Source organism: Triplophysa rosa, linkage group LG12, assembly GCF_024868665.1.
Source record: "Triplophysa rosa linkage group LG12, Trosa_1v2, whole genome shotgun sequence".
In the NCBI taxonomy this organism is placed as follows: Eukaryota; Metazoa; Chordata; class Actinopteri; order Cypriniformes; family Nemacheilidae; genus Triplophysa; species Triplophysa rosa.
Window position 1 is genome coordinate 5478900 of NC_079901.1, and position 288358 is coordinate 5767257.

Sequence of the window (288358 nt, forward strand, 5' to 3'; positions counted from 1 at the left end):
TTTGTTTTTTAACCCTGAACTGTCTGCATCTGGGTTCTGTACACACGCCGTGACACTTGAAAACGCTAAAGCTTTAACAAGCTGTAAACTACCCTTATACCTTTCATTTTTGCTACACTGAATGCAGGCACTAATTCTTTGGGCCAGACCTTTTTTTGCACAAAAAGGGCAGCATTGGCATCTCTGCTAGATATAAGATGGAAATGGAAGCTTGGAATCAGGATGTTGCATTTGGAATTATGCACATTTTGTGGAAAATAAAACTACCCTTTTATGACACATGTATTGTAGTTGTATTACAAGTGTTACTTGAATGTTTGCATCATTATGACTAGGGCCGTGCAAAAATATCGATACATGTAACTATCGCAATATTTTTTTTTCCGATAGTGTATCGATAGTGATACCTCTACTATCAATCTTTTTTTTTAAATCATGTCATATACATACGGCCAAAAGTAAGTGGAAGCGAACATGGCGAAAAATATAAGAACGCTTCGAGCTCTCAGAGCTGATGTGTGGGTATGCTTTGGTTTTCAAAATAAGTAATGGAGTAATGAGTTATATAAAATAATGCTGTTTGTAGGCGTCGCAAGTCATGACACAAGTCACTTGGCTACTGCAGTGCATTAGACAAAAAGTTTATTAAGAAAAGTAACAATGACATTTATTGTGCTTTCACGGATGTGACACCAGCACATTTACAGAACGGAGGAACCAGGGGTTTTATACTGCTCATGTTCAGTGTTTTAACTGTAATGCACCACAACAGCCAAGTGACTTGCGTGAGCCACCTTATTCCCCTGTGCTACCCACTTGAGGGGCGCAATCCACAGTTTGAGAACCCAAACCTCTGATCTAAAGGTCCATGCATCACATATCATGGCCACTCTGCAGAGGTAAGGGATGTTTTTACACTTATCCTTACAGAAAACCCCCGGTGGTGCACAGCATGTTGTATTTCTAGCTCTACTTTTTACATTTTCTATTTAAAGTATTGCAATATATCGCAATGTGTATCGTATCGAAATACTGTACATAGCAATATATTATATCGTGACCCATCTATCGTGATATGTATCGTATTGGGAGGCACTTGCCAATACACAGCCCTAATTATGACAGGAAACATTATATTTGAGTAGACTGGCAAAATGGATTAGAAATGCAAAACAGATGAATATCTGATAGGCTAGTGGAGTCTGGTAAAGTAGTTGAAAGAATGGAGAACAAAGTACAGTTACCGATGAACGAGTTACCAGATTTCATAATGACGCGGATGAATGAAAACTCTTAAAAGAAAAAAATAATATACTGATCTGCTTTTTGTTGTGGGCACAAACCTGCTACCATATCTGGGCATATGTCAGGAGGGTGGGGTTGATGATGGGGAGAGTTCAAGTCATCTGGCTCTGGTGTCACGTGGGCCTGGATGGGACACTCTGAAGGCTGCATTGTGTGGATGGCTGACAGAAAAATGGGAATGAGCTTCTCAGATGGGTCAGCACTGAGGCCCAAATACAGATAGAGCGAGGACACTGAGAGACAGACTGAATGAATAAACAGAGTCCCTACTTGCATGTCAGCAGTTTCAAGAGGAAAAGGAACTCTTGAGCTCTGTTTCACTCATTCTCTCTCTCGCTCTCCTTGATGATGTGTCATTTCAAATTTAAATGTATGTAATGTAGGCTACTTGCATTGTCTTTTTGGTTTGATATTTTATTAGTTGCAGGAAAATCAGCCTACATTGTAATAGACTTTAGTCATGGTAGTTGCTCGCCATATTTAATTTGATGCGAATGAAAACAAGTCTGTGAGCAAAGTACAGTCTGTTCATTGTGCTGTACTGTTCTGTACACTGTAAAAACAAATCCCGTAAGAAAACTGAATTTGTTCCCCATTTTTCTTGTAAATTTGTGGTCTTTTTCTATAATTTTACGTTTTTTTGACTATATTTTAAAAGATACATGAAAAATCTGCCAAAAACGTTTATTTCAACAGTGTACCTTGGCGCAAAAAATCTCAAATGTGATTGAAGACTGTATAACCTACTGAATTTACTGCATCTACTTTGACTAAAGTTCATAATTATGACATTTTGTACATTTAACAACATTAAAACAATTGTAACATGTTGTAAATTTGTACTAACATATGTCTTGTGTGTTTTATTTTGTTTCAATGCATTTATTAAAATGTATTGTTGAAGGTTGAAACATAAGTACATTCTGGAAAACATTTTCAGCACGAGTTGTTAATTTATGTGTTTGTGAAACAAATAATATGAATATATTGAAATGGTGCTAATGATGGTGTTACAAAAAAGGTACAATCATTTATCAGTTATTTTTACTTTAAGGTGCCGCTAGCTGTTCATTTTACTTGATGCATAGAATACACAATGAGCAATGACATAGGGAAGGTCCCCCTGACTTAGACAAATAAAAACGTATAAAAATAAAACCACTTCTCTTCTCATAGAAAAACATGGAAAATTACTAATAGTACTTCATGTCAGTGAACAAAAATACTCTATTTTTCCATTTTACAAGTTCTCTCGAATTTAAAGTCAATTTGCTAATAATTTCATCTGTGCATTCTTTCCATTTCTCAAACATCACTCTTATTTACATCATTTCAGTGTACTACGTGACATCAGGAGGGGATGCATTTCCTTCCTGTTGTGGGTGGTTCCTCTTTACACAGATGCATTGCTCTGACTTAGGCAACTGTAGGGAGGTTCCTTTGATTACAGGCAACTGTAGGGAGGTTCCTTTGATTACAGGCAGTCTTGACTGAGAGTTTGGAGAGAGTTCTCAGTTGGTTGTACCTGTGCTGTGAACTCAATCCTGTGGACCCCATATCACAGCCCCCACAGAGTCCCTTCTGTGCCCCTCAAATCCAAATCCTTTAGAACGTTCCAAAATGCTCTTCTTCTTGGATGGTCTTTTCTTTATCTCTGCTGAAATGGAAGAGAAAGACTTGTCTGCTGCATAAGGAAAAGATGTTTTCTTGTAAATATTGGTTAGTGGAGGATCATTTCCCTCGGTTTCTCTGTCCATGGGTTCCCGCTTATTTGGCTTGATTTCTGAGCCGGTATACATGTTTTCCCAGGGCTCAAGTTTGATCTGCTTTTTGCGCTCTTTACCTGTAAGAAATGAACTGGTCATTTTACATTTCATGTCAGGATCTTCTTCATCTTTTGCCTTGAAGTGCTTGCTCTCATGCACATCCAACAGCAGTGCTGATTTACAAACCTTTGAACAATACCTGCAATGGTGTCCTTTACCTGACTTCTCTAGGTGTTTCTTTTCATGACTTTTCTTGGTGGCAAGGTAAAGAAACCGTTGAGGGCAGTAGGAACATCTGTAGCGCTTTTCCGTGCTCAGACTATGGGGTGCTGCATCGTAGTTAAAACAGGAGCCATCTTCTGTGCAGCTTTTGCAGATCAATTCACCGCAGCCCTCTGCGTTGGGACCAGCTGTGCTAGATGTGTCTTCAGGGGGGCATTGTTTACCACATATTCTGCAGCATGGCTGATGGCAGCTGATGATGTGCATGCTGAGGGAGGTCTGGCTGGAGAAAGAGCTGTCACAGCTGTGACACGGGAAAGCTTCCCTTTGGCTGCCATGTCTTTGCTCCCTTCTAACCTCATAGTTCTCTGCTGAGATGTTCTCATCTGGAGAAAACTGTATCTTGCGCAAGTCATCATTTGCTTTTGGTGACAGCGGCCTGGTATAGCATCTCACAGATTTTATCCTTTTCTGTTTGCATCGCAGTTTCTTGCCTTTCTTTTTTGGTTTATATGTGTAATAGGGACGCCATAGTTTGTCAGTTTCGGGGTCATTTGGGTCATCGTATGATTCGTTTTCTGCAACCGATGTTTTGACTTCCGCTCTAAGACGTAAACCTGGGCTTCCAATACTGTCCTCTGCAGGACTACTTTGACTTGTGCCCTCTTGCCTCCAGCTTTTCCTCTTCCTTTTCTTTGGAAACAGCTTTGAACCTTTAATTTTACGTCGAACAATTGCCTCATTGCCAATCTTCACTGTTATTTGGCAGAGGGGGAGGACCTGGTTGTCAACTGATGGACCGGGACATGCAGGCTTGGCAATGTATGTTTCCGTCTTTCCACTAGGTGGTGGATCTTGTGTTATACTTTCAGGCCTCGCCTGAAGCAGCTGATTGGCCATGTCCTCAATGGTTTGTGCTGCTGCTGATAGTTCACTCAGCCTGCTCAACCCTTCGAAGGAGCAGACTGATGGTATGTTTAGAAATGGAAGAATATCTGTGCCGTTTTCTGTGTTTTTCTCCGTTGAAGGTGTGTCATTTCCGTGGGTAACAAGCGAGGACCCTGTGTTTCTCTGTATTGCTTTTGAAGAATCTGTGAATCTGTAGCTGAAAAGTGGTGATCCTTTGCCATCAAATCCTGGTACGGTAGACTTTTTCTGAAAATCAGTAGAGATATGTTTTTGAGATTTATCTATCTCAGACGGCATAGGAAATTCTATGCTTTGGTCACATGGTTTGTCAAAACTTATACGAGGCATTTCTGTTGCCATCATTTTGGGAGTGGCCATGAATGTCACTGGCATTGAGAATAATGATTGACCGCTGACAACTTCTGAATTCACAGCAGGCACTGAACTGTCAAAAAGAGCTTGGGGGGAACCGCTGTCCAGCGGTGCACTGAAGGAATCTTCATGGTTCTCGATTCTTTCTGAGTATGTTTGGCTATAAGACTTATAACGCTTCTTTCTGAATGTCATTGGGAGAAGCCTGTAGAGCTTTATGGGATAGACACTACTCTTGAGTCCACCATTTGCTGATTTTTTATTCACAGCCAGTCGTGGATCTATGCCGTGAAAAGACTTCTGGTGATTCTTGAGGATGTAGTAGGTCAAGAAGGTCTCCAAGCAGAAAATGCACTGGTACCGACGGTCCCCAGTGTGCCAGATCTCATGTTTGGTGCGGTACTCAGCCAGAGCAAAAACTTTGCTGCAGTAATGGCAAGGGTAAGCTCTATGCCACGAGTGTACATTCTCGTGTCTTTTTAGGCTGGAGATGGTCACGTAAGCACGTTTGCATACAGAACATTTATACACTCTTGAAGTACTATTAGTGTTTACAGTCCTGTTAACTTGATCCTGAGGCATTTCGAGTGGACTAGTCAACGTGGGGTCCAAACTTAAAGGGAGGTGGAGATCTGGTGGAGGTAAAGAGTGTTGCGCGTTAATTGTGTTTTGTGTATCGTTGGAGACGTGGACCCTTGAAGACTCTTTATTGTTTGTTTCTAACTCAGATGGACCTTTTAGAGACTTCACACAAACCTGCTCATGATTGCGTAACCTTTTTAGGTGCATAAACTTTTTATGGCAGTACTTGCAAAACAAATGACTGACAAATCTCTTGTGTATTTGCATGTGGATGGTGAGTAGCGCCGAGTCGCTAAAGGTCTCGGGGCATTGCTGACAGCAGAAGGTCGGAACACTGGTTGTATTCTGAGGACTGAGGGGAGGTGGCTCTGCATCCTGAAGGGGTGTAACGTCAAGTGGTGGTAACAGATTGAGGCTGGATAGTAATTCTGGTGCTGCATCTGAGGACAACTGGGAGGAAGATACTGGGGCAACAGTAGCCTTTTCCAGCGCAGATGTGACACCGGTGCTGGGCATGGTTGGCGCTGGATCATTTGAGAGGGGTGGAATGACCTTACCGTGTATATGCCGCTTCTTTATGGGGCCAAGTCTATGGTTAACTGAAGTCTTAGCTGGAACCACAGTAGGCACGGTAGCTTTTTTAACATTCCCTTGATTAATCTCTTTGATATCATTAGATTCTTGCCCCTGGCTCACTGCATACGAGTGCTCAGATAAGGCGTGGGCAGGTTCGCTCTCTACAAGTGGTATGTTTGTAGATTGGGGGCTGGATGAAGGATGGCCTTCTTTTAATGCCTCTATAACTTTGTTGCTTTGGTCGAGTGCAGAGAATGGGTTGTTCACTGCTCCAACCTCTGTAATGGAGAAAGCATTGGTGATTCTCGGGACTTTGGAGCAGTCTGACTCCTCTGGCTTGAGGGTCTCTTTTTTCAGTATGCAAGTGTCTTCCAACTTTGCTTGACTGTTTGCTCTTCCTTGACTTGCAGAGGCTTGGCTTTGCAACAGGCTTGAGTTCTGCCTTTCAGAGTCCAGCAGTTTCTCCAGAAAAGGAATTCCTAACCGCTTGCCGGCTGCCACCAGAGACTTGCTGTCCTCTGCACTGCTCGACTCCACTTTGGCATTGTAGATAAAGTTTAGGATGTTCGCAAAGACTTCAGATTTCAAATCTGTTAGCTCCAGCACCTGGCTGGATGTGTACACGTCAGGAGTTTTGAATGCATTGTGAAAGTATCCGCTTGTGGCTGCCAGTATGTTTCGGTGAGCGCGAAATTTGACGTCCTCCACGACAATTATTACGTCACAAAAGAGACCTTGTGAACGCTGTTCGCTAAGACGACTGAGGACAGATTGGGGATGGGAGCTGTCCATCAGGCCAAGAGGGATGGGGTTGACCACAGTCATCTGCAGAGGGGAGACACAAAATATAAACAATAATTTAAATCTGTGGGTGGGTGAGTCGGGACTCGTGGGCTAGCTTTTTTAATCTTCAAAAGGCCTATATGTTTTTATTATTAATTTACTTAATGAATGAGTCTTTCTATTTAATTACATTGTGTTAAATAAATACTGAGTGATTTAATCACTACTTAAAGTACAGTAGAACAAGAAGAGGAGACCAAACTACAGGGTGGGGACAATAAATGATACTATCATAGTTAACCACTAGATGGCAGCAGGACTTAAATAGTAAACCTCTTGGTCCATCACATGGCATGACTGTAAAGCAGCAACCAAGTGAAGTCATAAAAATAATGAAGCATAAAAAAGGCCGACAAACATTAGGATAACAAAAGGTAGCAAACTTTCTTTTCTAATACAACATTTCTGACAAGCTTATTCCAAATAACCACCATCATCATCAACTGAGACAGTTTGCAGAGAGAATCTGAAATAGGATGAGACATTCTTTATTTTCATCCTTAATATATCTGGTTCAGCAGCTAACACGGCAGCTTGTGGGGGGTGGCTTACCTATCAGTATGTGAATATAGTGCTGCTCTCATAGATTATCTGAGCTTTTTACCACTTCATGTCATAAACAGAGATATAACAAACATACAAACGTGTTATTTTCCCAAATAACCAGCAATTTACATACAGTATAATATTACGTAAATGTAAGACAACTCCGTACAATTTTAACATTATTTGATGTAGTGACTCTTGGAAAGTAGTTAGGTTGACAGTAAAACATTAAACAAAATGACCACTAACAATACCAGCACCATTATAGCAAGTACTTGAGTAACATGAATGAACAGACAGATGTGACTGAACTCAAGAAATGGCCAGACCATTCTCTAGTCTAGTGACCTCAGCTCTAGAGCTTGTGTGGGTCGCATTGCTTTGTGCCCAACCAAATAAAGACTTATGATCTTAAACTTAAACTTTTAATTATACCAAAGACATTCAATTATACGGTGCTGGAACATCAATTCTTTTGGTATTGTTTTTCTGATGTTTGATTACACAAAATTTATGATAGACGTTTCTATATTTCATAAAATGGCACAAAAACTGTGCCACCCTGGACCCCCTTGGATTTTGGGGCCCCCAGTTTGAGAACCATTGTCAAGAGCATTAAAACCTGCTAGATCAATATCTGATCCACCAGCATTATTACATCATTACAGCTCCATCGAACTGCTGTTAGCCTGTTCTTTGTCAAGACAGTGTGTCCTTACACTTTCATTTGATAAATACTGATTTATCAAATGAGAGTGTCATTACAGTATATGCATTATTGCTATTATTTGCATTAATATAATGCAATGTAAGTCGCTTTGGATAAAAGCGTCTGCCAAATGTAATTGTAATGTAAATGGATGAAACTGATCTGGAAAGGCCCTGAGACTTGATCTGTTACAGATCTAGCAGAGCTGATTCCCTTTTCTTTTGCCTCTTCCATCATTAAAGACCACGAGTCTTCAGATAGAAGCAACTCTTTCTTCTATGACAAAATAAATAGGGTCTTTCAACCATGAAGTGTACTAGAGTGATGGGATGTTGCTGGTCTTCGCTGTCATGAGCACACAACACTTATCCAGCTGAAATATCAGGTTGATTAGCATAAGAGACCTGTGCTGCTCCTCCATCTTCTAACAAACATGTTGCGTTCTGCAGAGTTTGCCTTGATGCAGAAAAAGTCATCCTCAGAAACACGACTTGGTTTATTTATTCCAGGTCTAGAGTCGAAGTACTGACTCTAAGCATAGCTTTAAAAAAAATAATGCTAATAACAAAGCTGACAAAATTAGTTGTCCTGACTTAGGAGCACAGTGAAACGATAAAGAAAATAAGATGTAGAACCAAAATAAAATGGGGCACAAACAATGCTGCAAGTGCAGATGAATTTATATCATAATTTGAGTTACATTCACACTAATGGTCAGCTGATGCTGTAATCACTAAGACAACAGTACATCATTTATAGACCAGTTATAATCTTATCTTCAAAAGCTAAGTACCAACGGCTAATTCCATGTTTTATTACAGACCAGAATATGTATCATATATGTATTTGAATTATGGTTTCCTTGTTCAGAAATAAGAATGTATCAGGTGCACTTGAAGGCAGCAACAGACAAAACACAGTTTTATACACAAACAAATCACAGGTGAACACAATCAAATAGTAAGAAAACATCTCACAGAAACAAGATAACATTACATTTTCAAATAAAAAAACATATTTTTGTATCAAATGTAATGGAGACAATGCAAAAAACAAATCATAGCCTGACATTTTAATATGTTACTATGCATGTATTAAAAGCTCTTTTAATAAACGTAATGAATATGCCAGCAGCTAGAAAGCAAAAAAGAAATGCACACAGAGAAGAGAGAATGGCTGCATGTAGATGTTACATGGACTTTCAAAATAAATGCAAGCATTAAGGATGCCCTCAATCATTTTTTTTAGTTCGTATTTCAAGATGTCTGAAGATCTCAGCTTTACTAGGACAGGACTGTATACTTTGTCTTGTGGATCTAAAGTCTAAATATCTCAGCGCACGTCACATTATGTCATTCGTGTTAAGTCATGGGTAAACATAATTTAACACATTATGCATGCGTTTCATATAATTGAACATGTATGTTTGATTTTGAATAGAAAACTGCATTTTAAATTTATCTGTCATCGGCCCAGTGACTCGGTGCATGATGTTCGCTTGACTCATTCGTTTTGCACTGACTGCATCACAATGAGGAAATGAACAAAGGGCAGATTCTCTATCTCTCTTTTTTGTTCTCAATATGTGAGACTGAATTTCCTGAAGGTAGAGAAACACCTTAGAAACATTTGGCTGACACTTTTCTCCAAAGTGACTTTTACTAGCCAATAACCTGGTCTAGCTGGTTACCACGCTGTTTTTTTTTTCAGCAAGGTAAAACATTATGGATTATGGTTGGTTGTTGTTGATGTGTATGATGATATCAAACTGTTTCACGAGGTTGTGCTGCGTCATTCGCTTTGGACATTTGCTGCGGATGCATTCTAGTGCATACTTCCTATAAACGGTCTGCATTGTGCAGGCGTTGATTTTTTTTATCGATGCACAAGGGTTCGGTCAGTACCCAAAGCTTTGCATGCTTCTGGTTATTTTCTTACGACAGAGCAGCCATTTTGAAACTACAATCTTGATATGAAGCAAAATGGCCGCTTGTGCACGTTCTTTGGTACGTAGTGACCAATCATGAAATAATGTTTTCAAATGATCGGCTATAGTCTCAATTTCTGAACAAGCACCAAAATAGCAAAACTAGTTCACAGGAAGGTTTTCTCATGCTGTTGTGTTGTCGCTCTGATGCATTAAACGTTACTCATAAACATTACTCATAATGAGACTGGAAACGACTCACACACATTAGACATCCACCGCATTCAATCTGCCACCTCACAAAAATATCATGAGACGGCGTTATTTCTCAGGCAGTACTCTTGCCCTAAATTCAACCTCACAGCTGAAAAAAGTCTGCACAAAGACGCATGGCAGATTTATCGATGTGCCCCTGATCTATTTTAATCCGAATGGGGAGAGGCAGACCTTGGTTTTAATCGCCGGGAAAACATCCGCCTGTTCCCTGTCTGACAGGCCTCTGTTGTCACGGCAACATGCTGTGGCGCAGCACTTATTGGGATTTGGATGAATGGCGGATGAGCAGACAGTTGCGTCTTCCGCGTGGAGAGAAACGGATCTAACGGAAAGGAGAGATGGGTCATGATGGGTGAGAGATGGCCGTTATCTGTGTGTATGTTAGAGGAGTAGTATGCAGACAAAATCACAGAAGAAACTAGACGCTAATTCGTGACGAAGGGCCCCTTCATCTTAAATAACAAAAATTAGGATCCGTTATTGTGTTTGCTGGTTTTCCGTTCTCGCTTTGCATCGTTTACTATTAAATTTTCATACAGGTGTAAAATTGCATTTGTTGTCCGTGGATGTCTGTCTGCCACACCCTTGCTTGACATAACTTACCATACCGGTTGCAACATAGTGAGCGAAAGAGTGTAAAAATAAAAAATCCCTCAAAACATTCAGCTCAAAAAGAGAGAAACAACTGTACGAGTACGACACGTCCAGTCAAACAAAAAGCGAAAACATTTCCTTTCATTATTACAGATAAAACCACATCAGTCGTCTTGCGCTGCCCTGCAAAACCGTGCTCGACTGTATCTGCTCGAAACTGGAGGGTGAAGCATGCTGAACGTACCTTCATTTCAGTGAATCAGAGAAAGCGCCTCAATGGACGGAGGGCGGAAAACATCGTTCTCGCTTTCATCCGCCGTCCCTGCGATCCACTGATGGCTGGAAAGAGATGTTTCGTTTGCAGGCGAAAGTGTTACATCTTTTTTTTTTTAGATTCAACTCGTCAGCTTGCTGCTGCGTTCACAGCCTCTCCTATAAGTCTACCCTGCTCTCTCTCTCTCTCTCTCTCTCTCTCTCTCTCTTGCACACGCTCTCTCTTTTTCGTTCACCCCAGTCCCAATGCCCTCTCTGCGTGAGACGCCCAGTCCAGAGGTGGCAGGGGGCATCAGTCTGCTGCGATGCACCCTGCTATAAGTCGTACCAGACTTTTTCTAGCTGGCCACCGGGGTCTGTTCTCCCACTGTGGAGTTTATAAATAGCCGGGCAGGGCAGCTCCACTGCTGTCTGTACATTATTAGCAGCGGAAATGAGATGCTGCATGCTAGCAAAGATCTGCAACTTCATTACCCACTGCAAAACAACGGCGGGAATGAAAGACCGGATTAGCACGTTAACATGCGCGCGGATGCAGGACAGCATACATGGTGTGGTGTGAGGTGGATGCATTTGCAACAACGCAACTCACAACACCTTGTTTTCGCAGGGCAGGGTTTGGCATTTTCCATCGTGTGTAATAAATAACGTGTTGTTGTTTCTAATGCCCCCCCAAAGAAAAAAACGATTGCGACGGGCTATGAATATAAATTCATATGCACTCATATTCTGTGTCCCTCACCCACGGCGTGCTCTTTGTCTGTTTCACATGGAAAACATTGGGTTGGTATGTATATGCACATCCGAATGAAGGCATTCCGTCAAGTCTGCTGCGACATCTTTATATGTGCGTGTCTGTGGCGATGGGTGGGTGGTTTTGCAAGAGAAGGAGAGAAAGGGTGAGAGAGCGCACAGGCTGCTTCTCAAATGCTCATCTCGGCTATCACACAGAAAGAGCAGGCGGCAGCCGGGATGGAGCGCATGAGCAAGCAGAAAACAAAATGGTGACTCAAGAGGAAAACAATAAGAGTAATCATGGAGAAATTATGAAACAGCAGTAGTAAGTCTAGGATGTAGCAACTGAGAGGTGAAGGGAAAGATGCTGGATGACTATGGGTTCACCTTCAACATGGCTGCTGAAGGATGCCGAAGGATGTGGCTGCTCTGCCGAGAGTGTGAGCGAGGGAGGGAGGGAATTGGAGAAAGGGAAGAAAAAGGAGGTGGAGCTAATTCACATTGCATCCGCAGGTTATTACGTTTCATGGCCCAGACTGGGTCATTATTATGAAAATGAATACAGCGAACAATTTGCACAACCTACTATGTTGTGTGAATAACATAATGAAAATCAGTATGTTGCTTTTTTATTAACATGCCTGATAAAAATTTACATTTTAAGGGAACATGATATTGGTCCACAGCATCTTGACATCTTGCCACTACTGAAAATACTTTCGTTTTTAGTTTTGTCCGCTTTGACAGCATGCACTTGAGCTGGTTTGTGTACTTTGTAAAAAACAAAGTTGGGTTTTTTTCAACCCATCGTTGGGTCAGAAAGAGAAAAACCCAGCCGTTGGGTTAAAATAAGCCAGAAAATGTATATTTGACCCAACAATGAATATAACCAAGCATGTTTAGAATGTTTATGTATCTGAGCATGATCTAACAAGCAACAGCATCTTGATTACTGCAATGAGCTTGCATTTCTCTTAGACAACAATGAACTTAAATAGAGAACAAATGAAAACCATTGCTTAAGTCTCCTGCGTCTCGGATATTTCTTTTGAGAAAAAGCAAAAAGAATGAAGTGTCTCTTTAAATCTTACGTAAGGCTGCTCCCAATGCAGCTGGTGAACCCAATGCCCAGATAGCAGTGGTTATTTCTGGAAACAGGGCTGAGTGCAGATTACCTGAGAGCCGTGAACACAAGCAGCTGTAACACAGACTGTATTCACTAGTGTCCTGATGTGTCTTTTGAGATGGCATTGTGTTTTTAAACGCTCATTTGTACTAAATGCCCTTTTATACCAAAACAGGTGTGACATAGAATTTTGGGGTTGCACGTGGTAAACCCAGGAATACAATAAAATTGGTTTTTAGACCTTGAAAAGTCAAGGAAATAAAAAAACATAGATATAGTTATAATTAATATATTTTTATAAAATAATATATATAGACGTACAGTATATGGATCACTGCGATGGGTTTCCTACAGATGATAAGCGAATTTGGAAAATGCATGGATTATGATTAATTAGAAATAATTGCCACAATATACATGTTTTACTAGCAAGCCCAAAACATCATGGTCAGAAACTGTTCATTTGTGGGGCGGAGTGTATGGATTATAGCACACTTTGAAATACAATGTTGTAGAATGTTAACAGTGACAGACAGGCCTCGATTTGAGGGGGAATGCTAGGGGATGGCATCCCCCTTGTTAAAAAAATGACAAAAAACATCCCCTCTGTAAAACCACCATCCCCCCTAACCATCCCACTTATAATTATATTTTAATTACTATAATATACATATTATAATGCAAATCGTCTGTAAATCGTCAAATATTTGACCACACCATCCCTCTTAAAATGTTTTTACAATTCAGCCACTAGTGACAGATTATAACATCTATTATTAATTGGCTGTAAAGTCAAATAAATATGCTGAAGTGAAAAAGTACTAATCGATTATTAATCGTAATTAAAACTTTGAGCAAAATAATTGTGATGATCATTTTACCCATTATCGTGCAGCCAATTCTTTAGCAGCTAAATACTACTGTTTGTGAGTGTTTCCGAAGAGTATTTCCAGCATGCTCTGGGTGACGGCTTGCGTGATTCATTGAGCAGCAGATGTTAATGGCTAATAACTACTTCCTATAAGACAGAAAGTCTTTCCCAAGGGGAACGGAAGCAAATCTGTTGAACCACATTCCAATCTCAAACTGTACACTAAGAAAGCTCATCGAATTTATCATAGAAATGTATTCCATCAAATAAATTTCTTGTAATTTATGAATTTATCTGGCGGTACAAATAGACATTATCGTACAATTATTTGTTAAAATCCTAATTGCAAATAACTGGACAAGTCGTGGTCAAAATAGTATTTGTCGTAATAAGTGGGAACAGAATATATAAACTCATTAAAATATGTAACAAGCGCCCCTATTTTTCAGCATTGTATAGACTGCTAAAACAAGTTCAGAACATGAATGTGGAGTGTTTTAGCTTTTAAATGATGCATAGTTTTTGATAGTTTGAATATTAAACGAAGGTAATAAAAACGCAGACACTTTATAAAATGCCTTTCCGGCCCACTCATGGGCCCCATGCATGTTGAGGGGTCGATAAAAACATTAATTTTATTATTTATTCATTTATTTAGTATTTATTAATAATTAAATATATAATAATTGTTCAAAGATTACAGTATTTGTTGCTTTCAAAATGAATCTACTCTGATATTTTGTGTATATTTATAATATTATTTCTAATAATAAAAACTCTGTGGTGTGGGTGACGCAATCTTTTTGCAGCGGACCGCATCTTTTTCCTGTATGTTCTAGTTGTATTCGCACATGACATTAAGCAGTTAAAGGCGACGAGAGAACTGGACCATAAAAGGACAGATTTTATTTCTGTTTTACCTCAGGCCGTTTCCTGTTACCTATTAAGCGCTTTCAGTGGTTAGAGCATAGCGTTTGCAACGCCAAGGTCATGGGTTCAATCCCAGGGATTGCACATACTCGGAAACAATTGTATAGTATAATGCAATCCAAAGCATCTGCCAAATGCATAAATGTAAATGTAAAGTAGCCTAAATAGTGCAATATAATTGAACCAAATCTTTACCGTTTAATGAACAAAATAGTTTGAGACTACAACTTTAAAGCAAATCAACAATATTTACTTCAATTTCCCTCCAAAAGAACAGATGCGTGAACTCTACAACAACACAGCGTGCTGCTTCTGAATAACCCTGAGGTGCGATGGGCTCGTGGTTCCTGCCACATCACACTCATTAATGGCTCATTACAAGTACGCAGTGAACGCTCTGTGCCAGCAGTTAGCACACAAATGCTGCATGACTGAAGTGCTTTTGTTCTTTGTCATTTAATAATACATATGTGAACTGCGGCCTGTCAGCTCTGTTTCCTCTACGAGAACATCAGAGATACTAACAGAGACCTATCTGAGCTCCGAGGCCTTGTCAAAGCCAGGCCTGTGTGCTAGTTATGCTAACACTACGCCCACGCTCATCATATGAACCTTCCGCTCAAGACCATCTTGGCCTGAGTTGTAAAGTAGAAAAAGAAAGAAAACAAGCTGAAGACTTCGACGAATGGCTCTGATGAGCGAGATGAGGCCTAGCTCCCTACGTGGGCTGCTGTGTTTCAATATGAATTACTGAGGGGAAACTTTGCAGCTTGTGAAAGCCATATGAATATATGAAACTTCAATATGAGCATATGAAAGAAAATGAAGGTTAAGATTAGGACAAAACAATGCAATAACAAATGTTAGTTGCATGATAGCAGTATTTTGTAGTCTGGCTTGAGCAAAAGCAAGAAGGTGCAGCTTAACATTTCTAACAACAATGATACTCAAAAGATCAGAGGAAGATAAAAATGACGTTACCAACCTTCCGGTTCTTCATACTGCTCCTCATAACCAAGATCGTGTTTCCTCTGGTCCCAGCTGGTGCGATTAAAGCCGTCTTTGAGAGGAACCACAGTGTTGTGCCCCCTGGTGGTCATGGTGGAGAAGATTCAGTACGTGACCCAGTTCAGTTACGCCTCTTGTGTGTAATATACAGTGGGATCAACAAGTTTCAGACCAAAAGTATGACTTCTGTCTATTTTGGATTTTCCAATTTTATACAAGTTATGTGAAAAACACCAGAAAGGTTCACTCTGTGTAAATGTTTTTCCTTGTTTTGCTTGACTGACAGCATGCACTTGAGCCAGCGTGGACTACATGATTTTATGCACAATGTAAATCTAGACATTTTTATTTGCATTTATGCATTTGACAGGTACTTTTATCTGAAGTAATTTATTTGATTCATGTCGATTCCAGAACTCGCCACAGTATGGATAGCATCTTGTATGCTTCTATAGAGATCTGACCTTTCATGCAGAGGGTCGACATGGAAAATGTCACAGATTTTATTTTTTAAAGTAGTGCAGAATCTATATAATATTTATTTTGTTACTTTACATTACAATGTTGTATTTCCAGGTATAAATTAGTTATGCCCTTATGCACCCCACTGCATATTTTTATCCTAATACTTATTCTAGTGCAACAAGCATTTTATTTCATTCTGCTTGCATTTAAGTTGTTCCATCACAGTTAGTCTCCTCCTCGTTGGAACATCATCAAGAAAAACACACTGCTTTAGTAAAGAAGCGGCTCCAGAATGTCCATCTGGAAAGATTCCCACAGTAGGCTATATACTCGGAACAATCCTGCGCACACAAACACGCACTCGGCGACACTTGATCTGCTCACAGTTTCCACAGCGGAAAGCCTGCTAGTCAGTATTAATGGACGACAGCGCCCACTTCTCTCGGTATGGTTAGTAGGATGAGTAAGAGAGCGAATGAGAGAAAGCTTTAGCCGGTCTTTTTATGTACCTGATCTAGTCTTCCTCCTCCATATGTGAGCTGTGGCAGATGTCAACAGTCTGGCCCGTGTGAGATCGGTCTGTTCTGCTGTGCATGAAATGAGACCGGAAGATAAAGAGAGAAAGAGAGCGTGTCAGCAGCACTGTTTGTCCTTCAGGGCCTGATCAGCTGGTCTTTCTCCGCAGTGCTTCCTTTGTGCTCGTGTGCGTGTGAATGTGTGTGTGTTAAAGTATCAGGGCCTGCCAAAGCAGCGCCTCTCTGTTATTCTCCCAGCCCAGCGATCCTACCAGAGGCCTCAGTATCTAATGCGTCATCAAGCCGCTTTCCTGATCCAAAGAGAGAGAGAGAGAGAGAAAGAGAGAGAGAATTTTGTCTAAACATCCATTAGCATTCATCATTCTGTTATTAGTGGTGCTTGCTAAGTGAACTCATTTCACACCCTACACGCTACAGACATGACTAATCGTGTGTCTTGTTGAAGAGAGATGTGCTAAAATTCCCATTAGCTTACATTGCAAGAAAGACCCGAGCCAATTTTAGACATGCAGCAGATGAGCTTGTTGATGCAATACGGCTGCCGATGCATCATCTAGGTGGTGGTGGAGGTTAAGGAGAGTCCCTGGTTGGTCAATGTACAAAGTATAAAAATGTCACAAAGTTATGAATGTCTTACCTACAGTATAGCTTTTTGTCTCTGTAAAGATACAGCGTTAAAACATTTTTTACATCGCCATAGAAAAACTTTTTGGCTGGATGGTTCCAAGAAGAACCTATAACATCTAAAGAACCAACAGGTTCTTTGTAGTGGGAAAACGTAAGAAAAATGGTTCAAGTGTTACATCAAAACATTACACAAGCCACACACAAAATAAAGGTGCTTAACAGGTTCTTCACAGGGATGCCATAGAAGAACCATTTTTGGTTCCACAAAGAACCATTCAGTCACAGGTTCTTCAAAGAACCATCTCTTTCTTACCTTTTTTCGCCACAAAGAACCGTTTGTTAAACAGAAAGGTTGTTTGGAAGTAAATGTTCTTAATGGAACAATTTAGACAAAAAAGGTTCTTCTACGGCATCATGAAACTAACTCATAATATACATCTCTCGTGTTCACAATGACATACATCACTTGTGTGTGTGTGTGTGTATATATATATATATATATATTATGAGCAATTATATATATATATATATATATATATATATATATATATCATCATTGCTCATAATATCATACACTATTAAAAATAAAGGTGTTTAAAGAAGTAGTTCACCTTCAAAATGAAAATTCTGTCATCAATTACTTGTCATTTCAAACCTGACTTTTCATTTCGAAGGTGAACTACTCCTTTAAAAGATTCTTCACAGCAATGCTATAGAAACATTTTTGGTTCCACAAAGAACCATTCAGTCAAAGGTTCTTTAAAGCAGTTCTCAAACTTTTTCGTTGTAAGGCCCCCTTTGTGTAGAGTGCATCGTTTTGCGGCCCCCCAAATAAAGACTTATAATCTTAAATTTAACATTTTTATTTAAACAAAAACATATTCGGTTATACAATGCTGAAACATCAATTCTTTTGTCTGGTGGTCTTATTTTTCTGATGTTTGATTGCATAAAATCTATGATCAATTTCTATATTTCATAAAATGCCACAAAATCTGTGGTCCCCTGGATCCATCTCGGGGCCCCCAGTTTGAGAACTATTACTTTAAAGAACCATCTCTTTCTTACTTTTTATAATCTGAAGAACCTTTTTTCGCCACAAAGAACATTTTGTGAAACAGTGGTTAAAGGTTCAAGATTTCTTATGGAAACAAAATGTTCTTCTATGGCATCGAAGAACCTTTTGAAGCACTTTTTTGTGTAGGTAAAATTAACTTTATCATTTTCTCTTTACACTTTAAGGGTGTTTGTGTAAAAAACTGTAATTTTACAGAAATGTACTGTTTCGTTTTTACAGATTTTTCACATATTTTTAAAATCCGGTAAAAACTTTAAAACACTTTTTCTATAAAAGACTGCAAATTTACGAAAATATGTAATTTTACGTGAAAAGGTTTAGTTTAGTTTATTCAAAGTTTGACAGGCAGGACACTACTGGCACAACGTCCTGAAATAAGTCAAACAATAACATACTCAAAACAAACGTGTGTACTTCGTATAAAACAAGCAAAAAAATGGGTGCAATGAGATAAATAACAAAGATAATATTCATAAAATAGCATACATCAAACATCCATGAATTATTCATAAAACAATTTAAGAGCGCGAGGAATGAAGGACAGTTCATCCTTTTGCTTACTCCTGGGCTCAACAAATTCCCTATGCAGGTGTAGTAGGTAAGCAGGTGTTGGATCCACAGTCAAGAAACAATGCAGTGGTGATGAACTATCCTTAAGTAATTTGGTAAAAGTACGTGTTGTAGCCTCATCACGCCTCTCACTCAGTAATGGAAATGTGGCAGTTGAGAGATTTATTATCTGGCAACACTGTTTTTGGATCCTCTCTCATCAGAGAGACCTTTGGGTAGTCCGCCCCAGACTGTGCTAACATATTCAAGAACTGGTCGAATAAAAGTCAAATAAATATGTGATAGAATATCACAAGGAAGACCTGCTTTTTTTGCAACACGGAGATAATAGATTCTAGGGCGCACCTTCATAATCATGTACTTGAATCAGAAGACATTTGAACTCCAAGTAGCTTAAAAGTGGAGATTGCCTGTCCTGAAATGACAGGTGATGAAGGGCAGGGAATGTTATCACCTTTCCTGGCACTGATGAGCATGTCCACTGTCTTAGTCCCGTTCATTTCTAAAGTAAATTCCTGTCCCCATTCCACCACTGTATCCAAGGCCTTCTGAGTTAGCCCAGGTAAAGATCCCATTAATAGCGATTGTTAAATCATCGGCATATTTCATTGGGATTACCAAAGAAGGCAAACATGAATCCAAGATGTTAATGCAGATGACAAAAAGCAGAGGGGATAAAAGTCCACCCTGCGGAACACCAGCAGGAATTAAAAAGGAATTGGACACATTGGAGCCCCACTTCACCTTTTGCTCTCTGTTACTTAGATAGCTTCTTACACTAAGCCAAAGTGGTCTTCTAACAGTCATGTTGGCTAAAGCAGGAAGCAATTGACAGTGATCAATTGTATCAAAAGCTCGAGTAAAATTAACAAAGACAGCATGAATATCCAATTTGGGGTTGCTATTAAGTGCATCGTGCCAATGTTGTAAAATATGAATCAGAGCAGTGTCAGTTGATCTATTCGCCATGAAGCCATGTTGCAATGGTTCAATTTTATCAGCTACGTCTTCCAGAATGGCATCTCTAAGAATTCCTTCATACACTTTCCCAACATAAGATAAGTAATGAAATTTGGCGATAATCTTCTGGAAAACTGGGCTTTGCTATTTTAGGGACAGCCTTAACCAGCTTTAACCACCTTAACCAAATATTGTGTACCATGCACGTTATAAAGATATCACATAGCACTGGCGCTAGCTCCTCATAAAAGGTCTTTAGTACCCAAGGAGGAATATCATTAGGACCGGACGCCTTTGCTGCATTTACCTTTATGAAGTTTGGTCTTGACTTGTCCTATACTCAGAAGAGGAACATGACTTCTTCCTCAGACAGAGAGGTATGGCTCACATTATCCCATACAGAAGTGAAATGCTTAGCCAAGGTATCAAAACTGTTATTTTATGGTTTTTACTGCCCCCCAGCTGCCGTAAATTACCATTTTTACTATATATTTTTTTTACAGTGAAATCTAGTACAGTGGAACCACCTAATTTTTTTATTTTTATTTTTGTATTGTTTTCTTGAATGTGAATTTCTAAAGATAAAAAGTTCTGCTTAATGAATTAATTAATGAAAATAAATTAAAAAGTAAATGTAAACTCAAAGTTTGAATATTTTTCTATATTTGATTTGTCTGAGGGTCCTTACATTCTTGTACTCGTATTTTTATTTGTCGTTTACTTGATGTTTAATAAATTATAATTATATTTGCTTCCGCAATAACGTTTTGTCATGTTTTTGGCAAACATGAGGGTTCATAACATTTCTGAGCTGCAGCATTCTCAAAAAGTAATGTGGACTCAGCATGTTTAAATATAATTGCATTAATTCTTTCAATTTCACTACAGTAGACAGCTATTCAAAAAGTCATTTTTTGCGCACCTACATGGGTTTTAACAGTTGCACACCAACCACTGCATGGAAATAAAAACCGAAGACCGATGTTGTCAGTTTATACATAAAATGGTTAATTAGTAAAATCAAAGTGGCATATGCAAGGAAATGTTGACATGTACTTATTTATTTATCGACTGATAAATAGTGGAATTGTATTTTAAACAAGTGGTCCCAGTGTAATTGTAGTTAAGTCAGTTAAAGTCAAAAGACACTTTCTATCTTCATATTGTACTGCTATTGTTCTATATTTGTCCAGTATTGCACAATTTTAAGAATTTTTTGCTAGAATTAAAATATTTTTTATGTAATTTTTAAATTGACTATGTAGTTGAATATAAAGCAGTGTATATAAACTAAACTAAAAATTAAACATTTCACTTAAGACTCTTGCTTGGTTAACAAAGTTGCCATACTGAAAATAAAGAACTAAGTGATGTAAAAAGGATGAATACAATAGAAAGTACTACACACATCTAATAAACATACAGTGCATGCTTTCACAGTAAGCTCAAATAAATGTTTTTCAATGACATTCTGTAAACATTATTAAGTGCTTGATCTCTCTGCTGCTTTTGACACTGTGAACCACCAGATCCTGCTGTCCACTCCAAACTGGGCATCTCTGGAACTGCACTCAACTGGTTTAACTCTTATCTCACAGGCAGATCCTTTGAGGTATCCTGGAGAGGCGAGACTTACAGATCTCACCAGCTGACAACTGGAGTTCCTCAGGGCTCAGTTCTTGCTCCTCTCCTCTTTTCAATATATACCACCTCCCTGGGTCCAATAATTAAGGCACATGGGTTTTTTTATGCAGATGACACGCAGCTTTATTTCTCTTTTCAACAAGATGACCCCACCATCTCTGCCCGTGTCTTTGCCTGCCTTCTGGACATCTCTTCTTGGATGAAAGAGCATCACCTACAACTCAACCTCTCCAAGACAGAACTCCTGGTTATACCAGCCCACCCATCAATTGAACACCACCTTACCATTCAGCTCGGATCCTCAACTATAACACCCACCAAGTCTGCGAGGAACCTGGGGGTGATGCTCGACGACCAGCTGAAATTCACTTACCACATCGCAGCAACCTCTCGAACTTGCAGATATGTGCTCTACAACATCACGAAAATCAGGCCGTTCCTGTTGGAGCATGCCTCTCAGCTGCTAGTCCAAGCTCTGGTCATATCAAGACTGGACTACTGCAATTCTCTACTGGCCGGCCTTCCAACCAATGCAGTCAAGCCCTTGCAAATGATCCAGAATGCAGCTGCTCGTCTAGTTTTCAATCAGACTAAAAGAACCCATGTAACACCCCTCCTGATTTCACTTCACTGGCTGCCAGTTGTCACCCACATCAAGTTTAAATCTCTGACACCGGCCTTTAGAACGATAACGGTAAATTCGCCAATTTACCTTAACTCAGTGCTCTAGGTCTCCATTCCCTCCCATTATCTTTGGTCTGAAAATGAGCGATGCCTGGTTGTTCCATTACAGCGAGGCACCAAATCGCTTGCAAAAACTTTTACTTATTCGGTTCCCCTGTGGTGGAATGAACTATCAGCCTCCACCCGAACTGCAGCATCCTTCACAACTTTCAAAAACCAGCTCAAAACATACCTCTTCCGCATTTATTTGACTAACCAATAACTGTCCAAAAAAAATAAATCTTGTTGTTCATTCTCTCCTTTGCTTACTCCAGCTTTAATCCTCCTAGTAGCATGGCCTTGTAAACTAACGGTACTGTTTAGTGTGTTGACGAAATGTTTATATGCTCTCCTACTTGGGGCAGTCGTGGCCTAATGGTTAGAGAGTCGGACTCGTGACCAGAAGGTTGCCGGCTCGATTCCCAGGGCCGGCGGGTAACAACTGAGGTGCCCTTGAGCAAGGCACCTTACCCCTACTTGCTCCCCGGGCGCTGCAGTGATAACTGCTCCAGGTGTATGTGTGTTCACGACTTGCTGTGCGTGTGTTCACTACTCTCTGGATGGGTTAAATGCAGAGGTCACATTTCGGGTATGGGTCACCATATCTGACTAATCGGTCACTTTCACTTGTAACGCGCTTTGGATAAAAGCGTCTGCCAAATGAATAAATGTGAATGTAATTAAGTGAAGTGAAAGTGAAAGTCTGTTGATATCTCTGTATACAAAATGTATGCCTTTTACTTTAATATTTTGCTGAAAATGTATTGTATTAAATATTTTTATTTTGTATAAAATAAATTGATTAAAAAAAGCTAAGGCACGAAAAACGTTTACTTGAATTGGGTGAATGTTTTGTCTGCTTACACAGATTGCAATACTTGTGCGCCATCTGCTGGACAAAATACACATTGCAGAGTTACAACTACAGTCTTAACAGTCTCAGCAATACCAAAAGTCATGGTAAGCCAGTTAAAAACAAACAACAACATTTCTAATAACATTGTGATAGAACTATTTAATCTCTAGAATACTTTAAAATACAGGAAAGTAAACATTTTCGATGAATACTTGGATATGAATTAGCTATAAATATGACTGTTCTAAATATATTATCACAATTAATGCTTAAAAACATACTGGATTTAAAAGAATTTGGTTTGTTGAAATATATTACATATTTGGAGCAATATCGGCATGTACAGCACAGTAGAATAAAAGGTGAATCTGAGTTCAAACCATAAAAAATGAATTGAAATGGAATACTGAGAGATTAATTGATTTGCTGTAGAACGGCATTAAAATGTTCATGGAGATGCAGCAGGATTGGGTTTATCTTCTGTCGGACAGGACAGTTCTTGACTGTAGTAAAACATGAAGAGCTTCTTCCAGCCCATGGCCTTGACTAGCAACTCCATATCTTCAGTTATCACACCAAAATAACTCTGCATAGTCTTTTTCCAAAACTCATCTGAGTTACACAACTGGACACACACACAAAAAAATATACACACATAACACAAACTGCACAAAATAAAGCATAATTGTTAAGTTTTCTGTCAGCCAAATGGAAATAAGTCAGAGGGCCACACAATTTGCGGTATCACTCATGTTTGTGTCACAAACGGGCTTTAATACCTCTTGAAACTTTAACAAATCTCTACACAAGAACAATGGTAGTAAAGCTGAGTCTAACAAACACTGTTAACACATTCAAAATGTAGTTTTAAGTGTTGAATAATGTTCTTACCTTCCTAAACCTGCTTGAGGTTTGGCTGAGGTGACCGATATCCTGGAGGGGCAGGTAGGAAAGGATTTTAAGGAGTAGCTGGTCAGGTAACCGCACCAGATAGTCAAAATGTCCTCGGCACAGAGACAACGTGTATTCCAAAATCTTGGGTCCAAACACAACATCTAACTGCTCTATGGAAGAAACATGGTGATTTTCTTATGAAGCCGCGATTACAAGCCACTGCAATGTATAACATGTTTCATTTTGAGCTGGAAAATAACTCTGTAATACTCTGGAATGTTGAATCCTCTACAAAGTCAATGTGGGACTGTTTTATCTCTCCTGGTGGTGTCCCTCTGAACACACCCCGGATTGAAATCTTCCACCACCTCCATATAACCTGTTGGAAATAGTAAAAATATATATAAATTTAAAAAAAAAAAACACAGCAATGTTTTACTGTCAACCATTTCAAAACTTTGCATAAATCAAGAATATTTTGAGTTACTGCAAAATTCCCCAGCTTGTTTAAACATTTATATTGAAGTGATGAATTATGTGTCCATTTGCATTTTAAATATTAAATCCTTGAACTGTTGAATATTACTCTACCTCCTTTTGTGTGATAACAAGTTGGTAGAAGTCTTTAGAGGGAGATGGACCTTGTCCATAGGTTTCAAACAGTATTTCATCCAGCAGAGACGCCATTTTTGGACGCTCGGCGATTGCCATGACAACAGCGAAGTCCACACCGTTCCTGTACCTACCGTTATATATATGTATTTCGACCCGTTTTTGACATAAACACATACAGCTATATAATTAGCTAAATGTGTTTAAACAAAAGTTTGTAAACCTTTGTGTGACGTTGGCTGAGGTGGTGGTGGGGGGTTCACGACCTGGCGGATTGATATGAAATCCTGACGTATGTTACGAATGGCCTAGCGTTATATTACTAAGAGTAAGGTTGATGTTGCCACATCCTCGTCAGAATTAACCTCGAAGGGTGTTATTACGGTCGTCAATACGATTGTTAAGGCAAGGCTTCCCGGTTGCTGTTGTCGTAGCTGCTGTTTTTGTTGTTGTTGCGGGAAGTAGTGCGGCGGCGGAAGCAGCGAGAGCTGTGTGAGCGGAATGTGATTCGGCAGTTCGCAGGTCGCTCAGCTGATGAAGGTAAAGCTGCTGCTGCTGCTGCACTGTGTCTATCAGCTACTACAACACTGCAACAAATAGGTAATTACAACATCAAAAATACACACATGTACGTTTAACTGCAACGCCAGGGAGACGTCTTGCATCTTATGCGCATCGGAGCCCTTCGTGTGAGTCGGCTGTCGCGTAATATGAGTGAGAAAAGCCAGACGAAAGAGAAAATATGGTTTCCAGTTGTCATCTCTTGAGCCCTTTCCTGCCGTCCTTGTTTCTTTCTTTTCATTTATTTCTGTGCTCGATACAAGAAGGCCACCGCTTTTGCATCCGCTTTTGTTGCAGAAACAATAAAATATTGGAATCTTGTTTAATGACGTTAATTGACCGCGAAAGCGAACTGAGACCTATTTATATCCCCTTTGAAATAAATATACAACATTATAAGCATCAGCTGAGAGACCATCAATAATACATAGCAGCTTAACGAATATATTATCACATTTGGTGGGTGTTTTGTTAGTATTTTAATGGGTGGTTCTGTATAAAGCTGTGCTAAAAATAGTACTACTGAGTCACCAATTTGAAAGGAAATGATAAATTAATCCAAGTTTGTCTAATGTTACTTATTTTTGTATATTGTGTAACGTCAATTACGCCTGATTTCGTGCATGATGAGTGTTTTTTCTACTTGAGCCACCCAGGCCCGTTTAGGTTAAATGTCGATTAGTGTAGTTTGCTGGTGGTGGTAGTTTGTGGTAGTTTGTTTACGTCTTCAGTCAGTCACTCTGACCTAATCTTGCCCGCATACACGTCGACAGGAGACCGGCTTTGCTCTCCAGCTTTACCATATGTAGGCCAATTACTGACAACAACGGTACAAACTTGATATTTTTCACTCTTTTCAAGTGTATTGTTCATATTGTGTTTTGTTTTCGTTGTTGAAAATAAGTGTTCCCATTTCTTGATAATTGCTTGTCACGCTTCGTTCCTTCAGCAGATTAGCATCGGTTAGCCATGCGAACGTTTTAGCATAAAAGACAGACGTCTTAAAATTTAAACGGGACGTGTTTCTTGATTTCAACACGCGAAACTAGTATAAACTGTAAGTTGGTGTGAAATGTGTAGTTGGTTCATGGGCAGTTAGATACAGTAAGTGTTTATCTAATTTAGCATGGCTAGCACGGTGGCTGTACGTTATCTGAACGCGATTACCAGTTTCACTCAGTGAAGATTTTTATGTAATTCACAACAAGTCATTCTACGTTCCGTTTCCTGCTATTTGGTGCACATAGAAAAACTTGAAATGTACTAATATTTTGTAGACATCTATTACATTATGCTTTGGGTTAGCCAAAGCCTCAGTGAAGGGCCAGAAAACGCGAGACCGGTGTGTAGGGCCTCTTACTGACAAAATCAACTTATCATACTTTTTTGTTTATTCGTAAGGAAATAAATGATTATATCTATTCATGATATGATGTCTCAGATGGCTTACTCGTGTAAATACACAGAAAGCGAATTTCGGTTGATGGGTGTTTTTCACGGACTGTACAAAATAAACAAAAGGATCTGCTCAGGCCTGTGTTTGTGAACGGCCTTCATAATCATGTCGTATTTTCATGCCAACAGTCAAAATACATACAGCAGCAGTATTAACTGGTGGGAAACTTCATCAAAAACGATGTCGATTGGAATTAGCGTTATGGTTTGAAGTGTTGTTATCGACATTTGACGGGATTAAAACCTTAATCATCGTGCGATCAATTCATAATGTCTTCTGGGAAGTAAGAGCCCCAGTGATGTGATCGGGGGGATTTTGACATGTTTTGGGCCTGTTCGTGGATTGGTGATGGAAATAGTTAGGAGATTTGCCTATGCTTCTTTGTGAATGTTTTGGGGTTGCTCGATGTCTAAAACTTTGAATGTCATGGACGTGGCTTAGCCTGCATGAGTGCAGTGGTGTCGTTATAAAGAAAATGAAGGCCGAATAAAATGAGCTTTATTTATTTAATAGCACGCCTGGATGTATAATACTCAACACATTAGGTCTAGATGTCAATCTTTATTCTGCTTATTTACTCCGTTTTAAAATCGTATGCTGTCTACCAAGATAGCATTGTGGGTGTCAGTCGCGCTTCGCAGGTTCGGTTCGTCTGTACGTATTGCATGTGCTGTATTGAATGCACATACGTTTTCTAACGAGTGCATTATGGATGTTATTATTACTTTAAAACGACATTTCAAAGCGAGCCATGAACATGTGCAAAGGTATAATATAAAATCAGTAGTAACGCTATAATCTTTTTACATCTAATGGTAACCATATTAATATCTAATAATCTGAATAGGAATTATACGATAAATACATTTAAAATTTGTTGCAATATTATTAATGCTGTGAGTTTGTTTTGTTAGGCTAAAATAATGTATGTGTAAGTAAATTTGTTCAGAACCTGGTTTGGTAATGTATAAAAAAGACTTCTAGGGCTCATACAGCAGTACTGTGAACCTATTTAATATTCCTTATAATGTTTCTCATCTCTTTAGTTTAGATTATATTCTTTCTTTTTAGTTTTTATAAAATGCCTTGCATACCAGAGAATGATATTTAATAGTGGTTTTAACTATATTCCTAAACAAAATGGCTGCCTCCTAGTCTGCAGTTGTAATTGGATCCCTCTGTGATACTGATTTTTATTTTTATCATTTAAAGAAATGGCCCATTTTATGAAGAGACTAAAATAAACCTTTCTCACCCCTTCCCCTCTCCCTGTTATTGCCCACGTTTTTGTCACCCTAGGCTGCTGGTTGGGGTATTTACACACGGCTGGTAAGTTCCCATAGCGCCTGCTGTCATTTACATGCTGATGAGAGGGGTTGAGGGGTGAGGCAGTTGGGCTTGAAAAGCTTTTAGGTTGTTCTGACCCTGTATGGTGTAGGTCTGTAGAATTTAGATTTGGTGTAAACAGTTGGAAAACATTGTTTTAGAATGCCGATAAACTTAAGTAGGTCCTAAACGGTCCTTTGTTTTGCTTTCGTGTTTTACACTATTTCCAAATTGTTATTGTGTTTTATACAATTTCCATCCTGTTGGCTTAAGAATGCGCTGCACAGTAGCTCATTTTAGCCATTATTACTGAATATTGACACCCAATTAGGTCTGTAGCTATCGATTATTTTAGCAATCGAGTATTCTATCGATTTTTCCTTCTATTAATCGAGTAGTCTGATAAGTACTTTTTCTTTATTAAAGAGCAATACTACATATAGAAGAGATAGTTTACCTAAATTAGTTTTATTTTTTCAAAGTTCTGTTTATTATAATATGTTTGTCCACATAAAACTACTGTAGTTAACCGGACTTCTGTTTTGGCAGGTTGTCTTGTAGTGTGTGATAGCTTCACTTCACATAGCTTCACTCAGTAAAATGTTCTGAAATTATCTCTGAGCAACTCTGGAGATGAAGTTCATGTCCTCATTAGGGCTGTGCAATTAATCGAAAATAATTGTAATCATCAATTTTGGCCTCCAACAATTACAAAAACATAATAATCGACGTAAAACGATTATTGTGCCGCATCCCATTTTGCAAGGATCATCTCTTTTCTTGTGGTATAAATCCACAGCGCACCCCCTTCTTTTACAGTTGTTCAGCTGTGTTATTTCTTTACATTTATTTTTCAGTTGAATTCACAGTTTAAAAGCCAAGTTTTTTTTTTCTATGTTGTTTTAAAACTTAGTGAGTAATCATGTTAAATAATCGGGATCTCAATATTGGCCAAAATAATCGTGATTATGATTTTTGTTATAACCGAGCAGCCCTAGTCCTCATACAGCACAGGCGCAGACAAATCCATAACAATCACGCATGTAGCACGTTAAACTGTGCAGTTCATTCACTCAGACACGCAGAACAGCCAGATGGCATGTTTAAATAACAGAATTATTTAGTTATATGGACTCAATGCAGCCGGAAAACAAGTTTCACTCGCAAAATAGACTAAAACTAAGTAAAATAGCGGTGCTCCATTGATTAACGTCACACAGAAACAAGCACAACAATAAACGCACTTCACACAAGCAAGCAGCTCTGTTTAATGCACCTGTCAAACTGTATCACATGCATGCCAGGGCTCTAGAGTGCGACCAATTTGGTCGCACATGCGACCTAATTTCTCAATGGTGCGACTAAAAAAAATCTTAGGTCGCACCAGTGCGACCAGCCGTTCGAGGGAGGAAAAGTCTCTCTGCTAAAGTCTCCCTGTGGTTCAACAACAGACACATTAGGCCCATATCGTGGTGTAAACCAATCAGATATAGTGAAGGGCGGACCCCCCTCTGATTGGCCGTGGTCCAGATATTCCTGTACGTGTGTGTACGTTTGAAAATGCTGTGCTGCAGTCGGACAGAGAGGTGAGTAGCCTAGGCCCGTCAGATAAACAGAGTGGATGTAGCCGCGGATGATGAGAGAAGATGAAAAGAACGATTGACAACTTTTTCGTTAAGAATGTTAAGATAAGGCCTGATCCGTCCGAAAATCATAACCAATGCTCTGACACGCTAGACTGCGACTAAATGGTCTCATTTTGCGACAAATTTTCCTGCCAATGCGACAAGTTTTTCTTAATGGTCGCACCGGTGCGACTGTCAAACTGATCAATATATAATTTTTGCGTATTATAAATTTAATGTGCAGAAATGTTATATTGTGCAAGCTGCGCATTCAGTCACTAATTTTCGTCTCCCCTCCTTCAACCATTCATTATCTATCAGTGCCCCGCCCCCAAAGACGTAATTCGCGGGTTACGGGTAAGAGGCGAAGGACCGGAAGAGCAGACGAGTGAAGCGCTCAATCTTGCAACTTAAATAAATATGCAGAATACAAGAATTTCCCCTGCTAAGGTACAAAACAGCAAAGATAACGAAATGTGTTGCAAGTATTGTATGCATGTGAAGCTAATGCAGGAAGCATGTGTTTAAACTTTATGCACTAAACTATTGTATAAAGATCTCTAACAATACTGCAAAGCATACAAAACGTTATACATCACGCTAAATACTATTTATTTGTGAGTCGCTATTGATAGAAGCCAAACGTGTATCAATGCAGCTTTCATGAAGAATAATCACTAAAAGCCTTCAGGTCTCGAGGGTTGTTTGAGATATGCGCATGCCCAGAGAGTCAGAGCACAAAATACTAAACGGAGTTCTCTTTCACGCCTTCTTACTCTGAAACGGACATATTAACTCAATATAACCTAAAAATTCCCATATTAACAAGAAACCTTGTTAAGGTATTCAGTTTGTTTCGTGACCAAACAGTTGGGAAACAAAACACGTGTTCCAGTATATTGCGCGAGCTCTTAAAGGGGCAGCAGCATAATAAAGATCTCTGTTTATAATGTTCATCAAACAACAACGGATGGGCCCAAAAACACTCACTGATATTAAAGGAATTGTGTTCTCTTACAGGAGTCGTTCACAACAAATAAAGGAAGAAAGTAGCTTTAAGAAAGATGTGCTTTAAATATGGTAAAGTGTTGAGAGAGTTTACATATACAATAAAAATAATTCAATCATAAACAATGATTTGTATTAATTTCTAATTGATTTTAGGGCTGAAACGATTCCTCGAGTAACTCGAGTTATTCGAATACAAAAAATCATCGAGGCAATTTTTGTTGCCTCGAAGCCTCGTTTAATCCATTTAACTACAGTACACACGGAGCACTGCGTTTCCCCACGGACCGTTATTACTGACACACAGCCCGCTAAACTCTATACATGTTACAGGGCTCTCAAGTCTCACGCATTCACCGTGAGACACACGCATTTTAGTCTGCTCACACGCGTTTCTCATGCTGATAAATAACTGATAGTTTATAGGGCTGTGACGGTTGCCGTAACAACCGCACCACCGCGATGGTAAAGTGCCATGACGGTGGTGAACTGCCACCGGCGGTAGTGCACGTCACTCTGACAAATATAGGTGTAATAAATATGAGAGTTGCGATAACGATTGCTAGTTGTAGCCTTTCAGTTGTGGATGGTTTTATTTAAAATATTTTAAATTAACAGAAATTATTGACATACGTTTCCGTTGGTGCGTTCGAGCGCGGGCCTGCACGGCAAAACCCAGGTTATTCTGCGGGTTTTGCAATGGATCTTGTTGTGAAATGAACAGATACGTAAAATCAAAACTGGCTATGACCCGCTTGCTTAGTGTCGGAGCGCGCGCAGGTTTTGCCGTGGTTGCGGAGAGACATCTATTCATTTGCGCTCCTGTGCACATCTTCTGAACGCGCATTTAGTGCAGCTGTACACATTTTAATCTGGACAATGTCAACAAGTAAGTTTCACATCAACGAGTCGGAAAAAGTAAAGTTTTTATGGCAATCTGAATAGGAAAGCCAATGTAGGTTTAAACAGTTTGTTTCAAATGGAATTGTTAAGGACTGTAAGGGTTAATACGCCACTGACTGAAGTTACTGCAACAAGAGCTTTTTTATTTAGTATTTAGCTTTCTTATATCATTTAAGTTTTCATTATTTACTGATGTTTATTTAAATGTTTTATATGCTGTAGTGTGCCGTTTCACTGATGGATTTGCGCGTTAAACATTGACGGATGTTTCATCCTCATTTATTTCAGATATCATATTTCAATTATTTAACAATTTCAAGTATTTAAATAAGGTCTATATTTCTCTTCCACTCGTCATGTGGTTGCTACACGCAAATATAATAATATAAATATTATTTATATAAATAATATATATTTCTCAACCACCGCACCACCGCGGTCGATTTGTCTATTACCACCGCGGTGGTAAAAAAACTGCCACCGTCACAGCCCTAATAGCTTATTGAAATGGTGAACTGATATTTTACTTAGTTTTAGTCTATTTTACGAGTGAAACTTGTTTTCCGGCTGCATTGAGTCCATCAAACTAGATGCGGACTAGTGGACACCGAATCCTGTTATTTACACATTTCATCTGTCTGGTCTGCGTGTCTGAGTGAATGAACTGCACAGTTTAACGTGCTACACGCGTGATGCTCATGAATTTGTCTGCGTCTGCGCTGAATGAGGACATGAACTTCACCTCCAGAGTTGCGCTGAGAGTTTATTTCACAAACATGTTATTGTTTGAGTGAAGAAACAGACATACTAAAAAATAAGCGTCTTCTGACAACCTGCCAAAATAAAAGTCATAGGCTATTGTTTGAAATTATTATTTCCATTTTTATTCATGTTTCTTATTTATATATTTGTATTATATTGCATTTTGAATTTAATATGGCAATGGAATGTACTAAATGGGTTTAGTTTTCACAGATATTAATGTATGCTATTTCAGCAATAAAAACTAATTGTTCTAAAAAGGAAACAAATTAGTTGTTTTACTCATTTTAAGAGACCTGTCTTATTTTCTCTTGTATATTTAGTATTGCTTTTTAATAAAGAAAAAGTACTTATTATCCGAATACCCGATTAATCGATGGAAAATCTGTAGAATACTCGATTAGTAAAAGAATCGATAGCTGCAGCCCTAATTGATTTATTAATATATTAAACACATTTTAATGAAGTTTTAGTGATTCTTTTTTCTTACCTCACCCCACAACTCTGGTGCTATCAAATTAAGGGCTGGTTCTAACTTTTGTGCTGATGCACCTAAGAAAAAAAGTTAGGCGCACCAGTGCAACCAGTGCAAAAAGTTAGTCTAGAGCCCTGCATGCTACACTGGGAAATACATATATGCCGCACTGTACAGCCCTGTTAGGCACGCATGTGTTTAAAAAGCCACAAAGACCGCTTTCAGCCTTTATGGGATGCGTGCTAGTCAGACAGGATAAACTTTGCCGGCTGAAGTCCTAAAAGTTTGCTTTAAAGATAAGGAACGTACCAAGCACAATGTTCTTTCACCATTCTCTCTCTTACACAACACACAGTCTTGCTGTTGTCAGAGCAGAAATGAAAACCTCTGCCCTCGGTATATTTTTCTGTAATTTATTCTGCAGCGTCTTCTGTTTACATAACATGTGCAGAGTTTAGCGGGCTGTGCGTCAGTAATAATGGTCCGTGGGGAAACGCAGTGCTCTGTGTGTACTGTAGTTAAATGGATTAAACAATGATTTTGTGTATTCAAATTACTCAAGGAATCGTTCCAGCCCTACACCCAATTTCACATTATAGAAGTCCTAGACCACGTTGTTTTTCTTGACTGTTCTGTTGTGTTAAAATGTGTTGATTTTAACAGGTAACGAGCCAGATTTAGTAAACAGGGCAAAATAGCGCGAGAGCAGAAAGGGAGTGGAATTTTCAGCAGGTGATTTACTAAAAAACACAGGTTCAGTGTCTCATTCCCATAATAACCAACACAATATACTAAGAGCAGCGCAAATTAACGCAGGGTTTAGGACATGCTTTCTTGGGCATTAAATAAAGACACAAATACCAGTTCAATGTCAAGTGCAAACCTTAGTAAATTGTGTTGCGTGGTTCATTTAAATACTCTCCTGCCATAAAGTTTGCGTCTGAAGGGGAAACTCCTACAAATGCATATGCAATAAGACATAAGACAAAAACATCTGTGTCCACGTCTTTTCAACGCTAATTTTCACTGCGTGTCTTTATTAAATACAGACAGTAGTTTTTTTACGCCAAAAGAGGTGTTTTCGCTATCGCAAGCTGGCCCCAAATGTTCTAATAATTAAAAATGCGAAGAGGTAAGTACTTCAGTGAAAGCATTTATTCAGTTTCATACATTCAAACTGAATATTCAGTCATGTTGTAATGCACTATAAGTTTCTCTTATGTGTTGGGGTTACTTCTACTTCTCATTTGAAAGGTCTCTCAGCAGCATTCAGGATCAGTTTTAGTTTTCGGCATGTGATTGTTAGCATCAGCTCCCATGCCTAAATTCTGTTGCGTTACGAGAAGTAAAGTAATTAAAGCCATTTGTTCTCCTTCCAGACTACAGTCACTAGTAATGCCGGCCATATAAAAAAAGACAAGCATTTTTATGAGAGACGAAAACAGAATATTTATTCAAATCAACAGCAACATTAATTTAATACTGCATGTAATGCTTTAGAAAGGATGGTAGGTTGTAGTGTTGTCACGGTACCAAAATTTCAGTAGTCGGTACCGATACCAGTAAAATTTCACGGTTCTCTGTATCAATTTCGGTACCAAAGCAAAACACCAGCATTTACACAAGATTACTTACATTAACAGGGCTCTAGACTAACTTTTTGCACTGGTTGCACTGGTGCGCCTAACTTTTTTTCTTAGGTGCACCAGCACAAAAGTTAGGTGCACCCAAATTTTCGACTGCATTTAACACAAGTACAAGTTTTACAAGTTCACTTTTTTTTTAAATCGCTGTCCATATAGGCAATATTGACTTGTAAATGATTAACTAACAATCTGGTCAACATAAAGTTCTTTATTTGAAGCACAATTCTACAAGAAAGCAGGGCTCTAGATTAACACTTGAGAGAGGTGGCACTGGTGCTACCAAGTTATTCAGTTGGTGGCACCAGCCCTTAATTTGATAGCACCAGAGTCGTCGGGTGAGGTAAGAAAAAAGAATCACTAAAACTTCATTAAAATGTGTTTAATACATTAATAAATCAATTAGAAATTAATACAAATCATTGTTTATGATTGAATTATTTTTATTGTATATGTAAACTCTCTTTCAACACTTTACCATATTTAAAGCACATCTTTCTTAAAGCTACTTTCTTCCTTTATTTGTTGTGAACGACTCCTATAAGAGAACACAATTCGTTTAATATCAGTGAGTGTTTTTGGGCCCGTCCGTTGTTGTTTGATGAACATTATAAACGGAGAACTTTATTATGCTGCTGCCCCTTTAAGAGCTCGCGCAATATACTGGAACACGTGTTTTGTTTCCCAACTGTTTGGTCACGAAACAAACTGAATACCTTTACAAGGTTTCTTGTTAATATGGGAATTTTTAGGTTATTTTGTGTTAATATGTCCGTTTCAGAGTAAGAAGGCGTGAAAGAGAACTCCGTTTAGTATTTTGTGCTCTGACTCTCTGGGCATGCGCATATCTCAAACAACCCGCGAGACCTGAAGGCTTTTAGTGATTATTCATCATGAAAGCTGCATTGATACACGTTTGGCTTCTATCAATAGCGACTCACAAATAAATAGAATTTAGCGTGATGTATAACGTTTTGTATGCTTTGCAGCATTGTTAGAAATCTTTATACAATAGTTCAATGCTTAAAGTTTAAACACGTGTTTCCTGCATTAGCTTCACATGCATACAATACTCAAAACACATTTCGTTATCTTTGCTGTTTTGTACCTTAGCGGGGGAAATTCTTGTATTCTGCATATTTATTTAAGTTGCAAGATTGAGCGCTTCACTCGTCTGCTCTTTCGGTCCTTCGCCTCTTACCTGTAACCTGCCAATTACGTCTTTGGGGGCGGGGCACTGATAGATAAGTAAATGGTTGAAGGAGGGGAGACGAAAATGAGTGACTGAATGCGCAGCATTCTGCACATTAAATTTATAATACGCAAAAATTATATATTGATCAGTTTGACAGTCGCACCGGTGCGACCATTAAGAAAAACTTGTCCCACTGGCAGGAAAATTTGTCGCAAAATGAGACCATTTAGTCGCAGTCTAGCGTGTCACACATTGGTTATGATTTTCGGACGGATCAGGCCTTAACTTAACATTCTTAACGAAAAAGTTGTCAATCGTTCTTTTCATCTTCTCTCATCATCCGCGGCTACATCCACTCTGTTTATCTGACGGGCCTAGGCTACTCACCTCTCTGTCCGACTGCAGCACAGCATTTTCACACGTACACATATGTACAGGAATATCTGGACCACGGCCAATCAGAGGGGGGTCCGCCCTTCACTATCTCTGATTGGTTTAGACCACGATATGGGCCTAATGTGTCTGTTGTTGAACCACAGGGAGACTTTCGCAGAGACTTTTTTTCCCTCGAACTGCTGGTCGCACCGGTGCGACCTCAGATTTTTTTTAGTCACACCATTGAGAAATTAGGTCGCATGTGCGACCAAATTGGTCGCACTCTAGAGCCCTGATTAAGGTAACTGTATATTAAAATAATAAATGCAACAGATATATTTTTCTTTAGTTTAAATGTGGCTTTTTAAACCTAATAGAGTTATCTATCCAAGACATACACATTGCTAGTCATACAGTTAGTATAGTTTTCTAGCACATAGATTTCAGATAGGCCTATATAAAATAGGTACTGTAAACCCCATCCTGTCCTCCCCTTTATTTTACCCCATTACAGTTATAAAAGCATTAAATGGTTAATAAGGACACTTGACTGGATTAGCATTGGCGCTAACAAATTAACACTCAAACAGGGACGTTTAATTTAATGTAACCTTTAATTTAACATATGCTACAACATTCATAATGCAAATGCGAACAGAATTTGAAACTTACCGCTTGAATTGTTACTTAAATCTGGATGCTTCCTCCTTTCACCACAAAACTGTTTGTTTTCTTCGTGATATGACTTGAATCTGAAGTATTTCTGCGCGCATCTCTTGTGGATCGGAGCCGCGCTTATCTGCTAATCACGTTTTATTGCGTCTATGAAAAGTTTCCGACTGACAACCTGTCAGACAGAGCATCAGTACCCGGTTGACCCGGTACGTCGGGTGCTACCGGGTCTTATGAAAATTAGGTACTGCCAACTTTTTTATTTTTAGGTACCGACTTGGACCCGAAGTACCGGGAGTTTTGACAACACTAGTGCTGGGCATTGTGACCATAAATTAATATTGTGGTATTTTCCAGATTTATACCGGTTTCCGGTACATGACAGTATTTTTTAAACCACATTTTCTACTGATTGAGAGAGGAAATACTGCAGTTGATTGACTTAAAATGCCCTTTTATATTGTCATGGTGAGTGAATATTGTAGAAAAATAGTATTAGTATTATACTGGTTTGTAAGGCCAACAAAACGATGCTGTTTATAAAGAGATGGCAGTCATGATGAAGTGAAGGAATCAAGATGCATGACAGTTGCATTCAAAATACAGAACCTTTTAATTGTGCAAATTTCGCAAACAACTTGTAACTACACAATTTAACCAATCCCCTTCCCCTATAATAACTGCAAAGTTTAGACTTCTTTAACAACTGATTAGCATGCAAAGGTAATTTGCATACATATTTAAGCAAATAAATAGAGAACAAAGGCTTGAAATTAACTTTTTTCCATGGTAGCACTGGTTCTCCCAACCTCATGAGTTAGGAGCACCCACCCAAAAAATAATACCATGGTCTGTCTGAATAGTTGAATTCAAAACAGTAACAATTTGAACATTATAACATGCATGTGATGTCTGGTGTGTTTTACATAGTCACAATGGCTTCATGATTTCCTGAAATCTTTTTTAATCCATAATACAAAGGCTTAAATTAGATATGTGAGAGGAACGCGATCGCATCAAGCTGTCAATCTTCCTTCCTCTATTGACCCTTATTTCTCATCATACCATACAGAGACACCGTTAAAACTAAAAACACATCATCATATTATAGGTTATATTGAGCAGGTATGAGGGGAACATGATCACTTTATGAAGATGTTTGCTTGTGAGTGTATTTAATAGGGCTGCAACAACTAGTCGATAAAATCGATGAAAAGCAAATCACACCCACACATCAGCTCTGAGAGCTCCAAGCGTTCTTAAAATTTTTGCCATGCTCGCTTCCGCTTACTTTTGGCCGTATGTATATGACATGAGTAAAAAAAAATATCAATAGTAGAGGTATCACTATCGAAAAAAAAATATTGCAGTAGTTACATGTATCGATATTTTTGCACAGCCCTAATTCATACTAGAAGTGATTCTAAATAATCTTTCCGATTAAAACATGATTCATTATGAAATGCTCTTAACATGCTGATTATTAATGCTAGTAATATTATTTATATCATCAGTGGTAAACGTAGATCAGGGCTCTAGAGTGTGCGACCTTATTTCTCAATGGTATGACTAAAAAAAATCTGAGGTCGCACCGGTGCGACCAGCCGTTCAAGGGAGAAAAAAAGTCTCCACGACTCTGAAAGTCTCCCTGTGATTCAACAGCAGACACACATTAGGCCCATATCGTGGTCTAAACCAATCAGAGATAGTGAAGGGCGGACCCCCTCTGATTGGCCGTGGTCCAGATTTTCCTGTACGTGTGTGTACCTCGCGTTAACCGAAAATTCTCTGTCATTGACAGATTTTTTTTTACCAGTGACGGAAAAATCTGAAGGCCGTCCGTCTGTCATTTTGACGAATTACAATGAGGGCAATTTTTAACTCCCCGTTTCCCTTCATTAGAGCGTGATATGCATGTTTTCACCTGTCATTGTTACTGACTAGACATGTGATGCGATCTGGGAAAACCCGTCGGATGTCGCGCTGGGACACCTATAAAAGTAAACCACATAACATGAAGAATGAAGGAGTATCAATGCACATTTCCCGCCAGTCCTGTGTAAACTACGGCATGCAAAGTTTTTTATACAATGTTTTCGTAAGATGACAGTGCTCCCCGTCTGCAGCACCGGGAGTTATCCGATCGCAAAACATACAAGGGATGATCAAAAGTCCAGACACTATGCACATGATAAACAATTGTAAAACTTGCTTCACTGCTTATTAGTTGTTGTCTGTAATGTTTGCTAGTTTCCTTGTGTAGTGATAATGGCAGAGCTCTCGTTCTTTAAGTGTGCCCTGCACCATTTTATTCAAACGGTTTTGTACAGTATTTTTATAGACTTCAACACTAGGAAATATTTTTTTATTAAATTGTTATTAGAGTAAGTCTTTTACCACTGTAAAGTGACTTTTACTTGTGATACTGGACTGTTGTGCTTTTATTTTCATCACTTAACTTTAAACCCGTTTCCTCCAAATTCCATTCCTGAAAATCATAGCGCTTCAGCCGACCTCAGCCATAACTTTTGTTACATACACAAGGTATGAGCAAAATAAAAACTGATTTGGAAAGGGCTTGAATATGGTATCAAAAACTGTAATATATACATTTTCATCATGTGTTGGGTTTTCCCAGATCGAATCACATATGAACATAAACATTAAAACATGAAATATATAGATGAATATAAACAACAATGGCTTTATTGGGCATTCAGTTGTATTAAAATACAACAAGTTCCGAGACGCAAGTACAGCGTGATGACGTCACGAACATACTAATTACCACATAACGCCACCTTGCACCATAGTGACAGGTAATAATAGATTATGACGGATTTTTTACGAGCCTGTCAGTCAAAATGACGGACAATAAAAAAGTCTAGCGCAACTTCTGGTGTGTACGTGTGAAAATGCGTGTGCTGCAGTCAGACAGAGGTGAGGAGCCTATAGGCCCGTCCGTTAAACAGAGTGGATGTAGCGCGGATGATGAAAGAAGCTGAAAAGAACGATTGACAACATTTTCGTGAATAATGTTAAGTTAAGGCCTGATCCGTCCGAAAATCATAAGCAATGCTCTGACACGGAGCCATCAACCTCCCAGGTTATGTCAAGCGCTGGTCCATTTATCTTGAGATGTTTTAAGTTTATATTTCAGTTCAGTCAAGCACTTTAAGCACCAACACTTTTTCAGTAAGTTACCTTTCTTGTAGAATTGTGCTTCAAATAAAGAACTTTATGTTGACCAGATTGTTAGTTAATCATTTACAAGTCAATTTTGCCTATATGGACAGCGATTTTTAAGAAAAGTGAACTGGTAAAACTGCGGTATTAAATGCGATGCGGTCGAAAATTTGGGTGCACCTAACTTTTGTGCTAGTGCACCTAAGAAAAAAAGTTAGGCGCACCAGTGCAAAAAGTTAGTCTAGAGCCCTGTAGATACAAGACGTTATATAATCCGTCACAAATCTATACTGCAAACAGTAAACTGACTGACAGCTAAAAATGTTTTATTAGGCTACTGCTGCATTTTCATTTACTTAAGCGATACAGTAAGTGTCCATTTATTTACCTGCTCTTGGTGTCTGTAGGTCTTCATATGCGATGCGGGAGAAGCAGCACTCATGGTGCGGAAAGGGGTAAAATGAAGCGCGTTTGGTGCTAAATAAAGATATTAGAAGATATAGCGGAAAAATATAATCAACATAAATGTCCCTGAGTGTGCGTGATGCAGCTCAGTTATTATTTTATTTTTTTGCTGCTTGTCAGGGGCAGTGCGTGCGTCTTTTCTGTACTTGGACTCGGAGCAGGAGAGCGAATGTTGCCTTTTTCACCACCCTGGGAGCATTTAAAAATGCAAAATTTGTATCTGCATTTCAGGTGGTTGACGCGACATATTTTCCGACACGTGCTCTCTGTCCGCTGGTGAGAGTGTGCTTACTTGTGCAGGGTTTTTCCTGTATAGAGAAATTGGAGGGGGCCGCCTCAGTCAAATTTCGTGCCGCCTCCGACTCTCGGCAAAATTATATAGAGTGTCTACTGTCTTCACAAAAAACACTGCGGGCATTAAAGCGGCCCTAACACATGCGGTTTCTGCCAATTTCATATTAATCTTGAGTACCTATAGAGTAGTATTGCATACTTCGTATCTTCGAAGAGTATTTAGTTTGATCACATATATAAAAGATAGATACAGCTGTATGATTATTTCCGAAAGCATATGGCGCATGCGGGGGGAAGGGTATGCTGAACTAAAGCACGTGCGCATCCATTGCCAACAAAACACAGACATCAGTTTCACTCACCGCATGCGGTTCATGTCCGGCATCTTTTAGCACTGGGACGGCTCCATGTATCAGTTTCAAACGATCTCCAAATCCAGCTTTATATCCACAGTTTATATAACATTCATCACCCAAATGCAGTGAACAAACAAACACCTGAACTTCACGAACGTATGCTCTCTCTCGCTCCTGCACACAAGTGAAAGTGACGTCTGCGCATGCTCCTTCTCCTGCTGTCCTTGCTGCCACGTGGGCGTGCCGCGTGCTTTTCCGGGAGAATTGTCCAAGAAGGGACTAAGAAAAATTGTTACGAAATAGTTTTATATGTTCAAAAAAAACTTTCCGAAACCTGTATGATCGCTGGGGGAGTGTATCAAGCACAGAAATACTTTGTAATACGCCCAACTCGGTTTTTGACAATTTGACCATGTTAAGCATGAGAAGACAGTACGTTTAACATTGTAAAGAAGTCAGAATGCATGACACACCATTGTACCACCCCTTTAAACAAACTGTCATTTGTAACTGTAGTTCATTCATTACGCCACAATGGAGGCGCTGTTTCGTTATCAGAACAGTGAGGCACTGAAGAGTTCAGTAGAAGAGCTTAGGAGCTGTGTTAGCTGTGTTTGACAACTGTTCATGTGTTTTACGGTAAGGTTAAGGTTTCTTAAATTAACATGCTGTACATCATTGTAATGTATTTAGCTGTGAAGTTGGCTCGTTCAATCAGCGTTATACTGTACACAGCGAGTTCGCCAGTATGAACGCACATCGTGATCAGAACAACTTGCAAACAAATTACTCCTTTGAACCGATTCGTTTAAACAGAATGTAAGAGTGAATAATTCAAAGCTCAGTGAACCACAAGAGAACGTAGGATGTGAATGAACTTTGAAGCAAAAATGGTGGATCGGAGCACACTAATTTAATTTGAAGTGTCAATATAATTTTTACGGACCCTGATTGGTCAAGTTGGCTTATAAGTGTTTTACCTAGCGGCCACCTAATTTTGTTAATACTCTCCATGATTGGTATAGAACAAAGGCAAGCAGTAATTATTATTAGTGTCAGGGCTGTACGTTAACTTTTTTGCACATACAGTGAGGGAAATAAGTATTTGATCCCCTGCTGATTTTGTAAGTTTGCCTACTTACAAACAAATGAAGGGTCTATAATTTTTATGGTGGGTATATTTTAACTGATAGACACAGAATATTAAAAAAAATCAGGGGAAAAAAATGTTATATAAAGGTTATAAATTGATTTGCATTTCAGTCAGTGAAATAAGTATTTGATCCCCAAGCAAAACATAACTTTGTACTTTGTGGAGAAACCCTTGTTGGCAAGCACAGAGGTCAGACATTTCTGATAGTTGGTCACCAGGTTTGCACATGTGTCCGGATACATTTAGTCCACTCCTCTGTCAATCTTTAAGGTTTCTTGGCTGTCGCTCAGCAAATTGAAGTTTTAGCCTCCTTCACAGAGGTTCTATAGGACTAGGGTCTAGAGACTGGCTAGGACATTTAATGTGCTTCTCCTTAAGCCACTATTTGGTTGTCTTGGCAATATGTTTTGCGTCTTTGTCATGTTAAAGGCTCATCCATGACCCATCTTCAGTGACCTAGTTAAGGGGAGGAGGTTCTCGTCCAAGATTTTACGGTACATGGGCCCGTCCCTCAGCCCCTCAATGCGGTGAAGTCATCCTGTATACCTGTAGCAGAGAAAAAGCCCTAAAGCAGAATGTTTCCAACACTGTGCTTCTCTGTAGACATGATGTTCTTGGGCTCATAGTCAGCATTTCTCTCCCTCCAAACACAGGAGTCCATTTTGGTCTCACAGCAGTGCCAGCACTTTCGCCAAAGCCTTTTCTGAATCATTTTTATGTTCATTGTCAAACTTAAGACGAGCCAGGCGGGCCTTCTTGGGCAGGAGGACCTTGCGGGTGCTTCAGGATTTCAGTCTACTGTGGCATAGCGTGTTACCAATGTGTTACCAATGTTTTGCTTGCTAACTGTGTTCCCAACTGTCTTGAAATCATTAACAGGCTTCTTCCGTGTAGTTCTGGGCTGATCTTTAACATTTCTCATGATCATCTTTACCCCATTGGGGAAATATTGCAGGGAGCTCCAGAACAAGGGCATTTGATAGTTATTTTGTATATCTTCTATTTCCAAATAATCACACCAACAGTTGTCTCCTTCTCACCAAGCTTCTGTCTGTAGCCTATTCAAGGTTTGTGCAGGTCTCCAATCTTGTCGCTGACATCCTTTAAAACCTATTTGGTCTGGACCATGGTGTTGGAGAGGTTGAACTGGAAGATACAGATTCTGTTGGCAGGCATCTTTTATATACATAACAAGCTGATTTAGGAGTACTTTCTTAAAGTGACAGGACTAATCTGTGGTCCATATAGGCACATAACCAATCTGTGGAGCCAGAATTCTTGCTAGTTGGTAGGGGATCAAATACTTATTTCACTGACTGAAATGCAAATCAATTTATAACCTTTATATAACATTTTTTCCCCTGATTTTTTTTAATATTCTGTGTCTATCAGTTAAAATAAACCCACCATAAAAATTATAGACCCTTCATTTGTTTGTAAGTAGGCAAACTTACAAAATCAGCAGGGGATCAAATACTTATTTCCCTCACTGTATTGGCAGATGTGCACCGTATTAAAGGATAGTTCACCAAAAATAAAAATTCCGTCATCATTTAAAAACTATTAAATACCACGTATCATTTTTCTCAAGGATAGAATGGGAGTGGATGGGGTCTTTTTGAAGCTCTAACAAAGTGCATCCATCGATAAAGAACTGCTCGACAGGCTCGTGGTCTTAAAAGAGTCTTCTGAAGCGAATCGATGGTTTGTTTAAGAGAAATATCCATATTGACAGCGCTATTAATGTTATGTCTAGCTTCCGTTCATCTCTCGAATGCGTTGTAATAGTAGGGATGCTCGATCAGGATTTTTGCAGCCGATACCGAATACCGATTTTCTGTCATCATGATCGGCCGATACCGATCCTGATTTCGATGCTTCAAGCTTTATATAACTGATATAAGCTTTTTGGTCACTGTTTGCAAAATAAGATGTAATTTGATAAATATTTTGATAAAATCATATCAAGGCAAATAAAAGTAAACTTCACCTTTTAGAACCATCCCTTTTTAAATATTGCAGTTCTTATTTTGACCACATACTTAAATAAAAATTTATTGCTGTTGCACTCTTTTCTGTGAAAGTAATTTACTTATGCAACATTGCTATATCATTATACAGGTGCTGGTCATATAATTAGAATATCATCAAAAAGTTGATTTATTTCACTAATTCCATTCAAAAAGTGAAACTTGTATATTATATTCATTCATTACACACAGACTGATATATTTCAAATGTTTATTTCTTTTAATTTGATGATTATAACTGACAACTAATGAAAATCCCAAATTCAGTATCTCAGAAAATTAGAATATTACTTAAGACCAATACAAAGAAAGGATTTTTAGAAATCTTGGCCAACTGAAAAGTATGAACATGAAAAGTATGAGCATGTACAGCACTCAATACTTAGTTGGGGCTCCTTTTGCCTGAATTACTGCAGCAATGCGGCGTGGCATGGAGTCGATCAGTCTGTGGCACTGCTCAGGTGTTATGAGAGCCCAGGTTGCTCTGATAGTGGCCTTCAGCTCTTCTGCATTGTTGGGTCTGGCATATCGCATCTTCCTCTTCACAATACCCCATAGATTTTCTATGGGGTTAAGGTCAGGCGAGTTTGCTGGCCAATTAAGAACAGGGATACCATGGTCCTTAAACCAGGTACTGGTAGCTTTGGCACTGTGTGCAGGTGCCAAGTCCTGTTGGAAAATGAAATCTGCATCTCCATAAAGTTGGTCAGCAGCAGGAAGCATGAAGTGCTCTAAAACTTCCTGGTATACGGCTGCGTTGACCTTGGACCTCAGAAAACACAGTGGACCAACACCAGCAGATGACATGGCACCCCAAACCATCACTGACTGTGGAAACTTTACACTGGACCTCAAGCAACGTGGATTCTGTGCCTCTCCTCTCTTCCTCCAGACTCTGGGACCCTGATTTCCAAAGGAAATGCAAAATTTACTTTCATCAGAGAACATAACTTCGGACCACTCGGCAGCAGTCCAGTCCTTTTTGTCTTTAGCCCAGGCGAGACGCTTCTGATGCTTCCTGCTGCTGACCAACTTTATGGAGATGCAGATTTAATTTCCAGCAGGACTTGGCACCTGCACACAGTGCCAAAGCTACCAGTACCTGGTTTAAGGACCATGGTATCCCTGTTCTTAATTGGCCAGCAAACTCGCCTGACCTTAACCCCATAGGAAATCTATGGGGTATTGTGAAGAGGAAGATGCGATATGCCAGACCCAACAATGCAGAAGAGCTGAAGGCCACTATCAGAGCAACCTGGGCTCTCATAACACCTGAGCAGTGCCACAGACTGATCCACTCCATGCCACGCTGCATTGCTGCAGTAATTCAGGCAAAAGGAGCCCCAACTAAGTATTGAGTGCTGTACATGCTCATACTTTTCACGTTCATACTTTTCAGTTGGCCAAGATTTCTAAAAATCCTCTCTTTGTATTGGTCTTAAATAATATTCTAATTTTCTGAGATACTGAATTTGGGATTTTCATTAGTTGTCAGTTATAATAATCAAATTAAAAGAAATAAACATTTGAAATATATCAGTCTGTGTGTAATGAATGAATATAATATACAAGTTTCACTTTTTGAGTGGAATTAGTGAAATAAATCAACTTTTTGATGATATTCTAATTATATGACCAGCACCTGTAAATAAACTGTAAATACTGTGGATTATTTAGACTAAATCTTATCAGCCACTGTTGCTAAATGGCCTAAGCACTAGGGTTGTAACGATTCACTCGGCTCACGATGCGATGCGATTCACAATTCTGATCTCACGATGCGATTTATTCACGATTTACTCACGATTTATTTTTAAAAAATGAGTTGAAACAAATTTGAAATGAACAACTTCCCTTGCATTATTTCTTAAATGCTTCACGTTTCTTTGCATAATAAAATAATGTTTTATTTCAAATAACAAAAGTAAACTGCGATTTTATAACAAATTAATAATAGAAAATGTCTCTTTAATATAAACAAACTAATACTGTCTGTGCTTTTCTTGGATTTTTTTGCATTTAAGAAATATCAGCATCCACGTTTAGGTTTGCAGTGAAAATAGCGGCCCCTGCTGTTCAAAAAATGTATTGCGATTCAGTTCAAGCCTCAACCGAATTGAATCGTCACTCATTATAACCGATTTTCAACCGGCTCACGGTGAATCGTTACATCCCTACTAAGCACACTAAGTAACGTTCTGAGGTGTTCTGAGTGACAGATTTGATGGATTCGGATAGTGAGTCTTCTGAGTTCATTGTTTGACATATCAGTTCTTTTAACCGTTCATTTAAATGAATCCGTTCAAATGAGTCATTATGTCATGAATCGAACATTAGCAGACGTTAACTACACATTGTGTCTGTGTGTTTATGACAGACATCGCAAAAGAAAGAAGTTAACACGGAAACCACTTTATCATTGGATAGGATTGATTTTCATTTATTAAAAGTGTGGTTTATGTTACCTGCGTCATGTGCGCGTCAGAGAAGAAAAGGTAACCCGTTTTTTTAAACACAACTCGCACTCAATTCAGGTAAAAATATTCTCAGAATGTGCCACGTGCAACATAGATTTGGTCTTCCGACCTTTTGTCATTGTGGCTGTTGCTTTTGTTAATTATGTGCGAGAGAGAGAGAGTTAGAGACTGGCATGTTCGACTTCTTTTGGCGCTGCACAGATTGATCAGCATATGACATTACCCACCTTTCTGCGAGAGCGTTTTGTTATGAAAGCATGACTGCTTATGACTGCTTCCGCAGTGCCTGCACAGCATATTCCAATGAACTCAAAATGAACTCACACCCTGTTTGGACACAGCGAAAGTGCACAGGCTCTCTGCTCACTCTTTCACAAGACATGACTGCGGCGCCAAACGTACAGTATGTCCTCGCCTGATGACGTCATCAAATTACGATCTGTTTGTGAGATCGGCCAAGTTAGTGAGTACCGATCGAGTCATTAAATGTGATTATCGGCCGATTCCGATCTGTGGCCGATCGATCGGAGCATCCATAGTGAATAGGGATGTGCACGATTAACCACACTTTTATCACTGATCCTCAAGCCTCAGGTATTTTCATGATAATAAAGTATATTTAAAATGATCATGTTTGACGGGTGTTGCTTTTTTAAATGCACGTTATAAGCGACTCAACTCGCACTGCTTTTAGATTGAGCAGCATTTCTACTGATCCCAGAGCTGTGCTTCACGGACAAGCTACGCATAAATAAAATAATAGATACCTTGCATAATCGCAGCCAGCTCGATTTCAGTAGGATTTAGTGGTTACCGCGATTAATCGTGCACATGTCTACGCGTGAACCAGAGGGTTGTTTGACGATGACGAAAGCTCCCATCAGAGTAGACTCTTTTGGCTGAAAACAAAAATTGCAGCCTTCGTCACCGGAACTTACTGCATCTGCGTCATCTGCTGGAAAACTAGGGGTGTAATGATACACTAATTTGCCGATTCAATACTATCCCGATACTTGTGTGCCGATTCAATATACAGTATATTGCGATTATTGAGTATTGCGATTATATAACTATTGCAACTTGATATTACAATTTATTGTGATTTTTTTTTTTTGCTTATTAAAGACTAGGAAAATACTTGATCATACTATTGAAGAGACTGTATATTATGAAATATTATATTGTTATACATATTAACAAAAACAATGCATCACATCTTTCTGAACTTTTATTTCAGGAGCATACACATACACAGTGTATATTTTAAAGTACCTTGAACCATGAAACTTTCAAGGACCAAAACCCTGAACTCAGTGCATGGCAGAGTTTGCATACCGTTTTAGTCATGTCTAGTGCTGCTTTTCCCAGTAAAGTGTAAAATCCAAAGTGTTTCCACACTTGGGATTTGAAATATGAAGGTGCCGAATTAATTTTCGAGCTTTGATCCTCGACTCGGCCATGATTTTTGCGTCCTCGCGCCAGCTTATAACGGATACGACGTCATCTAATACAGATACAAACATATGCTTTACGCCCTCTGTTGGAATAAAAGTGGTAACTCCACCACCTCTTAGGAAAAGTAAAATAAATAAATTCTGAGATAAACCAATCGATTTTTAAATCGTTTTAAAAAGAATTGCGATAGTTAGGTGAATCGATTTTTCCCAACACCCCTAGGAAAACCCTGATTTTTTTCACTAAAAATCTGATTTACGATTTAAATCGATGCTTCTGTTTGAGGTGCTGCAGTAAATTGGTCGTACTGCTACCTTTTCTAGCAACAGACTTCAAACACACTTTGCAGCGGGGTGTTGTTTGTTCTGCATCTGATGTCACAAAACCGAACCAATTCCAGATGACACTGTGCCCTTCTTGGCATAGTCTGAATTTCATTTTTATACTGGGGGGAAATCCCCCCCCCCTTTACATGATTAGCAATGGGGATTTAAAGATTTTGGGGGAATACATTTTGACACATCCGTTTTAATTTAAACAACACATTTTTCTAATAAAATTTTGTTAATATTAAACACAATAAAAATGACGAAATTTGACATATTTAAATATATATATATATATTCCTTTTTGTTTTTTGCAATATAATAAAATCTAACTGTTTACCAATTACCTACTGTATATAATGTGAAGTTCTACAGTTACAGTGCTCAGCGTAAATGAGTACACCCCCTTTGAGAAGTAACATTTTAAACAATATCTCAATGAACACAAAATCAATTTCCAAAATGTTGACAAGACTAAGTTTTATATATAATCTGTTTAACTTATAACATAAGTAAGGTTTATAATATAATATAATATAACATAATTTTCAGTTTTACTCAAATTAGGGTGATGCAAAAATGAGTACACCCCACTGAAAGTCTCTGGAGCAAAGCTAAATTTTAGACTACATATGTCTAATTTACACTGCAGAGAAATGGTATGCATGGGTGCCGTCCACGAAAGAAGCCTCTCCTGAAGCCCAGGCACAAAAAAGCCTGTCTAGAGTTTGCCAGGGCCCATGCTGACAAAGATGAAGACTCCTGGGACTCTGTACTCTGGAGTGATGAGACCAAGATAAATGTTTTTGGAACTGATGGCTTCAAAACTGTATGGCGTCGCAAAGGTGAGGAATACAAAGAAAAATGCATGGTGCCTACAGTGAAACATGGTGGTGGCAGTGTCCTTATGTGGGGCTGCATGAGTGCTGCTGGTGTCGGGGAGCTGCATTTCATTGATGGCATCATGAATTCACAGATGTACTGCTCTATATTGAAAGAGAAGATGCTCCGTGCCCTTGGTCGTCGTGCACTTTTCCAACATGACAATGATCCTAAACACACATCTAAGGCCACTGTTGGATTTCTGAAGAAGAACAGGGTGAAAGTGATTCAGTGGCCAAGTATGTCTCCTGATCTGAACCCAATCGAACACCTATGGGGAATTCTGAAGAGACAAGTTGAGCATCACTCTCCAACCAGCATCCAGTCTCTAAAAGAGGTCATTCTTGAAGAATGGAAAAATATAGATGTTGCAAAATGTCGCCAACTTGTTTATTCTATGCCTAGAAGACTTGGTGCTGTCATTAAAAATCATGGAGGCCATACAAAGTACTAGATGTAGTTTTTTTGTTGTGGGGTGTACTCATTTTTGCATCACCATAATTTGAGTAAAACTGAAAAATGTGTAATCTAAGTTATATAATTAACCTTACTTTCATGTTAGAAGCTAAACAGATGTTATATTAAACTTAGTCTTGTCAACATTTTGGATTTTTTATTTGTGTTCATTGAGATATTGTTTAAAATGTTACTTTTCAAAGGGGGTGTACTCATTTACGCTGAGCACTGTACTCTACAATTACTATATGCATAAAATTAGCCAAGTTACAAACTAAGCAGTGCTTTAAAAGAATCATATATGGTACACAAACAACAGGCTTTGTGGCAGTGGGTCTGTACATGTAAACGGGCTGGAATGCGCTTCAGGACATGGGCTAGAGAAATGTACTTCATCAGATCATTCTCTGATCTATGGAAATTCTTCAAGTTTTTTGGGACAATATATCGCGTATCTTTTATGCTCAGTTTCTCAATGAATTACGGCTAAATGCCGCCACATCCGAAAGCCAGAGGGCGATCTTGCGCAGATTCTCCGAATATGGGACACAGAAGAACACGCGTATAGTTCAAGGAAATGCCAATGGTCATATTCTATCGCTGCTCTTCAAACCTTTTCAGGTATTTTCATGATAATAAAGTATATTTATAATGATGATGTTTGACGAGTGTTGCTTTTTCAAATGCACGTCATAAACGATTCAATCGCGTATTGATTTTAGATCAATCCGTACTTCCTACTGATCAAAGAGTCAGTTTACGGAAGAGCTGTGCATATAACACAGAATCGACTTAGACAGGTATAATTAGTGTGAATCGATATATATCACAGCCCTAACACAGACACATAAACAGCAGAATGGAGGTGCGGTGTCGTGGTGATTGATGGTTAGTGTTGTTCTCAAGCACTGAACTGAGGAGGACACAAAGACACCCTCCGGCCATTTCTCTGTGTATGTTCAGGATGTGTCTTACCTCGTGGTGTTTCGTAATGCAGACCAAATATCGCCTTTAGCTTAATTGCATCATATATTACACAGAAAATGGACACATAATGCAGATTAGATTAGCCTAAATCCTTTATATACGGTTTTCATGAGCATTTGTTCTTTTCTCCTTCTCTGTCCCTGTAGAAAGCTGTTATTGTATTGATTCTCGCGTCTCTGTCACCTCTACATCCCTCTCTGGATGTCTTCATGGGGCCTTTGTGCGCTGGTGCTGTGACGTATGTTCATTTGAGACGTAAGGTCATTGATCTGCTATGGGCGGCAGAGCCGGGCTGCTGCACATATGTGATTCACCACACAACACTAAACCCCTATTGGTTTTTTGCAAATTAAATGGCAGGGGCATCTGGTCCTGTGTTGTTTTGACCAGAGTGTGGTGACCGACTGACTGGTTGTTTGGTTAGACAGCAAGATTAAGGTGACTTTGATCACCAGTCAGGTGAAGTCTTGACGATTAGTGGCTTTTCACCAATAGAGTATGATGTCATCATGACATGATACTGCTGTCATACTATGTTATTAAAGCCTTTTATGTCGTTCTTGATTCATATGGAATGGAGCCTATTCATTAAATAAGGTCACCACCATGTTGTCAGGTTTATAGAGTAATTGTTCCGCCTCCAAGGGTCCAAGTTGGAGTCAAATCTGGATCATGTTTGTGATCATACTTCAAATTTAGGTCGCTATTGGAGACCTTACATTGACATGTGGTTGTTAGGGGTGTGACGAGACACTTATCCCACGAGACTGGGTTCACGAGACGAGATTTTTAGACTTTTTAAAAGAAATCATCAATGATGAAATACAGTGCCCTCCACTATTATTGGCACCCTTGGTATATATGAGCAAAGAAGGCTGTTAAAATAAATCTGCATTGTTTCTCGTTTTGATCTTTTATTAATAAAATTGACAAAATTCCAACATTTCATTGAAGGAAAACAATTTGAAGTACGGGCAATGTCACATTGTGAAAAAAGTCTTTCATACATGTTGGCCACAATTATTGACACCCTTGTATTTAATACACTCCGCAACCTCAATTTATAAGAAAAACAGCTCTGAGTGTTAGGGCTGTCACGATTATTAAATAATCGTCTTATCGCGATTGTTTGGCCTCATCGCGATGGTTTTTCAGATCATCGCAATTATTGCACATCTCTATAGAATACACTAGGGGGAGCTGTAGTGCCTGCATATTACATATTTTAGTGTATTTATTCTAACTAAAGCATTGTAATACTTGTAAAATGTACCACCACAACTAGGGGTGTAACGATACTTCGTATTACGATATTTTGCGATGCAAAAATGTTACGATGCGCATCGTAGATAGATGTGGATATTTTACGATAATTCTATTCGTTCAGCGGTCTAGACACTACCTACTCTGCGCCAGCGCGTCACGCGTGCTTTTTTAAAATAAACATACATGTGCATAGATATACAAATTTCAACCGCAGCTGCTGCATATTAGAAGCAATAGCAGTACTCAATTTCCAAAAGCCAATAAAAGATCGAATGACATGCTAAAAAACAAGTATGTGATTTGTATGATTGAAGAAATGTAATACAATTTATGTAATATGTCTTTTTGAAAGATTTTTCTCATTCATTACTGTCTCAAGCAAAGACAGCGCAGCTTCAAAGACACACGAGCCAATAGCGCTTGAGTGTGAGCTCTGTCAGAGCGTTTAATTGTTTGAATGTACTGAATGAACACGCCCTTCACTGAACTAATGAGTCAATTGAGTCAAAATGAGACTGAAAGAACTGCTACATGTCGTTCATCGTCTAATATTCTCTTTGTTACCACAATGCATATCCAGTAGTTACTCAACTTTTCTGAAAAATAAAGGTAATGACCTGGTTTAATTTAATTCCAAGGTAAAGTAAACTATGTCGAAACTACTAAAAATAGACTAAAACTATGATAAATTGGGATGACTAAAGCTAAATTGCATTTTAGTCAAAAGACTGACTAAAACTAAATCAAAATTTGCTGTCAAAATTGACACTGATCTTAATTCTAATTTCAGTTAAGCCTTAAAATGTGAAAATTCTTTATTAAGTTGTATGTGCAACAAAATAAGTTACTGAAAATGTTAATATTTTGAAAATAAATGTTATTTGAATTTCAGTTTCATTTTTGGATTTTGTTCAAAATATCGAGATGTGTGTCGTATCGTGAACCCAGCATCGAGTTATGTACCGAACCGTGAGATGAGTGTATCGTTACATCCCTAACCACAACACAATAAAAACTAAAGCATATACCATAAAAATAACCTGCAGTACAAATTAATATTATTTAAACTAATCTCAGTGTGAAAACCAGTCTACCAAAATTTCATTAACATAGAAGTAAAATTTTATTGTAGTCTTGTAAGTGAGAAAAAAACAGACTAGAAGCTTTTCTATGACTGATAGCATTTTCATGGTGGCTTCACTCCTGATCAATTTACTTAATTTGCAAGTATTTGGCGGTTGTATTGAAAAGCCTAAACCATAAATATATGATAAACCAATATTTTCCGATGTATTTCCAAGAAAAAAAACATGTTTTTTAATATTCAGAACAATATGGTCGTTTCAAAGCTGAATAAAAAATGTATGAGAATTAAACGTCAAAGCTCTAAAACAGACAATTAATCGTCATAATCGCAACGATTTACTAGACAACTAATCGTCAGGCAAATTTCATAATTGTGACAGACCTACTGAGTGTTTTCTATTCAGTCTGATGATGTTTGAGAATACATTGAGAGTCATCCCAGTCCATTTATCCATAAAGAATTTCTCCAGATCCCTCAAATGTTGGTGCTCCTTCTTCTTCAGTTCACCCACTCATTTTCTACAGTGTTCAGGGCAGGGAATTGGGATGGCTATGGCAGGATCTTGATTTTGTGTTCAGTCACCCATTTTTTGTTGATTTGGATGTGTGTTTTGAACCAATGTGCTGATGGAAGATGTAAACACGACCCATTATAATATTTCAATAAGTGCAAGTCAGGTTTTGATTTTAATATCTGTTGGTATTTGATATAATACATGATGCCATGTATCTGAACAAGATGTCCAGAACCTCTGGTATAAAAGCAGGTCCACAGCAATGAAGATCTGGTGGTATATTTAACTGTGGACATTGGGGCACTTTTTTATCACTGTATGCACCAAACCATGTATGGTGCATACCTGTATGCATCTTGTATTTTTACTTCCAAAAAATATCTTTTTCATTTCATATGGCCATAGACCCCAGTAGGGATGAACGATTATAGATTTTGTTGGTATGATTATTGTCTCAGGAATAATCACGGTTGCACGATTATGCCAATTATTATGCATTCATTAATTTCTACATTTTTTCTGGCCCTGCCTACATTTAATCTTGTCCTACCACAAAAAAGTAATAAATAAATAATATTGTCTAGTTATTTATTTGTTTTTATATCTGTTTTCTTAATAAATAAGGTTATAATACCCTAAGACTATTAGCCTAACTCATTTATATATATATATATATATATATATATATATATATTGACATGTCATATAGTCAAAGACAGTGAATCAGTAAGTATTAAAATTAGTACAAATGATCAAATTATAAGCAATAGCACAAATAAATGTAATAAAGCAAAAACACAAATTAAATTAACAGTGTTTTTCATGCGTTTCAAGTTGGTCTAACTATGGTTATCAGGTACAGAAACTGAATAAAGGAGTCAAATGTAAAACACTTCATATTCTTCACAGTATAAATGAAATATATATTAAAGTTATTAAAGTAAATCAGTCAGGAGTGGTGTGTGTTTTGTCTTCGTTTTTTGTTGTTTGATGAGCATTAAAACAGATATGTTTATTATGCTGCTGTCCCTTTAAGAGCTAGCGCGCACAGATCACATGTTTTTGTATCCCCACTGATTGCATTTGTAACAAACCATAATGGATTCAATTTAGCAACGTGATATAGAGCCCATTCGCTAAATAATGTACACATCCTATGAGCCGTCCTCGACGCGACGCTCGTCCGGTGTGTGACTCTACACTGCGTTCCAAATTATTATGCAAATTGGATTTAAGTGTCGTAAACATTTAATTTTATATTGTTCAATTAAACTTATGGATGGTATTGTGTCTCAGTGCTCTTTGGATCACTGAAATCAATCTCAGACACCTGTGATAAGTAGTTTGCCAGGTGAGCCCAATTAAAGGAAAACTACTTAAGAAGGACGTTCCACATTATTAAGCAGGCCACAGGTTTCAAGCAATATGGGAAAGAAAAAGGATCTGTCTGCTGCCGAAAAGCGTCAAATAGTGCAATGTCTTGGACAAGGTATGAAAACATTAGATATTTCACGAAAACTTAAGCGAGATCATCGTACTGTGAAGAGATTTGTGGCTGATTCAGAGCACAGAAGGGTTCGTGCAGATAAAGGCAGAATGAGGAAGGTTTCTTCCAGACAAATTCATCGGATTAAGAGAGCAGCTGCAAAAATGCCATTGCAAAGCAGCAAACAGGTATTTGAAGCTGCTGGTGCCTCGGGAGTCCCGAAAACCTCAAGGTGTAGGATCCTCCAGATGCTTGCAGTTGTGCATAAACCTACTATTCGGCCACCCCTAACCAATGCTCACAAGCAGAAACGGTTGCAGTGGGCCCACACATACATGAAGACTAATTTTCAAACAGTCTTGTTTACTGATGAGTGCCGTGCAACCCTGGATGGTCCAGATGGATGGAGTAGTGGATGGTTGGTGGATGGCCACCATGTCCCAACAAGGCTGCGACGTCAGCAAGGAGGTGGCGGAGTCATGTTTTGGGCTGGAATCATGGGGAGACAGCTGGTGGGCCCCTTTAGGGTCCCTGAAGGTGTGAAAATGAACTCTGCAAGGTATGTAGAGTTTCTGACTGAGCACTTTCTTCCATGGTACAAAAAGAAGAACCATGCCTTCCGTAGCAAAATCATCTTCATGCATGACAATGCACCATCTCATGCTGCAAAGAATACCTCTGTGTCATTGGCTGCTATGGGCATAAAAGGAGAGAAACTCATGGTGTGGCCACCATCCTCCCCTGACCTCAACCCTATTGAGAACCTTTGGAGCATCCTCAAGCGAAAGATCTATGATGGTGGGAGGCAGTTAGCATCAAAACAGCAGCTCTGGGAGGCTATTCTGACATCCTGCAAAGAAATTCAATCAGAAACTATCCAAAAACTCACAAGTTCAATGGATGCAAGAATTGTGAAGGTGATATCAAAGAAGGGGTCCTATGTTAACATGTAACTTGCCCTGTTAGGATGTTTTTGATTGAAATAGCTTTTGATTTCAGTAAATATGACCTCCTAATGCTGCAAATTCAACAAATGACCATTTTCAGTTTTTTACAACCTATGAAATGTTTTCAAACTCTGTTGTGCATAATAATTTGGAACAGTGCATTTTGAGTTTTTCATTTTTTAAATAAATACTGTTGTCAGTGGGAGGTTTGTTCAATAAAATTCCAAATGTACCCTAACTGTTGATTACTTGAAAATTATACTGACTGTCATTTGCATCGACAAATTAGGAAAACCAGAGAAAGATATCATTTGCATAATAATTTGGAACGCAGTGTATTAACTAACAGGCGGCTTTGTTTGTTTACGTTGCACTGAAAGCTAAACTGTCACCGCTACAGCTTTGATTGTGAATGTACATAAGATTGGCTGTTTGGTCTCTCTGCCATGTTGTGTCGTGGCCTCCATGTCTCTGATAAGCACGGCTCTTTAAGATGGTGCAGCGCTGGTGTAACTTTGTTTTCGTTTTGTGCAAGTTGCAACAGTTCCGTTCCGTGCAACAGAAACACACGGTGTAACGGAGCCTTTGCGATTGGTTAACCGTGACGTTTTTAAGCGCGGTTAATAGTGAACCTCGGTAATCGCTGCATCCCTAGACTAGAGCTGTAATCGGGCCTTAAAAGTTAGGCCCGACAGTGCCCGAGCCCGACAGAATTCGGCCCGAGCCCGACAAGTACATTTTGATTGACAGCTTTTTAAAAGCCCGAACCCGTTTACAGCCCGACACTAGGCTATTCAAATGTGCGCACGCTCACAGCTTTTTGTCAAGAATGAGTCATTTATACATGTTTTAACATAATTTATTAATGACTAACGTAGGCTATAGGCCACTTGGATGTTGGAACAAAGAAATAAAATGAGTCCTCTGTAACAACGTAACATCTCACATATCCCACTGGCTCATTATTCTCATTATGCACATGGTCAAAACTTTTCCTCACCTCAGACTTTGCTTTAGTTGCTGGTGCAACCAAAACGTAATCGCCAGAGGCAAGCCTCCATTTCACCTCCTCAGCCAACCCGTTCTCACTCCCGACTCGTCACATATTTACGCTCGGTCAGCGCCCCACGGCGTCACTTTTGAACGCGCAGGGTACCCCTTTAGCGTTGTTTTTCGACGAACAGGGAACTGCGTTGCTGTTTTCTAAATGCTGCAGACCGAGATGCGTGCAATTATTAGCATTTCATAATTATTTATGGTTTTAATATTTTGTAGCACCTAACCTCACCCTAAACCTAACCCTAACCACTTCACAGCCATATAAAACACAACACGCGAATAAAAGTACAGTCACAGGTATTTATTACACAAACTGACCAAAAGCATTACAAAATTAAACAAACAACTTGTTTCGCATACCTTTTTGCACCAAAACCTCACGATAACATTACAATGGAGATGCCGTGCGTGTCCGTGAATACATGAACTCGACTGAGGCTCCCATTCAAAAGATAAACCGGAACAGCTAGATGCAGTCGGTTGCGGGAGCCAATACCGTTTCACGTTCAAAGCCAACGAAATGACGCGATCGGACACGAGACACGGGAAAGCCAATGGCATCGAAGCTGACGTAACTTCCTCTGGCGGCAAATTTTGAACGTCGTTCTTCACTGGATTTGAGATTTACGGCGGACGGTGATCGCTTTCGCATCTGTTCCTCATACAAATCGATCGTTTCGCGCTGGTACCCTTGGAATATCTGTATTTTTGAACGACATTGTGACTGCTTGTATTATGTGTTTTATATTACGATAAATAAACTGTTTTAAACATTCAATAAACATTACTTGCTCAAACTGTCTGAATAGTGTCATGTAAATGCAATTATCCTGCCTAAATTAAACCCCGAAACATCATCATTGCAAATTATATCTAATATACATTTTCATAATGATGGTGAAATTCGCGTGCCCTTCACGTCTGAAAAACGACGTCAAAGGAGTACCCTGCGCTTTCAAAAGTGATGCCGAAGGGCGCTGACCGAGTCGGGAGTGAGAATGTGTTGCAACCCTCAGCATCCATTTTTGCATCTTTGTCGCGCTAATCGGAACGCATCACATGACCGCTCATTTACCGCGCAAGCCCGAGCCCGTGTAAAATGATAGAAATTAAGCCCGAACCCGACCGGGCAAAGATCTTCAGCTCTACCCTAGACCCCAGTACTATTTGAAGTTCCAGTATGGCAGATTCATATGGTGGAGTTTAATTTTGCATGAGAGCAGAAGATTTGTTTCTTGAACGGTGTCCCAAACTACTTGTGGTGATGGAGGTGCTGTTTTCCTTTATTTTTATTTGATTTTTTCTGACACTAAAATTCAACTTTTTTCTGCAATTCTCCATCTGTGATCTTTGAAAAGTCTTTGGCCACACAAAATATTGTCTTTGCTGTGCATTATGACAATATAGACACACATTCTCTTTAAGGCAGATTTGCAACATATCCAGTAGTGCTGGGCGATATACCGGTTCATACCGAATACCGGTGTGTATTTTTGTTATGATATGAATTTTTCATTTGTATGTCGCTTAAACAACGTGCGGAACGAGGCGTGACACTGTTTCAGTCAAGTCCGTTTTCACTGTTGCACTGTGACCGGCCATTAACACAGAATGGGTCTTTCTACCCAGCACTGCTGTATCATCATTTTTCTATATAAACATGCGCTAAATGGAGGCGTTTGGATGTTCACGTGCGTCTCACGCATGAGCGGTAACGTTACATATTTGGTTCAAGCCGCAATGGGAGCGCGCACCGCGCTTGCTGAACAACAGATGACTGTAACACAGGTGTAGCAATTGCAAGTTTGCATTACATTATATTAATTACACTCACGAGCAAACATCTTCAAAAAGCGATAGTGTTCCCCTCATACCTGCTCAATATAAGCATGTAACATGATGTGTTTCTAGTTTTAAATGTTTCTCTGTATGCTATGATGAGGATTGACAGGAAGGAAGATTGACAGCGTGATGCGATCGCTTTCCTCTCACATATCTAATTTAAAGGTGCAGTTTGTAACAATTTTGCAGTAAAATATCCGAAAACCACTAAGCTGGTGTTATATATTTTGTTCAGCTGAGTACTTACAATATCTCAAATGTTTCCAACTACTTGTAAATCGTGAGAAAATCGGCATTCTAAACAGTGACAGGGGGCTGTACAGTCGCCTGTCAATGTCGTCATATCCGCGTTCCCTTTTGTTACCGCCTTTACTGATGTAGAAACCGCATGACAACAGTGTCGTGGACAAATGCGGAACTAGCGTCTAGCAAGCCACTAGCTTGTTTCGAGCAGTCACTTATTTATGGACCACAATTATACTCAACAATTATAAAACTTTACCTCGTCTGCTAACATGATTTCTTGTTCCCGTCTGATTGATGGCCATCAGCAGTGGAGTTGATGACAACAGATCTCATCATTCAACACTCCTTCACAGCATCATCCAGCTACAGCATTGTTGTTGTTTTGATCGTGCACCCTCTAGCGGCGGTTTTTACAAACTCCACCTTTAAGCCTTTGTTTTATGATTAAAAAATCTGATTTCAGGATATCATGAAGCCATTGTGACTCTGTAAAACACAGCAGACATGACATTAGGGCTGTGCAAAAATATCGATACATGTAACTAGGGCTGCAGCTATTGATTATTTTAGTAATCGAGTATTCTACTAAATTTTCCATCGATTAATCGGGTATTCGGATAATAAATAATTTTTCTTTATTAAAGAGAAATACTAAATATACAAGAGATAATAATACAGGTCTCTTAAAATGAACAACTAATTTGTTTCCTTTTTAGAAAAAAAAAATTTTGTATTGCTGAAATTGCATACATTAATATCTGTGAAAACTAAACCCATTTAATACATTACATTGCCATATTACATTCGAAATGCAATATAATACAAATGTATAAATGTGACCCTGGATCACAAAACCAGTCTTAAGTAGCACGGGAACTTTTTCAGTAAAAGACAAAAATACATTGTGTGGGTCAAAATGATCGATTTTTCTTTTATGCCAAAAATCATTAGGGTATTAAGTAAAGATCATGTTCCATGAAGATATTTTGTAAATTTCCTACCTTAAATATATAAAAACTTTATTTTTGTGAGTGGATGGTCTGCCACAGTGCCCCTGATTAACAACTTCAAAGGCAATTTTCTCAATATTTTGATTTTTTTGTGCTCTCAGATTCCAGAGTTTTAAACGGTTGTATCTCAGCCAGATATTGTCCTATTTCTAACAACTCATAATCAATAGAAAGTTATTTATTCAGCTTCAGATTATGTAAAAATCTCAATTTCGAAAAATTGACCCATAAGACTGGTTTTGTTGTCCAGGGTCACATATTTTTTATTTTATAAATTATAATCAAATATCATATAAGAAATACTTTTAATAACCTAACTTTTCTTAATCTCAGGAATATCATTCTCTTCTCTTCTTCGCGCTGTTCCCTTCAGGGGTCGCGCGAATCATCTGCCCCATCTCCCACATCCTCTTCTCTCAGACCGACTACCTTCATGTCCTCCTTCACTACATCCATAAACCTCCTCTTTGGTCTTCCTCTTGGCCTCCTGCCTGGCAGCTCTAACCTCAGCATCCTTTTACCGATATATTCACTCTCCCTCCTCTGAACATGTCCAAACCATCTCAACCTGGCCTCTCTAACTTTGTCTCCAAAACATCTCACATGTGCTGTCCCTCTGATGTACTCATTCCTGATCCTATCCATCCTCGTCACTCCCAAAGAGAACCTCAACATCTTCAGCTCTGCTACCTCTAACTCTTCCTCCTGTCTTTTCTTCAGTGCAACTGTCTCCAAACCATACAACATCGCTGGTCTCACTACTGCCCTGTACACCTTTCCTTTCATTCTTGCTGGTACTCTTTTATCACACAACAGACCTGACACTTTTCTCCACCCATTCCAACCTGCCTGCACACGCTTCTTCACCTCTTTTCCACACTCCCCATTACTCTGGACTGTTGACCCTAAGTACTTAAATCCTGCACCTTCTTTACCTCTTCTCCCTGTAACCTCACTGTTCCACTTGAATCCCTCTCATTCACACACATGTATTTCTGTCTTGCTGCGACTAACCTTCATTCCTCTTCTCTCCAGAGCAAACCTCCACCTCTCTAGACTTTCCTCCACCTGCTCCCTGCTCTCACTACAGATCACAATATCATCCGCAAACATCATAGTCCATGGAGATTCCTGTCTGACCTCATCTGTCAGCCTGTCCATCACCACCGCAAACAAGAAGGGGCTCAGAGCCGATCCTTGATGCAGTCCCACCTTCACCGTGAACTCCTCTGTCACACCACCGCACACCTTACCACTGTCCTACTGCTCTCATACATATCCTGCACCACTCTAACATACTTCTCTGCCACTCCAGACCTCCTCATACAATACCACAGCTCCTCTCTTGGCACCCTGTCATACGCTTTCTCTAAATCTACAAAGACACAATGCAGCTCTTTCTGACCCTCTCTGTACTTCTCCATCAACCTTCTCAAAGCAAATATCGCATCTGTAGTGCTCTTTCTTGGCATGAAACCATACTGCTGCTCACAAATGCTCACTTCTCCCCTTAGCCTTGCTTCCACTACTCTTTCCCACAACTTCATTGTATGGCTCATCAGCTTAATACCTCTGTAGTTTCCACAACTCTGCACATCTCCCTTGTTCTTAAAAATCGGCACCAAAACATTTCTCCTCCATTCCTCAGGCATCCTCTCACTCTCTAAGACCTCGTTGAACAACCTAGTTAAAAACTCTACTGCCATCTCTCCTAGACACTTCCATACCTCCACTGGTATGTCATCCAGACCAACCGCCTTTCCTCTCTTCATCCTCTTCAAAGCTCTCCTAACTTCACCCTTGCTAATCCTTTCTACTTCCTGCTCAACAATATTTGCCTCTACTACTCTTCTCTCCCTGCCATTTTCCTCATTCATCAGTTCCTCAAAGTACTCCTTCCATCTTTCCCTCACCCTCCTGTCACCTGTTAACACATTTCCATCTCTATCTTTAATCACTCTAACCTGCTGCACATCCTTTCCATCTCTATCCCTCTGCCTCCCAACCGATACAAATCCCTCTCACCTTCTTACTATCTAACCTTGCATACATTCCTCATAAGCTTTCTGTTTGGCCTTTGCACCTCTATCTTAACCTCACGCTGCATCTCCCTATATTCCTGTCTACTTTCCTCGTCCTCTCACTGTCCCACTTCTTCCTAGCTAACCTCTTCCTCTGGATACTCTCCTGAACTTCCTCATTCCACCACCAAGTCTCCTTGTCTTCTTTCCTCCTTCCAGATGATACACCTAGCACCTTCCTACCTGTCTCCCTGATCACTTTGGCTGTAGTAGTCCAGTCATCTGGAAGCACCTCCTGCCACCTAAAGCCTGTCTCAACTCTCCCTGAAAACAACACGCACTCTTCCTTTTCCAACTTCCACCACTTTGTCTTCTGCTCTGCCTTTGCTCTCTTCATCTTCCTCACCACCAGAGTCATCTTACACACCACCATCCTATGCTGTCTAGCTACACTCTCTCCTACCACTACTTTGCAATCGCTAATCTCCATCAGATTACAGCGTCTACATAAAATATAGTCCACCTGTGTGCTCCTGCCACCACTCTTATATGTCACCCTGTGTTCCTGCCTCTTCTGAAAGTACGTGTTCACCACAGCCATCTCCATACTTTTAGCAAAGTCTACCAACCTCTGTCCTTCTGGGTTCCTTTCCTGAAGACCAAACCTGCCCATCACTTCCTCATCCCCACTATTCCCTTCACCAACATGTCCATTAAAGTCTGCGCCTATCACCACTCTCTCACCTCTGGGAACACTCTGCATCACTTCCTCAAACTCGCTCCAGAATCTGTCTTTCTCCTCTTGCTCACAACCTACTTGTGGAGCATAAGCACTGACAACATTCAACTTCACCCTTCAATTTCAGCTTCAGACTCATCAACCTATCTGACACTCTCTTTACCTCCAGAACATTCTTCACAAACTCCTCCTTCAGGATCATCCTACTCCATTTCTCTTCCTGTCCGCACCATGATAAAACAGTTTAAACCCCGCTCCAATGCTTCTAGCCTTGCTCCCTTTCCACCTGGTCTCCTGGACACACAGAATGTCGACTTTCCTCCTCTGCATCATATCTACCAGCTCTCTGCCTTTACCTGTCAACGTACCAACATTCAAAGTCCCTACTTTCAGTCGAAACTCCTGCCTTCCTCTTCTCTCTCTGCTACGGACACGCCTTCCTCCTCTAACACACCTTTCTCCTCTCCTTCTTCGACCAACAGTAGCCCAATTTCCACCAGTGCCCTGTAAGTCAACGGCACCGATGGCGGTCGTTGTTAACCCGGGCCCCGACCGATCCGGTATGGAAGTCATGTTAGTGATTCGCATATTTGATTTGGCAAAAGTTTTATGTCGGATGCCCTTCCTGACACAACCCTCTCTATTTATCCGGGCTTGGGACCGGCACAAAAAGTACACTGGCTTGTGACCTCCTGTGGCTAGATTTTTTTTTTACTATTTTTTACTATTTTTTTTTACTATCAAATAGTAATATATGTCCACATAAAATACCAAGTAAACCGGACTTTTATTTTGGCAGGTTGTCTGAAGACGCTTATTTTTTAGTATGTCTGTTTCTTCACTCAAACCATAAAATGTTCATGAAATAAACTCTCAGATCAACTGGAGTTGAAGTTCATGTCCTCATAAAGCGCAGACGCAGACAAATTCATGAGCATCACACGTGTAGCACATTAAACTGTGCAGTTTATTCACTCAAACACGCAGAACAGCCAGATGACATGAGTAAATAGCATGATTCGCCATCTACTCGTCCGCATCTAGTTTTATGCACTCAATGCAGCCGGACAACAAGTTTCACTGGCAAAATAGACTAAAACTAAGTAAAATAGCAGTTCACCATTTCAATAAACTATCACTTATTTATCAGCATGAGAAATACGTGTGAGCGTGTGAACAGAGTAAAATGCGTGTGTCTCACAGTGAATGCGTGAGACTTGAGAGCCCTGTAACATGAATAGAGTTTAGCGGGCTGTGCGTCAGTAATAACGGTCCGTGGGGAAACGCAGTGCTACGTGTGTACTGTAGTTAAATGGATTAAACAAAGCTTCGAAGGCAACATAAATTGCCTCGATGATTTTTTGTAATCGAATTACTCCAGTAACTCGAGGAATCGTTTCCAGCCCTACATGTAACTATCGCAAATTTTTTTTTTCCCGATAGTGTATCGATAGTGATACCTCTACTATAGATCATTTTTTTAAAAACATGTCATATACATACGGCCAAAAGTAAGTGGAAGCGAGCATGGTGAAAATATTAGATGTGTGGGTGTGCTTTGGTTTTCAAAATAAGTAATGGAATAATGAGTTCTATCAAATAATGCTGTTTGTAGGCTTTGCAAGTCATGACACAAGTCACTTGGCTACTGCAGTGCATTAGACAAAAAGTTTATTAAGAAAAGTAACAATGACATTTATTGTGCTTGATGTGACACCAGCACATTTACAGCACAGATGAAGCAGGGTTTTATACTGCCCATGTTCATTGTTTTAACTGTAATGCATCACAACAGCCAAGTGACTTGCGTGAGCCACCTTATTCCCCTGTGCTACCCACTTGAGGGGTGCAATCCACATTTTGAGAACCCAAACCTCTGATCTAAAGGTCCATGCATCGCACATCATGGCCACTCTGCAGAGGTAAGGGATGTTTTTACACTTATCCTTACAGAAAACCCCCAGTGGTGCACAGCATGTTGTATTTCTAGCTCTACTTTTTACATTTTCTATTTAAAGTATTGCAATATATCGCAAATGTGTATCGTACCAAAATACATAGCAATATATTGTATCATGACCCATCTATCGTGATATGTATCATATCGGGAGGCACTTGCCAATACACAGCCCTACGTTGTACTAAAGTGATAATGTACAAATTTGGCAGATCAAGAATGTATTTTTACACTGCATACGAAAGCAGCACGTTCGCGTTGCTCTCAGCACATTCAGAAAGGGCGTCTACAGCACCATGCCAAAGTCCGTTTAATGAAAGTCATGCCACTCTGCGGCCTTTCGGACAGCTATTTACGTCATAACGAGAGTGCCTCCAAGCGTTCTTATATTTTTCGCCATGCTCGCTTTCACTTACTTTTGGCCGTATGTACAGTGAGGGAAATAAGTATTTGATCCCCTGCTGATTTTGTAAGTTTGCCTACTTACAAACAAATGAAGGGTCTATAATTTTTATGGTGGGTTTATTTTAACTGATAGACACAGAATATTTAAAAAAATCAGGGGAAAAAAGTTATATAAAGGTTATAAATTGATTTGCATTTCAGTCAGTGAAATAAGTATTTGATCCCTGAGCAAAACATAACTTTGTACTTTGTGGAGAAACCCTTGTTGGCAAGCACAGAGGTCAGACATTTCTGATAGTTGGTCACCAGGTTTGCACATGTGTCAGGATACATTTAGTCCACTCCTCTGTCAATCTTTAAGGTTTCTTGGCTGTCGCTCAGCAAATTGGAGTTTTAGCCTCCTTCACAGAGGTTCTATAGGACTAGGGTCTAGAGACTGGCTAGGACATTTAATGTGCTTCTCCTTAAGCCACTCTTTGGTTGTCTTGGCAATATGTTTTGCTTCTTTGTCATGTTAAAGGAACATCCATGACCCATCTTCAGTGACCTAGTTAAGGGGAGGAAGTTCTCGTCCAAGATTTTACGGTACATGGGCCCGTCCCTCAGCCCCTCAATGTGGTGAAGTCATCCTGTATACCTGTAGCAGACAAAAAGCCCTAAAGCATAATGTTTCCAACACTCTGCTTCTCTGTAGGGATGGTGTTCTTGGGGTCATAGTCAGCATTTCTCTCCCTCCAAACACAGGAGTCCATTTTGGTCTCACAGCAGTGCCAGCACTTTCGCCAAAGCCTTTTCTGAATCATTTTGATGTTCATTGTCAAACTTAAGACGAGCCAGGCGGGCCTTCTTGGGCAGGAGGACCTTGCGGGTGCTTCAGGATGTCAGTCTATTGTGGCATAGCGTGTTACCAATGTTTTGCTTGCTAACTGTGTTCCCAACTGTCTTGAAATCATTAACAGGCTTCTTCCGTGTAGTTCTGGGCTGATCTTAACATTTCTCATGATCATCTTTACCCCATTGGGGAAATCTTGCAGGGAGCTCCAGAACAAGGGCATTTGATAGTTATTTTGTATATCTTCTATTTCCAAATAATCACACCAACAGTTGTCTCCTTCTCACCAAGCTTCTGTCTGTAGCCTATTTAAGGTTTGTGCAGGTCTTCAATCTTGTCGCTGACATCCTTTAAAACCTATTTGGTCTGGACCATGGTGGTGGAGAGGTTGAACTGGAAGATACAGATTCTGTTGGCAGGCATCTTTTATATACATAACAAGCTGATTTAGGAGTACTTTCTTAAAGTGACAGGACTAATCTGTGGTCCATATAGGCACATAACCAATCTGTGGAGCCAGAATTCTTGCTAGTTGGTAGGGGATCAAATACTTATTTCACTGACTGAAATGCAAATCAATTTATAACCTTTATATAACATTTTTTTCCCCTGATTTTTTTAAATATTCTGTGTCTATCAGTTAAAATAAACCCACCATAAAAATTATAGACCCTTCATTTGTTTGTAAGTAGGCAAACTTACAAAATCAGCAGGGGATCAAATACTTATTTCCCTCACTATATATGACATGATTAAAAAAAAATATATCGATAGTAGAGGTATCACTATCGAAAAAAAAAAAATTGCAATAGTTACATGTATCGATATTTTTGCACAGCCCTAGTACCATGGGCATACAATAAAGCCAGCGTCTGTTCGTCAGCATTGTACTTGACAACAGCACATTGCTTCTCGTGTTGCAGGCAGTCTCGCTTCACGGCCCGACCACCACTCGCTATTAGATATTGCTCGTGGGGATGAGTTTATCTATCTCAGCATACAGACAAACACGGACAGAGCCAGTTCATAGTGTAATTAAGCGCACGGAAAAATTTAAACGCAAACCGGAAAACCGCAATTCACTTACACGTATTGAACCGTGGAGGTCGTACCGAACGGTTCAATATTATATTGAGTATTGTGGCATCCCTAACTCACAAAAATGCTCCCAAATATATTTTGAGGTCACACGGGTTAAATTTATGGAGCATATGAGAGCCCAACACCCCATCATGTCAATTGCGTGAGGATATTGTTTTCTCGCAAGACCAGTCGGATCTCACGAGATCTCGTGCCACAAGATCTCGTGACACCCCTGGTGGTTGTATCCTGTTATGCATTAGTTTTCTACCAAAAAAATGAGCCAACAAAGTGGCTCCCCAATTATTCTTTTTAGTCCAGAGCCCTGAAGTTTGAATCAGGCTTGCAGCATTTCCCCACCATGTCCAGACTATATGTATTTGGCAAAAATGTGCTTTGAAGAATGAGCAGCATGACGGTTTAAGTCAAATTTCAATGATGGCAATATAGCGAGTGATAATAATGAGTTCATCACAGTTCACAAGGACATTGACTTCACACACATGCACACAGTAATGACCAAACTCAACTAACCTTCCTTTATTTTCTCTCTCTCTGCCTTGTTACCAGTGAATGGTAGTGTCTAGAAAGGGTATGTCCCTTCAGGAGAGAGGTGCCAATGTCCAACCGGCCTAATTCCAATCCAGGGGGGTCACTGCGCCGTTCACAGAGGAACACAGCCGCGGCCCAGCCACTAGACCACACGAACGCAGGAAGGTGAGTTTGCACAGGCAACCTGTCAAACGGTTTAACAAACAAAAATAAACAGTTTGGGTGTGTGGGCTACCCAGAAAACAGTGTATCTTTTTCTGTCTACAATAACAAGTATAACATTTTAAAGTGTCTGTATGCATGATGTCATATTAACATTTAGTCAGTAAGCGAGTCAGATGTTAAATCGGTAACATCTCTGATGGATTTAGCAAGTAATTCATGAAACTGACTCAGATTTAGGGTTGGGTACCGAAACCCGGTGCCATATTATGTATCCGGTATGTAACTGGACCGAATTAAAACGCAGATTTCGGTGCCACTTAAATTCTGACTGAGCCATTGATTGAGACATTTGCCCTCATTCACGTGAACGAAAGTCGGAAACTTCAGATAATACAAATCCAACACATCTCTTATACAATGGTTAAACGGATTGCGAATGATCTGTAATCCGCACGGATTGGAACTTGCATGAGCCGTGGATTCATCATAGTGACAGTTTTAACGCGCACACTTATCTCCCTCCATCCATCTCGGCGAGTTCAGCATGTGATCACAATAAAACTCTTGCGCGCGCGTTTAAAATCAATGAAGCGTGTGCTGCGTGCCGCAGAGCACTGTACCGCATTTGACAACAATCGAGACACAGCAGTGAAAGTGCTAAAACCTTATAGCATCTGTCAGTCTGATCTCTAGACATGCAGTCTGTCAAGCTTTTTACTCTGTCTGCATGTATAGGCATTAGGGATGTAACGATTCCCTCAGCTCACGATTCTGATCTCACGATGCGATTTAATCACAATATTTTTTTACAGAATGAGTTGGGGTAAACTTAAAATGAATAACTTCCCTTTTATTATTTCTCTAATGCTGCACAATTCTTTGTAAAATAAAAATATATTTTATGTCAAATAATAAAAAAGTTTTAAAACAAATTCCAAATCAAATAAAAAATGAATAATACAAAAGTCTCTTTAATATAAACAAACTAAGACTTTGTCTGTGCTTTTCCTTACTTTTCCTTTTTAAAAAATATCAGCATGTCCACGATTACAAAGTTTGCAGAAAAACAGCGGCCCCTGCTGTTTAAAACATGTACTGCGATTTTTATAACGTCTCGTCACATATTATAATCGATTTTCAACCGGCTCACGGTGAATGGTTACATCCTTAATAGGCATATAATTATACTTATTCATTATACATACTGTCTGTTTTTAAAATAATGTACATATAATGTAGCCAAGAGGTCTCTGTAAATGGACTTAATCTGTTGATATATTCAACGCATTTTCTGCCCATTTTAATACAACTATGGTGAGCATTTAGTTGTAGCTGGAGGGTAAACAAGGTAAACCGTAAACACTATAACATCGTTCTAGCAATGTTAGTGTCTAGCAGTGTTAGTGTACATGCTCATTTCACATTCACTTTAATTGTGAATTTGTTGTGTGTTTTTACTACTATTTTTAATTGAACATTTTGTTCTTTAATGTCATCCACTGGTGTTTTGTGGCTCTTTTTCAAAAGTATCAATTTAGGCACCATTTAAGCACCGGTACCATTTAAAAGTATCGATGTGGCACCGGTATCGGAAAAAAAAAAACGATACCCAACCCTACTCAGACTGAAAACTTGTCGCGATTCTCAAAGAATTTGAAATTATTGTATTATATATTGTGGTTTGATAAATTAAGATCCTTTGAGTACATTTGGAAAAAATACCTCCCATGATTTATGTTTAACAACAATCAATTTCAATATATTCAGTTTCATTTTAGTATATTGTTTAATATGTAGATGTTTTGTTGCTAGCTACTGTAGTCCTTATTGCGTTTTGTAATTGTTTCTATTCATTTCATGTCACCAGATGTTCCGTATTTATTTCATCTTACAAATTCACAAGGGTGAAATGCAATATTTTATCCATCCAGCTGTACATTTAGAAACAAGACAGGAAACGGACAAAGTGTATGTCTTTTTGCCTGGAGCCCTGATCCACAGATATTTGCTACTTACCTGTGTTTTTACCTTTAGTCTGGTCCTGTTTTCTGTAAATGCTTTGCAACTGCGTAGGCGATGCTGCAAAATGAATTCCTTTGGAGTAGTAATTTAGCATCCCAATTTGTGAGGATGCTTCCATCCTGTGTGAAATGTCTAGCCAGAAACTCGATTAGTGATTGTGTTGAATTAGGGAAGTGTTGAGTGTAGTGCTTCTGATGTAGCTAGTGTTTTGAGTTTGAGGTGTTCCTCTTGGACTCCCCATCCCACACTGCTCTCTGCTGTTTAATCTCCAACCTCTCCAGATTGCAGCCAGAGCAAGTAAACCAAAAAGCAAATTCCCCACCTGAAAGTAGAAGATCTAATTCTAAGGCATCCAAAGCCCCACCCAGCTCAGCCGCTGGCTCCGCCCGTGGCCACACCTCTCGAAGGTATCCCTTTTTCCTCGTCTTTTGCGTGTGGGTCTTGGTGAACTTGCGCAAATAAACTGTGTCGATGAGTGTTTCTCAAGTCTTTCTCCTTCTGTCTCCTGTTTTTTACAGAAACAGTCTCTCTCTATCTGTCAGTTCACACTCGATTCCAGATCCAGACTTAGAAGCAGCAGGGACTTCAGGCCAGCAAGGGAAACGGGAGGGCAGCAGCACCCGCGCTCTCAAACGCAGCTCCGCCTCAGAGCCCCACATCACCTATTTACCCAGCCCAGCCAAGCGGCCCAAAGCGTTGTCCAACCAGCCTTCCGTGAGCGCAGCCAGTGGGCCGTCGGCCCCCACAGCCTCATCTGAACTTACAGAGCCAAAGAAGGCTCCAGCATCAGTCAGCACTAAATCCAAAAAGAGAAGGTTAGCGGCTGAGCCGGCTCCCGCCACGTCCGGCAGAGCCCTGAGCAAGAAGAGCGCCTCGCAACCTGGCCCCAGTGGGGCCCCCAGCACCCCTTCGCAAAAGCGCAAGAAGGCAGACGCCGCCTCGTTGTCATCGTCGTCCTCCTCCCTCCCCAGCTCAAGCAGCGCGGCAGCACCCCTGCCACCCCGCAGCGAGGCCAGCCGGGCAGCCAAACCCACCAAACTGGCGTCCAAATCGGCCGCCTCAGCCAAAGCTGGGTGTAGCACCGTCACTGACTCCTCCTCTTCTTCTGCCTCTTCCTCGTCGTCCTCTTCATCCTCCTCCTCCGCCGTCACAGGCACCAACAGCTGTGCCCCTCAGGGTGCCCGGCTAAAGCAGGGCAAGGACCAGAGCAAAGTGCGACGATCGCGCTCTGCATCCTCCCCGTCCCCCCGCAGGAGCAGCCGAGATAAAGAGCAGAGCAAGGCTGCTGGCTCCTCTAAGTTTGACTGGACGTCCCGCTTTAACTCCAAAGTCAACCTGCCAAAGCCCAAACTGTCCCTGCCGGGATCAGCTAAGGCTGAGACCTCCTCCAAGCCTGGGCCCTCCGGACTGCAGGCCAAATTAGCAAGTGAGTGTGACTTTACATTGCTGGGTGCGTGACCTCATTATAAGTGCATTACTGTAAACATGAGTTTTCACTTCTTTTTTGCCTTCGCACAGACACGTCTATAATGTTTTCGCTTGTATTTGACAGCGTCACTGTGCTTAACTTTTATTGAGCCGAGAACATTCCCTTAATATTTTTCTTCTAATGATCAAGTTTATGCAGATTCTGCAGTGGAGCTGTGACAGAATTGGCCTGAAGGGCTGTGTGTAGGCGATCTTTTGAGACCGCAATGTATTTTAAGTGTTTGCGTTGCTTGTTAGGTAAAACGAATGCGCACACTTGAATTATTCTGCCGCCAGGCTTCAGATACAACATAAAGCGAGTGTGGAAAAACTTGAAAAACTTGTGCAGGCCAAAAGACTGAAGAAATCGATTTTGACCAGCAAATTGTGGCTGGTGTGACAGTTTTCTTTTTGTCAGAGTGTGCCTGAACGCATAATTTACATGTTAAAATAAAACCTTTTTCTTATGGGGAGGATGCCCCAGACCCCATCCCTTTTTACCTCTTCAGAGTTTGCAGGTCTGAATACAGTAAAACCATGCAAATTATGATGTGCAGGTTTCTTACTCTGATCCTTGAGCTCAAGGTTAATAACTTAAGCACTGTTAAGGGTCTTCACGAGTTCTACTCCTCAGTAATGGCACACTCAGTCCGTTTCTAACTCCAGTAACAGTGGATGGGGTTTGTGCTCTGGTCAAGGCAGGGGGAGCTAGCTCAGGTTTCAATCTAGTACAGTGCCAGCGTGCAAGGCTAAAAATACCAGCCCGCCTCTGCCTTACAGTATTGTATGGACAAGAGTCCTGGCTGGATGTATATGAAGGTAGGAAGGGCTTTTTCACTCTGCATGTGAGCCTTAGTAGAGTTTTGAAGCGTGAGAATGCTCAGAGATGGGGCAGAACGCTAGCATGTGTGGTATCTTGGATGAAGGTGGTTGGATGGTAGGATAGTGATACTAGTTGAATGATTTGTCTTGGATTCACTCGAGTTTGCTGTAAAGCGAGTTAGCTGGAGGTGTTTACCTTGGGTAAGAAAGGTCAGGTTGGGTATGACAGGGTCATTCTGGGTTGGTTAGGAAAGAAAGACTAATGTGAAGAGTCACGATAGGGCATGCGGCCAGGGGGCAGTGTGTTGCCCAGAATAGACCCTTGCTACTAAGGTTTGACCACCAGACTGAAGCTGTTGTGATTCATCTGACTTTAAAGGGAAAGTGCCATCGGTGGTCTTTTTCAGAAGGTTTGATCCGTCATTTTTCTCTTTCTTTATATGGTACAGGTGATTGATTTGACTGTTAATACCATATAAATAATTCTGTGATAATAATTCTTGTAGCTCAGTTGGTAGAGAATTGCATTAGCAGAGTGAAGGTCATGGGTTCGATCCCAGGATGAAATATATACTGTAGCTTGAATGCACTGTTGGTCGCTTTGGATAAGAGCAACTGCCAATTGCAAAGATGGGTCATCCCTACTATTCGGTGCCATTTCAGAGTAGGAACTTTTACAAAAAAAACTCAACTTTCCATGTTTCATCATTTCAGTTGAAGAAGGGCTTATTAAACTATAAGAAAAATATACTTCTCCAGGATATTATGGTGTTGACATTGTTTACCATGTGAGACCATTTGGGACTTCTGCTAAAATCTCAGCCACTTCCGCTCTCATAGCACTAAGAAAACGTTCAAATTTCGGCGAACTGACAGCACTATGGGTGAGCATTGTTAAGTGCTTCTGTGATCATGCCTGTAGTAAGTGCAAAAGTTCACTTTGCTTTTTTCATATTTGTTGATGTTACTTTGAAACGGATAGCCTGAAGTCCTTTAGAGTTGCGGTGATGAAATTTTCCCACCGGTTAATCGATGTGTAAAAACATCGGTTGTGCCGGTGACACCGGGGATGGGGGATTTTGCTGTGGGGTGGTCGAAGATGCGGCCCCGCGCATGACGCATTTTACTTTGTTTTAAAATAGCTTGAATTAATGGTGGGTTCAGTATCTTTCACAAAACTATAAAAATTACAATGACATTTGATTATATTAAACACAGACCTTACAAAACAAATAATCACAGCACACATCAAGCAAAAAATAAATAAGAAACAAAAATAAAAATCAATTACGTTAGATAAGTTGCCTATATTAACAAAATGAGTAATCACGGCACACATTGTGCAACAAATAAATAAATAAAAAACGAATAAGAACGGGTATATGAAACGAAAAACATTTGTTAAATAAGTAAATAAATAAGAAAGGAATACGAAACGAAAAACATTTATGTTTAAATGGCAAAGAACAGGCTTTTAAAAATTAGAACAAAAAGAAAATTAAAACTTAACCGGCACTTGATAACAGTGCTTACATATTCTACTACATGTTTTTTTGCCAGAAACGCCTCCATCGTCAGTCAGCACTTCACTCTCCTCAGATGATGAATAAAATCTAACTCCTGCTGCTGATCTTTGCTGCGACACTTGTTCCGCTTACGCTGAATGCAGCAGCCGTGTTCAGACGCGCAACTGTAGTTTGGTCTTTAACTAAACTAAGTAATTTATTACTATAAAAATTAAAAATGAAGTTGGGGCGGTGCCGCGGTGGATAAGTGTTGTAATCGGTAGGCGGGTGGAAAAAAAGTGCTTCTCCTTTTTGGTTGTCGATGTATGATGTTGTGTTTGAATAATTTGATTCACGTTGTTGATCGTAATCCTATGTGCATCCTGATGCGAAACACCATTGTTCCCTATGGCTCCGGATGTAACAGCCTGGCTGAGATGTTAGCGGCAGTACGTTATCGACCCATACGCATATACCCCATTTTAAGTGACCCCATTTTGCCTATCATTCCGTGCAAGTAAGCAGAAAAACATGCATAATATACTTTGATTTTATTTGATTAATCTAAAAAAAAAAAACACTGAACAGGGTGGACAGAGGTGAAACAGGGTGAAAACAACACAACAGGTTGGACAATAACAGGAGTGACATTTTATGCGAAACTCAGCCATTTCTACTCATATGGCGACCAACAAGCTAGTCAGGGTGACCTCGGATGAAGATTTTTATGTTTATTAACAATATTTCTCAAGATTACAAAAATATTGTTTCCTCTATAAAGAAGCATAACAGAGAGGACATGTTATTCTTTACCATATTAGTGAGCTATTCTGAAATTTTGAAGAAAAGTCATATAAAAGAATGATACTTGCTCTTCTTGTAGATGATTTACCTCAAATTTTATGCTACATCCTGAGAATTATGTGACTAGAGGAGCAACCAGGGGGCGTGGTCAGAGGGGTTACAATCAGAGTAACTGGAGGGACACTCATCTCAGGGACACAAATGTGTTTAACGATTTTAACAATTAAACATATATTAATAACAAAACATAACATATGCTGAGGAATATTAAATATATGGTTTTACAACACCAATGAAAAGTGTAGCATTTATTTGATTTTCTTAGTTACATTTGTAACTGAAGTTAAGCGTGCATGACTGTTGACATGACAGTTCAGCCTACTTGCATTAAAATCAGAGAAATTATTTTCAATTAAATTCTGAGTACATATCATAGTGTTCTATGGTGGAGATGGGTTAATTATATAAGAGAAGCTGTACGAAATTATTCGAATCTTATTTTTAAATAAAATATTCCACATTATGTCTTGAGGACTCAAACCAAATAGTAGGGATGACCCAAATGTAAATGAATGTATAAACATCAACTGATGGATATTCTGCAACACAGTATTTGAAAAATGTGACACCATGCCTGCTCTGCAAACTGTATATCAAAAGCTGAAGGGTTTGAAATTGAATGGTGCGTTAAACAAGCTTGCATAGTGCAGGCAGTGTTTCGGGCCTTTCTTGGGTCTGATGAGGAGCTGATGTTGTTCAATGCAGATGTGTGGTGTGATTTACTCTACACACAGTGCTGGTGGGATGACGTGCATGATGTGTTGGTTTCTGTGGCAACAGTCTCAACACGTGTACAGTATGTCAATGAGCGTCAGACTCAGTGATGAAGTAAATGTGGTTGTTATGGGCACCGGCCAAAGGTCAGATGGGTTAGCGCTGACCATTTGTTCCTGCTGTTTTTGCATCATATTTATTTTTGCCTCGCTATTTCATTAGGTTTACCCAATAGATGAGTCGGGATGTTTCTACCTTGGTCCAGAGGAAACTGGGTGTTTTGTAATGCGTTTTAGGCAGTTGTTGCTATTTATACATACAGTGAAGCTGCACGACGCAGACTTTGTGCTTTTTTTTCGTCTCACTGTATACCTTTTCTCATTTCCAAATTTTTCCAGAACCTGTTGAAGTTCATCCAGAAAAAACATCATCATCTATCCTATTTTAAAGGGGTCATATGGCACGAACACGTGTTTTTCTGTGTCTTTGGTGTGTTAGAAGTTGCCCATGCATGTATTAGACACGTAAAATTGCAAAATTAAAGTGTCGGATAGGGATGGGCATTTCTGATCATATTTCATTTCGAGTACTGGACAGGTTTGAAAAACGAGTACTCGATTAATTGGGGGCGGGGCATTAGAGGGGGCGGGGTGTGTCCCCCATACCATGGTGACACATACCAATTACAACACTGATACGAAAATTTATGTTAATAAAACTATAAGATTGAGTAAATAATTAAATCAACACTGTTAGATTATTAAATATTCACTATCAATGTTTTTGAAAATAAAGTAAACATTTAAAAGAAATAGCAGCGTGAGATGAAACGTCATCTCTGCCCTGTCACATTTCTGTCCGTCAGTGTCTGACGGTAAAGTCTCTTACGCTTGTCTGACATGTCTGTCTGATAGTACCACCTGACATTTTGTGTCCAAATATACTGGTGCGGAGCAGGGTGAGCGTTTTTAATCCATTCTTATGACCTTCAGCGCACGTTCACGTGGAGAAGAGGAGTGCTCGCTTTGCTCCGCGAGTGCAACGCGAGCTCAGCTTCCATGGGAATGGATTGAAAACGCTCGCCCTGCCCCACGAGCGGCGCGAATACAGCACTAACCCATTATAAACAGAAATTCTGTGCCCACTGGATTCAGCACAAAGAGATGCAACAAACATCCAGTTTCTGCCGCTCGCGACAGAGTAAGATGATAACCAGCCTGGTGTCAATAACAGTTGTCATTTCAGTAATAAGGGCGTTTTCAGTTCTGACACTTACAGGATGTTCGCTTGAATACGATTCCCTCTTATACAACAAAAGCTCGGGTTAAAATTTAGGTCTTAATTCATGGCCCATTTAATTCTACTTATCCTTTACCCAGAATCCGTCCAGTATAAATCCATAAGACAAAAGAATTCGCTTACATGAAAGATGTTTTGCAAAGTTGCAGTCAGTCACTTAGAAACAATGTTGTCATTTCAAATGAATGTATATATTTAGGTGCTTTTCATACCAACTACTGACTTTAGAAATCATTTTTGACAAATATGTATGTGATTTTGAGCTCCGTTAGACTCGACACTACTTTAGTTTGCCTAAAGACTAAAATACATCACTAATATGTGAACCGCTCATAAAACGTTGTGTATACTAACTAGTAGTTAATAAGGGAATTTGTGGGCTTGACACGGGCTTCTAAACAGATTTAGAAAATATAGAAAAGGAAGAATATTTAAAATAGTAAATTTATGTGCCCATTTGATTTGTTCATCATAGTGCGTTATGGTATTGACTTTTTTTATTCAAGGATACATGCCATGCTGCTTAAAATTGGTCATCTTATTTATTCAGCATTCAGCATCTTACTTAAACCTCCTGGATCTGAATAAAGGTTTTGTACTGTACCAATCCATCTTGTTCTGTATGATGTATCATTGTGGTGTGCTGGGGAGTGATGTAATGCTCTCTGTGTGTTTGAAAGCCACATGCTGTTCTCCTGTAATCTCTCTGAATGACTCTCTGTCCTATGATGACTGACAGCGCTCGGTGTGAAAGCATCGCTTTCAACTCTCTCTCTCTCTCTCTCTGTAGGTTTGAGGAAGTCCACTAAGAAGCGTAGTGAGTCTCCCCCAGCAGAGCTCCCCAGCTTTCGGAGGAGCACACGACAGAAGACCACGGGCTCTTGCGCCAGCACCAGGTACTCAAGTGCTTGCTTATGAAACGAGAAAACACGATTAAAGGAACTTACGTTTTTTACATCATCGATTCTCGTCACGAGACTGATTGTGACGCAACCTGAAATAACATCTAGCATGTCTTTAGAAGAATATAGCACGCCCATAAAAATAGCTCCGTAGTCCTATGGGATGCCATTATGGGCGTGAAGAAGCGATAAAGAATCAGGCCTGTGTTGTACACACTGTAGTCACGACCCTCTTTCATTCCTATTGTGTGTCCTCGATCTTATTTATTCATTTTTATTGGATGTATTATAGAGCTGAACACACACTCACTCCCTTCACGCTCAGCAGTGTTCTGTAGTAGGGTTGTCACGGTACCATAAACATGTCTTACGATACTATACCAGCTGAAGTATCTCGATACCAAGTAGTATCAACGATGCTGTGCCATATAATTCAAATATATACAAAAAACACAGATTTAGATTAAACATTTTGTATTTACTATAGTAAACTGTATTATACTTTGCACTAGAATATGTTGTTGTATTAACTGTAGTAATTGGATAAATTGTAGCAAATACATTTACATTTAGTCATTTAGTCAAATACTATAAATACTGTAGTATACTTAAATATTTACTATGATAAGACTCAAAAACACTAGTATCTATGAGTTTTAGTAGTTTACTGTAGTAAATACTAAAGTACACTAGATCATTTTTCACGTAGGAACTAATTCAAATGTTGGACAAATTACATTGATACAGCAGTCTTTATAAAGGGAAATATTAGGCTTACTTTAAATGCAGAACTAAAACGGCCAGTAGGTGGCGTCAATTTTCCACTGAGTTAGTGAATCATTTAACCAACTTGTTCAAATCGCCAATTTGAATCATTAACTTGTCCCAGACATTCAAAACACACATTCATTTTGCAGATAAACACCGCAAAAAGGCCGATGTAAGTGTTCAAATAAATATTAATGCGCATATGCAACATTAACTACGGTACTACCGTTTCAAAAATAGAGAGGCATCGCGGGTATTTTGAAGCTTTAGCATCACGATGCTACCGTAGCACCGGTACACCGTGCAACCCTATTCTGTAGTACTGCAGATGGGTGTTTCCGTTCTGTTACTCACTGTACTGGAACTTCCAGTCGGTTCCCAAGAGAAACTGTGGCATGTGTGGAAGGTCCTATTAAATGGATGAGTCTAGCTGAGAAACCTCATTCAGAATGCTTGAAATTCCAGTCAGTATGAAAGCGCATTCACAATACTTCAGATCGTTCACTTACACATTACAAAATGCTGAAACGTTATAGCACTGTACTGCTAATGATTGTTCATTTAAAAATATACTTGTATTCGCTTTTTTCTGTCTAGACAGTGTCGCATGCACAGACCTATAGAGGTTGTTAAGCGGCGGAGGCTCGGAGTGTAAAGAATATGAAATAAAGATGAAGCATGTGTATGTTTTAATGAAAACAAGAAACTTTGTCTTACTCTCTCTCGATTCTTCTCTAGTCGGCGAGGCTCAGGCCTGGGCAAGCGCGGGGCAGCCGAAGCTCGCCGACAGGAGAAAATGGCCGACTCCGACAACAACCAAGACGGGGCCAATTCATCGGCCGCACGCACAGAGGACACGCCACAAGGAGCGTCTGGTAAGAGATCAGCCCCCTGCGCGTTCAACTACCAACCCCACGACAATACACCGGTACACTCATGCTGATGGAAACTTGCATTCTTACACGCTTCAATTTCCCTTTTTGTCTTTCTGCTTCGTAGCGTCTAGCTCAGTGGCTGGAGCAGTGGGCATGACCACCTCTGGAGAGAGCGAATCAGATGACTCTGAAATGGGAAGGCTGCAAGGCATGTTTGCTTTTGCTTTTATTTCATTACAGCCCCGTAGCGCTATAACTGTTTCTAGGTTTTGTAAGAGGTAAAAGTGCACTGTATGACTGCAGATAAACCAAACTCGTATGCATGCGCGCCACTCATGTTTTCTTCAAGAAACCTCATTGTGCATTACGTCTCATGTTAAAAATGCCTCTCGCTTTCTCTTCAGCTCTGCTGGAGGCCAGGGGTCTCCCTCCACACCTGTTCGGACCCTTTGGGCCACGTATGTCTCAACTGTTTCACAGGACCATAGGGAGCGGAGCTAGTGAGTGACCTCAACTATGCGTTGTCTTTATATGTTTACACTTCTCATGACTTTTGTGCGTGTTCTCCTAACCCTCCGATCTTCTCTGTGTCCATCCAATCTTCAGGCTCAAAGGCTCAGCAGCTGCTACAGGGCCTGCAGGCAACAGGAGACGAATCCCAGCAGCTCCAAGCTGCCATAGAGATGTGCCAGCTGCTAGTGATGGGTAATGAGGAGACGCTGGGAGGTTTCCCCGTAAAGAGCGTCGTACCGGCCCTGGTGAGTGCATTAAATCTAGTCTACGTAGAAGCTTTGTCTGGCCACGAATCACTCACTTAAACAGGAAGAGACCAATTCCTTCGAATTCTTTTTCCTCAGTTACCAGTTAGACTGAACACCATTATGGCTTTTGTTCTTTAAAATGGTTAAAAGCCAGTAAGATAATAGATTTTTAAGTCAAGAAAGCACTTGCCAGCATGCATTCCATGGTTAGTACATGATCTGTGGGAGTGACGTCTGAAGTGGCGATCTTAGCATTGTGCCCTTAACCTCACATCTTGTCTTCTCTCTGCAGATCACACTATTACAGATGGAGCACAATTTTGATATTGTGAGTACTGTGGGTGGGCTTGTGTGTCTGAACAATGTGAAAGCTTAACAAGGCAAAATTATGTGAATCTGTCACCTGGCAATAATTCCATCCATTTATTCGCAGTCATTTTCTTTTGACACTTCGAACTGGAGAATAACGTAATGACAGCCCACTGCGTCTTTCTTTTCTGCAGATGAATCACGCATCTCGAGCCCTCACCTACATGATGGAGGCTCTGCCGCGCTCCTCGGCTGTGGTGGTGGACGCCATCCCCGTCTTCCTGGAAAAGGTCAATTTGGTCTCGCTGTTCTCTTGAACCCCGTCTAGCTTATATTGTGGGAGGACAAACATAATTGAACGGGATTTTTCTTCCTCTTGAGGAATAATACATAAGTAATGTAGATTGAAAAATGTTGGTAACAGAACAGCACAGCCCCTAATTCACTTCTATTGTAACCGATGCAAGTGAATGGGGGGCTGTTAACGACATTTTTCAAAATATCTTCTTTTGTGTTCTGTGGAAGAAAGTGAGTAAATAATGACAGAATTTTCATTTCGAAAGTAAACTACTCCTTTAAATGTTATTGTTGAATGGGTGTACTTTTGCATGCTTGTCTATGCGTATTCTCTGAAAACCTGCTTGTTCTCTGTGTCCAAAGCTTCAGGTCATCCAGTTTATAGATGTTGCAGAACAAGCCCTGACCGCCCTGGAAATGTTGTCGAGGAGGCACAGTAAAGCTATCCTGCAGGCTGTAAGCATCAACTGTTGAAGACAAACATTAGAAACAGTGACCGTCTCACTCAAATATAACGATTAGAGTGTCATCCAATCAGAGTTTGTGGGCCGTTTGTTCTCCTGAGCTAACATTGAAAGTGTCTCTTCACAGGGAGGTCTAGCCGATTGTTTGCTGTACTTGGAGTTCTTCAGCATCAACGCTCAGAGGAACGCACTAGCCATCGCCGCTAACTGCTGTCAGAGCATCACGCCGGATGAGTTTCACTTTGTGGCTGACTCTTTGCCCCTGCTCACTCAGAGACTCACACACCAGGTGATATGACCTGAAACATCTCATTTACACTTCATTAACATATGCACAGCACTCCTGTCACATCTGCATCTCTTTAACACCACGTGAGAATATGTTTACTGTAGTGTTACGGGTGTGAGATTCATCCCCGACCGACACATTCACATGACAGCTCAGCGTTGGATGTAACGGTTATGTCATCACCAACAGTGGCGTTTGCTGCATCAGCCCTCTGAATCTTGTTTTACAGGATAAAAAATCGGTGGAAAGCACATGTCTCTGTTTTGCCAGGCTGGTGGACAACTTTCAGCACGAGGAGGTGAGATTATGACACGCACATGCGTCAGCCAATGAGCGCTTTAGTGAAAATTGTTATTACATTTACATTGATTCATGTGGCAGATGCTTTTATCCAAAGCGACTTACAAGTAGGAGAGCATATAAACATTTTGTCAACACGCTAAACAGTACCGTTTGTTTACAAGGCCATGCTACTAGGAGGATTAAAGCTGGAGGAAGCAAATGAGAGAAGGAACAACAAGATATATGTATTTCTTTTTTTGACAAGACAGACAGTTATTATTGGTGAAGTGTGTATGAGGTCACTAAGCCTCTCCCTGTGTGTCGTTCCGTCACAGAACCTGTTACAGCAGGTGGCGTCCCGGGACCTACTGACCAACATTCAGCAGCTGCTGGTGTTGACTCCACCCGTGCTCAGCTCCGGCATGTTCATCATGGTGGTGCGCATGTTCTCCCTCATGTGCTCCAACTGCCCATGTCTGGCCGTACAGCTCATGAAGCAGAGTAAGTCACGTGTAGCGATTCACAAACTTGACATCAGTTGACTAAATAAAAACTTCATGAATTTATACATTTCGATGTTTTTTGTTTTTGAGAAAATGAACCGAATTAATTGACAATCTGCACTCCCTGCACGTCCACATTTTGTCCATTCTGTAGAATGCTAATGCCTGTTCTTGCAAATGTTGGGGAAAAGAGCAAGGGCAGAAGACTAAGGGCATCATGTGACGTGTGTATTTGTGAGTGAAGTTCGAGATGCGACCATGTGTGCGTGTTCTGTGTATGTGTTTGCAGATATAGCAGAGACGCTGCGTTTCCTGCTCTGTGGAGCATCTAATGGAAGCTGTCAAGAGCAGATTGACCTTGTGCCCAGAAGCCCTCAGGAGCTTTATGAACTCACCTCACTCATCTGGTACTTCCTGTTTGCTTTCCTAAACCTTTTCTCGATCTGTCTGGCTCTTATAGTAGCTCGTCGGCTTTCATACTCAAACGATTTTCACTGGCGATGAGCCAAGTGAACGTGCAAATTCACTGCCGGACAAAGATGGCGCTTGGTGAAAAACAGAAATACCCCGGTACACAAGGTGGCACTGCGCAACTTTATGCTTCTGACACTTGCTTGTCACACAGAAGAGTTCATCGGGCTTCCTCTTCGTCATTGTGTGCTCGGCAAGACAGTTTTGTTCCTGAGCGCCACCAAGTCGTGTTACTGTAACTTTAGCAGCTCACAGCAGCCAATCACATTGGTCGGCCAGTTTTTAACGTGTTGCGTCAAACCAAAAAAGGCGTTTAAAAAAAAAGTCAATGTTCACACTCACATTGGCACCCTCAACGCGCGCGATTATTGTCCCGGTGTGGACAAGCCCTTAGACTTAAAAACACCATTCTCTCTCTCTCTCTCTCTCTCTCTCTCTCTCTCTCTATTTGCTATAGTGAGCTGATGCCATGTCTGCCCAGAGAGGGCATCTTTGCGGTGGACGCCATGTTAAAGAAGGGCAGCGCCCAGACCACAGAGGGTGCCATCTGGCAGTGGAGAGATGACCGAGGTCTGTGGCACCCATACAACCGCATCGACAGCCGCATTATTGAGGTACGCTCAGCACTGTATGAATGTTGTTCATCCGGCCTCCGGAAAATCTCGAGGTTTACTAAATGTCTTGATTTGTCAGACTGCTCACCAGAATGGAGAAGATGAGATAAGTCTGTCCACTCTCGGTCGAGTCTACACCATTGACTTCAATTCTATGCAGCAGATAAATGAAGACACTGGCACCGCCCGAGCCATTCAGAGAAAACCCAACCCTTTGGCCAACCCTAACACAGGTACACAAACATTCTGGATCATTTCAACCTGACGCCTGTCAAAGTGTACATCGCTGCGATATTCTGAATGCTAAGAGACAGAAACTTGTGTCACAGTTCTGTCCTAAAGTGGATCCGCTCTCCCATCAGGTTTTAGCTTTATCCTCCCGCTCTGATTGTTTACAGGAGGTCACTTGGAGGTGCGGAGAGAAGATGCTCGTGCTCAGCTGTTGAAAGAGGATCCTGAGCTTGCTAAGTGTTTTATAAAGACTCTGTTTGGGGTTCTGTATGAGGTGTACAGCTCCTCGGCCGGGCCCGCTGTCAGACACAAGTGCCTTAGAGCCATCCTCCGGATCATCTACTTCGCAGATGCAGAGCTGCTTAAAGACGTCCTGCGCAACCACTCTGTGTCCAGGTCGGTTAAGAGCAAAGTGTGCATCTCTCGACCACGTTCAGCTTCTTTGCCTAAATGTCTTTGTTGGGCATGTTAGACTGGAAATAAAATGTTCTAACATTTCTGATAATCTTGCGTCTGCAGTCACATCGCTTCCATGCTGTCCAGTCAGGATCTGAAGATTGTAGTGGGTTCTCTGCAGATGGCTGAGATCCTCATGCAGAAGCTCCCGGATGTGTTCAGTGTTTACTTCAGAAGAGAAGGTATTAGATTGGTTTTGAGTATATGATTATACTAAAGAACGTTAGGAAATCACTGCTTGCGTTTGACCATTTCTTGTACTAAGTGTAGATATTTAGTAGTAGCTACTGTGAAGATTCTTTAGAATGCGGTTTTTAGTTTTCAGACTGATTCATGTGCGTTTGTTCTTCAGGTGTGATGCACCAGGTAAAGAATCTGGCCGAGTCCGAAGCGTTCCTCACCAGCCCTCCTAAAGCATGCACCAGCGGCACAGCTAGTCTTTGCACCACCACCATCACCACAGCAACCACTACAGCTGCCTCCAACGTCGCACCCGACCTGGGTTCCCCGAGCTTCCAGCACAGCATGGACGACTCGCTGGACCTCAGCCCACAGGGGTATGAAACACCTCACACAAGACCAGTTTGCTAGCCTGGTGCCGCACAGTAATTCAAGTTTCGAAACAAATCTCTGTTCTTCAGTAGGTTGAGTGATGTTCTGAAGAGAAAACGCCTCCCGAAAAGAGGACCAAGACGTCCCAAGTATTCCCCACCCAGAGACGACGACAAAGTGGATAATCAGGGTATACGAACTAATTCCTATCTGGAAGAAATAACGTATACATCATCACTTTCCTGGGTTTCTTATAGGGCTGCACGATTTATCGACAATAAACCGCATGCGATTTGGCGTTTGGCACAGTTTGTCCGTGATGTGCTGTTTAATGCTCCAGTGGGCACTCTCACGCACAAACTCCAAATATGCTGCGTCCCAATTCGCATACTATCCGTCCTAAAGAGTATTCGAAAATAGAATTAGTCTGTCCCAAATCGTAGTATGTTCAGAATGATGCACACTCTTCGGCTGATATTACCCACAACTCATTGCGAGTAGGTGGTGTTTAGTGACGCTTCACTGCATTAATAAAATTAAATAACTGAATTAACTAATTTAATAAATATAACAATAGAGTTAACATTACATATGAAACAACGAATGAATAAATGTGTGTGACAGTTAATGGCCACAATGTTGTCTAGGCAACAACGGCCACTTCCGTTTCCTGTTAGTATGTCCCAGGGCTTGCTTATTGTTTTGCTACACACTAAAATGCATATTCTTTTCCGTAACAAAAACAGTGCATACTTTAAGTGCACTGTATAAGTAGGCTAAATTGGGACGCAGCATAGGAAATGCCATCTTTCTAAATGGCATCACTGTTCTTCAAGCCTCCTCTGATATTTTCATGATAATAAAGTATATTTATAATGATGATGTTTGACGGGTGTTGCTTTTTCAAATGCACGTTATAAGCGTTTTCAGATGGCGCAGCATTATCTACTGATCACAGAGCCGTGCTTCACAAAAAAGCTGCGTATAAAAGCATAATCGCTGCCTTTGCGATGACATAATTGCTCTATCGAGATCGACTTAAGCACGATTACAACGGGAAGTGCGATTTATTACGCAGCCCTAGTTTCTTAAGATGATTCTGGGGGATTTAAAACCGTTTGGAGGGACTGCTACAAACTACTGTATCGTGTTTTACGTTTCTTTGGAGTGAGTTTTAGTTTGGATTGTGGCATGTGTGCGCACTACATAGTTGTTATCATAGTCGCCCACTGCTCCGGGTGTACGTGTGTTCACCACTTGCTGTGTGTTCACTACTCTCTGGATGGGTTAAAAGCAGAGGTCACATTTCGGGTATGGGTCACCATATCTGACTAATAGGTCACTTTCACGGTTTTTTTATTACATTGCTTTAATATGGCTGTTTTAACATCTTCTTCGCAGCTAAGAGCCCGACCACCACACAGTCTCCCAAGTCCTCTTTCCTGGCCAGTCTGAATCCAAAGACCTGGGGTAAGCTGGGGACCCAGACAAACAGCGCTAACTCTGAACCCTCACGCACGGCAGGAGTCAGCGGCCTGGCACGTGTGCCGCCCAAAGACTCGGTGTCAAATAACAGGTAAAGACTTCATTTTAAATATCGATCTCTGATTTCATTCTTACGATTTTCAGACAGAATTTTTCATCCTTTTGCTAATAAAGACACTCCTTTACATGCATAATAACATGAGACGTATAGGCATTACTAATTTAGGCAAACCGGTTTTGGTAGTAAACATAGTGTAAACATGAATAGACGTAAAAACAACAGAATTAGCATGCGTATCAGTAGTTTTGGATTACATGTGATTGTTAAATACAAAACTGGTGAATGCAAGGACAGCGTTGGAATCAAATGATTCCCTGTGGTTTGTTTAACCACTTGGTAATATTTTCCTACCAAATGAACATATTGACGTTGGTAGCTGTAAAGTGAACTGTTTTCCTCCTTTTTCAGAGATAAGATAAAGGCCTGGATAAAGGAGCAAGCCAGTAAGTTTGTGGAGCGTTACTTTAACTCTGAGAGTGTGGATGGAAGTAACCCAGCACTGAACGTCCTGCAGAGACTCTGTACTGCTACAGAACAGCTCAGCCTTCAGGTAACGCTGATACACAGCTGTCGTGTCTGTCTTTTATAATGCATTAGACTTCTATTACTGTAGAAACCGTTTACCTGGGATGTATTGAACTCCGTCGTCACACCGCATGCACGCGTTTCAGGTCGACAGTGGCGCGGAGTGCCTAGAGGAGATCAGCAGTATTGTGTCTGAATCAGACGTGTCGTCCTTCGAGATCCAGCACAGCGGTCTGGTGAAGCAGCTGTTGTTGTATCTGACATCGAACAGCGAGCGCGACACTATCAGCAGAGACGAGAGGATCAAGAGGTTCCTGCACGTGTTCTTCGGCTGTCCGGTGAGTTCACACTGTTAGCCAGGGCGCACATGGCTGTGTTTTTTGGGCTCTTTCGGTAGCAGTTTTCGTTCTCTGTTGCTCATTGTTTGGTATGGGATTCAGATACCAGGACAGGAACCTCTTGGGCGTTTGGACCTGACGGAGAACGGCCCACTGCTGGCACTGGTGCACAAGATGAATAACTGTCTCAGTCAGATGGAGCAGTTCCCTGTTAAAGTGCACGACTTTCCCAGTGGAAATGGCAACGGCAGCAGGTATTGTGTCATGTGGCGTTTCAGACCCAGTGATATTCATTCAAGTATATCGGATCGTTTCAACTTGTTTCTTCAATAAACCGAACTTTCTCTCTGTCTGCCTTGCACTTCCTGTGTTTCGGTTGAGTTTCTGTTTTCTGATGTTTGTTATTTGTGTTTTGCAGGGGTTCACAAGCACTTAAGTTTTTCAACACCCATCAGCTGAAGTGTCAGCTGCAGAGACATCCAGACTGCACTAATGTCAAACAGTGGAAGGGAGGACCGGTCAAGATCGACCCCTTGGCTTTGGTACAGGCCATCGAGAGATACCTTGTTGTTAGAGGTACACACACAAATCTAACCACGCTTGACTCATTTCTGTGGTGTTTGACTTGTAAGATGAGATGATTTGATTTGTCTCCTCAGGGTATGGAAGGATAAGAGAGGAAGATGAAGATAGTGATGATGATGGTTCAGATGATGAGATCGATGAGTCTTTGGTATGGAGAACGTCTCTGCTCAGTTTTTATTTTGAATCGTTTTTGAATCGAATTATATGAACTGTTACCCACAATCCATTTGATTTGTTTTTCTAGCTTCAATGCAGTTTTATTTCCAGTGATGAGGTCATATGATGACAGTGTAGCTTAATACTGTTAATACTATAATTTTATTCAGTATTATTAGTCAATATAAAACCTGCAGTGTTCTCCAAACAGTAAGCTATTGTTTAATTCCGGACATGGCTGAAGTGTACACTACCACTAGTGCTCATGAAGATTGAAGTCTTTTTACCCTCCAACTTAACCCCATGAACTTTGAACTCTTTCTCAAAGGCTGCCCAGTTTCTGAATTCTGGGAGTGTACGTCACAGGCTGCAATTCTACATAGGCGAGCACCTGCTGCCGTACAACATGACTGTGTATCAGGCCGTCAGGCAGTTCAGTCTACAGGCAGAGGAGGAGAGAGAGAGCACAGATGATGAAGCAAACCCTCTGGGACGGGCCGGCATCTGGACCAAAACACACACTATATGGTACACAATAAACTACTCGCTCACGCCCTTACAGGCTGCATGTTCATTCGTGTTTTAGGCAGCTTTCATAAATACGATACAGTTTGGTGTTCAATTACTTCTTTACAAAAAAAACCCTCATTTTGACTTGACCCTTTCTACCGGGAGACAGAAACGCAAGTGAATTCTTATCTTTTAAAGTGCGTCAATTCAACCCTGTTACCAAATTTACTTGAAGAAAAAAGATCAAACATTGTTCAAATACAGTACAATACCTTTCGGCGAAATTTGCCGTTTTGGATCCAAAATGGGTCATTATTGTGATTCGTGTAGATCCGATGAGTTTTTGAAAATGGGGTTGAGGGGGGTCTGTGAGTCTCTGGACGGGGTCGCGGTGAATGAAATTATGAGAATCATGTCCAGGTGTCGTGGTAACGATGTCAAATCACTAGCCAGTTTGCGGGTCATGTTTTGATGATAGACCCAGACCCAAGAAACATAATATGGGGTAAGTGCGTTAACACACTGTGACAACCGCTATCACCGCATTTACGGAGAAGCCCTGATGTGTAAACGGAATCGTACTGGACAACTAGTTGTCTGTCATGTCACCCGTCACTCCCCGTAACATTAAATGTGCTAATAAAAGCACGGAGCTGATGTCAAACTGCTTCTTAATGTTTTGCACAGCCAATCTATCTACAGCTGCGCTACAGTATAATGTGATCGTCTACAAGCGTTCATAGACGCCACAATGCAACTCCAGATGTCTTGTACAACATACATATGCATGTGAGTGTTGCGTTTGGTTTTTAGTACAACATTGCTGATAGTATCACACCTAACGTTGTTGTTACAATGCAACCTCTTGTGTAAAAATAACATTGAAATCTGTCACTATGGTTACAGGCATGCTGTGCAAATAGTATAACGTTAGGAGTTTGACAGTTCATTCATGTTTAGACTAGAGCTGTAACTGTAAGCTGTTGTGTGAACAGAGCACCTTGAAGTAAATGTGAAGAGTTCATTTGCAAAAACATTTTCATTTACTATGTTTTTTTATTGTGCATTCCAAGTACGATCATTTAAACAGTTGGATTGTTTTGATTAAGTAATAATAACTAAAAAAATACAGATAAGTAACAGTAAAAACACGATAAACATGATTTATGAAAATGAACAAAAACTGAGTTATCTGGTTTTGCAAATAAACTCTTCATGTGGTTGTCTATTCTAGCCACTTTTAGCAGACCGTGGACTGTTCTGATTATGTGCACTGAATAATATGAAATACAAATTGTAATAATTATATAACTATATATAATCTATGACTATATATAACATATAGTGTTGGGGGGGTCTGGCATCATTGTCACCTTTTTTCACCCCAATGAGTTTGCATCCCTTTACAGTTTAAGTTTTTTAAATGAGGAATTATTAATAACCAGTGTTTGGTTCTAAACTGTTTTAGCATCAACTTATTTTAACATAACCCTGTTACCCATTCAGCTATTTTTGGTAACGGGGTTGAATTCATCGCAAACTTCCAGTTTTTAATATGTTATTGGTAATCTGTAATATTAATCATATTGGTGATAAATGTCGAAGGTATAAGCCGGTCAGAGAGGATGAAGAGGGTTGTAAAGACGCCGTTGGAGGGAAGAGGGGCCGCGCACAGACGGCGCCTACTAAAACCTCCCCTCGAAATGCCAAGAAACAGGATGAACTGTGGCACGGTAGGAAGAAAACACTTGTAAAGTCCATCTACTCTTAACATCCAGCATTCAACGTGAACTTGATCAGAATCGCTATTGATTCAGACAACCCTCTGTATGTGTGTGTTTTTTTGCTGTTTTTAGAGGGTGTGTGTCCCAGCGTGACAAACCCGTTAGAGTCGTACCTCATTTCTGATCCTCCGGAGGGCATCACTTTTGATGATCCCTCCATGGAGGTGATACTGCTGCTGAGGGTCCTGCACTCCATCAGTAGATACTGGTTTTACCTGTATGATGTGAGTGTGAGAAACACACCAACATACACCTGTATACATACTGAAAAATATCTGAAGTTGTCATGTCTCAAGTCAACGAAAATTGTATTTCTAAGTATTATTATTATTATAAAGTATTATTACGTCACAGTATTCCTTTTGTTTTTATTCAAATCAACAAATTGAAATCAATATTTAATGTGCTACACAAATAATGATAGTCATTGAACATGTGAAATGCAAAATAACCTGACGTGTTTCTTACCTTCCTAACTGTTCGCCTGTGTGTCAGAATGCTGCGTGTAAGGAGATCATTCCCATCAGCGAGTTTATTAACAGTAAACTGACAGCAAAGGCCAACAGACAGTTACAGGATCCGCTGGTCATCATGACTGGAAACATCCCCACCTGGCTCACCGAGCTTGGCAAAACCTGGTACCGCAAACTCTTCACTCTCTCCGTCCATTACATCCCTGTCCTGTGTTTCTGTACCTTACAGCTCTGCTCTTCTCTCTTCTCCAGCCCATTCTTCTTTCCCTTCGACACACGGCAGATGCTCTTCTACGTAACGGCGTTCGACCGGGACCGCGCCATGCAACGCTTGCTCGACACCAACCCTGAGATCAACCAGTCTGACTCGCAGGACAGCCGCGTCGCTCCGCGCCTCGACAGGAAGAAGGTTGCCATGCAGTTCCTGTTACGGCTTTCAAATGCTGGGACTGTGTGTGAAATCACAAGTGTAAACTTGTTGCTGTTTTTCTGTAGAGAACGATAAACCGTGATGAGCTCCTGAAGCAGGCAGAGTCTGTAATGCAGGACCTTGGGAGCTCCAGAGCCATGCTGGAGATACAGTATGAGAATGAGGTATTGATCATGAACAGACATCCATCCATGAGGCAACACTGTCTCAACAACCAATGGGAGGACAAAAAAAAACCTTGAAGTCTTTTATGACCTAACGTCTGCCCTGTCTCTGCGTGTGTCAGGTGGGAACAGGTCTCGGCCCAACGCAAGAGTTCTACGCTCTGGTGTCTCAGGAGTTGCAAAGGGCTGATTTGGGACTTTGGAGAGGAGAGGAAGTGGCTCTCACCAACCCTAAAGGTGACTGACCATCATAGATATGTGGTGCATTTGTGTAAATCGTCTAGCGCTGTCTTTAATGTCTTTCTCTGTCTCTCCACAGGGAGTCACGAGGGAACCAAGTATATGTTCAGCTCCAGGGGTTTGTTCGCTGTACCTTTCGGACGAACTACCAAACCAGCTCACATCGCCAAGATCAAAATGAAGTTCCGTTTTCTTGGCAAGCTCATGGCTAAAGCCATCATGGACTTCAGATTGGTACGTTCACCCATACAGATGTACAGTTAGATTATTGGTAAATGTCATACTAACACTATAGACGGATTCAAAGCAACAACATAAACAAACGTTACTGCACATGCGGGCGTTCATGGACTGCCCTTAACTTCCGGTACACATTCACAAACAATAGAGTGCCTGTAGATTATTTCTGATAACAAGCAAAAGAAACCAAGAAGAACTGTTACCTGGCTAAACTTGTCTCTCCAGTATTTTGAATTTAGACTGCGATACCAATCTCAACCGCTAGATGTCACTGTATCATACGGTTTCTTTAAATGCGACCGAACTACAGGACTCATTTAACAAATTGTTTATTCATTCAAATTTATATACAACAAAATTCAACAAATCGTTTATTTCATACAATTATTATACAATAAAATAATATAAATGAATGTTAACATAAATGAAATAATATATAAATAGTTATATTATTAGACACTAGCCAGACCGAAAGTTTACTGAAGTCCAGGCTTACGTCCGATGAAACGGTCTATAGAGTTCCTGCAGGTTATCTCTGATAGCAAGAAAAAGAAATTACATTAGCTAGCAAGTTAAAAGTATGTCTAGCTAGTATTAGTTTGGGTTGCCATTATAAGAACTGTTAAATGTGACAAAGTTAGACGACCCATTCAACAAATAGTTTTTTATACAATTATTATACAATAAGACATGAATAGAAATTGATTAAACTATAAAAAGTTATATTATTAGCCACTAGCCAGACCGATAAACAAACAGACCTGAAGTTAACTCTGCGTCTGATAAAACCATCTATAACACTAGAAATGTTGATAAATTTGTAATAAATCAATTATTTGTTTTCAATTTGCAATAAATAGATCAATTTCTAGAGATTTATACAAATGTATAATTTATTACAATCTAAGGGTCATTGACGGGCAAGAATATTTAAAATGCATGTGCCAGGTTATTAGAAATGTGTTCTTTTATTCATGTTTTTTCCCTACATTTTTTCTTTAATATTTTATTATTTATTATTGGCACAGTTGCTGTGTGATAGTTAGGTTAACATCGCCTTATATTTGCGTGTCTAGTTGGATTTGCCTCTAGGTTTGCCCTTCTATAAGTGGATGTTGAGGCACGAGTCGTCAATCAGCTCTCATGACTTGGTCAACATCGATCCCGGTGTGGCCAAATCCATCCAGCATCTGGAGGACATCATCCGCCAAAAGAAGAGAATCGAGCAGGATAGATCACATGTGAGCCCTGACTCTGACCTCTACAAACACATAGTATGCAACCAAATCTCTGCATCATTAAAGTTGTAGTTCACTTTCAAACTGAAAATTCTGTCATCATTTACACGCCCTCTTGACGCTTCAAACTTGTTTGACTTCTTCTGCAGAACACAAAAGAAGATATTTTGAAGAATGTTGTTAACAGCCCCTCATTCACTTGCATTGGTTACAGTAGAAGTGAATGGGGGGCTGTGCTGTTCTGTTACCAACATTTTTCAAAATATCTTTTGTGTTCTGCAGAAGAAAGTCACACAGGTTTGAAATGACAAGAGGGTGAGGAAATGATGACAGAATTTTCATTTTGAGAGTGAACTACTTTAAGCTCCGGTGTGCAACATATGACAAATAAGTGTCCTTGTGTCGTTCAGACGCGGGAGACCCTGCAGCAGGCCTTGGAGAGTCTCAACATGAACGGCTGCTCAGTGGAGGATCTGGGGCTGGACTTCACTCTGCCCGGATTCCCCAACATCGAACTGAAGAAGGGAGGCAAAGACGTGCCAGTCACCATTCACAACCTTGAGGAATACCTCAGAGTAGGGAACTAAATAACCGGTCACCCTAATCTGTTTTTGTGGTGTGAATTTCCCGTTGTAACTGTCCCTGCTTTATTTGACTAGTTGGTGGTGTACTGGACCCTCAATGAGGGCGTGTCACGGCAGTTCGAGTCTTTTAGGGAAGGATTCGAGTCTGTGTTCCCTCTTCATCACCTGCAGTACTTCTATCCTGAAGAGGTGAGTATTGTCTTATAAACTGTACAGAACACATAAGCAAATACTGGGAAAGTTAGCATTTTCGAGATTTGCTGCTGATATTTAGTTTATTCTTCCTTCGCTTTCTCTTGCACAGCTGGATCAGTTATTGTGCGGCAGTAAGTCAGAGTCGTGGGATGTAAAGACGCTGATGGAGTGCTGCAGACCGGACCACGGCTACACGCACGACAGGTACCCAGTCACACTAACGCGCGTTTAAAGGGGTCAAATGACACGGCTAAAACGAATATTATCGTTTGTTTTAGATGTAATGCAATGTGTATACACGATTTAAGGTTCAAAAACGCTGTATTTTCCACATACCGTGCATGTTTGTATCTCCTCTTTGCCCTGCCTCTCTGAAACGCGCAGATTTTTTACAAAGCTCATCGCTCTGAAAAGTGAGGTGTGCTATGATTGGCCAGTTAACCAGTGCGTAGTGATTGGTTGAATACTTGCAAGCGTGTGACGGAATTGTAACGCCTCTTACCATATTTGGAATATCAGGTTCCAAATAAGCATGGGGCGGAATGATATATTGACGGTATGATAACCTTTACCAAAAGTGACACGGTTTCACGGTATTGCAATTACAACACTAAAATGTATTTTCAAATGTCTGCGTATACAAACAACAACTTTTCAACTGGACACAAATACATTTTATTTTAAACCAACATTCGTAGAACATATATGTCAGGTAAAAATAAAGCCTTAAAATTCTAATACTCTTTCAAAAAATGTATTTTTGTCATAGCGTATATATAAGTTCCTAAACATCAAACATTGCATTACATGACTTAATTATGTATTTTTGTGTAAACGCAGCTCATACCTTAGAAACGGTATCACAGAAAAGTTTAGTGGTTTTGAAACCTTGACTCTTTCAAACCTCGGTATACCTTGGAACCGGTATTCGGCCCATGCCTAGTTCCAAAGCAATTGTACTGACAGGTACGCCCACCTTACTTGCGTATACATTGGGCGGTCTTAGTCAAATCATACCACAAACTGACATAGATTTGTGGGGGTGTGGTTACACGAGGCGTTTCAGGCAGGTCTGGGTGAGCATTCGCTTTTAGATAGAATGCATCTTTTGTTCGACACTTTTATTTTTGCAATTTTATGTGTGTAATACATGCATGGGCAACTTATAACACACCAAAGACACAGAAAAACACGTGTTCGTACCATATGACCCCTTTAAACACAGATGAGAATGATAAATGAGAGAGATTTTGTTGTTTGTGTGTGTAGCCGTGCGGTGCGGTTCCTGTTTGAGGTTCTGAGCAGTTTCGATGCAGAGCAGCAGAGACTGTTCCTGCAGTTCGTCACAGGGAGCCCCAGACTTCCCGTCGGAGGTGAGAAACCATCTCAACAATGTAACGTTTCTGCAGAGATGCGTTCTCCGCTCACCCGATCTCTATCTTTCAGGATTCCGGAGTTTAAACCCCCCTCTCACCATCGTTCGGAAGACGTTCGAGTCGACAGAGAACCCGGACGACTTCCTTCCTTCCGTCATGACGTGCGTGAACTACCTGAAGCTGCCGGATTACTCCAGCATCGAGATCATGCGCGAGAAACTGTTGATCGCCGCCCGCGAGGGCCAGCAGTCTTTCCACCTGTCCTGATCTCACTTCCTGCACCCTCTCACTCAGAAATGGCCTTCAATCGACTCACTGCAGAACCACAGAAATCCTGACTTCTTCCTTAGACTTCCTCTTCTTCCTCTTTCATTTCCCCCCACCCTCCCGTTTTTGTTTTGTTTCGACCACTCACATCGAGGCAAAATATGTACAGCCTACTTGTTTAAAGAAAAGCAGCTTGCAGAAACCTAAACCATAGAGCGTAAGAGACTTCCTTTTGACTCCCAAGCCGGAGGAAAGGGTGTTATGCGACTCATCGGATTTAAAAAGAAAATGAAAAAACACTTTTTTTGTAAGAAACATTAAGAAGAAAACACTCAAGAGCAGATTATTAAAATATATCAGTAGTTGAGAGATGTCCGGAAAGAGGGGGAAAAACCTGGGTGATGTTTTAAAACTCATTGACGTGTGGAGAAAAAAAGGGATGTTTTCTTTCTCTCCTGTTGGATGACATCTTCACTGTGTGTTCCTGTTGGGGAGGGGGCGTTCATCGAGCAGGCAAGGGTTCCTATAGCTCCAAAGATCATTTGTACAGACAAACATTTGCAGATTTTGCTTATTCGACACATTTGATAGAATAGATGTGTGCTCTCCTGCCCAGTTTTCCCCCATGTTCTGTATTATACCCCACCGAGTCTTGTTGCATTTTGGTTCCACTTCATTTAATTTCTCTTTCCTCTCGTGTGTCGTTTTTCTTTTATTTGAGAGAATTTTTTCAAAGAGAGTTCCAGTTGGCTGAATGCGGGTAGCGTTGGAAGCGTAGTATCTTTATTATAATATTATTATAATTATTATTATTGTTTTGTTTTTTAACCCAAGTTGAAATAGTTTTCTGGCCAATATTTCACATCGAGTGTCTGCTCTGTTGAAGAGATATCCATCGTGTATGGTTCTAGTAGTGTGCCTCTGCTGGACTTCTGGGGGACTTGAGGTCTTATTGACGGGCCTGCTGAAGTTGCTTGGCTGACGAAGCCGGGCTCTAATCCCATTATGTAGCCGAGCACAAGAAATTCATTTAAAAGAATTGGCTGGTCTTATTTTATGGTTTCACGGCCAGATTGCATTTCAAAAAAGAAGAAAAAAGTCATTAAATGATATAGAGTTTATATGCAGTTTTCACACCCGGTTTGAGGTGGCTGCCTTTTTTTTTTTAATTTTCTATTGTTTCTGTTTTTCCTCTTGCTGTAGTTTATTTTTGCACTGCTGGCTTGGAACAAACCGTGGTGTGCACTGCAGTCTGTGGCCAGGAGGAGGCTCCAGTGTTTGCTCTCCTGTCCTCATCGTTCATGTGCTGGTTTCTAAGATCTGCAATAATTTACTGCATCAGGTTCATGTTTTTACCTGAACATAAATAAAGTAATTGTTTGACTCAGTCTGGCCTCTTACTGACCCAGCAGCAGTGTGTGTGTGTGCGTGCGTGCGTGCGTGCGTGTGTGTGTGTGTGTGTGTTTTAATACTGGCCAAGTGTTTCATTTAAAGCTCCAGTGTGTAATTTTGTGGGGGATGCATTGACAAAAATGCAATATAATATACATAACTATGTCTTCAGAGTATGTATGAAGACCTTACACAATGAAGCATTATGTTTATGAACTTAGAATGAGCAAGTTCTATCAACATACAACGTGGGTCCCCTTGCATGGAAGTCGCCATATTGTTTCTACAGTAGCTCTAAACGGACAAACTGCTCTACAGAGCGCGTTTTGTAAATACAACATTTCCTTCGGCAAAGAAGCGATTTACGAAATTTCTTACACTGGACCTTTAAGTCAAATTCTTGAAAATCTTAAAAGAGATAACATTCACTGATAATGTCAGATTGTGGAGTTAGTTAGCCGTATACTATTGTACGTTTAGCTACAACTTCAGTTTTCAGAAGGAACCGGCGAGCTCGGAGCCCGCTCCCTGGACAGCACGCCATACGCATATCTTACCTACCCCTGCTATCAGCATTATCCCTGCCATCATTATTATTTGCATTGGCGAACTCGTGAATAACGTTTACATTTCTCAACCAATTTCAATGGGTTACAGTATTGTGGACCCACATTAAAATATGTAAAGGAAAAACTGCTGCTACTGGAGCTTTTTAACTTGTTCAATTAAATTCTATGTAGTGCTTTTTTTGCAATGTTCGAAGTGTTTCAATGCCGCTTTACAGGAAAAAAACAGGAGGAAAATAAGTGTAATTTAAGAAAGAGCACACTGATGCGCACGGGCTTCTGCAATCTTGAACATAATTACTATATAGGGAATGGCAGATTTTTTAATATTATTTTCGAAGATTTAAAATCATGAAACTATTCCAATATTTATTTATGTAAATGTAGTTTATGAGGACACAGAATTTGAATTATGGTTTTATCGCGCTCACTTTTGCTTGTCCTGGGCAGCAACGTAGCCGTGCATGCATTTCTGTATTAAGTGTAAATAACATAACGGACTTGGAACGTTATTAACATGACAAATTACAAAAACTGTTTTTGTTTTACTATGGGACCTCAAGCATGATTTCTAACCACCGTAGGCTACACCACATATAAATCCATTGATGTCGTTTTCTATGTTATTTCTATCTCCATGTCTGTTTGGTTTTGATCTGTAGCCTATTATATAAATAAAAACTAAAGCAGAAAAGTACGTTGTGTTGAACAAATCAATAGAAAACTCTTAGACTTTAACACCAGAACAAGAAGCAAAACCTGTAGCGCAGAAAATGTTATTTATTTATGATGCGCTCTGGAAGAAAGAACAGAAAATAATCATTATTCATGAAAATTGTATGGGCTACATATTGTTCGGATTTTATTGCTAAACTGTTTCTGATTTTTAAGATTAATCATTATATCCGTATTAATGATGATTAATACTAGGCCATTTAGGGGATGCATTATGTATTTCTCGTTATTTTAATTTGAAAAACGGGAAATTTGACACCCGTTGTTTTGGAGAGTTACACGATATTGCAACAGCGCGTGTTATTTATACGCATTTCATTCATGAGAATGGGCATGTTTTACAGTGGTTGATTAAACATTTCATTTACAAGTTAATTGAATATAACGGGCACACAAGGAATCTAAGAATGCGTTATCCCAGGTCCGCAAAAGCCAAACGCGGGACTGGTTATTATAACCCAGACATCCCTCCCTGCAAACTAATTTCAGGGATGTAGTAGCCCCTAACCCCACACGTGATGTCACGCACATGTGTACGGTCGTCTCTTTTTTTATTATAGATGCCATGAACATAAATGCACATCAGAAGTTATGTTTAAATTGCACGGCTTACTGAAATATAGTCCGTATGTCAATCAGTTAAAAATGTAGAGAGCAGCATTAGTTAAAAAATGTTTATTGTATTACATACAGTATATTTCAAACAATTTCATTCCAGAAACCACCTAAACAGGTTTATTTCGCCACCAAAATACTTTTAAATGGAATATGGGGGAAATACACATTCATTCTTTCTATAAAGGGTAGCCCTAAAACTTGATTTTTCATTATATGAATGAAACGTAAGATTAATTCAATTACCAAAATAGGCCTACACAAGACATCGAAACTTATTGCAAGTAATTGGATTTTTAGTCACCGCAATGGCGAAATGACACAGTTCCCACTAGCTAATCTCACTTGCATGGCGCGAAATCTACCGGTATTTCCCCAAAACATAAATACAGGTGAGGGCCCATATTTATAAAAAGTTATAGAAATGTTCTGATTTAAGTGCCAAAAAAAATCTTTGTAAAAGTATGACTTGTAGGAGACCTTTTCAAGAAGCGAAGCAGGAACCAAAATCAATGTAAAACATTCAAAGGTAAACAATTATTGGCCAAGTCAAATTTACGTCAAACATATAATGTTATTAATGTTATTCAAACATAAAAAATTATTAGACAAAAATCAATCGACAATGAATAAATTAGTTTTACAGTGTGAATGATCTGGGCCGCGTTTCCCGAAACCTTCTTAACGCTACGTCGTTCTTAAGTTATACCTTAAGTTGTACCTTACCGTTAATATGTGTTTCCTGAAACGTTCTTAGTTAAGTATACCTTCTGTAAGTTATACGTTGGGAAGGTTGGTCTGGAGCACTCTTAGCTACCTTATGTCATGGTTCTGTCCCACCTTGTCTTGCTTTTCTTGACCTAGTGGCAGAACCATGATAGAATGACCAAGTCCGAGTTCAAATACCAACGAGTCCAAGACAAGTCCGAGACGATAAAAAAAACGTCTCGAGAGTACTACAGCACTGGCATGATGTTGTGGAAAAGTTGCAGAAAAAAATTAAAATCCTGATCCCCCAGCAGCATGGCAAAGCCTCCTGCCTCTCTGGTGGTAACAGGGTCAAAGTCACCTGAGTCTCGAATAGTTTCAAAACAGCGAATGAGGCCCTCTCTGTGCTCAAACACTGTATTGATGGCACGGCTGTGGAAGTTCCATCTAACACTGCTTGATGTTGGTAGTCTATGGGCAACTACTTTATCAAGAACATCTGTGCGCTTGGTTGATCTTGAAAAAAAGTTGGCAAATCCTCCAATGTTAGAAAAAAAATCTAACTTTGGGTATGTGAGAAGTGGCCTTTTGCATTATTAGATTGAGCTGATGAGCATAGCAGTGGATGTAATGGGCATTTGGGTACACATCTTGAATCTTCCTTTGAACACCTGCAGTGGCACCTCTCATCACGCTGGCTCCATCATACACTTGGGAGATGAGTTTACTCTTCTGATCTTCTGGAAGGATGACAGTAAGATGCTCTTTTAGTGCTGTAGCGATGGAATCAGCTGTAGTTGAATGCAGATGAATAAAAGCAAAAAACCTCTCCTGTACGTTGCTTTTGCCATCAATGCACAAGCACAAGTTGGCACTGTGTGGCAATATCAGTGGTCTCGTCGGCCTGGATTGATAGAAAATCGCTGTTTTGTGCTTCTTGGATTATGTGTTCCCTCATAACAGACAACATACAGTCCAACAGCTCGTTCTGTTGAAGTCACCAGAAGTTCCGGAAAAGCACCGAGTGTAAGATCGACCGCGATCACTTGACTGCTGCTGAATTTGCAAGTTGGGTCGATCTGGTCCAAGCTCCTTGATCTGTTTTTTTTCTTCATCCGAACGCCTTTGGAACGGGTATTCTTGTAAAGATAAAACCGAATTTTCTTTCATCTCGAGATAATTTCGCTTGCTTCCACGTTAATCAGTACCTGTCAGTCAAATGACAATCTGCTGAGCGGTAATGAGAGGCGTTAAGAACGGTCCAATCACATGAGGCCAAAAATATAAAAACAATATTGATTCGCTTACAACAAAAGTGGGAGGGTTTGGGGCGCAGCAAGGACGATTTGAAACAAGCCAATTAGAGCTCAGCCTCAAATCACATGCTTTTCAAAAATGTTCGTGCCTACATACACACTCGTTTGTCCGGCGCCCCGCACACGTATGAACAAAATACAATTTTGATTTTTTGATAAATGATAATATTACTAACTGTGGAATAGTACGACTAAATTATTTTATTACGTTATTAATTTGCGATATATATTAAACTTATTGTTGGCATATTAAAGTAGCTTTCTTCTCTGGATAACTCTAAGAGGGCGGCGCCCCAGCGCCCCCTATTGACCGGCCACTGGTTACGTCTAGAGACATTTTTGATCAAACGGCCTTATTTAATTTTGAAATGAGTGTGCGAACCCGCAATCTCATGCCCAAATGTATTAACCCCGCTACACTAACTGGTAGTATGGTCATATCAAAGGTTCTCAAACTGTGGGTCGGAGGGTCACGCAAAGCTACTTGCTGTTGCGATGCATTAAAAAAGTTTATTCCAGTAACTTACAATTACTTGTATAGTTCACACGTTTATTGCTTGGACACTGGATGCGCAAGCGGCGCATTTACAGCGCGAAGCATGTAGTGTTACGGTTTGGTCGGGTCATCACCTGGCACGGGGATTGTTTTGTTTTTTGTCGAGCACATGGCTGTCACCGAGCTTCGGCCGGCCTCGTGCTTGTGTCTGCGTCATTTGCCCCACCCTCGTGTTTTCGTATGACTTCTCTTGCACTGGTGTTTTTCCACTCCGTGCTCACACGCCTGTTGGCTCTTCACTCGTTAGACTTCATCGTTCCCTTAATTACTCCACACCTGATTATGATCTCCTCGTTACGTTCTCTTTATAATTCCCTCTGTGTTTGTTGTCCAGTGTCTGTTCGTTGTAGATTTTGTCTGCCCAGACTGCCCCAGGGGTTGCTGCGGCTCTCCTGAAGAAGTTTCCTTGTTTTTGTGTTTTCTCACTGGAGAGATTCCACCTTAGTCAAAGTCAAGTCTTGCTTCTTGGTATTTATATTCACCTTCCTTGTTCTTTTCGCTTCTCCTTCTGATCTGTCTTCCCCAGCAGTTTGCATCAGCGCTCCGGTCAGTGGTCATCACAGTCAGCGGTCTTCTCGAGAGAACTAACCGACTACATCTCCAGGCGCAGCTTCTCACCTCTCAGGCTACGTGGACTCTGAGTCGAGTGAGGCCACCAGGCGCTTCCGCCCATCTCAGCACCGGCAGCCCATCCTCGACTCTCCGTTCGGTCTCTCTGCTTCTCTGGAGGGAGAAGCTCGCGACCTGTATTTATATTTTCCCTTGCCTTCACCTGTGACAAATAAAGACTCTGTTTTTTCCCCCGCACTTGGGTCTCCCGTGGTTCTGTCATGACATGTAGCTTATGGCCGCGTTTATTAAAACATTAAAATATAATCAACATTATTAATTATTATCACACTTACAATAGCAAGGGTAATAATGTAAACAAGTAAGCCACAATTGTGCAGCTCTACAATAAGGTATTTTGATATTACAATTAAACATTTTCATTCTAAAAGAGAGTGAATGTATGTTTTTCCCTATTTTCTATTTCAAAGATGTGCCAAGAGATACCTTTGATTATACCTGCGTTTGGGAACCCCTTATTTATATGATCATATATGTTGCTAGTGTATGTCAGTATTAAGTCAGTATTTACTCAACAAAAGCGCAGGACCCGGAACATATTGAACAGCTAGCTATAGCAGGAAAAGAGAGCTGAATTTAGGGGCTTTGTATTTGCCAAAGTTAGACCAACACGATCCAAAAGCTATGCCGTGGCAGGTTAACTTTTCTATCATTATAATTGCAGCATAAATTGTAGCCAGGTTTTCACGGTTTAAATGCACTGAAATGCTCCGCGGTTGGCGCCGTCTTTGATTTAGCCAAAAATTGCTGTGTCGCTGCAGTTTGACTAAACTTTATACCTAGCGGGGTGAACTCTTAACAGTGATAAGGTAGCTACCCAGCTAACAATTTTTGGTTTCCAGAACGTTCCCCTAACGTTAGTTTTTGGTTACCAGAACGTTCCCCTAACGTTAGTTTTTGGTTCCCAGAACGTTATTTTCTAAGGTTCGTTTTTGGTTCTCCAGGAAAGTTTTTTTTATTTTAATAGAACGTTAGTTTCTGGTTCCCATAACGTTCTGGGAACCAAAAACTAACGTTAGGGGAACGTTACCCTAACGTTATAGAAACCATGAAACTAACGTTTTATTTCCGTAAAGATAACCAAAAACAAACCTTAAAAAAACTTTCTGGGAACCAGAAACTAACGTTATGGGAACGTTCCCAGAACGTTAGCCTAAAATATTTTTCTCGGTCCATTTACACGTCAGTAATGAATACATCCATGCTGTGTTTTTATCCATCGCAATCTAATCTAATTAAAATAAGTAAACTGCATCATCCCACACAATATGGAGGATGAAATCAATGCATTAGATTATTCTTTTAGCCTAATAATTCCTTTTTCATCACTAAAGTAGCCTAATTTTCGATTTAAACAGCACAGTATATCATTTCTAATAAAACCACACTGTGTGTAGGCCTACCTCAACATCAGACATTATAGATATCGAAATAAAATAACCAATGACTTCAACACAATATTTAAAGCAGATTTTTATTGACAGAAGAATAAACATTGAATTATCTTCAGGCTAACAATATTATTGTCTCACCACAGAAGTATAGCGCGGCTCCGTCTTTAGATTTAACAATCAAAAGCCCTGAGTTTCAGTCCTTACATCATGGTCTGTTGATTTAGATGTGTCAAATCAATCGAAAATCACGAAAATATAAGTTTACTCTCAAATCTGTACGGTTTTAAATAAAAAATTAAAATAAATAAACCGCTAAACTAATGTGTTAGTGGGTGAGGTAAAACGAAATGACCGTTAATTTTTAAATGACGGAAGTGCGCGACGGAGCGGAGAATGCACGTGCTCGAGCGCGCACACATACAGTAACAGACAACCACACTAAAGAAATACACATATATGATTGCATTTTCATTTAGCTTAACTAGTTTATTATTTTCAGCCATTAAAAGGCACATTTATTAATTTCATTTGGTCAGTATAACATGTGTTAATGTGATCTTATAATTTATGTATTTCACGTCACTGACGTTTACCAGTTTTGACTATTTTTACCATAAAAAATAGCCAAAAAATAATCATCAGGGAACGTTACTTTCTGGTTATTTTCTGGTTGCAAAAAAATAAACAATAAATAACCATCAGAGAACGTTATTTTCTGGTTGCAAAAGAATAACCAGAAAATAACCATCAGGGAACGTTACTTTCTGGTTATTTTCTGGTTGCAAAAAATAACCAATAAATAACCATCAGAGAACGTTATTTTCTGGTTGCAAAAAAATAACCAGAAAATAACCATCAGAGAACGTTATTTTATGGTTATTTTCTGGTTGCAAAAAATAACCAATAAATAACCATCAGAGAACGTTATTTTCTGGTTATTTTCTGGTTGCAAAAAAATAACCAGAAAATAACCATCAGAGAAGTTATTTTCTGGTTATTTTCTGGTTGCAAAAAAATAACCAGAAAATAACCATCAGGGAACGTTATTTTCTGGTTATTTTCTGGTTATTTAAAACAAACCAGCCTGCAACGTTCTGGGAACGTTATTTTCTGGTTGCAAAAAAATAAAACCTGAAAAGAACGTTCTTAGAACATTATTTTTTGGTTGCCAAAAAATAACCAAAAGGGAACCAAAAACTAACGTTAGGGGAACGTTCTGTGTTTGCTGGGTAAGAGTGCTCCAGACCAACCTTCCGAACGTATAACTTACAGAAGGTATACTTAACAGAAGGTTTCGGGAAACACATATTAACGATAGGTACAACTTAAGGTATAACTTAAGAACGACGGAGCATTAAGAAGGTTTCAGGAAATGCGGCCCAAATCATTCACACTGTAAAACTAATCAGAACACCACACAACACAATTTGTTCATTGTCGATTTATTTTTTGTCAAATAATTTTTGTCCCCCCCCTCTCTCTCTCTCTCTATCTCTCTCTATCAAGTCTCTCTTAATTTTGTGCGTATTATGTTTTAATGTACTTGAATGCTGTATGTTTCAGGATAAGTTAAGAAGGTTAAGTTAACCACAGGTTAAATGGGTTATTAGTGAGTTCATTACTTGCAATAAGTTTCGATATCTTGTGTAGGCCTATTTTGGTAATGGAATTAATCTTACGTTTCATTCATATAATGAAAAATCAAGTTTTAGGGCTACCCTTTATAGAAAGAATGAATGTGTATTTTCCCCATATTCCATTTAAAAGTATTTTGGTGGCTCTAGAAATAAACCTGTTTAGGTGGTTTCTGGAATTAAATTGTTTAAAATATACTGTATGTAGCCTAATACAATAAAACATTTTTAGCTAATGCTGCTCTCTAGAGTTTTTTAACTGATTGACATACGGACTATATTTCAGCAAGCCGTGAAATTTAAACAACTTCTGATGTGCATTCATGTTCATGGCATTTATAATAAATAAAGAGACGACCGTGCGCTTGATCCGCCACTGGATGCAGCCATCACGGGTGGGGTTAGGGGCTACTACATCCCTGAAATTAGTTTGCAGGGAGGGATGTCTGGGTCATAACCAGTCCCGCGTTTGGCTTTTGCAGACCTGGGATAATGCATTCTTAGTTTCCTTGTGTGCCCATTATATTAAATTAACTTGTAAATTAAATGCTTAATCAACCACTCACTGTAAAAAAAGTCTGTGAAAACTACAGTAAAAAACTCTAAAACAGCAACAGTAAAATATTTTTTAAAGCTAAATAGTATATCACCGTATTGCATACATTAAATTACCATAATTTAAGAAACAGTACATACATTTTATTTTTACTCTCTTAATATGTAAAAAACACAGATTCTTACAGTAAAATTTTTAATTTTTGGTGAAATTAATGGGAAAATACTGGGCCTTTACAAACAAGGAATTACCTTAAAAACAATGGTATTATTCTGTGCAAATTACACATTTTCTTAATGTGTACTGTAGAATATACAATATAAAACTGTTTAAAATCCAACAAACACATACCTTAAATCCTACAGTAACAAGATGTTAAACATATGTTTATCTTTTTGTCAATTTTAGTTAAAACTTTAAATACTCTGTAATTTACTGTACTTTTGTGTATTGTTCTTTTATTTATCTAATCTGATAGTTAATGCTAATTGCAATGAAAACAAAACGAATGTCTTGAAGAAAGTCAAGAAATAATTTTATCATAGCTATTCTAAAAAGATATTTTCCACCTTATTTCATAATTACCACAACTAGACTATGAATAGGATGAACAAAGCAAAAATGTTCAAACAAGAAAAAAACTTGACCATTTTAAAACAATTATGAAACTGTGTTTTTATTAGTGGTGCTTGCGAAATGGCATTTGAAATAATAATAAAAAGCGTGAACAAACGAAGAAACACACAAGAGGAAGAAGATCGTCTCCCCGCTTCTAAGATTAGGCCTGTGAATTGCGCAGCGCGACCTGCATGCGGCAAGTGGTGAGTACTCCTTTGGCTACTTTTTCACGGGGTAATTTGCAAATTGCAAAGCTAAAGTAACAGATTATCGTGCACTGCTAACGCAAAGTGTAATTCTGATGCCTTGTCAACTTGCATTTAAGCTTGCGTTTTCAAATCACTTAAATTAAGGTTACGTGGTAACTCGCTAATGAAAAATGTGCTTAAAAACTCATACACTGCTAATGCGAAGTGTACTTTTGACGTCTTTTAATCTTCTTTTAATCCATTTCTTGGCTTACTTTTAAAAATGCTTAAGAGAGCACGACAATTCATTAATAACGTTAACGGTCGATGTCGTTTTATATTTCAATCAGCGCCATTTTAGCGCGCCAAGCAGCTGCTTTTGGAATACCATCCTCGTCCATCCTTTTGATTTCTGGGAGTTCAACATTTCTTTTCGAGGTAAGCCAAACAATACTGTTACAAACTAAAAAGTTAAAGTTATTTATTTTCCTTTCGTTGTTGTTATTTAACCAGTTTTGGCTATGTTTAGTTGCAATTTCTGTGGCAAGTCGGTCAAATCATTGAGGGGGTATGTACTTCATTTTAAACTTCATCGACTTCATGTGACATCAAAGAGTGGTGAGATTTTTAATTACTTTTAAAGACATATTTTTGCCATATATGCTTTGTTGAACTTTTTGTTGAATTTGGTCTTATTCAGGAACAAATGTATTTTCTTTTATCTCCTTTTCTTATGTTACAAGAGGCTGTATGCGACAGGGACCTCATCAATCTCTTTTTCTTGTGAGTCTATTATTTGGATTAGATACGTTAATTAATACATTAATTCCTTAACTTTTAACCAAAAATGTTATTGTATTGAAAATACTAATAAATTATCCCTTTCCTTAACTTGGCACAGCTGGAAAATTCACGGGATTGGCAAGTTTCTGAGCTTTAGTAAGTACAATTAATTTATATGCTTTTGAACTGAAACTGCCCTGCATCAATAATTATCAGATCATTCATGCTACCACTTGATTGTTCAACTATTCTAACTCTTTTTTTTCATTGATATAACAAAATTGCAGAACTACAATTTTCAGAGTAATTCATTACAACCACAATGTGTTTACAATCTTTCCTTGTATAACAGTGGATGTCCCAATTTTGTCCTTATGCTTATGCTTAATTTTTATGCTAACATAAAACCATATGATCAACATCTGAACTTTTAACATCATATTAGTAAAGTTGTCTTGGACTTTTACAGATTAATATTACTGGAATATATTACCAAAACCAATGCTTATTCACCACATTCTGTCATCTTAGTGAACTTTGTATGTAAAAACAGTTCACTGTAACTGCCCGCTGCTACAAGATCTGCAGATTCTGTAGCCATCTTTAAGAATCGTCTGAAAATGCATCTCTTCCGTCAACACCTTACCGATCAGTTCTGACTTCTATTTCTTTTCTACTCTTTAAAAAGAAAAAAAAACCTTCTAACTTAGCTCTGTATACTGTGGTAGGCTCTATGAGACCAGTCTTGTTTGATTGCACTTATGCTTTTTGTTGTCCTTATGCTGTCCCAATTGCTTCCATTGTTTACCCCATCTGTAAGTCACTTTGGATAAAAGCGTCTGCTAAATGACTCAATGTAAATGTAACAAAAAAGTTCTGAGGTAGAATTTGTAAAAACATTATGTACATTGTTTACATAATGATTAATTTATTAAGTTAGAAATAACACAATCTGCTCAATATTGCTAAGTGAAGTACTTACTGTAGCTAATGTGTAATGTGCTAAGTAGTCATATAATTTTAGTTACTATTACTGCTATCATTCTTTTCTGTTTCTTTGTTTCCTGCAAAGAGGATCATGTCAACACCTGATCATTGTAACCTGTCTGCAAGAGACTCTGTCCCACCTCTCTTCAGTCAAGTCTGGACCCAGTAATTCAGACACCTCAAGGATAATTAATGGTAAGTAGTAGTATAGTTCAGTCTATCAAACAGTACATAGATTAAAACACAACTCTCAATTCAAACTAGGGGTAAAAAATATAAAATATCTATTTTTTTACAGGTTTTACTTCATCTTTGCTATTAAAAATAAGAACATTAAAACAAGATACACAATACAAATACACAAATGAAATAAACAGGGCTTTATTTTTTTCAGCTACAGTAGGTGTATTTAATAGTGGCAATCAAGTAAGAAATTTAATTAACAAATGTAAAAATAAAACATTACATATACTATACTTATAGACGTACTGTATAAATTAAACATTTATTCTTATTAAAGCTACTGTATTATTTATTTACATTTAAGGGATAATTAATCAAAAAATTAAATTGTCAAATTGTCATTTACTCACCCTCACATTGTTTTTAACCTAACTTGAGGTCTTTCTTCTGTTGAACATGAAAGATATTTTGAAGAACAGTTGCTGGTCCACAGTGACTTCCATAATAGGAATACTATACCATGGAAATAAATGGGGACCAGCTGTTAGGTTACCCACATTCTTGAACATATCATCTTTTGTGTTCAACACAAGAAATTAAAATAGGTTTGTAACAACATGAGAGTGACTAAATGATGACAGAATTTTCATTTTGGGGTGAATTATTCCCAGCACATGAATGATAAAGTTTAACCGCCAAAGCTTCAGAACATGCACAAATAATTAACTTTACTGGTTTACAATGAATGCCAGTGTCACATGATTGTGACATGAACTCTAACATTGTATTAACATGTGATGTGAATGTATGTCGCTTTGTACAATGTGTTAAGACAGAAGCGCCAAAACTACAACTTGCAGAAAGCACTGCATGATGGTATTAAGCAGATTGTGGAGACATTTTAAACATCCACGTTCAGAAATCATGATATCGCACACCCTAATTCGAACCTCTTAATCCATCTTTCTCAGGTACACAGGCCACCTGTATAAGTCTTAAAGATGACTTGAGTGTCAGGGCAAAAGCTAGAAAATGATTAGTTGTCATTATTATTTGTTTTACCCCTGTGGACTTGCAGCATAAGTATGTTGAAGTAGATCTCTACACTAGTGTAAATGCTATTGTGTATGGTGGGACCGGCCTGTGGCATAGGTGACAAAGGCCCTGATCTATTAATTATCAAAGTGGCCTGTGAAATTCCAGAGTGTTGCTTGCTTATGTGTAGTAAAAAAATACTGTGAGCTTACTGTATACTGTAATGCTCATGGACTAACTTGTCTTTGTGTCTCTTTTCTGCAGAAAGATGAAGAAAATGGCAGTCCATGAAGTACTACATTTCCAGTTTCTCGAACTGATTTAGTGCCATGTCTTCAGTCAGGTGTGGACTTATTATTATTGTTCAAACAGAGCAAGTGGCCCTGGTTTACTTTTATATATGGACACATTTTATTTCCAAGCTCAACATTGTGAGTACACTGCAAGTTATTGAATCAGCTCAAACTGTTTTAACACAGTGTCAGTATGCAAAAACGGGTTTTTTTTTGCATACTGTTAATGATCTGTTAATGATAATTTGTGTGTTGATTGACTGCATTTATTACCTCATTTAGTAATTTACAATAACCTGACTGACTGTTGTAAAATCTATGGCAACCACTTGTAATGCCTTTTGTGTTATACCGTATTTTTTGCGATGAAATTCTGGCAACCACAGCTGCCAGTAATTTTCTGTAAAATTGAAGTTTACAATAAAATACTATAATATTTCATACGGTTGAATTGTGTTTATTACGGAGATAGACTATAATTACTATTAAAGAAATTTACACTTGCAACTGCTATTTTTAAAGTAAATCACTGTAAACAGGTTTACATTACATCTGTTTTATTTAACAGTAGTGTACCGTAAACAAGCAGCAATTCGCTACTGTAAAATTTACGGTTGCAAAAAAGCATTCTGTAAAGTGTTCCACATTGTAACCTTATATTTTACGGTGAACTTCTGGCAACCACAGCTGCCGGTATTTTACCGTATATTACACATGTTTTTTTTTACAGTGCTGTAAAACAAGCCCATTCTCATGAATGAAATGTGTATAAATAACACACGCTGTTGCAATATCGTGTAACTGTGCAAAACAACGGGTGTCAAATTTCCCGTTTCTCAAATTAAAATAACGAGAAATACATAATGCATCCCCTAAATGGCCTAAAATTAATCCTCAATTATAATGATATAATGATTAATCTTACAAATCAGAAACAGTTCAGCATTAAAATCCGAACAATAGGTAGCCTATTCAATATTCATGAATAATTATTATTTTCTGTTCTTTTTTCCAGAGCGCATCATAAATAAAGAACATTTTCTGCGCTACAGGTTTTGCTTCTTGTTCTGGTGGTGTTAAAGTCTAAAGAGTTTTCTATTGATTTGTTCAACACAACGCGCTTTTCTGCTTTAGTTTTTATTTATATAATAGGCTACAGATCAAAACCAAACAGACATGGAGATAGAAATAACATAGAAAACGACATCAATGGATTTATATGCTACGGTTGTTAGAAATCATGCTTGAGGTCTCATAGTAAAACAAAACCTTTTTTTGTAATTTTTCATTTTAATAACGTTCCAAGTCCATTATCTTATTTACACTAAATCCAGAAATGCATGCATGGCTACGTTGCTGCCCAGGACAAGCAAAAGTGAGCGCGATAAAACCATAATAATTCAAATTGTGTGTCCTCATAAACTACATTTACATAAACGACTATTGGAATAGTTTCATGAGTTTAAATCTTCGAAAATAATATGAAAAAATCTGCCAATCCCTATAGCCTAGTAATTATGTTCAAGATTGCAGAAGCCCGCGCATCAGTGTGCTCTTTCTTAAGTTACACTGATTTTTCTCCTGTGTTTTTTTCCTGTAAAGCGGCATTGAAACACTTGGAACATTACAAAAAAAAGCACTATATAGACTTTAATTGAACAAGTTAAAAACCTCCAATAGTAGCAGTTTTTCCTTTACATATTTTAATGTGGGTCTACAATACTGTAACCCATTGAAATTGGTTGAGAAATGTATTATGCTTCATACAAAATATAAAAAACGCAGCTTCCTCGTTTACTGGTTTTCTGAAATTTTTTGTGTTTTTAACATGATTTAAATCTGCATGTACTGTTCGTTGTGATTCGGATATGCATAATACTGCACAAAAATGTGTTATGTGTAATGTTAAAATGCAAATGAGAACTCTCTCGGGATCCCTAGTGTTCGGGACTCTCGGCTGCAGCCCATGTTGCCCATTGGGTTGACCGCATAATACATATAATTTTACAAATGCACATATTCTTGAAAAACGCGTTGGCAGTTGTTAAGAAAATTTTGCAAAGCCATGCTTTCGATGTTCTGTCTATACCGCTTGTATTTTTAAATTCCCCCTTCTCCCCTGTCGTAAAAGCACGTATACGCTGACGTATTCGGAACTAGGACCGTATGCAATGCCACGCATGAGGGAACATCACGTTTATATGTATAATTCATGAAAGACACGTGGTTACGCTAATGATGACGTCACGACTATATGTTTAATCAATTTTATGCAAATCTTTCCGTTTTGTGACTTTCCATTGGCTAAAACCAATACGTCTGTAGACGAAATTATGTATTTAGGCGCAAAAACGCGTCCACGCGTTATATCGTCTGTACACGTTACGTCTAAAGACATTTTTGATAAAACGGCCTTCCATAGTTTCATATGGCCTTCCATAGTTTCACACGTTTTGGCCCTCTCGGCCTTCCATATGCAATTCCAAAGAAGGGAAAAAGAACGCTTTCCCCTACGCCGACTCCGCCCCAGGCTGCGCCGCCAGCTATGACTGCGCCTCCAGCTTGCTCATGACGTCATTACACTGAAGCTACCGCGCCGCCATGTTGGTATGCCCAAACGTTCTATTAAATTAATAGGGAGTTATCACATAATATTAGTGATTAAACAGTAACTTACCAGTCTCCGTTTTTATATCCAAAGTCTCACAATACATTCTTACAACACAAGTGTCTTAAGCATGTAAATGGTTAATTATTTAAAGTCGGGAATGTTCACGCATTATTCAGTGGTGTAGTCTAGTTTTTTGTAGTGAGTATGCTCTGATCCCCCCCAGCCGCCTTCACCCGTCCAAGAGCGACAACCTATGAGCACCACCACACTTAAGAATGCATAGAGTATGCCTCTATATCAAGAGCATTCTGAAAGATTCATTGCGAGCAAGATTTCAATGGCCAATGACAGCTGGTGTGACTTGCTGTGTTTTCTGAAGTCCACAGTCAACGCAACCATCTACCAGGAAATTTTAGAGCACTTCATGCTTCCGTCTGCTGACAAGCTTTATGGAGATGCTGATTTCAGTCTTTCACACTGCCAACGGTACCAAAAGCTGGTTCAATGGCCAGCAAACCCGCCTGACCTGAGCCCCATAGTTGTCAAGAGGAAGATGAGAGACACCAGACCCAACAATGCAGATGACCTGAAGGCCGCTATCAAAGCAACCTGGGCTTCCATTACACCTGAGCAGTGCCACAGGCTGATTGCCTCCATGCCACGCCGCATTGATGCAGTAATTCATGCAAAAGGAGGCCCAACCAAATATTGAGTGCATAGAAACGAACATACTTTTCAGAAGCCTGACATTTCTGTTTAAAATTTCCATTTTTTAAATTGATCTTATGTAATAAGATCAAATTTCCTGAGACACTGAATTTTGCGTTTTCGTTATCTGTAAGCCATAATCAGCAAAATTTCAAGAAATAAAGGCTTGAAATATTTCACTCGATGTGTAATGAATCTATTTAATATATGGGTTTCACTTTCTGAAATGAGTGACAAAAATATTGACCTTTTTCACGACATTCTAATTTTTTTAGCTGTATTGTTTGCTGCGCTGCGTGTCCGCAGAACTTTTACATGCTCGACTGTTGTGTGTGATCTGTGCTATGGTCAGCAGGTGGCGCTGTCTGGCTACTTGTGAGGATCACTGCATCACTGTACTGCATTAGTATCAGCAAATCAACAAACAGCACATTAGGGAATGCATTCACTGACTTGAGATTACATTTCGTTGCTTTATAAAATACTCGCTCTATTCAGACGAATGAAACATAATGCATATTATACGCATTTGTATTAGAAATACAGGCATTCACCTGTTGCTGAATGTAATACCAGTACAGACCACACGATGGCGAAATCGCCTCCTCCAGCTTACAAGTGACCGTAAATAAATGATCGTCCTGTGAGAGAAGTTGGTAGAAAGAGCAAGCATCTCGCTTTGGACTATTCAAACCCCCCGTTCATCGTTTTCCTGGTGTCGGTCCAGCTCTAGACACAAGGATTTTGTGATCGGAAAACGGTGAGTGACCTTGAGGGTTTTGAGAGCATGCTTTTTTTGCTCACATGATGCTGAATGTGTTTGGGTCGTATCAGCTTGCCCCAGCAGAAGTTGGCCGGGGGTGCGCGAGAACAAGCCCGTATGTTCTTGCAGCAAAGCTTACATTTGGTTAAATGTCATTTGTTAGTGTTGAATGTAAATCAAGCATGCTCAACGAGGCAACCATGCATACTTAGAAATGCAAGTGCTGTTTATTTCTCTGCGACTGTTAACACGACATTCCTTCTCCAGTCTTTGGATAAGCGTTTGTGCCATGTGTTGTTTGTGGGTCTGCCTTCAGTTAAATGCTTTAGATTCACTGACTCATTATGCTCACTGTAAAGACTTTATTATGACTTTAAATGCGCGCTACACAAGTAATCTTATATGCAAAATCAATACTGTTAAATTCAAATTGTTTTGCAATATAAAGTCTAACTAATGAGGATAACATGGCGTTGAACGCTGAAATACACCGTGTTAATGTTTAGATTAGCTGTGATGTGTAACATCATTCATGAGGACATAAGAATGTAGTAGCCTAGTGCACGTTGCGAGGTTTCCGCGCGCATTCAACCGAGCGTAACCGAGGCAACAGAGACCTGACAGCGCGCTCGAGGAACTTGTATGATCGTGGTTTTATCGATAGAACTGTTGAAAACCTGTATGCCGCTGCTTTATTTATTTTTGTTTTCATTATTATTATAGTGTATGGCTGTTATATGGTAAGAAATCACGCATTGACATTGGTAGACCATACATGTACACACCACCGGTCTCTCTGATGTAGTGATCGGAGCTTATTTGAATATATAAAGCATAAAATGAATAATAAAACATTTCATATTTGTACCTACAGTAGATTAAATGTCTGGTTAGGGAAAATGTAATTGATTATAATGCTAAAAAATACTTTTCTAAAAAAAATTGAGTTTACGAACTATCACTTTCAGTTTAATCTGAAAGTGATAGTTCACCCAAAAATGAAAATTCTGTCATCATTTACTCACCTTCTTGTAATTTCAAACATTTATGACTTTCTTTCGCAGAGCACAGAAGAAGATGTTTTGAAGAATGTTGGTCACCGAACACCACTGGCCCCCATTTACTTGTATTGTATGGACAGTCACAAAACCAGTGCAAGTGAATGGGGGCCATTCTTCAAAATATCTTCTTTTGTGTTCTGCTGAAGAAAGAAAGCCATGCAGGTTTGGAATGACATGCGGGTGAGGAAAGATGACAGAATTTTCATTTTTGGGTGAAGTGTATTCTTAAAGGAATGGAATGAATGCTATACAGTACATTCCCGTTCGAAAGCTGAACATTTTCTATGTAGCGCATGGTGAGCGTCGCATGAATGTGTTCAGAGGAATGACAGATGCCACTGCAAAGACAAGTGCATGTATGTGTGTATCTGCATTACAGCTGCAGCGTGTGAGCGTGTATGAATCTGACCCAGCAGCTGCAGTACTATACACCATAAATAATGCAACATATAACTGCAAACAGCTGCCAGCGATTCATGCAAATTTTTGACTCTTTTTCACATATTTAGTAAATGGTTTACTTTCTTGCTGGTTCTCATTCAGCGCATGCCATTCTGCAGCATGCATAATGAGATAATAACACAATTCTCTTATGCCTGGATGGGTGACCCACTTTACAATAAAAATGAAGTTGTAGTGAAAGAGTGTCATAATTCAATCTAATTAAAAAAATAAGAAATGAATTAAATTATGATAAAAAAATAAATGAAGCCTAGTTTTAATACTTTTAACATGGAAACACTCATGAAACACTTCAAATCCTGATCAACCTGAACATAAAAAGTGCTTTGGCCGGTCAAGGTTAGAATTCTGCTCTAAATATTTGCAGCCTGTGGTATCTGACCTTGAGGGCTATCATTTCAAGGACATTTATCTGGCTGCTCTCATTGTTTTGATTGTGATGCTAAAGGAATGTGTGAATGGGCAATTTGGTCCCACCCTCTTCTCAGTCACACAAAGCCTCTCTTTGACCGTGAGTCTGGAGGGAAACCCACTCCCACCCTGTCTGGGACGGCATACACAATCCGTGTTTTGTGAACCGACCCTGTGTGTGCCAGCTGTGGAGAGAGAGAACAGGTATGCTGTCTATCTTTATATCTGTGCTCATGAAGATGTTCTTCAGTCTGGTTGTCTTCAGGAGGACGCTTTGATCAACAGGTGCCCATTATAGCAGTGAAGGAGGAACACAAAAGACTCAATGTTAAATTCTGTCAATGTCTCCTAAAGTAAAGATTTGCTACATTCAGATGCTTATTGCATATGGGGTGGTTGCCTAGGTGTTTCCGTGATTGCTAAGGCTTTTTGCATGTTTTTAGCACGTTGCCATGCCGTTGCTAGGCTGGTTTGGGTGGTTGCTAGGTTGGTTTGGGTGGTTGCTAGGTGTCTGTTTAGTAGTAATAGTCAACCCACAAGACTTACGCTGCGTGTAAAATTGCATACTGTGACAATACTGAATTTGAATAAAGACCTAACAGAGGTCGAGTTAACCGAAAATTCTCTGTCAGTGACAGATTTTTTTCACCAGTGACGGAAAAATCTGAAGGCCGTCTGTCATTTTGATGGATAACAATAAGGGCAATTTGTAATTTCCAGGTTTGTCGAGTTTGTAGCATCCAATCATTTACTTTCATCAGAACGTGATTGTGAGCGGCCGTACGTACTACCCCTGCCCTGAACGCGTTTTTGCGAAGGGATGCGTGTTTCCCATTCATTACTTATAAATGCCTTGTCTGTTTTGGAAAACGTGTCTGTCATTGTTACTGACATAAACATTTGTCTGTAATTACTATTTTATGTCTGACAACAGAAACATTAAAGAGTAAGTAGCATGAGATCATGAAAATGACATTTCATGCAGTCTGTTATGTTGCCGTGTTTGAAAGTAAGCTGTCTGCCAAGTTGTAAGTCCGAAGGTGAATAAATAACAAAGTTATTGGCTTGTAAAAATGGGAGTCGACTCTGAATCACGCAAACGAGACGTGAACTAGTCCGAGTCACTAACCACCGCCTATGTACGTCACTAGACATAGTCCCCGCCTACGTTTTGCTCTCCTCCCCGAAAACACTGTCGCTCGTTCGTGATGCATGTGCTGTCTAGAACCTGTTTTCTACGTTGTGAAACCAAGTCCGTCTTATTTAAACTACCAAAGGAAGAACTTCTGGGGAAACAATGGTTACAATTCATTTTTCAAATAACACCAAAGGAGTATAACCCCAGGGTTTTACTGTGCGCGCGTCATTTCACCGAAGATTGCTTCAATAATCTTGGCGCGTTCACTGCAGGATATGTTAAATGACTATCCTTGAAAGAGGGGGCAATACCAACCTTATTTGGACCTGTTAGCTCCACCAAATCACAACCTCTAAGTGTGACTATTGATTTTTGTCTGAACTTCAAGAAATATTTGTGTACCTTATGTCTGTGTTTAGCTAATGCATATAACGCTACCGTTATTTCTGGGGTATTACAGTTTGTTTATATATCTTTGAACTCGGCTAATTTAAGTGTTCAATCTATTATCGTCTATCTATTATCTACTATCGTCTTCGGATGTTTCTTCGTCAGACTCGGGCTCAAACTGGTAAGGTCAAATCCCCGCCATCTCTATCTATACACTGTATATAATATCCAACCACCTGTAAACCGTAATCCAGTAATGATGTCAGGCGTTCCATTTGCGACACATGATGAACGCTGTAACAAGTGCAAGGAATGGGAAGAAGGAGGCGGGAACTGGCGAACGTTAAACAACTTTTAATAAAAAATAAACAAAATGAAAGTAAATTGCCGGCAGCTCCCGCACGGTCGACTGCCGGCCACACAAACATAATAAAACTAGTGCTGTCAATCGATTAAAAAAATTAATCAGATTAATCACACATTTTCTGTGATTAATCACGATTAATCACACATAACAATAATATTTTAAAATATACTTTTACATTTTAATAATTTCACATTTAATCTTCAAATTGATGTAGAAACAACATATTTCTTTAACAGCGTCATTTTATGAATGAAAGAAAACATTTTGATATTAGTACTGTAATTGATGTCTCTATTAAATTGATTATTTTAACATTAATTATAGCCATTCAACAATATAATTGAGAGCTATCATGAAATATACAGACATTGAAGGAAGTTCTCAAACACTTTACAGTCTTTAATGCTAAATTATAAATTAAATGCAGAAGAATTCTCATTAAAGCTGCAAAATCACATTGATTTCTTCTTTTATTTTGTTCTTTGATTAACGTTAGTGACAGGAGTCACAGCAGCACGTTTAAGAACGTGGCCCCTTTAAGAGCTGTCTCAGTACGCAGATCTGACCGTCACCGCACTCCCATTTTGACAACTCTTTGCATTCATTTAAGATTTTATTTTACACTTTGAAGTCTGTGCTTTAGAAAATGCTAGACAAAACGGGCTCTCTGACATAATCTTGTATGGTTTTATCCATTCAAGCACGAAAGAGAACTTAACACGGATGCGCTGTCTGAAAGAGATTCACCGACGCAGCCTTCATCCCATGACTGTTTACCAGACTGGACCTCGCGTTGCATTTTGCCGCGTCCCACAGTTCTGTCTATCTTCATTGAACGTGTCAAAGCAACTGTTTAAAATCGCGCTTAAGTGGTTTAAAAGCCTGTATACGAATAAGAGCGTGATTACATAATGTAATGCTAGACAAAGAATGTCAAAACAAACGGATGCTGCGTTAATTGCGTTAAATATTTTTCACGCGTTAATTTGAAAAAATTAATTGCATGCGTTAACGCGTTAACGTTGACAGCCCTAAATAAAACATAACATAAAATCCAGGCCTGGTCTAGGGCTGTCACGATTATGAAATTTGACTGACGATTAATTGTCTAATAAATCATTGCGATTATGACGATTAATTGCCTGTTTTAGGGCTTTGGCGATTATGGCGATTAATTGTCTGTTTTGGGGGTTTGACGATTATGATGATTAAGTGTCTGTTTTTGAGCTTTGACATTTAATTCTCATACATTTTTTATTCAGCTTTGAAACGACCATATTGTTCTGAATACAAGACGATATTTTTTTCTTGGAAATACATCGGAAAAAATTGGGTCATCATATATTTATGGTTTAGGCTTTTACCTGTCAATAATACAACCGCCAAATACTTGTAAATTAAGTAAATTGTTCAGGTGTGAATTGAAGCCACCATTAAAATACTATCAGTCATAGAAAAGCTTCTAGTCTGTTTTTTTCTCACTTGCAAGACTACAATAAAAGTTTACTTGTGTGTTAATGAAATGTTGGTAGACTGGTTTTCACACTGATATTTGCTTAAATAATATTAAATTGTACTGCAGGTAATTTGTATATATATTTTTTGAGTGATTGTGTTGTGGTGGTACATTTTACAAGTATTACCATGCTTTAGTAACAATATATACACTAAAATATGCAATATGCAGATGCACTACAGCTCCCCCTAGTGTCTTCTATAGAGATGTGCAATAATTGCGATGATCTGAAACCATCGCGATGAGGTCAAACAATCGCGATGAGACGATTATTTAATAATCGTGACAGCCCTAGCCTGGTCTTCTCTCATCTTACACTCCTGTCGCTCGTCCTTTTATGCTTCTGATCTCCTCCGTGAGAGATGCCAGACCAATCACCGGTGCAACGCATAGCTGACACTCATTATCACTCGCGTCTTTCCCCGGCTCACGTCCCGCCTTGCGCGTTACAAACGAGTTTGACCAATCACAGCAGACTACACCATCTGACCTGACACTATGCTAGCGGATAGGAGGGGATTAGACGGATGAATCGCAGAACGAATCATTTGAGAGTCAGTCAAGAAGTATTACGACATAATAGTGTTTTTACACCTTCTATGTACATAAACTTGTTGTTGGACACTCCATAAACCAAAGTAGGACCTTAAAAATCACATGTTACTTACTCTTTAAATATGTAAATGGATTTATTAGGCATTCATTTGTATTAAAAAAACAGTAAGTTTACAATGCAAGTACGCACGATGATGTCACAATCATGGTAATTAGCACGTAACGTAACCTTGCACCATAGTGACGGGTAATAATAGATTATGACTAAGGCTGGGTATCGATTCTGATCTTCCGATTCGATTCTTGATTCGAGTCAATGATTATAGATTTAACACAAATCTGTCATGATCGTGGGTGGTGAGACAAGGATAGAGACCGGAGAGAGTGTATGGCAAGCCATAAGGGCCAAAAATGCCTCTCTCCACATTAAACATGAGGTTCTGTCATGATTATGCCTCCTCATGTCATGTCTTTCTTGGTCTGGTGGCAGAACTAGGGCTGAACGATTAATCGAAATCGAATTGCAATCGCGATGTGAGACGTTGCGATTTACTAATCGCAAGAGGCTGCGATGTGGAAATGATGTGAAATATAGGAAACGCGTCTGTTCCAAGCCCGCTTTGAGTGGCATTCTTGCTAACCAACAGAGTGAGCGCACCTCCGTTATGCCTAATAAAAATAAAAAAAACAGAAAGCGGGAGAGAGACAGAGTGTGTTATTATGGCATCTGCAGAGTCAGATCGATCATATTAGGCAAATAAATACTAAAGAACCATCCAATTCAGAAGACCGCACACACAGCCTGTGTTATACTCGCTCTCTTCCCCACGTTGCGCGTCTCGCGGACGAGCCGTTTAAACTTGACGCGCACACACAGCCTGTTTCGTAATGACGTTTATAGTACTTGAGTCCGGCTCCACACGGGCATCTGGCAATATGGACGAGGCTTGACGCACGCGCGCACCCTGTGTCAACTCACGCCTAGCTCCGCGTTTCAAACAAATGTAAATTCTATCTAACTGTTTTGCTAATTTCACTTGGATGAAATTAAACATTCAGCACATTTTCTACTTGTTTTAAAAAATCCCACATACTTAAAAAATAATAAATCAGCCTATGTAACCTATGAACTATTTTAATAATTCACTAACACAATAGAAAATGTTATGGATTTAAGGGTTACAATGGGAGTTGTATTTGTTTTAATGGAAACTATAATAGTGTACACTGGTATTTGGATTCTATTGGTGTGATTTAATCTTGAAGCTGGGAACCAATTGAACAACAGTAAGCCCTATTTGAATAATGCCCAAAACACACTACAAAAATGAATTTTGTAATGGTTTTAATGGAAACAATTAGAATTTCTGTAATTTTTTTTGTTGTTTTCTTTCAGCAGGGTAATTATACCCATACTGTGCTCCACACAACAATATTGATCTGAAGCTTGAATTAGAAAAGTTAAAATCGCAAATCAAATCGCAATCGCAATGTCTGTCAAAAAAATCGCAATTAGATATTTTCCCCAAATGGCACAGCCCTAGGCAGAACCATGACAAAATCCTATAGATATTTCTAATAAATATCAGATTACAATGGTGAATTAAAAAATGAAATGAAGAGCCACAAACCTGTATATTAAACTTTAAACACACTTGGGTATATTGAAACAGAACAGTCGCATACATTGATCAAAGAGGATCAGATTATTTTACATTTAAGATACAGTATAACAAACAAAATTTCACAAAATTAACTGTAAAGAGAGGCTGCAATCATATGAACCGCTGCCTTTTATGTGAAGGTGATATTAAATTTGATGACACACCCGCATCCGCCATGTTGATTAAGCAATAAATGAACGTTATGCTCCCTGTTAAAAAAAGGTTATGCTCCCTGTTAAAAAAAAAAGTTATTCTCCCTGTTGTAACATCTACCCATTGCAAAAAGAAAAGTGACATCTAGTGGATAGTAGTAGCAATAACATTCACGTTAATGATGTTTAGTGCTTGCAGAAATATGAAAGACACAAAAATCGATTTCATTTTTCGATAATGACTGATAATGAAAAAGTCCAGCGCAACCTCTGGTACCTACCTATCGACCATTAAAACAGCACATTCTATATAGTATGAGTGGGAGTAGTATGAATACATTTCGGACTGCATCTGCCATGTTTTATTGTCATGTGACCCATATGCTCTTTGACCTATGACGTATTAACAACAACCATATGTAAGCATTGGCAAAAACATAAATTTAGCCACAAGAAATTATATTATCAGTCTTTACATTTGAAACACTCACATCCGCCTTAAAGTTTTCTGCGATTTTTTTATTTGATTTACTTTTGAATTTGACCATTGCTCAGCTCCCATGGCATCATGGGATAGAGTTGTGTCGATCCAGTGTGTCAATCAGTAGACCGTCCGGGTTTCTCGCCTACTGTTTTTTTGCATACTGAAGTTTCGGACATACTATTCATGACTGATTTTGCCTTTTGGACGCAGGGACTGATATTCCGGTCTCAAGATATGACTCAGGGTCCCTTTTCTGCAATAAAGCTTTTGCTGCAACACTCTGACTTCATCATCTGTTAACCAATAAGAATTAAAGGAGGCGGGGCCACTAGTGCCTGATTCAGTTGATTTATTGCTGCTTGATTTAAGAGTACTCAGCTTTTTTAACCCACACTAATCATTTTATACATTTTCATCTGTTCAACATATTTAAGTATATATTGGAGTGTAACAATACACCCAGATCACGATTCAAAACGCAATATGGGATTCACAAGCAAAATGTAAGTTATTGAGTTTTGATATATGAGTTTTTCCCATGAACAGTTTTCGACAATATAACGATCAAATGTCAAATAAAATCGGATCATTCAGCCTGCTGATCTATTAGTCTATCAGCACCACAAATATAGTATTTGAGATAGAGGTTGACACATTAGACTGCTATGATGCAATTCTTTGGCCCTCTTCAGAGAGTCCAGTTACAAATGGCTTATAGTTAACTCTGCACAATAAACTACCAAACTAAAGTTTTTAACAATGAAAATATGATGAACTTTTAAATAATCATATGTCAAGCTGAAGAGCTGTGTGCTTAGATGTTATTTCTGTAGCGCTTGCATCTGTCGTATCTTTAAAGTATGAGTGCATTCATGCGTGTCTATGAGAGCGTGTTTTTAAAGACTGCATTCCTGAAATTGTTGAGCCGTAACCTGGAGATTCATTGTAACTGGTGATTGTTTAAGAGTCCAGTGAACTGCTTTCTGCATGCTAATGCTGTAAAAATAACAAAAAAGAGTTTATGCTTATTATTTTTAATGAAGAATTGTTTTATTAATTTAGGGGTGTCCTCGACTAAGGATTTACATAGTCGAATTTAGGGCTGCAACTAACGATTATTTTAATTGTTGACTAATCTAACGATTATTTTTTAGATTAGTCGACTAATCTAACGATTTTTTATCTAATAAAGATTTTTTGGATTAATCCTTTGGCAAACTTTGCAAATAAACAATAAGTTCTAGTATTTTCTTACATTATAAAGCAAATCATACTTTTTACTCCACTACATTTTATAAATAAATATTGTTGTTTTAACATTTTAATCTGTGTTTACATTAAAATCACCATCTTCTTTTAATTAAGTAGTTTTAATTTTAAAAGTAAAAAATACTGATTTTTTATGTACTTAAGTACTGTATTAAAGGTAAAAAAAGTTTTATTGCACTTATGCTTTTTGTTGTCCTTATGTTGTTCCAATTGCTTCCATTGTTTCCCTCATCTGTAGGTCGCTTTGGATAAAAGCGTCTGCTAAATGACTAAATGTAAATGTAAAAACATTAAAAAATGTGTATATGAAATACTAGAGCATGATATATGCTCTGTATTTTTTTCCTCCAAGTAATATCCGACTCTATTTTCAGTCTCATAATATAATTGAGTAAAAGTAAAATACTACTATCTGTCTCTGTTTATTGTACAAAACTATCACCGTATAAAAGACTCTAATGCAGAGTGGCGTTAAAGCGAGCTCGGGGCACCCGGAACTCAGAATGATGCGCTTAATGCATTCGCTTCGTTATTTACAGTTATGCGCATCCCGGACGCACAATGATGCGCTTAAAGCACCTACTCCTTCTGAAGTCCCGGGGATCATTTTGCTCCCCAAAGTAAATAATAGTTAGAACTAGGGCTGTCAAAAGATTAATCGCGATTAATCGCATCCAGAATAAAAGTTTGTGTTTACATAACATATGTCTATGTACTGTGCTTATTAATTTTGTATTTATAAATACAAACACATACACAAGTATACATATTTATGAAATATTTACATGTATTTATTTATATTTACCAATAATTGAAATTATATATAAATGTTTATTAATATTTAGATTTTTCTTAAATATATGCATGGATGTGTATGTGTTAATAAATATAAAATTATTATGCACAGTAAACAGATAAATATTATGTAAACACAAACTTTTATTCTGGATGCGATTAATCATGATTAATCTTTTGACAGCCCTAGTTAGAACACAACGAGAAGAGATGATATGTTACATGTTTAACACATAGTGCATTGCATCAATCCGACAGTATACAGTTAAATCAGAGGTTTAAAAAGAGTTATTTCGTATGAAGACGCAACATATTCAGACCGCTTCCAGTGCTTTTAATAAGCTAAGCTATACTCAGCGAGTAACGTTAACTCACAGTCTCTAGCAAAATACATTTTAAACAAAACCATAGACTATCATCTTGTCATTATGAAGAATAATGAAAACATTGGAACATGTTGGAAAGAGTAGCGTCCTGACCGTCACCGTACACACGCATGCTAACTGGAGATTGACAGACAGCACCAGCGGAGGTCAGAGTCTCTTCATTATGCTATATTGGTTTATTCCTCGCATAAAGCTATCGAACGACATAAAAAGTGCATTGGTGGTTTCATGATAGTCAGTCTTTTTTGAAGCTTAAGAGTAATTTAAGCAGGGTCACAATCTGCAAAGGTTCACATACACTAACTTACACTAGTACAATAGCGTTAATGTAAATCATTCATGTAAAGCGTAGTTTTACATTACAAAAAAGTAAATTACAAAAAAGTAATTTATTATGAAAGTCTACATCTACGTGCCCCTCTCCGTCCGTTTGTGATTGCGTGTCCATGCTGTGATGATCACATTCCGGGGGTAACGTTAGGGGGAATTCCTCCATCCATTCACTAACTTGCTGCGTCCGAGGCTCTCGATCACTTTTTGTCAGGTGAATTATACTTTCTCTTGTTCTGCTGATTAATTTACACACGCCCGGGAACAGAAACTGCTATTACAGCAGATAAACGTAAATAATACGAAGCGTCGACGCATTTCACGCACGTCGCACGCACGACGTCGACGCATCGTTGCAGCACTAGTCGAATTAGAATTGTCATGTCTTGCCTTTAGTCGACTGATAGTCGAATCGCATGGAACGTTCGTGCGTGTGTGGACGACACCAGGTGGTTAACAAGGGTACAGCGCAAAGTGCAGCGCAACATTGATGCAACAAAGATCTGTAACACTTTATTTTACGGTGCCCTTGTTACACGTTACATGTATTTACTCTAGTATTTACTATAAGTTATGCATAATTACATGTAAATAACCCCAAACCAAACCCTATAGTAAGTACATGTAGTTAATTTTTATTACGCAGTACTTAAATGTATTATTACACTTTGACACGGGCACTGTAAAATAAAGTGTAACCGATCAATCAAGCATTAATTTACAGAATTTGTTTAGAACAGAATATACCTTTATAATAAATAAAAAACGAAATAAGCCAGATTCAAGTCGCAATGTGCAAAATACATGTGTTTAGGTAAAATGTCTGAAATGCAGGGGAATATGATAATAATTAATTATTTTTTTACAAACAGGAATGCAGCACATTCATTAACAAATGAACTACCGATAAATGTACCGCATGTAAAGGAGCAATGCATTAAAGTATCTTAGCATTTAAACAATCAAATGGTCCCTTTCACCTTTTTTTCCTGCGGACTCTTTCTCCGTCCTCCGGACGCGCACGCTTGCTTTCAGTGCAGAGAATGACAAGTTCTGAAAGTCTGCGCCATGCTTGCTATATGTGATTTTGGTTATATTACTTTACAACATTTATTTGTATCATGCAGCGCAACGTTCAGTCTAAATAACGAACCACGTGAATTTACAGGCAAAGTGTTAATTCATATTTATATCCCCAAACATTTAGTAAGTGACAAATGTTTGGAAACGGTGTACACATTCATCTGCGGGTGCGTGCGGAACGTGCTGCTTCTCGTTACCGGTCTCACAGCACAGAAGATGCTGAGAGATGCGATCCTGCGCTGGGTCATAGCCAGACCTCGCGCTCATATGCGCCGGCGGTTTCATTACCCAACCCTAAAAATATCCCATTTCTTTACGTCATAAATAATATTTTTAGCGGCACAGTTCATGCCCGTCTGCTACGCCACTGCCCAAATAACCAAAATGGCATGATCCCCATTGCATAACACCTCTGCGAAGATTCGAATGTGAGATTGGTAGTCGAGCCAGGCTCCTCCCATCTTTGACTATTCGGGGTCACCCCTACTTTAATTAATGGTTTCTTGTGTTTATGCACTTATACACTCCCATTTGATTTTTTTTACTTCTGACTTCATAGACACAAACCAAATGATTTATTAAGATTATTCATAAAAACAGCAAAACACAAATCTCTTTTTGTGTTACACATTTAAACAACTTCTTTCTCATCTTGGCATGTTTATGGCACGTTCCACTTCCCTCACAGAAGTTTTTTCGTTGCCTAGGTCATTTAACTGATGACATCATTCAGTACTGTCAACAGACACTGAAGAAAGACTAATAGGTGTACTGTAAAAAAATTAGACGTAAAATAATGGTGAAATGCATGGCAGCACAGGGTGCCAAAGGTTTACCATTAACAGAAATAACGGTACACCCTGAACTGAGGTCACGTGTTTTAACTGTGAACATAAGAAAACGTTTGTCTACCATAAAATAAAATAACATGTTTTCACTGTAGTATGAATTGATTCGTCTGTTAAATAAAAAAATGACTTCAATTAAAATGGTTGAATTTATAAATTGGTAAAATGAAAAAGCAACAGTATTCAAACTTCAAAAGTACAGTGACAAAACTTTGTGTGTTTTACTACTTTTAAACAAGTACTTTGTTAATCGAGTTGTTTACACAACTTCTAATATTATTCTATTTTATTTAATAGTGTACAAAGCAAGCAAAGACTATGAGGTGCTAGACTGCACAACCACATGAAGACTCAAAAGTGGACAGACCATAAAGCTTTAGCTCTGTTTATATTGAGATGTGCTCTGTGTCTTATACACAGATACAAAACACCACCAGAGTAACACACATTACGTGATAATGATCGTATAAACATTAACTGAACAACTTATAATGTTAAAAAACACTCCAATGTACACAGCTGCTAAAACAAATATATAAAGAAACTAAGTGATTAATGAAATATGACATGTTGTGCAGAGTTAAACAGGGAATTGTGGGAAAGTCCTTTACAGTTTTTCACAGTATATGTGAAGGTTATTTACAGTTTAATTCTACAGAGATGTCAGTGTAAAGAAATCGTGAACTGCACGGCAGCACAGGGTGCCAAACATTGACCATCAACAGAAATAAGGTCTGTACACTGTGAACTGAAGTGACGTGATCTGAACAAACTGACTGTGAAATTAACAGAGAAATTCTGTAGTTATGATAGAAGTGTTCTGGCAACCAGTGTTTTCTGTGAGAAATCCTCATTAAACTCCACAAACACCATCACCACCTTCACTTATTACAACACCACCTTCACTTTATTTCTGTTGTGCTTTTACAAAAGAACTTATTGACAATAAACACATGTTTAGATGTTGACGGTTGTTGTTTAGTCACCATTATGGAGAACAGTGTTTGCTTTACTTGGGCTCTTGATATACCTTCAGGTTTTCATTAGCTTTTATGGCTGAAAAAAGCTGAGAGAAAGTGATTTCATGTTCTTTCTGATGGTGAGAGTCATCATCTGTCTCCATTCATGTATTCACTGGTTATAAGTGCTTGTGTGCTGCTCCCAGACATTACAGTGTTAAGTCATATTATGAAGGACTTTAAAACACATCATGCACATTAAAAATGATAAACCATGAGATACTCAGACATCAAGATTCAGCCTGTTCATCTCAACAATGGTGATAACTAACAAACTATTCAAATAAATGCAATGCATTCTGGGTTCCAATCATAGTACAAAACTCATCCATGATTCCCAGCATGCATTGCAACATGAAGCTTTTCATTTAAGGTCACCACTGTTGAGATTCATACATTGATTATTCATGTCTATGTGTGAAAAACCAGCTCCTGCATTTTAATGTACATTATGTTTTCAAAATCTGTTTATATGAATGTTATCGCAAGAAATCTGTGCTTTCAGGCAAAGCTCATTCACACAGATATAACCAAAACCCAACAAAAATATGAATCACATAAAACCAACACTCAATTACATGACGATTCACATTATCATCAACCAGACAAATAAATCTGATCACTTTTTCTTTTGAGTGTCCTTCATTTTCAGGCCAAAGTGAAAACACAGTATATTAAATCAAGGGCGAAGAGCCCAACTAAAGTAAACACTGATCACATTAATGGTGACTTTAAATAACAATAAAACATCAAGTCATTCATGTCCTGCAGCATGTTGATTTGTGAAAGTCCCTGTGAAGCAGAAGTGGTGATTGTCTTCAGTTTTTTGACATATTTCACAATGAAACTAAATATTGAATGAGGAAGAATAGTGGGTGTGGCTCATGTTTTCTACTGTGATTGATTGGATGAATAAAAACAACATGTTCTGCTCAAGCCGTCAAACTCACTTCATCAGAGAAAGATCACCACTAGAGGACAGAAGTGCATTTTCAGATTTCATGATCATTACTTTTGTTTAAAAGAAAACATTGTGTGTGTTTTTTAAATATTTTTTACAGTTATGATAAAAATGAGATGTTACTGTTAAATTCTACAGTTTTTTTCTCTGTAAAAATACATTTATTTTTTACAGTGTGGATGTGACCTGCACTGTAAAAAATAAATGTATTTTTACACAGAAAAAAACTGTAGAATTTAACAGTAACATCTCATTTTAATCAGAACTGTGAAATTCCATAAAAATGCATACATTGACACCTAATGTACATGTCGCCTGTTCTTTAACTGATTAAATGTGTTACTGGAAAAAACGTCTATTTCCTTTAAATTAAAGTGATTGTTGTGTATTGTTAACCTGACATGTCCTTTAAAAAACGTTCATGTTTATTTTTTTGTCAGAGTTGGATACAGTGTATTTTTACTGAAAAATCCATTAGAATTTCACAGCCATATCACATTTTTATCATAACTGTAAAAAATATTTAAAAAACACACATTGACACCAAATATAGTCTATATTTTCCCAGTTGAATTTAGCAGCGGCTATATGTACTAGTTGCCTTATATTCTATTTACACCATGTAGAATTCACAGTTCTTTGTGATAAATGTAAATATGAATTAGATGCTATCTATACACTGTAAAGAATAAATGTATTTTTACAGGGAAAATGCAGTATAACGTAACAGTATTTTCACATTTTTTTATTAAAATAGTAAAATTCCATAAAACGCCATACATTTACACCAAATTGACATTTTTACATGTTACTGAAAAAACGATGTTTTCTTTTAAACAAAAGTAATGATCATGAAATCTGAAAATGCACTTCTGTCCTCTAGTGGTGATCTTTCTCTGATGAAGTGAGTTTGACAGCTTGAGCAGAACATGTTGTTTTTATTCATCCAATCAAATCACAGTAGAAAACATGAACCACACCCACTATTCTTCCTCATCAACAGATTTTGAAAACATAATTTACATTAAAATACAGGATTTGGTTTTTCACACATAGACATGAATAATCAATGTATGAATCGCAACAGTGGTGACCTTAAATGAAAAGCTTCATGTTGCAATGCATGCTGGGAATCATTAATGAGTTTTGTACTATGATTGGAACCCAGAATGCATTGCATTTATCTGAATAGCTTGTTAGTTATCACCATTGTTGAGATGAACAGGCTGAATCTTGATGTCTGTGTATCTCATGGTTTATCATTTTTAATGTGCATGATGTGTTTTAAAGTTCTTCATAATATGACTTAACACTGTAATGTCTGGGAGCATCACACAAGCACTTATAACCAGTGAATACATGAATGGAGACAGGCCAGTAGATGATGACTCTCACCATCAGAAAGAACATGAAATCACTTTCTCTCAGCTTTTTTCAGCCATAAAGCTAATGAAAACCTGAAGGTATATCAAGAGCCCAAGTAAAGCAAACACTGTTCTCCATAATGGTGACTAAACAACAACCGTCAACATCTAAACTTGTGTTTATTGTCAATAAGTTCTTTTGTAAATGCACAACAGAAATAAAGTGAAGGTGGTGTTGTAATAAGTGAAGGTGGTGATGGTGTTTGTGGAGTTTAATGAGGATTTCTCACAGAAAACACTGGTTGCCAGAACACTTCTGTCATAACTACAGAATTTCTCTGTTAATTTCACAGTCAGTTTGTTCAGATCACGTCACTTCAGTTCACAGTGTACAGACCTTATTTCTGTTGATGGTCAATGTTTGGCACCCTGTGCTGCCGTGCAGTTCACTATTTCTTTACAGTGACATCTCTGTAGAATTAAACTGTAAATAACCTTCACATATATTGTGAAAAACTGTAAAGGACTTTCCCACATTCCCTGTTTAACTCTGCACAACATGTCATATTTCATTAATCACTTAGTTTCTTTAGTTAATGTTTATACTATCATTTTCACGTAACGTGTGTTACCCTGATGGTGTTTTGTATCTGTGTATATGACACAGAGCACATCTCCATGTTTGGAGAGTTAAAGCTCAATGGTTTGTCCACTGTTGGTGGATTTTAAGTCTTCATGTGGTTGTGCAGTCTAGCACCTCATAGTCTTTGCTTGCTTTGCACACAACTAAACAAATAGAATAATAATAGAAGTTGTGTAAACAACTCAATTAACAAAGTACTTGTTTAAAAGTAGTAAAACACACATAAAGTTTTGTCACTGTACTTTTGAAGTTTGAATACTGTTGCTTTTTCATTTTACCAATTTATAAATTCAACCATTTTAATTGAAGTCATTTTTTTATTTAACAGACAAATCAATTCATACTACAGTGAAAACATGTTATTTTATTGTATGGTAGACACGTTTTCTTATGTTCACAGTTAAAACACGTGACCTCAGTTCAGGGTGTACCGTTATTTCTGTTAATGGTAAACCTTTGGCACCCTGTGCTGCCATGCATTTCACCATTATTTTACGTCTAATTTTTTTACAGTGTGGGCTTTCATGTACCGTACAGTAATATGATTCAAACATCTTTTTCAGTTAACATTTTAGTCTGTCAGAAATGCTAATGCTACTCTAAAAGGCCACCCAATGTGGTGTGGGCACCCTCTCACTGTTTGCAAACAATACAGCATCATAGCAGATTTATTCCTGCAGAATTCAACAGGAAACAAACCAAATCTCCACCAGGCAATGAAGCACATACTGGTCAAATAAAAGCAGTTTTCATAGAAAGACACATGGGGTGATGTTGAGTTGTGCATCTGGTCTCATGGATTTCCCCTGAGGTTTATTTATAATGCTAGTAAAGGTTTTTGAACCAAAACAGTCATAATATGGCTTCTCAGGACTGGGGGTGATATAATGACATGAATCATTTTCTATAATGTAATATACTGTAATTATGTTCTATATATAATAATTATTTTATGTATTAATAATTTTCCCATATTTGGTGGCTCTTGCTCCTTTGGGCTCATGGGATAGAATATTGTCAATCTGATGCATCTGATCTGGGAGTACTAGTAGTGCCTAATGTGTACTAGTGCCTACTGTATTTTTTTGCATACTATGGTTTCACACATACCATTACACATTTTCACCTGTTATATAGCACAGAAGTTATTTCAGACGTAGGGCATATCTCTGCAGAGTTGTATAATCAAGATTGTATATTTTCTGTCCATGTTTGACTTTGGTTAGTAATATTGTGTCAGATTAAGATTCTGCAAAATGAAAAGAAGACATGACTGAACGCATTTGTTACAACAGTGTTTTCATTTAGAAGAGTTTGTGACTGAAAGCGTGACTTTTTACTCTTTAATAAATGATGAATTCCTGGGGGGACGGGTTTAACACATCACAGATTAACAGAGGTTTAGTGCACGAGGGGAACACTGGCGTGATTGTTTTTTTTTTTTGTTAATATTAACTAACAGGAAGTTTGTCAGCCTGGAATTCCATCCAGGTTCACTTTGGAGGCAGTAGATGTTTTTTTATTTATGCGCACAATATCTCAAAGCAGTGGTATTTTATCTTGGTCCTGGGTTCTCAAAGCACTGCACACTTGAAATGTCTCTTTTATCTGTCACACTGAATCTCTCTCTGTTAACTGATGATTTAAATCAAGTTTGCTGAATGAAAAATAGTTTTTTTGTTGTTGCAGTTTTACGGGGCCAGGATTAGGAATCCCGGTCTTAAACTGGATACACAATTTATGTTCTTGCCCATTTGTGCCCGGATTGTAAAATGTTTAGAAACATGCTATTGTTCATTGTTAATACATATTTATTTATAAAGCATCACCTGTTAATTCATTCAAATGTGTACATCAATATTGACGTCAAGTTTATTGTATTGTTTGAATTAAAGGGATAGTTCACTCATAAAAGAAAATTCTGTCATCATTTACTCTTTCTTTCTTCTGCAGAACACTAAAGAAGATATTTCGAAGAATGTTGATAACCGAACAGCGGTGGCAGCCATTGACTTCTATTGTATGGACACAAAACCAATGCAAGTGAATGGCTTCCATCGCTGTTCGGTCAACAAAATTTTTCAAAATATCTTTTGTGTTCTGCTGAAGAAAGGTTTGACATGACAAGAGGGTGAGTAAATGATGACAGAATTTTCATTTTGGGGTGAACTATCACTTTAAGGGGCGGTTTCCTAGACAAGGATTATCTTAAACCAGGACTAGGCCTTAGTTAAATTAGGATAATTAAGTTGTTTTAAAAAACATACTTTACAAAAAAAAATATTACTGTGCGCATCTTGAGACAAAACAACCACAGTGATATATTTTAAGATATGTCAGTGCAAGTTGTTTTCGATCAAGGCATCTCTCACATTTAAGTTAGTCTGAGACTAGGCTTAAACCCTGTCTGGGAAACTGCCCCTAAATGATGTTAACATACATTTTTGTATTCTTTTTTCTCTCTCTTTGTGTTGTGGTTTTAAGTTGTAAATGTTGTGACGCGTATGTGCACGGCACCCCGTCACCATCAGGATCATGTCAGGTCGTCGTGGTAACCCAGGGCAGCAGAGGCAGCTTGCTCAAGCTTGAGCCCATCCCAGAATGCATCCTCTCTTCCGTCTAGTGCTGGGACAGAGAGACCTGTCCCGCGCAGGTGACCTCTTCTCCCTGGATGACCGTGAGATTGAAGACTGTCTGTCTCAAGCCCTGGAGGAAATCAAAATCATATCCTGCTCACCGGTGAGTATACTGTATAATATGCTGACCGGAGACAAGCAAAGGCATCAGACAACCTCCTTAAATGAGTTTATAAAACGGTCAGTTCTGGTCCTTGATTCTGATTGGCTGAACCGAGTTCTAAGCTGTTATAAAATACCCCAGTAACCCACTGCTTCTTGGGGCTTATTGCTTTATTAAAGACATCAGATCGTACAATTTTTAGCATTTTATTTCATTTACATAGTAACATTTTAATTTACAGTCACAAAGAAAGTAACTTTGAAGCGAAGATTCAAAACATATAGTAAAGAAACTAATGTAAAACAATAAATGAAATGTAAGTCAATATGAAGATGCAGATATTAAGATGCCGACATTTGTAAAACAAAGATAAACCCGAAAAGTTTTTTTTTTTTACAATATAACACTACCCAAGTACCCAACTAAAAAGTCTCTCATCAGTTGTATAACTTTTCTTCAGCTAATTACAAACTGGGTCTCCTTGGCTTTGTAATGCAGTTGAATAGTGTTCAGTTTTTTGAGGCTCCAAAAAGCACATAAATCCGTTTTAAAAGTAATCCATAAGTAGTTGGTTAACAAACGCTTGTGAAGTGATGGATCCAGTATGTGTAAGACTACTATAGTTCAAACTTTTTAATATGGTATTATAGAATAGTGGCACATGTTTAGGTCCACTTTGTTCAGTCCACATGTTTAGTCAAGGCTTTTGCATCCAAATATATTTATAGACGTTTTCAACAGCAACAACATAAACAAACTTTACTGCGCATGCATGCTTTTGTGGCCCAAATGGAACTTCCGGTGACCTTAGTCGAGAAGGAATGTGTATATACAAGGGAGGCGTTCAAGGCATATCACAGCTTGGATGCCTGTAACTATTTTCCTTCTGGAAAAGTTAAAAGCATTCTGACCCACATGAATGGAAATACATGTGTTGTTTACGGAGAAATCGAGGCGGGTCGGACACTTTCTCCACATGAATTGTTTACGATGAAGAATGGTGAAGTCCAGTGTGGGCATTGCATCTGCATGGCAGGGTAAGTATGACTGTCTGTTACGTTTTAGATTACATTTTACATTTATGCATTTGGCAGACACTTTTATCCAAAGCGACTTACATTGCATTATACTATACATTGTATCTCAGTATATGCACTAACCACTTAGCCAGTGGTTAGCATTTAGATAAGCTATTTCAATGCTGGCATTTATTCTGTTGATAATATATCTCTGATCTATGCAGCAATAGAGAGGTGTGTATGTGGGTACGATTTGGTCACAGGTTACCAAGAAGGGGAGATATTTTAACTAGAGATGCACCGATTGCAATTTTCTTTGCCATTTCCGATTTTATTACAAGTGAAACCTGTCGATTCCGATTTTTGCCGATTCCGATTTTCTATCCACAAACTATAGTTGACTGTATACTGTATATAAAACCATATTAACTTTTCAATACACATTTTTTTATTTTCATTACATAAATGATTGAACATTACAATTTCCCTAAATTTCCCTAAATGCAGTTCTCCAAGCTGCATTAAATTACAGAATCTTCTCTTTCCCAAACAACTCTTAAATTGAAGAAATCTGTGACTGAAAAGAAGTACAAATAATAAAATTAGGGCTGTCAAACGATTAATCGCATCCAGAATAAAAGTTTGTGTTTACATTATATATATCTGTGTACAGTGCATATTAATTTCGTATTTATAAACACAAAACATACACATACTTGTCTATATATTTAGGAAATATTTAAATGTATTAATTTATATTTACCAATAATTTAAATTCTAAATAAACGTTTATTAATTGTTATATTTTATATTTTTCTAAAATAAATGCATTTATGTGTATGTGTTCATAAATACAAAATTAATTAGCACAGTATACCGACATAAATTACGTGAACACAAACTTTTATTCTGGATGCGATTAATCACGATTAATCGTTTGACAGCCCTAAATAAAATATAACTAAACGTGTCACTTAATTTACCTTTTTCATTTTTGTACTCATCTCACAAAAGTCTAAGATAACAATAAAATACTTTAACTTTATTCTTGTCTGTTTCTGTTTATGAAACTAACATTGCTTTATTTCATTTTTTCTTAAATGTAAAATAAATGGTCTTTATCTTGTGTCTGTAGGATTAAAAGAAGTGGGTTGATTTTGCTGCAACTTCAATAAAAAAGTTAAAAATCTTATGAGTGAATTCTACTCTAAAGATGCATTTGCAGTTTTTTGTGTTAGTAAAGAACTCAATCAGATATATATCACATATATTGGTTGATTTATTCATTTTTTTATATTTTGGATTTTTAAAAACAAGTAGACGTGACGTGTTGAATGTCATTTTACCTAGGTGAAATTACCAGTTTTAACGTAAGACAAGGAATCAGTTTGAATGGAATTTACGTTTGTTTAACACAGAGTGAACGACTTCAACATGAGTTTAGCATGTGTCAGAGTTTAGCATCACTGTTAGCATACATACCTCATGTAGACGGAGCAGCGAGAGATGAACTACAGTCTGTGCAGTACATGATGCGTGTGCACGCGCGTGCAGTCAGCGGACATGAGAGATGCGCGTCAGTCAGCACACACATGCGAGTATAAACGAGCCGTGAAAGACAGGCTGTGCGCGTGAACGTTTACATGTTTACTTGCGGCTTTGAGTGTACTGACGGCTGTGACGTTCTTGCCCGCATCACGGGAAACAGAAGATCGGCTTGAAATCGGCGAGACGTGAGACTGACCGGCCGATCATACGAAAAATCGGCCGATTCCGGTCTCTGGCCGGTCAATCGGTGCACCTCTAATTTTAACTATTATTATATTTAATAATAATATAAATGTGTCTTCCTTATTTTTATTATAATATTATACATTATAATATATGTATGTATATTTCAAATATCCTTTCAGACTGATCCACAACCAGTAGCTCAATGCAATTTCTTGAAACCTGGCAAAAACATCAAGCTACAAGCTCCACCTTCCCCCACTAAATCCATAAGGGTCACAAAAAAAGCTGTATGCAAAGGCTATGCTTTTAGCAATTAGCTTTTATTTAAACATGCTGCCAAAAGGTATGGATGCATTTGTAAAGGGAAAACTGCAGTTAAGTGACGAATACATGAAAATGGTCCCAAAAGCAGCTCAATAGTGCTGATCTGAAACCAGTCTAACATGAAAAAAAGGTTTGTGTTTATTCTTAAAAAAGCATGCTGTTTCTGTTTTTTTTGAAGCATCAAGCTATTTAACTTTTTACATTAAGAACAGTACAAGCAACAGAAAGTGTATACTACAGTATTTATATATAGGTCAATAAAACTGTTAATCAATAGTTGTTGGTGTTTATTACTGAATATGTCAATTTTTATTCCCTTTGTAGATGCTGGTACATGATGACGGACACATTTGGTGGCAAAACATTCAGTGAAATTCTTTTACATCTAACATGTTGGAAACCTAGTCTTCTGACATCTTTTCTGGATGCTCAACAGACATGGCATTGTAACTCTTTCGCCATCACATCGAGCCATTCATGAAAGATGTTTGAGACAATCTCACATTTCACTTTGAAGTCTGATCTTGTACTCATTTTCTTGCAATTCCAGTTTCATCTTCAGTAAAGCAACTTTTCTTTGCAATTCAAATTTTTCATTTTGTAGCTGCTCAATGTCTGCCATTGAAAGATCTGTACCCACAGCAGTGCATCTTTCTCCAGTGTCAGCATGGATGGACTTAACCACAGATGTTCTCTTCCGTTTCTTCTGTGAACCACTGATGCCGTTTATGTGTTCGAATATTGATGGAACATAATCTGGGTGTAATGGGTCCACTGATGGTGCACCTAAAAAAACAAAATGATAGGAACCTTTAGTGTTGCATTTTGCTGAACATCATACATACTTTGCCTAATCTTTTCTAGTTACATGCAGATTTATGTGTCAAAAATGCATTCTTTATATGATATTGCTTAAAAATTATATTAGTATCAGTATTAGTAGCATTCTAGTACAATGAAATTAGGTCAAAGACAAATTTATTTGTCACTTTTCACAATGAACACTGTTCCAAAGTAGCTTTACAAATAAAATATTTATCAGTGATAATGTAGTAAATATGCCAGTGAAAATGTAAACGTCTTTATTTAGTAGTTTAAGCTTCATTAGACAATCTATGCACTATTGTAAGTCCCCATGGAGCAAGGCCTGGCCTGAAGCTTACTTCCGGTCTGTGTTGGTTATCAGTCTGGCTAGTGGCTAGCAATATACCCATTAATTTTATATTTAATTTATACTAATATTCATTTCTATTAATGTTTAATTGTATACAATTAAATTATACTACAATTAAATCAAACTACTCAAGAGTTACTGATTCTTTGCAGAGGTCTACCGGAAGTTTGTTTATGTTGTTGCTTCTGAACCCGTCTGATAGAAAAACATTGTTGCTCTTATATTTGATAGATTTCAGATATCATAACGCTAACCTAGCTAGTTCAAATCATAGCTAAAGCGTATCAACTATTACATTGAGCTAACATTACTGTGTAACGTTAACGTTATGCAATGTTAGCTACGTGTGTAGCAATCAGTTTAGCTTATTCGTAACTACAGCTGCAGGCTTGTTACTGGTCAGCTAGCGGTTATCTGTTGCTTCGTGAGGTTGTTGTTACCTTTAATGAAGTGAGTGCTACAGATCCTTGTATTCTTGCCTGGCTGCCAAGCCTCTCTGCGCACAGCGGCGGTCCATGCTCGTCGTCTCTCCTCGTCTCTGGGAAACCGAAACATTTTTATTTTCGACAAGGCATTTGTTCCAGAGGTCATGTTGCATCCCACAACACAACAACTTGAGCCCAGCTTCAGTCTACTCATCACCTTAACTCTTAGTGCTTTTTTAGTCGGCGCCATTTTACAAGCCATGTAATAGTTGATAAACAAAGACAGACCGGAAGTTAACCTCGGTCGCGCGGGTTTTGACTAGAAGGGATACAGCTACGTCCACTGGGCATGCGCACTTCAATACCGCATCATTTTTGTCACGCTGAGAACAGTTGATTAGGTTTTTTTATTGTAAGGTTAGGTTTAGGGTTGGGTTAGGTGTAGGCGTTAGCTAATGTAATTGTAATTATATGGCGAGATTTTGCACCACTTCCGGCCGTAGCTGTATCCTTTTCTAGCAACAACCGTCGGCGCGCGACGCGCGTGCGTCAGATGCAACCGTATATTCATATGACAGTCCCTGCGTTCCATTACAAAGTGATCACCCTTATGCCCTGCTCCCTTCTAAGAGTAAAGCTCTTGATGTGTAAACTCTAGAAGGAAATACGCGATTGTGTATCTCTTAATGTGTCCGTTTAAAATTCACTTGGCAAAAGGAGCAATAAAAACAACGTCATTTTCTCTTTACTTCGAGTGACGTTTTGTATGGTGTCCCCCTTCCAGAAGGACCCTTTCGGACTGGAGGGCAATAAATCACTGTCTGTCTCATTAAGTTTGATTTCAATCATTAATTTCACTATGATTTCAATTTTTACATGACATGTAGAAAACGGAAACTCAAAAACAGTCAACAAAAAAACTTTAGCTGGGTTTTCACAGACTGGGTCACATATATATTATATACATAATGTATTTTCAAATGTCAATTTTCCGCTTTCTTTCTACTACTTGGTGTGCTGAAATGACGATGTTTGATGTGAAACGAGAAACCGGTCCAATATAGTTTGCACTGCCCCATTCTTCACTTCCTCTGCATTACATTGTGACAGGTTAAAAAAACAAGTTGTGCTGTAATGTATAAACTAAAACATGTGTATAAAAATGTGTATAGAGCTTATTTTATTACATATTTTGCCCTTCCCAATATACTTAAAATCATTTTCTGAGGACATTGACTTAATATAATTATCTTTTCATAATATTTTAAACACTTTTATTTCAAACAGTCATTGAAGATCATTGCTATATACATGAGGTTAAAATCTGTTAAAGTGAGTTGGAGAGCATATGGCATGTTGTGGTTGATCACTGACTTGTCACTGAATAATTTGAATAAGGTGACCCTTCATTTGCACACTCGCTGTATTATACATTTAAATGAGCGAACCCGGTTTTGCCACTTGCTCCTGTCTCGTCTGGTATCTTTTGCTTGTGCTGTCTTTTGTAAACAGATTTTAGCTCATCTAAGATCTCAAGGGTAGCCCTCCATCAACTCTCTCTCTCTCTCCACAGTCACTTGCATTCTATTATCATTCCAAACACGCCTCATAATCAGGCCCAGACGCATTCTCAAACATTTCTCACATTTTCTGTGCTAATGTGTGAAATTTTGCAGAATGGATTTGAACAGTTAAAATGTTAAAGATGAATAATCACAAGAATAAACGTATTCACCAGCAAAACTGATAACGTTATTTCTTTATCATGTTAGTATTAAGAATCAGTTAGCAGTTCTTGCATTTTATACCAAAATATAGTTCTAATATATTTTATTTTTTACTTGTACATATTTACATACATACATAGCTTTACTCTCTATATCTTTATCTTATGTTTATTGTATTGTATTTCTTAATTTTTTATACCCATAGGCCCTTATTTAAATCATTGTGTACTGTATTCTATTGTGTTATGGTCTCTGTGTACTGTTGTTGCTGTTTCTGTGTTCTGGATGCTCCTGTCACCAAAACAAATTCCTTGTATGTGCAAACATACTTGGCAATAAAGCTCTTTCTGATTCTGATAATATATAAATATGAAAACCATTTAAATTCCTTGAAAATTCTGCTCCTATTCAGGAATCACAATCATTTGCGGTTTATAGACAGTTCATGCTTCTTTCATCTGTATTCAGTTAAGACCTCACCAATTTCTCATCTGGCTACAGGACTACCTAACCAATGACAATGACCAGGCGGTTGTGGAGATCTGCATCACGCGCATCACCACAGCCATCCGAGAGACGGGTTCGATCGAGAGGCACGGAGCGGCGCTTGTGTCACTGTGGGAGTCATGTCTCGAGCACAACCTCCAGCCGCAGGGCAAAGATGAAGACACGCCGCATGCCAAGATCGCTTCTGACATCACCAGCTGCATCCTGCAGGTGCCACACGAATCACCCGCATTGAAATCTTACCTGCTTATTCCTTACAGCCTCCTCACAGCTTCATGTTCAGTGTACAAATGTGTGCAGGATACACTTAAGCCAAACCTGTACTCTATTAATATCATTACAGTAGATAATAACAAACCGAGTAACATTTATTTTTAAGATAGCGGAGAAACATCCTGTGTAAACTTGAGGAGAACGTGCATCCACTAAACATCATCATTTGTTTAAAAGTATTGTCACAAATGTCCAAACCTTCTGAAAAGCAAAAATGATGGTCCCTGACTTTTCCCTTATAAGTGTTTGAAGCTGATTGGTTGTCATAATTGTAGTCTTACAATTTCAGATTCTCAAGTGATGTGACTCAAAACACAACTGACACGCATGACAGCAATTAGCCATAATCTCTTCCCTTTCTTATTATTTTCCTTTAAGGAGCTTTTTGAAGTCATGTTATAATTAATTTCTCTAGACGGGTGCTTCACGCCCCACATCCATCTGCTCGTCCTCTCTCACCCGATTGGCTTTCCCTCTTGTAGTCTCTCTCTCACGCACATTCACTTATATAACGAGTCACATCCAGTATGAATCCCTCAGCAGGGCTTACAGAGAGGCTGAGTTAGAGTGATGCATTCTGGGTAACGGTGGAGATCAGGATTCTGTAGACAGCTGCTGCTTGACTGCGCTTCTGCAAGAGCTCTTTAAAACCAAGGAGCAACGTCATATTATAGAAATGGGTGTTCATAATTAGTTTTGCAAGTTATTTGCTTTACGTCACGTTTTTTTATGTTTTTGCTTAGATGTTCAAGGACATTTTCTCTTGAGGCAAGCGAGTAATAAAGAGGCTCTCTTTAAACAGGACAGGAGAAAAATTCAAATGATATCTAGTGCTGTGCCACCTTAAATGCTTTAGACGACGCTGCTTGAGCAATTTCTCAAGGATGAATAATATTTTTAAAATTACATAAAAGGTTATATGTACACATTTGTTTATATTGAACATATATATAATAAACAAAGCTTACAGTGAAATAATTAATAACTTATTTTGAAACCTCGAGAGAATTTGCGAGATTTCCTGTGTTCACAGTCAGGACTCTGTTTGAAAATGTGTTGGTGTACTTTCTTTGTCACATCACGGCGCACCACACATTATAGGAACAAAATGATTCAATCTAGGATTTTTACTCCTCATGTTTGTGGTCTCTCACCGTTTAAAACTCTTATAAGATTTTAAAAAATCCTTTGCTGTCGCCTCAGCATAATCAGAGAATAACACAATTTGCCAGACAAAATAGTAAAAAGTCACCTTATTTCAAGTGTGTATTTTGTAGTGTAATCTATACAGAGTATTGTCCACAAATAATCTTTGTATTTGTTACTCATACAATATTTTCTTCCATCTTGTTTGTTTTAATTGACCTGTTAAACAGTTTGACTTGTAAGTAAATTGTTATTATTAGCCAGTATTGACATTTTTAGAAGCAAGGTTATTTTAGTTTACTAAAATGAAAACTTTAAAAACGTTCCTGTTCATTGAAATCAAATAGAATATTGACCTACAAATATTGGAAAAACTTAACTCAAGGAAATATTTAAATGTTGCCACAAAATAAGATATAATAAATTTAAAGCATTAAAATAAACAAAAAATAAAATAAAAATGAAAATGAAATAAAAATTCTGATTCTTATTATATAGCAACATAAAAATAAACCAATAAGTTATATAAAATGTCAAAAGCATAAATCAAAATTGCTAAAACTTTAACTAAAATTAATACAAAAAACTAAAAATAAAAGCTAATTTAAAATATTAATACAATTAAATAAAACTAAAATCAAAACTTTAATAACTCTGTTCAGACATTAGAAGTCCATTAGGATTAAATAGGTTAGAAATATGCTGTAAATGTCTAATGTTATAATCTAATATCTACACTGTTTACTTAACTGTTTTAACCTAAAATTATTTGCATCATGTACCCTATAGGGGGCAGCAGAACATTTAAAATGAAGTTTCACCCACATCAGACTCTTGAAGTAGATCTATTGAAATGTTAACTGTTATCTTTTATGTCTTATTCAGTGTTTTCTTTATATTAATGAAGCAGACACCAAGCCAGCTTACCCTTACATGTTCACTGTCTGGATCTAATAACCCAGACTTTATTGATCATTCTGGGCATACGGTGCTGAAATAATTTTCCTCATTTAAATAAAGCATCTAATTGACATTTTCAGTTCAGCTTAAGGGGTGAAAGTCATAACCTGTAAACATTTAGCAGTTGATTGAAATAATCTGTGACCTAAAATGAGAGTCTGAAGTTATGGGTTAATATCAGTATTTGTCTCTTTTTGCAGAATTACAATAGGCCTCCAGTGATGGCACTGGCCGTGCCTGTGGCGGTTCGATTCTTGCGGCAGGGGAACCAAGAGCTGAGCAGAAACATGTCCAGTTACTTATCACTGGCTGCCATTGCCAAAGCTGAACTCTTGGCCCAACACACTAAGGACATCACCTGGAGCATACTGGGAGGTAAGGGTCTGAAATGGGGTTCAGGGGAAAACAAGGGGCCATGGAAGGTCACCAGCGTGTGCAGACTACACAACATCCTCAACTGCTGTACAGTACAGTAGTGACCAAAGTGATGTCCTGGGGGCATATTTACACATTATTTGTCAGGGATTTACAGGCAGAACCCAGGCGCAGACAGAGTGGAGTGAACAGAAAGTTTTATTATAAATAAAAACTGAAACAAAAACCCACGATGGGGAAAAATACAAACAAAACAAGACTAATACGAACAAAACAACACTAAAACAAACACTACCCTCAGGGAAGGTGCAAAACAAAGGAAGTCCAAATATAAACAATAACCCAAACTGTAGGCAAGACAAGGCTAGGGAAACTTGGACGAAAGCGTAAACTCACTGGACTAACACACAATAGCAGGACGAGGGCACAAAACGAACCGGCACTGGACAGAGGGAACTGGGGCTAGATAAAGGGAACGCTAACGAGGGTTGATAACAAGGGTTAGGTGAGGGGAATCAAACGCTAATGGGACAATGACGGGGAAACAAGGGGGCGGGGCCAAGAAGACAAGCGGCGCAATGTCATAACAAACAGCCACGTGTCTTCACACAAGACATAACACATACAAGATGTGGTACTGTCACGACCCTGTCCACAAGACTCGAAAACTCCAGACAAGAGGGACAGGATCATGACATTATTTGCTTTAAATGGCCACCCTTTATTCGATAAACCCTTAACGTCACTTGGACATAACTTTTGGCCACAACTCTATGTGTTTATGGACATCAAAGTGGAATATGTCTAACAGCCAATCAGATTTTAGGGTAAGGCTCTTCGAACTGTGCAAAGCATCAAGAAAAGTGTATTTCATTGATCCAAAATTCTCTTCCTCATAACTATACATCACACATTACATATCTTCTGTGTGGTCTATGATTGTCACTGCACGCAACACGTGTAAAAAAACAAAACAAATCTAGTCGTCAAAGACTCGGTCACCGCGCACCGTGTTTTATTAGGTCACAGATTAGAATGATGAGTCATGGAAGGTATAAAACCATTGTACGTGCCATGAGTCACTGCTTCGCAGACCCTACACATCATTGCCTTCTTGGTAATAAGAGAATCAGTTCCCTTGTGCCTTTACAGAAATATTCAAACGCACAGACCGGTGACTGTTTAGTTTCCACATGCACTAATCTGCCACCCACAGCATCCACACAACACAGCGGGCGTGTGGTCTTTCTAGCCCACAGTGTGTGTTTCTGGTTTCTCGTCCCAAAACCCCAGTTTAAATGAGTCATTTGAGACATACACAGTGAAGCATACTTTATAACATCTATTGCTCTGCTACATCGTCGCTTTTGAAATGAAACATTTATTTATAAAGATCGTCCATTATACAAAGAGCGGATGGAATGTTTGACCTGACGCCGTTGCCAAAATATACTTTTATCTCAGCTGTTCAAATACTCCACTCGTACAAATTGGTGTGGGTCAAGTTATTGTGTTGAAACAGTCTGCTCATAATAGAAGGGTCAGCGAAAGAGATTGCTGGCCCTGGTCATCAGAGGCTTCATTAGTGAAAAACGTTTTCTAATTTACATCGACCTCAGCTCCATTGTCATGCTGCATGGGTCAGCCAACGGATGACACCAGACCTTCTGAATGAGCCATAGAAAGGACTAAACATAAAGTGCGTGTTTTTTAAGAGATATAAATTGGATGCCGCTAGATTTGGCTGCTACACTGAAGGAAATGAGGCACCTGAGAAACCTAATTGGAGAGCCTCAGTTGTGCTCATGTGGGACTTCCTAAAGTGTACTAGTTGACCCACTGGCATGTTTATTCTACATGGGGTTAGCTGATGAATTGGTTTAAAGTCTGGTCAACTTTTCTGCTCATTCTGGCCAAGAACCACCACTTTGACATCAGTAGACTTTATGACAAGCAAAGCAACCTGCCACAATTCATTAAAGTGACACAGTATAAAGTTATTTTAGTGAATATCTGGTTTAGTGGTATAGTGGCCCTTTTGCTTCAGGACCCAGATTTTACATTGGGCATCAAGTAGCAACCCAACATTGTGGTGATTACAAACCATGTTTATTTGGGTCAAGTGAACTTGCATTCAGTGTAGTTTGGGTTGTATTTCCTTTTAGCTTGCATAGTCTTGGTACTAGTTTTCAAGGATGAAAGCATGACACATTGTCCATCTTGGCTTCAGTAAAACAGTGGTCGGCAACAGGTGGCCTGTGGGCCAAAACTGGCCCACCACCGATAATATCTGGCCCACGCCAGCAACATTATTTTGATTATTTTTCCCGCAGCTGGTTCAGAAATAGATCTGTCACAATCACATCTTTAGTGAATTTGCCTTCAAAATAAAAGTACGAGAACGTTTTTTGCAGCGATGTTTTATTTTGAAATAATTTCAAAAATAAACTTGAAATTTGAAAAGTTCTGAAAGATATTCTAAGGAGTTTGTCGCTCGCTAGACACACTTCTAAAATAGCCGTCATTAAAAATGGGGCATGAAAAAACTAACAGTGAAGCATTGAAACGTTTGCTTATAACGCAGGGCCTCAGCACCAACATGTGAACAATAACAAAGCAAATTCAGCTTCCCTTTTTTATTGAAGGTGCCATGCTTCGTCTTGTGGTGCCGTCTAATATTATATTCTTTGCAAACAGTGACAACTTCGTTGCAGTTAAGACACACCGGCTTTGCATTCACAAAACTAGGTAGGATGAATGCATTTCATTCCTCTTTGTATGCCCTGTTTTTGCTGTCAACTTTCCTCTTTAGACTCTTTGATAGTGCCATTTTCTCTCACCATCTAGCTAGCTTAAATGCTAACATCACTCTGCACACAACGTAATAGCGTACCCCCAGCAGGCAAAAAAAAATGCAGTTTAGTACGTGAGGAGTATAAAAAATAGGCTACGTTAAATAATAATACAACTATTATGTAAGTAGGCTATTGTAGTTGTATTTTTCATCAATGAATTTCTTAAATTATCCTTTGACTATGTTCAACCCCTGCTGTAAAGTTTGATGGGATTTACATCAGTTGATCTCCAAAATGCTGTTATTATTAAACTATATATTGAATGTGCTTTGCCCATGCTATGCATCCATTGGCAGATTCTTTTATTGGGCTTTTTTTACCTTAACTTGAAAATGGAACTCATGACCTTTTGCTAGCATGGCTAGCACAATACTCTATCAGTTGAGCCACAAGAAAGCTGAGCGAAACGTATTTCACAGATATTACTTTGCGTTCATTTGAACAGTCATGCGTGGTCACGTGCCGTCTGAGGGTAAGTGCTCACCCGACATTACATATAACAGCCACCAAAGACTTCTGTCAATGCAGCGGATATCCGTGCAGCCCATGCCTCAGTGGGTTTCAGAAAGAATCATTATTTTACTTATTGCTCACACATTTTTAAAGGACATTTCTTCCACTGAAGAAAGACCCTTGCAGGCTTTGGGTTGTATTATTCATCTATCGATGGGGGTTTGAGATCTAAATAACGTGTATTGTCTTAAAACTGGGCTCGCTGTTTGACCATCATGTTCGTCCAAGAACTGCTTACGTAACTCTCAGTTGTGAAACTGACAACTTCCACTCAACAGTTGCCCGGGTTTTTGAGCTGAGGTGCAGTCAACAATCGTCTGAGCTCTACAGAGAAACAGCTTGCTTACATTCTAAAAAAACACTGGGTTAAAAACAGCCCAAACTGGTTGTTTTAGCTCAACAGCTGCGTGAATATAGACAAAGCGAGAACATAAACAAATGTGACTGCGCATGTGCACTTTGTGACGCGAACTTAACTTCCGGTACACATTTGCAAACAATAGAGTTTTATTTCTGATAACAAGCAAAAGAAACCGAGAAGAACCGTTCCTTGGCTAAACCTGTCTCTCCAATATTTTTGACAATACCCCTGTGTACAAAGCAAGATTCAAAAAGAACTTATTGATTCAGTCTAATGTGAAAGAACTTGACTGATCTGTATAAAGCTCATACCTCAACCCAGCTGAACACATTAAAGTCAAACACTCGTCACCCTAAACCGTCAATGACTTTCAATGATCAATGGCCAACAGTCATTTCAGAACAGAAAAGGCCCTTCCAAAACTTTTGCAACAAAGATGGACATTGTTAATATGATATTGTATGGTATAACATTAATATTTGTTTGATTTGGAATTGCTGGAAAAGACGAACATTTAAAAGAAGGGGGCGTTCCAATATTTTTATCCATATAGTGTATTTTCCTTACATGGTTTCCATTGGTTACACATACTGTACATCCCACAAATCTAGAAGACAGAATTGGAAGAGAAAGGCACACAAGTAAGCAGAATCTCTGGCGTAAATCCCAGAAGCAGAAGAGATACACTATTGTTTTAGACCATATGAACACTTACCTACTGTAACTCATTGTTTCTCAGAATGTTGATGCCATGGCACAAGATGAAAATACAGTGTCGATTTCTCAGCATCTAGGTGCTTACTGTTGAAAATGATAGTATTTGAAATAAAAACATTTCACTCTAGGTTCACTTGCCAAAATTCAACATGACTGAAATTACTGTACTTCAGCTTACAGTAATAGTAAGCGGGTCTTCACTTCCAGTATAGGCAGATTAGATTAGGTTTTGCGGTTTCTGCATATGCTGTGCGGTATAGGCAGAGCAATGACAGAGGCCCAGATAATAAGATTATTATAGCTTCAATAGCTCAGTCTCGTTCTGACCCGTTCTTTAGATTCCCTTTTGGGGTCTGTCTTCTAATCAGTCTCCTTCCCTCCTGAACAACACCCTGGTCCAAGTTCCCAGAAGTCTACAATGAACCAATAATGTATGACTTTCTCACAGTCTATGGAACATGAAGTAAGGTGGGATAATTGAGTTCAGGTTAGGACTTGAAAGGGTAAAGGAAAATTGTTGCACTTGAATTTACATTATGGTTTGACATGTAGTTAGTGTGCAATTGTGGAATTACTAGGTACCAAGTCTGAACCTAATCTTAACCCATATTATGTAGTTACCAGCATGTTGTTGGGTAAGTACACTGTAAGTTCACATACTGTTAAAGTGTAAATGGGATAGAGTGTGCAATGATGACATGTTTTTTGTTGTAAGTTAGCATGTTAGCACTTCTGGTTCCATCGCCCCAAAGTCAATGGGTTTTTTGAATGGGTGTTTGGTAAAATTTTAGAAATAAGGTTTATAGTGAACAAAACCACTAAATCGCGTTTATTTTTACCACATAAAACGTAGCAGTATAACGCCGCACTTGGTTTCTTAAAGCTTTTGCATGTCTTTAAAATGGCGGTTGCTACCAAGTTGGTAAATGCGATAACAGACATGGTCTTGGATGTTAAATAAATAATGCAACATGGCCACAAATATCAAAATCTTGAAAATTTTGTTTAAATGAAGTTTGAAAGAGTTTTCTGAGGCTTTTCTGAGTCCGTTTATAGCCTCATGTTAGCTTTTTACTTCTGGCGATTGCATTTAGGCTTCAGAAATAATAAACGTTGTGTTCATTTGTAAAGATTATCTTGGTAGACAAAAAGTAAGTGTCATACACATTTGTTCATCACAGAGTTTTTTTTTGTTGTGATATTTCAATCTATGGGAAAAATTCATAAGCTTTTGGTTGAGGGAACCAGTGCAGCGCTAACTTCTGGGTTGGCTTACAAAATACGTCCCTACGGCACTCTATAATGCAGAAAAAAGGTTTGACATGCTATTACCGTTATTACCGTTTTTGTGTAGCATTCAGCTCAAACATCTAGAATCCTTTTGACAAACGGCTTTGTGTAAAGCAAACATTTACAAGGTAAGTAAGGTCATTGTTGGTAAGTACACATAAATAATGGTTTGTAGGTTCACTACTATAGTGACAAGTTTACAGCATAAAGAAAAGACCAGCATGATGGTTTGGTGCTGGTTTTTCAGCCATGTGTTTCAAGCAAAGTGCTGACGCTGACCAAAGCAATTCTCGCTGGTAAGCAGTCTATTAAACACATCCACATATTTTGTGTATACCGACATATTATGATCTTTACAGCAGGGCAAGCTTACGGTTCAAAGTGATCAAGTCTTTTTAAAACGTTTATAAAAGTTTAAGCGTCTAACAGTATCTCATGTTTCTTGAGTATACGCGTCCCTACGGCTGACTCGATACAGGGGTCTCATGTTAAAGTTATGTCGGAGGAACTACATGATTGTTTGTAGTGGTCTGGAGCGTATTAGAGACACAGCTGTCTGGTGTGTATGCTGCTTACAGGAGCAGGAGAGGTAGAGGTGGAAAAGAGCGTCTTTGAAACATTAAAGGCCCTGACTGGCTCCCAAAGTCCCTCTAGCTATGCTCATTATTAGTAATATCCCTTCAAGAATGCTGTCTCCTTACCACCATCTGGATTCACTAATTGCTCTGAGGCCTGAGCACGTTTGCTAAGCCTATGATTTGTCATTCCCTTACATTGACCCGTGACCACTGTCATTCAGTTCCTCAGATACGTTGTGTTATATATGTAAACAGTCTCAGATGGCAGACACGGCTTAATGTGGCTCGTGCTGTTTTGTCTAGTTCTCAGTTAAATTCTTCACTTCTGAAGTATCACATTCACCTGTGTTTTGATATTATTAGTTTAACAGTTAGAACACTGATGTTATCTTGATCTTGTGTTTAGGGGGCTTAACTTCACTGTAGGTTTCTTATATGCATAGAAGTGTCTTCATAGACTTTCTCTTAAATGTAATTTGTTTGGCTAAATGTACAAGGTTCCGCCTCCTTTTCTGCTGAAGCATCACTGAGTGATCATTCACTCATGTTCTTTTACAAAATGTAGGCGGGACTTGGTTTCGTTCATCAAGAACTGATGTTGCTGGAGGGGAGGGGCAGAAACATATTTTTTGTAGCCCCGCCCTCACGCCATAACTGTTTCATAAAAAATTAATAATAGTACATTTTGATTTCATGGTGACTTTAAATTCCTAATGACTAAACTCAAATCATTTTATTAAGTATTCTGTTTACCTCAAAATACATTTTAAACATTTTACATTTGATTTATAGCATTTGATTTATAATCTAATTTTATGAGATGGCTAATTCGGATGAATTCGTACAATGTAGTTCTATGTACAATGTAGTTTTAATATGATTTGCTTTTGTGTTTTACGTTTAAGGGTGAGTTTAGGGGGAGGGGCTTCAGAATAGCTTTTTTCTAATAATCATACGTTTTTGTACGATTTACATCATACGAATTCATATGAATTAGCCACCTCATAAAATAGTTTCAAGAGAAGGTTGTCCATTCTGACATATTTTTTTACAGTATGTATTATGTTCCATTCAAGTTGTTCAAAAATGTAAAGCTTTCAATACCAAGCGACAATCAGTTTTATTTTAGTTAAAATTTTTATTATGGTTTCCTGACCCTCATTGAAAAATACTTATTTTCATTATACATTCATCTTAGCCTCAATAAAAACAATTTACATTATACATCACATGATCACACATCAGGGGAAGCAAAAAGTCACATAGACCTTGTAAACATTTTCCACAGTTCCATAATCAAAATGTAGCAAGTAGCTGAAAACGTGTTCAGGTGCATAAAAACATATTCATTAGCAGTATTTATGTAGCAAAATAAAAATCACAAGATAGATCGACTATAAGTTTTAAAATATTGCAGAAGAACAACATCACAATGAATTGAAAGATTACATTACAAATAGATTACAAATTAAGTCAAACCGGAATGTAAACATTTTCAAACAAGATAAATACTTTGACAATACAAAATGTGTTTAAAACCAAATTTAGAAATGATTAATGAATGATATGACGTGCATCAAATGGCAGCAGTTTAACTGCTTTAATTTGCATGATGACTGCCAGTCCACCCCGAAATCCAACTTTTCCTGTGAGGAAACATTTTCCTGAAATGAAAGAAATTACTGTTGTATGCAGGAGTAGCAAAGCAGCTAATGTGTTGTAGGAGCTCATCTGATCGATATACAGGACTCCGGTGGTTAAGATTGTAGAGACATTAGTAGATTAACTTGACACCCCCTTTTGACTCAATGTCAGACACGCCCCAAGCCACCACATTACCACGGTTACCACAACCACTCCCGTCCAGCTGTGCCTGCTGGGATATCTCCTGTGAATCCAAAACACGATCCCACATGTTGACTCCGGTCATCTTCCCCGTGAAGGCCAGCTCCGCATTAAAGGTTTCTGGGATGATGAGATGCCTAAAGTAACGTCCGTACTCTTGTCCCAGAAGTAGGCTCCCTTTGCTGCGTAGCTCATGACCCTCAGCCACTCCGGGAGAGCTCGCTGCTTGTTGACCGTTCACCCACACAGAAGCCAGGCCCTGCCATGAGCTCCAGACCGCACAGAGGTGCACCCACTGACCCTCTTGCACCACCCCTGGCGCCTCCACCAAATGGGTTTCTCCATCCACCGTGAACTGGACACTTTGGCCATTGAGCACCAGCTCCAATTCATAAGGGTTGCCCGTCGTACTGTAAGAGAAGAGGACGGTCTTGTTGAGAACCTGGGTCGGTTTCGCCCACAGGCAGATGGTCACCGCTTTGGTCGGGAACGGTCTTTTGGGTGTTACTTCAACGTTGGATGTAGAAGAGCGCGTGGGGAAGAGGAGTCCAGTGTCACAGCCTGTGGAGGAAAGAAATGTTATCAATGAATCTTAATTTCCCTGGTTAGAAAGAACAGAATGAATCTTTCGTGAACCACTCCACCCATCAGTCTCAGATGTGTTTCTATGGATAACCCTTAGACTGTCGAAATTAGTCAAGGAGGGTTGTCCACTTTGGGATTAGTATTTTTGTTAAATAAATACAACGAAACAAAAAACAACTAAAAGTGCATAGTGTTTATTTGAAAAAATTGAAGGTGATGTAATCTACAATTAACTTTTTATATTGTAGTGGTGGTTCCACAGAGTAATGATTTTCACTGAAAACATTTCGTCATTGTGGATATCGTCCAATTTTTGTTCACTCCCAAATTGATCCCTACGCTATTTATTCATTTGTAAATATGACAAGGATACTGCTGTCTCAGTATTGACATAAATGTTGTTTAATGCGAGTTTGTGCTTGCCTGAGCATATTTTATACACCGCATGTCCAGTTTTGTACTTTTTCATGCGATTAAGAGATAAACCCGTCTGGAGCAGCAAGCCGGCAGAACCACGAGGATCTTCAATCAGTAGGAAGCAGAATTACAGTGAAAGGTTTGTCAAACAATCTGAGATGGTTTGGTTAATAGGATTGGTACATTCTCTTTACACTGGGTGATTAGCTATGGCAGATCACGACTCTCCTACCGTAGCTTACGATATTTTCATTACATTTGTCTTAGGTTTCCTGCTTTGGGAGGCTGAATGAAGACTAACTCATTCTCTAAACAGTCTCATCTGGTTCTGTTTTCCCCCTGGATGCTTTGGTGTGGTCGCCATGCTTAGCTGTTAATGATTATACCTCCCTCTGTCTTTCATTTGTTCTACCTCTACAAAGCCCTTTAATACAGAGAGCATGAGCTTTAAATTAAATTAAATTTTCGCTCATGTTGAATGGAAACTGACTAGGCTCTATAGATGCGGACAAAGCGGGGATCAGCTGAAGATTAGAGAAGGTCCAAGGAGGTTTTGATTTTGGAAGAAATTCACATCCTAATTTGGAGGGAAGGCTGTCTGTCCAGGGGTCATATAAGTTGATGTGTTTTTTGATTAGTGTTTGTGTTAGTCAGTTGGCTTGATCATAACATATGGTTTGAATAAGTCACAGATTTACAGCTCAGAATTAATAGCACAATTGCCGAATCATCACATCGCCGTACCATCCAGATTGCGTTCAAAGGATTGACTCTCATAAAACAATATATTTGCAGCGGGTGTTGGAATTGGAGCGTGTAGTTTTGTTTCTCAAAACCAGTGACATAATTGTACATGTACGTTTGTATCACTCTCATCCAATTCATGGTTTTCATTTGGCACATTTGATTTGACACGAGTCCAGATCTCTCTTACTTAACTGCTTCAATACTTTACTTTCTCTCAACATTATAGGCTGCTTTAGCTTGTCGAAACATAGATCAGATTCTCACCTGATGGAAGCCTGTTTGAAAGGTTTGACCTCATGTAACGGGTCATCTGTTCCCGCATGGCTTGTAGTTCACTTGAGATGGATGCCAGAGTCTTCTCCAACCTCACTCCGCTCTCCCCATCAGTCACCTCTTGCGTCAGATGCCGGGCCTGAAGACTCTTGGCTTGGGAAGATTTCAGGCAGCAGTTCTCTAGCCGTTCCAGGTGCGCATCCTGGGTCACACTAGATGCAAGTAGCTGCTGCAGGACCAATTCTTGCTGCTCGTACTGATCGGCTGAGACCTCTCGCAGTCGCGTCAGCGCATTCTCCAGTCGTGTCTCCATCTGAGCCCCAGACCTCCGAGCCGCCTTGTCAATTGCAGACGCGCATGAGTCCCCATACTGCGCCACGAACTGCAGCATCTCCCCTCGCAGAGACTGCAGCTCCACCTTGATGATGTCATCGGCATACTGCAGGAGCATGTTCTCCTTCATTTGGGAATTTTCCAGCATGGTGAAGAGCTTATCCCATTCGGTGAAGGCTGAAGCTTTGCAGGGTTCTGGGGTCAGCATGGGGGTCTCCTCTGGGGACTGCGTGGGGGTCTCCTCTGGGGACTGCGTGGGGGTCTCCTCTGGGAGCCAAACAGAGAACGAAAGGAAAGAGTGAAGTTACATGACATGGTTTGTGTAGGTGAGTAACGTGACACAGTGTGTTGGGTTTGGTGAGTGGAGAGTTCCGACATGAGCCTAACACAGATAATGTAGAGAAGAGTAGTATCTGGATGTTAATGGGATAGTTCACACAAAAATGAAAATTCTGTCATGAATTACTTCATCTCTAGTTGTTCTAGTTGTTCAAAACCTGTAAAAATGTCTTTGTTTGGTTGAACACAGAGAAAGGTATTTGGATGAATGCTAAGTTTTTGGACCCCATTTACTACCATAGTAGGAAAAATTACAGTGGTAGTCAAAAGTGCCCCAGAACTGTTTACTGTCCTACATTATTCAAAATATCTTCTTTTGTGTTCAGCAGAACAAAAAATAAATAAAGTAATTTTTCACCCATAAATAAAAATTCTATCATTGTTAATTTTATCCTCATGTCACCCTTCTTTTATCTGCAAACCCAAAAGAAGATAAACAACACTGACCAAACAACACTCAAAAGATCTTCTTTTGTGCTTCACAGTTTCACAGAAGAAAGAGCCGTGTAGTTTTTAAATACATGAGGGTGAAAAAATGATGACAACATTTTTGGGTGAAGTATCCTTCATATATTGCCCTTTTAATGTTTTGTTATGGTGTATTATGGTTGTTTTAACTTTTGACTACTAAAACAATGATTAAAAAAAATGGACAATGTAATCTTTTCATTTGTTTTGAGTAATTTGCTGACTTTCTGTGTCGTCTCTTTCCATCACTTACAGGAAGAGATTGTACCATTCTAAAGTTGTTTGTTTGTATATTCGAAAGCTTTATTTCAACGAAACCACAGCAATCCATCAACACACAATTCCTGTTTAACATCTGCTACTGGTAAAGCTTTCAACGCCATCCTGTCATTACAGAGCTGAATACACAACACACGCATTCTGTCCTCACAACTGCAAATATCCTCTCATTCATAAATTCCTCAACTCTCCAGCCACTCTCTTTCCTTATATATACAGAGGAAATTCTTTCTTAAAGACACTCAAACTCTGATGACAGAACTCTTTCAAACCAGGACATGTTTATTCATAACACACAGAATCTAATGGTACTGTTGGTCTTAGCATCACAGTTACTCACCTTCGGTCTGTTCCTCCCCAAATTCTCCAAAATAATTGTATGGGTAGCGCAAATCGGGAGTTATTTCTTCATCGGAAAGGCCAGGCCACTCCGCGGATAACAAACCCAGCAGACACGCAGTCTGGAGTAACGTCCACATGTGTCTGGCCATGTGTGAATAGGATCAACTCTCTGCGTTTGTGTGTGTCCTCTGGTTAGATGCTGAGCAATCTGCTGGCCACGCTCCTGCTTGTTTTGTGAACTGCAGCTGAGACGCAACTGAGCTGGATGGAGGGGCTCTGTGGTCTATATAAACATAATGAGAGAGAGCGAGAGAGCGAGAGAGCGAGAGAGCGCGAGAGTTAGCTCCAGCGAGCAGTTCTTCGTTGGAGGTAATATAAGTCGTGTAGTAAAATAGTTGTGCTTCTCCTGCAGCTTGAGGCCATGCGAGAGATCTTAGACAAGCAGATCGATAAAGAGGTACAAAGAAAAGTAAGGAAGTGCTTGAAGGTTTTTGACTCTTCTGTTGTGACGAGAACGGCTCTCGGTTTACAACAGAGGTTTATTGTTCTTTTCTCTTTTTGTCATTTCCCTCCCTTTAATGTGGGTAATAAGTACCACATGACATTACTCTTTATACCCCATTTTTATTTAGTAAGCCCTTTCACGTTTTTATTTTTCAATTCTTTTGCATACGTCTTTTATTTTATGCCAAAAGTCTTACACAGTACATGTGTATCGTAACTGCATTGAGCCAAGTAGGAAATGATTCTGGATCGACTTCGTATGTTGTTTCTAGAACGTTCAAATAAACATAGACACGATCTTATCCCTATGCTAATTATTACAAACAAATGTGCCCAAATTCCAGTGCGACTGGAGGGGTTAACCGGGGTGGTCTTAAAACCTCTAACCCTAAACCCAAGCCCCAAATTCTGATTCAGCCCTTGTTAGAATCAAGTCATGTTTTCAATCCTGCTTCTTGCCCTTCATTTTACCTTTATTCTAACCCCAACCCCTTTTCTCACAGTAAAATCACCAGTGTTAAAAAAGGTCAAATTAACTCTCACAGTGTTTATATAATCCACACTTTGAGAGTGTGGATTATATATACACCGTGAGTGTTAATTTGACCCTTTTTAGTATAAACACACAATCCAGATCACGATGCTGCCAGTGTTGGCTCCTCAACGTCATTGGTTGGTTGAAATGTTGTTCCAGGACCAGCAGGGATGTTCATCCAGGAATATGTCCCGTTTTGGTAAAACATGTTAAGCGTGCCCTAACTGATGCTGTGTTGTGTTGCGTGTGTTATGGAGAAAGATTGGACTCGGTCCTCGTTCTCTTCTGCTTTACGTTACAAATATTACAAATTATTCAATTTGTATTGGGCACGAAGCATCCACAAAACGCTCTTTGTTTGTGATGACTTCGTATTGAGGATTGTGAATCTACCCCCTGCTTGTCAGGATGATTTTGGATGCCGTTGTTGAGTTCTGGGGGATGCCGGACTGGGGGTCATGGAAACTTGCTGTCATTTCGTTGCCCGATAACAGACGCCACTGTCACGGTCACACACATTTCCCCAGAAACAGATTCCACACCCAACTGGAAATTATTTCGTGCCCTCTAAACGTTTTTTGTGAGACCCTCTGGGGCCGGAGGAGGAATGATATATTTCGTGGGCCTAACATGAACGTGAATGGAGGTTTATGGAAACGGATTCACAGCCATGTATCCGCTGGTAGGTCAACATTAATGTGTCTGCAAGATGAAGCGCATTTTAATGACAACGGATGGATGTTTTCGCTTATGTCAGCCAGGCCTGGCCCAAAAATGAGCGTGCCAGCAAATCTGTCAAAAATGTGGGCTTTGCATTAATCATCAGCCCGTTAACAGTCAGTATTTTGCTATCAACACAACACGAAAATATGTGATTGTCCCGCACGTGTGATTCCCTGCTGGTGGTTCCCTGAGTCTCGTTGCCTGATGCAAAAAGTACAGAGGCGTCTTAAATGTGAAATCAGGCAGAAGTACGAGACGGTACAAATGGGAATGACTGCTCTCGTTGTCTCCGGAGGAAACACAAGGGAAGGTCAGCTTTGACTAATGCCGTCAATCTGCCACCTTGGAATGAAAAGTGCTGGTGATGTTAAATTCCATCAGCACCTACACCATCATTGACCACAATGAGCTCCTCTAATCTTCAGTGCAGAAACACATACAACCCGACACGTTGGTGGAGCACTTTACAGAAGAAATATGAAAATGAACATCTGGATATTATTCTGTCATCTCCTCGGTATCAATCATTGTTATGTATCATGTGATATTGCAATCATGATTTAAAAGGATATTTCATCCTGAATGTCACTTGTTACATTGTGTTGTTTGTGCTCTGAAGCTCTCTGAATTGTCTTTTAAAGGCTGGACTTATTTCTAGGGATTTCCTGGTTATGCCTTTCTCGTGTATCTGTAGCTTGCGTCATGCAAACAACTCTTTTAGTTGCACTTATTACATGTCTCATCATTGGATCCTTGCATGGATAGCAAATGAAAACTAAAGGGTCATTTGTTTAGAAGAGTTAAAGGATATAAGTTTAGGTGTGAATTTATACAAACCGCAAGGGATTCTGTCACACTTGTCTCTTGAGGTGTGTGATTTACATCTGAAGGAGCAGTTTGCCGAACAGGCATTAGATTACTCCAGGACTAGGCCTTAGATAAATTCAGACATTTGAGTCGTTTTGCTTACATAAAACATTACTTGTGTGTATTTTGAGCCAAAACAATCACACTGATGTATTTTAAAGGGGATGTCGAATGGAATTTCACTTCTTTAAATTTAGTTGTAATTTTATTAAGCAAATTCAATTAACCAACATCTGCCAAGCTGCAACGCTCAAAGTTCACAGAAAAGAAAGATATTTTCTTTAGCGGAACAATGAACGACTTGATGGGACTACAACAAACTTTTACCTTGACTTATTTCTGAAATCTGATTGGTTGATTTAAATGTTGTCCCAGGGTCAACATGATGTTGCCCTAAGGACATCAACCACTTGGCAAAAACAGGAGAGCCAATTTACGTTGACCTTGCCCATGGAACACGGAGGGGTAATGGGCGGGACATCTCAACACACACTCTAAGCGTTAGACCAATCACAAAAGACTGGCTCAGCTTGACCAATCAAGGGATTGCATAGAACCAGGTACTCAACAGCCTGTTTTCTGAGAATTGAGATGACAGTGTAAAACACAGGTGAAATATGTAATATATAAAGCATTTTTTGAAAATCAAAAACATGAACACTGATTGTTTAGCACATCAAAAACACAATAAAGACTAAAAAGACAAAATAGGACCCCTTTAAATAATGTCATTGCAAGCTGTTTTCAGTTTAGACAGCTCAAACATTTATTTTAGTCTAGGACTAGTTTTAATTCCTGTCCGGGAAACCATCCCAATAAGTGTTACCATATTTAATACTTTATTTAATCATCAATAGCAAAAATGTAGTTCTCTACATGTCATTGCTTTAGAATTTCACTGAATTCGTATGAAGTACAACGCCACATCTCCTGTTGGAGTCAGGGTGCTTCTGAAGAAGATTTATGAGGCTGTAAGCAGGTGCTGGTGATCACAGGTAAACTTAAACAGCCCTTCAGGACAGAGAGGAGCCTGACAACTGATCGTCTCTGCATAAATCATCACAGACAACTGACATCTGACAGATCAATAGAAACACGAATAAAGACATTTCTGAGTTCATTCTGGACTCAAAAGATAATATTCAAAACTCTACTTTCTGAATAAAGACTATTCAGATTCACTGTAGGTTACAATTGGTGCTTATTCTTTTAATTAAAGGGATGGTTCACCCAAAAAAATTAAATTCTGTCCTCATTTGTCTCGCCCTCAGGTTGTTCCAAATCTGTATAATTTTCGATGTTCTGCTAAACACAAGGAAAGATATTTGGAAGATGTCAGTCACCAAACAGATCTCATCCCCCATTCACTGCCATAATAGGGAAAATAAATACTATGGGAGTCAATGGGGGATGAGATCTGTTACTGACATTCTTCCAAATATCTTTCTTTATTAAATTTATACAGATTTGGAGTAAATGAGGACAGAATTTTCTTTTTTGGGTGAACTATCCCTTAAAGGTAGCCTACTCTTGCATCATCTTCTATGCAAGATAATTTACATTCACCCGTCAATCAAAGGGTGCGTTTACACTTGGCATTAACATGCGATCTCGGTGATCCGAACAAGCAGGTCGGATCTTCAGACAATCAGGACACAGCGCGTTTACACTTGTCAACAAGTGGCTTCCACATCTGGATAACTGATCGGATCTCTATAGTTTCCCGCCCATTATTTTAATAAGCCTGCAATTTAAAAATAGCCCCGGTGAGGGGAGATTTCACACAACACGTATAACGGGGAGGATGAGCATGTTACAGATTTGATACGCAGCCATGTTGAACTCTAGTCAGCGGTGGGAAGTAATCCGCGGTTAAAACGATTAATGATCTTATATGTGAAAGTATAAGCAGAGGACGTTTGTAAAATGACAAACAACAGCTTTTGTACTTGAGCTGTGGCGGCTTTCACTCACGCGCGCACACACACACACAGACTCTAAAGGTGTTTTTAAACACATCATTTGTTTATTCATGTCACGGACACATAAAATAATCACATAAGTAGGCCGAAGTTCCTATGATCAAAAGCGACCACTTACATCGTTCTTGTCTATTTGGGTTGGTTCGGCAGAAAGTGACAGCGCGTCGTTTCTTTCGTCTGCACCCTAAATAGCGTGTTTACTGACATCAGCTATTAGCAACACTATACAATCTTGTTTCTGTGTGTAAATGATATACGGTGTATTCAGAGCTCCGTTTCAAACTGCCCGTCTGCCGCTTAATCTGTCTTCCGGGGATGGTACTTTCGAGTCAGATCCGTGGGCGTGGCTTGTTGGTTTTGACTAAATCTTTGGTGTTTCGAAACCTTTACCCTAACCCACACCCTAACCCCAACCTTACTCTAACCATCTAAACTACCTATGATTGTTAAAATTGATGAAAAAACACGTTTGGGTGATGACGTCAGACTCGAAACACCAACGATTTAGTGAGAGCCGTACGAGACACAAGCGGCAGCAGCCCTCGGGGAACCGGAGAGTTGATTACGGCGTATAGGCTACAGTAAACACACACACGTATGTTAGAAACAAGCTGATATATTGTTGCCATTCGTGTCTGTGACATGAAAATAAACAAATGATGCGTTTTAAGCAGGCGCTGTGTGTGCGAGTCAATGCCATTCATGGCAGTCACAAATACAGCGATGATACAGCTGAAGTGGTCAAGTAAAACATCTCGTGTGATTTGACTTAAATCCTCTGTAGGTTAATTATCCATGATAATTTCGTGGGAAAATGAATGACTGTGCAACGTTCGGGAGCAAGAGTAAATTTTCCGCTGCATTTGTCAGCTGCTCCGCAGTCTGACAGGTTTCGGACAGACGAGAGAATAGTGATAGCGGGCGGGGTTTTCTGTGAAATTGTACCGGTAAATGTAGATAAACTGTCTGAATTGCGTTTACATTACACTGAGATCTGATCCCAATGCGTCCTCGACTACCTCTGGATCAGGACACGCTGATCGGATGACATTCCGATCAGAAGCGCGTTTACACTTGTCTTTTCAATGTGTATGTGGACAACATCCAGATACAGGTCGCATGTTAATGCCAAGTGTAAACGCACCCAAAGACTGATCTAATACAAGGGTTTTAAGCCTGCCAGATACAGGGAAATGAAAACCTGATCCAAAAATGTGGAAACATCTGATATGAACCTCGACAAAGATGATGTGTACTATACACATCTGAAGTTTGCTCAATATAGACACTGTGATAAAAAGAATTCGGAATCAACTTTTTTGTATTTAGGCTACTTTTATTTTTAGCATACCATAAGTCATATGGGAACGTGTGACGGCTAACAGACACAATCAATCTGTTTTTAAATGAGTCATTAAATAGGGTGCTGATAGCCCTGTGGTTGGTGTACCGACATATAGTGCCAGTGCACTTGCGGGCCAACCTGAGTTCGAATCCCGTCTCGAGCGTCATTTGCCAGTCCCTCTCCCCTGTGTCTGTATCCAATGCTTTCCTGTCTGCGCTCCGCTGTCCTATGGTATTAAAGGCATAAAAAAAAAACATTTTAAGGAGCTAGATTGTGGAAATGAACTTCCAACACTATCCTCTCCTCCCATTAAAATAGAACACAAGTGTGTTTATCTCACTGGGGGACTGTACAAGTCCTGTACACAAGACTTCATTAATAACACGCAGATCAGCTGTGTTCTGGAGAAACAGACAGTATTTCTGTACAACCTCTGATGTTATCATCACAGGAACAAGAGTCACATATGTGGAAAAGGTCTCTCTGGAAATAAGCTGTCTTTCTTAATTCTGACTTACTTGCATTAAGCTTGTCTCATCAAAGAATGAAATTCCCCAAAAACGGAAAGAAAATGTCCTTTTTGCCAAAGCACCTGGCAAAGATTATATGACCTGTCGTATGTGGATATCAGTCATGTATTCCCCGCTGTGTCATTCGGAGAGGTTGTGTGTAGCACTAATCCTTCATTAACATAACCCGCTGTGTGTGCGGAAACAGGTGGGCAGGTCTTCTGCTCGACTCAATGTCTCTCCCGAGCCAGACGAAACATCTCACGTACAGAATTATGTTTGCCAACTGACCGCCCTGACTTACATAGCTTGCCAGAACAGAGATTGGGTGATTTTGTTAAGATCTGGGAGTTTTCTGCCATATTTAGTTTATGATCTACTGTCATTTTTACTGCAGATGTGGATGAGCAGTGAAAATTGTTCATGAGAAATAAATCAGCAAGTTAGTGACAGCCGGACCAAAAAAGCTAATCTATCAATGTCTGCGCATTGCTCTTTAATTTTTTCAGTAAATTATAAAGCCTTACTTAATAACATCAGCTGTATAACAGGTAAGGGGAGGTTGGGTGCCATGTTTTATAGTTATTGTCTAAAGGGGCCACACTTTTGTAACATTTTTCCTGTCATGTTTGCTTTTAATATTACCCTTTGTGGTCCATTCCACACAAATCCAACAGTGGTGTAGCCGAGGGTATACACTGGTGTACCCATTTCTGTATCAGTCGGGATTGTGTATACCCACTTGTGTAGTGTAGTGTCATGGTTCTGCCCCATCTTGTCTTGCTTTTCTTGATCTGGTGGCAGAGCCATGGCAGAACCTCTTGTTTAGTGTGGAGAGAAGCATTTTGGCCCACTTGGCCTTCCACATGCTCTCTTCAGGTCTCGTCTCTGTTCCCGCCCCCTCTCGTCTCCTCATTATTGCTCGTTATTGGTTTCATGCCCTACACCTGTCCCCTCTTGATTTGATCCCTTATTTAATGCCCCTTTGTTCTCTGTCCTGTGCTGGTTCATTGTGTGTGTCATTCGTGTTATCTGTTTGGTGAGTTCTTGTTAGTCTAGTCTAGTCTAGTCTAGTTTAGTTATTTGTAGTTATGTCAAATGTTTAACTTTAGTCTTGTTTAAGTGTAGTTAGTCTTAGTCCTGTCATGTTATTATAGTCTCCTCTTTTGTTGTGTTACCCCCACATGGGTTTTTGTTTCATGTTTTGTAGTTATAATTAAAGTCTTTTTGTTAACCCCTTACCCGCTGTCTGCACTTGGGTCCTCTGTTCGTGTCTCACCTCCACGTTCATGACAGTGCAGGGTATGCGCAGGAATATGGCGTATATGCTCCGTAATTTTTCCATGATGTGTAATAAATGTCGTGAATAACAGGGCAAACTGAATGAAGTGCTGCCAATAATGTAGAAAACGGCTATGTGTCATGGTGTGGAGACAGAAACCAAACGCAGGCAGCAGTTACACATAGACTTTATATTTACAATAAACAAAGAAAAACAAAACCCACGAGGGGGCAAAACAACACAGAACTAGGGAAGCAGAACAGAAAACGACTTGACTGGACAATAAACTTGACTGATTTGAATAAACTGGACTCAATCATACTAAACTTGATTGATAAGAATTGCAAAGTTGCACAATGCAAAGTGCAAAACAGCATAGTACAGCAAACATAAGGGCAATAAATAGGGAGCAAATAATGGGTGCAACAGTAGAGGGGCATGAAACAATAACAAGATAATTAATAAGAAAACGAGGGGGCGGGGTCAAGACACCAGACAGGAGAGCACATGGCACACCAAAACAAACAATGGCCACGTGCTCCCACACGAAACATGGGACTGTCAGGATCCTCACACAAGACTAGAAAAAGCATGAACAAGATAGTCATAGTGACTATCTCAGATCTGGTCTACCTCAGCGTTCTAAAAGCGCTCATCACTCTAATGGAGGTGGCCAATCAAATGAAGGCTTTTGACAGAAGCCCATTTCGAGGTCAGTTTACCTTTGAAAGAGCACGATGTAAGTATCTAGATGTTTAGTGTTTGATAACTGTTTTATCATAGAAATGTCATGGGTTGTCCGAGTCTAAAACACTGGCTCCGTCGCTTTCTTTCATTTCAACAGCTCTCGGGAGTTTGTGCCGTTTACTGTGGGCGTGCTTGACGCGCGTCAACATGGTAAACGACCGATTGTAATATCCAGTCAATGTAAACTACAAAACACCGAAAGCATATCATTTACATGTTTCAAGTAATGTCAGTGTGACGAGACAAAAACATGACCAGACCTTCACTGCTAAAATGCGTGGCTTTGACTCTTTTAGGTTGTGCTTAAAACGTAAAACAGCTTTGCAAATATTTCAAATGTATTTTGAACTTAATTCTCGTTGTTTAATTCCGTTTATTATTTTAATTTGACCTGTTTAAAAAAACAATTATCTGCAACTTTTGTAATTTGATGTCTATGTCTGTACTCAAAAAGTTAAAGGGATAGTTCACATTGTGCACAATGCACATTGTGAAAAGCGCTATATAAATAAAATTGAATTGAATAGTTCGCTCAAAACTGAAAAATGGTGTTCTGCCCGAGTATGTCATCATGATACAGCAAACTCGTGTGAGCTGAAACAAATCCTGTTTTCCATTTAAACACACAGAGACCAGAACTAACCATTTACCAAGTTTTCCAGAAATGTCTTAACATGACACTGACACATGATAACCATCACACATCAGAGGTCACTGATTGGTCATTTTCTTGGTCCTGCTGTCATTCATCTGACACGGGTAGCTGAAAGGTCTCTTTTCACTTCCTGTTCCCACACATGTTTATTATCTCACAGTGCTCCAGTGTAACCTTATTGTGTCCAAACTACGAGAATGTGCTCACCATCACCTTTAGAATGATCCGGATGGTTTCCAGATGAAGAGGATCCTGACTTTACTGCATGCGTGTACAGCGCTAACACTGTAGGCTTTCATTCATTCTTTTATTCGTTTGTTTGTTTATTCTTTATTCTTTCTGGGTTTTCGTCTCATTTTCTTTTTGTATTTTATTCTCTTACCTCATTTCGTGCTGGGATCCTGCAGAGAAAACTGCCCGACAGAAAGTAAATGAGAAAACTAAGGACAATAAAATGTGAACAACAACACAATGCTACATTGTTGTTGTTTTGAAGTCAACACACAATTAATCTGCTCCCACACTGCTTTTCTGGGGAAATGGCATGCACATTTTGAGTCATCATGACGATTGAGGTTTGAGTAGCATTCCTTGCGGGTTTGACTATAACCTAAAGTATGAAAAGACAAGTGATACCATAGCAAATGTTACTTTCACATGAATACCGTAGTATATTATTCATATATACCGGTGTTCATATAGAATTATCTACAAAACGGTTCAAATTGACATAAGAAAGAGTTTTGCTTTAAAAAGCATTGTTAGTTATTCTCTCTATTGTATTGATTGTTTATCGGTTTGATAGGCAATTCCATGCTGTTGAGGGTGCTGCCATCTGTGTATCCACGACAACCAGAGCCCATCCACCAGCGCATCCGTGAGCTGACGGCGTTGATGTCACAGCTGGATCAGACCGGCAGACAGCATCTGCTCCGACTGCTCCAGATGATCTCTGACCTTCATCCCCTGGTGAGTGAGGGAGGGAGGGACGGACGAGCACATGACAGAATGAACGAGGGATGTGGGGATACAAACGAGTCAAGGTCACTTATTCTGGGTAACAGAGAAAGAATTTGGATCGGACGGGTGGAGATGTAAAGAGTGAGTGATTGAGCGGTCGTTTTAACACGAGTCTGCATGGTCAGACAGTTTAGTGGTGATGGACACCTGTGGCAGCGTCAAACCTGTAAAACGGATTTCGTCGAGTGTTGAAATATCAGAAAGCACGTCGTAACATAACGTTTCCCCACGGCTCTGGGTAAAGAGAGATTTACTGGAAAAGAAAACGGGGAGGCAGGATTTTGGCAGCAAGTGTCACCCGGGCTTCCTGCATTTAGATATGTTTTTTAGGGGGTGATGGGATAGCAAATAGCAGATGAACAGAGCCAGATGTGAAGAATGCATTAGTCATGAGATATTAACAATCACAAACACAACACTGGATTATTACATTTATAGAGCGCTTTGTTGTAAAATTAAAGGGAAGGATATGAGACATTATCTTACAATGAGTCATTCTGTTATTTACACAGAAAGGGAGATTTGGAAAAAGGAAACAGAGTTTGTGAAAGCAATAAAGGCTGATAAAGTGTGCGGGAGAAACATACTGTAAATGACTAAATGTTCAACTTTTTATTAGAGAGTTACAGATTTTTTTAAATTACAAATATATGAATATCAAAAGTACTGACAGCAAATGACTACATAAAAATTTCTTTTTTCCTGTCAGTGAACAGAAAAAAAAATTGTGAATTACATTTTGTCGTATTTATGTATCATTTTAAGTTAAAGCATTACTGTAATAAAACATGCAATAGCCTTTCAAAGCTGTTATACATTTTTGGGGGGTGTTTGAATGTTAACAAAGTTTACATTTTGAGTTGAATGAAACAAGTGTAATTCAAGACATTATCAAATATTAACTGTTTGAAAAACATACTTTTTTATTTAACACACGCGTTGGTGGTACTGTATGCGGGTAAACAACATATAAAAGACTGTATAAGTATGTAACTAAGTCATAGTGTGTGTCTGCTGCTCTCCCGGCCCGTCCTACACCTCTGCCAATTCAAACGTGAAGGGTTTCACCAGAGGAAAAATAAAGGATTAAACAAATCCTGCTGAAAGGGTGTTGTTAGATTCATTTCATGCTGAAGAACAGAGGCCGACTGACTCACGCCTTTCTTCTCGGGCCATTTCATTGAAGTCTGCACTGGTTGTCAGGGCTGAATGTCAGTCTAGATTTCACCGATGATCTACTGTGTGTTTTCTGTAGTCTGTGACTCGCTGTGTCATAATATGAGGTCTGACTTAAGGTCATCTCTGATTTCTTTTAACACATCTATAAATTCAGATGAACTCTGAATTTATAGAGTTCACGACATTATCGCATTATAACTGCTGATTCACTATACGTTTGTGTTGTTTACATTATGCATGTACACGCCGATTGCCAACAAAACACAGACATATGACTTAGTTTCACTTACCGCTTGCAGTTCGTGTCTTGCATCTTTTAGCGCTGGGCCCGCACAATCTGTCAGTTTCAAATGATCTGCATCTGTTATATTCACCGTTTATATAACATCCATCACTGAAATGCCGTGAACAAACAAACACACTTCAACTTCTCTCACTATCGCAAGAGTAACGAGCTGCAGCTGAAGGCCCACAACACAGCCAATCTTGACGCGGCGCAGCCAATCTCGATGGTAGCGGGTCTTCCTATCGCTCGTTGGTTGACACGTGGGTGGGCTATTTCTTTCGCCTTGCCGTGGGAGTGCTTTTCCGGGAGAATTTCCCAATAAGGGACTAAGAAAAGTTGTCCGTAATGGTTTTTCATGTTCTAAAAAAACTTTCCGAAACCTATACGAACCTTTGGGGAGTGTATCAAGCACAGAAATACTACAGAATTCGTCCAACTCATTTTTGACCCCCCGTCTGTCTCCTCCTGCCTCCCCTCTTTGATTTCTTGTAATTTGCACAAGCCTCATACTCAATGAGTAGCGCAGCCAATCCCATAAAAAGAAATACTTTATTTAGGGCCCATTTGAACAAAGGATTTAATGTTGGTTTGTATCCTATCATACACCTTTTATACTGTTTAAATTGTGTGGCTTTTTAAGGAGTGGTGCACAATAACTTTTCGTAATATATTACATATTACATACTGTATGTGATATATTTTTTAAAACTGTAACTAAAATTAATAAAATCAAGTATGATGTGGAATTTTTAATAATCAAAAGCTCCTGTTGCTTTGTGACAGCAGCCATCACGACATCGTAGAGACATTTTTGACATTTTTCTTTTATAATTTGATATAAATTATGACTCTGCTGAAGCAACTTCGAAAAAGGCGATTTTTAACGCAATTTAAGCTTAGTTGATCAGAAATTTAATCATTGATCAGAAATATGCTATTTAATTGTGATCTTTGCCAGTGATTTTAGAAATATCTGCCTTCCACCATTCAAAGAGAAAAGACTGTTGACTTGCTATGATGTAAATAGCTGCCCAGAGGCGGTGCAAACATGGCCGACGAGTGGCACGACTTCCGTAAACGGACTTTGATCAAATTCGGTACTGTTTTTGTCAGCATGACTTTCCTTTGTTCATCCATGACATGACATTCTCCAAAATCAGCAAACTGGGCCAACCAGAGGGACGAACAATCAAGAATGAAACATACCCTCACAATCTCAGACAGAAAACGCTCACTTTGTTTCTCTTTGTTTCATGTCTGTTTGGTAAACGGATACCTGCAGAGTACTTGGCCGTTCCACAATGTTTCGTAATGTGTTTGCTTTGGAGAAGGTCCACACTCTTGACCAGCTGTGATCAGAGCCACGTGGAGATGAAATGCCACGAGCTGGATGCCGTTTGGTCCGGTTACACTTTGAGTGGACCTACTCGGAGCTACCACAAGCCCATAAAAGAAAACAATCCAGGGAACATGTCACTTCTGTAGAGCGATCACAGGCCCAATGAAAAATGTGCAGACATGTATATAAGCACTTGAAGGAGATGGCCAGCGTTGAATAGAAATGGCTTCATGTGGACACTTTCCCTGCGTTCCGAGCTTTGCGAGGCTGCGTTGGCTTGTTAAACAGTCACGGGAATGTGTGCCAAATTGCTGAATTCAGAGAAAAGGTTTCTTCCTTTCATATTTTTTCAATCACAATCAGAGGAGACAGGAGGAAAAAAGAGCAAAAGGAACAGTTTACACGGTTTTAGAAAAGCCTCACTGATCCATGAAGTGTTGAACATCGAAACACACAAAACTAGCACACGTGCTCGAACACCGCGGAGGATTGATCCGGATCGTTGTGCGGTAGATCTCAGAAGATTGCTTGAGACGGGCCAAATCGCTCCCTTTCCCCCATGTAGCGCCACATGCTGCGAAACTACATTTCTAAAGGTGTTCCTACACTGCTATACTATGAAAAAGCTATCATAGATAAAGGGATCTAAAAGATGGATTGAATTAAGTGGGTTTTAAATAACCAAGAGGTTTCTTTGAAATGACGTAAGCGAAAAGCCCTGTGTCTTCTGAAGCAAGGACTTGTGTAAGCGGCAGTTTTTTCCCAAAGGATGTTATCACAGCAGTCCATTGTAAACCACAGAGGCATCAGTTAATCACACTGACGTTTAGAGTCGTGTGATTTTCTTTATGAGTTAAGGGGGGAAAATGGTGTAAATGCAGTCAGCTACTTTTTGGTCCTGTTTTATGTTCTTTATAAAATGGTGAAGCAAGAACGGGGTTTTATTCATGTTGTCACTTAGGGATGTAACGATGCACTCAGCTGAAGACTCTGTATGATACACCATACTGGGTTCACAATACAATAGTATCATAGTATTTTGAAGAAAATGAAATAACAATTAAACAAATAATATTTAAAAAAACGTTAACTTGTTATAAAATTTACATTCAAAGTTGAATTCAACCTTCTGTATGTACATTAATGAAACAGAATAGGTCTGTGACTGACTAGTTTAAGCTTAAAAGCTTCTTAAAGCTGTAACATCACAAAATAAAAGCAAAACACTATTTGATGCAGGTCACCTGTTGTCAGCTCAACCAAAAGAATGCATCGTATTGTAAAACAATTGATAACTCTATGACTCTTGTTTTGTATTGTGATATACCATGTTGTCATGTTATGATCAGTCACACAGGAATAGGACACTTGATGGAGTGCATCTGAATGAAACAGAATGTGGGCATGTTGAGAAGCTCAATGATAAAGTCACTTTACAGTAACTTCACAGTGTTTTTAAAAAAACGATATGCAGTGGCCACAGATGTCGGTCTGACAGATGTATATGCAGTAAATAATAGCTTCCTGAAACAATGGGAGATAGCAAATGAATGGTTGGATGGATGAATGAATGAATGAATGAATGAATGAATGAATGAAAGAATGAATGAATGAATGAATGAATGAATGAATGAATGAATGAATGAACACGCCTTTCTTCTCGGGCCATTTCATTGAAGTCTGCACTGGTTGTCAGGGCTGAATGTCAGTCTAGATTTCACCGATGATCTACTGTGTGTTTTCTGTAGTCTGTGACTCGCTGTGTCATAATATGAGGTCTGACTTAAGGTCATCTCTGATTTCTTTTAACACATCTATAAATTCAGATGAACTCGGGATGATGACTATAAGTTTCCTTAAGTTTTTCTCTCTCTTTCTCTCTTTGTTACTATCTCCATCATTCTTGTCTTTGAAAGCCCATGTGCTGTAGGACCAAAGGACTTGTTTATGGGATGAATGGGTGGCTCTTGAATCAACCAATCAGAGAGCAGTAGTTCTTTACACAGCAGGATCAGAACCATAAGGGACCTGTGTTTGAAAGAGAGTGTGTCATAAGTTTTTTGTCATAAGCATTGTACAATTTTTTGGTTATTATTTTGTTATGAATAGCTTTCAACCCTCTTACACAAGTTGTTGTAAGGGAAATATCAAAATAAAAATAGAAGTGCATAAGTACTCTTAATGCTGAATAAACCCACACTTGGACACAAACTAGCTACACCTGCAATCCTGTTTTGCTCACAATTATTGGACAGTTGTTTTTATTTCATCTTCCTGTTTATTTAATACCTATTGTTAGAAAATGGTGAAAATTGTTGTTGTTTAAAGAACAAGACCTTATACCCCCGGTCTTATTTCCTCTTTCTCTTTAGGTGTTATCTTCTTTGGTGCCGTCTTTGATCGGCTATCTCAATGACAGTGATCTGAGTGATTCTGTCCTGAGCGTGCTGGTGAACGTGGCTCAGGCGAGCCCCGCCTCTCTCACATCCTTCCTGTCAATCTTGAGAAGTGTGGGTCAGAAAAACCCTGCGCTGCTTGGACACATCGCTAAGATCCACGGGGCAGTGGGTCTAACTAGTGAGGTGGGCATTTACCATCACGTTGCCATTCACTGAAGGTGGCTTCTTTCATAACAATAAAATTAATAACGCTTTAATGACTGGTCCAAAACGAAAACGGACACTGATCTGGTGCACTGTGTTTTCACTTTAACTACAGTATTTTGAGCTTGAAATTGTCCTAATGTGGCGTTCATAATGCAAGTTCATATAACCACCATTCCGTCCAAAAATGTGTTCTCTGTGAAACGACTTCTAAAACATGTGTCAGACATGTGCACAGACATATTACCTATAAGTCTTTGCCGTTTGATGATTTTGCTTTCTTGTTATAGTACTACCGATTTCTCATTTCTGCCTCTCGGTGGCAGGTCAGAATCTTTATTTCATGCAGTTCATCTGCGGCAGACCAACATTGTTGCTGATTCATACTTGTTAAAGGTCCAGTTGAACGCGCAGTTTCTGCCAATCTCATATTAATCTTGAGTATCTTGTATAGAGTAGTTTTGCATACTTTCTATCTTCGAAGAGTATTTAGTTTGATCACATTTATAAAAGATAGATACAGCTGTACGATTATTTCCGAAAACAGACGACCTCCTGGGGGTGGGTGGGGGGGGGTGGACTAAATCACTACCACATGATAGTGATCTGAGTGATTCAGTCTAGATTTCACCGATGATCAACTATGTGTTTTCTGTAGTCTGTGACTCGCTGTGTCATAATATGAGGTCTGACTTAAGGTCATCTCTGATTTCTTTTAACACATCTATAAATTCAGATGAACTCTGAATTTATAGAGTTCACGACATAATCGCATTATAACTGCTGATTCACTATACGTTTGTGTTGTTTACATTATGCATGTACACGCCGATTGCCAACAAAACACAGACATATGACTTAGTTTCACTTACCGCTTGCAGTTCGTGTCTTGCATCTTTTAGCGCTGGGCCCGCACAATCTGTCAGTTTCAAATGATCTGCATCTGTTATATTCACCGTTTATATAACATCCATCACTGAAATGCCGTGAACAAACAAACACACCTCAACTTCTCTCACTATCGCAAGAGTAACGAGCTGCAGCTGAAGGCCCACAACACAGCCAATCTTGACGCGGCGCAGCCAATCTCGATGGTAGCGGGTCTTCCTATCGCTCGTTGGTTGACACGTGGGCGGGCTATTTCTTTCGCCTTGCCGTGGGAGTGCTTTTCCGGGAGAATTACCCAATAAGGGACTAAGAAAAGTTGTCCGTAATGGTTTTTCATGTTCAAAAAAAACTTTCCGAAACCTATACGAACCTTTGGGGAGTGTATCAAGCACAGAAATACTACAGAATTCGTCCAACTCATTTTTGACCCCCCGTCTGTCTCCTCCTGCCTCCCCTCTTTGATTTCTTGTAATTTGCACAAGCCTCATACTCAATGAGTAGCGCAGCCAATCCCATAAAAAGAAATACTTTATTTAGGGCCCATTTGAACAAAGGATTTAATGTTGGTTTGTATCCTATCATACACCTTTTATACTGTTTAAATTGTGTGGCTTTTTAAGGAGTGGTGCACAATAACTTTTCGTAATATATTACATATTACATACTGTATGTGATATATTTTTTAAAACTGTAACTAAAATTAATAAAATCAAGTATGATGTGGAATTTTTAATAATCAAAAGCTCCTGTTGCTTTGTGACAGCAGCCATCACGACATCGTAGAGACATTTTTGACATTTTTCTTTTATAATTTGATATAAATTATGACTCTGCTGAAGCAACTTCGAAAAAGGCGATTTTTAACGCAATTTAAGCTTAGTTGATCAGAAATTTAATCATTGATCAGAAATATGCTATTTAATTGTGATCTTTGCCAGTGATTTTAGAAATATCTGCCTTCCACCATTCAAAGAGAAAAGACTGTTGACTTGCTATGATGTAAATAGCTGCCCAGAGGCGGTGCAAACATGGCCGACGAGTGGCACGACTTCCGTAAACGGACTTTGATCAAATTCGGTACTGTTTTTGTCAGCATGACTTTCCTTTGTTCATCCATGACATGACATTCTCCAAAATCAGCAAACTGGGCCAACCAGAGGGACGAACAATCAAGAATGAAACATACCCTCACAATCTCAGACAGAAAACGCTCACTTTGTTTCTCTTTGTTTCATGTCTGTTTGGTAAACGGATACCTGCAGAGTACTTGGCCGTTCCACAATGTTTCGTAATGTGTTTGCTTTGGAGAAGGTCCACACTCTTGACCAGCTGTGATCAGAGCCACGTGGAGATGAAATGCCACGAGCTGGATGCCGTTTGGTCCGGTTACACTTTGAGTGGACCTACTCGGAGCTACCACAAGCCCATAAAAGAAAACAATCCAGGGAACATGTCACTTCTGTAGAGCGATCACAGGCCCAATGAAAAATGTGCAGACATGTATATAAGCACTTGAAGGAGATGGCCAGCGTTGAATAGAAATGGCTTCATGTGGACACTTTCCCTGCGTTCCGAGCTTTGCGAGGCTGCGTTGGCTTGTTAAACAGTCACGGGAATGTGTGCCAAATTGCTGAATTCAGAGAAAAGGTTTCTTCCTTTCATATTTTTTCAATCACAATCAGAGGAGACAGGAGGAAAAAAGAGCAAAAGGAACAGTTTACACGGTTTTAGAAAAGCCTCACTGATCCATGAAGTGTTGAACATCGAAACACACAAAACTAGCACACGTGCTCGAACACCGCGGAGGATTGATCCGGATCGTTGTGCGGTAGATCTCAGAAGATTGCTTGAGACGGGCCAAATCGCTCCCTTTCCCCCATGTAGCGCCACATGCTGCGAAACTACATTTCTAAAGGTGTTCCTACACTGCTATACTATGAAAAAGCTATCATAGATAAAGGGATCTAAAAGATGGATTGAATTAAGTGGGTTTTAAATAACCAAGAGGTTTCTTTGAAATGACGTAAGCGAAAAGCCCTGTGTCTTCTGAAGCAAGGACTTGTGTAAGCGGCAGTTTTTTCCCAAAGGATGTTATCACAGCAGTCCATTGTAAACCACAGAGGCATCAGTTAATCACACTGACGTTTAGAGTCGTGTGATTTTCTTTATGAGTTAAGGGGGGAAAATGGTGTAAATGCAGTCAGCTACTTTTTGGTCCTGTTTTATGTTCTTTATAAAATGGTGAAGCAAGAACGGGGTTTTATTCATGTTGTCACTTAGGGATGTAACGATGCACTCAGCTGAAGACTCTGTATGATACACCATACTGGGTTCACAATACAATAGTATCATAGTATTTTGAAGAAAATGAAATAACAATTAAACAAATAATATTTAAAAAAACGTTAACTTGTTATAAAATTTACATTCAAAGTTGAATTCAACCTTCTGTATGTACATTAATGAAACAGAATAGGTCTGTGACTGACTAGTTTAAGCTTAAAAGCTTCTTAAAGCTGTAACATCACAAAATAAAAGCAAAACACTATTTGATGCAGGTCACCTGTTGTCAGCTCAACCAAAAGAATGCATCGTATTGTAAAACAATTGATAACTCTATGACTCTTGTTTTGTATTGTGATATACCATGTTGTCATGTTATGATCAGTCACACAGGAATAGGACACTTGATGGAGTGCATCTGAATGAAACAGAATGTGGGCATGTTGAGAAGCTCAATGATAAAGTCACTTTACAGTAACTTCACAGTGTTTTTAAAAAAACGATATGCAGTGGCCACAGATGTCGGTCTGACAGATGTATATGCAGTAAATAATAGCTTCCTGAAACAATGGGAGATAGCAAATGAATGGTTGGATGGATGAATGAATGAATGAATGAATGAATGAATGAATGAAAGAATGAATGAATGAATGAATGAATGAATGAATGAATGAATGAATGAATGAAAGAATGAATGAATGAATGAATGAGTTGTACAAACGAATAAGTGAATGAATCATATTAATGAACAAATGAATGAATCAATCATATGAATGAATGAATCAAATGAGTGAGTGAGTGAGTGAGTGAGTGAGTGAGCGAATTGTACGAATGAATGGATGGATGGATGAATAAATGAGTTGTAAAAATAAATGAGTGAATGAATCATATGAATTAATGAATGATTGAATCATATGAATGAATGAGTGAATCGAACTAATACGTGAGTGAGTGAGTGAGTGAGTGAGTGAGTGAATCGTAGGAATGAATGAATGAGTTGTATGAATGAATGAGCGAATGAATCATATGAATGAATGGAGGTATGAATGAATGAGCGAATGAATCATAAGAATGAATTCGTGAATGAATCATATGAATGAGTGAATGAATGAAGTTATGAATAAATGAATGAGTGAACGAATCATAAGAATGAATGAGTGAATGAATCATGTGAATGAGTGAATGAATGAAGGTATGAATAAATGAATGAGTGAACGAATCATAAGAATGAATGAGTGAATGAATGAATTGTATGAATGAATGAATGAATGAGTCAATCAAATGAATAAATGAGTGAGTGAATCGTACGAATGAATGAATGAATCATATGAATGAACATTTTTAATATAATAAACCATGGGTAATTTGCATTAGGGATAAACACAAATAATTACACTTGAATTCTCAATAATAATTGTCATATTAATATTGTGTATAATGTGACGGATTAATACAAAAACAAAATATACAAAAACAAGGTTTCGTGACAACTCTCCACCACAATGCTTGTTTGTATGTTTCATTATGGCCTGTTTTGGTTCCTTCACTAAAACTCGAGTAATAATCACGTCTCTTTTTCGAAGGGATTAATTTAATGTTCTCCTGGCCCTGACTCTCATTTCCTCTTGAAGATGTGTGACATTTGCCTGGATCCAGTCTCACGCAGAGCTGAAAACACTAACATCTATTAAACCCACATGAGCTACAGAACACAGCCATCATGTACGGCCCCTGCGGCCGCTAACCACACTACAAAATAAACCTTTTTCATTCCAACACATCATCATGAAAACCCAAACAAACATCAATGACAGGTCAAGCTACGCCGTCGTAACGTCCGAACGGGCAAACAGACCCCTGCGCTTGTTTATTTACACACGTCATATTAGCGTTGTTTGTGAGGGATTACGTTGATTTTAAAGCCTTGTTTGATGACGTCTTTGCTTTCAAAAGCACTTGATAGATTTCACTTTGTTTTTGATCCGTCTTAGTAAAGCGGCCTGCTGCCACTCATTTATTTTTGGATTGTGATCGGGTTGGTTTTGAAAGACTTAAGTTGTGAAGTAATTTGATGTAAACAGAAAAGTTTAGCATTTAAAAACACAAACGTTTACAATGATTACGTATACTTTTTTTAAAGTCAGACCGTAAGTTATAAAGATGTTTCTTCATAATTTGCAACAAAATTGCAACAATGTGTGTTCAAGTTTGCATAACTTCACCAATTGTAATGAAACATGCATGCACACATTATGCTTTGACTCTCTTTAGATGCCTTTCCAACCAGCTAGGAGGCTAAAATTGGGATATGTTCGTTTCAGGATGAAAGTTCATCATATGTTCACCAGGCCTGCAGTAGAGTTTCATTGACCTCTGTGAAAGTCATTCTCAGTTTATCAGAGCCTCATGCATCTGGAGTTTTAAAGTAGCCCAGCAGTAGACCTCTGAAGTGTTTATCTATTGGGCTGACGTTGAAATAGCGTTCTGATGATTGTGTGTGCTGGGGGTAATATGGTCTGTAAATTTACGAATGAGATCTTGTTCAAATAAACAGGGAAATTGTCAGGACGGCAAAGGGAATAATTGGGAAGCTTGCTAAAATGGTTATTTTGTGTGTGTGCGCAGTAAGACATGCAGGTTTGGCTCTGGTTCACGCTCTCTATTGGGATGTTTCTGAGAATTGTGGGATGTTTACCCCAATTTGAATGATGAAACTGGGTAGCTAGTACGTGTGCGATGAAACAGCAGTGGGGGGCAATGAATAGACATTTGTGAACAGGGCCGATTTAGTAACAGTGCAAAGCTTCCATTTGGTTGTGCAAGATTTGCCTTCTCGTCTATTTATTTCCTATGATTGCTTTCGAGTAGATGTTATGCATGTACGATTGTTTTGTATCGTGCCATGTCCACTTGCGAAAGCAGCTTGTCAGATAGTATTTTGCTAAGAATGTGATATGTTTACTTTTGTCAATGTTAAAAGACTTTTCCTCTCTCCTCTCTGAACAGAATTGGCTACAAGGAAGACATTTGTATTTTGATTTTTTTTAAGAAAAAGTATAGAATTGCTATAAAAACATTGCTTTGTTTTTATGAGCGTCTGGGCCGGTCGTCTCAAATAAAAGTTTAACTGAATATTTCATGTGAGTGTTTTAACTACAATCTTCTCTTTTAAACATGATTTTAAACGCAATTCCCGATTCTTTCAAAGCATAAACGGTGACACTAAATGTACTTCTTAAACTTTGTTTATATTTAACATGTACAGTGACAGCACATTGAATGCTTGTGACCAAACAGTTCTTGGCCACCATTGACTACTATAGTAGGAATAATGTTTTTGTAAATTTCTTTGTTCTGTTGAACACAAAATAATATATTTTTAAGAATGTTGGAAAGCAAACAGTTCTGGGGCACTTTTGACTACCATTGTCATTTTTACTTCCTACTATGGTAGTTAATGGTGGCCAAGAACTGTTTGGTTACAAGCATTCTTCCAAATAACTTTCTCCGTGTTCAACAGAACAAATAAATTCATGCAGATTTGGAACAACTCGAGGGTGAGTTAATGATTACTTTTTTGTTTTTGGGTGGACTGTCCCTTTAAGGATTGAGTCAGTTTCCTTTATTGGCCTCTACCTTCACTTCAATCATAGAGCTTACATCTTTAAAACATTATGAGCTAATTGAAGAAACTAGAATGGGGCGAGAGAAAGGGAGTTTGTTTGTTTGTTTGTTTGTGTGTTCAAAACATTGAACACATGGTTATTTTGTTGCGGACATAAAAAACGGATTTTCCAACAACACTAAATAAAAGGCTCGAAACAGATAAACATTTATAAAAGTCACTAAAAGCGTCCAGCTGTGCTAAGTGTTACGGTTAGCTGTATCTCAGCCAACTGAACAACCACTGAAATGGGTTGTAATCATTCTTAAATAAGTAACTGAAATATACAGCTTAATGGCAGCGCCAATTAAAACACGTCAAACGCAGTCATCTCTGAAGGATCCTTGAAGTCTGTCCAGAAATGTGCAAAAGTTCCCTGACGTATTTCATTTAAATGCTCAACATCCAACTAACACCTATTGGTAATGGTTGAGTTCAGGTGCTAATGAATAACACACAGAAGACGCGTCACCTTTACATAAAGCACCTCGTAAGACCAAAAAAGATGAATGCTAGCAATCTGATGCAGAAATGACCACATTGTATATGTTTTAAACATTTAAAGGCTTTATGTATATGCGAAGTGTGAGATGGTTTTCTTGAGAATAACACATGGGAGTAACTTAATCACAGAAACTTCATATACTGTAAGTCTTTTTTGCAGGGCATGAAAATAGGGGATCCCCCTTAGATGACTCATATATGAGGGGTATTCATTTTGGAGGGATGTCAAAAATGCTTCAACAGTCTTAACTAAATGAATACATACAGTATTTACTCAATTCAATGTACTTGAATAGTGTTTCACAATACACATTGTTTCAAACTAGTTTTTTAAAGAATACTGCCCTCGGTACAAACTGTTATGGCCACTATGCACCCAACAGTGCAACATTACCCCTGATGAGGGTCCTGTGTTTGTGATGTGGCCCATAGTTGTATTGAAAATGAAGAGTTAAAAATTGTAAAAAGGTTCTGAAGATGTCAAAATATGATGTCCTGATTAGGGATGGACGATATATTATTGGCCGATAAATGGTCATTTTAATGTTATCAGTATAGACCAAATAATAATATGGAGTGGGTCAGGGATGACGTATTTTTGTAGGCTAACCCGGAAGTAATCGCTGTGCTGGTTCCCTCGACCGAAAGCCTATGCACTTTTGCCATTGACTTTTGGAAGATCGCCAAAAATAAGATCTGTGATTAACAAATCGTCGCTGTCGGGCGGAAACCTCCTATGTCCAAATTTGGTCAATTTCATATTTTTTCACAAATCCATGCTATTGGTCAGTCCCCATGTGGGTCTGTTATTTTTACAAATTATTAACCAATCTAAAGTGTTGAAAATAGCTTGAGAGCAAATCTCTTAACTCCATTGGACACTTCAACTGTCTGATAAGTCTCGTAACTCCACCTCTTCTTCACTCCGCGGGAGCTTCTCGGCATTACGTCTCCTGATTTAAAGTTTTTTAGACAATAACGAGTGAAAATAGTTAGGTTAGATACATTTGAGTAGGTTTGTTTTGTTAAAAATCGATAGCTGTAATGCTTCGGTGCAGAAGGAAGCCCATGAGCCACGAAGGTAAATTTGCGAGCAGATTCGGCTAATTTCCGCCTATTAGACAGCCTAGTCAGCTCATCGTTTTTTCTATTACATCACTTATAGTTCTTAAACCTTTAAAATGGAGTTTAGGAAGATGTATGTAACCACAGTCGTTAGCTTTGCTTAACTATTGAAGCCTTTTCTCTTGTCAAGAGGCTCAACGCGACCGCCGACTTTATTTGCTTGCAGTTTAATTTCCTCCTATATTAGACAGCCTGTTTAATGTTTTATTTTTGTATTGCATCACTCATAGCTCTAACGTTTAAAATAGAGTTTAGGAAGATGTATGTAACCACAATCATTAGCTTTCATTAGCTTTTAAAGCCTCGTTTCTTGTCAAAAGGCTCAACGCGACCGCAGACTTTGATGAACACTGCTGGCAGCAGCGACATCTGTCCGTAACATTCTTATCAATGACAGCGTAATCTCGTATCTCCCTGCTCCCAAGTCATAAACCTTGTATCTCCGATTAAACATAGTTTTGGGGAAATGTGTTAATGTTGGTACACAACAGTATATGATAGCAATATAAGGTATAATACCAACTTTAACGATACAATGTTTAATAACTCAAAAAATATGCAGTTTTTTTAATTTCCTGAAAAATAATGGTTTTGGAGATACGAGGATTCCGCCCGACAGCGACGAAATGTTCATGATGCTCACACGTTTTGTCTGTCAAGATAATCTTTAAAGATTAACACAATATTTGCTATTTTTGAAGCCTAAATACAATCGGCAGAAGTAAAAAGCTAACACGATGCTATAAACAGACTACACTACGGTCGCTCGATATCAACGTCACCACCACCAATCCTCCGACAACTTTCTCAAACTTTATTAAAAACGTGTTCCCTGGTAAAGTAATTACTCCGTGAATGAATCTCCAACAATGATTTTAGACATTTGTGCCAGTGTTGCATTATTTGTGAGATTTCAATGCGCGATGATGTCTTTCGTCCCCGCCAAAGGAAGTAGTCGCTTTTAGCAACTTGTTAGCAACCGCTGTATAAAAGACACAATAAAGGTTTAAAAAAAATCACAAGTGGGTTATAATTGGTGTGTTTTGATGTCTTAGAATAAAACGTGAAAATGTTTAGAGGTTTTGTTAGCCACAGACCATATTTCAGGCGATTTACCAAAAACCCATTCAAAAACCCATAGACTTTGGGACAATGGAACCGGAAGTCTTAAAATGCTAACTCTCTTCCGGGGTTTGCATACAAAAATACGTCATCTCTGCGGTACTCAATTAGGTCGATATATTAAAGCCGGTAAATAATGAATAGTTTCCTCAGGTTTAACCATTTCAGTTGATGTTGGTACAGTGTGTAGATACTCGCTTCAGCTTTCATAAACGCAAGTGATAGTTTTGACATTTCATTTATTGTTCAGACATGGTGCACTGCCAAACGGTCTATTTACAGCTTTTACGACTTGCAACAGCTTCACGCAGTGGTCTACATTTAGAAATGTGTGAGAACTATAATTAGAAAATGATCAGGTGTGTGAGTCTGTCTTCAGCAAGCTTTTCACTTTTCGGCTGGAACTTGTTGGAGTGATATCCCAGAGTCCTCAGGATAAGTATATTGTAAGTTCTCTCCGTATGAGCCAAAGACAATTAGAGACATTTGCTAAAAACCTATTTCTAAGGTCTTATTTAATTTAGATATATGGGGATGGGTTTGATGTCAACGACAAGACATGTGATGTGACACAGCACATTTTAGTTAAACAAGTGCATAGGGAGAGTACATATTTAAAGGGATAGTTCACCCAAAAGTGAAAATTCTGTCATCATTTACTCACCCTCAGGTTGTTCCAAATCTGTATACATTTCTTTGTTCTGATGAACACAGATAAAGATATTTGGAAGAATGCTTATAACCAAACCGATTTTGCCCCCCATTGACTACCATATTAGGAAAAAATACAATGGTAGTCAAAAGTGCCCCAGAACTGTTTGTTGTTGTCAAGAATGGTGAGGGAACAAGGACACAAGTACAGAGGACCCAGACGCAGACAGCGGGTAAGGGGTTAACAAGACATTTAATAAAATATAAATACAAAACAAAGACCCACGTGGGGGTAACATAACAAAACAGGGGAGTACGAAAACTGACTACACCTACACAAGACTAAAATTAACACTTGACATAATATACAAATAACTAAACTGGACTAGACTAACAAAGCACAGGCACTCACCAAACACACAAGCAATGGACCAGCACAGGACAATGAAACATGAGGACTATATAAAGGGGACAAAATCAAGAAGGGGACAAGTGCGGGGCATGAACTAATAATTATCACTAATGAGGAGACGAAAGGGCGGGAACAGAGACGCGACACCCGAGAGTGGAAGGCCAACAGGGCCAAAACGCCTCTCTCCACATGAAGCAAGAGGTTCTGTCATGATTCTGCCACTAGGTCAAGAAAAGCAAGACAAGATGGGGCAGAACCCCATCTGTCCTGATGCTCGTCAAGGAACAAAACAAACATAACCATACAAAACACGACCAAAAACGTGATACATAGAAAAAAAAGTCCAAACAAAGACATGGCGCCGGCTCGAAGGCCAGCTGGACAGCACATGGCGCCGGCTGGGTGGCCGGCTGCACAACACATGACGCCGGCTGGAGGGCCGGGTGGACAGTACATGGCGCCGGCTGGATGGCCGGCTGGACAACACATGACACCGGCTGGAAGGCCGGCTGGACAGTACGTGGCGCCGGCTGGAAGGCCGGCTGGACATTACATGGCGCCGGCTGGATGGCTGGCTGGACAACACATGACGCCGGCTGGATGGCCTGCTGGACAGTACATGGCGTCGGCTGGAAGGTCGGCTGGACAGCACATGGCGCCGGCTGGCAGGCCGGCTGGACAGTTCATAGCGCTTACTGGAAGGCCGGCTGGACAATACATGGCGCCGGCTGGATGGCCGGCTGGACAATACATGGCTGGGAGGCCGGCTATCACTGGCTGGGCAGGCCTGGATGCCGACGAGACGGGATGGGAAGTCGGTGGCTGGGCAGCGCCTTCCGACGGCTGGGCAGTGCTCTCTGGCAGCTGGGCAGCAAACAGGGACACCGGCTGGATCACCGTGGAACAGGAACAACACAAAACAAGGTGTCGACTTCGACAGGCCTGGGTACCAGCTGGGATGCCGGCAGGGATCTGTGGCGGGAACAGGACACCGGCGGTCTCGACCCTGGAGGGAAACCCGACGACCTCAACCCTGGAAGGGAACCCGGCGGTCTCGATCCAGGACGCGGTTCCGGCAGTCTCAACCCCGGAAGGGAGTCCGGCGGTCCCGGCTCTGGACTGGAGCCCGGCGGCCTCAACCCTGGAGGGGAGACCAGCGGTATCGACCCCTCCCGCTGCGATCCCTCTGTCTGCTGGGTCCGACGTTGGCTGGTCCATTCTGTCAAGAATGGTGAGGGAACAAGGACACAAGTACAGAGGACCCAGACGCAGACAGCGGGTAAGGGGTTAACAAGACATATTAATAAAATATAAATACAAAACAAAGACCCACGTGGGAGAACATAACAAAACAGGGGAGTACGAAAACACGACAGGACTGGACTAAAACTGACTACACCTACACAAGACTAAAATTAACACTTGACATAATATACAAATAACTAAACTGGACTAGACTAAAAAAGCACAGGCACTCACCACACACACAAGCAATAGACCAGCACAGGACAATGAAACATGAGGACTATATAAAGGGGACGAAATCAAGAAGGGGACAGGTGCGGGGCATGAACTAATAATTATCACTAATGAGGAGACGAAAGTGTGGGAACAGTGACGCGACACCGGAGAGTGGAAGGCCAACAGGGCCAAAACGCCTCTCTCCACATGAAACAAGAGGTTCTGTCATGATTCTGCCACTAGGTCAAGAAAAGCAAGACAAGATGGGGCAGAACCATGACAGCTGTCCTACATTCTTAAAAATGTCTTATTTTGTGTTCAACAGAAGAAAAAAAATGATAAAGTAATTTTTCCATTCTTCCAAATATCTTTCTCTGTGTTCATCAGAACAAATACATTTATATAGATTTGGAACAACTCGAAGGTGAGTAAATGATGACAGGATTTTCATTTTTGGGTGAACTATCCCTTTAACATGGTTTGGTCTGTCTATCCGAAGATTTCAAACATCACACATGGATTGCATTTATGTTGCTTTTCTTATAGTCTTTTTTAACTGGGCAGCCCTAGTCACTATTTATTTTCATTGTATGACAAACAGACCACTGGAAATGGTGCAATAAATTGTATTTTTTGTTACACAGAACATTGGAAGTAATTTGAGGATGAGTAATGATTTCGTTTTTGGATCAACTGTTTCTTTGTGGTCACAAAATCAGAAATATAGAAGCATATTAAAACGGTTGTGTTTAGATCACCTGAGACTGTTGTGTATGAATCAGGTATGAACAGGGCAGAATTGTTGCTGGTTGGCCGTTTTGACAAGTTCTGATGAGCTCAGTTTCACTTTCAGCTGACATCTGAGGAAACAAATCAATGAGGGTAAATCGCAGTAAAGAATGTTTTTACTCTGGTAATTACTGTTCAGTGCTGAGACAGATTTACTCCCATCATCACCTCTATCTCCTTACACAGCACTGTTTCCTGTTCTATTGTCCTTTGTATAACAACACTGACTCTCTTCCAAAAACTATTGAGCTGCCATGATATCTACTGACTACATCGCAACAGCTCTATAGGACTTTACATACTACACTTAAACCAGCGTTGAAATTTCATTCATTTTCTTTTCTTTTTTATGTATGTATTTATTGGTTGGGATATATATATTTATAAAGTTTGTCCTTTTTTTAAATAGCCATTAACGAAAACCAGGATTTCAGGGATTATTATTATCAGAGTTTTTTATTTTTTCATATTATTTTAAATGAGCTTAAGTTTTAGAGTTTTATGTTTTATGTATTATTTACTTTATTAAATAATCAAATAATTATTTTACTTTACTTGTAATGTATTTTTTATGTTGCTATATAAGATTAGTTTATTTTAGTTTTGTTTATAATTTTAATTTCTGAGGCAACATATTTATCTTTAGTTAGTTAAATTTTTTCCAATAATTTTGAGGCCAATATTTGATTTGATTTCAATAAACAAAAACACTTTCAAAGTTTTCATTTTAGTAAACTAAAATAATCTTGGGAGGGACATACTTGCATCTGATTGGACAAAAAGTTTAGCAGTGCAGCATGAGTCATCAAGTTTTTAAAAACCTTATGCTGTCTGCATAGTTGGTTTGCTAGATTTTGAAACAGTGCCATTACGTCTCGTATGCATTGCACTCAAGTTTCAGTCCTGTTCAAACTCGAAAAGAGTGTGAAATACCGCTGCACAGAACTTGGCTGACAGCTTTAACCTAATAATTCTGATGAAAATTATCTTATTAGTTATAACTGATAGAACTGTTTAGATTTGTGGCGGTGGTAAACAGAGATTACATTAAGATGAAGTGCGCCACAGCTCAGCCCTGCGTCTGCGGGATGGAGTTGGCTGGCCGAGGCTTTTCTTGGCACCTTCTCTGTGCAGTCGTGCGGCCCAAAGCTTGTGTCTGACTTAAACACAAACAGATGTTACGTACGCGCTCAACCTGTAAAATTCACATGCGTAAGCCAGCATTCTGCCCTCTCATTGAGTTTGAAAAGAAACTGCACCTCGTTTTTTGCCTGTCAGAGCGTGACTGGATGTTGTTATCCTCACTTTTGTGTCTAAATATTTTTAGGTGAAATTCAATCTTCAATTTTATTTTATTTTATTTTTTTTAAATCTTCTGTTTCGAGGTAAAGAGAGAGAAGGAAGTCTTTGCCATCTGCAGTTTTTTTACACTTTTTAAAATGAGTAAAATCTTTAAAGTAATGAGCAGTTTGACCTTTAGCTAGATTTAACTTTAAATATATTAAATACTTTATTTTATGTTTCAGACAGAGATGGCGATAGAGAGGCAAAAGTTACGGATTGCAGCTTTAATAAATGAGATCATTTTTATTCATGCAGTATGTTTTCTTTTTCTTCAACCCATGAGCTTTGGCATTATAGGAAGGGAATAGGTCAGCCAAAATATATCAATCACAATCTGCGTTTGACCTTCCACAGATTCTGACACATCTGATCTAACACATAAGCATATACGAATGTCAGGTTTCAATGGGAAATAGAATTGCTCATACCAGTATGATAATTTACTATGTATCTCCTCTTTCGGCATGATTTAGTGTTTGCTTTGAGTCACCACTTTGATTTAGTCGAAACGTGTTTTGAATCAGAATCACATATTAGGTTAGAATTCAAATGAAATATCGCTTTTAGAAACTTGAAGGCTACAGCCAGACTCAATCCATTGTGCAATACATAATCTATTCCCGGTTGTGTACGTTCATTAAAAACGTCTTTTCACAGAATTGATCATGTTGTGATCTTATACTGGTTCTGGACCCGTTTAGAATGAAAATTTGAGTTTGTGCATGTCCTGTAATACAGCCAAACATTAGTTCCAGGTCTTTTTGGCACAAGCTAATTGAATCATATCGAATGTAAAAAAAGATCTCCGCTAACAAAAAGCGGGTGCTACAGTGTTTTAGGACATATACCATTATAAATGCTATGACGCTCTTTTGAAGTACTTTTAAGGAACATGTAAATGGCAAGCTTTATATGACAATGGTAATCATTCAGTATCACGCTATAAAGTATCTTGGTTTTACCATGGTCTATGCTGTTAAAAAATGTAGGGTCCACATTTTCAAATAACAGTAAACTTACCAAAACTGTGAAATAACACAGATAAGATGGTAACACTTTACAATAGGCTAGAACTTGTTTACAATATACTTGTATTAGTTTTGACACGTTGTTTGATGGCAGATGTAAACCGGAAAAGATCAGGTTTAATAAAGGCAATTCCGATCAGTTTAAAATGCTTTCTAATATATATATTTTTATATTAATCAAAAATGATTTACTATGTAAAGTTTATTTAATGTTTCATTTATTTGATTACTTCATTTCATATTTAACATAATATTTAACATTCATTTTAGATTTACTTGAACTTTTATGTTTTATAAACTCATATTTTTAAATATGTAATATATATGTTTATTGCTGAGTGGTTTCTATTCAGTTTCTATTTAGTTTACTTTTAAGTTTTTCAAATATAACCCTGGTTATGAGGTATCTTGTCCATCTCTTGTGTTCAGGGTCAAGCTCGTGTGGTGCTGCAGTATCTGGTGTCTCTGTTAGCGAGTATGGAGCACAGCGTGCATCACATACTGCTGCTGGAGATTCGCTCCCTGACCGATCGCTACACCTCCATCCTGGGCGGAGGAGGAAAAGACATCTACCGTATGAGCAACAGTTTCAGTGCCATCGCTCGACTTCTGGGACGTATGCTGGAGGCTGAAAGTCCAGCCGCCAGGTATACACACACACAATTTTCTGACTAGCCTTAATATGTTACACAGTTTGTTTGTGAAACAACATGGGTCATTTGTTTTACAGCAGTCATTGACATTTTATTATGATAGAGTAGCTTCTGTTTATAAGCTTCATGACCTGCAGACATCTGTGTGGATTTCAGCCCTGATCACTTCAGCCAATCAAAGTGCTGGCAGTCTAGTCAGAATAGTGATAGTGAAGGTTGTGAATGTTCAGTATGATGATAAAAAACACACTATTAAGACGTATTTATTAACAACAAAAGTCAAAAAGCTCAATGTAAGGGTTCGGATACTTTTACATATGTTTATTTTTTGTACTACTGTGATTTATATCAGAGTTTCTCAACTCTAGCCCTCGAGATCCACTTTCCTCCAGTGTATAACTTTAACCCTGAGCAAACCTGAACAAGCTAATCAAGGTGTTCAGGATCATAGGCATGCATAGACACTGAACTGAACACTGAATCATACATAAACATTACCACATCGCTGCCAAATGCAAATATCAACATGTTTTTTATTCAGAAGAAACGCAGCTCCCCATCTCTGTTTATTTGTATGATTCATAATGCATACTTGCCCTCTCCAGTATGGCGACAACGTTGACTTGCACTGACAGAAAAGTTCATTTTGGTCTATAGTTGTATACCCTTTTTATCGAGATATACTAATCTGTACTTATCTTGTAGTTGTGTTTCCTATTTTGATAAAGTATCCTATTAAATACACAGTTACAAGTATTAAACTAGTAAACTATCAGTATAGAGAGTATGCACGTTAGGGCTGTGTATTGGCAAGTGCCTCCCGATACGATACATATCACGATAGATGGGTCACGATACAATATATTGCTATTCGATACGATACACATTTGCGATATATTGCAATACTTTAAATAGAAAATGTAAAAAGTAGAGCTAGAAATACAACATGCTGTGCACCACCGGGGGTTTTCTGTAAGGATAAGTGTAAAAACATCCCTTACCTCTGCAGAGTGGCCATGATGTGCGATGCATGGACCTTTAGATCAGAGGTTTGGGTTCTCAAAATGTGGATTGCGCCCCTCAAGTGGGTAGCACAGGGGAATAAGGTGGCTCACGCAAGTCACTAGGCTGTTGTGGTGCATTACAGTTAAAACAATGAACATGGGCAGTATAAAACCCCTGCTTCATCCGTGCTGTAAATGCGCTGGTGTCACATCTGTGAAAGCACAATAATTGTTACTTTTCTTAATAAACTTTTTGTCTAATGCACTGCACTAGCCACATGACTTGTGTCATGACTTGCGAAGCCTACAAACAGCATTATTTTATATAACTCATTACTCCATTACTTATGTTGAAAACCAAAGCACACCCACACATCAGCTCTGAGAGCTCCAAGCGTTCTTATATTTTTCGCCATCCTCGCTTCCACTTACTTTTGGCCGTATGTACATGACATGATTTAGAAAAAAAAATTGATAGTAGAGGTATCACTATCGATACACTATCGAAAAAAATGACGTCACATTCCGACGTGTTACAAGTATTAAACTAGTAAACTATCAGTATAGAGCTGGGGTATTCAACTAAAATTTAAAGAGGTCCAGTTAGAGTAAATTTCTTAACCCAACGGTCCGTAAGATCATAATGTCTAACTAGTTAGTGTGATATATATTTAATCAATACCTGATTGTCAAATCAAATGAATTCAGTACAATTCAAAAACTTTTTGACAATATTTACTGTATTGTCATGTAACATAGAACTGAACATATATGTATGACTGCAGATATGTATAATGTTCTCTCATTAACTTAATAAAAGCAGGGCTGCATTTCAAAATGAATAAAATGTGAAAATCGTGTATATTCAAATAAAGTGCTTAGCATCAGAAAATAAAATAAAGGGAGGAAAAGCTTGAATTTGCCCTTTTCTGATAATTTTAAACTAATTTTACATATAATAAATCTCAATACATCTTAATAATTGAACAGTTTTAGAGTATCACTTTTCTTCCCCTCTTATATCCCATTCCCCTACTTTTATGCTCAGTGAGAAAATTGAGCTCTAGCCTGACCTGCCAGGATTTTATGGGCTTGAATGGAGTCAGTGCAATTCTCATACACATGTGGAGGTGCTCATTGGTGAGCCTGGAATGATATTTAGTTTTGATTATGTTCATTGTCGAGAAAGCTGCCTCGCAGTTGTATGTGGAGCCAAACATGGTCAAGATGTATAGGGCAACTTTCCTCAGACCTGGAAAAGCTGTCTCAGGGACCATTTGGAGCCAGAATGTGTATGGTTCAGTTTTTACCAACTGCTTTTTTAGGGCCACATCTGCTTGGAGATCAACCAGTTGCATCTGGAGAGGTCCAGCATTTGCCCATTTAAAGTGCTGTGTGACTTCCTTTGAGAACCCCCTGACATCTGTGATGAGAAATGGGTTCTGAATGAACATGATGAGCTGCTGTCCAAACCTGAAGCTGTCAAAACGGTTGCTGAAGTTTACAATCAGCTTATCAATAAAGTCAACAAAAGAAGACACATCTCTCTGTCCCTGAACCTGTTCCTGCACTGATGGGAAGTGTGCACAGTCTCCCTGCATGTCTTCCTTGAACAACTCAAGTTTCCTCTGAAAGGAGCGGACAGCTGTCATCAGTTCACAAATTGAATTGTCCTTGCACTGTAGCCTCAAATTCAGTTCATTCAGATGTGAAGTGATATCAACCAAAAAGGCCACATTATCCATCTGTTTCTCATTTTCTAAAAAGAGAGAAAACTGCGTTGCCTTCTGACTTTTTAGCTCTGCCAAAAAAGATGCTACTTCCCTCCTGATGGACCAAAAGCGTGCTAACACCCTGCCTTTGCTGAGCCATCTCACATTGTTGTGCAGTAAAAGATCATCAGCATTGGCATCAACTTCTCTGAGGAATTCCCTAAGCATGCGATGCTGGTAGGAAGAGGATGCCCTCAGAAAATTTATCATTTTCATAATTGTATTCATCACCTCAGCATGCTCATCTGACAGGGAGGCGCAGAGGACAGATTGATGAATAATGCAATGGTAAGCTATTAGCTCAGGATTAGCATTAGCTCTTTCAGTCTTGCTACAGCTCCTTTCTCTCTCCCTATCATAGCAGGGTCTCCATCTGTGGTTATTGAAACCACTTGTTTTGGCTCCATTCCTCTCTTATGTAACATCTCCTTAATGGCCAGGTAGATGTCTTCTCCTCTTGTACTGGTCTGAAGGGGAGTGACACCTAACAGATCTTCACAGAACGCTCTCTGGTCTTTGTTGAAAAACCTGACATACACTAATAGCTGAGCATTGTCACAAATGTCAGTGGACTCATCCACAGCTAAGCCTACACATGGTGCCTTACGCACGGCTTCATCTAGCTGGGTTAGCACATCCTGAGTTAATATCTCACTTTTCTTTGTGGCAGATGATGCTGACATGGGTATTTGCTTTATTTGATCACAAAGTTCTTGTTTTTGTTTTCCCTCAAGTAGTGTTTCAGCTACTGCACTCATGCATTCTTTGACAACCCCTCCATCAGTAAATGTTTTTTTGTGTTGTCCCAAAAGCCAAGCAACTATGAGGGAACACTCATTAGCACGTTGTTGGGCAGTGAATGTGTGGTTAAGGATCCTGTTGGACTGGTCATACTGGGCTCTGAGACTACTTATTTTCTGTGATCTGACTTCAGATTTGAGTGGGTATGTTTGTTCAAAACCTTTATGTTTTGTCTCATAATGGCGTTTGACATTGGTACTTTTAATAAGTGCAACGGTTTCTGAACATATGAGACACACTGGTTTAGTGCTCCCAGTAGGAAGTATGAACAGAAATGAATCTGTCCATTCAGGATTAAATGCTCTATTTTCGCTGTCCACTTTTCTTTTTTTGGAGAGCGCCATTTGTACCTTATTTTTTTCTCCCTTTCTCCGTCTCACTCGCCTGTGTCTCTCTTTTTTTCTCCGTCTCACTCGTCTGTTTCTATCTCTTTCACCGTCAGTATTTGCCTGTCTCTCTCCCTTCCTCCGTCCCACTCGCCTGTTTCTCTCTCTTTCTCAGTGTCACTCGTCGTTTTCGTCAACGTTCTTTAGCGCAGTCGTCTGTATCTCTCCCTTTGTTTTCTACATGTATCGCAAACTTTCTTTTTCTTTCTATCGTCTTTTTTATGTGTAACTTGCCTCTAACCCTCTCGTCTGTCTGCACTGTAGAGTCGCAATGTTCACAGCCTGGAATGCACAGACTTGATTGGTTGAGTGGTATTACTTGGGGTGACTTAACTCGCATGTAATTGGTCTGTGCATTTCCACTACCACTACCATAAAGACTTCAAAAGCTGCACCGGTTGAAACAGAAGCGCCCCGTCTGGTTTTAAAATTACAACTTTCTGTTTTGGCTGTAGGTCTGGGTCTGTATGAGACTGCTTCGGGGTCCAGACCCGGACCGCGGTCCGCCTGTTAGTGACCTGTGGTATAGAGGTATGCACGTGACGTCACATTCCCACGTGTTACAAGTATTAAACTAGTAAACTATCAGTATAGAGAGCATGCACGTGACGTCACATTCCCACGTGAACACGCCCCCTTGAGTGGCAAAACACTCTTTAAAAGGGCTGCTTACAATATCAGGAAGTGCACCTGGTTCCTTTGTAAGTCGAAAGGATCACTGTCAAGTCTGGTTTTAATTTCAGCCAGTTTCTTTGTTTCTCCTATTAAAAGCAGCCATTTTGCCGAACGTTTTGCCACTCAAGGGGGCGTGTCCCGGCATGTTCACGTGGGAAAGTGATGTCAATGCACCCCCTCTATACCTACTTGTACCTCTATACCTTATGTACTTATAAACTAGTTGTGCACTCAACGTTTACTATTGATACTGATTAAATTATACCTAAAAATATACTTTTATGAACTCAAATGTCGGCCAATTTAGTCCTAAGTAGTATTAAAATAGTAGACTTACAAATTTACTACTAGTACATCGATATTGATATTACTAAATAAAGTATATTTAAAAAATATACTTGAACTTCACTGTGCTTAATAAAATGAACCTGAAGTATACAGTACTTGGGATACTATATGTTATAGTACATACTCATATAGTATCCCTACAATTTATGATAGTTGATGTTATTTCACATATTGGGGTGCAAACGCCCTTGTGTCATTTGTAAAATAGCACCAATGAGCAATAGAAAATGATCAAATATTTGTATAAATAGCTACTTTTTTAACAATCCTAATAATACTAATAAAAGTAAAAAATGCTTTCATTTAAGAACATCGACATGAACAAGTCAATGGGAAGTCAGTGTGTGTTTTTTCTTTGTGTGTAGACTCATGTGTGTACATTTTCGTGAAACATAATGGTTTTCTTCAGCAGCTCTTTTTCGGGATAAGAGAGGATGATTCAGTTCACGCATTGTCTAGAATCATTAGTTGTGAGTAAAAGCAGTCAGATATAAACATGCAGTCACAACATAAACTGATAATCCCACTCAGCTCATATTTGCCACTGTCTGACTCTGAACAGACACAGACCTTCCTGAGTTATCATGACTCTATAAACTGCGTTTCTACTTCATAAATTGTGTGTTTGTGTACACTAGTGTTCGTACTGTTCATGGCTATGTTTGCAACAGCATATTACAACTTACACCGTGTCTACACCAGACAATATGTCACAATAGGAAAGATATATTTTCCATGTAATTTAGAGTTTGTGTCCACACCAGACGCGACGGCGATAAACGACTATTCACAAGCATTCTATACTGAATTCTATATAGAAACGGTGACTTCAAAGTTGGATTTCATTTACTTTTTAATTATCAAATGTCTATTTGAAAATCTAATTCAACATCTTGTGGGGCAACTCCTGAACAATTCAATTTCAATGTTATTTATATACAGAGATTTTTACAATGTTGCATTGTTTCAAAGCAGCTTTATAGGAAGAAAGACGAAAACAAACAAAACGTTGGTATTAGAGACAGTAAATTCAGAAATTACACAATGCACTGTATGCACATTTTCTGTCTAGCTTGGCATACCTGAGTGATCATCATTGCCAGAATAGTATACAGGAGAGCACATTACATGGTATTTCACAAAGCAATGCCCCCAACTTGACCCTCCATTTCAAGTTTGACAAATGTGTAATGAACAGCATCATCTCCTTATTGACTCATTTCCTCATGCACTGCCTGTCAAGAGTTTGCACGTCAAAACGGGACACAAGAGTTTAAACACAAATTGGATTAAGTTGCAAAATAATATTTCAGCTTCCAAGATGGCAATTGGACACTTCCTCAATTAAACACACAATAATGTGACGAAAAGGATCAAACTACTGTTAAAAAATTGCAGCGTAGTTTAAAAATAGTATACAGGTAGGTAACAGTATATACTGTCTAGTATGCAGCACATTTCAAATGCTAACACTATTTCTGACAGGAGAGAGGAGAAGGTGCAGGAAATGTCCAGGCCACGTGAAGCCGAGTCTAGTTCAGACGTGTTTGATGACAACCAACGGCTGCAGGTGAAGATCCAGGCCTTTGAGGAGAAGATTGGTGATGAGGGGGCGGAGTCTGAGGGAGAGGGTGGGTCTCCAGGACCTCAGAGACGCCACAGTCTGGGCCAGGCAGCACGAGATGAGCGCAGAGACATGAGGTTTAAAAGGCGAGTTGGATCTGTAACTTAAAGTAAATTTCATGCTTAAAAAATACATTTTAAGACATGACAAGACGTGAATGTTTAATACTAAATTACTATTCGTATATTGTTGGAAACATTTGGAATAATGTGTGTACAGTCACACAGGCTGCCTAAAAATGAACTGACCCTCAGTACCGTTATATTTTGACTCGTGCCATTCAGGTCGAAGAGTCTGGCTCTTCACACCGTCCACACACGATCCATTAACTCCGACAGCAGCCCGGAGGGCGAAGGCTCGGAGCTTAGTCCAGAGCCTGATTCCTGTTTCCCAGAGACCACCTCATCCCCCTCCACCCCGCAGGAGAACCACACCGACCCCACAGAAAGCAATCCAGACACATCTCCAAACAGTGAGGGGCAAAAGGTAGAGGTTAGAGACCCCCGGGAGGGAGATCGACTGTGGACCCACCTGCGAGACAACATGGAGGAAATTAAAACCTTCTGTGCAGAAATGATCAAACAAATCCCCATACCTGAGCAGTGTGTCATTGAAGGTAACGGCACAAACCAGACATAATAACAATCTCCCTGATTTATGTGTAATACTAAATGTCACCTAAAAACGTTTTTCTAGTCTCAAATGAATAGTTCAATAGTTCAAAATGCTGTGTAAAATCATTAGTTTAACCTCATGCTGTTCCAAAAGATTTCCTTTTTTGAGTAAAACACAAATGATGGATAACCAGGGCACATGTTTTCAAGCAGTGTAATGAAAGTAAATGGGGACAGGGGCTGGCAAGCTCTCAATTGACAAAAACACCATAAGCTATTATAAAGTTGTCCATATAAACGCTTACCATAGAGGACTTCAGGTGTCCTTAAGCTGTGTGATGGAACAGACTAATATTTAAGTCAGTTTTATTATGTAGAAATGTAGAAATCAGTATTTGAGGATAGTTTTTTTATTGCATCAGCCACAGAAGCACATCATTTTTAATATTTAATGCTTAAAAATACAGAAGTTGTCCATATTTCCTTACCGTGTGTACATTTGTACATATTTGTGATGTTTTGATGTCTGATTTCATTTGAATATGAAATTCAATATCACAGTTTTATTCTTAATACTGTTCTTTAAAGGGATAGTTCACCCAAAATTTTTAATTCTGTCACCATTCACACACCCTCATTTCAAACCGGTATGACTTTCCTCCGCAGAACACAAAAGAAGATATTTCGAAGAAAGTTGGTAACCGAACAGCACTGGCCCCCATTGACTTCTATCGTATGGACACAAAACCAATGCAAGTGAATGGGTGCCAGTTAACAACAACTGTTACACGGCTCGTTGAAATGCTTGATTCTGATTGGCCAGTAGCGACATTTGCAGGTTCGTTGACAAATGAAATATAAATATATCTTTTAATAACATATATGACATTGTATTTACAAATGATTAAACTAAATTGCCTGTTCGGGACATTTGAACGTTGTTTATTTCCTTAAAACCAAAAGCAAACAGCTTTTCCTCATGGAAGGTCTGCATTTCGGTAAAAGTGAGCTAAAAAATATTTCAAATTCACATTTGCTTCGCGTCGGGTCCTGATCACACTGTCGGGGCTTATTTTTGTGATAACAACCGGCTGCCTGTACATTATCCCTTACATATCTTCTTTTGTGTTCTGCTGAAGAAAGAAAGTCATACAGGTTTGAAATGACATGACGTAAGGAAACGATGACATTTTTTTCTTTTTGGGTGTACTGTCAGTTTAAGATAATGATCAGAGTGAAAGTGCTGTATGGTAGATTTGTGTTGTGGGCAGCTGCTGACAGAGTCGAGGGGGTGTGTTGTTCTGGTCTCCAGATGCACAGCTCTGCACTTGCCCGGGTCTCTGCCCCCCTCACATTATTTAACAGCTCTCCCGCTGAGACACAGTGAGGTAAAAAAAACGATCTGAGTCGAGACCTGCTGCGCTGGCGTGACACATGAGCACGTGTGAACATAAGCATGTAGCATGAAAGACTCGCTCCACTCACAGCCGCTGTATCAGGTGAAAGATGAAAGTAATATCAGATTTGAGGTACAGTGCTAATACATTTAATTATTATTGAGTCCTTATACTGTAAAAAATGTAGGGATGCTCCAATATCATTTTTTAAAGACAGAGTATGAGTACCGATATTTTTTTATGGTACCACCGATTTTTATGGTATCGCCGATACCCATGCCTGTACCTTTTGGTTTGGGGGGGGGTGAGGTGGCAATTTTCCAAGCACAACACACTGAAACTAATAAAAATAAAATAGTTTCTTTATTAGGAACAACTCAAACACATTGTGAACAAATACATCATTTTGTGTGCTTGTCACAAACTTTCAAAGCACAAATTTCAGTCAGGTATGTCACGTGAGCAGTGTTGGGTGTAACTAGTTACTAAGTAATTAGTTACTGTAATTTAATTACTTCCCCTTGAAAAAGTAAAGTAATGGATTACTCTTGTTTTTTCTGTAATTTAATTACAGTTACTTCTGATGTAATTAAACTAAATACTTTGTGTAATATGTGTGTGTGCAATAGTGTCACGGCTGGCGTGCAAGAACCCAAGCGCAGGTAGGCAGTGACGGGGTTAACAAAACAAGACTTTAATAATAAATCCAAAACACAAACCAAAAACCCACGATGGGGTGCAAAACAGAACAATAACTAGGACACGGAAACAGAACAAGAAATCAAAACAAAACACTTCCCATAAGAGGGCAAAAACTGAACTAAATCAAAAACGAGACACTACGTATAAACACTTACGGGGAACACAGGCAACATGGCAAACATAGTCAAAGGCACACGACTGGGAAAGCGAACAGAACACCAGCATACACACGTAATCCACGAACACAAGACAAAGAAACAAGAGGGTATTTAAAGGGAAGACAAACGAGGGATAATGACACAGGGCAGGTGTGGGTAATCAAACACTCAGGGAAAGATAACAAGGAAACGAGAGGAGCGGGGCCAATGACGAGACACTGGAGAGAACGTATATTATTGTCAAACGGACAATAATATGTTTCTCTCCACACATAACCAAAGGCTTTGTCATGGCTCTGCTACAGGACCAAGAAAGACATGACTAAATGAAGCAGGGCCATGACAGAAGCCCCCCCTTTAATGAGCACCTCCAGGTGCTCACCAAGGGGTAGACGGACGAGACAAGACCGACTGGGTGACAGACAGGACAAGAAAATATAGAAAATAAATCAGGGCAGACAAGACAAATAACAACAGGATAGGTGGGGACAATAAAAATAACAAACATGGGAGGGAGAGAGGGTGTTGGGGTCATACTGAGGGCCCATAGGGGGCAGTCCATGGGTGTGGGGAGAAGTCCCAGTCCCCGGCTGCGCTCGAGGGCGCGGCGTCCTGGGGGACTTAGGGGGAGTCCTGGGGGGGACAGTCTTTGGCCCTGGGAGTTTCCCAGGGGCCGGCTTGGCTGCCGGACTGGGGACCGGCTGGAAGACCGGCTGGACAGGGCTTGACGCCGGCTGGAAGGCCGACTGGACAGGACATGACGCCGGCTGGAAAACCGGCTGGACAGGGCATGACGCCGGCTGGATCACCGCCTGGACAGGGCATGACGCCGGCTGGATCACCGGCTGGGACGTCGGCTGGATCACCGGCTGCACCGGACTGGACACTGGACAGGACATCGGCAGCACCACCGGACTGGACGCCGGCTGCACCGGACTGGACGCCGGCTGGACCACCGGACTGGACGCCGGCTGCACCGGACTGGACGCCGGCTGCACCGGACTGGACGCCGGCTGCACCGGACTGGACGCCATCTGCACCATACTGGACGCCGGCTGCACCGGACTGGACACCGGCTGCACAGGACTGGACGCCGGCTGCACCGGACTAGATGCCAGCTTGATCACCGGCTGGGACGCCGGCTGCACCGGCTGGGTTGGAGTCCGCGCCCCCCTCCGCTGCCTCTTCTTCTTCAACCGAACCACAGGGCCTGTGGTCGGCTGTGAGGCAGCAGTGGAGGGCGTGGCTAGCTCCACACCGGAGGAGTCTGTAGACACCTCCCCGGACGCCCTCCTTCCTCGCTTGCCACGGAGGGTCGTGGACGGTGGAGATGGATCGGCGGAGCTGGAGGTGGGCGGAGCTGAGTCCCCCAAGGTCACGGTGGCCAGGACGAGGTCTTCCGGGACAGTAGCCAGCGGAGAGGATACCCAGGATGGCGTAGTGGGCCATGGTTCGTCCCGGTTGACCACGTACCTGAGCATGTCACCAAAGTACAGGGGACTCAGCATCCTCATCTCGCTGGGCTTGAGGGGTTCGGTGAGACAGCTGTTAAAAATTACGGTAAGATCCTTCTCACCGAACCCGTCTCTGCCGCCGCATCCAGGAAGGTACGGGCAAACTCCCATACCCCCCGAGGATATAGCAAGTAATTAGTAATAAGTAATTAAATACTTTTTGGAGAGAGTAATTTGTACAGTAATCTAATTACACTATTGAATATGTAATTAGTAACTAGTAATTAATTACTTTTTCAGAGTAACTTACCCAACACTGCACGTGAGGTATCGGTCTTTGGTTTCGGTGTATCTTTATGAGTACGAGTAAAACTACATGAGCATGGTTTGGATATCGGTGCCTCCCTAAAAAATGGTTTCACTGTTTAATCGTTTCAATGTCATTTTTTATGTTTCTGTATTTGTTCATCAAATTTAAAGGGATAGTTCACCCAAAAATGACAATTCTGTCATCATTTCCTCTCCCTCTTGTCAATTCAAACCTGCATGACTTTCTTTCTTCCGCAGAACACAAAAGTAGATATTTTGACGAATATTGGTAACTAAATCACAGCGGTTCCAATTGACTTGCATTGGTTTTGTGTGCATACAGTAGAAGTAAATGGGTACCGCTGTTGTTCGGTTACCAACAATTTTTGAAATATCTTTTGTGTTCTGCAGAAGAAAGTAAGTCATACAGGACTGAAATGACAAGAAGGTGATAGGGATAGTTCACCCAAAAATACAAATTCTGTCATCATTTACTCACCCTCAGGTTGTTTCAAACCTATATACATTTCTTTGTTCTGTTGAACACAAAGTGAGATATTTTGAAGAATTTAGGAACACAAACAGTTCCAGGGCACCTTTGACTACCATTTAATTTTTACTACTATGGCAGTCAATGATGTCACAGAACTGATAATTGCTAACATTCTTCCAAATATCTTTCTCTGTGTTCATCAGAACAAAGTAATTTATACAGGTATGAAATGACATGAGGGTGAGTAAATGATTTTTGACAAAAAAAATATTTTGGGGTGAACCATCACTTTAAATACTAAAGTATTACACCCTATGAGTGGCTTCTGTTATATCTCCTTCATGAAAGAATTTAATAAAAAATTGTGACTGAACTAAGCATTTTGTAAATGCCTTTATGGTGTTTAAACCGTGTGTCCGTGAATCTCATTGTAGTTTCAAGCACTCAAACATTTTATTGAAGTGCAGTCAGACTTGTTTCGGTCATGAACGAATCTGTCAAGTGAACCATTTACTTGACTTCTATTACACAAAAGACACCCCCTGCAATCAATAGATTTGAATCACTGTGATGAATCATAACCACAACTGCTCCTTTAAACTTACTGTAATATTCATAGTTTTTGTATTTAGTTATTAAAAATGCCTCTGCTGAAGTTTTCTTTACTTTCAAAGGAAAATATGAGCTAAAACGTTAGATATGTGGTGTTTAAGAGACATCTGGAGTGTCTTGGGTCCTTCGGGTCACATATACAAACCCAAACACATACTGTAAACGTCTAAAAGCAGCTTGACTCCTCCTGACGCTCATACACACATGGACAGTGAGGTCCAAAGAGAAGAGATGATGGATGATGTTTATAGAGCAGCTGATGTTGCTTGATTTGTATAATCAATAGACAGAACACACATACACTTATGAGAAATACATCACTGATATGATACGGGTGGGCATGAGTGTACCCGAGTATGTGGACCTGAAGCTGTTATCATTCTTATTAACACAATAATTTGTGCGCTGATTCTTCAGATATTAGTTAAAACATAGAGGTACTATCTCTAAAATGTAAAATGAGTCCAAATGTAGATATACAGTATAATTGGGTATATACTGTAGCAATAATTACAAAATAAACCAAAATGTTGTCTGATTAATGAGTGGATTAAGGGGCGGTTTGCCGGAAAGGGATTATTTTAAACCAGGACTAGGCCTTAGTTAAATTAGAATATTTAAGTCGTTTTAAAAAAAACATTACTGGTGTGCATCTCGAGGCAAAACAACCGCACTGATATATTTTAAGATATGTCCGTGTAAGTTGTTTTCGATCAAGACACCTCTAACATTTAAATTAGTCTGGGTCTAGTCTTAAACCCTGTCCAGGAAACTGCCCCATAACGTCACAAGAGCCTGGTAGCTTTCTAACTGTTTTGTCAGGAATTATTTCCTTTAAACACGTTTTAATATAATATTTTTTTGCTATATGACCAAACACTCCAGAGTATTTCTTTTAGGACGTTCTTGTTTGGCTAATAAATTGTTTATGACATTCTCAAGCAACTCAAGCTTCTGTGTTTGTGTATTTGATCCAGACACACAGCGTGGTTGTGTAGCTAAGCTGTCGTTCTCGTGTCCGCTGAAAGGACATTACTGCCTGTACGGAAAGTCCTGTTTCTCGCTGACCAGCCGCCAGCCGCACCTCTGGATCCAAATCATGCTGCTCGCTCTGCAGGTAACAGACTGAAAAGTCCAAGCGATGAGGATTTTAGCCACTGTACATTTTTTCTGAAGCGTGATAGTAGCTCACAGGACGTTCAGACAGTGATTTTATTGCTGGAGACTTGCATGTTTGTATTAGTGGTCATGGTATGTGTTGAAAGCATTGGTGGGCCATAGCCAGACTATGAACACCCAGAAATGAACATTTAGCAGAGGACAGTATGACGTCACATATCGGCAAACCCTTCTTTAATGAATTCCAATCCGTTGGTCTTGTTGTAAACTGCTGTCAGTGTGAACACCTTCAGATGTTTTCAAAATAGTGTAACTCATTCGGTAAAAAGTAATATTACAGTACTACACAGTAGTGTGACAATGTGCTGCTTTTATGTCTTATTATACTGTATAATGCAGGGGTTCCCAAACTTTCAGCCAGCGACCCCCAAAATAACAGTGCCAGGGACTCGAGACCCCCACTATTTTACTTGTTGTTATACATAAACAATGAACTATTTCTACAGATGGTCATGCAAACGCCGGCCTTTTTTCGAAGCCTACCGGAGGACGATAGCCCTTCTGACTGTAGCGCTTCCTCCGCTGGCCTCTCTGCGCTGTCTTTGATCAATATTAACCAAAGTTTCACTTCGACAAATAAAAATATCCTAAACTTAAAGCCTGAAAAATAATCTGCGTGCACATATGGGAATGTTTAACGCGGTGCTGTAAATTGACTTGCTGCACCTAACCTAATGCGGTTGCTAATGTAATCACCTCAGGGGTCACGATCGAGGGGGAGGAAATTCCAAAGGCTGATGGCTTTTTATTTGCATGATTTTATTTTTAACTTAACTAATATTTTTATGTTTTGTTACACTTATTGATTAAATATGCTATTTCTGAAAATCATCTTGCGACCCCACCCTCGTGGCCTTGCGACCCCCCCCCAGGGGTCCCGACCCCTACTTTGGGAACCCCTGACATAGTGCACCAGTGAGCTAAAGTTATAATAAACATTCTTCTGGAAAAACTACAGTTCACTTTTGTACTCTGGTTTGTTTGGATGAATGTTCAAAAAGTGCTGATTCATTTGAGACATGACTCAACAGGTTTCCAAGAACACCATGTGTAGTATTTTTGGAGCAAAATTAGTATTCGGGTAAATTATTGCTGTTGCAGTTTTACAAACTGATGGCCTCACATGTTAGCGTTTACACTGTCAGACAACACTGTTGAGGAATGTTGAGGATAAACGCAAGGGTTTGAGAATGTGACACTACACTAGTGGCCAAAAGTGATGTCCAACTTTGATATTCAACTTTTTATTGAAATGTATTGCAAACTTTGTATTCATGTTGCATAGTTGGGGTATAAAGTTATGGCTCACACTTGAGAAGAATTAAAAGAGGCTTGGCAGAAAATAACATACAACATATGTGCAGAGTTTATAAACACATTTGTAGTCAATATATGCATCAGTCTAAGCATTTTTGTGTATTCTAATAAAACCTCTTATTTCCTAGAATGCTGTAAGTTGTTCATTTTTAGCCTTTACTGTACATCATGCGCTCAATCAAATGTCCCATCAGAGCAAATTCTACATGCAGTGTGTACACGCACTGTGAAGTTTAATGGTTGTAGTTGTAGTAGTGTTGTAAATCTGTTCCAATGTGTATTTGTTGGAGGGTCTGTTTACAGAAATGCCATATAATGCAATATAAATTTGTTTAAACTATTACCTTTGAATGAGCTATTTCTATCTACTTACACCGCGGGTTCCCTTACATGGAATTCAACAGACAAACTGCTCTACAGAGCGCATTTTGTAAATACGTTATCTCCCTCAGCAAAGAAGCGAAAAGGTGATGACATCTTATGATGGGTTCACACCCAGTGTTGGGTGTAACTAGTTACTAAGTAATTAGTTACTGTAATTTAATTACTTTCCCCTTGAAAAAGTAACGTAAGGGATTACTCTCATTTTTTCTGTAATTTAATTACAGTTACTTCTGATGTAATTAAACTAAATACTTAGGGGCGGTTTCCCAGACAAGGATTATCTTAAACCAGGACTAGGCCTTAGTTAAATTAGGATATTTAAGTTGTTTTAAAAAACATAATTTACAAAAAAAACATTACTATGTGCCTCTTGAGACAAAACAATCGCAGTGATATATTTTAAGATATGTCAGTGCAAGTTGTTTTCGATCAAGGCATCTCTAATATTTAAGTTAGTATGAGACTAGGCTTAAGACCTGTCCGAGAAACCACCCCTTAGTGTAATATATGTGTGTGCAATAGTGGAATTGACATCAAAATTCAGAGTCTAACTTTAAAATACGTGCTTTAATGTATAATTCTCACATTTGTAACACTGGTGAGTTAATAAGAGTACTTTATGTAGTTTAATATTATTTATTTGAATGAATTAAATAAGCTGTTTCATGTCTATCCTTCAATCACTTAACTAATCAAGCTTGATGTAGGATATAGAAAGTAATTAGTAATAAGTAACTAAATACTTTTTGGAGAGAGTAATTTGTACAGTAATGTAATTACACTATTGAATATGTAATTAGTAACTAGTAATTAATTACTTTTTCAGAGTAACTTACCCAATACTGTTCACACCAAACGCGAACAATCGCATTTCACGCTCTTTATTACTCGCAGGAAAAGTTCTTTATTTTCGCGCGAGTGACGCGAAATTACAAATATTTTCAACCTTCGCGGATGACGAGTTTGACGCTCGTTCGCGTCATTCGCACCGTCTGCCGCAAGTTCGCGTCTGTATGCGTCTTTGCATTGACTTTGTATGTAATTTACACGCGCAAAACGCTTAATTCGCGTTTGGTGTGAACCCAGTGTTAGTCAGCCACCGTAGTGCTTCGAAAGGGAAGTGGGAGGTGTGGAGTGAGCCGTTGGTTGCAATTCGCAACCTCACCTCTAGATGCCACTAAATCTACACTGGACCTTTAAACTATTTCTAAGTTGTATTATGAATTAATAACGAAGAAAATGGCTGTATTTATAAAAATGTTTTCTCAAATATCTTTCTACGTGTGTGTGTGCAGAGTAACATGAGTGAAGTGCTGTGCTCTCAGGACGAGTGTGTACAGCAGCTCAAGAGATTGTGGGAGAAAACACAGCTGACAGGAGCACACAGTTTTGAGCTGGCCATCACCCAGACCGCCATTCCTCACAAGAAGGTACTCTCTCTCTCTCTCTAAACTGACTCAGCACCTTCCCACATGTGAGGAATAACACTGAATTTAGCACCTCTGACATTGTTTTTGTTTCTAGCCCACCTTCTTGTTAAATTACCTTCCAGTCATGATGTTCTAGTTCTAAATGCACGCTTCAGCGCAGTTCAGTATTTTTGGAACCAACAACATCGGCCCCCATTTCAAACCAGAAATATTCTGCTAAATTTAGAACTCATACTGGCTTAGAACACCATGAATTGAAGTTGCAATTTTTTTGTGAACTGTGCCTTTCATTTTGCATCTTCTATGCATGTGATCTTTGAAACTCCCCCACAGCACATGTGTAAAACAATTTTGAAACTCTGAGTGGTGAATAATGGCAGCTGTTCCAATACTGTCATATATGTTTAAGCCGGAGTCAGAGCGAATATGAAACAATCATTAACATATGAAGCATTTGTATGATATTAGTTACGGGTTTCCTGTGCACGGGCCCATCTTTCAAGAACGGTTTCCTATCAAAGCCAAATGCAAAGCAGATTGTAAATATGAACAACCACATACAGCCAACATGAAGATGCTGAACAAACATAAGTTTGAATAAAATTGGTTAGAAATGCCGTGAAAGACACAGACAATTGTTTCCCACAGACAGGAATAGTACAACTTCACCAATATCATAACTGGTGGTGTGTATCGTGAAACCAGGAGAGACCTGCAGGGTGACACGGTGCTGAACACGCTCTGACCGTAACGGCAAAGTCCAAACAGTACAGACCGTGAAAGGTCAGATGTCATGACTGGGATGTTTACCTGAGGTCATTTCCTCATAATGTCGGCACGTAAACCCAAAAGCTCGGCCGATCTTATCAAACATCGTATATGTCAAGTCAGGAGTAATGACAAAGTACAGCTTGTGTGTTTGATACCTTTATCCTGTATCACTCGCTTCCTCCATTTTTCTAAATCCGGGGTCATTTATCGTCCACGGAAGAACATTGTGTACACATAACACATATGGAATCTGTCTGTGTTGGGCACAAACGCACAAGTGAGGCAGTACGCTAGCAAACTCTTCTCGTAAACATCTCCCATTGGTGCCCTAACCCCAGACGTGGCCTTTGATTTATTTATCAGCCTGCTCTTAAAAAGCCAGAGGTTCACAGTTGGCAACACTGTAAGAAAATTCTCTTGCTCTTTTGAAATAAAAGTGTTTGACGTACTCTGTAGACAAACTAGCATACCTGAACTTTATAATATCTGCACTTTATAATACCTGAACTTTATAATACCGTAACATGTCCAAAGCTGGAAAGATTAAAGCTGGATGCCATCTCAGAGTTTTCACAAAGCAGTGGTATACTGTGTTCTGATGTTAGTATTTCTACAACTGTGTGTACATTTGTTAAAAGGTCTACAAAAGTTAAGAAGCTCTTAAGCATCACAAGCTTGTCTGATGTAACAGTTAAAAGTTCATCTTCAGTTGATTCACCCACGTGCCATCCCAGAGGCTTTTGACTTCATTTCTTAAACAATAATGATTCTAAAAATAAATATCTGCAAAATCTTTAAAGCTGGCAAAACACATTGATCCATCATTACTGGAATCCAAATGGCTCTAGTAGGTTAACTTCAATGTCTTCTGAAACAGTGAAAACAACGTTTTGGAGAGAACATAATTCATATTTGAGCATATTTAGAGATTGATTCGTCACATATCCATGGCAACATTATAACGTTGTGTTCTTGTGTATGTGATCAGTCGGCATTTGTGTGTTTTTTCACAAGACACACAACAACCAATGAGACTTGCCATGTTGACCTAAGAAGATAACATCATGGTATTTTAGTATCAAAGTATTTCTTTGTATTCAGCTGAAGTAATGAAGTCAAGAGGGTGAGTAAAGTATGAGAGAATTTATATATTTTAAAGAACTTTTCTTTCATCTTAAAGGTACAGTGTTCAATTATAAGGTGCAGGAAATGTTTCAAATGCTGTTGTAAAACTATACATTTGAATTTGTTTTGCACAAGAAATTCCAATACAATGAATAAAATGCAATAGAGAATGTTATGATTTACAGTAGGATTGAAGAGTTGCAAAAGCCTCTAAGTGCCGTGAAATATTCGTTTGAAATATTTTATTACCTCATTTTAATGGAATGCAGACCCGCTTACTTACGGATTTAAGGTTAGATTAATGCCAGGAACATTCAACAGGCAATTTGGTTTAATAATTTGTAAATATAATGTTTTTAAAGGACATATTGTGTTTACTTTAATGTTATTAAGGGACATATTAATATTTCAATGATTTGCAGCATCCAGGTTACCATGTGTTATTAGTTTTGAGCAGTTTTTACCTGGGAATATCATACCTTGGAATGTCACGATTGGCCAATCAGAATCAAGTACGTATTTGAGAACACTGTGTAATTTAAAATGAAGTTATTTCACTTTAATGGCAAAGAGGACATATTCAATTCCATTAAAGTGAAATCGCTGAACATAAACGTAGGAGTCTGGTTAAAACGCTTATATTAGCAAAAACATGTAAACGGCACATAGTCCATACAAGAAAACTGGACTCATAGAGTGCCCAGAAAAAGCTATAGATCAGTGAATCTCAACCTTCTTGACTTCAAGGCCAACAACTATATTTGAAGCCCCCCCCAACTCATGATTTCAAGCCCATAAGAAATGATAGAGATTGGTATTAGTAGAAGCATGTATATTATATCCAAACAATAAGACATATCTTGAATTGTAGTTATGCACATATTTTAATGACTGTTTTGTCATACTTTAAATCATTTTGTCATCTTGAGCCCCCCTTTTAGTTTGTTAGCGCCGGTCCCCTGGTTTAGAAACACAGCTCTAGATGATTATTAGTCTGAATGACAGGAGGATTTATGGACAGAGTGGACAGTTCCTAAAATTGAACAGACCACAAGTCAGGGATTCGAATGCATTCATTATGTGTTGTTTCTCTGTTCAGACAGAAAAATGAAGAGTCGCAGGAGGTCTTAGTGGAATTTGCACCCCACAACATCTTGAAGACATTATGAGCATTATGAGCTAATGATAGATCACAGTGAAATAACAGTAAATAATGGAAACTGTTTGGAGAATATAGAACCCCCCTTTGACTTCGTATCACCGTCTGTCTCCTGGACTTGTGGATGAGATCCTGTTACCAGCTCTGTGTGAATGTGTTTGCTAGGCTGAGGCTCTATAAAAGGATTCTGGGAACAGTGTTGCAATAGTATCAATTACAAACAGAAGGGCCACTATTACTTTTGTACTCTCTGTAGGGTAATGATGACATGCTAGCTTGTGCGTAGGCCCTGTGGATCAGCCCTTTTCCCCCCGTCACGCATCGCCACGTCTGGGGCTTAGCTTTTCTCCGCAGTACTGGGGCTCTTGAGAGACTCGGTTGGTGTTGATGTGTTTCTTTTGACATACAGGGATAGCACGGCCCTGTTGTTCAGCTCGGTTTCCTAACACTGGCCGGCTGCCGAAACGGATTGCCCAACGCTTTGAATCAGCAACATTAAGTGAAAATGGACTTCTCATGCATTTTAAATGCTGTTTACATGTTAAACGGAGACAGACGTGTCTGTCAATTGTCCAACACTGTCGATGAATCATTTACGTTTGTGATTCACTGGACTGACACATCGTTTCCTGTCTTCTTGAGTCATTGGTTTACAGATTGAGCCGAAAGAGTGGGCATGAATATGTTACACACACCCACAGAAGTGCTTTAAAATGACATCGAAAAAAGAAAAAAAAAAATTTTTTTTATGAAACCTTGCTACGCATATGGAATAACCATTTTATAAAAGCAATAAGCCCCAGGAAGCAGTGGGTTACAAGTGCATTTTATAACAGCTAAGGGGGTTTTAGATGTTATAAAATGCACTGTAACCCACTTTGCTTGGGTCTTATTGCTTTAATAGACATACACAAACACATACAGTTTAATCTGAAGTGTGAAGGACTGTCATTTAAAAGCATAGGTCACCCAAAACATGAAACATCATTCAACTTTTACTCACCCTCGTGTTGTTCAAAACCCGTATGACCTTCTTTCTTCTGGAGATGGCAAAAGAAGATATTTTGAAGAATGCCAGTAACCACACAACATTGGTCTCCATTGACTTCCATTGTATGGAAACAAAACCACTGAGACATTTCTCAAAATATCTACTTTTGTGTTTCACAAAAGAAACAGTCATTTTTAAAAGATGAGAGTGATTTATTTCTGGAAATACATCAACAGCACATGGTCAGTCTACAGTCTGAGAGATACATGTAAACTGATCCAAACGTGGGGACGCTGACAGTCCTGACGTGTACACATTTAGATGGTTTACTTCGGATTAAAGGGAACACACACAATACAAAAAATCACCCCCTGAGTGTGGGAACAAAAACATTTTAAACAAAAAGAAAATGGCTTTTTGTCACATACTTTGTCTAGATCAGATTCAACGGTGATTATTTGTATGAATGGAAGATAGCTAAATGTTCATTTTGTGTTCCACCAACGGCATATAATTTTGGACTGACATGAAACTGAGTAAACGATAACATATTTTTTTGTTAATGCACAACAAAGCTTAGAAAAATGGCTTCCACTTGTTCAGAATGCCATACAGCTAACCGCACACAAAAACATGATATGGTCCAAATCCTCTTCAGCTTTGATTTCTTTGAATCCAACGTTTATAAACTTAAACAACAGCATAAATATTTTCTCATACACTATGCATGAGAAAACATAAACCATATCAGATGTACATACATCTTTTTTTTTCACACATGGCCCTCATTTAGCTCAATGTACTTGATGTATAAAAAAACAGATACCATTTGAAAGATTCTCGTGGCACAAGTAATCAAATGCATGTTACGTTCCTACCCGGTTTTTACACTGATTTAGTTAGCGTGAAATAAGCTGTGACAGCACTAGTAAGAAGACTCAGCTGTCTGTAGCCAAAGAGTCGGTCCACGGGGCTTCCATAATGGCTCGCATCAATCTAAAGGCAGGCATGAAGAGCGATTTTAACAGAAGATGTCTGATGGATTGTCTTTCAACTCCCTTTACTCAAAACAGAGAATGAAAAACTACAGCACTTCCAGACTGTGAAAGTCACAATTCACCGGGAAGGTGGAAATCAAACTTTCATTTGCTTCTTATGTCAGTTTACAGTTGGATATGAACCATGAAGCTCCATTATATCTGTTAGTGTTCCTATTCATCTTAATAACATTTGCTCGAATATTGCATGCAGCACTTTTCACACAGCCACTTTTTATTTCATTTGGCCAAAAATACAATGTGACTACCCTTCCCTGTTGAAAAAAACAGCATATGTTGGTTTGGTATGTTTTGATGCTGGTTTGCTCATTTGTGCTGGTTTAAGCTGGTCATGTGCTGGTTTAAACTGGTCTTTAGCTGGTCATGTGCTGATTTAAACTGGTCATGTGCTGGTTTAAACTGGTCATGTGCTGGTTTAAACTGGTCCTTAGCTGATCATGTGCTGGTTTAAACTGGTCCTTAGCCGGTCATGTGCTGGTTTAAACTGGTCCTTAGCTGTTTATGTGCTGGTTTAAGCTGGCCCTTAGCTGGTCATGTGCTGGTTTAAGCTGGTCCTTAGCTGGTCATGTGCTGGTTTAAGCTGGTCCTTAGCTGGTCATGTGCTGGTTTAATGCTGTTAGCCCGTGGTACTGCGTCTAGCTACGGATCGTCTCCGATCTGTGGCCCTGGCTGAGCTACTATGCCCTTTCTTAATGGTCAGGGTCATTGTGCTGGTTTAAGCTGGCCCTTAGCTGGTCATGTGCTGGTTTAAACTGGTCCTTAGCTGGTCATGTGCTGGTTTAAGCTGGTCATGTGCTGGTTTAAACTGGTCTTTAGCTGGTCATGTGCTGATTTAAACTGGTCATGTGCTGGTTTAAACTGGTCATGTGCTGGTTTAAACTGGTCCTTAGCTGATCATGTGCTGGTTTAAACTGGTCCTTAGCCGGTCATGTGCTGGTTTAAACTGGTCCTTAGCTGTTTATGTGCTGGTTTAAGCTGGCCCTTAGCTGGTCATGTGCTGGTTTAAACTGGTCCTTAGCTGGTCATGTGCTGGTTTACGCTGGTCATGTGCTGGTTTAAGCTGGCCCTTAGCTGGTCATGTGCTGGTTTAAACTGGTCCTTAGCTGGTCATTCTGGTGCTGGTGATTTAAGGTGGCTTAAGTATTGTCTGACTGTTGCTTGTTTAGAACGTTGATCATGGATCTCATCAACTCTAACTCAAGCTTATATATATGGCGCTTTCTATCAATTTATCATTGTTATACAAAGCAGCTGTACATGAGACATATTGACTATAAGCAAAATATAAAGTTGTACCTGCAAAAACAAGAAAAGGTTGAAAACACAGAAGACAGACATACCCACATACAAAACACTCCACACACACAATATGCACACGTACTAACACACATAGACATAGAGACACACACACACACACACACACGGATGCGCACGCACACACACACAACACACACACACGTACGTACACAGACAAGTACGCACACACACACACACACACACACGCTCAGTGAGAGCACACATTTAGGATAAAGGAGAGAGAAGCACAGGTCAAATATAACAGACTATAAATTCCTATATGCAATATTAATTAAGTAAAACTTTAAAATTCTAAAGCAGCCCCCCGGTCAGGCAGATAGTGCAAAAACAGTATGCAAACGGTGGCGAGGAACCCAAAACTCTAATCGAGAAAAAAAACCTCAGGAGAACCCAGGCCCAACCAGGGGATTCCAGTTCCCCTCTGGCAAAAGCTGCTGCCTCTGCACAAGCTCCAGAGAGCTTGCACAACAAGGCTAAATAAAATAAATAAACTTAATAATAAAATAAATTATAGTTTAAGATTATCATTAATAATCTAATAGCATTCTGCCTCATCTTGTCATGTCTTTCTTGATCTTGTGGCAGAATCATGGCAGGATCCCCTGTTTAATGTGGAGAGAAGCAGTTTTGGTCTGCTTGGCCTTCCATATACTCCCTCTCTCCGCTGTCATGTCTCTGTTCCCGCCCTTTCGTCTCGTTATTGCTTGTTAATTAGTTCATGTTCCACACCTGTTCCCTCTTGATTTTCTCCCCTTTAAATAGTCCTCATGTTTCATTGTCTTGTGCTCATGCATTGCGTTCAGTGTACCTCTGTCCTTGTATGCCTCGTATGTTAGCTGTTATTGCTTGTTCCTGTTGTTGCTGTTTCGTCGGTCTTAGTAAGTGTTCCGTTTAGTTTACTCCATGTCTAGGGTTTGTCAGTCTAGTGTTTAGTTAGTCTTCATTCTGTGCTTGTATATTATTTTCTTGTTCCTGTTTTTACCCCATCGCGGGTCTTTGTTTTGTGTTTTAAAATAAAAGTCTTTTTGTTCCCCCTGTACTCCCGCTGCCTGCAATTGGGTTCTTCCCTGCCGTTCACGACAGAATGCTCGAGCCCCCACAGAACCCAGTAGGCAGCACTATGGGCGACGCAGCGTCGATCCAACGGGCTCGCCAAGCCCGCTTGCTGTTTGGCTTCCGTCAGGGGGTTCATGGGACTCGGGAGTTCGCCAGGGCCTTTTCTTCGGTGGCGAGGGAGTCTGACTTTGGGGAGGCAAAGTTAAAGGTAATCTTTGACGGCTGCCTCACCCGTCATCTCACGCCATCGGAGAAAATGATGCTGAGACCCCTGGGGTTCGATGACATGGTCAGGTTCATGATCAACCGGGACAGCCCCGAGTCTGGGGTACCAGTCGGGGAACCGCTCCGTTGGCTAGCATCCCGGGGGATTGCGTCCTGGCCGTCACTGAACTGGGGTACTTGGCACCCCCTGGCTCGAACTCCGGGGTTTCGGCTCCGCCTGGCGGCATCCATGGCGAGCGGGGGAGGAGAGCCTCGTGAACGACGTCTGCAGACCTCCCCGACGCAGAACCTCCTCCCTCTCCCACTGATTCTAAGCAGTCGACCACTAGTCCAGTGGTTCGGAGGAGGGGGAGGAGGCGTCACAAGGAGGTGCCCAAGCCGGTGCAGCCGGCGCCCAGTCCGGTGCAGCCGGTACCCTGTCCTGTCCAGCCGGTGATCCAGCTATAAATGAGCCAGTTATTATTATTTCTTAGAAAAGTCCTCAAAGGAATCCATGTTTTCTCTGTGATGACTGATCCTCACCAAAATCCCATCTACCGGTCACATTCATCAGCTTTGATGCATTATATGTCCATGAAGACACTCTTTCTAATAAACGGGTTTCAGCTAAACCATTTACCAACAGGTGCATTAAATCAAGCCTACAGTCTCCTCAGATAAACATTTACAGTAGACTGTGGCGTACCGAGAGCACGATGACTTTCAAAATGTCATGGGAACGATGGAATGGCACCAACTCCCTCTTAATATCCATAGTTTAAAACGAAATGTTCAACAAGCGCACATGGCGGTGGGGTCTGGGTGGCCACGTACTTCTGGCTGTAAAACAGATCATTTTCTAATTTCATTGCTTAACTTCCTCTTGACAAAGTCTTGCTGTAAGAGGCCACACGTCCATTAAACAATGTAGCAAATATGAACATGTTACTGTCAGTTCTCAATGTGGATTGGTGTTGTTGACTTTCTAATACATATGTAAATCAAGAAATTCAAGATTGACATTGGCAGCTGTCAAAAGGCTTGATATTCTTAAATTTAAGGATCTTGGTATCTCACCACAAACTTCTCGCCTGTGGTTAACTGCTGACCATTCTTTACATTCACATGAACCTTTTTGGCTCATACAGTACAGTATTGAGCAGCCATTGTTTTGTTTACTGTAGGTTATACCGTTGGTCGTTAGATTACCAAAACCATCGTCATTTGCTCAAACAACTTAAAACCTCTTGTCATTTCAAACTTGAATGACTTTCTTCCACAGAACACAAAAGAAGATATTTTGAAGACAGTTGATAAGCAACCAGCAATGGCCACCATTCACTTCTATTGTATGGACACAAAACCAATGCAAGTGAATGGGTGCCAGTTAACAACATTCTTTAAAATGTCTTCTTTTGTGTTCTGCTGAGGAAAGACAGGTTTGAAGTCATACAGGTTTGAAATGACTTGAGGGTGAGGAAATGATGACCGAATTTTCATATTTGGTTGAAAAGTACTTAAATAATCTTAATATGAACTCAAACATTTCTCATCAAATGTACCTAAATCCATTTTTTACATCTACAGTCTTCATTTTACACCTCAATACTCTTTTTTTATTTTAATAACGGTCTCCCTGTGTGTATTGTATCTCAGGATGTGGACAGTTTGCAGATCTATCTGGAGGAGGTGCGTTTCTTTGATCTGTTCAGCTACAGTGAGGAGGAGGCCGGCTGGCTCTGTTTCATGTGCAGTAACCCTGAGAAGGCCACAGGTAAATCCATTTGTGCAAAGCTTTGGGAGTGAACCATATTTAGATATAGAGCTGAATCCTCTAAGGTCTTCAGAATGAATGAATATGCTGTATTCTTTCATCAGCAAAGAGACATTGTTTCAGCGGAGTAGTTTCGTATAATACCTGTACTATTAAAACATTTCCAGCCGACTGTAAAGGCCAGTGCACATTGAGTCTGAAATTTGCGTTCGAAATTTCTGCACCTTAAAAAATAAATACGACCTCATGTTGTGTGAATCACGTTTACACACTGCAGCCGATATTTTCGTCCATCATAAAAAAATTTGGACGGGGTTCGATTTCCTGCGTTTTTCGCATCCGTAGCAAGCATTTTGAGAGGCGTTTTGACAAAATTCAGAGACACCGTACAAACGAGCGCCAAATATGAACAAAACGAATACGAAAATTTCGGACTGTATGTGCTAAGACCTTAAGAGTCGATCCTTCTCTAAAGTCAATGATCAGCAGTTACAATGACTGTGCAGAAACACATAAGGACTCCAGATGTTGTGGTGCAGTTCACTTCTCTGAAGCCATTACTGAGAAGCAGGACACCAAATGAATGAAATCAGCTTTCCATAAGTAGAAAATAGACTATAGGACCATAAGGAGGTTCTACTTTAGTCTTATGCTACTTCACTGGTTTCCTCTTCCATTACAGCTACTGATCTTGTTCAGGTACACCCGTAATAGCTCATGTTTGCATCTTTTCCAAGAGCGCAGATGTGATTTTGTTCGAATGTTGGTGATATTTCCACAAGAAGCAATTACGACTGAAAAGGTTCTTGCCTCTGGCCTGAATGTTTTACCGGTAACAATGAAACATATTGTAAATTGGTGCACATGGAACGTGTCTATTTCATCTGAGATCATTTATAGATATTTGAAACACTTTCACAGGTCTTTTTGACGGTTTCCTCAGCACTGATACGGCTGAAGCTTGCTATAATTTTCCATGTGCTTAACAGAGCTTCTGGACTGCCGTAAGTGTTGTTCGCGTAGCGGGATCTCAAACAATGTGTTCTTGTGAGTGGATAATGGTTTGAGTGAAATACCATGAGTGGATTGTGTTACTTGAGATCAAACGTTTTTAGAAATCAAGAGTGTGGATATTTGAACAGATTGGTCATTTAGAATTGACTTTCAGAATAGAATTGATCGGCCAAACTTGCACATAATGACTCGTTTTAAACGAAAAAGCTACGAAAAAATAAACACTTTGATTATTGACTACATGTCCATATAATGTGTGTTCGTGAGTTTCTCTTGATAGATCTTCACTCCATACTACTGTTGTTGTTGTTCACTATAAAAACAAACTGTTTAAGGGTAAATATTTTGAAATGGAGATTTATACAGCATCCAAAAGCTGAATAAATAAGCTTTCCATTGTTGTATGGTTTGTTAGGATGGTTTGTCAAAAAGCTTAATATCTATAAAAATAGCTTAATCTTAATTTAATAAACTAAGGATTTTGACAAAAAATAAAATCGATAATCTTGACCCATACTATGCATTGTTGGCTATTGCTACAAATATACCCACGCTACTTACTTATGGTTTTGTGATCCAGTGTCATATATTTTACAGTAAAATATAGAAATACAGTAAATAACCATAAAATTACAGACAAAGACTACAAATTTACAAGAAAAACATTAAAAACATGTCATTTGCATGACAAAACTGTTAATCACTGTATTTTTCTGGTGCGCCAGCTGGCAAAAAAATCTTTTTTACAGTGAAATACGGTAAAGAAACTGTGAAATTAGAGGAAAATACTTTGAATTTACGAGAAAAAATGGATGTCATTTTCGTGACAAAACTGTTGTTTTATGGTATTTTTCTGGCGCCCAGCTGCCAGAAAATTACAGTTTTTTACAGGATTTTTACAGTGTTAAAGAAATTTTGTACAGTCTTTGTTTCATTCTTTGTATTTTATCTGAACATCTGAGAAATTCTTTAATACTCTGAGCAAAGATGATCTTTTAGGGTAGCAATTCATGTAAGTCATTATATGAACGTATTTACATTTTAAAATGATGATGGAATGAATAGAGATATATAGGCGATAAAGTAATGGAATAAAAATATATACTACAGTATGTAGAAGATGTTGAAGTGTGTATATCATTTTGTGCTTTTTCTAGACAGAAATGGCTTCAAAATACAAGCGTGGTTATTAATCTATACGACTCTTCATGTTTAGGCAACGATATTTTTAATAAGACAGACATTTTTTTACATAGGACCAGCAACCAGGTTGTGGAGAAAAGACTCATTGAACAAGTGCTGCTCATTTAATAAGCATTCATAGCAAATATTCTGTTTCCTTATTTGGTGTGTGGGACAGTTTCCATTAGCAGAAAGCTTTCATGTTTTTTAATAGAGCGATGTCAATGTTTGCAGAAGTAAGGAGGCTGGGAAGGGTTAGCAGAGTTCGGATAGGCCTGACAGAAGTGTGAAGTCAGCTCTTCATGCATGTACCACAGTTTACGCTTTGTGTTTGGCTCAGACATTATGACATCATCAAATGGAAGACCAATGTGGCCAGTTTCCCACTGGTCACACAAAATAGAAAGTAATGACCCAACTGTTGTAAATGTTCTAGTGAATCTACAGAGCCACAGTGTTCACACTTTATAGGTAAATGACCCTATAAAAGTGTCATACAGGTGTCATTTAAATTCTAATATCTGTTTATTTGTTCGAGAGTGCAGTTTCACTAAAAAAATTGTTCACCCAAAAATGAATTTTAATCCATTGTTTGCTTACCCACATGCTATTAGGTGTATATGACTTTCTTTCTTCAGCCAGACACAATTTGAGCAATATCTTGAGTCTTCCCAGCTTTGTAATGTCAATGTGCACCTGTTTTAAAGCTCCAAGAAGCGCATACAGTATATCAGGGCTAGTCAACTGGCAGCCTGCGGGCCGCCAATCATCTTTACCTGGCCCACCTTAACATTTCAAATAACTGGAGAGACTTTAAGAACGGTGTGCTTTAAGAAATGCACGTCCTGAGACGTCACCCCTTTAAGTCCAAAACACTGCTACATTCAATACGAAAGTAATTCCCGCGGCTCGACTGACGTCTTATAAAGCGATTTGATCGGTCTGTCCAAGAAATTTGATGTTATTTGCAATGTTATAATCAGCAATCCACTAAAAAATGACTTAAGTATAAATAAATAAATACATGTCATGGTCCTGCCTTCTTGTTCATGATTTTCTAGTCTTGTGGCAGGATCGTGACAGATCCCTTATGTTTAGTGTGAGGAAGTCATGGTTTGTTTATCATTGACGTGCTATGTGCTTTCTCTTCTCGTCATTGGCCCCGCCCTTCTCGTTTCCCGTATTGCTTTCCTGCCGTGTCTCATGTTCCTCACCTGCCCCTCGTTATCTTCCTTTGTTTGTTCCCTATAAGATGCCCATATCATTGTCCTGTGCTCATTCGTTGTGCTTGTATGCGTGTCCGCTTGTGTTATATTCCCCCTCTGGATTACCTTGCCCCTTGGATGTTCTTTGTGTCCCTTGGATGTTCTTTGTTACCCTTCTGTGTTTTGGTGAGACGTTGTGTCGTGTTTAGTTTTAGTTATTTTTTTGTCCTGCTGTTTTTGCCCCCTCGTGGGAAGTCTTTGTTTTGTACCCTGTACCTGTGTATTCTGTAGACCTGTGTATTCTGTGTACCGCTGTTCCTCATATGTTCACCGTGAGTTCCTGTTGTTACGATTCCGTCAGTCTTAGTAAGTGTTTAGTTCAGTTTTTGTTCTTGCCTAATGTTATGTAAGTCTAGTATTAGTTAGTCTATGTCTTGTCCCTTGTATTATATCATGTTTATTCTGTTATACCCCATCGTGGGTCTTTGTTTTGTGTTTCTTTGTTTAAATAAATATCCTTGTTAACCCCTTCACTGCCGCTGCCTGCATTTGGGTTCTTCCCTCACTGAGTTGTGACATACATGCATAAATGCAGAAATAGATAAATGAATAGATAAATGCAAAAATAAATAATTAAATAAATAAATAAATGTATGCAAAAAATAAATAGATAAATACATTCAGAAATGTATAAATATTAAATCAATAAATTTGTTCTTTGTACCATTTTTGTACTACTACATTTATTTCTGTATTTCTACATTTATTTTTGTATTTCTACATTTATTTATTTATTTCTACATTTATTTATTTCTGTGTCCGTATGTAATAAGGTAGGCGGTTCTTCTCAATGCAGGATAGGTTGTTTGCACATGACGTCACGTTACTGCGTTTGAGTAGCGCGAAGTGCAGATGGCGGCCATGAGGTGTTTTCTATAGGAATTACACAAACTCAAAATGCCTCTTTTCCGTTGTTTATGGTTGCCTAAATCGATGAAACCATGAAATCACAATGCGTTTTTATTGTGTGGCAAACGTTGCTGTTCATAAGGGGGAAAATACAAGTATTCAGTGCTGTAATGTAACAAAGTAAAAATACTTAAGTACAGTACTTAAGTATTTTTTGGGAGTATCTGTACTTTATTTGAGTCTTTATATTTCTGCAGACTTTTACTCCACTACATTTCCTGAACAAAATGTATACATTTCCCCTAAGCATGTTCGTTACTACAAAATAAAAGCATAGAAGCTGAAATAGACAAGTCAGCGATCGGGTCACCTTGGCAATGCTGAACCAATCATTGGTTAAAGCTCAACGTGCAAGTGCAAAAAGGTGCTCTCCGCAGTTCATTTCAACACAAGGTTTTAATGTGCTGCTTCTATTAAAGATAAACAGCACATTTTTCAGTTTCAATGAATGATCAAATGACTGCGTTGTTACTGTAAGGGAAATGCAAGGAAAGAAAGAAGTAAGGGCCAGACAGATTTGTTCTGATTTTGTTCCAAGTTGTTCTCTTAGAGGCATAATGTTGGGGGTGAGAGGGAACTATCCTTTTATAAAGTTATAAGTTATAAAGTAAAGTTATAAAGATGTGGTTTCTGAACTTGTATTTTTATAGTTTAGCAATTTGGCAACATGTTGTTCCTGATACTGAGCTTGAGACAGAGCTTTTTCAAAGTTATACATTTCTATGTAAGCACCATTTTTTATCTTTATGCTAAAACAATAAAATTTTTATTAACAACGTTTGCTTCAACTTTACTTTAAATACTTAAGTAGATTTTATATAAAAAGTACTTTGGATACTTAAGTCCAATATTTATCTGATACTTTAAGACTTTTACTCAAGTCATATTCTAAAAGGTTACTTTCACTTCTACTTTGCCAAGTAATTTTCTGGCAAGGTATTTGCACTTTTACTCAAGTATTGCTTTGAGGTACTTTACACATCACTGCAAGTATTGAAAAAACGCAAGAAAAAGTGGCTTGTAAACCTGTGTCTGCATCGAGAGGAGCCGAGTCGGATAATAGGGACTTTCTGACATGCCTAAACAACGACCAGGGAAACGCAACATTCTGTCAAACCTTCCTTGTAATAAACTCTAGTTTCTGTCAAAAGAACGAACCCTTACGGACAAATCTCTTAGTCCATTCTAAGGAAACAGCTTAACGTAAATTACCGAAACAAGGACAAGGGGACCCACATTTTTCTGTCAAACCTTACGTAATAAACACTAGCTATTATTTAAAGAACAATTGTTTATTCCAAAGATGAGATGAATCATTTTAGCTTGTTTTCCTCCTCAGAATTATAAGGAAACTGCACGTTGCGCAAGGCAGCTGAGAACATAAAACGTTTCTGTTATCGTGTTGATATTTGATATCAGTGATAAACAAATGTATGTAATTTGGTTTTCCGTGGTCGTTGTTTAAGCCACGTGTTTATCCGTAAGGGTTCGGCCACTTTTCCCTGCGTTTTTTCAATACTTGTATTTTCTCCCTTATGAACAGAAACGCATTGTGGTTTCATGGTTTGTTCGATTTAGGCAAGCATAAACAATGCAAAAGAGGCATTTATTTAATTCCTATGTAGAGTAGAAAACACTTCATGGCCGCCATCTGCACTTCGCGCTACTCAAACGCAGTAACATGACGTCATGTGCAAACAACCTATCCTGCATTGAGAAGAACCGCCTACCTTATTACATACGGACACAGAAATAAATAAATGTAGAAATAAATAAATAAATGTAGAAATACAAAAAGAAATGTAGAAATACAGACAACAAAGGTACATAGTTGATATTTTTGACAGATTTATTTATTTACGCATTTATGTATTCATTTACTTATTGATTGAATTATTTATACATTTCTGCATGTATTTATCTATTTATTTCTGCGTGAATTTATTTATTTAATTATTTATTTCTGCATTTATGCATGTATTTATTTATTTATTTGTACTTATTTACGCATTTATGCATGTATTTATTTATTCATTCATTTATTTATACTTAAGTCATTTTTCGTCCTCCATAATCCACAGCCACAGGCAGTCGGTAAGCGACAAAATGCAATAAATTACGGAAATACAAAATAACAAGAAATTATGATATGGGGAAAAAACTGGACCGCATCGTATTTATACTTTTGGAATCTGGCCCTCAAAGAAAAGTAGTTGAAGGCCCCTGCAGTATATCCATCAAAAAGTAATCCTCATGACTCCAGGGTGTTAATAAATTTCTACTGAAGCGAAACAATATGTTTTTGAGGAAAAATGATTTATTATAGTTTGAACTTGAATCTCATTGGTTCTAAGACGCGTGAGAACCAATGAGATTCAACGGTAAGAACTGCGCAAATCTCAACCTTTATGATCTAGTTGAAATGGTTCTGTTTGATTTGTAGTTGTAATGTTTTCGTGTTCAAGCGCATGACATCATTCTTTTCTAGGCCGCTGATACACACCTAAACCTGTACTCTGTGTTCACCTATTTTGAAATATCTAAACCGTGTGCATTTCATTGAAAACTGAATCCATAAGAGGAAATTCCCAGCAGGGTTGTTGGAATCGAAATGGAGTATCTTACTGTAGGTATTCTAAATCAGGAGGAAAGCAGATCATTGGCCGATGACCAGAGAAATATCTATGACATACACTCTCCATCTGAAAAAGAAACACTGACCTTTCCTCCCGCTGACTAACAATATCCTTACTGCCTGGATTTATAATAGCAGCAATAATGGCAACAATAACTCGCTGCAGGATATATGGCTGTAGTGGTAGTGTAGACTGCTGTGGAAGAATATGTATTGAGATGGACAGGAATGCTGACAGATCTCTGCAGATATCACAGACTTCCTTGGAATATGCATGCAGGAATATGAAATGGAAAGTATATAATATCGTCCTATTTGGTGTGCTGCTTTAAAACATGCTATAGATTACATTTTTTGTTGTTTTTACAATTGCATAAAAAGAACATGGTCCAAATTCAGAAAAGCCCATTTCTCAATCTAATGGTCTTATTTACATTGGAGCATTGGTTACATTGGCGCTCTTAGCATTCCCTGCAGCTGTAGTGTATTTTTCACTCCTACAACCACAAACAATCAAACTACTTTTCAAATACAGTATCATATAGATTATAATATAATTACAGATCATTTATAGGAAAAAATGTAATGCAGCACCGATGCTTTTAATGTTCTATGATTCAGAGAACATACTGTACACATCACTGTTGTTTTCCCATCTTTCGGTTTATCTACAAAAGGGTTCATAAAACAAAGTTACATGACAAAGCAGAGATTTGGAATTTATAATAGAGAATTGTTATGTTGCCTATGGGATAAACACACACAAATTGAATTATGTACCATTGCCAACACTGTAACTCAGACATCTGCGTAAAGTTTTGGGTTCAACCAGAACAACCATCCAAAGCCACTCATTTTGTTCTTATTGTGTTTATTTATTTATTACGATAGACGAAATGTTTTGTTTTGATTGTTATTAAGAGATATTAAGGTGGGCAGGTGTTTCACATACTAGAAATAAACAAATGTTGCAGTCTAATTTAACAAAATAACAAACAGTTTTGGTCAGGCACTTTCTCTTTTCCAGGAAATGATGTATATAGTCTTGCCGCAGTCTTCATCAGTGGTCTGGTGTTCTGTAGTGGACCCGGAGGGCACCTCAGCTGCCAGCTGAACATCATAGGTTTGGTGATTATCAAACATCAGCTATAAGGGGAGTCAGAGGACTATAAAAGAGTTGCAGATTCCCATCTGCTTTTTCAGATGGGGAAAAAAAAGAAAATGCAGACAATGGGTTGCTTTGTACCATCCTGGAAGGTCTGTAACACCGCTTCCTGTTTAACTGAAACAGACCCAGGAGAGAGATCTGCAAAGGCTTTGTGGAGTTCTGACACAGGCGGGAGACACAATGTTCAGTGCAGACACGCTGCGTGGTGATAAACACCGTCCAAGACGTTTTGTACTTAATGAGAAAACTTTACCCATAATTCTCTCAGCAGGATGGCACAGGTCCAGATGAAAATGGCTCTTTGCTCATTCAGTATTATTGTGGTTTTATTATTTAGATGAAGTGTTAAAGTTATAAACAAATCACAATACTGTCTTTACTCACTTTCGTGTTTCAAACTCAAAATGATTTTCGTCAAAAAACACTTTTTTTAGGAATGAGGATTTCTTTTTCAAAATCCAGATTATACTGTGGTAGGCTATACGAGACCAGTTTTATTGCACTTATGCTTTTTGGTGTGCTTATGTTGTCCCAATTGCTTCCATTGTTTACCTCATTTGCAAGTCTGCTAAATGACTAAATGTAAATGTAAATTTGACCTCTCCTGATTTTCACACCTTCACACTCTTCATGTGTTTAACAGTTGTGGCGTTTGTTTCTATTTTTATTTCTTCTGCAAGCTATAAAAGAGCGACCTCTGATCCATATTTTCCTCTGGGTTTCGTCTCAGGTGTTAATCAGGATGGTCAGCCGCTCATCGAGGGAAAGCTGAAGGAGAAACAGGTGCGCTGGAAGTTCATCAAAAGGTGGAAGACACGTTACTTCACGCTGGCTGGAAACCAGCTTCTCTTCAAAAGAGGAAAATCAGTAAGTGCCCCATTCACAAGACATCTAAATGTGTCTTTATATACTCCTGAATGCATTCTTGAATGAACCGTTCACACAATTTGCTCATCATTTACTGGTGTTATCATAGTAGTAGTTGTTCTTGTTTGTGTGCAGTATATTTCAGGTCTTCTGAATCCATATGTATTGGGTGTCACATGATGATATAATAAACCTGACCACATAAAATGAGATTGACAGAGAAACTAAGGTTTGACTCGCACAGAACTCTTAAAGCACCTTTAAAGGATAATTCACTCAATTATTTGATCATTTACTCGCCATTTCAAATCTGTAGGACTTTCTGTCTTCTGCAGAACACAAGAGAAGATATTTTAAAGAACGTTAGTAACCAATCAACCTTGGCCCTCATTAACTTCCATTGTATGAACACAAAACCACTGAGACATTTCCACTGTCTGAGAGATGACATAAGGTGTTGATTCTTTCATACCCCTGATCAGAAGAGCTTTATTGCCAAGTGTGCTTGCACACACAAGGAATTTTCTTTGGTGTTGGAAGCTTCTAGTACAGACATTTAACACAATGACAATACAATATAATACGATTTACAGTCTAAAAGATTCTAAATTGTGCATATATAAAATAAAGACTATTTTACAGAAAATGGGGGATAATAACATATAAGAGACATTGTACCGGGTAGTATATAGTAGAATAAACATATTAACAGATTGTATGTACACTTGTGCAAATGGATAATTTAGTAAGTAGAGGTAGTGTTATATACATGTATACATAAGATGTAGCCGTGATGTAACCGTTAGGGCTACAACACAAGACCTCATGTTGAAAAACACCAGAGACTGTCCTGAAGGGAAGCACATGAGCTAAATAAAACTAAAACTGCTTTTGTGACTAACTTTGTTGTGTAAAGAGACACAGCAAAGAGTGAATTACCACAAGTCCATATAACTTTGTGATGTATTTACGGCTGTGAAAAAGAGAATTCATAATCAAATGCATGCAGCAGTTCACAGCGGTTTCTTACACTCAGTGTCTTAAACAAAACATACTGTACAGATCATTGTATACAGTAACTACTAACACTGTAACACTAAAACATTTTTTGCTGCATTAAGTTTTTAAGTAGCCTAAAATGATTTTCGGTTGTTCTAGAATTACTATTTGTTTAAGTAAAATAATATTTTTTGTTTAGTCAGGGCTGGGCTGGGAAGAAAAATCGGCCCTGGCATTTTTAGGCCCGCATCGGCCCTCCACCCAATCTGTCGACGTGGGGGGGGGTTGCATGCATACGTGTCTTTTACATTCACGTTGCGTGCATTCGCATTTATAATACGTCCGTCTAAGCGGCCAGCACCTCCGTTCCGGCCCCATACGTTAGCGGCCCACCGGCAAAATGCCCGGTACGCCTGATGGCCAGTCCGCCCCTGGAACTAGTGACAACATTTCTCCCAAATTCCGAATGAAAGTTTTGATTATTATTATTATTATTTCGATTAATTGTAAGTGAAACTAGAAAAACTAGTCAAAATAAGAAAAAAGATGCAATGTTTGCAGATTGTGAATACTGCAAAGAAAACAGGTTGATACTATATTCATTTTTTAAATACTGTATTTGTATTTTAGCATAATTTCCAAAAAATGATGAAATACTTTTTCGGTTGTTTCGTTTGAAATTCCACAGACACTGGACTTGGGTGGACACGATACGTGCAGACATGCTTATTAATAGCAAAACTGGAGTGCTCTCTTATTTTTTCACGGCTGTATGTTGTCTGTGTTGTTTGTAATTGGTACAGTATAAAGTAAACATCTGTAAAGTATGTGTATATACATTATTATGGTTGCATTGATTTGAAAGCCAAATAAAGCTGTGGGTCCACTAGACCAGTGAACACTGGACGCGTAGCAAAAACATGAATGACATACACGGGTTAATCATTTTCAAATGATAAACGAAATGATTAAGAAATTCAAATTTCATTTAGAACAATAATGGCATCCTCATTGGCATTGAAACATCACTGGCATCAACACCTATTAATTTATACATTTGGCAGAGGTTTTTATCCAAAGCTACTTAAAGTGCAATCTGTAGATACAATTATGTGTGTTCTCTCTGATCTGAACCTGTGATCTTTCAGTTGAGCTACAGGAACATCACAGGAGAAGGTTATGTAGTGTTATAATGAATGATTATGACACACTGATGAAATACGTAACACACTAGAGTACACATCTCTGGAAAGGGACATGTCATTTTGCAAAGTCCTGCCAGAGGCTTTGTTTCATCAGACAATACACAGACTCTTTCATTATGATTTTCAGCACATTTTGGCTTCTGTCACAGTTTCCTGTTTTTTATCATACTTGCAATGTACGTGCAAATTTGCCATTTTTCTTTTACTTTAGTAGTTCTCAGCAAACAAAGAGATAATGAGAAACTTTATTTAATGACAATCATAAAGCTCTTTATCTTTGAGGAACAGTCCTTGTAATTGGGTACAGACTGTGTGTATTTGTGTTACGAGTCCCTGAATCTTTTGGCAAAGCAGCTTATCCCTTGTATGGTCACACTAAAGTGAACAGGAAGAGAGAGAGAGAGAGAGAGAGAGAGAGAGAGAGAGAGAGAGAGAGAGAGAGAGAGAGAGAGAGAGAGAGAGAGAGAGAGAGAGAGAGAGNATGAAAAAAGAGAGAGAGAGAGAGAGAGAGAGAGAGAGAGAGAGAGAGAGAGAGAGAGAGAGAGAGAGACGGAGAATTAGAATCATCAAGAGAGGATGTCCACAATGTGTTCCCAAGAGCAAAACCCCATAACCTCAACCTCATTCACAGCTGTAACCTATGCTGTGAGCAGCAAATGCAGAGCAGATCTTCTGTTCACTTGAGTTTTCCAGGAGTTGAGTGGCAGGGTCAGGTTCAGGCAGACCGGCTTTGCGGATACGACTGAGAATTCACGTATAAAGCGTTTGTTCTGATGGATGGTACCTCTTCTGCGGGGTACGACAATATATTCGGGACTTAAAAGGCTTTTGGTTTTCATTTTCATCCTTTTTGAAATGGCGGATACATCAAGAAAAGCCTTCTGGTGAAACTGCAGTGGTCTGATTCAAGCCATGTTCGAAGCCATTGTAAAATAGCAAACGTACACACGTCTGCGATCGTACATCATTTGAACCCGATAATGTGCGAAGTAGCTGCTGTCAACCACACTAACAACCCCAAAACTATTCAAACACACAGAACACCTATGGCTAGCATCGCCATGGCAACATTGACAACATCCGAGAATGATAGGGGTCGACTTCAATATCAAGTTCTGAACAGAATAAAATGATTATTATACTAAACCCATGAAGTTGAGTGCTTTGAAGAGCTTATATACTCCTGTTTCTGTTTGTCTCATTAAGCATCTCTTTCGTCTTGTACTCGCAGAGGGACGAGCTGGACAACAGCACAATCGAACTGAGCAAAGTTCAAAGCGTTAAGGTGGTCGCGAAGAAGAGACGTGACCGCGGGCTGCCCAGAGCCTTCGAGATCTTCACCGACAGCAAGACCTACGTGCTGAAAGCTCAAGATGAGAAACATGCGGAGGAATGGCTCCAGTGCATCAACGTGGCTGTGGCCCAAGCCAAAGAACGTGAGAACCGGGAGGCCACCACATACCTGTGACGCCTGGACGAGAAGACAGTATTTTATCATTCAGTTCATGACAAAATCCCTTTTCCAAGTCCACAGCGACGTAATGCTGTGATGGCCATTCATTTACAATAGTTGTCAAAAAGGCATTGAGGTCACGTAGGGCACTTCTGAATCATACAATGACACATGAAACACATTTCACGGGTGCCACAGATAAGACTGACACATCAAGCGTCATCGACCAAAGAGAAAATTGGTGCTCTGAACATTTGGACACATACCTGTGGTGATGTGTACATTTTTGGCATCAAAATATGATGTCATATCTGTCTTCTACTGTGGAGGATGTGCTTGTAATCCGGTTTAAGTAGCGAAACTGGCATATATGCTTATATCATAAGCGTAAACGCAAAACTTTGTAGAAACCTGCATTTTACTGCCAGCACGGTCTCAAGGACAAACGTAATCTTGACAGCAATAATAATGTAATACATTTAGTTTTCAGTTGTCAAACCGTGTCGAGTGTTACCACGCACAGCAGTGGAAGAATGGAGCTGGATTGATTTGAAAGTTAGCGGACCACATGCATCAACAGGTGCCTTTAATACTCATGAGTCAAATTTCAGTTAAAACCTGTGGATGTTACGGGCTTACGGCACAAGAGATCTCGGTCCGCATTGTTCTCAGCCCCGTGAACTAGCATGTCAGTGACGTTGATGAATGTCTTCTGTAATACCATGGAGGACCTCTCCAAAGTTTGAGGGACCCTCAGAACAATGATGGTGAAAGGAATTAGTTCCAGCGCTCTTGAGTTTCATAGCTGTGTTTCGCTGTGGTGGGCTTCGTGTCTCCAGGCTTATTTACTGGCAGAGATTTTCTCTTGTTCTCTGTGGCTTTTTATCCAAGGACAAATACCACACTTGAGTTGTACTGTAACAAAGGCTGAAACGCAAGCCTGTTTTAGTTATTTATAGTAATATCTGTTGGTACGAATACACTGCTCGCACACATCTGGAATCTCCAATCGTGATGTTTCATTGGAACCCAGTACTGTTTCTGTTCTTCATTACCAAAAACAGTTCATCACTGCACATTTAATATTTCATATGTACTCTTATATACAGGGGTCCTATAAATAGTACTTTTCTAATTGACCATACAAATTTAATGCAAGAAATGCTTTTAGCCGTGACAAATTAATCCTATTTATAATACATATTGTAGTTTCTTTTTTCAAATTGGTCACAACTGAAATAGTTAATCATGGGTTGATGTAATCCTGAGTTAGCTTGTCCCAAGTTTTACACTGTTCATATTAAAGCCAGGGTTAAAGCTCATATTTGCATTTGCCATTGTGTTTCTGCATGAATACTGAAGGGATAGATCACTCAAAAATGAAAATTCTGTCATAATTTCCTCACCCTCTTGTCATTTCAAACATGTATTCCTAATTAGACAAACATTAAGGTTGTTTACAAGAGCCAGCGTCACAAACACATGCCGTAGAGTTAAAAGTGGCTTAAGACGACATTAACTTGTGTGGTTAAGCGAAGTGAGGAAAGTCTTATTGTGGTTGGAATTCTCAGCATCCACAGAACAAACAGAGATATAACTCCAGATGTTTCTTGTTTTGCTTCACAGCGTAGAGTTACTCTGTGTATTTACTTTAGTCGAGAGCTGAATGCTAAAGGACCGCACATCAGCATCTTGTAGCATTTATTTACATCTCGCACCCTTGTTGTTACACACATACTGATGGCAGCCTTAGCTGTGGCGTAAAACACGTGTTTATTTCTCCGTAGTCTGTTATGATCTTTTACATCATTTACCGAAATTGTCAACTGTCAACCGGTCATCATTTCACCCGATTCTGACCGCTTCATCTGTATCGAGATGATCTCTGAGCCGCAGTCGTGTTTGTTTGAGTTTTTCTGTCCTTCTTTTTGGTTCATCTCATTTCAAATGCATTTCCAGGCAGCTGTATAAATATCTGTGCAATTACACTCTAAATGAAGGTGTGCATGTGTGCACGTCACCTCCGTGACCTGAGCGCCACTGATGTTTGTGTTGTTTCTCCTGAGGGACGAATGTTTCTTTTCTCCGCATTGAACGCTGGAGGGTTTTTTCCTCTTTAGAATGTGTTTCTCAATGTTACGCTGATGTGTTCTACTGGAATTTACACTGACTGAGCTACTGACCGTCAGAGGCATGCTGCTGTTTCAAAGACATTCACATTTATACAACTGGAAAGAAATAATTCATTTGAATAGAAAAAAGTACACTGTGTGAAATCATATTTCCGGTGAATGTTTAGTATGTACAACAACATGGGCAATTCCATGCAAAAGTCAACCGTAAGATTAAAAAGTCTAGTATTTACCAAAGGTTTTCACCATACGGATAAGTCAGATGTGACAACTTGGTGGTTTAAATACCCATGTGAAGTTTTTCAAGCACTTTTTTGTTTTTTTCTATAGTCAGGTAAAAAATTGTCACATCCGTAACAGTCCATATTCCTCATAAATGGGCACATGAAAATTAAAATAAAATAACTATTTGATGTTCCATAAAGAGCCATCTCTTCTCCGTTTGTTGGGTGTTATTGCTTCTGGTTTGTACATTTTAATTCACAGAAATCCTATAAAGTATGTTGTACCTCAAAAACGTGCTTTCTTTTTAGTCACGTTCATAACACATTCATTTTTCCCTCTTTTACAATAGAAAACGTACGGATAGACTGATATGTTTATTTCTGGATCCTCAGGGGTTTAGTAAAATATTAACAGATGATTCAATATAAAAGTAATAAATACATTCTCTGAGAATTTCTATTTCAAGTTTTGTCTGAAAATGGCACATCCATAATGCTGGAATTGCCCAAATATTTGTATGTTGAACCTATTTGTAGTTTGTTGATTTTGCTTTCTTTTGCACTGTATTTATTTCAAGTGTATTTGACTAAATACTAAAGTATGTAGAATATTAAGATGTTTCGTGTTTATTAACATTTAATTCAATCTGAAATTGTTTCCTTTAATATAGAGGTGAGAAATACACTAAATCTACTTTTTTAGATGTACTGTATGTTTTTAATGTGTGTTGATGATGACATTCAAAATGATGATTTATTTGTCTACTACATAAATAAATGATTATCAAATTATACGGGCAGCATTTGGTTTTGTCACATAACATTGCGTATGAGACTCTTATACAGTAGTTTTGGCATTCAGTAGTTATGTTATTTATTTATTTATTATGTTGCTTGGCCTCTAATTGGTTGCTATGCCGTTTATCTTTGTGGAATCACAATCTACACTTTTATGCATCCAAACCTCTTAAAATCTTTTACCGTAGTACAGTTGTTTGTATTATTCACACGCAAAACAGAATATGCACATTGGATAGCTGCTGTGAGCCCAATCAGGTGTCACATCACTGAACACATACAGAACAGCTCTTAAACATGATACGGGGTCACAGCTTCTCTGCCAATAGATATCAACATTCAGTCCCAGCCAACAGACCGAAGAGACACTGGAGAGATCATGGGTCTAATCCAAAACTAATACAAAAACCATATGTACTCTATACACATTACACACACGTGTGTATGAGCGTGCAGGATAATTACATGTGTCCTGAAGCCAGTTTCAGTTGAGCTGTGTTGAACCTGAAAAACATAAGACCCTGTGGAGGTATAGTGTTCTGTCTGGAATCTTACGCTTGGCAGACGTATTTCTGTATAGCCTCTGTCAATCAGCATATAGAGACCAAACTGAGACTTGAAACATTTCTGCATTTAATCTCCAATGCTGCCTCGAAAACAAACTGATTAAAGGTAACGTATGCTACAATAACAAGCCAAACAACACAACATCCTGCATCTGTTGTATTTGAACAGCAAGTGACCTAACAGTAGAACTGCAATTTTACTGCAATTTTTTTTTTACAGTTTTTTTCACGTATAATGTAAAAAACTGTAATTTTAAGGTTATTTTTACAGATTTTTTTCACGTATTTTTAAACATTTTACGGGCGCCCCAGCTGCCAGATAATTACTGCTATACGGGATCTGTGAATTTTGAGTTCACAGATCCTGTATAATCCCGTAAAAAATAAAAATATTTTCTTAAACAGAAATCAGTCCATGTAGTCTTTGGGACTATAACAAACTTTTTTTTCTGAGTTAGTGACATCATGAATCCCAAAATATACATGGACCCTGCCCCCTAGAACACAGATAGGGTAATGGGCAGGACATCTCAACACACACTCTAAGCGGTAGACCAATCACAAAAGACTGATTCATTTTGACCAATCTGAGCGTTTCAGAAGGAGGGACTTCATAGACCCAGGAACTCAACAGCCTGTTTTCTAAGAAACAAGGTGACGGTGTAAAACACAAGTGAAATATGTAACATAAAACAAAGGGCCCCTTTAAACATTTTTGACTATTACAGTAAACAGGTACTGACAATATTACAAACCTGATTGCAATGTAATCTATTTGAGATTATCGAAAAGAGACACAATTTGTCACGTTTTGGTCTACAGTTAAACACAAACAGCATAGGTTTAGGAAACATAAAAACAAGCGAAATAACAAACTGATCAGAGGAAGAGCTAAACTAAACTGTGACACATTTACACCCAAAAGGTAATTTATTTACAACATCACACTGCTTATTACTGCCTTAAATTGTGTTTAAATGCGAGTCAAAGCGGTTCCGTGTATATTTATTGTGTTTGGCTGGTTTGGTCCATTTGCTCATTTTTTTGCTACATGGTTGTGTTTTTATTCTGGCTGGGAAAATGATCCAATCAGTGAAGAAGAGCTTTCATAAATCTTTCTCTTCATTATGCCAGGCTAACCCTGATGGCACAGTTACATCAAATATACAACTGCTGAGAAATGATGTGCCATTTGGAATAAGCATGCGGTATAAAAACAGTAAAATAATTCAATAAGGCAGATAATGTCGCGTATAAAAGATTTGAGATGAATACCCAAAACCTGAATAAACAGAAGTTGAAAGCTGTTAAATGATATATCACGTTAAAGTCTGATTGATCCTAAAATAGCATGTAAGATACATGTGTGTGGTTTCAGGCCAGGCATTTGGTTCTCATAGGCTCTCATCCAAACCATTTAAAAACATAATAGGCGTGCACCTGACAGCAAGTCAAAATATATGCAGCATTATTAGGGGCCGATCACATAGAAAGCATTTATTGCTGTTAGACGCGCCTCTTTTGAATTGTTTTTAGTTGGCAGGGAGCGTTTTGCGCGCTGCTTATGCGCGCCGGGCGCGTCGCATTTTTGCCACCACCTGCGCCTTGCATTTTTGGCGGTGCGCTCTGAGCGCCTGAAGTTGAAAAAAAACTCAACTCTGCGAAGAAAAGCGCTTGACGTCATGCGCCTTTTTTCCTATTGTCCAATCGAATGAAAGGAGAGGCGGGCCTTCCGATGTGGTGACGCAACTCTATAGTTGCTTGAATCGTCCGGAGACTGCAATGATGAAGGAGAAACTTGTGTTGGCTGACACGGGTTAACCGAGCAAGGTCCGAGCAAACGCTCTCTCCTTGTATCTTTTTAAGTTTCTGATAATAGGACAGTTAACAGCAACTAGAGCGCTCCTGCTATAATCCTTGACTGACAGGACAGCTGTTTCGGTGGTTACCTTGCAACATAAAAATTTTCAAAGTGTCAATCAAAAGAGCAGCGCGGTATAGAGATGCGGCATAGAACGGGTGCGATCACATAGAGCGCGCTTTTCAAACATGAAAAGTGCGTTCTATGTGATCGCACCCTCACGCTGTCATTTAAAGGGTAAGTTCACTTAACATTATAAGTTGACCCAGGCCATCCAAGATGTAGGTGACAGTGGGTCTCATTCACTAATAATTGCGTAGATTTTTCGTATTTATACGCACATTTGAACCTCCCACGACAACCCGTTCTCACTCCGGGCTCATCACATATTTACGCTCGGTCAGTGCCCCACAGCGTCACTTTTGAACGCGCAGGGTACCCCTTTGACGTCGAACAGGGAACTGCATTGCTGTTTTCTAAATGCTCCAGACCGAGATGCGTGCAATTCTTAGCATTTCATAATTATTTATGGTTTTAATATTTTGTAGCACCTAACCCCAACCTCACCCTCACCCTAAATGCTTAGCAAGGTTTCATAAAATAAAGTAAATAAAATTATATTTAGGCTATGTGGTGCGGTCAGCTGTTATATATTGAGGTATTTTATAACGGCTTAGAACTCCGCTCAGCCAATCAGAATCAAGGACCAGAACTGACCGTTTTATAATACGATAAATAAACTCTTTTCTCTTATATTTAGAATAAATTTTACTACGAAAGTTTTAATGAATCATGATTTGTTTGTGAAAGCGTTCGTACGCAGGTTTCACGCACAAATTTGTGCGTATGCATGCTTAGTGAATGAGACCCATTGTTTCTTGCAAAAGTCACTTTAAAACCTTCTAAAGCAAATATAGGCGAGCAATCCCAAATTGCATTGCAACAAGTTCAGCAAAGCAAAAATGAATCTAGGATGATGTATGAATGCCACCAAAAAGTACCACGTCATTAGCGTAGCAACATGCTAACACCAATGTAATGTGCTTCACGTGAGGAGCATCATATGTATGACACACAGAGTTGTCTGTGAAGTGACCTGTGAGAGTTCATGTCACACATGATGTTGCCTCAGAAAGAAGCTGCCTGACTTTGAGACAACAGGCGACTCAATGTGTTTTGGAATACATCCATAGATTACATTTGGCAAGCAGATTGTTTTCAAGTCTGAAACTGTGAGCTGAAGTTGAAGCGTGTATGTTTTTAAAGCTGTGCAGTTCACGTGTCTGGGACTGGGGCAGTTGTGTTATTATGACCACATATGAGCTATTAGATCATTTCGTACATTTATACAAGATTTATAATTGTGAAATTAAATCTGAAGGAAAGAGCAGAGTGTCATTATTCATGTTTATCATATTTTATATCATGTTTTTATCATAAATAGTTACTCCGGGTCAGCGTCGGCGCCACAAGGGGGCCCTAGGGGGCATGGCCCGGCCACTTCAGTCACTGTGCCCCCTCACTTTTTAAAATGATAAAAGACGAAATCATTTAAAAAAAACATTTGAAGAATGAATTTGGTTTATATTTATTAAAGAAACAACAAGAGCAGAGGGTAAAAATAATTTATTTATTCGTTAACCTATTTTAAAGACATTGTCTTGTGCTATACTTTCATGTGTTGTTAAAAACACAAGCTAAAGGGCTGCTTGCGTCCAGCGGCAACGTTTCTGTATGCATTGCTTAACAACAAACGGGCATTATTATGCAGATGGTGACAAGTGGGGATACAGGCTGTCTATCAGAAAGCAAGAGCTCGCTCTTTAGTGTTCTTATAATGATGTGATCGTTTTGTTAGACATAAAGCTCTACTGGGGAACAGTCCCCGTATACTTTTTCTGTCACTTTTTCTTTAAAGCCTGCTTTTGACATTTTTCTATATATTTTTTGCGTCTAAATGAATAATCTTCATTTATTAACTTCCGCTGAATTTATGTAGGCTATGATCGGTGCATTTCCACTTCTTTTTGTCAAAACGTCATACAACATTTGCTCTCCTTCAAGTTGATATAAAAAAATTAGCCTTTCAGTTTCAGTGTCTTTCATACAGTGTCTTTCATGTCTTTTAGTTCAGTTCAATTTATTAGCTTTGAAAAAGCTATGCGAAATATGCAATGCTGTCCTCGAAATGGACATTTAGAATTGTTAAACTTCAAAACGGCAGCGCGCACTGGATGAAAAGCTTTGTATCTACAACTCGCAGGTATTGCGCACCCATAGGCAGGATTTAACTAGATTTTTTATTGTGTTATAGTTTAAAATGTCTGGCTCTCAATGAAAAAGGCAGTGCATGGCTGACGTGAGCGGACATGGATTTCTTCGCGCACTCGTTATGTGCGAATGTGCCGCTTTTACAAGTATGATTTGGTTAGCCTACCACGTTGCATATAGATCAGGTTTTCCGCGATTATCTCTGATAAAAAAAGTAAATTTGTAAAACTTAAACTTGAGAAGAAAACTGGGGCATGGCGGAGTGCCGCTTCTTAACACCAGAAGAGCCGCACACTGAAACAGAACAGAGCGAGACCTCAGCCTATGTGCCGTGTCGCAACCTCGAATTGTCCAAAATTTAGGCTATAATCTAAACCATATCGACAAAATAAACAGGATGATTTTACAATGCAAAATACCCTGTCAGATAGTCCTACCAGTTTAAAATGAACACGTTAAATAAATTTACATTGTAAATACCCTATAATTGTACTACCAGTACTAAATAAATATGTAGGCCTAGAATGACTTAACAACGAAAATACACAATCCGATTCCCGTAGCAGTATAAAATAAACAAGTAGGATGATTTTATAGCACAAGAAAATGACGTAACATTGATGTGCGCATGCCTGGTAGGATAATCTGATGGCTAGGATGAAATTTCGGGACACCAGCACATTCTAAACCCCTAAACACTGGCCCCCCCACTATAGTATCCCCCTCACTTTGTGCACCCTGGCGCCGACTCTTCTCCGGGTGCTCTGGTTTCCTCCCACAGCCCAAAGACATGCAGGTTAGGTTAAATGAAGATTCTAAATTGTCCCTCCGCAGATTTAATAGTTCTTGCAATGAATATAGCCTTAGATTCTGGAATCATTAGCGTTAAGAATGAAACAATAAATAAATACATTTATCATAAATAAGAATATTACAGTCCAATCAATTCCATTAAATTTAAGTGATTTCTGAGTGAAATTGAAAATTACAATGCCTATTTTTTCATGAAATATTACAGCATTTATTGTAAATAGTTTATCAATGTGGGTCATTCTCTTTTTATAATTTTTGTGCCCTCATAATCTTTAGTTAAAATCTGAAAATGCACTTCCTTCCTGTAATGACTATCCATCTTAAATGACGCATGTTAGACGACTTGGGCGGGGCATCCGTTAACTCCTCCCCTTCAACTGCCAGTCTGCTGCCAGTTCCAGCTCAAAATGCATCGGCTGTTTTTATACATCCAATCAAATCGCAGAGGAAGACGAAAGCCGCGCCCACTATTTTTCTCAATCAAAATTCCATTTCACTCGGAAATGAGTCAAAATACGGAAGTAAAAACGATCGCAAGTTCCGGTTCACGTGCACTTTAAGGACTATAAGTGTTAAATTGATGTGTAAGGAAAAATACTCAACATATTTGTATACATTATCATAAAGTTCCACATAGTTATGCTGCAAAATAAACTCTTAACAATATAAAAAAATAAATAATTCATAATGTGTCACACATACTTTATTATTAGTATTGCGATGCACGTTACAGTAATAAAGACCTTAACTCCAGTAATGCGACTGTTTGAAAAGAGTATAGCATATTAGTTAAAGGTAATTGAACTGTTTGTATGCACTGTAGTTAGTTTACTGAAATAACACGTGGTTTATTTGTGCAGACATTAAAGGGTATCTACATCACCCCCTTGTGGTTTGTTACCGTCCCAGTGACGTAAATGCGTTAAACTTGATGTGAAATCAAAATTGACCCTGTTTATTTGGCCTTATTCTGAACAGAGGACATCATTTTAAAGAAAACAGTTCGAAAATTACAGTCAAGTGTTACAACTAAATAATAAAATACTCTTTCGCAATAAGAAATACATCAGACTGTAAAATAAAATTATTTGCAAAAGCCAGTGTTAACTATTACCATGTACAATGCATTCTTGATGCATTCCTAAGATACAGAAAAACATTTTTCCTGAAACTTTTACTCCAAATCAATGTTTTACAGGCTTCTACTGAGCCATCCAACTAGCAAAAATAACAACGTTCTATATTTGGCCTTGTTCTTTTTCGAAGTTTCATCACAGTGTTGTACAAAGCACCACAATGTATTAATAACCAAAATGTGAAATTGATTTCCAGATATTGTCTTTCCCGGGGAGACTCTGTGAAGGGGTTGTTTTTGGACATCTCTGGTGCCAGAGTGCGTTCTGAACTCACCAGGCTTTAAAACCACAGTGCTCTGGAACTGGTCGCTCGCAGAACTCCATCTTCTCTCTAGAGATGATACATCTTGGTTTGTTTAAGTCAGCTACGCGTAGTCGCCTCCTCAATAAATTCCAGAATCTACTGTGTTCGGGGGGGTTCCGGAACGTTGAAGTAGAATAATAAATGAAAGGCTCTCTAATAAAATGCCAAAGTTTTTGCAAATGCTTTAGAGACGTATCTAATGCACGTAAAAAACCCTTGAGTGGGATAAGAGCATAACAATGAAAAAAGAACAATGTGGGTCGAAGTACCCTTTAACACTAAGCGGCAACATGTGTTTTCAATCAGGTCCTCTGGCTGCGTTTTGTTATGAGGCCCTGTGGGGTCAAGCATGTGTCTTAATTACCTCAAATTTTGCTTTAATAGGTCTTTCTGTGGAGCTTTGACTCTACCTGATTGGACTTCTGCCTCAAGAGGGAAAGAATTGGAATGATGACGTTTGCATTATCAACAATGTACTGTATGATTTATATATATGCACACACATAGTTCCATAGAGTCTACTGGAAAACACCAAAAATACCAGATATATGCAACTTCAGGGTTGGTTATCTTTAGTATGGTCTATGCAACACATTCTCACGGTCATTCGTAACACAAAAATATAATCCAAAAGGTAAAGGTGCAAAAAACTAAGGAAATCCACAAAAGTAATACATCCACTGAATAATACACGAAACACTACAAAAACATCCACGGAACGAGAAAACACGAGTCAAAAAACATCCACGGGAAATAGGCATTATACTACGAAAATTACAACCAGACCAGACAACAAACGGTGAGGTGCAGGTGAAAGTCATTAGAATTCGGGTGAGCGGGAATACATTGTATGGGTATATTATATTAAAATATATATTCTTTTAGGCCAAAAATCATTAGGATATTAAATAAAGATCATGTTCCATGAAGATATTTTGTAAATTTACAACCTTAAATGTATAAAAACTTTATTTTTGTGAGTGGATGGCCTACTACAGTGCCCCTGATTAACAATTTCAAAGGCAATTTTCTCAATATTTTGATTTTTTGCACTCTCAGATTCCAGAGTTTTAAACGGTTGTATCTCAGTCAGATATTGTACTATTCTAACAACTCATACATCAATGGAAAGTTTATCTATTCAGCTTTCGGATTATGTAAAAATCTCAATTTCGAAAAATTGACCCATAAGACTGGTTTTGTTGTCCAGGGTCACATATGGTATCAATTAAATACACTTTTATTTAATTTGGTTTCACTAAAAGCGTGCGTTTCTGTTTGAAATCTAAATATGAAAAAACATACAGCTATATACTGTATAACAATGTGATATAGATAGACACTGAATTCACCCGAAACTCCAGCATAAGCTTGTAATTTGTAACAGACATCAACTTTGCCTTTACCTCACAGCTTTTGGCTGCCACCAGACGTTTCAAATCCCGTCATTTGCATAAAGTCCAGCATTTCCCAACGTTCTGACGCACAGTTCCCCAATCACCCACAACGAATAATCTAACACCTCATTCTCGAAAGTTTTTACTTCTTTGCCAAAATGTGTCTTCTAGTCTAATTCAATTATTATAATATTAGCAGTAGTCTACTTATTTATTTATATTTTGGGGGGGACGGATGATCTTGACGAACCTTCAAAACAAAAGGTTAAGGAGAGGGGTCTTAAATCTATATACAGTTCTAATATAAACAAGATTGTTTTTTTATTCTATTGCTTCTATAAAATAGTTTAGCTATCTGTGCCAGAGATTCCAAAAGAATCTTGCGTAAGATGAAGCCCTTCACAACCGGAACACCTAAAATATCCAATAAAAATTCCTTTGAAAGAGGAAACCGTTTAAGAATTCCCCATTGACCATTAGCATAATAAACAACATAATCACAGCATATTTTCTGTTGGATTTATTAAAGCTACACATTTCTGCTCCGTAAACACCCATATACATGTCCGTTCAGCAATCTTTCAATATGATGTTTGAATTATCGTTCAGTCATTGACTCGCTCCATCTGTTAGAACGCTTTACATGAAGTGCTGTGTCAGCCTAATGGTTAAATAACATCAAGTTGAAGTCAAATTTATTTTCAGATCTATGACACTGAGCTCTGGCAGACCTCGACTGCAGAATCCCATCATACCGGCAGTCGGGTGCTTTATGAAGCATTCTGACAGAGGTTACGCCTTTTTTTTAGAAAGTCTTGCTCAATGCTTTGGATGGTTTGTGTGCCCCCTGTGGATGTCATTACTGGCTGGGGAATGCAACGGTACATACAGCCCTATAGACCAACCTTTAAGATTCTCACAATGATGACGTAATGAAGAAGAACTTGTAAATGACAAAATGTTGCAGTCTTTAGAGGTCATAGAGCTGAAATGTTCTAATGATGATATACTGTATTTATCAGCTTGCAGTTAAGTATGTTTTTATCCTGAATCAACTCACTTGCTTTGGACAGTTTGATGACAGCACATTTAGGAAAGATTAATAGAGAACCTACATGGGTAAAATGTCAGTATTTACATTGTTGAAGGAACAGTTTACCTAGTTCATGTTTAAACTTGAAGCATCAAGACATTGCGACAGGTTTGATGTTAGTCAAAGTGCCATTTTTAAATAGTGCTATTGTACAACATTTTTAAAGCTTGAAAGCCCCGGTGTGTAATTTTGATGGAGGATCTAGTGACAGAAATGCAATATAATAAACCTAACTATGTCTTCAGATGTGTAAAGACCTTACATAATGAAGCGTTATGTTTTTATTACCTTACAGAATGAGCTATTTCTATCTACCGCAGGTCCCCTTGCATGGAATTCACCATGTTGTTTCTACAGTAGCCCTACATGGACAAACTGCTCTACAGAGAGCATTTCGTAAATACAAACCTTGACAAAAAAATACATGTTTGTCCTGTGTCAGTTGCCGTAGTGCTTCGAAAGGGAGGGTGGAGGTGTGGAGTGTGCCGTTGGTTGCAATTCGCAACATCGCCGCTAGATGCCACTAAAATCTCCACATTGCTCCTTTAAGTTTTTAAGAACAATAAAAAGGTAATTTCAACTTACCGTTTTAAATTTTGGCAAGTAGTAAGTAGAAGTAGAAGTTATAAAAATAAGTTCATCTAAGTTCATCTAAAAACTTATAAAATTTATATCTAAAAATGTATCCTATACACAGATGGGACTGCAAAACCCACCATAAACTGTATTGCATTTCATGCGTGACATATTTCTATTTGTTGGCCAATATGGATGTGTAGAGTTTGATAACATGATGAAAATGTATTATTTACAAAACAATGCTATTACAAATGATGCTGCTATTAAAGCGGCAACGAGTAACTTTTGCTTACTGTTGCCCCACGTGGTTGTTTAGCGGAATTGTCTGTATGCAGTGTCGTAAAAACTGTGGCAAAGATTTCCCGCTGGCTGCTCAATACACGTGAGTTTGTTTACTAAGCCGACGGACCCAGATACGTCGTTCAAACTATGTCCACCGATCAGGTAAAGTAGTCCGTGTTACCATATGTTCTTCTATACTACAACCTCAAAGTAGACTCGGGGGTAGCAGCTGATTGTTAGAAGTTAGCACAGAGCGTGCTAGCTACATGGAACATTTGTATTTACCCGAAACACAACGCATGGACTTGAATGTGTTTTGTAACCTATAGTACTTTTCTTTTGTTATTATATCGGAAGTCACTAAACACAATCGCGACCAGGCTTTGTGTAATATATGTAATAACTACATTCAACCCGGTATGAAAACAGCGCATAGCATGTACATATATATAACGACAACATTAGCCTAATCAACGACTGCACTGTTCAACATTCACGTGGTTTACTGGTCTGAACAAAATAATCTGCTACGTTTTACCACAACACGTTTAGTGTGGTTGTTTAGTCTTTATTTACAAGCACTACACACATTCATGACGAGACACGACAGCATGCTAGCTATCGACACTGGCAACCATATATTATCTCTCACCTACCTTACGCTTATAAAGTGCAAACCGGTGGTGCGCCAATGACACAGACTAATAACAAATACGTTCAAAAGTACAGGACAGTAACAAAAAATGTACAAATAACACTTACAAATCCAGGAGCCGGACCGCTAGGTCTGCATCCGTTTTGCAACCCATTGCCTCTTGCTGCTCGCGCCACTGAGTGTAAACCTGTTCGATATTGATTCGTGACCGGCCTCGTGTCCGATCACTCGCTCGCTTTCTTTTCTTTGCTTCCTCCGACAAAATCCTCTTTGGTTTTTTGGCTGGCTCTGCCATGGTGATGTTTTGGATAGTTTCGTATTACTGTTATCTCTGCTGTTGGCCAACTTCTCCCAGGCTACGACTAAAACGTGACGTATGCCGTAAAGCAGGGGATAGGCGGGGCTTGTACCGGCCCGAACACCAAAGTTACAAGTGCAATTTCAGCCGATAGGAGGCTGCTTAGGTAGTAACGGCAGTAAAATTCGTCCAGTTAAAAGTTGTCCTACAACTAAAATAATTTTAGAGACATTATTTTAAGGTCAAAAAGTTACTCGTTGCCGCTTTAAACGTATATAACTTACACACTCTGAAGTTTACACTCTGAAGGAGGCAGGGTAGGTCCTGGATTTAATACGTTTAGCTGCAAATATTACTTCTAAGCATAGGGATAGTGTAGATTTAATTTGCGTCAAGCATTGGTATTTTCATAGGCTACACTGTAAAAAATCATTTTACAGTTATTTTTTTACAGATTCTTTTTCACATATTTTTGAAATATGGTAAAAAAACGTCAAATTACAGAAAAAGACTGTAATCATGTCATTTTACATGACAAAACTTTTAATTTACTGCCGCCCCAGCTATTTTACTTTACTAAATGACTGTATTTTACAGGATTTTTTACAGTGTACCTGTGACAGTCTGTCGACGAGGGGTGGAATGCATACGTGTCTTTTGCATTCCCGTTGCTTGCATTCGTCCGTTCCGGCCCCAAACGATAGCGGCCCACCGGGAAAACACCCGGAATGCCAGATGGGCAGTCCGCCCCTGGCTGTGACAGGTTTGGAGTTATTTGAAGGCTCAAGCTGTACATGTGAGCACAAATAAAAAATTAAATGTCATTTTACAAAAGGTTCCGCTTACGTAATACATATATCTCAGACATTGGCTCATTGTCTTTATTTTGGTCGAGCACCTCACAATTGTGCAAGCGCATCTTGGCAAGATGATGCACAAGTGTGTTCTACCAAAGTTTTTTGGTCTCTACACCCACCCTAGACGGTTAACCCATGATAAAGTCATTAGAAGCGAATCCATTTACTTTCTGTCACACTATCAAGTGGCGATTTAATGCCGCTTAATGCCCTATTTGACTTCTGCAGACAACTTAACACATCTGCCCTGTCATAATAAAAGTCAGTCAGAAGAAAGGCTTGAACTTTGGATGAAATGTTATCTTTTCTGAACCACAAACGGCATGCAATGTACAAAACAATCAAGTCTCAAACATTCATTCAGGTTTTGGAAGCAGATACTGAACAAAACAGGTGTGGTTGGAACAGAGGACATAGACAACATTATGTCACAACATTGTCACACTAGACATTTAGAGGCCTCAGATCAGCGATGTCCTCTCCTACTATAACTGACTGATAAACTTCATGTAATTTGTGTTTAAAACATCGCCCTCTGGTGGTCAGCTGTATTAATCCAGTTTTGCTGGACTGACAGTGCCCTCTTGTGGGTCAACACATACACTTTGATGAAGGTTAATGGCACAAACCAGCTGTGAAGAAAAACAATGAGGCTGAAGTCTGTTGAACTGACACCACATGAGCCATATTTTTCCTCAAACAATCCCCATCACTGCCCAACAGCCACAGGCCATTAGCACAACATTCGCTTCAAAGCTCAACCCTCAGACAAACTGCAGGACATATGATGTCATCTTCATGTTCCGGATATCATCATTGTTGGTCAGTGAATGATTTACCTCAGAATTCATGTAAGAACATTAAACAAAAATGCCAAGGTTATGGGTTTGAGCCCAGAGACACATGGACACATTCACTGGGGGAATTGTGAAATTTGTTATATATTGAAACCACGGATGAAGAAAATGCCACTTTTATGACACGTGAATTGTATTTCATGGACAAAAGATGGAAATCTTCTACATTTTAAGAATCTCTGTTCCCGCTTGAAATTCATTCCCTTGACTGTGTCTCCATGTTTCCCCTATTTCCATCGCTGAATATAAATACATTTTATTTAAACATGACAAAATCTAAACAAGTCTTAGATAAGCTTTCTCGACACAAAAATATGAAAGAGGACACCATGCAAGGCAGCCAGACCCAAAGATTTCAATACACAGCCGTTATTGAATTATCTAGAATCTATTGTTGTTGACCACAGAAATATCATGGATAAAATGAAAATGAAAACACTGAGAAAGGCTAAGCTGCACTTTCACGCTTCATTAAAATGGTCATGTGTAAGGCGAGCATACTAACACTGTTGAGTTAGAAAGTTGAGCAAACGCCTTAAGTATTAAACTTTGGCTCATAACCCGTCATGCACGCTTTGTACTGTAGAAATGAGACAATTCATTTAATTTAATTAGAGGTGTGCCGTTACTTTTCTTAGCCATTGAACTTGGTAGAGGATAAAATGAGAGAAACAAATCCCATAAATTATAATAAAAAAAGAACGAGAACATCAAAGATCAATTGGTGGGCTCTTTTGGCTTAGGTCAATAACAGTTATGTATAACACTAGAAGCCCTTAGCAACTGCATAGCAACAAACTATAAAAGTGTCAGGACACTTTAGCCTCATAGTAATGGCCTGACAACCACCCAGAATACTTTAGACTTGGATTTTGCACTACTTTTTACAAGAAACTGTAAAAATCGAATTTACGTTCCAATGTAAATGTAACAATATGAAGCAGTTATGTATGGGTGTACCTACAAGACATCATTTGTACAACATTCAAGAGTCATTATGATTTATTTCCTTCATATCCCAAACGAAATTGCCAATAATGTTGAATTTTGAGAAGGTGTAAGTTAACGATTTCAAACACAAAATTGAAAAAAGTTTAATGAGTCGCGTGAGCAAAATAATAATAAAATCAGACACAGACTGTCACACAGCAACCAACAGGCATGCGCAGTGCCAGAACTCAAACATAGTCTATCTCTCTCTCTCTCTCTCTCTCTCTCTCCTGTGCCATCGTATAATAACACTGCTCCAAAAACCATGCTCACCATAGCAACCTCAGAAGAACATACAACACTTGGTGATCAGCATCAATGGGGCTGGAAAGACCAGATCTGCATGTTATTGGATACAATGAGAAGAGCCAGAGATCTGATTAACACCTCACACCGAAGAGACGCACGACTTCATGGAGTAACTGGCCCTCAAAGGTAACTTCTGTATCCTTTCCAAAGAACTCATTTGGATAACACAGGAAATGATGTAATGATCTAATGAACTGATAATTGTGCAATGTTTGATAGCCAAATATTCAGAACTTATTACATGTGAATTACGTCACTGAAGATGTAAAAAACACATCGTATTTGCTGATGTCCCTCGACAGCAGTGTATCTTTACAGCAGTATGTTTTTAAGAGATATTATTCAACTGAAAAATGGGAGGCAGGGGCGGGAGGCGGTATTCCGCCCACAGAATCCCAAACTCCCACGACATGACAGGCTGTTCACTCCTCCAGATATCCACTGGCTCACAGCTGGGCTTGGCACAGAGACACTTAAAGAAACTGTCTTCTTTTTAAACAGATCTTGTCATTTTAACATGCGAGGGAATGTAGAGAGCACAGTTAGTGCTACAATGATGGCATGAAATGAAAAAAAACCCCTGTTTATTTCTAGATAAAGGTCATTTAAAACAAACAAGCAGGAATATTGTTATAGATATTGATTATACCTGACGTTGGAATGAAGCCCTGACCTAACAGCCTAGCAGACATTTGTGTCAAAGGTATGGTTCACCCAAAAATGAAAATTCTGTCATCATTTACTCACCTGAAATGTTTAACCTGTATGACTTTCTTTCCTTTGCAGAACACAAAAGAAGATATTTTGAAGAATGTTGTTAACAGAAAACCTTTGGTCACCATTGATTTGCATTGGTTTTGTGTCCATGCGATAGAAGTGAATGGGGACCAACAGTTTTTGGTTACAAACATTTTTCAAAATATCTTCTTTTGTGTTTTGCAGATGGAAGAAAGTCATACAGGTTTAAATGACAAGGTGAGTAAATGATGGCAGAATTTTCATTTTAAGGTGAACTACTCATACTACGAACTACGAACATACGACAAATGTTATAGTTACAAATGACATTTTTTATCTCATTGCAATTATTTTTTTGTTTATTTTTATATTACGGGCACATGTGTTGAGCTTATGTAATGTTTATTTGAACATTTGAATTTGAAATATTTGTCATGTTTTGCTCTACATCATCAAAACTCTCTCATCTGTTTGCGTTGGTTGAATTACCAAAACTGCCAGAGTTCATCAACCTCTAAAATAGTAATTGCAACCACTGTTACCATGGCGACGAAGTCTCTAGATGGAATTACATCACAAAATACAGATCAGAAGTGTGTTGGATGACATTCGGTGTAAGATCAGTGTAGCATTTTGAAACCATTGCAACAATGACTCGATACATTACGCAAGCGCTCCAATGATTTACACAAGACTGAGGATTTATTGCACATTTAACTAGATGTAGGTCAGAAAAGAGTCCAATTGAGTGATGTAGCCAAACTGGCCAAGAGACTAATAACTGCTGTAAAGTTTTATCACCCTCTAGTGGAATGGGTGTAGGTAGCCAATAATGTATTTGTGCAACTGTCCAAATCTTCCATTGCTTTAGGTTTTATTCAATGAAAAGCCATACAATCTTCAGTTTTCTGATTAGATCGTGTAACTTTTCTCCACAGATCCTGTCATGTCCAGCGCAGGCCCAGAATTGCATTGGAGGTGGTTGGAGCTTCACGACTCTGTGTCGATGGGATCTGGAGAGAGGAGGGTTCAGACTGCTACGGGGACCAGACAGTGGAGGATCCATCGGCGACCCAAACCCATATACTCAGTGTTGGATGAGCGCAGGCTGCATTATGCTGCTTGGGAGGGCTGTCTGGAGCAGGTCAAGGCCACGCTGGAACATGGAGTTCCCGCGAACTGCCAGTTAGTGACCTTCAACTTTCAATTAAAGACTATATTCTACACTTTTGTACGTTACCTCATTTTGTAGATTGAGTCTTATAGAAAAGTGTGTAAACACTATTGCACTATGGTCCTATCAAAACACATTTGCTCACATTTTTGATCTAAAGAGATCAATTATTCTCTTATAGGTTCCACAAAGATATATAGGGTCAACAAAGCAGATTCTTTTATCCTAAGCAACTTACAAGAGGAAGAAAAATAATAAAGCGATTGGTCATAGGGAGTCATTAATACGAGAATTGCAATGACAAGTTTTTGTCAAGTATTAATTTAAAATTGAACAGTTTTTTGTGAGGGATGCGACTGACCGGACTGAATTTGGAAGATAAACATTTAGAGAAATTTTTTATTCTATCAGCATTTAGAGAAAGTGAAAAAGTATTTTACATACATACAATGTTACATACATAGTGCATCTTACCTAACCTTTCTGCTAAATAAATACATGTAAATAAAAGAGGGTCATCTTTTATAGTAAGTAACATATTTTATTTCTTTATATAATCTGACATTTTTATTTTATTTTTTACTTTATTTATTAACTGTATTTTACTTACTTTTTTACTTATATTTTTTCTTTATGTTTAATATAATATTTAATCTTTTTTTCAAACACAATGCTGAAGCATTCTGTTTGTTTCATGGCAAGATAGTCTGCCCTAAATGTTTGCTATTGTTTGAGCTGGTGTTGCTATGTTGGACTGATCAGAATGTTCAAACAAATAGAAATGTTTACATATATGTTTAAATATTATGTTTGTATATGCATAAACAAATATTGTACTAAAACTGTAATATTCCAGCAGCTGGGAAGCCGGAAAAAAAACATAAAATAATATTTTTTGTAAAGTAAAATTACACGTTTTTCATGTTGCTTTACACCCAACTTGTAAATTTGCAGTCTATTTCTGTAATTTGACATTTTTACAGCATTTCACAAATACGTGAAAATTCTGTAAAATCAAACAATAGAATTCCATCGAATTACAGTTTTTTACTGTGGACTTCACATATATTCAGACTTGTTTTGCTGTGCCATTTTGTTCTTCCAGGGACCCATATGGTTGGACAGCTGTCCACCATGCCTCATTCAAAGGTCATCTCCCATTGGTCAAGTTCATCTTGCAAACGGGCCAGGTGGAGGTAAACTGCCAGGACTTCTTTAACTGCACCCCCCTGCACCGCTCCTGCAGCGGAGGAAACCCAGACACCACCGAGTTTCTCCTCCAGAAAGGTGCATCACATGAAGCAAGGTCCCGCTCCGGCCAGACGCCCCTTCATCTGGCTACAGCCAACGGACACTTGGGCACAGCTCGCGTTCTGCTCCAGCACCTGGCTTCACCAAACCCCCAGGACTTTCATAAGTGGACACCCCTGCACTGGGCGGTTTTTGGGGGCTGGGGGGATGTTGTGGAGCTCCTGCTGGATAACGGAGCAGATGTGGAGGGTGGAAGAGGTGTGGGGATGAGTCCACTGCAGCTGGCGGTGCTCGTGCGGAATGAGGCAGGGGTGAGATTGCTGCTCCACAGAGGTGCAGATGCCAATACGAGAGGACCTAATGGGCGGACAGCATTGCACCTGTGCGCCTGTTCTGGAGACAAGAAGGTTAGAGTGTGACAAATACTGAAAATGTATTACTGAGATACATTTTCATGCATATGTTCATGCAGTTTCTCAATTTTCTCTTTAAAGTGGGGTTTTCAAAAAATGGGGGTCCAAAGGGGCCTTAAGGGAGTGACAGGGGTCTGAGGAAAAGTAAAAAAACTGCTAAAAAGGTAAATTAAAAAAGCCTAATAAATATCAAATAATAAGGTTAAAATAATTACGTAAATAAATTTGATTCCAATAAAATGTTGATTATAATAATAGAATAACAGAATCATTAATTATTTATTAATAGATATATTGAATAGATTAAATTCAATTAAATTAATGTGAAAAATGAGATAAAATGTAGAAAAATTAGATACATTTCAAAACTATGTATGCTGCAGTATACCTTGCATTCGCCAAGACTATGTGAATTCAAGGTCTCTTAGTCCTTTCTGCTATACAGTATGACGCCAGTCATGCCAACTGCATGCTGTGAAACAGATGGCATTTGGGCGGGCACGAAGCGCCGAATATACCATTCCATTTCATCTTTTTTCTACTTGTCTGTCTTTTCCAAACCGTGATTCCTCCTCATAGATCCTCCAGCATTTGTTAAAAGGAGGGGCCAAGCTTGACATCAGGGATGGAGACGTCGCTTCTCCGCTGCACCTGGCTGCCCGCAGCGGCTCTAGGACTGTGGTGCACCTGTTGATTCTGAATGGCGCAGGACTTGAAGACAGGGACAACCTCAAAATGACACCACTGCATTACACAACGCTCAGGGACAATGCGGAGGCTGCCAAGCTCTTACTGCACTACGGGGCGGATGTGAATGCTAGAGAGAGGCTGGGGCAGACGCCCTTGCACCTGGCCTCTGAGAGAGGTCACTTAAAGGTGTAATTCTTCTCACTACAGGAGAGTAAACGTTTGTTTGCACCTTCCTGCAAGTCTGTAATTACGAGTCTGTACTTGTGATTCAATCCACAGGTACTCAAGGTTTTGCTAGACAAAGGTGCCGATCCCTTTGTAAGGAGCAGCTGGAGAGAGACAGCAGAGGATGTTGCAAGGACACACAATCAGCCGTGTATTCTTCAGCTCCTTCAGCAACACCAGATGATGCGGAGGAGGGATCAAGACTCCAAAGAGAAAGAATGAAAAAGAATGTGTTACATTTATAACATTATTGGTATGCTTGACTCTTTGTATCTGTTATATCTGCTTCAAAACATTTGCCATGGCAACCTTTATTTCTGCACAAATACAGTCATGACTCATGCTGTACAACTTTAATATATGTAATTTATAGGGAAACTTACGATTTTTTAAACAGTGATGGCTAATACCAAGTTTTAGTTTAACAGCAGAAAACTGTAGTGCCTATGATATTTCAACAGAAAGTGTGGAGACATTGGTAAGGTTTTGTTAATGTCAATATGAGAATACATTTCAACATTTAGACTCTTGACTGGTACTTGTACAGTATATTGCTGTGACAACACCTAGTGTTTCTAACCGGGGGGTGGGGGGGGGGTCTTAGGGGGCATCAGGATAACCTGAAATGATTTTTAAAAAGCATTATAATTATCTAAAACATCAAACTATTTCTTAGTGTTTGGTTGTTTTCGTAACAAATATACATATTTCTAACTGTCCCAAGGTCTAGAATATTTTATTGAGTACAAACTGTGCAGAGGGTCTTCAAATATTGTTGTGGACAATAGCAGGCCTTGAAGTAAAAATGGTTGGGATCTACTGATCTATATTGTATCTCTTCTAGTTGTCACAAAGCTTCGAATTCTTTTTGAATCATTTGTTATGAACCACTGCTTCTGAGCAAACAGAAAACAAACAGGAAAACGCTAAACAATTGCTGATAAATATATTGCAAGTTACACGCCTTGGCCGGACAGATGTCACCAGCGTGCGGCGTCTTTTTAAAAAAGATTTAAAAAGGATTCGAATCATTACAAACGATTCACTTTACATGCCGACTGTACTAAAATGTCCCAGCGGATTGATATGTACGAGGCACTAGGCTCCTTTGAGATGGCCAAATTCTGCGCAGAACCGATCACCGGTGATCAGCGCGAGATGCATGCCGGTAAGAAATGTGTCCGAGTTACGTCCGCATTGCTCTGATGTCATGCTGACGTGTGTCAAAAAACTCTCGCGACGGCCAGGCGGCTGTATCGGATTCTTCAGTCGGGCGCAGTTGCTCTCCACCGACTGCGCTGATGAAAAGCATGATAGGAAACAATAACTTGCTTGACGACACAGCTTAAATGCTCATTGGGCGAGAATGTCAGCTGATATCTTTTTTCTTAAGCGCTCTATTAATAAGTCCATTAACTGAAGTAGGTTTTGAGATTTTATGTGGAAAAAACACACCAAGGTGAAATATATAGTCCTCATGCACCTTGATGTAAAAGCAGTGGCAATTCAATTGCATAGATTTCATCTGCGATAAAAAGCGCTTTTTTATTAAAGTATAACAAAAACATTACAAAACAAGATGGTTTACATTAAAAAACAGACGAGAAAAAAATAATAAAAGATAATACAAACAAAGATAAGACAAAAAAGAAAGAAAAAAAATCAAAATGTCCAATCCATCCATATTAATAAATTCAAAACAAGAAATATAATTTATATTATCGAATAAGTCTAACAATTTTTTTATTTTTTCAAAATAATTCTTAAATACTACAAACAATTAATAAATTACATTTGGGAATTAAATTCTTAGCTAACAAAAGTTATTAATATTAAAAAAAAAGTTGGACCTCCTTTTTCACAGTTTCCATATTACATTTTTTATAAACGACATGTAAATTCACAACGTTTTACTCATTTAACCACAATTATTGCACTTTGTCCAGGAATTATAGGGAAAAATAGGGTCTGTGTTTTCTGGAAATGAGTTACAGAATTTACGCAATACAATACACAATAGAATTTACACAGAATTTACACAATATAGGAACTCCCCAGAAGGATAAATATCACATACAATTTTGAAATGTATTTTTTTTGGGGGGGGATAAACTGTAAACTTGAAATAGGAGGTTCTAAGTTTAAGCATTCGTTTGTCAAAGAACATGTCTAAATTATTTCGTTCAGCCTTGACATGGTTGAGAGTTTGTCTAATATACGATTTAGAACATTTCTCACTTTTAAACTCAGTTGGCCCAAGAAAAATGCGATAAAAAACGTGAACGCGATCTATTCCATTGCTGCCGTTTCCAGTCGACTCGACAGCGCGATTTGGGAAGTGTCCGTCTTGCCTGCGTTGTTTTCACTCCTCCCCTTACTGCAGCCGCCTCTCGTCTTCTTTTCAGGCCAGGCAAGGTGCATCTCAAACAAACCTACTGTTTTCAATTCTGGTCATTGACGTCAGACTTCTCGTAAAATTACATGTCATTAGTACATCATGAAATAGACACAAACGTATGTAAAATCCAATTAGAATACCCGTAAACTCTTACGGAACGTATCTATTCTTAAAATAGGCTACATCTTAAATATGATAACAATGCATGAACTGACTCTTTCATAATTACATGAACTTGACTCAACGACCACATTATCTATTATCCTGAAAATGTGTTAGGAGTGATACCGTGGAGCTTATTATGTATTTATTTATATCATACAATAAGTTAAATATGTTAAACGCACAAAAATATATGCGGCTCTACATTAGGTTTAACTGCTGCGGATGAATACAAAACATGTTCGTCAAACAGACGGGTTTGCGTCACAGTAACGTTCCTTCGTATAAAAACAAACTTGAAACTGTCACTTTAATGAGGTGAGTAGACAAAATCCGTCGGTAGGAGGCACACCACGGTCTCCAAAAAATAAACGTTATAGTTATAACAGTGTTTCTTAGCCTCTTGGTTATTGTTCTTTTCGCTACTACCTCAGTGTAACTAGTAGGATGACTAAAGTGTACAATTAAATTATCATCGTTTTGCTTTGCTTTGTTGTATGGCTCTGGAACGTACACTAAATCTATATTGGTCACACTTCTCTACGATTGGTCATATTTTGTCATCGTTGAAAATAGTAACAGTTTTGGGTAAGCAATTGGCTCATTTCGTGTCACATGACCTATCTCTGCACCAATCAGCGATCAGACTCTCCTACTCGATAAACGTCTGTGTGCTGAGCTGTTGTCCGCTCTAGTTCTAGGCTTACTTCTAAGTACCGAGTCTAGAACATCCTTGACAGGCACCGATGACGGCGATTATGGAGGCATCTATGGCCACCGGTCCTGCCACAAACGCGCCCGCTAATAGCGAGGGCATATTAATAGGCGATAAAGTGTATTCCGAAGTCATCCTCACCATAGACAATTCTTTAATCCCAGAGGAAAAACTCTCGTCGACCCTGTCTATGCAGGATGGCCTAGACCTGGAAACCGAGACCTACCTGCGGATCCTGGGCTGCGAGCTAATCCAGTCCGCCGGTATCCTGCTACGACTGCCGCAGGTAAATGTAGCCACCGTTCAGATGAACGACGACCATGAAATTACTTTAATAAATTGCCGCCATAACGTTGACAGGTCGATTTAGTTAAATCAGCGGTGTGGTTGTTATGTAACGTCTGACAAATTAAGTTATAATAACCCAACAAAATCAATCCGAGTTAATCTTGGTTAAGGTCATTTACTGTACATAAATTAGATGTCAGTGTTGGTCATAAAGTATGCAATTACAGCCAAATAACAGTGGGTTTTACGTAGTTCGTTATCGGCGACAGACCGCCTAGACAAAAACAAAATGGCGGCCGTTGATTTTCAACTCAAAACAGGAACGTTTATGGCAAATTTCCTTTAATCGCTTTTCTTTATTACAGGTTGCCATGGCGACAGGTCAAGTTCTTTTTCATCGCTTCTTCTACTCAAAGTCCTTCGTGAAACACAGTTTTGAGGTAAGACACCAACTTAAACCACATGTAAGCAATGCGGATGGCAGCCATGTTGTTTGGGCAACTGGCAGTGCATTGAGACTAACCCAAACATGTCGTGTCGCTCTGTATGAATTATTTGTATGTGTACTAGTGAGCTACCTAACTGGACGGTATTTTTGCTACATTATATGCATGTTAAAGCGCCTAAAATTCTGTCTGGTTATGATGTTACGATAGCAAATAAGGTACACCCACAATTAAGCCGTAATGGTAACATATGATTAAATAATAGTAAAAATAATTAAAATATGTACTTGAGCAGGCTTTATTGTGATAGAAAAGGCCCAAACAGGCTGATTAAAAAAAAAGTTGTCTATAAACTAATGTATGAGACTTGCTTTCATGGGTGTTTTGACAGCTCTTCTTGCCTTTTGCCCCTCTCACTAGATTGTCGCCATGTCCTGTGTTAACCTGGCCTCAAAGATCGAAGAAGCCCCTCGGCGGATACGAGACGTCATCAACGTCTTTCATCATTTAAGGCAGCTCCGAGGCAAAAAGTAAGCATGGCTCATTCTCACAGTGCTTCTCTGTTTGTTACCTGTGCAAGCAACCTACCACCTTAACAGATCTGATTATTTTTTAACAACGTTTGACGTCATCATTTCAAATTGTAAATGATTCAGGTATCCTTAAAGATATTAACTGTGAGTTGTCTTGTGCACTTCTGCTTGTTGTGGATACAATGTCTTCATTTGAGTGCCCTTTTGTTTGCTTTATGTATTCTAAACCATTTTAAAGCTTTTCAGTTTCTTCATCAGTCATAAATTGGTAGTAACCGCAGGATATAGTCTTCTGAATACCTGCGCGAGTAATATGCCTTCAAACAGCTCGAAAACGTAACCTTGATCGGTTACAAAACAATCGGGTTATATTGTCAGAGTTATTGGCTAGTCTAAATTTGACTTAGTCTACAACCTAAATGAAAGAGGATAACAAGGAAAACTTGTTCATTTAAAACCAAGGCCACGGTATTAACTTGAATTCTTTTTTCCCTTGCAACCAACTAACAGCGACCAGCTACATTTACCAATGCCTGGGTGATGTGGAATGGTACGTAGAGATGAAGCAGTCGGCATGGCAACAGTGAGCGAGGTGTCGCTTCCCCCCCTCCCCCGGGAGAAGCCAGTGGTCTGAAAGCGGTCACTGGGAAATCGGGGATCGACAGGTTGGCCGCTGGTCCGAAGCGTCTGGGTGACTCCTGTATCTCAGTTTAAGCTTATTGTCTCTGCCGGCACAGGTGATGATGCAAGTTTTTATTTTATCAAGAAAGACACCTCACCCCACACGTCATGGCTGCCACAGAAATATCACACGTTGCACACCCAAGACCAATGTTAAGGGTTTGTTCACATGAAAGGGCCTGTTAGCGGTTACACACGGAGCATATGCTGTATTTAGGGTAGCCTTTTAAGATCTAAGTTACTTAAACTAGTCGTTTCACACTCTTTTATTCAATTCACAAATAAATGTTAAGACGGTGGTTTTAGATCTTATATGTTTTGAAGCATTATTGGTATCCACATGTTAGATCATGTTTGTCGCTGTTTATATTCAGCTTTAACCAGACAGTACTAACCATGTTGTTTAATATAGACATAATCGGTTGTTTTATTAAACTTTAGATGTTATTTTGATGTTTTTCTAAATATTTTTGTGGACATTGCAGTGTTAATGAAATTGTTTAGGTGATTGTTTGTTTCCTAAAATATAAACAGATTCCATTTGCTATTGTCTTAAAGGCGGGGTAACCGATTTCCAAATTACGCTTTAGACAACTGAGTCGGGCCGAGTACCAAAACAACCTTGTAGCCAATCAGCAGTAAGGTGCACAGGATGGACATTAGCTGAGCCGAGCGCTGACGAAAGAGACAGATGGGGGTAGGGGTGTGTTTGTTTTGGTGATTTGAGCATCAACAATGGCTAAGAGAATTCGGACACCCCACCTTTAAGTTATATTTTCATAGCAATAGTGTGTTGAAAAGTAGACAGTTTGGTCTTTTATGTCCCTTAACTTAAGCGTATGATTTTTGAACAATAAATGTTTGGAAAATTGTTTCATGGTGGTAATATTTGTAGCAGGAGTATAAGTTAGTCAGATTTGTTTCTGATTGAGCAATGTTTTCTAGGCATTCTTGTTTTCGGATATCAGTTTTTCTGTTGTTCTTGAGATGAAGGCGTTTAGAGACGTTAGCATTGTTACCTTTGAAGCACATCAATAAACATGTTTGTGTTTTGGGGTAATTATAGTTGGAACATGATTCAGCACAGTTAGTACGTCATGAGCTTATTCTGTAAACAGTGTCGACAAGATCTCATGTCGTCTCTTTGTTTACTAGGCCACAATAATAGAAACGAGTGTCCCGACACTAAAATAAAAGCTTTGAAAAGTACTTGCCGCAATGGTGTGACCAGTCAGATCTTCATCAGGCAGCATTTGTCAGAGAGGAATTCTCCACAGTTTTGTCATTTTGTGTTTTCCAGTGCCTTTTGTGTTTTCCAGTGCCTTTTGTCTTTAGAATTGATCTGGTTAGTTCATTTTGATGTTGGTTCTTCTGGTGTGTTTCTTGCAAAAACATCTTTCTTTTCTGTTGAAGCTATGATGTGGTGAGGTGCAGTTTTTTTCGTCACTTGTGGCAGAGCTAAAAGTCTTACACTGAAGTTACAGGAGTCTACAAAAACTGGACCTGTTGCCTTTAGTTGGTTGAAGGGAAAAATCAATGATTTGAATTGTAAATAAAGCAGACACAAGGCACTTTCATTGTCTTGAGAAGTTTTTGGGTCGGGGGAAACCATTTTCTTTTCGTTCCTTCACAAATCAGGACTCCGAGCCCATTGATACTTGATCAGAACTACATAAACACCAAAAACCAGGTGATCAAAGCTGAACGCCGCATACTGAAGGAACTTGGCTTCTGCGTACACGTCAAACATCCACACAAGGTACGTTCGCACTTCACATTTAAAGGTTGTGCTGTTTTTTGAAGAGATTGGTCAGCCTGACATGCAGTTTTCTGTCTACCAGATTATAGTCATGTACTTACAAGTCCTTGAATGTGAGAAGAACCAAACGCTGGTCCAGACAGCCTGGTGAGTAGACGGGCGTTTTGCATTTGGAGTCTAGACCAGTAAAGAACCCTCTGCCTCTTATGTAACGTTCCTGTCCCTTTATCTGATGGATGGATTTATTCTTGGCATATGCGTGTTTGTGTGTATCAGCTGTTTTAAATCTCTTGTTCATGGCTGTGATTTTCTTAAAGCAAATGGAGAGCTTGGTTTAACTCTGTCCTTTCTCTCTACTCTTTGATTAAAGGGTAGTCCAAGATGGTAAGTGTCATAAAGAACCTCTGAACTCTGCTCCTCCAACCACATGACCTCAGGAATCTCCCCCCATTGGCTGCCCTTCTCGAGACAGCCAATCCAGTGAGAGCTCTCTGCCCGAGAATCACTGAGGGGGGCCTTTCCCAGCTGCCAGCAGCATCTTGTTTTCTTGGGGGTTGTCCAAAAGGATTTGTATTTTTGGTTTTGCTTTGTCTCAAGTTTTATCTCCTCTTTTTTTTTCTTTTAAGTTTGGTTTCACCGTTCTAAGGTTGTTTTAAAGCCTGAGTATTTGCACTTCATTGATTTATCTCTAACACCTAGATTTAATTAGATAAACATAGATTCTTTCTATTTTTTTATTATAAGTGCTGAGGTATGGATTTAATGTAGGAGATGAATAATTCTTAAAAATATGATGGTTTGAGCAGTCCTACAGGGACTTTCTCCTGCTCAGTCTATGACTTTCACATGAATTGAATGTTACAAAGACCCCATGAAATTAAAAAGCGTTTGCCATGAATCTATGTGTATGAAAGTTATCCAAACAAACTTTTAGCCAGTCTTTTCTTCCTACAAGATAAATCAAATATTGATGTGTCATCTTTTTGGTAAGGGCGTATCCATTTTTTGTCCAGTTAAACGTTCTTTAGAATGAGAATGCCCCGCCCAAATATTCAGGTCATGACATAGCCAAACATAGCCCACATACTTTAAATAGTATGTACACTGTCAATGTATTTTGTATGCAATGGAGTGCACTCAAAATAACTTATAAATAATAATAAAAAATTGCAAGTGCATTAACATAGGAAAGGAAACCACTGGTCTTGATATTTCATGGGGTCTTAGAGCTGCAGTATACATCACTAGTAGTATCTAGGGTGTTTGTATTCTTGTGCAGTACATAATGTAGTCTTTGCTTCATTTGTGATGATGACGACAAGCAGAGGTTTGGGTCCACATCTGTCTGTCTGTTTGCTTTTCTCAGAGAGCATTTACATCCCATATCTGGCTGTCACAGCGAAGTCAAAGATTTTTGTCTGCCCGCAAGTCTAGCCGACTAGTCTAATACTGCAGGAAATCTGTGTTTGTTCATTCTCCGGACAGCTGCTCTTTAAATGGCTTCGGTCCCACTTTGACTGGTCACCATGCGCCTCGCATGCCATTCTGTGTCATGAGTTGCATGCAGTCATCTGTGCTACCTTCCCGCTGCCTTCAGAATTCAGATTCCAGTTTGTTTCCATTTTACACCCTCACGTGCTTCATGATGGAAAGTTTAACGTTATTTTTAGGCGCTACTGGTTTCCTAGCCTTAAGTAAAAATGAATTTCGTTGCAGTGAATTGTGGCATTTTTTGCATGCACTCAAGGACAGTCTGTTCAGTACTTGACAAACCTCCCCGTCCTTCACCTCACAAGCTTGTCTATGTGCACAGGTGTGCACTGTACGTGTGCCTGTCCACATCGCATGCACGCTTAACTCTGGTATAGAACGACAGAGGTACATGAGACACAGAGAGGAAAAGGGCAAAGTTAAACTCAAGCCTCCATGTATTTGGTCTTTCTGCATCATATGAGAAGCCTCGTACATTAAATGGAGGTTGCAGATAAAGATCAAGCCACTTGGGCAGATTGCAATGTTGTGGTTCAACTTTTGTGTTGCAGGGACTACATGAACGACAGCCTTCGCACCAATGTGTTTGTGAGATTTCAAGCCGAGACCATCGCCTGTGCCTGCATTTTCCTCGCTGCTCGAGTGCTGCAGGTACAAGTTCATTGTCTGCTCTTTATGGTCTCCACCTGTCTTTTCTTTTGAAAGTAAAAAAAAAAAAGTGAGTGATGTAATGTGAGGCCAAGTATGGTGTTCCATACTCGTAAATTGTGCTCTGCATTTAACCCATCCAAGTGCACACACACACCCAGAGCAGTGAGCTTTTGTGATGTTTTTACAAATTTTCTAACACGATTCCTCTCTTTCAGATACCGCTACCAACACGGCCACACTGGTATTTGCTGTTTGGTGCTACGGAGGAGGAGATCAAAGATATCTGTATAACCACTCTGAAACTCTACACCAGAAAGAAGGTTAGACCTGTTTCACGTCACCCCCCCAGAGCCGTTGAGAGGGAGAGAGTCACGACAACGGAAGTTCAAACATTTTGCGTGTCACGTGATTCATGGAGCCTTCAGATAGTTCCAGGAAGGTTTTCTCTTTAAATGCTTTAGTTCTTTCTTTTTTTTTATTTGTTAATTGAATTGCGTCTTTAAATGTTTTAAAGGTTTGTCACAACTGGTCTGTTTTGCTGCAGCTCCATGCATTACTAGTAACTTACGTGAACTATTGAGAGGCTCCATGAACCGCCTTTGCTGTAAAAAAAAAACTGTTCCATTGGAGTCAACGGGTTGACGCAACTCTCTCAATGGCTCTGGTCACTCCCTTCTTAGTTTTATTAGTGGTGTTTGTTCAAGTGAGCATCACTATTACTGCTGCTCATTTATTGTGGCCTTTGACATGTAACTGCACCTGTTTGAATAGCAGGTCATTTCTTCTGTTTTATTCAACTGTTGTGTTTTAGCCAAATTATGAATTGCTGGAGAAGGAGGTGGACAAGCGGAAGGTGGTACTGCAAGAAGCCAAGCTAAAGGCCAAAGGGCTGAATCCTGATGGTACTCCTGCTCTCACACTTGGTGGATTCTCTCCTGGATCCAAACCATGTATGTTGTCTTTTTATGACCCTTTTTATTATAGCTTTTTAAGATTTATTTCTACGTTTGCACAAGAATGATGAAGTAGAAAACGGAAACGTACACATGACGATGTTGTCAAAACGATCCATGTTTACACAATTTCACGAAAACATGTTAAAACCAGTGGATGGCGATGTCACTTTGTAAAGAAACACTACACACCTCCGCACATGCACGAATCCAGGTTTAGCCCAAAAGTGCTTTTGAATACCCTTTGTCGGCTTATATGTGTGTTTAAAGTCTGGTGAATATAAAATAATGTGTTTCCGTTGATCGTAGTGTTGCAGTAAATCTACTTTTTGCTGAAGAAACATTAAGAAGTATGTTGCATAGCACAAACACAGTCCTGTAGGCCACCATTATTGTATAGAGTAAATTTGCTTATGCCTATAGAATGAACACTTAAATACACTTGGACATGATGTCACTGATTTCACAGTTTTGCTGTTTCACATATTACCTGGATAAAACATTAGTTTGGACTGCCGAAATGCACAAAATTTCTGTTTCTAATTGAAAACGTTCTCTTATAAACGACCCCTAAATCACCATCTTCATTTAGCGTTGCATTTAAAACTCAACCTACATGTCAGAAGATAAAGATGGCTCTTAAGAAGCCCTTCGAGCTAAAAATAAACATTTGATTCTTCCTGTCAGGTTCACCTAATGTAACAAAAGCAGATGAGACATCTCCAAACCCTCAGACGCTTAAGGTTGTGAAGAAGGAAACAGAAGATCGACCTCGGGGCTCCAAGAGCCCACACAACGGGTGAGTTTTTCACACCTAAAAACAGTTTCAGTTTCGTTTAATTTAAGTACACTTAGTGATCATCCTTGTCCTTTACTCAGACTCAGGAAGGACAATAAATTAGGCCGGAACAGCCGGAGTGCGACTCGTTCCAGATCGAGATCCAGGTCCAGATCACGCTCTCCCAGACGGCAGTAAGTGTCCTGGATCACTCTGCTTTGCTCATCTCTGATTGGTCGAGTTTGTTAAGCGAGTTATCTGTATTAAATTGCTCTCTTTCTTCAGTTACAATAACAGACGCAGCCACTCGGGCACCTACAGCTCACGTTCCCGAAGTCGCTCTCACAGCCGCAGTGCATCTCCACGGCGACACGCCAACCACGGCCCTCCATCTCCACTCCTGCCACACTTGAAATCAAAGCAGCGCTCGGACGACTTGCATTCACACAGCAGGCACGGGCACAAGAGGAAACGCTCTCGCAGCCGCTCACGCTCCGTCAGCAAACCCCGCGATAGGGACAGAGAGCGGGAGAGAGATAGGGAGCGGGACAGAGGATCCTCCGATCTGGCGAAAAAGCACAAGCACGAACGCAGCGGGCATCACCGCGAACGGCGAGATCGCTCACGCTCGTACGAACGCTCTCACAAAAGCAAGCACCACAGCAGCAGCCATTCAAGCCACAGTCGACACAGGCGCTGAGAACACTTTCCTCCGTCAGGTTATTTCTGCGAGACTGCGGATGTATTTGTCCGATTCAAGCGGCCGGTTATGGCTGCTGCTTGTTTGTTTGACTTATTTTGCTGTTTTAGTTTTAAATGTTAAGAAGTTATGAAACTACATATTTACAGTGTAAAGAGGAGTTAAACGTTGAAGTAAAATGAGAAATGCTTTGATTTATAAAAGCAACCTTTTTCAGAAGGTGGGAGAATCACTAGTTACACAAAAAATGGAAAATGTTTTCAGGAAAGAGGACAACTTTTGCACATCTATAGGAATAATTAAGATGCTCTACTGGTGAATGAAAATCTTTTTTCCCAGGGAAACCAATTTTCATATTTTTTTTTACAGTTGGATGCAGACATTTTTTGGATCATGGTGACTGTTTCACTGTTTCTTAGTCTGCACGTCTTCATGTCTGATTTTTACTCAATAAAAGGTGACTTATTCCTACTCTCAATTGTTGTTCACATGGTTGAGAATCGTTGCTGTTGATATCAGCGAGGAAAAATCCTAATGCAGAAATGGCAGCAGCAGTCAATATGGGTAATGTAGTAGACCAAAGCTAACCATGTTTTTTGAATCATCATCAAAAACACTTATCACAGAAATGCAGGGATGCAAACTGACATTTTTGGTTATTAAACGTCAGTGTCGGTCGTCAATCAGATTTTGATGTTGAATCGTCGTTCACTATTTTGTCGGTACATCAAAAGGTTTACGTCGAGAAGTAAAATATTGATTCAACAAAGAAATGGGTTATCAACACGACGCATCTGGCCGGAATCATAACCTTATTTGGAAACTTGGTGGGAGGTGCCTAGGGATGTTCGGTTCCGGGTTTTTTGGAGTCGACTCCGATTCTCAACTCCCAAATTTGGAGTCGATGGAATCAAATGATGCGTTTAAAAACACCGTGTAGCTATGTGTGCCGTGCGAGCAGTGGCGGAGCCAGAGGGGGTCCAAGGTAGAACTGAACACCCCTGACATCCAATTGGCCACCCCAAAATTTGATTCGCTACTTATGTTGATTGACATCTGATTTCACCTCTCGTTGAACAACGCTTTTATTTTGACGTTCGGGGCCCATGCTTTCACGTGACGTCACCTCACACGAAATTCAAGCGAGTCTAGGTGAGGGAACGGAAAAAAGTTGTGCGATGGATTGTACAGGCGCGAAATCTGAGATTTATTTTTAAAGACTGACGAAAGAGAGAAAAGAAGCAAATGGACCGCTGCAATTTGCTAAACAAATGGAATATTCAAAAGGACCCGCTTGCTTGCTAGCCATTTCAAGTCCGACCCAGCCAGGGACGTTTTTTTTTGTTGAACCATACCATTATAGTGTGGTCTACCTACTTTCTAACGTTACAGGTTTAAATGTTGCGTAAATGTAAAGTTTTCCCATCGTTTTCTAACCTTAGATAAATACAAACAGTGTTGGGAGAGATCCTCCATTTCTTTTAACATTTTAAGCCGGTTTACTTCATACAAACTTTAGAAGGAAGAAATAAGTTTCCCTCTTTAGCCTTGGCTTTAGGATTCCTAAACAACTTTTCATTGTGTAAGTTTATGTTAGGCTCCATTAACAGATAGTAAATCTTTTCCCAACGTAACATACATTGTTTACATCAGGGTTGGAAATTAACAGAGGCTTTGGAAAAAAAATGACAACAAGGTGAACAAATCTGCTCTCCAAGTTCAAGACAAAAGAGGAAAAATAGTCCATGCCTAATAAAAACTAGCTATGACAGTCACAATCTAAATAAGATTTAGGTGAAAATGAACGAATGTGGATGACAGCTTCTTTGCTCTGCTACAGCTAGGAGCATTACAGCCAATCAAGTTCAAGGTATGAATACTCTGACCAATCAGAGGCGTTTAAATGATTCACCGGTGAAGAAGAGCTGTGCTGAAGCGCGTCACGCTCAAAAAGTTTATCATTAACAACCGCGTACAGATACGATGTAAGAAAGAGATTCATTAGTCAGACTCTTTACTGTATTACCTGAAGCCATTGAGTGTTTTAGTGATGTTGGATGTTCTTTGTTTGTTTTCTATATATTTCCCGTTTGAATAACTGCTTTTTATGTTCCTTAGAGAATCAAAAAAGCAATAAAACAGCAGTACAATAATTCATAAACGCTTCTTGGCTTGTTTTGTAGCGTGTAAAGCGTGTGACAAGTGTTCATGTATCCTAATATCTGAAATTAATAATCAAGATGACAACATCAAGGGCAATAATCAGCATCAATGATTTTGTTTTAATCTTGCAGTCCTATGGAATGAGTTTTATGTTTTATCAGATATATGCTGCTCTGATCCACATCAGTTTAAAGACACCTCTGGTGCTGCATTGTTTCTGTTTAAATTAAACAAGTTATCAGGGTTAAGCTATGTTTTCAACTTTTTCATTATTTATATTTTATTATTTATTTCATCTACATACATTTAGAAGTAAATTATCACTTGTACCTCTTATCAGCAATCCTAGGATTCATTTTTTTATAATTTGATGCCAGGTCAGGGTTACACACGCATTTTCTGTCATGGTCTGTGGACCCCCTGAAGTAGCCTTGGCCACCCCATATATAAAACTTTAGCTCCGCCACTGTGTGCGAGTGAAACCAGCAGCTAGCCTAGAACATGAAGCACGTAAGCTAAATGAGCACACAGGTTCTAGTGATGCTTTAGTTATTCATCATTGTTGCCAGGTTTTTTTGTTTGTACCTGAAACTTAAGACACCACTTCAGCTCAGTAATGTAAGTAAAAAGTTATCAAGCAATTATTAAAGAGCAGTAAACTGTCACGACTCTGCCTTATCTTGTCATGGTTTTCTTGAGAGTCGTGAGACTCGTGACAAAGCCTTTGGTTTAGTGTGAGAAAGCCATGGGGTGTTTATCTTTTGACACTCCATGTGATTTCTCGTGTCTTGTCATTGGTCCCACCCCTCTCGTTTCCTGTATTGCTTCCTTGCCGTGTCTTATGTTTCCCACCTGCCCTCGTTGATTACCCTTCCTTTGTTTTCCCTTTAAAATGCCCTCATGTTTCATTGTTTTGTTGCTCGGTCATTGTATGTACTGTGTACCTGTTCCTTGTGCTTGCGTTCAGTGTTCCCGTTCCTGTTCCTGTCCCTTGTCTTGTCCGTGGACTGTGAGTTTCTTGTGTGTTACCCTGCCGTGTTTTTGTTTAAGACGTTGTGTTGCTGTTAGTTTATTTTTGCCCCCCCCGTGGGAAGTCTTTGTTTTGTTGTATTTTGCATTTGTTTAGTTTTTCCCCATCGTTGGTGTTTGTTTTATTATTTAATAAATATCCTTGTTTAACCCCTTCACCACTGCCTGCCTGCTATTGGGTTCTCCCCGTGTAAACCGTGACAGAATGATTTAGAATTGAAGGTAATCTTCAACAGCTGCCTCGATGAACCCTTCGAGCCAGCGAAGATGCGCCGGTTGAGACCCCTGGGCTTCGTGGACCAGGTCCAATTCGCGATGAATCGTGAGGAGTCCAGGGGAATGTCCATGGTGGAGCCTCTCACGGGGCTGGCGACCATCCAGGAGGATAGCCCCTTACAGGTCGGGGTTTTGGGTGTCACGACGCCATCCTCCTCTCCCCCGGCAGCTCCTCCTCCGCCCATCAGCATCCGTGGCCGGCGTAGACGAAGGGAGTCGTGGGACTCCCTGTCACTCGCAGCATCCACGCGCGGGCTAGCAGCCGGATCCTCTTCGTGCTGTGTACGAAAATGACGCATAGACGAAAGACACCATATAAGGATCTCCGGGAAAGACGACCCAACAGGGCAAATTACAAACCATTATTACAAGCGTTCCGTGGTGAATCCAGCAAGGGTAATGACACAGTTTTAAACACAGTTCTTTCATGTACTTGCTTAATAATTGTTTTTAGCTAATTATTACTCAAAAGAACTTGCGGACTGCCGCTTTAAGCAAAGTCAAGACCTGAGGGCCCCCACACATTGCCTAACATTTTTGTTTGAATTGCACAGCAGTATTGAGTTCATGGAATTAATGAGGCATATATACATTCAAATATAAACGGGATTTATTTTACATTGAACCACATAACAGCACAAAATTCTCTACAGTTTGTTATAAGAATAAACCTTGGTTTTGGGATGAAAAGTGTCCTTTGTTTTATTCAAAACAATACAGAATGCTTTTAGCTACAGTGTAAGAAAGTAAAAGGTGCAAGATTCTTCTTTTCATGCTTCTTTTCATAGCATTGTTTTGCTATATTCGTAAAATTAGTATTAGATTTCTTTTAATTTGCTTTCTTTCGTTTTTGAGCACCGCTTTGATACGTGTGCTTCATTGCGTATATCTGAGTGAATAAAACAAGCGTCAAATGATTTTACCGCTTGTAGCCACTAGGGGGCCCCCAAGCTTGCGGTGCCCTACGCATTTTCCGTGGTTTGCGTGGTGGTTAACAACGCTACTGAACACAGGCAGTCACTTTTGTGATTAATATATTAACCTCTCGCAGAATGTTGTTCGACTCTTTCTCTTGTTCGTTCGATTTCTGACTGTGATTTGTCGTAAAAGCCTGTGATTGTTATTATTCAGGGTGTGCTTGGGGGAAACCTGGAGGCAGTGATGCAGTAGCCTACATGGCCAATGATGAGACACGGAGGGCCATCTCCACCACCAAAGCCATTCTGAACTGCTTTATCAGAGTGTACTGGCACAGAGAAGCTATCCCCATCACACAGGAGCAGGGACCCAGTCAGAGCTTGAACCCTGGCCAACAGCATCCCACAGAACATAAGGTGAGATGCCTTGCTGATGCTTAAAGTCCCTGTGATCCGGAAGTTGCGATCGTTTTTACTTCCGTATTTTGACGCATTTCCGAGTGAAATGGAATTTTGATTGAGAAAAATAGTGGACGTGGCTTTCGTCTTTCTCTGCAATTTGATTGGACGTATAAAAACAGCCGTTGCATTTTGAAATGGACAGTTGAAGGGGAGGCGTTAACGGATGCTCTGCCCAAGCCATCTAAGAGACGTCATTTAAGATGGATTTTCATTACAGGACGGAAGTGCATTTTCAGATTTTAACTAAAGATTATGAGGGCACACGATTTTAAAAAGAGAATATGACCCACATTGATAAACTATTTACAATTAAAGCTGCAGCATTTCATGAAAAAATAGGCATTGTAATTTTTAATTTCACTGGGACTTTAATATTGAGATACTGGAGAAAACTGAACGCAGCCCTGATGTGTTTTGAGTGACTGATTTGATTGGTTCAGTCAGTTAGTCTCGTGAGTTCAGTGTTTGATATATGGGTTGTTTCAACACAATGAATCGGTTCAAATGAGTCATTATGTCGTGAATTGGACATTAGCGGACATTAACGTGCTGTTTGTTTTTCACAGCTGTAGGACATCGCAAAAGATAGAAGTTAACAAGGAAAACACTTCACTGAATAGGATTTTTCCTTTGTCAGCTGCATGTGCGGAACACTTGTCAGGGAAGAAAAGGCAACATGTTTTTGAGCACATTCACACCCAGCTGCAATTCAGGAAAAAATATTCTCCGAATGCGCCACGTGAAACATGGATTCTGTCTTCCAACCTTGCTTTTGATTAAAGTGTGAGGGAGAGAGACAGTTCAGAAAGCGCATTACATGTTTTAACCATATGTGAGCTCTTTGAATCTCATTTACCATGCGTTAAAGCTACAGTTTGTTAAAAACAACAACAATGGCGTAGCTTGATGACGCTGTGAAGGAGCGTGGCATGATGGGATCTGTTGTCTTCATCTCCACCGCCGATGGCCGTCAATCAGACGGGAACGAGAAATCATGTTAGCGGATGAGGTAAAGTAATAAAGTTTTATAAATGTTGCGTATAATTTTGGTCCATAAATAAGTGACTGCTCGAAACAAGCTAGTGGTTTGTTAGATGCTAGACACTACTTCCGCATTTGTCCACGACACTGTTGTCATGCGGTTTCTACGTCAGTAATGCGGTAACAAAGGGTAACGCAGATATGACAGGCGACTGCACAACCCCGTATGTCACTGTTTAGAATGGCGATTTTCTCACGATTTACAAGTAGTTGGAAACATTTGAGATATTGTAAGTACTCAGCCGAGCAAAATGTACAGTATAACACTGGCCTAGTGGTTTTGGGATATTTTACTACAAAATTGTTACAAACTGTACCTTTAACACATGTATGTTATCAGTCATGTCTATGCAACCAACCAAAGTGAGCCAAAGAGCCTGTTCGTTGATTAACGTTCAAAAGCCACATGTTTTTCAACAAAAAACTGAATAAAAATAGTTAAAAATGGCCTATCCTGCATATTGGAGTGATAAACTCGAGAATAGATAAGGATGCCAGTGTAATTATAAGATACAGCATAAGAACAAACACATAAACACAAGTTATATGTATGCGTATAGCCAATCTACTGACTGAAACTATAAACAAAGCAGGGGGTAGCTAAACATCAACCTATAGTAAACCATGGGAAAACCATTCACTTGATTAAACACAACTGCACGCTGTTTTGTGCGCCAGTTTGTTTGTGTTTGTTTGTGCGCCATTTGGACAACAAGACCGCTTGTGACACTTGACCTTCACTAACGAATGCTTTGACGTCATGAGTCAGTTGTCATTGTAGGATACCCTTTACAGTGAAGTCATTCATGTTTTCAATGAATATTAGTGAAAAAAGAAATTAATAAAATGAATTGAAAAAGGTTGTGGGTTCGACTCCCAGGGAACACATATAACCGGACTGCACTGTAAATCGCTGTGTCTACCTGTGTCTGACTGCTGACAGGTAATTGGATATGATATTTGGATTATTGGATATGATACAACTGATATTTGGATTATCATACAAAATAGTGTATGTTAGATCTTCAGGTTGACTGTTGTTTTGAAAATACATGACACTGATTATGATCCATTCTGCTGACAAACGTGCACACTGTAGTCAACACTATATCATGTTTGGACTGCGATACCAAGCTCAACCACTACATGTCAATGTCCCATACGGTTTCTATTAATGCGACAATGTTACAGGACCCATATAACAAATTATTTAATAAAGTTAACATACAACAAAATTCAACAATTCGTTTATTTAATGCAATTATTATACAATAAAAGAATAATTTTAATATTTTATATATTATTATATATAAGGTACTAGCCAGATGGATTCTAGTAAATATCAACAGATAAAAAATCAAAACCTGACCGTCCCTGCAAGGAGTGAAAGTGAAGTGAAAGTGACCTATTAGTCAGATATGGTGACCCATACCCGAAATGTGACCTCTGCATTTAACCCATCCAGAGACTAGTGAACACACGCACAGCAAGTGGTGACCACACGTACACCCGGAGCAGTGAGCAGCTATCACTGCAGCGCTCGGGGAGCAAGTGGGGGTAAGGTGCCTTGCTCAAGGGCACCTCAGTTGTTACCCCCTGGCCCTGGGAATCAAACCGGCAACCTTCTGGTCACGAGTCCGACTCTCTAACCATTAGGCCCCGACGGCCCCAACTGGGCTAAGTTTGGATCTTCCAAAATTACAATGTTCTAAAAACAAACATCAAAATCAAATCAAAAATGGGTCACTGAGCAAAAGACTAAGCTTCTACCATGGCCATCACTTTTTCCACACCTGAACCCTATAGAAAATGAGTGGAGAGAACTGAAGAGGAGAAGCACCAAAATGGAGCTGGAAATCTGAAGGGTCTGGAGTGATTCTCTATAAAGTAATTGTCTCAATCTCTTGTCTGGTGTTCTCCAAATGTATTAGCTATTATAGGTAAAGACACAGAGCTGTTATCTTGGCAAAAAATAAGAAGTTGTAAAAGGGTATGAATAATTATGAGCAATGGTATTAGAGAAAATCACATTTATTTCATAATGACATCCCCCTATTTAAAATTCTTATTTTCCAATGAAAGGTTAGATGTTTGTAACATTTTTCAAGAAAAGATCCAAAGGCTTAGCAATGCAGATTTATTTTCACAGCCTTGATCATATTTACCTAGGGTATGCAAACTTTTGAGCACAACCGTATATATATATATATATATATATATATATATATATATATATATGTGCGTATACTATAGCAGTGGGGGGTCTCGTAGCATTGGGGGTCTCGCATCATTGTCACCCTTTTTCACCCTGATATCCCTGGAAATTAACAAGCAGAACAACTTATAAACCTTTCTTAAGACCCTTCCTAATTTTCACTATTATTAAATATTTTACGAATTATTTCGCTCTTCCTGGTCATACTGGTACAAAAATATTCGTCTGCAGCAAATGACTAGTCTAATTGTGTTTTTGCTCGTTTAGAATCATTACGTGTCATTTTTAAAGTTCAAGCATCTTATTTTAATTAGAAAGGGCTTTTATTTTGTAAGGCCGTTCGAAGGATTGCTTTTACTTTGAAACCCTGCTGTGTTGGAAAGTTCCGGGTGTGTTCGGTGCAGGCGTGTCCGGACTGTGCGGTATGGAGACGCGGTGTTTATCGTTTCTGCTGGTATGTGTATTGTCTGTTTATCATGCCGCAGCAGACGACGGCAGGGTTAAAAACATGAAAATGCAGTATACTGGAATGCCACTCTTAAAATTTCACATTTGGTAAGCAAACAAAAAGCAGTTTCTGTTTCCGTTTCGCGTGTGCATGATTTGTTGACAGCAGCAATTTTAACTGCTGTTGTACTATGTCTATGTGCATTTAAAGGATTCAGTGGGATTTTATATGTTTTGTCTAAAACCTCAGAAGACATCAAAATGTTTTGATGATGTGTCAGTTCTTAAGTACAGTACCTACTCTGCAGTGTATCCTGAGGATATAGGCGGGTGTTTGAAGAGTACACTCGGGTTCTCACCCAGAGGTACCCAGACATCCGCACAGAGGGAGAAAACTTCTTGCCACAGCCCATATACAGGTGGGTGATCATCATACCTAAAACATTTGCAGTGTATGTCTTAAATAAACGTATTTAGCTCTTTTTTTATACATTTAAACTATATTGGTTTCTTCTGCCTTATGTTTTTTCAGGGACACCACTTCTTTCCTCTGTCTTTAAACTTGTAGTCATTGGTTTAATTATCCTGGGTAAGAATCCTTTTGCATTCTTCCGTATGGAGGCTCCAGGGATCTGGCTTTGGGCACAAGAAAATAAGGTTAGAATGATTCTGCTTGTGTAGAAAAACACTGATGTTTTATTTACGTAAAATATATTTAAAACTTTATTTCTCCCCAATTGCAGTAGTATTCTTATAAAATGTCAGTTTTTTTGTGAATGTCATTGTGCAAGTTTGAGTTCTGCATGATTTATGTGCATTTCATAAGTTTGTCATGTGTTTTAAAGATATATGCCTGCATGATGGTGTTCTTTCTTAGCAACATGATTGAAAACCAGTGTATGTCAACTGGGGCCTTTGAAATCACACTGAATGGTAAGACATGACGTTAACCAATAAATGTTGTACAGTTTTCTTATAACTGAAGCTACATGCTGTTTATTTTTATAATATATATATTTTAAATTAAAGACCACAATGAGAAACTGATCTTGCGATGTTTGTTTGTGTGCTCACAGATGTGCCTGTATGGTCAAAGCTTCAGTCAGGCCACCTGCCCTCCATGCAGCAGCTGGTGCAGATTCTGGAGAATGAGATGAAGTTGAGCGTGCACATGGACTCTCTACCCCACAGACGTGCATAATACTGCAGGAATCGAAAAGACTGAATGGGCCCTGTGGGTAGCTTTATGGTCTTTACCCCACCATACATTCATATCAAGTTTTAGATGAAATGTGAAGTCTTCTAAATGTTTGTATTGCATGTTTTTGCCCCTTGTTCTCTAGGTGTGTGAGGTCTTGTGTGAGGTGGCGTTAATGAAGGTTTGTACTGAAGGCGTGTCTGCTGGTGCGGACTGGATGTTCAGCCCCTCTCACTGTTTCATGAGTCCACAGCAGCTCAGATGTCCTTGGTTTAAAAGTACAGAGGAAATGGGATTGTCATCCGTTATTATTTTGTAGTCATTGATCATTGAATAACATGAAATCAGTGTTAAATACAGTGTTTTACCTGTTTATTTTCCTGAAAACTAATTTTGTTTTCAGTATATAGACAAATCTGGATGTTCAAACATTCTCTCTCTCTCTCTCTATTGTCTTTTTTTTAACTGTAAAAGTTGCCAGACTTGTTTATTCCACCCAATGTTTATCATGAGTTTTTTTTGCTATGTCAATGTAAACTCTAGCTATTTCAAGGCAAAGGTAGTCTTTAAAATGTGTGTAGGCCTACATAATATTAAATAAATACATATGTACATATCATCAAGGATGTACTTTGTTATAATATTATCTTTGATCATTTTTAATATTCGTTTATACTTGGTTTTGAAATAAAATTAATGAATGGATGTGTAAACAATCTGTGTATATTCATTCCATGTTTTCAAATAAATAACTTTGTATTTTTCTCACTAGATTAAGTGAAGACGTTTTTTCTAGATTTTTTTATTTAGAAAAGGAAATCTCTAGTTAAATTATTTTCTAAATTTTATGTAAATTAGAAATAGGAAATCTCTATTTTCAACACGACTCTGCGCCAGCGGCGTCTGCCATCAAATGGCGCTATCGCAGTGTTTAAGCATGCGAGCCGCCAATGAAAAAAATGAAGAAGAGATGGCTGTAGTTTGCAGTCACGTGGGTATTTAAGGAAGTGAACCCACAGAAACGCATGTGCTGTGAGTGTTGTTAAATGTTAACGTAGTTATCTTCAGTCTTTTCTGATAAGATTTCAGTATTGTGAAATAACGCTTTCTAGCTAGTGTAACGTTACTTAGTCATATTCATTTGATGCAGATATGTTTAGGAAGAGGGTACATAGGAGAGGGAAGAGCGACAGTTCCTATTAGTATTGTTGTCTTCTTAGGGTGCTTATTCGTCTCATGATCAAATTGGTCACGCACCTATCTGTATTAAATCCAATATTCTCTCTTATTTAAAGAAAGTAATCTAAGTAACATCTGGCTATATTATAAGCAAAATTTTACTTGCAAAGACAAGGTTTGTTATGTCTTCAGTTGTAGCTGTGGAACACAATCCATTGATCCCTACCCTCTGCTGACGATGAAGTTTGAAGAAACATTTGCTTTACACATTTATTGCTAATCACATTATCATTACTGTCAAACAAACTGTCAAACAAGTGCATACAACTTTATTACAACTAATTAAAAAGGTTTATTTAATAAAACAAGCACACGCTTTGTAGTGCATGCATAACAAAACACCTCGCACAGATGAAAGCCGAAAAAAATATTGTGCTAATAGTGTTATAATTAAGCTCGCGTGTTTTTACACTTGATTTACACCAACATGCATAAAATATTTTGTTTGTGTAGAAATGTTAGCAGGTCGGATCTTTTTCACCTGGCCCGCTCTACTGTTCTGTGGATGATCTGATGTGGAATCACGGAGGACTGCTGTTCACCCGTTTCATCTGGGTAAGAGTTTGAAATACATTTTTCTTGGTCACAGTGTTGCATAAACTTTAAAGCAGCTGTATTTGATTTGTGTTATTGTGGTTGTTTTTTCTCAGAGGCACAATCTTTGAGTATTTTACATCTTTAGGGCCCAGTTTCACAGACAAGGCTTAAACCTAGTCCCAGACTAAAGTGAATGATTGAGCGGTCTGAAATTAAAATAACTTGCCCTGAAATATATCTTAAAATATATCAGTGCCATTGTTTTGTCTCAAGATGCACACCAATGATGTTTTTTCTAAGGCATTTTTATAAAAGCGACTTAAATATCCTAATTTAACTAAGGCATTGTCCTGGCTTAAGTTAAACCTTGTCTGTGAAACCGGCCCTTGGATTTCACTTGATGGTCTCACCCCTGTATTTCTCAGCCAAGTGGCCTCAAGATGACTTAATAATGTAAAAATAATATAATTTGCTTTAATTATTACAAATATACTTGTTATTATGAATAATATTATTGTAATGAACGATTAACAAAGAATGTGAATAATTGTCAGTGTGTGAAAGTGGAAATGAGTTCAAGCTTCTTATTTTATGACTATATGACTCTTTACTGACCCCTGCTGTAAAATAAAGATTATTGCTATTTTGCAAATGAAGGGTTTAAAACCTGTAAAACCTACTGTAAACTTTTTTTGTATTGTTAATGTGGATGCAGTATCTTTTTTTTTTTAGCAGTTTTGGCATCTTAACCGTGCAGGTACCCTGATCGGATATGGAAGTAAAGGAAGATGTGGATGCTGATGGTGAGGATCAGTCGACAGGAGACGATGTCATTGACATCAGTTTTTGCGGCTCCACACCTCTGCTGTGGAAGGTGTCAGATATAAAGAGGTGTCGAGGTGCGGGTGTGATCGGGGCTCTTGTGGGCTCTCTGGCCCGTCAGCCTCGGCAGAATGTGCGGCTGGGCAGACCTCTTGAGCTGATGCAGGAGGAGGCGCTGATGCTGGAGGAGACGACCAGTGCTGCAGCATCACTGCACACTCAGGTCTCATACTCTGTCTGTCTACATATCTATATATCTGCCTGTCTATCTGCATCTCATGCCTGTTTATAATATCTACCTGTTTTTCTGCCTGTTCTTTAAATATTGCTTTATGTAGCGGTATTGTGTGAGTGACATCACGTGTGTTTCATCATTATTGTCTCCAGCAGGACTGTGAAGATGAGGAGGCCGCGAGACAGTACGAGGCAGCGCTGGAGAGCAGTTATACAGAGCAGTGCACTCTGGCCCTGGAGGACAAGAAGACAGTGCTGAGGAGAATAATGCAAGAGAAAGAGAATGGTGTGTGATCCATTTACAACAAATACTTAAATTATTAAATTAAAATAATATACAGTATAGGAGAGACCAATAATGTATTTGGATACTTGAGCCACATGTAAAAACACGTAGGAAAACAAATATCAAACTAACGTATGAAGTCAATTGTAATTCTGTTCACCACAGGTTTAGTTCATCATGTGTGTACTAAAAACAAGATGGCTGGGCTTGTGACTGTGTCGGTCCTGTTTAATTATGTCTGTGGTCCGACAGATACTGATGACTCCGGAAATGCAGTCAGAGATCGTCTTAATGCCCTGGACCAAGCTTTCAGTTTTCCACGGTCTGCTATGGCGATCCAGCTTTGTACAGCCCGGGCCGGCTTCAGCCACTGCCCAGATGAGCGTAGTTTCCCTTCCACAGACTGGCCAATGCCTAGAGATGAACGTTCGGAAATCAGATTCCGTGTATACAGGGATTTGAGAAGTAAAGGCTATTATCTGACCTCCGCAGGGAAGTTCGGAGGAGATTTCTTGGTATATCCAGGTGTGTTCATTACAGTCACATTCTTGTGCATTCAAGATTATATTTTAAGTACGACTCCGGTAACAGTCAAAATGTTGTTCTTTTGCCACAGGTGATCCTCTGCGTTTTCACGCTCATTACATTGCATTGTGCATGTCCATGGATGAACAGTTGCCGCTCTGCGATATTCTGGCTATAGCTCGTCTGGGCTCTAACGTGAAAAAAACAGTGTTGCTTTGCTCTCCTCAGAAGCCCAGCGAGACTGGAAAGGATGAGAGCATAGAGGAGGGTGTGGTGTATTCATCGCTGCAGTGGAGTTCTATGGTTTAACTGGAATAAACTCGTTTGATCTGTTGAGGTTGTTGAAAGGTGGTGTGGTGCTATTGATGCAGGTCGAATAACTCTGTCGTGCCTCTATATTGTGGAATGAAATAAATCTGATGGAGTTCTCAAAATGTAGAGCATCATACAAGAAGATGCCTTGATATAAGTGATGTTTTGGGAATCTGCTTAATTTATGTTTGTGCTGTTTTCTGCCCAAAAACATTTCATATCTTATTTTGTGCAGACATTATTGTGGCAAAAGAAGCATACGTATATAAACACTGGTGTGAATAAAAAACTGAGTTTACTGTTTTATTCAAAATGTTAATATATAAATGATGGGAAATTGAGCTGAATAAGTAAGTATGGCACTTGCATCTGCAAAGTGAAAGAGAGTTTTTGTGGGGATTGCATAAATGTAACGCCCTTTTTTAGTGTTGTACAGTCATGCTGTGGTTTCAACGATGTAAACGTCTTGTTGGTAGCAGAGAGGCTGTGCCAGTGGCGCATGACATCTCGCGAGAACAACACGAGCACAGCGCGAGATCAAGTTGCAGACGGAGGAAAGGCAAGAAAAGGCAGATCTTGACATTGACAAACTAAAAAAACCTGTTAAAATGTCGGGGCGATCCGTGCGAGCGGAGACGCGCAGCAGAGCCAAAGATGATATTAAAAAAGTAATGGCGGCTATTGAAAGGGTTCGTCGGTGGTAAGTTGCATATTTTCAGAGAGAAGTTTCTGTTCAGCGTTACGAAAATAAACTTCAGGGTGGCGGGGAGGGTGACGTCATTGCATTACGTGACAGACAAGCGAGTAAGCCAATGAGGCTTAGTATATACAGCGTGTGGGCGGGTCTTAATGTGTTATTGGGATTATATAACAATTTGTAGAGATATATATAATAAAATATATATACATGTTCTCTTATATGCTTCTCTAAGGGAAAAGAAGTGGGTTACAGTGGGCGACACATCCTTACGGATATTCAAATGGGTCCCTGTTACAGAGACTAAAAAGGTTTGTGGGAAACATAACAGTTTATTTTACCCAAATGTCCATGTTGCAGATAAAGGAATGTGATCATAGTCAAAATAACTTTCTCTCTAGATTTACAAGCCTAAAGGGACAGGTACAGCAGGGAGAGGACTGAAGGGTTTTCCTACAGATGTGGTGTTGGAAAATGCCCGTTCAGTGCTATTGGATTTTCAAGGTAACAAAAGACATATCATGAGATGTTTATGGAAGACTTTCATGTCAGAGACAAGGAAGTGCGATATTTCCTCTGTAAACAGTTCCAAACATCCCCTATTTAATGTAATGCAACACGCAACTGTGTTGTGCTCTGGTTGGCTTTGCATTTGTATGTGGTTTGCATTTGTTGTAACATTACATTCTGACAAAAAAAACATTATAATTCTCACAATTACGTCTTAGACTACCCACAAGTTCTTTAATTCTTACAGACGACAACAGTAACCAGAGTTTCCTGTCAGATGCCTATCAGTCTAACACAAAAGTGGACAGCAGTGGCAACTCAAGTCCACAGCACGTCAGTGAAGCTGTGAGCCCGTCCCATGCACCTTACTTCCGCACTGAGGATTCCCAGCCTCCCACCCTGGGTCAAGAAACTATGGAAGCTGAGAGAGGTGAAACAAGCTTAAAGAAATCTTCGTCTTTACTGTATTTATCACAGCCTCACATAATCTATCACAAAACAAGGCTGGTGCGAAATTTCAATGAATTATCTCATTCTTCCAAATAGGATGTTTATCATTGATTTTGCAAATGCAAATTTCAACATAATTGTTGTTGCATAAAGTGTATTATTGATTGCATTTTTGACAAATAAGCATATTGTTCCTATTTAAATTACAATAACTTTAGATTTTGTTGTGTAAATATGATCCAGACATATTCTTGACGTGGATTTATGAAACTAGATTAGAAAACCTGTTAAGATTCTGTAAGGTTTTTATGCTTCTAATGATCAGTCCTCATATTTAGAGACATCAACGACTAGCAGTGAAGTGACAGATGAGCCCCCGACTCTCATTAAAGAAGATGTGTCGTCTCTGTCTGCTCAGGTACAGCTGTCTTTATATAAATGCATTCTGGAAATTAAAAATGAACCCTTGATTGAATACATTATTTGACATTGTTCCTGTTTCAGGAGGAGGAGGAGGAGGAGGAGGAGGAGGTTGTTGGAGCTCCATCACTTAAAAGAGTTTGCGCTGAACAAAACTCAAATGTGAGTTAATCTCACTGTTCTAAAAATTACTGGTCAAAACGGTCAATGACAGAGATTAAACATTTGAAGAGACATTTCTACAGCTTGCCAAAATGCCTGAAATGCTTTTATTTGATCAAACTAGCTTGAACGTTTTGTTGTTGTTTTTATTAGTTCTCCACAGTGTATTACTCAAATGTTGTCAGGTATTTTCTAATGAAGGTCAATGACTGTGTCCGAAATATACCCTAATATAGTGCACTATTTGAGGAGACATCCATTTTAGTGGTGTCCGAATTCATAGTGGACATTACTGAGTGCAGTCATTCAATCCCACGATGCATCCTAATAACGAGTGTACACCCGCTGTACACTGGCACTCTCACGGCTAGCTGCTAGCCATTTATCGTGAGGCTCGCGCTGAATGAATTCCCGCGTCTCGGCAGAAGATGGCGCCCGCAGCGCTTCCAGTGCACCGAGTGTCCAAATTTACTCACTCGTTTTCACCCGCTCCTTAAAGTGGACTATATAAGCTGTCCCGTTTCGTAAGGCTGTGTCCTCCATAGGTATCATCCTCTAAAGCAGTGGTCACCAACCCTGCTCCTGGAGATCGACCGTCCTGCAGACTGCAGCTCCAGTCCAACCCTGCTTCAGCACACCTGTCTGTAATTATCAAGCAAACCTGAACACCTTGATTAGATAGTTCAGGTGTGTTTGATTGGGGTTGGAGTTGAAATCTTCAGGACGGAATCTTCGTGGTACTGGCAGCAAAGGAAACAGGAAGTACCACGTTGCTATGACGACACGTCGCACACCTGTCAAAATAATTTAAATGATTTCTACATGATTTAAGAGGTAAAAAGTTGGTTACTTTCTACCCTAAACAATGCCAAAAGAGTTAAACAAATATACAATTTTTGCCTTACTGTTTCAAAACGTTTAAAATTCACTAAACACTTGTAAACCTATTTACTACATATGCCTGCTGAGATAAAAAAAAAAAAAAAACGTGACACAAATTGTAAACTGTTAACATTTAAACACCACATATTTGATTGAATGTGCAGCTGTTGCCGTTTATTCAAATAACAGAAGTTGGCCAACGCACAGAATTGTGGGTTATCTCCAGCAACGAAGGATACAGCTCATGTATCCTCCGAATTCCTGTCAAAGAAGGTCGCATTTGAAGGGTGCCTCCGGAGAGTCCTACCTGCTTTTATGAAACGAGACAGCCTAGATGACGTAGTAATAGTGAACTAATGTAGGGAATAGTGACTGACCGTTTGGGGGGGGGGGGTTGGCGGTTTAGGACACAGTCCGTTTTATAAATGTACCTTTTTTGCATAATACGCATGTGATGCATACAGAATGTCAAAATATTTGTCGATATATTCAAGATTTCTTTTCACTGTAATCTGTTTACAGTATAATCTACAGTATTTTAAAGTCTCTTTAGACTTTATTTTATTCAAATATTGTTATGCATCTTTTTATATGACAAGGTCACACTTTTGTATTTTAAATATGAAGGTTAACACTCTCCATAGGCTGAGGTATTTTTTAAAAAACGAAAAAGACAATAAACAAGATTGCATATGATCATCAAATCATGTTGCTAGTTACAATATTTGTCCAGGCTTTCTTGTATGAAAAAATAAAAGCACTTTGATTTATTGTATTTCTTGGTCAATTATTATATTTTAGTATATTTTCATGTGGTGTGTGTCATTGAATACTTGAATTTTAGTTTTATATAAGTGAATGAGATACAAGCACTATATTATCACATATGTAATCGGAACAGTTTAACCTAAACTGTCTCTTTATTTGGAACAGAAGTGTCGTGCGCACTCTATTGTCTCCATTTAAAATCAATGCGGCTGCCTCCTTCAATGAATGAATTCGACATAAAGTCGAGTCTACAAAATAAGCATTTCTGATATTGACAAAACAATAAATTAATGAAACGGTATACTGTCATTTAAAAATAATGTAAGAGTTTACCACACACTGACCTCTAACCACGCTTATAAACACATCTTATTTTTGATTGGAGGCGTGTTCCTTTGACAAAAGGTGGAGTAGAAAAAACTGACAGTTGAATCAACCAATCAAATATTTTAAACTGTGTCGTAGTTGTTTAATAACCAATAGCTGTAGGCTATGGGCAGGGCTTATCCATGAGACGCTGCTTGCTACCGGGGTAACGGATTTTGAGGTTGTACGGAATGTTGCCGGTGTAGCAGGAACTCCCGCCATTTTTCAATCGCCTACAAACCTTGTTGTTTGTTTATATAATCGACACGTCGTTCAAAACGATATTTACACGGTTTGCACTCGCGTGGGACGAGGAAGTTGTATGTCGTTCCGGCCTGGACAATCAATTGCACACGGAGTTGAGTGGTTGAAGAAAGCCCGCCATACCCGTGCTGACGGGCCGCCTCCGCTTCAGTCGCGTTTCGCGCGTTCACCCCGGCACTTCAGGAGCTTCCGTTGCTTTCACTCACAGCACTTTTACAGCCACATCACCATGACCCCATGGGCTCCTGCGAACCGAAGTTCACAGAAGACATGTAACTGATCCACAAAGCTACAGTTTGTTTGGGTTTTATTTTCACTCGCTTCACGTAAGAGTAAAGCGTCGCGCGCTAGCCTAGCCCCGATGCTACGCCGCTAAGACGCGGGGATTTTACAGGTTATTCAGTTCAAGCTGAGCTCGAAGTTACGTTTCTGACAGACAGATCCAGTGCCGTAGAAACCCGCGATGGCACCGTTGCTAGGACGAAGGCCGTTCCCGCTGGTTAAGCCACTGTCGGAGCCGCCGGGCCCGGGAGAGGAGGTGTACATCATCGAGCACACTAAAGAGGCCTTCAAGAACAAAGAGTATCCTTTATGACTGTCTCTACCGTCCGCTTACACGGTTCACACACAGGAACAGTTCCGTGCGTCGGACTCGATCCGTTATTTGCACGCGGATCTTGTTTTCGTGGGTAGTTGTGCATTAATGGCTTTATTATTGTTTTCCTCGCACGCTGGATCTTATAACGCTAAACGTCGACCATGACGTTCCAGTTATCAAACTCATTAGACGTGACCGAATGTTATTTTGGCCAGGGTTTTAAGTGATGAAACGTGCTCAATGACATGTTTAAGATTTCTTTTCTCGTGCGTTTTAAAGCCAGCTAATGTTAGCACGCTAGCTCAAGGATGCAGTTTGAGTGTGTCGTCTCGCTAAACAGTTTCCCATCAAACTGCCATGACTCAAGCTTGTTGTAAGACACTCGCGTTTACAGTTTCCGCGTGATGTGAGATGATAACGCGAGGATGTGTGCGATTCTTCTGAGCACTGCTATGCGAGTGTGTTTATTAGCGGAGTTTGTTTGGGGATATTATTAGTGGTAATAATCTATATGCCGGATGGTTGTATGTGTGGTTTAACAACGTTTTGGACTCGCTGGACTGAGGAGAATGCGAAAGTTCACGTGCAGCTGCTGCGCGAGGTCATTCTTTCCTCGCCACGCGAGTTTCGTCATGATTGGTAGTACAGTAACGTTAGAGCTGAACATTATAACACACGCTGTCATTTTCTGCTGTCAATGCACTATTAACACAATATCTGAACTATATTATGCTGCTTTTGTATGACGTTTTGATAATATTCAAACGGGACAAGAAGACATTTGCTCTGAAAAACAAATGTAAATGATGTGCGAATTATTACACTGTCTCTTTGCATAGATTATATTTTTGTACAACAGAAATAATCTGATCGTGTTGACAAAACGCTTTGGGTTTGTCAACCATATTGTACTTTCCGGGTTGTCGTCACCGGATTGGGCGCAGGTTCTTGAAGGGCGGGGCTTTAAAGTAAGGTGGTGAAGCTGAAAGGGATGGGTAGAATAAGTGACTGAACGTTATATTTGATAATTTAAGCAGATCCATTTCACCACAATTAGATTAAAGAAGGTCTGAAACTTGGAACGATAGTTTTTGTGTGTGTCTGTCCTGGGGTTTCCCCCATTTCAATTCAGCTTTCAATATCATGTCGAAAAAGTGAATTCTTGGTCTGTAATTATTGTAAACGTGAGTGAGTTTATCGCGTAATGAACGTAAATGTTTTTGACCCAGTTCTTACCAATGCTGCTCTTAAAGGGACAGTTCACACAAAAATAAAAATTTGGTTATTATTGTTATTGGAAACTATGACTCTTTCTTCTGTCGAACACAAAAAAGATATTTTGAGAAATGTCTTCTTATATCTTCTTTCTATGTTCTGCTGAAGAAAGTAAGTCATACAAGTTTGGAATGACATGAGGGTGAGTAAATATAAAATACTTATATTTTTGGGTGAACTACACTTATAAAAGCACATTTAAATGTAAAATGTGTTCATGTTGTAACCGCTGCTCCTGGCCCTTTAATTATTGAGCTTCTGTGCCACACACATGCATTATGAATGAGGCTCATTTGTCATGGACTGGTAGTGGTGTTTTCACTTGAGTTGATCATCTTTGGCTTTCTGTATGCAGCTTTAGAGCTTTGGTGCTTTTCTTAGTCATTTCAAACTTTGTCCATTCTTGGAACAGCTAAAAGCATTGCAGATTCTGTATTGGAGTGTGTTTTGTTCTTAACGGCTTTGTTCAGAGAGTATGATGCTCGGCTGCACAGATACGCTGAGCGGATATGGACGTGCAAGAGCACCGGCAGCAGCCAGCTCACACACAAGGAAGCCTGGGAAGAAGAGCAGGAAGTCACTGAGCTGTAAGTCACCAGAACCAATGAATGAACGTGTGTCTTCATGTATCAGTCCTCTGTTGTGCTGTTGTCATTTTCTCTCCCTGACAGTGACACTTTTTAAGGATCGTCTGTCAATTAAAAATTCGATTAAATGGATTGATTACATATTTTACTCTGTGATCTCTCTCTCTCTCTCTCTCTCTCTCTCTCTCTCTCTCTCTCTCACACACACACACTTGTGTTGAGTCACATTCACACAGTTTAATTATGATTTATGTTCTGCTCATATCTGAGAAATGTGGGTAGATGCATTTTATTTTTTGCTTGTTGGATGTGCTGATGACCAGATACATTTTATGTGTGGAGAGAAAGGGACAGTTTAGTCATAAGCTGCTTATGTAAGATGCACTGTGGGCAGTACATGGTATAATGGCAGCTTCTCACTGTTCCTTCTTTGAAGCTGTGCTTCTCGTCTCCCTCTGCTGGCCATGAGGAAAACTAGCAGAATATGACACAACTTAAAGAGATACTTCACCCAAAAATGAAAATTCTGTCATCATTTACTCACCTTTAGGTTGTTCCAAACCTGTATACATTTCTCTGTTTTGCTGAACACACAGGAAGAAATTGGGAAGAATGTCAGATCTTACCCACCAATAAATACTGAGTCAATGGGTGATAAGATTTGACAATCTTCCAGATAACTTGTTTGTTCAGCAAAAAAAAATGCAGGTTTTGAACAATCTGAGGGTGAGTAAATGATGACAGAATTTTCATTTTTGGGCGAAGTAACTTTAAAACAACACCATTACCCTTGAACAGAAACAGAAATGCACTTTATAGAAGAAACTTGCAAATGAATGCAGAACTCTTCACAGTTTTAACATGGAAATGTACGTGTTCCATTAGAACATTTTATAAGTAAAACTTGTGTTTTATAGTTATTTTGTTCTCCCACAATACCACCTGTTGTCATGTAATGCTATTTAAGTAAAAAAGACATAAGACCTGTGTTTACGTCCCCTTTGTCATTAATGTTTACTTGAAGAGTTTGATCTTGTTGGATGGTTTTGCTTACACAGGCTTCAGGAGGAGTATCCGGTGTGGTTCGAGAAGCGTGTTTTGGAGATTGTGCACCATAACACAGTACCTCTTGATAAGCTAGTTGATCTGGCCTGGGTGGAGATTCTCACAAAGTATGCAGTGGATGAGGAGTGTGACTTCCTGGTATGAGCTTGGATTTGATTTGACTTCTGATTTCAAAAAACTTTACTAGAAACTGAGAAATCATAAACCAGTAAATCACAAAAAGAAGCTATTATTAAATTGCCAGTCATTACTATTGCACACATTTGAGGTTGAAAATTGGAATTAGACCCCCCCACACCCCCCCCCCCCCCCCCCGTGTATTTTTTTTCCCCAAATTATTTTTTTTCCGTTTGAATTTTCTGGGTTCAGTTTTTTCCATTTTGTTTACGATACAATAGCAATATTTTTGCCCACGTGAAAAATATTTCCGCATACTATAGCATTTACTCATTAACTATAGTTAGACATCTAGATACCACAGTGTTTTTTAACCATATGGAAAAAATCCATTAAAATATGGCACAACTGTTAATAGAAACCAGCATCTCTCTGGTGCATTTTCTGTTTTTTTATTTTGTTTCTATTTGAATTTAACATTTTTTTATATTTTACTAGTACATTTACTTTATTAAAGGAAATAATATCATATAGTTTATTCATGTGTGTGTGTGTCATAGTTAAAGTTAGCTGGACTTGAAATGGTCATTAAATAAACTCTCAGAGCAGCTCTGGAGACGTGTTTGCATCCCCATATAGTGAGATGCTGTAAACAGATGTGTCATGCGTGTAGTACAGGAAACGTGCAGAACAGACAGATTACATATTAAACCGCATCTGAATCACTGCTGATGTTATTTAAGCACAAATTGAATTTTATTAGCTTTTCAATGCTGTTTTCTGATTTAGAAATTCTAAATTTGCAAGATTCCACACCATTCCGTGTTATACATCAAATTCCATTTTAATGCCTGGTAGGGATGTAACGATTCACCGTGAGCCGGTTGAAAATCGGTTATAATGAGTGACGATTCAAATCAGTTGAGTTGTGAACTGAATCGCAATACATTTTTTGAACAGCAGGGGCCGCTATTTTCACTGCAAATCTAAACGTGGACATGCTGATATTTCTTAAATGCAAAAAAATCCAAGAAAATCTCAGACAGTATTAGTTTGTTTATATTAAAGAGACTTTTTTATTATTAATTTGTTATAAAATTGCAGTTTAGTTTTGTTATTTGAAATATAACATTATTTTATTATACAAAGAAACGTGAAGCATTTAAGAAATAATGCAAGGGAAGTTGTTCGTTTCTGATTTGTTTCAACTCATTTTGTAAAAATAAATCGTGAGTAAATCGTGAATAAATCGCATCGTGAGATCAGAATTGTGACTCGCATCGCATCGTGAGCTGAGTGAATCGTTACATCCCTAATGCCTGGATTCCGCGATTCCTCCCGTGTGTTTCACACTGCTGAAATCGTATGGCCCTAAGAAGTTAAGAGTGACGATTTTGAGTTGGGGCAGTAAGCAACCACCCAGGACACTTTAAAAGTCACATGACAACCCTCCTAGTATGGTGGTGCCAAGATACTGAGTTGATTGATTTGTACAAATTAAGGTTAGGAACGTTCATTGGCAAGGGTAATGCAGTGAATTTAGATTTCTTAATTTGTCTTTTTCAAGGTTGGCAAGGATAAAACGTTGGCCGTGAAAGTGGTAAAGATTCATCCTCTGGAGACTCCACCAGAAGAGCATGCTGAGAAGAAGATTGAAGGAGCTTGTGATTCTCCATCCAGTGATAAAGAAAACACCAGTCAGGAGAACCTGAAGAAGGACCCACAGTCTACAGAAGAAGAGAACAGGAGAGAGAGTCTCTGTGAGCACCAGCTTTTTAAAAATATGACCATTTGTGCTTACTGGTTTGTGCAAAATAATAAAAAATGTCGTAAAATTGCATTATTAGTCATGTGCTTTCTTATTTATAAGGATTGTAATTTTTTTACGCTCAAGAACTTAGTTTTGAAATAATCTGAAAGCATCTTTGTTACTGAAATCTCTTTATAATTTTGTCTGCAGCTGATAGGGCCCGTCGCTCACCCAGAAAGCTCCCCACCAGTATGAAGGAAGAGAAGAAGAAGTGGGTGATGCCCAAATTTCTGCCCCACAAGTATGACGTCAAACTTTTGAATGAAGATAAAGTCATCAGCGATGTCCCCTCAGATAGCCTGTTTAGAACAGAGCGGCCACCCAATAAAGAAATCATGCGCTATTTCATTAGACACTATGCCCTGAGGTTAGGCTCGGGTGAGAGCGCCCCCTGGGTGGTGGAGGATGAACTGGTGAAAAAATACAACCTGCCAAGCAAATTCAGCGACTTTTTACTGGACCCACACAAGGTGCAGTACATGCGTGTGATTGGATAAAATGGATTTGTGTTAGTACAGTGGCAAAAATGACAAAATGTGGTTTTATGTGTGGTTTTCTTTTAGTTTTTGGCAGAAAATCCTTCAGCTAAGAGAAAAAGCGTGTGCTCACCGGAAGGTAAATCAAATAAGAAGCTGAAATCTGGGGAGTCGGGAACCAACGGCGAGGGAGTGAATTCTAAAGGGGAGAAGAAAAAGACAAAAGACTCCCAGAACATACCGCTCAGTCCGACCCTCTGGGATCATATGCAGGTGGGTTGAAGCATGAGGGATATTGTTAGATAAGAATATGTGTGTATATATATATATATATATATATATATATAAACAAGCATGTCAACCTGGAAATAAGGGAATTTAATACTCAACAAAAGTCGAATAGTTACATCATTTTCATCAAACTTTTCTTTTACATTGTTTTTCCCATCCTAAAAAATTTTGCTGGGTTTGGAACACAACTTTTATATAATAATACTGTGTGACGGTTCACAGTTGACTGGTGTTATGTTATTTAATGGGACCTGTCAAGTGTTCCTATTTTCTTTAAAGTCCCCTTGAACCGGAAGTTGGGATAGTTTTCACTTCTGTATTTTGATGCATTTCTGAGTGGAATGGAATTTCTAATGAGAAATATAGCGGGCGTGTCTTTCTCTTCGATTTGATTGGATGTATAAAAACAGGCATTGCATTTTGAAATGGAACTGGCAGCAGACTGACTGTTGAAGGGGGGAAGTTTATGGATGCTCTACCCAAGCCGTCTTAACATACAGTGAGGGAAATAATTATTTGATCCCCTGCTGATTTTGTAAGTTTGCCTGCTTACAAAGAAATGAAGGGTCTATCATTTTTATGGTAGGTTTATTTTAACTGATAGAAACCGAATATCAACCAAAAAATCAGGGGAAAAATGTATATAAAGGTTATAAATTGATTTGTCAGTGAAATAAGTATTTGATTCCCTACCAACCAGCGAGAATTCTGGCTCCACAGATTGGTTATGTGCCTATAGGGACCACAGATTAGTCCTGTCACTAAGAAAGTACTCCTAAGTCAGCTTATATGTATATAAAAGATGCCTGCCAACAGAATCTGTATCTTCCATTTCAACCTCTCCACCACCATGGTCCAGACCAAATAGGTTCCAAAGGATGTCAGGGACAAGATTGTAGACCTGCACAAACCTTGAATTGGCTACAGACAGAAGCTTGGTGAGGAGGAGACAACTGTTGGTGCGATTATTTAGAAATAGAAGAAATACTAAATAACTATCAATTGCGTCAGTTGGGATCACCGTTAGCAAGCAAACCATTGGTAACACGCTATGCTGCAATATATTGAAATCCTGAAGCACCCGCAAGTAGGGCTGTCACGATTATTAAATAATCGTCTCATCGCGATTGTTTGACCTCATCGCGATGGTTTCAGATCATCGCAATTATTGCACATCTCTATAGAAGACACTAGGGGGAGCTGTAGTGCATCTGCACATTGCATATTTTATTGTATATATTGTAACTAAAGCGTGGTAATACTTGTAAAATGTACCACCACAACACAATCACTTAAAAAAAAACTAGAGCATATACCATAGAAATAAGATGCAGTACAATTTAATATTATTTCAGTGTGAAAACCAGTCTACCAAAATCTCATTAAAATAAAAGTAAACTTTTATTGTAGTCTTGCAAATGAGAACAAAACAGACTAGAAGCTTTTCTATGACTGATAGCATTTTAATGGTGGCTTCAATTCACTCCTGATCAGTTTACTTAATTTACAAGTATTTGGCGGTTGTATTATTGACAGGTAAAAGCCTAAACCTTTGTATAACATTTTTTCCCCTCATTTTTTTAAATATTCTGTCTCTATCAGTTAAAATAAACCTACAATAACAATTTTAGACCCTTCATTTCTTTGTAAGCAGGCAAACTTACAAAATCAGCAGGGGATCAAATAATTATTTCCCTCACTGTACGTAATTTAAGATGGATAGTCATTACAGGAAGGAAGTGCATTTTCAGATTTTAACTAAAGATTATGAGGATTATGATATTTTAAAAAGAGAATGACCCACATTGATAAACTATTTACAAAAGACGCTGCAATATTTCACGAAAAAATAGGCATTGTAATTTTCAATTTCACTCGGACTTTAAGATCTTGCATTTACTTCATTCCTTTCCTCAGGTGAAAAAAGTTAATGGATCTCCTTTAAAAATGAAAAACTCAGGGACATCAAAGAAATCTGATGAAAACATTCTCAGCAATCCAAAATCCAGCAAGAAGCAGGGAGACAAAAAACAAACCGATGCCAAAAAAAGCCACAAGAGCGGAATCACAAAGACCCCCAGCGGCCAGAAATCCTCCAAAAAAGACGAGAAAACCTCGGGAAGCTCCAAGAAACCTAAAATGAAGCAGATGACCCTTTTAGAGCTTGCCAAAAGTCCAACTGCAGCAGCGAGCCCCAAAAAGAGAGCAAGAAGTTTAAGTACCGGAACCCCGAAGCTGGGCAAACCCTTGCCACCAATGGCCTTACATCTTCTTAGATTCTACAAAGAAAATAAAGGCAAAGAGGACAAAAAGACCACCCTGTCCTCACTGCTGTCAAAAGCGGCAAAAGCGCTGTCGGCCGAGGATCGCGGGCGGCTCCCAGAGGAGTTGAAGGAGCTGGTGCAGAAGCGCTGGGAGGTCCTTGAGCAGAAACGCAGATGGGCGCTCATGAGTGTAGAGGAGAAACAGGACGTGCTCCGACAGAAGCGGCAGGAAGTGAAGCAGAAACTGCGGGAACGACGAGAGAAGGAGATGCAGGTAAAGAGGGAGATGTCACGACGTTACGAAGATCAGGAGATCGAGGGCAAGAACCTTCCGACGTTCCGCTTGTTCGATATGCCTGAGGGCTTGCCCAACGCACTTTTTGGAGACATAGCGATGGTTGCTGAATTCCTTCACTGCTTTTCCGGTCTCCTGATGCCCGACGATCAATATCCCATCACGTCCATCGCTCTAATCGAGGCACTAGCCGGGGAGAAGGCGGGTTTTCTCTACCTGAACCGTGTGTTGGTGATCCTGCTTCAGACTTTACTTCAGGACGAGCTGGCCGAAGGCTACAGCGAACTGGACATGCCGCTCTCCGAGATTCCTCTCACCATGCATTCTGTATCCGAGCTGGTACGCCTTTGTTTGCGCCCCTCAGATTCGCACGGAGAAGAAAGCATCCCAAGTTCGGAGGACTGGCAGCCCGGCTGCGGCTACGATGACGTGGTGAGCAGCGAGTTCCTGGAGAAGTTCGAGACGTCAGAGGTATTTGAGCTGACGCCTCAGGAGAAGGTCAGCCTGCTGGTGGCGCTGTGCCATCGCATCCTCATGACCTACTCGGTGGAGGATCACGTGGAGGCCACGCATCAGCGATCGGCCGAGCTGTGGAAGGAGCGGCTCGCCACGCTCAAAGAGGTCAACGACCGCAAGAAGGCGGAGAAGCAGAAACGCAAAGAGCAGATGGAGGCAAAGATGGAAGGCGGCGAACAAGCCAAGGCGGAGAAGAAGAAAGAGGCGAGCGTGAAGAAAGAGCCGCCGAAGGTTGCTAAAGTGGAACCGGAGACAGAAGACATGATCAGCACGGTAAAGAGCAGACGTCTGATGGCCATTCAAGCCAAGAAAGAGAAAGAAGAGCAGGAACGGCAAAACAAAGGTGAGTAAAAATTCTCAAGAAATTATTCACCCACATAAATGGCAAAAATTTGATTTCTTTTCATTTCTGACGGGATTGGGGGGTGGGGGTTTGGGAATGTGCGCGTATTCATCATACAGCTGGCCAACAGGATCCTTTCTACGCTCTCTACGTCATGCACACGCTTTTTATAAATGCAGAGCGACCGCTTCATTCAGAACATGATTTTGCAAGTTACCTTTAGGTATCCAGAGAGTCCAAAACAACATAGCTGTTTTGGTACTCAAAAAGTGTGTGGTGTCATTTTTAATTAAGTGGAGAACTGAACAGCGTTTTGTACCATAAACAGAAAATCCCGATATGCTTAACATTGTTTATATACAGAGACTAAAATAGGCCATTCCGCGATTTAATGGCTTGAAACTATACAAATCGCCGATCTAGTCACTGTCAATATATAAATGTGTTGAAGTCTCTACTGAATGCATACATTTAAATGAACTAAAACCGCAACATGCAGCGTCATGCGGATTAAGGGCCTGGTCAGACAGAACGCGTTTTTTGCTGTGAGATGCGCCTCTTTTGAATTGTTTTGCGCGCTGCTTATGCGTGCCGGGTGCCTCACGTTTCTGCCGCATGCTGCGCCTCGCGTTTTAGGCGGAGCGCTCTGAGCACCCGAAGTTGAAAAAAACTCAACTCTGAGCAGAAAAGCGCTTGACGTCATTGTGTGTTTTTTCCATTGTCCAATCGAATGAGTGGAGAGGGGGGCCTTCCGATGCGGTGACGGAACTTTACAGTTGCTTTAAACGTCCGGAGACTGCAATGAAGGAGAAACTTGTTCTGGCACAGGTTAACCGAGAAAGGTCCGAGCAAACGCCCTCTGCTTGTACCTTTTTCAAGTTTCTGATAAGAAGACAGTTAACAGCAACTAGAGCGCTCGCGCTATAATCCTTGACTGACAGCACAGCTGTTTTGGTGGTTACCTAGCAACATAAAATGCTGTGCGCTTCTCTTTTCAAAGAGTCCTGTCAATCCATGTGGATTTTGTCTGTAAAGAATGCACTGTCGCTTTAATTGAGCGTTAGCAGCGCAGCAAAAATGCACTCTGCGCCGAAATGATCGCTGCACTGCTGCTTACGCGCCGCTTCTGCGCCGAAAAAAATATGTGCTGCTCACGCTCTGCTTACGTGTGCGGTATGAAACGGGTGTCAACCAAAAGAGCAGCGCGCCTCGTGTTTTCAAACATGAAAAGCGTGTTCTATGTGATAGCCCCCTAAAGCGGGATTTATACATTCGCCTAGGTCCGCTATGCGAGCCTCCGCTGACTGCACGCGTACCTCCGCAAACAGACGAGGTGTTTATAGTTGACGCGCATGCCGATGTGCTATTCTTTGAAACAACAGAGGGCGACTCGGAGTAATCGATTCAACTAACCAGCACGTATTGGCGTGGAGAAGAAGTAGTTTGCTTGAACGACGCAATTTACCATGGTTTTACTTTTGTTTTTATAGTGTAAATCATAGTGGACACAAATTGATTTCTTTTCATTCGTGATGGGATTGGGGGGTGGGGGTAGTGAGACTATTGTCTCACTACAGGCACATTAGTTATATGATGTTTCTTATAAAACTATGGTAATATAAACAGAACAGCCCCCCAAAAACATGTTTCTACACTTGTATTATAGTAAAACCATAGTTACCTTTCATAAGAAGTGCTTCACATATTAAACTTTACATATGTTATTTAAAATGTATTGGATAAAGAGTCTGCATTGTTCTGCGTGGATTAATCATTGAGATGCATGTATAGACGTGCCTGCTCGGCTAGACTCGTATCCCCCTCGTTCGTTTTCGGATGTGTTGCCGCGCGCGCAGTTACAAAAAAAGACGTGCACACCGCCACGCGAAATGAGGTCGCGCGCACTCAAAGCGAACTTCCGCCAACACCGCGATGACGTCATGTTTGCCGTGCGCACCCAAGCGAACCTGCGGACGCGTCGAGTATAAAGAAGCCTTAAGCGCGATTTTTACTTCTGCGTAGGAGGGTGTAGCCTACGTACGTAGACGACGCCGTCGTGAACATTTATAGTTCTTTTGTGTGCAATTACACCGCCGAAACACCACCGCCGTTGCAATTACACCGCCGAAACGCTAGTTGGCTCTTTATGTTTTCACGGGTTTGCTCTTCTTCACCGATGTTTTGTGTGTATGCTAGTGTATGCAAACGACAATGACAGCTGATCGAATCTTAATGGCGTTGGAGCTGATCGAAATAGAAAAATGTGTAAACCGTTAT

At 39.2% G+C, this 288358-nt stretch overlaps 12 protein-coding genes and 1 long non-coding RNA gene across 24 annotated transcripts in view; 9 read left to right on the forward strand and 4 right to left on the reverse strand.

The window, feature by feature from the left end:
• Positions 1–461: 461 nt before the first annotated feature.
• zbtb38 (zinc finger and BTB domain containing 38) lies at positions 462–15662 on the reverse strand. Its single transcript, XM_057347999.1, is given in 3 exon segments — positions 462–6557; positions 15548–15617; positions 15619–15662. Coding segments are annotated over 3 exon segments (3828 nt in total). The 3' UTR covers positions 462–2843.
• Positions 15663–23368: 7706 nt separating this feature from the next.
• Positions 23369–25386, reverse strand: fbxo36a (F-box protein 36a). Of its 2 annotated transcripts, none has more exons than XM_057347415.1 (4): positions 25162–25386; positions 24194–24302; positions 23921–24093; positions 23369–23654 (listed from the first exon to the last, which is right to left on the reverse strand). In XM_057347415.1, the coding sequence occupies exons 1-4, from the start codon at positions 25198–25200 to the stop codon at positions 23478–23480; spliced, it is 498 nt and encodes a 165-aa protein (XP_057203398.1). In that variant the 5' UTR covers positions 25201–25386; the 3' UTR covers positions 23369–23477. The 2 variants fall into 2 exon arrangements, with proteins under 2 accessions (XP_057203398.1, XP_057203397.1); XM_057347414.1 differs by lacking the exon at positions 25162–25386 and adding an exon at positions 24515–24610.
• A 406-nt stretch (positions 25387–25792) lies between these two features.
• trip12 (thyroid hormone receptor interactor 12) lies at positions 25793–96316 on the forward strand. Of its 3 annotated transcripts, none has more exons than XM_057347411.1 (42): positions 25793–25925; positions 67665–67811; positions 70115–70240; positions 70352–71259; positions 77295–77400; positions 78913–79049; positions 79174–79257; positions 79454–79549; positions 79656–79807; positions 80103–80138; positions 80314–80409; positions 80780–80872; positions 81008–81169; positions 81399–81467; positions 81787–81952; positions 82244–82361; positions 82883–83039; positions 83119–83272; positions 83438–83666; positions 83790–83908; positions 84079–84283; positions 84368–84468; positions 85680–85854; positions 86233–86374; positions 86496–86687; positions 86790–86941; positions 87106–87263; positions 87347–87420; positions 87757–87956; positions 89544–89671; positions 89795–89946; positions 90218–90360; positions 90448–90604; positions 90691–90789; positions 90912–91026; positions 91109–91263; positions 92346–92543; positions 92918–93082; positions 93167–93280; positions 93396–93490; positions 94556–94659; positions 94733–96316. In XM_057347411.1, the coding sequence occupies exons 2-42, from the start codon at positions 67714–67716 to the stop codon at positions 94927–94929; spliced, it is 6327 nt and encodes a 2108-aa protein (XP_057203394.1). In that variant the 5' UTR covers positions 25793–25925; positions 67665–67713; the 3' UTR covers positions 94930–96316. The 3 variants fall into 3 exon arrangements, with proteins under 3 accessions (XP_057203394.1, XP_057203395.1, XP_057203396.1); XM_057347412.1 differs by having other exon boundaries at positions 92346–92510; XM_057347413.1 differs by lacking the exon at positions 70115–70240 and having other exon boundaries at positions 92346–92510.
• An 8749-nt stretch (positions 96317–105065) lies between these two features.
• Positions 105066–109826, forward strand: LOC130562925 (uncharacterized). Of its 2 annotated transcripts, XR_008964021.1 has the most exons (5): positions 105066–106455; positions 106581–106620; positions 106739–106776; positions 107693–107802; positions 109090–109826. It is a non-coding gene; the product is annotated as an uncharacterized LOC130562925 (long non-coding RNA). The 2 variants fall into 2 exon arrangements; XR_008964020.1 differs by having other exon boundaries at positions 105066–106620.
• Positions 109827–113092: 3266 nt separating this feature from the next.
• Positions 113093–227764, forward strand: veph1 (ventricular zone expressed PH domain-containing 1). Its single transcript, XM_057348251.1, has 14 exons — positions 113093–113197; positions 132583–132837; positions 139742–139957; positions 142327–142501; positions 164398–164561; positions 169789–169998; positions 185720–185937; positions 192415–192639; positions 192838–193169; positions 199270–199409; positions 202468–202602; positions 211940–212057; positions 220961–221097; positions 224533–227764. The coding sequence occupies exons 2-14, from the start codon at positions 132700–132702 to the stop codon at positions 224767–224769; spliced, it is 2445 nt and encodes an 814-aa protein (XP_057204234.1). The 5' UTR covers positions 113093–113197; positions 132583–132699; the 3' UTR covers positions 224770–227764.
• Positions 135892–137847, reverse strand: LOC130562916 (peroxynitrite isomerase THAP4-like). Its single transcript, XM_057348254.1, has 2 exons — positions 137529–137847; positions 135892–136700 (listed from the first exon to the last, which is right to left on the reverse strand). Exons 1-2 carry the CDS (start codon positions 137773–137775, stop codon positions 136414–136416), a joined length of 534 nt encoding a protein of 177 aa, XP_057204237.1. The 5' UTR covers positions 137776–137847; the 3' UTR covers positions 135892–136413.
• On the reverse strand, positions 149934–154857 carry ptx3a (pentraxin 3, long a). Of its 2 annotated transcripts, none has more exons than XM_057348253.1 (3): positions 154442–154857; positions 152674–153258; positions 149934–151221 (listed from the first exon to the last, which is right to left on the reverse strand). In XM_057348253.1, the coding sequence occupies exons 1-3, from the start codon at positions 154590–154592 to the stop codon at positions 150590–150592; spliced, it is 1368 nt and encodes a 455-aa protein (XP_057204236.1). In that variant the 5' UTR covers positions 154593–154857; the 3' UTR covers positions 149934–150589. The 2 variants fall into 2 exon arrangements, with proteins under 2 accessions (XP_057204236.1, XP_057204235.1); XM_057348252.1 differs by having other exon boundaries at positions 149935–151221; positions 152674–153282; positions 154442–154855.
• A 14337-nt stretch (positions 227765–242101) lies between the features above and the next one.
• On the forward strand, positions 242102–248294 carry ankrd67 (ankyrin repeat domain 67). Of its 2 annotated transcripts, XM_057347883.1 has the most exons (6): positions 242102–242302; positions 243119–243151; positions 243853–244099; positions 245194–245746; positions 246332–246628; positions 246722–248294. In XM_057347883.1, exons 3-6 carry the CDS (start codon positions 243861–243863, stop codon positions 246887–246889), a joined length of 1257 nt encoding a protein of 418 aa, XP_057203866.1. In that variant the 5' UTR covers positions 242102–242302; positions 243119–243151; positions 243853–243860; the 3' UTR covers positions 246890–248294. The 2 variants fall into 2 exon arrangements, with proteins under 2 accessions (XP_057203866.1, XP_057203865.1); XM_057347882.1 differs by lacking the exon at positions 243119–243151 and having other exon boundaries at positions 242103–242302; positions 246722–248291.
• Positions 248295–249927: 1633 nt separating this feature from the next.
• Positions 249928–258693, forward strand: ccnl1a (cyclin L1a). Its single transcript, XM_057347881.1, has 11 exons — positions 249928–250228; positions 250596–250670; positions 251097–251206; positions 253529–253649; positions 253732–253796; positions 255692–255791; positions 256007–256111; positions 256603–256741; positions 257432–257543; positions 257624–257716; positions 257808–258693. The coding sequence occupies exons 1-11, from the start codon at positions 249974–249976 to the stop codon at positions 258220–258222; spliced, it is 1590 nt and encodes a 529-aa protein (XP_057203864.1). The 5' UTR covers positions 249928–249973; the 3' UTR covers positions 258223–258693.
• A 7997-nt stretch (positions 258694–266690) lies between these two features.
• On the forward strand, positions 266691–268667 carry selenot1b (selenoprotein T, 1b). Its single transcript, XM_057348244.1, has 6 exons — positions 266691–266880; positions 267081–267199; positions 267311–267429; positions 267618–267705; positions 267849–268006; positions 268116–268667. Exons 1-5 carry the CDS (start codon positions 266750–266752, stop codon positions 267971–267973), a joined length of 582 nt encoding a protein of 193 aa, XP_057204227.1. The 5' UTR covers positions 266691–266749; the 3' UTR covers positions 267974–268006; positions 268116–268667.
• Positions 268668–268933: 266 nt separating this feature from the next.
• tsen34 (TSEN34 tRNA splicing endonuclease subunit) lies at positions 268934–272206 on the forward strand. Of its 4 annotated transcripts, none has more exons than XM_057348214.1 (6): positions 268934–269002; positions 269663–269764; positions 270479–270791; positions 270956–271088; positions 271341–271613; positions 271705–272206. In XM_057348214.1, exons 3-6 carry the CDS (start codon positions 270519–270521, stop codon positions 271920–271922), a joined length of 897 nt encoding a protein of 298 aa, XP_057204197.1. In that variant the 5' UTR covers positions 268934–269002; positions 269663–269764; positions 270479–270518; the 3' UTR covers positions 271923–272206. The 4 variants fall into 4 exon arrangements, with proteins under 4 accessions (XP_057204197.1, XP_057204196.1, XP_057204199.1 ...); XM_057348213.1 differs by having other exon boundaries at positions 270482–270791; XM_057348216.1 differs by having other exon boundaries at positions 270482–270791; positions 270959–271088.
• A 231-nt stretch (positions 272207–272437) lies between these two features.
• Positions 272438–275821, forward strand: bcl7bb (BAF chromatin remodeling complex subunit BCL7B b). 3 transcript variants are annotated; one of them, XM_057348114.1, is made up of 6 exons: positions 272438–272625; positions 272858–272933; positions 273024–273126; positions 273380–273562; positions 273921–274000; positions 274087–275821. In XM_057348114.1, exons 1-6 carry the CDS (start codon positions 272534–272536, stop codon positions 274171–274173), a joined length of 621 nt encoding a protein of 206 aa, XP_057204097.1. In that variant the 5' UTR covers positions 272438–272533; the 3' UTR covers positions 274174–275821. The 3 variants fall into 3 exon arrangements, with proteins under 3 accessions (XP_057204097.1, XP_057204098.1, XP_057204099.1); XM_057348115.1 differs by having other exon boundaries at positions 274090–275821; XM_057348116.1 differs by having other exon boundaries at positions 274096–275821.
• A 525-nt stretch (positions 275822–276346) lies between these two features.
• baz1b (bromodomain adjacent to zinc finger domain, 1B) overlaps positions 276347–288358 on the forward strand; it is an 89749-nt gene continuing 77737 nt past the window's right edge. The window contains exons 1-7 of the mRNA XM_057347286.1: positions 276347–277026; positions 278788–278904; positions 279963–280107; positions 281654–281846; positions 282047–282366; positions 282460–282645; positions 284581–286081. Coding sequence (XP_057203269.1) covers positions 276908–277026; positions 278788–278904; positions 279963–280107; positions 281654–281846; positions 282047–282366; positions 282460–282645; positions 284581–286081 — 2581 coding nt within the window. The 5' untranslated portion in view covers positions 276347–276907. The remainder of the gene's footprint in view (positions 277027–278787; positions 278905–279962; positions 280108–281653; positions 281847–282046; positions 282367–282459; positions 282646–284580; positions 286082–288358) is intronic.

What these genes read in the sequence shown, in the direction of transcription:
- trip12 (XM_057347411.1), top strand. Translation starts at nt 67,714, where the DNA reads ATGTCCAACCGGCCTAATTCCAATCCAGGGGGGTCACTGCGCCGTTCA. An exon ending in TGGAGCACAATTTTGATATT is followed by an intron (nt 80,139 to 80,313) that starts GTGAGTACTGTG and finishes TCTTTTCTGCAG; the next exon opens with ATGAATCACGCATCTCGAGC. An exon ending in CCATCATGGACTTCAGATTG is followed by an intron (nt 91,264 to 92,345) that starts GTACGTTCACCC and finishes TTGCGTGTCTAG; the next exon opens with TTGGATTTGCCTCTAGGTTT.
- tsen34 (XM_057348214.1), top strand. Translation starts at nt 270,519, where the DNA reads ATGGAAGTAAAGGAAGATGTGGATGCTGATGGTGAGGATCAGTCGACA. An exon ending in CAGCATCACTGCACACTCAG is followed by an intron (nt 270,792 to 270,955) that starts GTCTCATACTCT and finishes TATTGTCTCCAG; the next exon opens with CAGGACTGTGAAGATGAGGA. An exon ending in AATGCAAGAGAAAGAGAATG is followed by an intron (nt 271,089 to 271,340) that starts GTGTGTGATCCA and finishes GTGGTCCGACAG; the next exon opens with ATACTGATGACTCCGGAAAT.
- LOC130562916 (XM_057348254.1), bottom strand. Translation starts at nt 137,775, where the DNA reads ATGGCTTGTAAAATGGCGCCGACTAAAAAAGCACTAAGAGTTAAGGTG. An exon ending in TAGCACTCACTTCATTAAAG is followed by an intron (nt 136,701 to 137,528) that starts GTAACAACAACC and finishes TTGTTTTTTTAG; the next exon opens with GTGCACCATCAGTGGACCCA.
- ankrd67 (XM_057347883.1), top strand. Translation starts at nt 243,861, where the DNA reads ATGTCCAGCGCAGGCCCAGAATTGCATTGGAGGTGGTTGGAGCTTCAC. An exon ending in GGAGTTCCCGCGAACTGCCA is followed by an intron (nt 244,100 to 245,193) that starts GTTAGTGACCTT and finishes TTGTTCTTCCAG; the next exon opens with GGACCCATATGGTTGGACAG. An exon ending in CCTGTTCTGGAGACAAGAAG is followed by an intron (nt 245,747 to 246,331) that starts GTTAGAGTGTGA and finishes TCCTCCTCATAG; the next exon opens with ATCCTCCAGCATTTGTTAAA.
- ptx3a (XM_057348252.1), bottom strand. Translation starts at nt 154,592, where the DNA reads ATGGCCAGACACATGTGGACGTTACTCCAGACTGCGTGTCTGCTGGGT. An exon ending in TGGGGAGGAACAGACCGAAG is followed by an intron (nt 153,283 to 154,441) that starts GTGAGTAACTGT and finishes TTTGGCTCCCAG; the next exon opens with AGGAGACCCCCACGCAGTCC. An exon ending in TTCAAACAGGCTTCCATCAG is followed by an intron (nt 151,222 to 152,673) that starts GTGAGAATCTGA and finishes TTTCCTCCACAG; the next exon opens with GCTGTGACACTGGACTCCTC.
- fbxo36a (XM_057347414.1), bottom strand. Translation starts at nt 24,610, where the DNA reads ATGGCGTCTCTGCTGGATGAAATACTGTTTGAAACCTATGGACAAGGT. An exon ending in TTGTTATCACACAAAAGGAG is followed by an intron (nt 24,303 to 24,514) that starts GTAGAGTAATAT and finishes TATTTCCAACAG; the next exon opens with GTTATATGGAGGTGGTGGAA. An exon ending in CCTCAAGCAGGTTTAGGAAG is followed by an intron (nt 23,655 to 23,920) that starts GTAAGAACATTA and finishes GTGTGTGTCCAG; the next exon opens with TTGTGTAACTCAGATGAGTT.
- bcl7bb (XM_057348114.1), top strand. Translation starts at nt 272,534, where the DNA reads ATGTCGGGGCGATCCGTGCGAGCGGAGACGCGCAGCAGAGCCAAAGAT. An exon ending in AGTGCTATTGGATTTTCAAG is followed by an intron (nt 273,127 to 273,379) that starts GTAACAAAAGAC and finishes TAATTCTTACAG; the next exon opens with ACGACAACAGTAACCAGAGT. An exon ending in TGTCGTCTCTGTCTGCTCAG is followed by an intron (nt 274,001 to 274,086) that starts GTACAGCTGTCT and finishes TTCCTGTTTCAG; the next exon opens with GAGGAGGAGGAGGAGGAGGA.
- veph1 (XM_057348251.1), top strand. Translation starts at nt 132,700, where the DNA reads ATGCATCCTCTCTTCCGTCTAGTGCTGGGACAGAGAGACCTGTCCCGC. An exon ending in AAATCATATCCTGCTCACCG is followed by an intron (nt 132,838 to 139,741) that starts GTGAGTATACTG and finishes ATCTGGCTACAG; the next exon opens with GACTACCTAACCAATGACAA. An exon ending in TGAGCAGTGTGTCATTGAAG is followed by an intron (nt 193,170 to 199,269) that starts GTAACGGCACAA and finishes TATTTGATCCAG; the next exon opens with ACACACAGCGTGGTTGTGTA.
- ccnl1a (XM_057347881.1), top strand. Translation starts at nt 249,974, where the DNA reads ATGACGGCGATTATGGAGGCATCTATGGCCACCGGTCCTGCCACAAAC. An exon ending in AGGCAGCTCCGAGGCAAAAA is followed by an intron (nt 251,207 to 253,528) that starts GTAAGCATGGCT and finishes TTCACAAATCAG; the next exon opens with GACTCCGAGCCCATTGATAC. An exon ending in ACGCTGGTCCAGACAGCCTG is followed by an intron (nt 253,797 to 255,691) that starts GTGAGTAGACGG and finishes TTTGTGTTGCAG; the next exon opens with GGACTACATGAACGACAGCC.